General features: G+C 42.3%; 2 protein-coding genes across 3 annotated transcripts; one reads left to right on the plus strand and one right to left on the minus strand.

Annotated features, from left to right (window-relative positions):
• The first annotated feature begins 61518 nt into the window (after positions 1-61518).
• LOC147461804 (Haloacid dehalogenase-like hydrolase (HAD) superfamily protein) lies at positions 61519-194525 on the plus strand. Of its 2 annotated transcripts, none has more exons than XM_086509251.1 (11): positions 61519-61831; positions 97304-97353; positions 97478-97541; positions 97618-97666; positions 97790-97858; positions 98609-98670; positions 99462-99542; positions 129085-129239; positions 157800-157884; positions 157989-158132; positions 179582-180061. In XM_086509251.1, exons 1-11 carry the CDS (start codon positions 61551-61553, stop codon positions 179769-179771), a joined length of 1230 nt encoding a protein of 409 aa, XP_086365377.1. In that variant the 5' UTR covers positions 61519-61550; the 3' UTR covers positions 179772-180061. The 2 variants fall into 2 exon arrangements, with proteins under 2 accessions (XP_086365377.1, XP_086365378.1); XM_086509252.1 differs by lacking the exon at positions 179582-180061 and adding an exon at positions 194209-194525 and having other exon boundaries at positions 61522-61831.
• Positions 194526-224664: 30139 nt separating this feature from the next.
• On the minus strand, positions 224665-224970 carry LOC147461805 (uncharacterized). Its single transcript, XM_086501870.1, has one exon. The coding sequence runs from the start codon at positions 224968-224970 to the stop codon at positions 224665-224667; it is 306 nt and encodes a 101-aa protein (XP_086357996.1).
• Between the last annotated feature and the right edge of the window lie 63388 nt (positions 224971-288358).

Here is a 288358-nt window from a genome sequence, read left to right on the forward strand (position 1 = left end):
AATTACAAAAGGTTTGATAACAGGTAGAATCTAAATTTTCTCACCACAAACATGAGAGAAAGCATCATGAGTTCTTCTTCTGTGTGGCCTTTCTACAGAGCATTCATGACCCTACTAGAAAAGTAGATTGGTTGCATCCTGGTACTGTGGGGATCTTGTTGTAGCAAAATACCAATTGTTTCTTTCCCAACACTAGAGCTAACAAATAATGTGTACTCTCAACAAGGAGGCATGAGTGTTGATAGTTCTGACAAAATGACTTTAATGTTACAAAAATATTCTTCAAGCTCATTAGACCAAACAAACTCTACTTGTTGTGTCAATTTCTACAAGGGCTGAAGTAACTCCGAGGCTAAGTGAATGAAGCGTGACATATACTTCACCGTTTGAATGAATGAGATGACCTCCTTTAGACTCTTGGGTGATGATAACTCAATAAGAGCCTTTGTCTATGAAGGATCCACCTCGATGCCTTTGTAAGAAACTTTGTGACCAAGCAAGAACACTTCATCCTCACCTATGTGACACTTGTCGGGCTTGAGTTGACCTCCCATGCCATAGAGCTTCTTCAGTCCTTCTTCTAACCTCTGTAGATGCAACAATTTTGAGCTATACATACAAAAATCATCAATGAACACCCTAATTAACTTTCCAAAGAATGCTTGAAACACCATGTTCATGAATAATTGGAAAGTTGCAGGAGCATTTGTCAAGCCAAATGGCATAACTCTAAAAGCATAACAATCCCAAGGAGTGATGAAAGGTTGTTTTCAATTGATCCTCTAATGCGATACCTATTTGAAAGTAACCCGAGTAGCCATCACACACAATGTGCTTCTCATAACTAGCTACCTCATTTAGTATCTCATCCTAAAATGGGAGGGGAAAGTGATCTCGCTTGGTTGCCTCATTGAGTGGCCTATAATCCACACACCCTCCCACTCTGAATCCTCCACTAGATAAATGAAACATGCTGCTAAAATCTTTCTTACCTCCTTGAGTAGATCCTACTCCTTGATGACCTTGAGTCTTAGGTCTGGCCTATGGCTTTAACTCAATCTTGTGTTGAACAACATCTACTCCATGCACATCTGTGTAGTCTTTGGACAAAAGCCTAGGAAAATTCCTTAGCACACATTTAAACTGCTCTCTTTTGTCCTTTGTAAGTGTTGTCGATAGCCTACCTTCTATCATCCCTTCATCTTGCACATTTTGGTTCTCTTGAGGACCTACCTCTTTCAAGCCTAGGAAGCTTCCTTAGCACACATTTGAACTGCTCTCTTTCGTTCTTTGTAAGTGTTGTCGATAATGATAGGCATTTTTTGGCTCTTTGTAATTGCCATATTGAGCTACCTCACCCTACCAAAATCACCCAAACATTGTGGCTATCTTCACCCTTTCACTGTACATAGGGGTGTATGAGTTAGGGAACTTTTCCTATATCTCCTTAAAAACCCTCAGTTAGTTAGTCGCTGGGCTAGTCAAGCCAAATAAATAAACAAAATTAAAAGCCAAAATATATTATGACCCTTTTGTGTATAAGTATTTCATTGTATATAGGACATAAATATAGGGATTTTTTATTATAATTATTTTTTGTATATGTATGTTTAGGTGTGTGTTATTTATCTAAGTATGTTATGTACATTTACTCACCATACCATAATCTTTCTTACTTATGTATAATTCTATAAAAAAATCATTTTATGCAAGCTTCTCTTATTTTTGGTGTGAATCCACTTTAGGGAAAAACTTCAAAAATACCTTTCACCATCAGTCATTGCCTTTTACTAAATTCTTATTTCTTATAGGTATTCTTTCTTACCTCTTTTAAATAAATATACATCACTAAAAACAAATGAGGATCCTCCTCATTTAATTCCCTATATTTTTATTATATATATATATATATATATATATATATATATATATATATATATATATATATATATATATAGCTAATACTATTTTAGATTCCATGAATTGTTTATATATACTAACCTGTTCTTTTTTCATCATATCCATATATTATATTTAAATATAATCCACAACTATGCATATTTTCAAACCCCTAAGAATCTATTAGGTCATGCTCTCATGCAAGGAGGGGCTTACCTTTGGAGCCTTATGCAAATTCAACAAAAGGGGGGCCACTTAAGACTTTTTTGTGAGGAAAAATAGATATTTTGTTGAACTTTTTATATATATCTCCACTCTGAACTTGAAGTGGTGGTTAAAGGACAAAATGTGGACCAAGAGCTAAATAATTCTCTCAAAAATTTTGATAACTTTTGGAGCTACCACCGGTGAGATAGGATTTTTTTGGTAGACCCCAGTCTGCCCACTTTTCTCACAAGTAACCCATAGTCTTCTCTCACCTCCTTTCCTACTTCCATACACACACACACACACACACACACACACTCATTTCTCTATATTCCTCGCTCAAAATTGCAAGTTCCACAGTTTTCTCTCACCCTCTTCACCATTAGCCTCCCCTCTCACACCAATAGCTCTCTTTTGAAGCTCTACCTAACATCCACCATCTCCATATCTGTCTCTATTACTCCCATATTACAATTGTATTCTACCCTTTCAAGAATGCATAAAAAATCAGCAACCTAATCATACTTAATCTCTAAAACATTGGGGGTTTTTTATCAACAAAACCCTCATTGACTTTGTGGTGATTCAACCTTGGTGGCGGCATGAAAAGAAGAAGAAGAAGAACAACGGTCATATTCCACAATCAATCTACACACGGGTGAGTCCAAGATTCCTCAAGAATTTACCATCTCAATGGTACACCCATCTCATTCACCCCTCTTTTCTCATCCTTTAAGTCATTTTAACCGTTGTAAATATATTACTAACTTTTTCTAGCGATTGCTAACACTAACTATTAACCTACTAACACAAACACCCATTAACCCAACTCTAAAAAGCACCTTCGCTCAAGACATGTACATATAATAAATCTCTCTCTCTCTCTCTCTCTCTCTCTCTCTCTCTCTCTCTCTCTCTCTCTCCCCCCTTAAAACTTTATTTTCATCTTATCTACCATCAATAATACGCTCTCTTGAGCCCACATCCATGTCTCAAGCAGACAAAGCAGACCCGCAATGTTTTGATATTTAAAAAAAAATCATAATCCTGATTTGTTAGCTTGTAAATTAGGATTTTCAATAATCTTAATGAGGGGTCTCCAACCTATAAATAGTCCCCTCTCCTTCTTGTAAAACCATCTCCAACATCTCACAAGCACCCCAATTCTCTATATGCGAGGAGAGATTTAGGTGTAGTCATCATCTTGTGAGCTTCACAATTGGTGTGAGAGAAGCTTTGATGCTACACACCGCAAAGTGAGAGAGTGTGAGTAGCATATCTTAAACCACTATTGTACATGCTCTTTTTCTATCAACAATTGAGGTTTGGTGCTTCAAAGGCATTTCTTGGTTCTAGAATCGTCATCCTTTCATTGTGCCGCGTGGTTTGGTAAATGCAAGGTGATTCGTATCTTTTAAGTTCCATCATTTGAGCTTGTTTGAGAAAGTGGTTAGTGTGTTTTCATTGCCAAGTTTCTTGTTCATTGTAAGAGGGTTTTGTGGTAAGAGGTTTTCCACATCCTAAGAAAATATGTGTGGGCTAGCAATGTTTACCATTCACTAATTGTTGGTTTAGTTTATGTAAGCTCCGTGATAGTGTGATAGTATACAACCTTACCTTGCAAGTTGTCAGTCATGTATTTGCACAAACTCCATTCCATTTCTTCCTCTTTTCCCTTTTCTCTAGCTCTCTCTTACTTCATTTGGTGTTGGTCTTGGTGTGAGATTGCTTGTGTTTTTGTTGGGCCTCTTCTTTGTTGTGACAAAATCTCTCTAGAGTCCTAGTTTGCATTCCATAGCTAGGTGGTGTCCCTTCACTTGTTTGGCTATGGGTTTGTTGTTGTTGTTTCTTCCTTGTGGTTGCCATACCCCACTGAGTAGCACAGGAGCCTTGAGGGGTGTTTAGAGGTCGTGAGGAGGTCGCCTCTCTTGTTGCCCGCCCCGGACCGCCTCAATAGCATACCTCATCTTGCACAATTTGGTTCTCTTGAGGACCTACCTCTTCCAAGCCTCGACAAGAGGTCTCTTGGTTGCTTGGCTTAAACCTTAACCTCATGACTTTGATGGAAGACTCCTCTTCAGTAATGCGGCTGCTACTTTCTTCCTTTGAGGTGCTATTAGTCCACTCTTTCTCCGTCTCACTTTGCGATGATTCTTCATGGAGCTCCTCTTGAAGTTGCTCCTTCACGTCAAAGACAATCTTCTTATGATTGTCATTACTACAAATCAACTTTCCACTTTCCCAATCCTGCAAAGGTCGCATTTTCATTAGCCATGGTCTTCCTAGGATAAATGGATAGCCGCTTCCCTTGGTCGACATAACATAAAAATCCACTGCCTTCTTAATGCCAAAGGCCTCCACAAAAACATTTTTACAAATCCCTACGCACCTAGCCTTGCTATTGTTTGCCATTTTCACTTTGATTTCACGTGTCTCATGGATGTGCATGCCTAGTCTTTGCATGAGTCCCTTTGTCATGATATAAATTTGTGCACCCCCATCCACTAGACCTTTCCTAACCAACCTCCCTTTGATATAACAATCTAGCACATGTGTAATATCCTCATTCATTTCAGCTTGTACAATTTTTACAATAGGCGCACTCTCTTTTACCTTTCTCCTAGTGCTAACTGCCTTTGTTAAATCCCTTCTAACTTGTGGACATAATGCAAGAAACTGAGGCCATGAGATATCACGTCTCTTATCTCCCATGTCTTTCAATAATTTGTATGGATCCATACCATGTCCAAGAGGGAAGTCTTGGAGGTTGATATGACATTACGCCCTCTTGGCTTCCTTGGTCTCCTTCGCGTTATTTTCTCATCCGTGGTCACTTTGTGCCATGATTCCTTCTTTCTCCTTACCTTTTCCATGACCACGCTTAATGCCATTTGCTTCCATGTCAACCTCCCGGGGGATTCACCATGGAAAACTTACCGCACCACGTAAGTGCAGGGGAGGGGGGTTTTTTTACAAGTTACATAAGCGTATAAGTTAGGGGTAGGCCCCCAATAATTTATCTCCTAAGCTTAAAAATAAGGGAGGGGGTATCATATTTAGGGGGGCAGGGGGGAAGTGAGAAAAGGGGAAAATAAAAGGATTTTTTTGTGTTTGAAAATCTTGGATTCCCAAAAGAGTCTTTCCTCAAACTTGTGAGTCAATAGCTACCAAGATACATGCAAGAACCAACCCTGCTTTGTATCAATTGCTTGTTTTGATATTATAGCTCATTTGTTGAGGGATGAAAGCTATAAAGAGCTTGTATAGATGAAAATTTACATGGAGAACCTAACACAAGTTTATGACCATGTTTTTTGAGTGATTTAGATGGGTCAAAATGGATGAGTAGCTAGAGTGCAGACTGAACGGGCACATAGTTTGAAAGTCAAACTAAGACACATTGAGGGTTCATGTAGTTATGAACAAAAGTGGTTCCTTAGTACATTGTCAGTCACTATGCTACACGCTCTTTGACTAGTTTTACTCAGTTGGATCATGTGAGACCTAAATTTTATATGTAAGATAGGGGTATGATAGTTTTTTGCATTGACTTTCGTATAAGCGTAGAAAGGGGGCTCATATTCCCTAATATGAGTCGTATATAGGGGTTTTATTAAAGTTGTTCGCTCGCAGGTGACGTCCCGTTTTGTATATAGAGTGAATCCCCCAGGGTCAACCTCATTTGAATTTATCACCTCTACCACATGCACATTTGAATCTGGCAACGGTGGAACTCCTTCTATCCCTCATGGAGGTGGTCTTACTTCTTTTGATATTTGTAGAACCCTTGGTTATTGACCGGTTCCTTCACCTGCATTCATCACTAAGTAATTCAAGTTAGGTTTCCCTGGCTCCCCATAGGGCCAAGGACAATCATACATCCCATGTCCAGACTCTCCGCACTTCCAACATTGCAAAAGTCTCCTAGGTCATGGCTCTTGCTCCTCATCTTTCTTTGTTTGTCCCTTGGGACCTACAGCTTGTGCAAGATGAATTGACAAGTCTCTTAAGGACTCATTTAACTTTTCAATCACCTCAATTTTTACCTCAAGAAGCTCTCCAGATGTTGATGCTTACAATTTTCCCTTAGGTCTAGGACCCTCTATGGAACCTCTTCCCTTAGGCACTTGAGTTTTCTATACTTATCAACAATCCTAGTTAAGAGACTCATTTAACTTTTCAATCACCTCAATTTTTACCTCAAGAAGCTCTCCAGATGTTGATGCTTACAATTTTCCCTTAGGTCTAGGACCCTCTATTGGAACCTCTTCCCTTAGGCACTTGCGTTTTCTATACTTATCAGCAATCCTAGTTTCGGTTGCATCAAAGGTAGTAGGTGCACCCGCCTCGACTTTTATCTTGAGTGTGGGAAAGAGACTGGCTATGAACCTCTCCTTCTTTAGGAATTCTACACCATCACTGAGGTTACCAACATTTCTCACCCATACAGCCCAAAGAAGTAAAAACTCTTGTTTGTACACGTAGTAGTCATCTAAGTCTTTTTGCTTATGGGAAAAGATATCTTGCCATAGCTTTTGAGTGTTTTGGAAGTCAAAGAAGTATCGCTTGAAATGATCAATGAGTCCCTAAGTTGTATTATACATTATACGGGACATGTATAGTACGTTATATACGGATATATTTTACATGACCTCCTATTATACGGGCGTATTATACGGTGCCATGTCAACAAAATGGGCAACCCTTTTTTTTCCTAGTTTTTCTTTCGATCGAATTTTTTTTCGATCTAAAAATACTTTGCACAAAGTATTTTTTAATCGAAGAATACATTGATAAAATAAATTTTTATATAGCAGCAGTGCGACGCTGTTGAGACTAATATTCATCTCACAAAAGATATTCCATGTCATTATTAGAGAAAAAAATTAAAACTTTAATAATTCAAAAATTATTGAAATTTAGAATAGTTTTGAAATCTTTTGTTTAAAATCAATTTAATATTTTTTTGAAATTTGATTGATTCTTTTTTTTAGGTTCAAACTACGTAAGCTATGTATGTTGTGTAGAGCTCAAACTCTCACTCATATAAGGTGTTTATTTTTTAGGAGTCACTTGCTACATGCTCAGTCTACTGACATGTGGAAGTGAATTAGTGATATAATTTAGAGATTACTGTTGTGTGCAGAGTGTACTTTCACATGAGGTTAGCAGTCTACAAAAAATAATAGAATAGTGGTTAGTTTTATTTAGGTAGGTTCGATTTTGATGTGCAAATATTTTCTCACCTCAAAGTGAACATAGGTAGACATTTTTTGTCATGTGTAGAGCCATCACACTATGCTCTCACTTGAATTAAAATTTAGGAATTTCATGTCCAGCACATTATTATTAAATTATCTTTATTTAGATTGCTACGTCTATCATACTGTGTGATTGTACACGTGCAGTACCTGCAAATAGATAAGCTCTCAAAGATCTACCATGGAGTGTGAGAACTTCATGTTTGCACTTTAGATAGATATGACAATAGTCAAGGTTTGCAATTAATCCTCATGTTCCAATGAGAATCAATTGCAAGATTTATCGTAATATGTGAAAGCTGTAAGCTTGCACTTTAGACAAATTGATATAGTGCAACGTGATGAGATGAGATTTCTTTGTATTGTTTTAAATAAGTGATTAAGATTATCGAGTATCGTAATGTGTGAATGCCAAAAGCTTGCACTTTAGATGAATCAATATCGTGCAATGTGAGCATTGTGATTGAAATGTTTTGTTTGAAGTGATGAAGTTAAATATAATTTGATTCACATGAGTTTATTGAAGAACCATAAGACTATCATTATTTATTGTTAATTGATAATGTAAGCATGAGTCTAATTGATAATGTGGATAGTTTTTTATCACTATATTGATCGATAGAGAATTTCTTGTGTAGTTTGTTGCTTTGAATTAATTTTGACCTCAAAATTGACAGGTGGATTTGTTGATTCTAGCATATTAAATTCATCTGTCAGTAGGGTGAAAGGACATGACTGGAGTTACGTCCACGAGCTGCATGCCGGAAAGAATACATCTCGATTGAAATGCAAGGCATGCGGCCAGGATTTCAGTGGTAATGCGACCAGAATCAAAGAGCATTTGTTTAAAGTCCCTGGTAATGTGTCCGAGTGTACGTCTCTGCCAAGAGATATTCACGCTAGATTGCCAACGTATACTCGTATAGCATAGTAAATTCTTGCAGCTAAAAAGAAAAGTGCTACTACAAAATAAGTTGCAACGGATGTTGAAATGTATGTTGTCAATGCCAGGATAGAGCATGTGCATACAGAAGCAAATGATCACACTCCCCAGTCAACTCCTCTTCATGGACATGCTTCGACGTCAGCAAACAGCAAATCCTAGCTCAACTAAAGTTACTAAAGCATCATCCAATGGCCAAACATTGTATGAAGCGTTAGATAAGCAATGGTTGCTAGAGTTGCACTTAAAATGGATGCAAACTTTTGTGGCCTGTGGTATACCATTCAATGCTATGGGCAATCCCATATTTCAAGATGCTTTAAAGAGCAAAACCAAAAAAGGGTTTGTGCTTCTTGATTATAAATAAGATGCGCATAGAGTATCTAGATAAAGTGAAAAACAGTTCTGAAGCCATCCTAAAGCGCACGGTGGTAGACTTTGTTCTTGCATATGGTTGTACCATAGTGCTGGATGGATGGACCAACTGGCAGAAGAAGCCGCTCATTTGTGATGTTTATCAACCCTAGAGGGTGCATGTTCATAAAAGCCATTGACACCTCTTTAAAAGAGAAGACCAGCGATTATCTAGCAAGGATATATGAGCGCGCCATAGCAAAAGCAAGTGGGCCAAAGAATGTGACTGCAATTGTCACAGATAATGCATCCAATTACAAGGCTACATGGAGGGCTATCCAAGTTAAGTACACAGAGACTACTTGGATGCCATGTGTCATACATACTCTTAATTTGCTATTAAAAGACATTGGTAAAATGGTCGTCATAAAAAAACGCTACTGGATGCAAATCATGTGGTGAAATTTATTAGAGAGCATCAATTTTATATGGTCTTTTTTGAATAAAATCACCCATTAAAACTTTACAGAGCGGCAAGGTTTGCAATCGCATACTATGTTCTTGCCACCTTGCAAGAAGTGAATCCTGCTTTGATTGAAATGATAGCCGATGGACGATGGGATGCTTGGATCAGCAAGTATCCTAGCTACTACAAGATGTGCACAGCTTGTGAACTCGCAAGTTTTTTGGCGCAATGTAGAGAGAATAGTCACCTTGGCCAAACCATTTGTAGGTCTTTTGGGAATAGTCAACAAAGGCTCTTTCATCTTTGGTCAAGTTTATTGGTATATGTCACAGGCATTATGAAAAGTAAGAGAGCATGTTGGCTTTGGTGCAAAAAACAAAGCTACCATAATCGTAATTGCCAACAAGCGATGGGTGCAATTGCAGACGCCATCGCATGGTGCTGCACTTGTATTGGATCCCACATTTCAAATGCACCAACAATTGGCCAATGAAGAAGTCATGACTGACTTCAAAACAGTATACTCTCAACTATTGGGACAAGCGGATGGGAGAATTTCTTTTCATCAGTGAGTTGATATGCTAATAGAACTAGCATGTTCCAGGATCCATGGCATATAGATGCCATTGCACACACAAGTGCGCCTCTATGGTGGAAGGAGTATGGTGGGGAGAAAGTGGAGCTACAACACATTGCAGCTGTGGTTCTATCCATTGCAGCATCAAGTGGAAGCTGTGAGAGAAATTGGTCGGCATTTGACTTTATGCATCCCAAGAAAAGAAACCGACTTCACCCTAAACGGACTGCTGATTTGGTTTATGTTTATTGCAACATGAGACTTATCCATAAGCCAGTGAATATTGCACCAAGATCAGCACAAAAGCACTATGATATCTTTCAAACCCATGAAGCTATAGTTGCAGAAGTAGACGATGATGATGGGGAATGGGAGATAGCTTCAAAATGCTCTAATATGGATGAAATAGATGATATGATTGGTGTGTTTGATGAAGACGAAGATGTGTGACTAAAGGTCTATAATTTTTGCTTGGTGTGATTACGGGAAAATTATGACACATCACAATGTTACACTACTTGATGGTCACCTCTCTCTCTCTCTCTCTCTCTCTCTCTCTCTCTCTCTCTCTCTCTCTCTCTCTCTCTCTCTCTCTCGCGTTACTTTTGCAATAAGAGTCATAATTATAATTAGATACAATAAGAGTCATAATTATAATTAGATACAATACAATTTGTTTGATTGAGAATACAAAAATGGACAGCTAAGGAAATAAATGACGAGCCGTGATTACAAAAACTATAGCACTTTGCATTTTCTTCAAATCAAAATAGCTAGGGGTAAAGTGAGCAAAGTGCTCAAGCCAAAGATTGAGTCAGCTTGGTAGTTCATTTATGTTGAGCAGTTCATCTATGTTGAGCTAAGTACCTTCAGGCATGCAAGGTGGGACTGCAAGTTCTTGTTGCAAAGGACCGGCCTGATCTGGCAATTGTTCATATAGTGATGCATATTGTTGCAGCTTGTCTTGGGCCTCTGATGGCTCTATGTCAAGCTCAAGGATTCTATCACGCAAAATGTCAAGTGTCTCTCCTTGGCTTGCAAGATCTTGCCCTTGGCTTGCTAATGCAACAAGTATCTCTGATTCTTTGGGAAGCAAAATTATGGGAATACAAAAATGGACAGCTAAGGAAATAAATGACGAGCCGTGATTACAAAAACTATAGCACTTTGCATCTTCTTCAAATCAAAATAGATAAGGGTAAAGTGAGCAAAGTGCTCAAGCCAAAGATTGAGTTAGGTTGGTAGTTCATTTATGTTGAGTATTTCATCTATGTTGAGCTAAGTACCTTCAAGCATGCAAGATGGGCCTGCAAGTTCTTGTTGCAAAGGACCAGCCTGATCTGGCTATTGTTCATATAGTGATGCATATTGTTGCAGCTTGTCTTGGGCCTCTGATGGCTCTATGTCAAGCTCAAGGATTCTATTACGCAAAATGTCAAGTGTCTCTCCTTGGCTTGCAAGATCTTGCCCTTGGGTGCTAATGCAACGAGCATCTCTGATTCTTTGGGAAGCAGAATTATGGGACATTTGCGTGTAGGCATTGGATTATTGGCGTGACTTACTACCACTTTCTCTGCAATCCAACCATGCCCAATGCCAAAATTCTTGGGGCGGTCTGACCAATCTACACGTCTCCTAAGGATGTCATAAACATAGAACAGTTCTATAAAGTTGAGTGCCATTTGGTTATTATTTGGCATAACTCTTTCTCGTCGTATGAATCTTCGTAGCAATACTTGTGCAAGTTCTTTGTGCTGCAAATTTGATAGCTTTACAGGAGCTAATTCCTTTGCTGGCATACAAAGTGGTTTGGACATAGCTTCATACACTCCTTAAGGGTGAGACGCTTGCCTTGCAACCCGGATTCATTGTCTTTGATTCTAGCAATAGCTTCGAGGTCTTTCTCTTGGCCATAACATTCTCTCTCTTCTTTGTAGATGGCATCTGTCCATCAAGCAAATATTTCATCGTTAGAAAGACTTATTGTGAATTTAACAAGTCATCATTTTAAATCTTGAAAGAAGAAAACTGAATAAATTAATCATGCTACAAGAAAGAGACAAGATAACTTGATCAATTATATAATTTACAAGTGCAACTAAAGAGGACAATAATCACCAGCTGGTCGTAGATAAAAAATCATCACAATGTCATAGCCCATTCTATGGGCACCATTTAAACAGAGAGAAACATTAGGAAAAATGTGGACTCTCCTTGGGCCATATAGGATTAAGGTTAATTAGGCTCCAGCCAATAGGAAGAGAGCAATGTATATAAGTCTAGAACCTATGAAAGTAGAGAGAATAATAGGGTTGTCCACTCATTTATTGCTTTGTATCCTAGAGGGAGGTGGATGGGTAAAAGAGGGAAGGGGGAAAGGGGGGGGGGGGGGGGGGGGGAGGGAAGTGGTGGGTCCACAGATACGTTTTTGCAAAAACCCTAAAATTTCAAAATTTTCAAAAAAAACTTAAATTCAAAATATTCCATCCAAAACTACCCCCAAACCTACCCTATGATCAAAAAGTCATTTTCTCACTCTAGAACCTCTTTCCCAAGACTCCCTTCCTCCATAGCTCCTTTCCATAACACAAAGCTCCCACTCTCTCTCTCTAAACTCTTACACCTTCCTCCTTCCTCAAGCTCTCCATTGCAACTTTAAGCTCCCACTCTCTCTCTAAACTCTGTCTCTCTCCTCCTTCCTCAAGCTCTCCATTGCAACTTTAAGCTCCCACTCTCTCTCTAAACTCTGTCTCCCTCCTCCTTCCCCAAGCTCTCCATTGCAATTTCAAGCTCCCACTTAAGCATCCATGGCAAACAATGGTCAAAATAGACGCCCCAAACCCATCATTCAAAGTATGGTTCTCCACAACTCGAAGTGTTGGAAATAGGGTTGCAGAGAAACACACACAGCTTGGAGAAGACGAAGGAAGCTCAAGGCACACAATAGAGAGTGTGTTACTTAGTGTGCAATGGAAAGATAGATAGCCCTAGAGTGATGGGCGTATATACAATGCACGGGGAAAAACACCTCCTAAAGAGGAAAAAATGCCCCGGCGGTCCTAGTGTGTTCACACACATCACTACCACATGTATATGGTAACAAATCCCCCCTGGAGTGATGCGGTGAACGAGAGCTGGCACATGAGTAAAGAGAAGTGCCATGCCCTGAGGACAGGATCAGTACACAAAGGGGAGTAAGCCCAAAGCTTTGTGGAAAGCTTCAAGCTTCTCACGAGACAAGGCCTTTGTGAAAAGATCTGCAAGGTTGTCCTGTGTTGGCACATAAGCCACGCTGATCTCTCCTGCTGAGAGCCTCTCCCTGACATAGTGGTAATGCACCTCAATGTGCTTTGTGCGAGCATGAAAAACTGGGTTCCTCGCAACTGCCAATGCGCTCTGACTGTCAGTCTAGATAGTGTTGGCAGTGTCTTGTCCAACACCCAAATGAGCCATAAGGCGTCTGAGCCATACACACTCAACCGTAGCTGTGAAGACTGCCCTGTACTCAGCCTCACAACACGAAGTGGCCACAGTAGGTTGCTTCTTACTCAACCATGATATACATGAACCGCCAAGCATGAAACAAAAACCACTTGTGGACACTCGCATGTCAAAACAACCAGCCCAATCTGAGTCCGAAAAAGCATGTAAGTCTGGCGGCAATGATCCCCCCTTGGGATAAAACAAGCCAAGATGTAAAGTGCCACTAAGGTAGCGGAAAATCCTCTTGACAGCCTGCTAATGCTTAGACCCTGGGCTATGAATAAATCTGTTGACCTATGAGGCTGCAAAATGAATATCTGGCCTCGTGTTGCATACATAAATGAGGCAGCCAACAGTAGTTTGGTAAAGAGTGACATCAGCAGGATCGCCAGCATCATGTAGACTCAACTTCAAACCCGTTTCCATGGGAGTGGCAATAGGTTTGCAATCCTCAAGTCCAAGCTTACATAGCAATGTCTCTATCTGACACAAGGCAATACCGCCATCACACTGCTTAAACTGTATACCCAAGTAATGATGCAACATTCCAAAATCTTTCTTCTTGAAAGTAGAATTCAAATCAGCCTTAAATTCAGCAATATGTATCTCATTTGGTCCAGTGATCAGCAAATCATCAACATAAAGAACCACAATGAGAAATACATCATCCTCACGCTTTACATACAATGTGCTTTCTCTTGGATTGTTACGAAAGCCTCGTTTAACCAAATGAGTGTCAGCTTTCTCATACCAAGCACGAGGAGATTGCTTCAACCCATACAATGCGTTCTTACATCTGCACACTTTGTCCTCTTGTCCTTTTATGACAAAACCGCGAGGCTGCGTTACATAAACTTCCTCAAATATGTCACCGTTCAAGAAAGCAGTAACAATGTCTGATTGATGTACATCCCAACCAAAATGAGCTGCCAATGCACATAGAAAATGCATAGTAGTCATACGACAAGTGGGAGCAAAAGTCTCTTCATAATCTATGCCTTTTTGTTGTGCATAACCCTTTGCAACAAGTCGAGTCTTATGGCGATCGATCTCACCATCCGGCTTGCGTTTCAACTTGTAAACCCATTTCGTACCAATGGCCTTTTTGCCAGGAGGCAAATCACATAAATTCCATGTGTCATTTTCTATAAGTGCATCATATTCTGATTGCATGGCAGCCATCCAATTTTTTGAATTATGTGCTTCATCAAAAGACAGAGGCTCCTCAACATCATGTAAACTAGACATAACCAAAGCATAACAATCTGATGCATAAGATGCATGGCAAGAGCCTGAACGAGTTCGACTAGACAAAGGTGCATCCAATTTACTGTCACGCAAAGTGTGCACCAGCCATTTTGGCATACCTCTAGCCTGCTCATTTTCAGCCCTTTCCTCATCAAGTACATCATGTACATCTGCATCAGTAATAGGCTGTTCTAAAACATTTTCAGAAACCCCCATAGGCTGTACATTTGCCTCATTGGAACTTACATTCGTATTTCCACCACTGAAAAGAGGCAACAAAGTGTCATAAATGTCCTGTGAGCTTACATTACTGTCTCTAGTACATGACAGCAAGGGCTGAACAGAATCTTTCACAAACACTACATCCTGTGAAACCAGAATACGTTTTTTTTGCGGATGATACAACCTGTAACCTTTGCTTTCAGCACTATAACCAACAAAAATACATTTGACAACCTTATCATCCAATTTTCTGCGCTGCACTTGTGGCACCAAAGCATATGCCAAACAGCCAAAAACACGCATGTGCTCAATAGAAGGCTTTCTATCATGCCATGCTTCATATGGAGTAATAGACTGCAAAGCTTTCGTAGGACACCTGTTAAGTACATAAGTGGCACACATGATGGCCTCAAGCCAAAAAGAATGCAGCAAAGCTTGACTTTTGACCATACATCGTGCCATTTCCATTAGTGACCTGTTTTTCCTCTCAGCAACACCATTTTGTTGAGGTGTATAAGGCACTGTACATTGGTGTTTTATCCCACGACTAGCCAAAAATGCATTAAATTCATGAGACATATACTCCCCCCCTCGATCGGAACGGAGGGTGCCCATAGTACATTTCGAGACATTTTCAGCCATAGGCAGAAATTGTTTGAAGCACATAAAAACTTCGGACTTCGCTTTAAGTGGAAATACCCATGCATGCCTGGAGTAATCATCAATGAAAGTCACGAAGTACAGGTAATTGCCCAAGGACGGAGTTTGCATGGGCCCACAAACATCACTATGCACAAGCTGCAACCTGCATGTGGCCTAACTGAACCATCCTTTGGAAACTTAGAACATTGCATTTTACCCAGAATACAGCCTTCAAAAACATGTTTGACAGGTGCTTCAAGAGGCGGCAAAGAAGCAACCATATCAGATTTTTGCAAACGCAGCAAACTGGCAAAATTCAGATGACCAAAACGTGCATGCCAAAGTTTTGCATCTGAAATAGCCCTTGAATCTGCAATAGCATTTGCAAAATTTTGTCCACACTTGTCATACAAAGTGAGCTTATACAGCCCACGGCACAAAAGCCCAGATGCAACAATTTCATCACCAAAAGTGAGATCATGAACTCTACATCTGTCATCCATAAATGTGACTACAAGTCCAAGTCTAGCAAGTGTGGATACAGACAACAGATTCTTCTTGATCCCAGGTACATAAAGTGCATCAACAAGTGTGAAGGAGCTGCCATTAGCAGCAATGAGTTCAATGTCTTTCCAACTCCCTGAACTGGATAAGAGGCGTTGTTGGCACAAGTGACTGAATTCCCATGAGGGACAGACTCGAGAGAGGTAAACAATTCACGATGTGAGGTAATGTGCTTTGTAGCACCACTGTCGAAATACCACACATGTGAATCTGCAGCAACTGACAAGCATGCATCATGGATAGCAGGATTGTAAGTGCACTCTGCGCTAAAAGCCCATTCTGCATCAACATCAGCATCACAATCTCCTTTCACAGAATACTCAACAATGGCTACATTTGTAGTGGAACCAGCATTTGCAGTGGAACCACCCTCTTTCTTCTTAGCCTCTTTGGCCTTCAACTTAGGACACGACTTGATAAAGTGATCATTAGCTTTACAATAATGGCAACGCATCTTCTTTTTGCCCTTATCACCAGAATTGCCAGATGAAGTGCTGCCAGCAGAAGCATTAGGAACATAATTTTTGCCACTCGCAGCAGAACCATAGGAAGTGGCTACATTACTGTTACCACTCTTTCTTTGAGAAGCAATAAAAGCCTGTTCAACTGCACGCTGCCTAGTCCTCTTTTTTCTAGAAAGTGACTCTTGCAACAGCAATGTGCATAATGCATCAAACTTGACAACTTCAGGATTTCCTTGGGTCATAAGTCTCCAAGTACTAGCAAAAGTCTGGTAAGAATCTGGTAAGGCATCAATAACAGTCTGCACAAGGGAACTGTCCGAAATGACTTCACCTGCAGAAATGAGTTGCTCATTGATATCCTTGACACTAGCAAGGAAAGTGTCCATATCATCTTCCTCATGCATAATCTTCGACTCCTGCTCTTTACGCAGCAAAGCAATTTTAGCCTCATTGCAGCTTGCATAAAGACCTGCTAGAATATCCCAAGCCTGTTTTGCAGATTTTGCTGAACGGATGTGAGGAACAATGGTGCGCTTCACAGACAACGCAATCAATGCATGATCCTGCGTATCCTTAACATCCCAACGAGCTTGTTCTGCCGTAGGCAAAAAACCTCTAACATCTGCAATCCTTGCAGCAGGACCTGCAACATCCTCAACATCGCCTACATCCTCAGAACCAGGACGTACATCAATGCCCTGCACAATGTTCCAGACACCTTTTGAGACAAGAACATGTTGCATCATATAAGCCCACATAGGGTAGTTGTCCCCATCCAACCTGTCCTCAACAGCAAACATCTTGAACACATCTGTGTTGTTGTTGTCAGCCATGGTAAATGCTGCACCTGATGTGAAAACTGAATAGGAGAAATAGAGCAGGAACAACCTGTGCTATATAGCACAAACCGTAGAAGACTATAAGACACATGTTATGAAGAAAATGGCGCTCACAGAAAATCTGCACAAAATGACGAAATAGCATGTGCAATACTGTCTGTAGTGGAAACGGAGGCGGAAATGATCCCAAATCAAAATTCTGAGCAGATCTAGCTCTTCGAGCTTGCCCAAAATATTTGTCGACCTGCAAACGCTTGCCAAAGCTCACTGAAATCGGAGAAAGTGAGCAGGCATGTGCTGGAGCAGCTGGCGACTAAGCCCGGGAGGATGTGACCTGCTCTGATACCAATTGTTGGAAATAGGGTTGCAAAGAAACACACACAGCTTGGAGAAGACGAAGGAAGCTCAAGGCACACAATAGAGAGTGTGTTACTTAGTGTGCAATGGAAAGATAGATAGCCCTAGAGTGATGGGCGTATATACAATACACGGGGGAAAAAACCTCCTAAAGAGGGAAAAAATGCCCCGGCGGTCCTAGTGTGTTCACAAACATCACTACCACATGTATATGGTAACACGAAGAATGAGGAGCAGCAATGGGAACCTCGAGTTTTTTAAGAAGGTGTGTGGGTCTACATGCAACCTTCCGCAATCGGTCCCCATCGTGTTCGTGAAAGAACAAACGTTGATCTCCATTGGAAGGGAAGACTAATAGGCTTCAAGCAAGTAAGAGACAAGGGTACGGTGGCAATCGTTCAACATGTCTTCATGTTTGAACACATGCGTCTACGAGGGATCACCAACCCAAGGGATTTTCCTTGTAATTGTATGTCCCTTGCACTTCAATGGTTTTGGTGGTAACAAAAAATTGGACTTTTTACATCTCACGGACTATTTTGTTTCTATGTAGATGTTTTTCCTTCTAGCCTTGTGGAGGAGCAACCGCTCTCGTGTCTTTCAGGCACATTTACGGCCATGCATGCAAGTCTTGGGGATATGCTCTTCTCCAACACAACTTCATCAAACCTTGCACGACAAAGGGTGTTCTTCTACACCCACAAGTACATTGTACCTACAGATGAGCAAGGCTACGGAGAGCTACAACCTTTGGAGGCTACAACCTGCATAGTATGGAGTGGCCAAAGCCAAATGCATTCACTGTAATGTCTTTGAAAGCCAAGATTGTAGCTGATGTGAGAGCATCATTAAAATTTTGAAAAGCCTCGCGTCCTGTTGGGCTTGGATGGTGTTGTCCTGCTCATGTCTTCGCTAGCATATTCGGATCTTTGCCTTTCCATCATACAAAAACTATGTATGTTTGCAAAGATCTATATTACGATACATTGGAAGCCATACTTGGCGAGAAGTGGGGGTATCTTGAAGGACTTCACAACGGAGATCACTTTCGGTGTCAGGTTGGAAGTTTCGGCATTGCTATCCGTTTCATCAAGGTACGCTCCACCCTTTACGTGCGGTACTTCTACGAAAGATGGATGTGCAAGCTTGGTGAATGGATTCCATTGCAATCCATCGATGCTACAATTGAGGTATTTGATATTGCAATCAAATTGCCGAGTGGTGCTGTTGAGACCGTCCAAGTGAACAAGCATTGGACATTGGCCAATGTGAGGGAGTACTTAGTGATAATGGGTTTAGAGCATGGAAAAGCTACAAAATTTTGCATTGGACGATGTAAGGTGAATGATCTTTCACTCTTAATTATGTTATCTTTATGTTCTTTGGATTATTCCTCACTCTAAGGTGGGTATGCTATTTCTTATTTTTTTGCTAGATTGGTAGCCGCATGGAGAGCACGATTCAAATTGAAAAGGCGTGGATGACGGAAGAGAATCTGATTTTATCATTAGAGTAGTTATGTTTTGTACTTAAATTTCTTATAATATCACAATTGTAAGTTCAAACAGCTGGTTGTATAAAATTTTGGCAATGCACATTATCTTAAAGTTGTAGTGATGTGTTTTTAGAGTTAAATGATTGTAATTTAATTTGAGAGTTTTTTATAACTTCTTGTTATTTGTGTTACTTTATGAAAATTGTTTAATATTTTAATTATTGTTATTAAATTTTTTTGGGAGGGGGGGGGGCGCTATATAAAGCCTCCTAAACCCTACCATTTTCACAATTCACCTACATAGCCTATTCACACTCTCATTTGAGCTCTAGCACTCTTTGCATTCCTACCTTAGCAGCTAGCATCATGGCATCCTCCTCCACCCCTCCCGAAGCCACGGCTTTACAACGCTTCCAAGCGTTTTTACAAACAACCGAGTGGCAAGATCGTGACGATCTCCACAATTTCTTCACCCAATTCCCTGATGTGAACGCAACTATTCACCTAAACATCCAATCTTTTCAGCCTATCTTGGAATTTTTTGAAATCTACATTGACAAGTATGATGTACCAATTGTCGGACAAGGGGAATTGTGGATTCCATGCGATTTGCTTCGCTACATACACAAAGGCGATCGGCCTTTCACCCAGCGGCTTCAGCGATTTTGTGTAATTGCGCGTGAGGCAGGTCAGGACATTGAAGATTCATGTTTGATAAAGAAGAAGGTCGGCACCCAGTTTCTAAGTTGCTTGGCAACTTTTGTGTTTCTTCTTGGGGAGGAGCCTGAAAGATCTGAGGTGAGTTTGCCTCATTTGCGCCTTCGGGGTGTCGTCAAGGACACAAAGGAGCCCATTACAGTGCCCTGGGATGCAAGCAAAGAGGGCAATATTCTTGCCCTAACCTACCCAGGAGGTGTCATGGATGCCGCCAAATCCATGGGTGATGAGGGTGCAGAAGCATCCTCTAAGCCCGCTGCAGATGCGCCGGAGGAGACATTAACTTCGGAGGTTTTTTTTGAACACCTCTCCCCAATTGTCATAAATGGGGAGGAATATTTGTTTTTACATGATCTTGAAAAAAGTTTTGACATCCGCATGGATGAGTGCCTATCCATCCTCTGTGCCACTGTAGAGTCCTCTGCCATTGACCCCTCCTCTGATCCACTAGATCGAAGCCTCCTACCCCTTGGAGAGAGTGTGGTAGATACAGTGGAGTTGGAAATGGTGGCGGTGACAGATGCACTGCACTCATCCATGTCGGAGGATGAGTTTGTAGCTACACGCGCATTGCTTGAAGCCCAACACACTCCTATGCCTGATCATATAGATGAACTTGAGAGTGTCGCTATGGCTCCCAATTCATCTATTTCTCTTGACAGCAAAGGCATAAACGATGAGGACGACGAAAAAAAGAGGTATTAATTAGTTTTTGTTTTGTGATTACGTTAATTTTCATTGTTGCATTCTAAAATCTTATTTACCTATTGATTTCTTTGTAGAATGTTGTGGAGCTGGATGAGCATGCAGGTCGGGAAGGAGATGGTAGGCGCCAAGCTTTTGGATGGCAGTCATCCCTTGCGCATTACCTTGGCAAGCTCCCCCGGGACGGCTTTGCGATAATCCACAAGGAGTAAACTCCTTGTGGTCAATTTTGGGTGTCAATGATGAAAGCAATGAGCCGTATCCTATGCCTGTCAACCATATCTCAAGCCTCCCAAGTTATTTATCTTGTAAATAAATCTCTGGCCAGTGTTGCATTTGCGACACACATTCGTGGTTGTGTGCTTTGTAACGTGGTCTTAAGCCAAGCTGTAGGTCTAAGCAATGTGGAACAAATTGCTTGGGATGTGTTGCACAAATGGCTTCCCTGCGCCCAAGAGCGTTGAGAAAACATTGCTCGCCATATCTTAGATGGCTCAAGCACTCTATAGCTGCATATATCTTGTAATTAACTCTTTCAAATTGTAATGGGATATATCACATCTTTGTACTTTGCTATTTCAAATTTTGAATGGGACTTGATTTTAACTATGAAATTCTGTATTGAGTTTAAAATCAAGAGTTTTTTTTTCATATAAATAACACCAAAAAGGCATAATATCATTGCATTTTTCTAAACCTAGCCTAGAGAAGGTAAAAAAAGGCTGTCTGGGGGCCTGCCGTAGAGGCGCACAAGAAGAAAAAAGTAAACAGTTACTTTTTTCTTCTTGTGCGCCTCTACGGCAGGCCCCCAGACAACCTTTTTTTACCTTCTCTAGGCTAGGTTTAGAAAAATGCAATGATATTATGCCTTTTTGGTTTTTCAATCAACCACACTCGGTTGACAGCTCTTGTAATCAGCTTCTATCGACATCTCTCTCTCTCTCTCTCTCTCTCTCTCTCTCTCTCTCTCTCTCTCTCTCTCTCTCTCTCTCTCTCTACTTAGTTTTACTCATATCACTTAAAACACAAATATTCAATACGATGGAAAAGAAATCACTAAAGCCACTACTCGTTATATTTGAAAAAGATATCTTTACATTGCCAAAATTACATAAAAGTCAAATTCAATCTCTCTCTCCTCTTATTCGACGCACAAGAGCTATATCCTTGGGCATTATTGTCACCCGTTTTGCATGAATAGCACACAAGTTAGTGTCTTCAAAAAGAGAAATTAGTTGATATTATGCCGCTTCTTGCAGAGCTTCTACGACGATACCTTGAACTCGAAACGCCATTCGATAACTTTGCATGATCTCTTTCACCAAACGTGCGAATGGTGCCTTGCGGATGAGAAGGTCTGAGGTTTTTTGATAGTGACGAATCTCTTGCAAGGCCTTCGAATGTGTCGCTTCACAGCAGGAGCCCGTTGTTGAGGGATGGTAAGATCTGGGACATGGGCCTTGTGAGGGCGAACCTTGAAAAACTTTTTCTTTCTACGAGAGGGCTTGCGAGGAGGAGCTTGCGCATCTTCAAGGCCACCATGTGCTCCGACTAACTCTTCAACTCCACCCTGCGCTCCAACTGGCTCATCTTCTACATCCTCAAAATCCTCTTCATTTAGTAACACATGATCACGTCTAGGCTAATCTGACGACAGAGCTCCGAAGCCACGTGGCAATGTCTTCCCAGTCGGGACTCGATGATTGTTTGGGATCTCCTGTCCGCTCCATGGTGGGCTTTGTGCTTCGTTGTCCGTCTCGGTTTCTGTGTCTGAAGTCGCTACCCGTTTCTTCTTGCGTGAAGGTTGTCCATCTTGTTGCTCTTCACCTGACCATTCCCTCTCCATCTCTTCTAGGAGCTCTTGTTCGGGTATCCAAGGTGGTTTTTGAGCACCCTGGACGGATGAGTGAGGGTGAGCAAAAAAAGGTTGATCTTTTCTTGCTGTTTGCTTTGTGCGTGCCATTGTGTAAGAAGGGGCAAGATTGAAAATGAGACTCCCTCTTCTCTAAAAGCCCCCTATTTATAAAAAAAAAAGGTCTCTTCACACTTGACTACGCCACTTAAAAAAACTCTTAATATCATCAAAATATAAGAAACAAAAAATGGATAAATGAAGAAGTATTATATGCAACTCAACAAAGACATCTACAAACATAAACATTACATTGCATAGCATCATTTGTTTTACATGTTGGGTAACTAACGTTTGCCCACTCTATGGCGATTTTCACACCACCTAGCATGATTAAGGGGTCCGGTGGAGTTTCTCCATTTCTCGTTAGCATTAAGTCGAGATTGTCTCCTAACCTCCTTGGCAAGACTTGACTTTCGCGCTCGCTCTATGGCATGACATCTCCCCAAAGAACAACGAAAGAACCAATCAAACATCTCCTTCATGTAGTTGGATCTCGTAGTTCCACCACCGTGACATGTATTTTTAAAGTAAACACCTTTGGCTCGATAATGTGATTTTTTCCCCTATGTGGAATAGGAAACAAATTCTCGGTGATGCCTTGCTCTCGTAATGCATCTTTCATCAATCCATGAAGTGCATGGTATGCATTTGTGATGATCCCAACCTCATCACAAGCTCTCTGGACATCATCCTCAGACACAAGGTTAGAGATCGTTTTTAGGATCTCCTTTGTGATGGCATCTTTCATGTGTTTGGCCTTTTCACAACCTATGATGTAAAGTATATCTTCCTTTGAGATGCATCCTAGGAGAAGATTGCAACGGTCCTCTTGTCTAAAACTTCCACACACATCTTGTATATATGTCCTATTTCAAAAGGTGAACCGAATTACAAATTGATGGAAATTATTTGAGAGTTATGAACACTGTGAATTAAAAAAAATACCTGGTTGCCGTAGTCTGCTTCTTACGTGCCCCTCCATTAGAGGCTAAGTTTTCAATGGAAGAGAACTCACTCTTACGCTCGCACATGCCAAATGGAGTGGCTTTTAAGTGCATCATTGCAATCTGTAGCTTAGTTACCTCTGTTTCTGTAGCTTTCATCTCCTCTTTAAGATCTTTGAGTTGTTTCTCTGTGGAATGTAGTTGTTGTTGGAGATTTTTGGAATGAATGTGTAACGCTTGACATTGTTGTCGGAAATATGCCGAGGCACCTGCGTGATTGGAGTCCAATCTCTTACAATACCCAAGAAGACCACGTTCTCCTTATCCCAGATATTTGATTAAGCTTGGGAGTGTACAGAATGTCGGATGACAACCCACGAGCGGATCTTTTGGATACAACCCTCCATCAAGCCACAAGTCAACATTGGTTTCTCCTCGAAACTATCGTACAGATGCCGGTTGAGATGCTTTCTCGTCATTTTTTTTTGTGGGAGCAAATTCGATCGGTAGACGCAGACTGACATTAGTTGACCCAGTAGATGATGGTGCAGGTGATTCATTGGTAATGTCGCAAAGAGACATGGTGGAAAGTTATGATGGGGAAAAAAATCGATAAGATATACTTTTTGGGATAAACAGACAATTTTTGGGATAAAAAGACTTAAAAATATATTTTTTCATATGTAGACATATATAGGTTCAATTTTTGAGCTCAAAGGAGGGAAATTTTTAAATTTTTAAAATTTCAATTTTTAGACTTTATTAGATGGACGTTTTGATGATGTAGCATTATCTATTTATTCTTGGAATTAATGTAGAGAGGGACCCAAGGAATTTTAGATTTGGAGCTTATAAAAGCTAGATTCTTCAAAAAAAATAGTGTTATATATATATATATATAGAGAGAGAGAGAGAGAGAGAGAGATTTTTTAAAAGCTTGAAAGATCCATTTTGAAGATTTTATTAAAAAATCGTTTTTTGGGGTGAATTGATGCACGAGCTGAAAAGTGGAAGATGTCATAACTACTTACTCTCTTTGTGGAATTAATGTAGAGAGGGACCCAAGGAATTTTAGATTTGGAGCTTATAAAAGCTAGATTCTTCATATATATATATATATATATATATATATATGTGGACCTTTTGAAAGCTTAAAAGATCCATTTTGAAGATTTTATAAAAAAATCATTTTTTTGGGGTGAATTGATGCACGAACTGAAAAGTGGATTTTGTCATAACTACTTACTCTCTTTATTTGGTGATAGGTAGAGAGAGAATGGTTCTTCTCTCTACTTTTAGTCCTCTCTCCCTTTTTACCCCCCTCTCTCTCCTACTTTACCCCCCCCTCTTCCTCCTACTTTACCACCCTCATTCCCTACTTTCCCCCCCTCTCCTATCTAGAGAGAAGTTAGAGAGAGAGCTACAAAAGTAGCCCTATTTATTGTCTTTCTTCCCTCCATCCCCTACAAAATTAGCTTTAATCCCTTAAAATTAGGAATCCTTACATGGCCCCAAGGAGGTCCAATTTTTTTATAATGAGATCAAAAGTGTTAGGTCGGGTTGAGGGATTGTTTCGCTTGCCACTCTCAAGGTGGGTTAGTACATTGCTAAAACAATCCTTTCATTTTTCTCTTGTGGCCCTCACATGCACTTCAAGAGTCGGTTACAAGTATAACACATGGAGAAGATGTCTATGGATTTATTCCCAGGAGGGGGATTAGTAGATATGCATTTTGGGGCAACCCATGGAAAATATCTCTCGGTCTACATTCTAGTTTCTATTTGCAAGTCGCGGACAGGAGGAAAGCATGTCGTTGTTTTGGTCTTTGTACATGGTCCCCATCCACAATGCCTGCATAGACCTCCTTTGTCCAAAATGAAGCATCATCTTGCGGGAGTGAAGGTCATTGTGGAGATAGTTGTGCGCATGTAGATACTTGAGGGTCTAAAGAAGAGCGTTTATTATCTACAAAATGTTATTTTGGAACAACTATATTTTTCCTTCAGTGGTCACATAATCGCAAATGGCATGTTGACTGCCAGTCCAGTGCACTCTTTTCTCAATTTCTTTACATGGCCGCCATTCCAAAAATGTGAAATGAGCATTGGACGCTCTATGTGGTGAACCATGGCAAGTGGATAAATAATGCCCCGATGAGTGATGTTTAAAATTGTGGCTTCGTCTTTAACCTACTGATCCATTGTGGGTCCATGCAAGTGGACTTTGAAGATCTTCACCACATACTTGGATCTTTAAATGCCGGATGTGTGATACCTACACGCTTCATGTGTGCCCATCTCCCTTCTCCCAGTTGTGAAGCTTGTATATTGAAGATTACAGTTTCTGGTAAAAGATGCAGTACAGGAGGGAGCTGAGACTAATCGAGAGCGAGAGTGGAACTAGCAGCAGACTCTTTTCTAACGGTAGCTCTTGGCTCTTCAGTAGCATTGAAAGAGCTGGCTTCCACTCTTGTGTGCTTTGCTGCTCTTTCCAGCTTCTCCTTGCTCTTGAACTTAGTATACAATTGTTGCACAAGTTGTATGCGAGTAGCTATTCCTGACAAAGTAATGATTTCAAGATTTCTTAGATCCTAAAAATTCTTTGTGATCTGTCCAATAGACTGCTTGACCATGTTCAATAATGAACCTGATGTCATTAGAGATATAATAAAAGCAGCGGGCATAAATATGATCTAAAGTTGCTAAAATACAGACTTCTCTAAGGCCTCTATGAACTGGTAATAATTCCCCGAAGTAGAGGGGTTTAGGTATCGACGAAGCTCAGTCCTTGACATGTGATGAAAGTGACGTATTATCACTTCGAAGGTGAATTTTTGTTGATGTTTTCCAGCAGTATCCGCCATATCTGCAAGATATGATTTTAAAACATAAACATTGTGAGGGGAGAGGGTAAACTATCAAAATTGTGTCATGACCCTAATCCATAAACAGTTGACATAATTTATAGAAAATGACAATATATTATGATTGCAATCCATACATTGTAAATAGAGAGGAGAACACACAAAGAGAGTGATGGAAGAGGTGAACATGCCACAAGTGTGAGGGAAGCTCATCATAAGAGTTCAACCCTATTATGTGCGTTACATAATACACATAGATGTGAACAACCCAGCTTGTGTGAGGTATGCTCAGCAACCTAGACGTTGTTGTAATGTTGATTGATAGTTTAATCAATCTAATCCGTGATGAAGTGTGTGGAACGCACAACACAACCATCATCACATAGTTTAACAATCTTAGATTGTGGTCAAACATCGTACATATTTACATCCAAGACAGCATCAAGTCATCCTATTGATGAGTGGCGTAGCTACGGATTAGAAAGTACAAGGGCAAGGCGTGTCATGCTAAGATCAAGAGGACATAGGTATGCATCTCTCCACTCTTAGGTAGAGAAACGTAACCCTCATATTTCTATATAGTAAGAACAATGATGTGACTTAAACTAATCCTTGATGAAGTGTTTGGACAACTTAACAATCTTAGATGCATGCTAAATATCGTATGTATTTACATCCAAGACAACACCAAGTCATCTAGTGATGAACAATGACATGTCTTTGGAGTTTGAAGCACAAGAGTAAACAGTGCGTCACATAGACATGAAGAGGCCATAAACCATGCATCTCTCCACTCTCTATTTGACGAGCAAAACTCTTTCTTCTCTATGTGGTACAAACAATGATTGAGTTGATCTAAAATTGAGAAACCTATAGGTCACTCTGAAGTGAAAGGTGTAGCATCATACCTACTGCACACCACGAGTCGACCACTAAATTCTAACTCAGCATTTGTGGTGAGAGATATACTACTACACCACACGAGTGAGAATTTAAGTTTGTCCTAAAACCCTTCCCTGCAGTGATCCAAGGGGCTGCACATCACGAGAAAATCGACTAGCTTCTACTCACTTATGGAGTGAGCCGAATGGCTACACACCACGAAGTGGCATATAACCTGCAAGCCAACTCTATGGTGAGATAAAAACTAATGCATCACACGAGTCTGGCATAACATAGAAAAACAAGTTAGTACACATATAAATAAGTTTAAAAGTATACCTCAATAGTCTCTAGCTGTCTATTGCTCTCCAACTGCAATCGCTGGTTTTGATCAAAATCGACCATTATCTTTATATAAGTATATTTTTTGAACGAAGATATTTTGATCAAAAAGAAAAAATACGGATATTTAGTGATTATACGGGATTTTGGTGTATGATGACGTTTTATACGTACTTTTTTTTTTGTACGGGTGTATAAATGCAACCCGTCAATGACTTCCTCATAGTTTTATTGACTTCCTAGGATAGAGAGTCAAACCAAGTGCTAGCATCTTTTTTAAGTACCACTTCAAACATTTCCAAGCATTTTCATCATCTCCTATCAATTTCTTTATGCGAAAAGCCATTTTGAAATTTTCTAGAAATAACTTGGCATCCTCGCTAGGCTCTCCAAAGAGGAGAGGATGTCCTGACATTTGGGCCTCCATTGCAATAGTTTCAAAGTGACAACACATTTCTTTTTTCTTTCTTAAAAAGATTTACACAATAAAGTTTTTTGAATTGCAATCTATTCTACAACAAAATAAAAATATGCACATCAAATGATCTATGATAGTTAACAAGAGGCAGAATGACAAGGTTTGGTGACGCGAGAATTTTTCATACTCTTTGGACACCAAACATGAACACCATTTGTTGTTGAAAATGGATCTTTCTACTAATTGCAACGTTTATTTTAATGTGTGGAGTGAAATAAAAGGAAAAAACCTCTATTCTTAGGCCACTATCCATGGTCTATGTATGATCTAATGGTTAAAATAGAATAACTATATATACGTCCAAACTAAGGTCGTACCTAATGAAAGGCAAAATAAAAGGATTTACTGAAGCGTTTATCTCGGCTAACCTAAGAGGGCCCAAAATTCTACGAATTACTGGTTGAAATTGTAATTTAGTACTTTATGATATACACCTTTTGCCTTCCAATGGGAACGAAAGGATCATATAAATTTTTTGATTCATGCAAACTACTTGATTACTCTACAAGCTGAGTATTCACAACAACATACACAAGCCCTCCTCCATGGGGGCACCAAAATTGAGGCAGTTCGGGATGGGCAACAAGGCAACCTCTAAAAATCCCTCTTTCTCAGTTGGCACTGGGGTAACCACAAGCAAGAGAAAGCAACAACAAACCCACAGCCAACAAGCGAAGGGGCACCACCTAATTATGGGATACAAACTAGGATGCAAGAGAGATTTTTTCACGACCAAGGGGAGGTGCAACAAAACACACACAAGCAATCTCACACCAAGACACACACCAAATGGAACAAACGGAGTTAGAGTAAAGGGAAGAGAGAGAGAGGAATGCAACTCGCGTAATACCTCGTTTGTGACTCGCAAATGGAGATGGTTTGTTACAATGCTACCATAAATCTTGTACAAAACCTAACCCAATGCGTAGTAAATGCTAAACATTGCCAACACACACACATTGTCTTAGGGTGTGAGAGAAATACCCTCTTAAAATGGACACAAATTTGGCAATGAAAACACACTAAGTACTTTCTCAAACAAGCTCAAATGATAGAACTTAAAAGACACAAGTCACTTTGCATTTAACAAAGAACTTTACACAAGTGGAAGGACAAAGATCTTGAAGCCAAGCATGCCTTTGAAGCACCAAAACCTCAATTGTTGATAGTGAAAGAGCATATACAATAGTGGTTTGAAATAAGGTACTCACACTCTCTCACTTTGTAGTGTGTGGCATCAAAGCTTCTCTTATACCAAGTGTGAAGCTCACAGGTGATGACTACACCTAAATCTCTCATCACGTATAGAGTGTTGGGGTGCTATGTGAGAGCTTAGGGATGATTTACAAGAAAGAGAGGGACCTATTTATAGGTTGGAGACCCCTCATTAAGGTTATTGATAGAGTAATTTACACACTAATCAAATCAAAATTAGGATTTCTTTTGAATATCAAAACATTACGGGCCTTCTTTGTCTACTTGAGTCATGGATGTGGACTGAAGAGAAAGGAATTATTGATGGTAGATAGGGTTAAACTAGAGAGTTAAGAAAGGAGAGAGAGAGAGAGAGAGAGAGAGAGAGAGAGAGAGAGAATGATTTTACTATGTACATGTCTTAAGGTGAGGTGTCTTTTATGGTTAGGTCAATGGATATTTTGTGTTAGTAGATCAGTGGTTAATGTTAGTAATCACTAGAAAGTTAATGATATATTTACAATGGGTAGAATGAGGTGGATGGTTCAAGTAAGATGGTTGAATAGAGTGAGGGAATCTTTGTGATGGTGAAGATTTGAATAAGTTTTGAACTTACTTGTGTAGGTTCTCAAAAATGATTGTCGATCCTCTTCTTCTTCTTTTCTTCTTACGTCATCGCCGCAAAGGTTGACACACCAACCATGATGAAAGTGACGATGTTTCTTGATGAGGATTCCTTAGTTTGCAGAGATTAATCAATGTCTTATATACTGAATTTTATGTATATAGAGAAGAAGTAAAAGGAATTGTGATTTAGAGATAATAGAGAGAGGCATAGAGATGGTGTATGCACATGTAGAGTTCATATGAAAGCTATCGAAGTGAAAGGGGAGGTTAATGGTGAAGAGGATGAGAGAAACCATGGAAGTTGCAGGTTTGAGTGAGGGATGGAGAGGAATGTGTGTGTGTGTGTGTGTGTGTGTGTGTGTGTGTGTGTGTGTGTGTGTGTGTGTGAAAGTGAATGGAGGTAATAGAAGACTAAGGTGACTTGTGAGAAAAAGTGAGCAGACTGGGATTCACCAAAAAAATCATATCCCCTCGATGGAAGTTTCAAAAATTATGAAAAATTTTGAGGTGATTATTTATCTTGTGAGCTAAGCTTTTTATTTTGATCACTTTCTCAAATTCAAAGTGGAGGTAAACGCCAAAATTCCCACCAAAATGCCTGTTTTTTCTCCTACAAAAGTATTCACTGGCCCGCCTTTTGTTGAATTTGCATAATTTTCCAAGAATGAGTCCCTCCTTGCATGAGAGCATGACCTACTAGATTCTTGAGGGGTTTGTTAATATACATGGAGTAGGATTATTCACAAATATGATGTATGGATATGATGGAAAAAAACAGGTTAGTATATAAACCATTTATGGAATCTCTAATAGGGTCAATTGTATATAAATATAAAATGAAAACAAGAAATATAGGGAACCAAATGAGGGGACCCTCATTTGTTTTTATTGATTTAGGACTATTTGCAAGAAGTAAGGAAGAATGCATGTAGAAAAATGATAATTTAATAAAAGGGATCTTTGTGATTTTTTCTCAAAGTGGTTCACACCAAGATTTACAGAGGGTTGCATGAAAATATTTATTTGTATAATAAAGAGTATGAAAAATTGTAAAAAAATTTCTGGTAATGGTGAGTCAATGTACATAACATACTTAGGCAAATAACGCACACTTAGGTAAAAGTATTTAAATAAATACTAAAATAATAATTAAAAAAATCCCTATATTTAGGCCCTATATACAATGAAATATTTACGCACAAATGAATCATAATATATTTTTGTTTTTTGTTTTTTTTTTGGCTCAACTAACCCAATGACTAGCTAACTAAGAGTTTTAAGGAGATATGGGGAAAGTCCCTAACTAACACACACTTATGTACAACAAAAGGGTGAGGATAGCCACAGGGTTTGAGTGATTTTGATAGGGTGAGGTAGGTCACTATGGCAATTCCGAATAGCCAAAAAACGGCTATCAACGTTAAGCACCTTAGATTTATCTTATGCATCAAAATGATCATCTCATTAGAATGGCTTGAGGTAACTCTTCTCATCACCTTTCATATCATCATTATTGTGGTACCCTATACTAACCGTATTGTTAACCCACTCATGCTTCTAACTTCATGGACCATGCACTGTATGGTGGTCTACGGGCTTTCCCCAAGCATAGGAAAAGAGAAATCCTTGGCAATGAGTATCCTCTTTTGGAGCTTCAACCATAGAGGGTTTAGGTGGCTCATTGCACACATTTCTTTGGGGGCAAGCACGATAGGCCTGTCCTTGCACCCCGCACTTGAAGCACCGGTTATCCTTACGATAACGCTCTAGCTCCTTGGGAGAAAGTTGATTCTTGCCTTTGTAGACTCCTTTCTCCTTATTTTTTTTGTTGTTGATAGAGTTGATTGGGAAAAATTTTGAGCATTGTTCTTCCCCTTTTCTTCATTTCGATCTTTGTTTTCCATTGGCTTGGAATTCCTTTTAGCCCCTTGTTGTAAATTGATGCGCAAAGCAATCATAGTGTGGTGGATTACTTCGGTGATAGAACTAGGCCATTGGGAGTTGACATACTCGGCCATTTCTTCTACAGTCTCCTCTTCTTCAGTCCTCCAATTTGAAAATTCTTATAGCCACTCATCCATGACTGATGGCATGCTTGGCTACTCTTTGTTGACTGAAGGTCTTTGCAAAGCCCTCCTCCATGGGGGCACTAAATGAGAAATGGAAGTGCAAAACAGACCCGGTGGCCTCTACACCAAGACTATGCACGACGGCCTCATGATGGGAGGTACACAATAGGGGCACCACCTAGCAAGATATGCGGCTAGGACGCATACATATACACAATCAAACATGCCATGGAAAACAATTTCAAGATCCACGCCCAAGTGTGGGATGGGGTGGTCGAAAAACAAGATGAGAGGAATGGTGAGTGAGTGAGAATGGGTTTGCTACTCGTGCATAGAGTAAGGAAGATAATGAGGTAAGGGAAACATGCAAGTATGCTTACTTCTCATACCAGAGGTGGCGAATCCGCACACCTTAAGATGCAAGTAGCAAGATGATAGGAATATGAGAGGGGGAGAGAGTGTGTGTGTGTGTATGGTGGCGAATCCGCACACCTTAACATAAGCAAACTGGAAAGCACAAATAAAGTGTATCCCAAACGACACAAGGTATGGCATGAAGATGGAGTGTGTTGATTGCTTGCAAAAGATGAATACAATAGGTAGCGTAGGGAAAGAAGATGAGAAGGAGACAAGACTGTAGGAAGCATAATCGAGGGATGGGAGTTGATGGAGAGGAATATCATGAGTGTAGCCATCATTCTTCTTCTTGAATTCATGCCTTCAATCCTTCATTACAAGTTTGTGGAGATATGGTGCTCATTTTGTGCATGGTGATGGTGATGGTGATGGTGTTGTGATTATGTGATTAGGGTTCATGCTACGAACATGTATCACAAGGGTGTGTGGGTATGTGAGTGTGTGCATATTGGGTAGTGTGTGTATGTATGCATGTGTAGTGTATTCTGTGTGTGTGTGTGTGTGTGTGTGTGTGTGTGTGTGTGTGTGTGTTTACAAAAGAGGAGTCCTCCTTTTATAGTCCAAGAGAGTTATTGGAAAAGAGATTATGAGCAAGAGGAGTTATCACAAAGAAAACTCGATTAAAGGCATTCCCCCAATGAGAGAGCTCCGTGTGACCTACTTATTGACCAATCTCCTCCTAATCGCCTTCATCATGGCGAGCTTTGTCTGCATGCCACCTTCCATAGCTTGAGTCTAAGAGCTTCCTTATAATATTTGAGATAAACTTGACAAAACATAAGAGAAAATACAGCAATAATAGAGAGAAACCTATAAGAAATTGGTGTGTCTAGTTGGATAACCATGCCTTCTTCCCAAGTGGACATATTGGCTCCACCATTTCGGTCATACCTCCCAAACCGTAGCTCCAAAAATTATTTAAAAAATAGGGACTGAAAGATCAGCTCAACGCCTACAACTTTATTGTTGAAAACTTTTTCCAATTCGGAATGGAAAACATAGAGAAAATTCCCACAAAACTATGTGTTCGTCTTTTCCCTTCCAAAAGTCTTCCAGGTGGTCCCCTCTTGACTTCATGTGCAAGCCTTGTGTCCACAAGTGAATTATGCTTGAATTTGATAATATTTTGTTGACTCCAACTCAATAATGCATAAGATTCTCCTTCCTTTCACTATTGACTTTTACTCTTCATCTGGAGTGACCGTCATGTAGAATCAACATCCAGTTATTTTTTTCTTCTTTTCATAGGGTTTGTTCCTACCTCTCCTTATTCCAAGATCCAAATGTGTCAAAACCATATCTATGTACAAAATAACTACATAGGTTTTTTTTGTGATTTTCATGTATCAAGTGCATACCAACAGAGAGGTGGAGCAAAATTTGAAAAACGACCCTCATGAGCCCTCCCCCTGAAGCTAGAGGCATTTATGTCTCTAGTTCTGTACTTGATTCTTCTTCAATTGAGGTGGAGGAGTCTCCCTCCTCAAGGATTTCCATCATAGGTGCTTGATCAAACCTCAAAAAGTATTGCTTCAGCCTGCATCCATTGACATGTGTTTTGTGGAGCCTACCATCTGCATCCATCAATCAGTAACGGCCATTGTTGTAGCGCTTTCTAATGACAGATTCCCCCTCCCATCTGGGTGAAAACTTTTTATCCTTCTTAGTGTCAAACATGTTATCATACCTTAGGACCAACATACCTTTCTTGAGACCTTTTGCCCTAAGTCCCTTGTTGAAGGTAAGTTGATGTTGCTCTGCCTGTGCTGCATAATAGTTGATAACATCTTCTCTATCTAGTTGAAGGCTCTCTAGATCAAGAATGTGGTTGTGAAGATGAGCATCAGGGCGTTCCATCTACCTAGCTAGCACCCTGAGACTAGCCAATTGTACTTCAATGGGTAAAATGGTCTCCTTACCATACACTAAGTGATATGGCGTGAGCCCAAGGGATGTGCGAAATGAAGTGCGATAAGCCCAAAGTGCAGCCATAAGATGCTTGTCCCAATCACTTTTGTGATTGTTTACATGTTTAGTGATGATCTTGCAGATCATACCATTTACATTTTCCACCAAACCATTGCATTGTGGGTAGCAGGAAGTTGAGTGTCGTCGTGAGATACCCACCTTCTCCATCATCTCTCCTACCAGGTCTCCTCTAAAACCAGGTCCCCTGTCAAAATTATTTCAAGACGAGTGCTAAAATGTCAAAAAATATTTTCAAATAGAAACCTAGCCACTTCCTTAGTTGTAATCCGGGTGGCAACAACTCCTTCAGCCCACCTGGTCATGTAGTCCACACCCGTGATGACAATTTACTTGCTTGGCTCCTTGGCAAAGGCCCAATGGCATCAATTTCCCATTTCTCAAATGGTCTATATGAGATTATAGGAGTTTGTGGCTCATATGTGAGCCTCCTATCACCAGCCTTCTGACACTCTTGCATGTTTTGCACCAGTGATGCACATCTCTCTGTAAACTAGGCCACACAACCCCGGCTTGTAGAACCTTCCTACTGGTGATGTCAAGTGCAAAGTGCCCTCCACAAACACCATCATGGCAACTTGAAATTATTTCTATAATTTCTCTAGAAAGAGGTACACGCCTAAGAAATTGATCCTTACCCTTGCAGTAGAGGTCATCATTGATAAGGCGGTATTTTGTTGCCTTGCGCACAAGCCACTGCTTTTGGCCCTTAGTAAGATCTTTAGGACACTCTCATGTGTCCAAGAAACTCATGATGTCAGGCATAGCATCACTACCTTGGAAGAGAGACAGCTTCAACTTGATAGCACCTACCACTGGAAAATCTTGTAGCTTCTCTCTAGCTAGAGCATCAGCTTCTTGATTTTCTTCTCAAGGGACATGATGTAATTGTACAACTTGAGACTTCCCTAAAAGTTCCTTAACTTTGCGCAAATGGCCTAGCAAGCTATGATTTTTACAAGCCCAAGTTCCTTGTATTTGTTTTATTAAAAGCATGGCATCACCAAATACATTTAACTGTTGGATACCTAGTGTCACACACCACTCTAACCCAAGAGTTAAGGCTGCATATTCTACCTCATTGTTGGAGTGGGAATCCAAGAGATGCCCAATGGAGAATACCTTTTCCCTTTGTTCGTTGAAGATGACAATGCCCGCTGCAGATTTGTCCACTGTCCTCTTATAGGCTCCATCAAAGAAAAGTGAGTGAGCCCTCTCTATCTTAGGGACTACCAACACGGGTGTTACTTCTTTGTCACTTGTCTTGATCATCAGCTTCTTTTCATAGTGGCGATGAGTGAGAATGCCTCTGGACTAGCTCTTGGGGAGCTCTCCACTTGCATTGTGTAGTCAAACTCTTGCAACCTTGTGAGCCATTTGGAATCCTAGAAGAAACATCCATGTGCCGCATACATAAGGAAATACTTCTTCCATTGTTAAGATTGTAAATGGTCTAGACAATAAATAAGAGCAAAATTTGGTGGTAGCAAACATTAATGCAAGCATCATGTGTTCCACTTCCATGTATCCCTTTTCTGATGGAGTCATCGTGCAACTAGAGAAGTAGATAGGACGCATGAAAGAAGTTTGAGGATCCTTTTGCATCAATACTGCCCCAAGTGTGTCATTGTCCACACTAGGGTTTACATAAAATGGCTCATCCCACTTTGGAGCTGCAATGGTGGGAAGTGAGGCTAGAATTTGTTTTACCTCATTGAAATGCTGCTCATTTTTTTCACTCCAAGTGAAGATATCTTGATGGGTAACTTGTTGTAAAGGGAGAACCACTTGAGAGAGCAGGTGAATGAACCTACTTAAATACCTTACCTTTTGAAGAAAAGAGACCAAGTTCTTTGTTGTGGTAGGAGATGGCAAAGCCACCAAGGCTTGAACCTTGCTTGGGTTAGCTTCAATGCCCTTCGCAGAGATCACATGGCCAACCTTGTTTTCACCAATGTGGCATTACTCCACGTTGAGTTGGCCACCCAAGGCTTGCAGCCTAGCTAGACTTTCATAAACTTTCTCCAAATGAAGAGAGTGGGAGCTATAGATACAAAAGTCATCAATAAAAACACAGATTGATTTTCCAAAGAATGGCTAAAAAAACAAATGTCACATAGCGCTGAAAAGTGGCCGGAGCATTAGTGAGACCAAAAGGCATAACTCTGTAAGCAAAACATCCCCATGGTCTGATAAAGTTTGTCTTCTTTTGATCTTCTTCTACGATGCTAATTTGGAAGTAACCTGAGTAGCCATCACATACCATGTAGTGCTCATGTCTTGCTACCTCATTGAGAATTTCATCTTGAAAAGGAAGAGGAAAATAATCCCTCTTTGTGGCTGCATTAAGGCGCTTGTAATCAACACAACCCCTCCACTTACCATTCTTCTTTGGTGTGACTACCACTGGAGAAACCCACTCTGAGTCTTCAACAAGATAGATGAAACCTACTTCTAGCAGTTTCCTTACCTCTTTGAGCAAGGCGTCTTGTTGAATTACTCCTAGCCGCCTGAGCTTCTGTACTACAGGTTTACTTCCCTCCTTGAGCTTAATGTGATGCTGAACTACTGTGATGCCAGTGATTTTATTATATTCATCGATGAATAATGTGGTAAAATTACTTAGCATCAAAATATAATCTTCAGGCTCCTTCCCACACAACTCACTACAGAGCATTCGATGTAGCTTACTTGCTTCTATCAAAGGTTGTATACTTGGTGTCTCCCCTTGGTTTGATGATGATGCATCAAGTTGCTCCATCCTCTTAGGGTCCTTGAGAATGACCCCCATCACCTCAATGCTATTGTCGCTTTCTTCAGTCATTGTTGACTCCTTCTCTGAAGTGGTTGAAGAGTCACTACTAGAAGACTCATCCTCAGAGGTTTCTAGATCCATGTCGCATTGTTGACCTGCCTTCATGTCATAAAGTATTGGCTGAAGGAGTACGAGCAAAAGTGCGACACGAGAGAGAGTGTGCGAGAAGAAGAGCACGACGATATGGTGAACTCGCTCTACTGTAATGTGTAGAGCATAGTGAGTTCTTATTAGGTTTTTACAAAAGAATATGTGTACATACCTGGCGGCCTGCCCACTTACCTGGGCGACCACATTGGGCTTTATACCCCAACAACCTCCCACTTAAAGTCCAATGTGGTACTTTAAATGTGAGAGAAGCTACTATACAAGCTAATATACAAGAGATGTAGAGAAGTGATGTACTACCCTACACCTAACTGCTTGCGAAAATGCGCAAATCTCTCTGAGGGAAGTCCTTTTGTAAGTAGATCAGCAGGATTTTCTGTGGTGTGAACTTTGACAAGCTGAAGTTGCTTATCCTCGAGCATTTCCCTGATGAAATGATACTTCACATCCACATGCTTTGTCTTTGAGTGATAAACTGGATTGCGAGCCAATTGTATAGCACTTTGACTATCACAATATAACACAGGTATCTCTTCTTTGATTCCCAAATCTGTTACTAGTCGATTAAGCCACATTGATTCTTTGCATGCCTCTGATGCTGCAACATATTCAGCCTCTGTAGTAGACTGAGTAACACAATCTTGTAATCTAGAACGCCATGACACTGCTCCACCAGCCAATGTAAAGACATACCCTGACGTAGACCTTCGGTTGTCTAAGTCACCTGCATAATCTGAGTCTGTAAAACCCTTTACACTTAGCTCCTGACTCCCATAGCATATACGCATACTCTTTGTAGCTTTCAGGTATCTCAATATTCCTTTCACTGCCTCCCAATGTTTCTTGCCTGGGTTTGACATGTATCGACTTACTACTCCCACTGCAAATGCAATGTCTGGGCGAGTAGCAATCATTGCATACATCAAACTACCCACTGCAGACGCATATGGAATCTTATCCATTTCAGCCTTTTCTTCCTCAATCTTGTTTGCTAAGTTTCACATATGGTGGCAATGGAACACTCAATGCCTTTCCCTTCTCCATATTGAAACGTTGCAAAACCTTGTCAATATACTCTGTTTGAGATAACCAAATCAACTTCTTTGATCTGTCTCTCTCAATGCGCATACCAAGTATATGACTTGCCTCACCCATGTCTTTCATGTCAAACGATTTTGCCATCTTTGACTTCAAAGCTGAAATTTCTTCCAAGTGCTTGCCAGCAATCAACATGTCATCCACATACAAAATAAGGATCAGCCAACTGCCATCCTTAGCCTTCTTTGTATATAGACAGTGATCGAACTCACTACGTTTGTAGCCTTGAGAAAGCATAAACTTGTGGAATTTATGGTACCATGCCCTCGATGATTGTTTTAAGCCATAAAGACTCTTTAACAACTGGCATACCCAATCTTCCTTGCCTTTGTCAACAAACCCTTCTGGCTGCTGCATGTAAATTTCCACATCTAAATCACCATGCAAGAACGTTGTCTTGACATCCATTTGGTGCAACACCAAATCTAATATGGCAACCAATGCAAGAAAACATCTCAATGTAGTCATCTTGACCACCGGAGAGAAGACTTCATCAAAGTCAATGCCTTGTTCTTGCTTAAAGCCCTTGGCAACAAGCCTTGCTTTGTACTTTGGCTGACTATCATGAGCGGTGATCTTATACCTGTAAACCCATTTACAAGGTAGAGCCTTTTTGCCCTGTGGTAATTTAACTAGCTTCCATGTCTTGTTTTTATGTAGAGCTGTCATCTCTGACTGCATGGCCAATTGCCAATTCCCGGAGTCCTTCATTTGCACTGCTTCCTTGTAACATGAAGGCTCATTGCAATCAGTCAACATGACATAGTTCATAGATGGAACAAACCTATCAGGAGGTCGCGTGACACGTCCAGATCTACGCACAATAGGTGGCTCAGGCTCAGCCACAACCTGTGGTTCCACTCTATCCTGTCCTTGCTCCTCTTGAGCCCTGACATTTTGTCTTGCACGTGCAGGTCCATCTTCTTGGAAGACAACTCTTCTAATCTCCTCAACCCTCTCTGGTTTAGAATGATATTTGGATTCATTAAAGTGAACATCATTGCTACGGACAACCTTTCTGGATTCGGGATCCCAAAGTCTGTACCCCATCTCACCAGAATTACCATAGCCTAAAAAGATGCACTTTCTACTCTTTGGCTCAAGTTTGTTCCTAAATTCCTTTGGAACGTGAGTATATGCCTCACAGCCAAAGACTCTGAGATGCTCGTATGAGGGCATTTTGCCTGACCATACCATCTCTGGCACTGAATCCTTCTGCAAAACCTTGCTAGGAGATCTATTTACAAGATGAACAGCTGTTGATACAGCTTCAGCCCAAAACCCATTTGGCAGCTGTGCATTAGACAACATACTTCTGACCTTCTCTTGTATGGTCCTATTCATCCTCTCAGCAACACCATTTTGAGGAGGATTGTAAGGAGCAGTAAGTTCACGTTTTATACCTTTTGACTCACAAAAGTCCTGAAAGGCCTTTGAAACATACTCTCCACCATTGTCAGTGCGTAAGCATTTAAGCTTCTTGCCACTCTGATTCTCCACAAGTGTCACAAACGTTTTGAAAACACTAAACGCTTCATCCTTGTGCTTGAGAAAGTAAACCCATACTTTCCTCGAGTAATCATCTATAAATGTCATAAAGTAAGAAGCTCCCCCTAGAGATAGGTTAGGCATAGGTCCACACAAATCACTATGAACAAGTGCCAAGTGTCTATCTCTTCTACTGCTTCTATGCTTATGTGGCTGCTGTGTTTGCTTACCATACAGACAATGTTCACAGAATTCAAAATCATTAAATGAAAAGCGAGGCAAATAACCAGAACGAGACAAGATTTCCATTCCCTTCTTGGACATATGTCCTAACCGGCTATGCCACAAAGAAATGTTCGGCTGCTCGGTTACATTGATTACATTTTTAGAGACATTTGATACATAAATCATGTAAAGTCCTCCAGACTTTACTCCATGTGCTACTGTCATAGAACCCTTGGATATCTTCCACATGTTCTGTCCAAAAGTGGTGACGTAGCCAGCATCATCAAGTAAACCTGTGCTGATCAAGCTCTTTGTAATTGCGGGAACATGTCTCACATTCTTCAGCATGAAAGAAGAGCCATTCTGAAACTTCAATTGAACATCTCCAACACCTAAGATCTCACATGTCTGCCCATTGCCTAGCCGAACATGATCTTTAGTGGTCACATAAGAGGTAAACCACTCCTTGTTTGGAGACACATGAAGTGATGCCCCTGAGTCTATAATCCAGTCACTCAGTGCATTTCCATCAGATGCTGTAAGAAGAGCTGAGTCCATTGTATTCTTCAAGAAGTAGATGTCTCCTGACACTAGACTGTCATCCTCTGCAACAGTGCTTGTCACATTTATTTCTTGAATCTTCACTGAGGACTTGTTCTTCTCACCATGGTCTTCAGCTTTCTCTTTGCCTTTTTCTGCTTTCCATTCTCTGCAGTCTCTTTTCATGTGACCCTTCTTGCCACAATGGTAGCATTCTATGTCACTCTTGCCTTTAGCACTGCGGGACTTGCTACGAGACTGATTCCTCTTTCCACCTTTGTACTTTTCTTTGGTCCTTCCCTTGACAACTAAGGCTGTTCCTTTGCCTTTGTCCATTGTCTTTCTATTGGTTTCTTCAGTAAGCAGACTTCCTTCTACACCTGCTATGTTCAAACCATCTGGAGGTGCAGAATTACTCAAAGCTGTGCGAAAAGTGTCCCAACTTTCCGGCAATGTGATCAACAGGAACATAGCCCTAATAGGTTCATCAAACTTGACACCTTGAGCTGACAACTGACTATAGATTGTGTTGAATTCATTCAAATGATTGGACATAGGTGTCCCTTCTTTCATCTTCAAGTCAACAAGCTTCTTAAGCCAGTATACCTGTGAAGCTGCACTCTGCTTCTCATAAAGATCACTCAACTTTAACCATGCTTGATAAGCCGAAATCTTGTCTGCTACATTGAAGTAAACGCTTTCTGCCAAAGTCAGCATAATGGTAGAAAGTGCCAATTCATCCATTTTGCTCCATTCATCTTCGTCCATATCTTCTGGTTTTATCCCCTTGAGCTTTATAGGTTTTATCTGCTTCTTTTGTACCAACACGTGCCAAATCTGCTTCTTCCACAATGGGAAATTGGTTCCATCCAGCTTCTTGATATTGTAAAGAGTAGTGTCCTGTGATCCAGCCATAGCTACGCTTCACAGTAGTTTACTTTCCTAGGAAAAATTCGGCAGAGTTTCCCCTGTAAACTGACCTCTGAACCAATATCAACCTGTCAAATGAACCAAGAAAGCTTCAGATTCTGCAGAAATTTTGGCACAGTCTCCTTTGTAAAATGGCTCTGGTGTACTAAAAACAGACCAAAAAACAGCTCAAAAAACCACTGTCTCTCTAACACTGTAAGCTGTGGGTAAACCTATCCTGCACCTGTACTGTCTCTGATTGTCCTGTCACTGTCCTGTAAGCATAGACTGCGACAATGCCTCAACGGCAGTAAAGCAAAGATGCAATCCCAACTGTCTAACTCATAGTCAATACATCCTAGCTGCCTATCTAAGGGTGCTCGAGGGATCGCTCCAAGACCTGTATCACCGAAAGGATCTCAACATTCGAGAATCCCCCAGCTCAATAAAACCTCATTCGACCCTCAACAAAGGCTGCAGTAAATCTAACAGTACATAGACTTCCCACAAAGTCATACATCCACAAATTTCCCACTGTATGTTGTAACCGCTGCGGCGGTTGTTTGCTGCGTGACTCATAGCCAGCAAACCCTCAACAGACATACATCATCTCTGACAATACATCCCATGTGGAAGTACCTGCAATGTCAGGATGAAATCTGAAATATCAAGCAACAAACACAAGCTACCTGATGAACTAGTGGATGTCGCCTACAGTCTGTGTGTAGATGCGCCCGTGTCGTATGTGACACGCCTCCAAGAACTGTGAGCCGTCCTTCGATGTGTAGACAGCCACAAATCAACACTTTGGGAGTGTCGATATCCTCAGCACCTGTAGTCGTAGGCCGAAAACCCCAAATTTGTAGAGTCGGATCTGCACCCGTCGAGACCACGTAGTTGAAAATGGCCTGCGCAGACCTTTGTCGAAGCCGAACGGTGGCCGAGATGACCTCAGAATGAAATTTGGGGCCGTGTCTTTGCCTGTCGAATATCACTCCAGTTAGATTTGTGGCCGTGTCTTTGCTTGTCGAATTTCACTCCAATCTAAGCTGGTGACTCTAGTCTCCTGCAGTGCTGCCCCGAGCCTCGATCTGAGCTCTGATACCAGTTGAAGGAGTACGAGCGGAAGTGCGACGCGAGAGAGAGTGCGAGAAGAAGAGCACGACGATATGGTGAACTCGCTCTACTGTAATGTGTAGAGCATAGTGAGTTCTTATTAGGTTTTTACAAAAGAATATGTGTACATACCTGGCGGCCCGCCCACTTACCTGGGCGACCACATTGGGCTTTATACCCCAACATTGGCTTCCCTTTGGCATCCTTCATCTAGATTATGCCGGTGTCCCAATCTTGCTTAGCTCTCATAGTCATAAGCCAAGGCCTCCTTAGAATGATAGGATAGCCCTCCCCTTTGTGTGGCATGACAATAATGTCCACTTCTACCTCGGTGTTGAACGCCTTTATCCTAACTGCATTTATAACACTAACACGTTAAACTTTTACATTATTTGCCATTTTGGCTCGGCATGGTGCCAGCCTACTCACCTCTAAACCCAAACGGTGCATCATTTTTTCACTCATGACGCATATTTGTGTGCCATCATCATTGTAGATATTGGAGACGTGTTTCCCTCTAATGTGAGCATCCATCACTTAGTATGTCATTTAGATTCCTCCCAAAGATAGCCCCAGCTATCTTTAGCTTTGGTCGTCTCGTGCTAACCATCTTTGTTCATTGTCTCCTCACCCTAGGTGCTAGGTGGAGTAATTTGGGGCATGTGATTTTTGGGCCCTGCACAGAAACGTCTTGAACCAAATCATATGGTTTGGAGTTGATGGCGAGGAATATCATGAGTGTAGGCATTGTTCTTCTTCTTGAAATCGTGCCTTCAATCCTTCATTATAAGTGTGTGGAGATATGGTGCTCATTCTGTGCATGGTGATGGTGATGGTGATGGTGTTGTGATTATGTGATTAGGGTTCATGCTACTAGCATGTAGCACAAGGGTGTGCATGTGTAGGCGTGTGGGTATGTGATAGTGTGCACATTGGGTAGTGTGTGTGTGTGTGTGTGTGTAGTGTATTCTATGTCTGTGTTTACAAAAGTGGAGGCCTCCTTTTATAGGCCAAGAGAGTGATTAGAGAAGAGATTATGAGCAAGAGGAGTTATCACAAAGTAAACTCAGTTAGAGACATTCCCCCAATGAGAGAGCTCCGTGTGCCCTACTTATTGACCAATCTCCTCCTAATCGCCTTCATCATGGCGAGCTTTGTCTCCATGTCACCTTCCATAGCTTGAGTCTAAGAGCTTCCTTATAATATTTGAAATAATATTGACAAAATAAGAGAAAATACAACATAATAGAGAGAAACCTATAAGAAATTGGTGTGTGTAGTTGGATAACCATGACTTCTTTCCAAGTGGACAGATAGGCTTCACCATTTTGACCATACCTCCCAAACAGTAGCTCCAAAAATTTAAAAAAAAATAGGGGCCGAAAGATTAGCTTAACGCCTACAACTTTGCTGTTGAAAACTTTTTCCAATTCGGAATGGAAAAAATAGAGAAAAATCCCACAAAACTATGTGTCCATCTTTTCCCTTCCAAAAGTCTTCCAGGTGGTCCCCTCTTGACTTTATGTGCAAGCCTTGTGTCCACAAGTGAATTATGCTTGAATTTGATAATATTTTGCTTACTCCAACTCAATAATACATAATATTCTCTTCCCTTTCACTATTGACTTTTACTCTTCATTTGTAATGATTGTCGGGTAGAATCAGCATCCAATGACTTTTTTTTCTTTTCATAGGGTTTGTTCCTACCTCTCCTTATTTCGAGATCCAAATGTGTCAAAACCATAGCTATGTACAAAATAAATACATAGGTTTTTTATGTGACAAGTGCATACCAAGAGAGAGGTGGAGCAAAATTTGAAAAAAGGCCCTCAACGGTCCTAGTTGGGTGAGTATCGTAGCTTTCTCGCTCACATCTACACAACGCAGGTATCAAGGACAAGAAGAGAGAAAAGGTGAAGCTTTCCCAAAAGATGCACTACAAGAGGCTATTCATATTAGCGACGCTCACACAGCGACGCTCAAAAAAAAAAATCCCGGCGTCGCTATGAGCGTCGCAAATTTCTTTGTAAATTTGCGACGCTCATAGCGACGCCGGCTAGGCTAAAAAAATAACCGAGCGCGCCCAAAAACTCAGATCTCAGATCTGAGTTTTTCGGCGCCCTCAAGCAAGGAGCAGGTAACGCTCTTCCTCTCTCTCTCTCTCTCTCTCTCTCTCTCTCTCTCTTTCTTCTCCACACACACACACACACACACACCAGGAGAGGAAGGAGAGCCAGGTATGCTCCTTCCCTCTCCTCATTCTCATGTTCCCTTCCCCTCTTTCTCTCTCCCTCTCTCTCTCTCTCTCACACACACATACACACACACACATAGTGTTTTTGAGAGAGAGAGAGAGAGAGAGAGAGAGAGAGAGTACAAACATAAACAAAAACGCACACACACATACATAAACAAAGAATGCACACACACATTGAGAGAGGAAAAGAGAGAGAGAGCATGCATAAACAAAAAACGCACGCATTGAGAGAGGAAAAGAGAGAGAGAACATGCATAAACAAAAAACGCACACATTGAAAGAGGAAAAGAGAGAGAAAACATGCATACGATCCAAAAAAACGCACACATTGAGAGAGAAAGAGAGAGAAACTAATTTAACGTCGTAGGAAACTAATTAAAATTAAAAGACCTAAAGATCTAGCCGACGAGGAGTTGAACTCAAGACCTATTATTCAAGAGGGAAATGGCATAATCAATCTAGCATACTTGGCATGGGTGATAGAAAGGTTATACCATTTATCTCTTTTTATTGGCACACACATCCACACACGCGCACACACACAAGAAGAAGAGAGTTATAACGTCGTAGGAAACTATCCTAAAAGACGTTAAAGATTAGGTTAGATGTAGACTTACGTTAAATTAGATTTAGGTTTATTTAAGTTAAATTAGATTAGATTTAGGTTTATTTTTAACTAGATTTACGTTTATTTACGCTAGATTTAGATTTACGTTATATTAGATTAGATTTAGGTCTCCATAGACTGCGATGCCTGCATGAAGCGGGTAAAGAAAGCCCTCAATGGAATATAGGGTATTGCTGCCTTCACTCATGGTGGGCTCCGTCGATCCAAAAGTACTGGTGAAATGTCTTCAGAAGATAGGGAAGAAGGTGGATCTTCAGGGCGGCAAGAGTCACTACATCCCCGACACAATGACCATCTAGACAACCTCTAGTCATTCAACAGCAACTTCAAAGTTAGTAACAAGAGCAAGAACGGTCTAAAGGGCCAATTGCTGTCGTCAGATGTGGATGGAGATGAGGCAGCGTCACCGCCGGAAGTTAACTCTCACATCTTTAGTGATGAGAATGCCAACTCTTGCCGAGTTATGTGAAAAATTATGTGTTAAATTAGTTTTAAGGTTCTTATAATCCATGTTAGTTTAGTTCTTTGTTTTTAATATAACATAATTTACGTTAGATTTAGATTTATGTTATATTAGATTAGACTTAGGTTTATTTAGGTTTACACACACACACACACACACAAGAAGAAGAGAGTTTTAACGTCGTAGGAAACTATCCCAAAAGACGTTAAAGATTAGGTTAGATGTAGACTTACGTTAATTAGATTTAGGTTTATTTTTAGTTAGATTTACGTTTATTTAGATTTACGCTTATTTACGTTAGATCGAGTCCACGCAAGAATTACTTACGGTTTAGGGTTTAGAGTTAGACGAACAATGAAAAGATCTACTGTGAAAAGATGTTAAGATGCTGTGAAGTGCTACAGCTAGAGAAGAGGCAAAGGGGTTTTGTCCACTACATGCAGTATCATGTAGACGTGGGTGTGTAGATTTCTTGTACCCACAAATATAGATATTGACCAATAAAGACGAGATTATAACCCGGTGGTTCTGATCTCCGTGCACCTCTAGACCGAGGTGTGCGGGGATTGGACATGACTAGAGAATGTGAGGTAAAGAGAGAGAGAGAGAGAGAGAGAGAGAGAGAGAGAGAGAGAGAGAGATAAGACGAAGAATGCCAATAGAATATTAAATTTGTTGTCCAGGTTATAATATTTTTATCCTCATTATGAGTAGTGACGAGGATGTGGGACCGTCCAACCGAAACACCTATCTCTCAATGAGGGTCTTATGTCCTTGTTATCAATGCAAGCATGCTGTGCGACGGACAAGACGTGTTTCTTTGCAGCACGTTCGCGAATTTGGCGAGTTCGATCCATCTATTATAGATCGAGTTGTTGCCAATTATAACTCGTCGGACTCTGACGTTGGCCAACAAGCAGCAATCTTGCAACCCAATAGACGTGTTCGCAGGCGCTTTGGTCAAGCAGCATATGTGAGGCCACAAGATGTAGCCTCTGACAGCTCGGGGGATGATCATGCAGAGCACATTTTCAACGAGGCAATGTTTGAGCCCGAGATTGATGAAATGATCGAGACGATCATGGATTCAGAAAGGCTTATCTATGATGATATGAAAAGTGAAGCCGATACGCCATTGTATAATGGAGCACGTATGTCTAGATTGAAAGCACTCCTGGTTCTTCTCAACATGCAGACAAAGTTTGGATGGAGTGACACTAGCGTCAAAGCGCTTTTCAGGTGATCTATTACAATTAGTTTACTTTAATAAAACTCGAAATGTATAATGATCTGATAGATTTTTACACGACTGTATCGTATTTTTATGTTGTGTAGATTGCTTAAAGAGCACATACTACCAGCTGACAATGTGATGCCAGATTCCCGAGATGAAGCAAGAAAGATTTTGCGAAACTTGGGGATGGATTACAATTCTATCCACGCTTGTCCTAATGACTGCATTCTTTTCAGAGGGGAATACATAGACATGGAGAAGTGTCCGAAATGTGATTCCGAAAGATATCGAGTAGATCTCCACGGGACAAAAATTCCACAAAAGGTTTTGCGACATTTTCCTCTACTTCCTCGCATCAAGCATTTCTTCGAATGTAAGTCCATGGCCGCCCTAGCATCATGGCATGAGGAGAATAAATCTTCGGATGGTGTGCTACGAATTCCTGCAGATTGCGCAGCCTGGAAACATATAGATGGAACATGGTCGGATTTTGCCAGGGAAGCTCGAAATTTGCGCTTAGGCCTGGCTATGGATGGCGTAAATCCATTTGGTCAAAGATCAACATCTTACAGTGTATGGCCCGTTGTCATCGTCAACTACAACATTCCCCCGTGGTTGACTACGAAGAAGGGGCACCTATGGCTAAGCTTGATTGTGCCAGGGCGATATAAAGTGGGGAATATGGATGTGTATCTTCGTCCACTATTGGAAGAGCTACAACAATTGTGGATTGGCATAGAGGTGGTGGATATGAGCCGACACACAGGACGACGGAATGCTTTGATCAGAGGCATTCTAATGTGGACCATGCATGACTATCCCGGGCTAACAGAATGCTCAGGTGATCTATTGACACTCCTCACTCAGACACTGTAAATCTTGTTTTTTCCCAAAGTTGATCTATTATCATGTGTATACATGCAGGGCTTCAAACAAGCGGATACAGAGCATGTGTCACATGTGGACCTAGACTGAATGCACGTAGGGCACCCTCACTGAAGAAGCAAATCTACGAAGGTCATCAAGCGTATCTTCCAGAGAATCATGTGTTACGCGATGGCTTTTTGGGAAGAGAGCCACCAAGGATGTCTGCACAAGCATGGTTAGAGCAGAAGGAGATGTGCGATGACGGATTGCCTCTAGGGATGAAGAGACTATCTCTATGGTACGAGTTACCATACTGGCCCCGACTCATGATCAATCACTTGCTCGATCCAATGCACATATTCAAGAATGTGGGTAATCTACTATGGGACCATCTGACCGGCAAGAAAGATACTTTGGGAGCCAGAGTTGACCTTAGAAATGTGGATCGTATGGAGCAATATTGGCCGCAAACAGCGTCTGATGGATCGATAAAACACCCTAAAGCACCATGGATTTTCACAGGAGCCCAAGAACGCAAAGTAAAAGAGACCATTCGATCTTTGCGGACCCCCACTGGCGTAATGCACTCGCTCCGAACGTGTTTTACTAAAGAAGGAAAGCTTACCGGTTTGAAGTCACACGATTGGCATAAAATGTGTCAGGTACGTTCATAGTGGACTTTAATATCATTGATGCACATACTTTACAGTTTATTTTACCGGTTGCCATTGAGGGATGTTTGTCTCTCGACATCCGTAACACAATCTACAAACTTGCAAAACTGGTGCAATGGATCTCACAAAAGGAGATCAACGTAGACTCCATACCATTCGCCAAACTAAATGCTGCGGAGCTTGTGTGCATGTTTGAGAAACATTTTCCTACTACCATGCTAACCATTCAGGTGCATCTTCTTGTTCGCATAGTTGATGAGGTGGAAATAGCTGGCACAGTTCATTCCAGATGGATGTTCTTCTTAGAACGTTTCATGAAAACGCTTAAGGGATATGTGCGTCAAAAGGCACGTCCGGAGGGTAGCATGGCAGAAGGTTGGTTGGTATCAGAGTCCCTAATGTACATTGGAGAGTGGCTAGATGGATTTGATAAAGCCCGGGACATGCTATGGCGAACCATAGATGATGAGCGCATATCTGGGATTGTCATGTGCAATCTCGGTGTTGAGAAGAAGATGACGGAAGATCTAGAGGCTAAAATCAACCGATTTTGCATGCTTCACAATCTAGTGATGCAAAAGTGGATTTCACAATATGAGGATGCAAAGCAAGAGCGACAAAGGGCACGAATCGAGTGGAGACGGGGAAGACGACCACCGATGCACTATCCAGCGGTTCTGGAGAGCCTACCAACCTTCATGAGCTTAAGATGGTTGCACAACCAATTGAAAAGCTCACAAAAATGCGGTGACGAAGTGACTGAGGAAGAGTGGGAGTACTCTCAGGGTTGCGCGACCAAGGTAAGTTTGCAATGTACGACTAGCAAGTGACTTTATTTATAAACTTTTGAACGGCCACTCATAATCTTTGTTCGTTGTAGTATAAGTCATACACAGCAGCATGGTGTAAAGGTCAACATTTTAGGGTGGAACGAATCGACAAAAAGCGTTTTACTCAAGATTGTGGAATCATGGCAAAATTTGAACAGTCTAGTCGACGACGTTCCTCTGATGCAGATCCTGTGGTGGCGGAACTCACTTACTTCGGCACGCTGCAAGAGATTTTGAGAATCGATTACAGAGGATTTTTTGTCGACTTGTTCGACGTGCAATGGTTCAAGATAATCATGGAGGGTCGCAACGCTACTGTGCGTAGAGGAGAGTCTGGTTTTCTTGAGGTGGATTCTACTAAGAAATGGACTGACCTAAGAGACACTTTCGTACTACCCGAGCATTGTGAACAAGTAAGTATGTAAATAGTTAACATCCCCCTTTTACAAGTTATGTGCTTGAAAGCTCTCATGTAAGTTATGTGGCTCTGGCAGGTAATATTTCATCCTACAAAGTCTACATCAAACTAGTGGTACGTCATAGAGGTAGCCCCTCGTAGTGCAAGGACGTATGAAGGCTACCATGTGCCAATCACAACGGCATCAATGGAGGAGATCAGAGAAGATGCTCAATCAGAAGCCGCTGCGGTGGTGCCAGACGAGCATCAAGATGCTACTACTCTATATGGGGTGCATGCAGAGGAGCTACAAAATGAAACAGAGGATATGTGTTTAAACGGAGAGCTCTATATAGATATAGGAAGTTATGTTGAGTTATGCGAGGATGAGAGAGAGATCTCTTAAAGCCACAAATATTGTATTTGAACAATTTTGCTCCGTGTTGTAAAAGCTCTGGCTCTCTAAGTACCTTCCATGGTGTATAACGCTCTTTTCTACTCGCGCTCACATCTTTTGATTGAAAATTTTGAGTTTTCGACTTGCCTCTTCTATCACTCAATTCATTGTGTCATTGTATTTATATGCGTCATTACGTCACCGATGCCTCCACACCGCCTCGTGTTTGACGAGGCTCTTTACCCTCCCCTTCTTTGCCCGCCCCCACACCAGCCACAACATCGCCATCTACGCCAGGTTTTGCACTGCTGACTGTTCCTAGAAGCTACACACCTCTACCTACTCCGCCAGGAGCCACCCCACTCGACACTCCTCGCTTCGGGGCCCAGACGCCGGTGGAGACACCTGACGTCCGTACCCCCATCGACACGCCGCTAGAGACCCCTGCCGGGACACCTAGGTTCACGCGTCACCGGCCAGAGGGCTTGTCTTACTCCGTCGACTTCAGCGGCGGCATCATCATGGATGATGACGGCAAGAAGGTGATCTCACGCATGCGTGGTCTTTGCTCTCAGCTGTTTAGACACTACATACTAAACAAATGGAGTGAAGTACCAAGTGATTTAAAAAACAGAGTCATCAGCATACTTCATGATGAGTTTCCCGTTCCAACACGGGATCAGCGCTTCAATGAAGACCTGATGAAGATTCGAATGCGCGAATACTGCAAACACAAGCGTTCCGAAGTGCAAAAAGCAATCAAGAATGGGTGGAACAGGCCAGATTGGCTGGCCAAAGAAGATTGGAAGAATGCGAAGAAAGCAGCGCGCGAGAATCCCGACAAGTGGAAGCAACAAAAGGATGCAGCCAGAGCACGAGTAGAGGCAGGGAGCTCGCACCACTTGGGGAGCGGTGGATGGGCATCATTTGAGGCCGATTTTGTAAGTGTTTTCGCATTGCTCTTTATGTTCGATAGTTTAGGATTTATGAGTTTTTTAATTCTAACATAATGAAATCTTTGTATGTTTTGACAGTGGTTGATGACAGGACGTGATCCCACATCGTACGAGCGCGAGTACGCAGGCAGGAAGGGCTTAAACGCCCTGATGGACATTCTCAGTTCTCGCGGCGGCATGGTTAGTATTAGGGTTTACTCTTTTCTATTTTTTGTATTGTTTTATAAATGTCGTTTATATATTTATACTTACTGAAAGCTGTCTTATTGTCTTTTTTTGTAGAATCCGACAGATACGCCGCTTGGACGCGATGAGACATCTGACTAGACGACGTCAGTTTAGCCGTAGCTAGATAGCATTAGTTTAGGGTTTCTCATCGCTTATGTATCATGAGACGGATTTTATACGTCTTTTTGAACCATGTATATTATTACATTTGTCACCGCAGTTCTTTTTGTCAATCAATTCTTTATGCCTATGATGTTGTACAATTGTCATTATTACATTTGCCAATCAATTCATTTTGCCTATGACGTGTACAATTGTCAATTTTGCAAACAATGCGTCTTGTGGGTGACTATTTTAGGTCTATTATCTACCCTTGCACTTTTTTTAAAAAGTGAATCAAGTACAATATGGTTGATGGGTGGCAGGGCATTCAATGCCCTGCCACCGAAAAAAATTTCTCTCGGGCGTCGCTATAACCGTCGCTATTTATGGCTCTGTAGCGTCGCTATAGTCTTCTGTGTAAACGTCGCTATAAGCGTCGCTATGAGCGTCGCTATATAGCGACGCTCATAGCGACGGTTATAGCGACGCTCTTAGCGACGGTTTTAGCGACGCCGGGGGTTATAAAAACCCAGTGTATTTCCGTCGCTAACAGCGTCACAAGAGCACACAACCTCTTGTAGTGATGATGGCAGAAATGAAGGAGGTCGAGAAAATGCTAGTTGAGGCAAAAGCTCTTCGAAAGGAGTTGAAGAAGAAAAACAAAGGAAACGAGAAGGAAAAGGCTGGGGAAACCAGCACTGCAAAGACCGAGGACAAGAAACCACCAACGACAAAGGAGGAAGAAGAATAATTGTAATGGACAAACAAGATAGTGCATCAATCACCTCTTAGTCTTATGTAATGGAGTCCTTGGAGATAATGCAAATGTCTTCATATCTTGTTCCTTTGTCTCTGTTTCTTTGTTTCTTTTTTTGGTTACTGATTATGAAGGAAGATATTTTATCAAAATGTGTCGCACCACACTCCGAGTGAGAGGTTTATGTCACACAGCCGTTGATATGCTCGCGCTCTACAATGACAGAAAAATGTTGTGCCACAACGTAATAGGGATCTCTCTTCACGATATGGGTGGTCCCTATTGCGTTGTGATGCGACATCCAAATGTCGCGCAACAACGCGATAGAGAGGCGCATCCACGATATGGGTGGTCCCTATCGCGTTGTGGAGCGACATCCAAATATCACACCACAACGTGATAGGGAGTATCTCCATGATATGGGTGGTCCCTATCACGTTGTTATGCGACATCCAAATTTCGTGCCACAATGCGATAGGAAGGCATCTCCACAACATGGTTGGTCCCTATCGCAATGTGGCACGACACTCTTTATCGCGTTGTGGCACGCCACAATGTGATAAGGAGATCTGGCTGTGGTACACTCCTCCTTCTTGCGTTGTGCCGCGATATTTTTCCTTGTCACAACACAACGCGAGGAGGGGATTTGGTTGATCAAGGCCCATCCATATCGCATTGTGCTGCGACAACCACATGGTTGACATGCAATATGCCACGTGTCCTTCATGCGGTGATGCACTCTTTTCAATGATGATGAGCGACTCAATTAATTGTGGTCGTCCCCACAAGCATATTCCTCGGTTAGTAATGATGATGATGTCCTTGGCGCTTATATAACATTTCTATTTTCGTTTACACTGCTTTTTTTTTTGTTACTTCTAAAGTAGCAGCTCCTTAAGTGATTCTTTGGCTTAATTTTCCTACATTTCCCTAACAAGTGGCACCCAGAAATTATTGATCCTCTGCTTCTATTTACTCAATTTTCTGCCTTCCTTCCCGTGGTTGGCTTGTTTTGTTTGCCCTAGCGACACCATTAAGAGGACTGGGTGATTGTGATTAGAGATCAATTTTTACACCACTGTTGTTTGACCTTTGTCCTCACCTCTTAAGAGTCAGCTTTTGTGACCTAACCTTCTCATTGCTCAATCTTTTTCGTTTCCACAATGCTTTCCAAGGCAAACACTTGTTTCCATGTCCCACATGAAGGAGACCGCAAGGAAGGTTTACCCACAAGACAACCAACCTTCATCCTCAAGAGTTCAGACAAAATCCTGCCTAATCTTCGGGCAACAATGCGTAGTCAGAGGTATGAGCAGAATCAAAGCGTTATGCTTGAGCTGCAAAAACTCTAGAGGCGTATCTCTCTAGCTATTCCTAAGTTACCCCTCCAACGAGTAGTTCGCCAAATTTGTGACAGCGCGAATTTGGACTTTCGTTGGGCCAAAAGTGCGATGGTTTGTCTCCACGAGGCAGCTGAGGACTTTCTGATCAAGTTATTCCAAGACAGCTACTTCCTCATAGCTCATGCTCACAGAGTGACTGTGATGTCCCGAGATATCAATTCTCTTACGCTGCTACGCTTCAGGTACGACAAGACACTTGCGCTAGTCCATCTATCTAACAAGAGAATGGACAACATTTTGACAATCCCTCCAGTCACCAAAACACAACACACGTTTGAATGTGGAGCGGATCCAAGAGATACTTGTGGAAGAGCCTTCAGCCGAGTCAAATGAACGAGAGATGTTAGCAGCAATTGACAAGCTAACACTGAGAGCCTATGTTTTCTCGGCCCAACTTTCGACGTAGCACTTTTGGTATGGGGCCAAAATTTGTATTTTTGTTTCGGCCCTCATGAGATAGCTCTTTTTCAAAATAGTAAGAGGGAGCTTACGGACCAAATTATAAATTTCGGTCTTTTGTATGTTATATTATCTTTGTAGAGGTATTTATTTGATTATGGCGTATTGGAGATCCTCATCAATTAATTTTCTCAATTCACAGCATGGTGGTTTCCAACCTTTCATGGAATCAACAATCCGAGGTAGCCGTTTTGGACTCACAGCTGTCAATCGTGCTTTACTCGGAGTTCACTTCCCTGATATAAGTCGTTGATAGGTTTCAATGAGTCAACATGGACATGGCGAAAGTATTACTCTTAGCGAGGAAAAGTAAGTGTTTTTTATCTCGCTATTCTTCAATATTTTGTATACTATGAATAGAAAACTAATTCCTTGTTTTGTGCAATCAGTTCACATTGGAGCCTTGTTGGACTAAACATTGAGCACAAGCGTTGCTACCTTTCAAATTCTGCGCATGGTTTTCATGAGAATGTTCAAAGGTACGCAGTTACTTGTTTTATGATTCTGCGATTTTGATGCAACGTGTGGTCACCATATGCTATGTCTTGCAGGTCTATGCAGAAACTTGTTGCTGCATGGGAAGCATTGACCCAAGACAATGTTTGGGTTGCAAGGTCCCAAAACAAGATGATGAGCATTCTTGTGGATGGGGAGTTCTTGCAAATGCGGAGTTTCTTCTGGAACGCATTTATGTTGAGGAGCATAGAAGTGTAAGTGCAATGTTTCGCTTTTGTAATCCTTGCTTACATGATTTCTTTGAATTACATATAAAAGCTAGGGAATTAATTTGCGGGCAAGGAACCTGGAAGATTATTCGTTGGCAAATTATTCGAACATCCATGTGGAGGCATCCAGGACGACGATGATCCAAAATATGATCAATCTTGTGGAGGCATGTCCTCTAGGAGCCGCCGATGCATTTGTCGTGCCACCGCCACAACCACAACCTCGGCCTCCACCTCAGAGGTACGAAGAAGCGCCTCAACCAACAATAGACCAAGTGTTTGGACCTCCTCCCCTCGTGTTTCTGGCCACTCAACCTCTAGTCTTTTTGTGATACCCCGATTTTACCGAGGAATACAAGGCCACTGCACAATCTTTTCGTCAACCCCAAACCCCTCACCCAACCCCCAAACTGTCTCCTGAGCCTTTACGTTCCAGTCATGACAATCAAGGCTGGGAGGGCTCCCCTCAATTATAAATGAGAGCTACTAATCAATGGATTTAATTGGACATTACAGTGTACATTATTAAACCCAATATAAAGACAACTTGAGTCAATTTTGAAAAGATAATTATTCTCAGACTTTATTTGCGAGAAATTCCTTAAAAATTCATTTTCGCATGAATATAGATTGCAAGCTTGTTGTCAACAACTTTCTTTGATATTCGCAGTTTGGAGCAATGTGATATACTGTGTGAGCCACCTTCTTCAATCAAGAGTTACATTGCACTAGAAACAGTCGGTCATCCTTTATCTCTGCGCACAATGTCTTCATCTCCTTTCTCTAAGCACCTGTACAATAGTTAATCGAACAGTTAGATTAGATCAATATTTGGTGATGATAACCACCAGGGAAATAACTAGTGCAACATTAATGTTTACATACAAAACATAGTACCTTTCACATGTTGCACTGGAAAAGAAATACACGAGGCAGACTAAGGTCAACCTTGTTTTTCAAATTCTCGCACACTTGTCGTAGTGTCACATTGCCTCGAATGCTAAGAATAGTTAGCAGATCATATCCACACCATACCTCAAGCATTCTCAAAGGATTGTTCAGGTCATCAGTTAAATCTTGGTCCAAAGCTACCAAGTGACCATTCACTCGATGCCACCTTATGTAGTAGAAGGAAGCTATGAAATTTTGAGAAGCTATTATGCACTTCCACACAATAGACTTCTTATTTACCTTGCATAAGATGCCATTAGGATCATGGACACCCCAAGATTCGTCCAGAAAATCGAGGCATTTCTCTGTCTTGCAAAGTAGCATAGTTCTAGTCTTCCTAATCTCTTCATCATGGAAACAGTTGATGAATACATGCATGGACATGAAGATTGAAACACGTACCAGCCGACTAGCAATTATTTGGTTTTAAGCACTTTTGTATTTCCTGATGGAGCTTTAGTCTGAAACAATTAGAGGTTTCAGATGAAGGGACTGGCCACTCTGGACTGTCCTTCAAAGGAAACGGGAGATATTCTAGAGTGCCAAAGCCAAGCGTAGAACGCGGAGCATTATAAAAGTGGTCAAAGAAGAAAACCCCCCTTTTAGCCAACGCTCTTTTGGCGCTAGTGTTATAGAGTAGCTCTCCCACAAATGCATGGAATGCATAAAAAATGCCAATGATGCAATCCACCAGCTGCCAGTCTTCTTTGTCGGAAGGATAACTATCTACAACTGGCAGGTTAAACACACAATACACAAGTGAAGAGTAAAATCTTTTGTGGATGTAAGAAAACTTACAATTTTGCCGGTTTGTTGGAAATCTTGTCGGCGTTGTTCGTAGATACAACTCTGAGTGCATATATGCGTGTTAAATGAGAACCTCTTTGACTGTTTTGTCCGTTTGTGACAAGCGAAAGTTTTTCACCCTACCTTTATAACTGTTTACAAACTCGTTGTCCACACGCTTTCTCTTCCTAGTCTGCAGGAGAATCCAGCTTCCAACTGTAATGGTGGTGGAAAGCCATCGACTGTTGTCCAAATTGAAGCTGTTGAAAATTTCGACAAACTTAATACTTGCGGATGGTCGTCGAGGTCTTCTATTCTCCATTAGTGATTCTTCTATGGCAAGATGCACAACACACATGTGAGAGAGGGAGTGTTTCTGAGTGCAAACACAATACAGTTAAATGCGAGCAGAATAGTTAGTTGAGCGCAAATGAATGAGAATGAGCGGAATACTATGAAGTCTTTCATATCGAAAAAGTGCGCACAACTGCATTGAGTGTGAGTTATGGTTCATTTGTCCTATATTCGGTTCTGGACAAGAAAGATTTGAGCAAATCACAACGTATATTAGTGTTAAGGTTTTTTATGCAACTAAAAATTATTTTTTGAAAATGTTGAAATTTAAGATAAAAACAAGAAAAATATGAGCTACCATTACGGTAGCCCTCCATCCATTGGTCACGTTTCATTTCTCTGTAGCACTAAAAGGATCAAATTTGAGTCCAAAATTTCCCTAATGAATTTTCCTTATTCGAAGGTCATCCTAGTTGGCACCACCTGAGTTGCCTCCTAATGCAACTTAGCGCATGTTTCCATTCTTTGGCGTGTTCAGAAGACCCAACTATTGACCCAATTAAATATACCATTTCAATGCTTTCACACATGATATCCTCAAATTGAGCCATTCACAAAAAAATTAACAAACACTCGAATGTTTTGGGCTCTCCATATCTACTTTAGATAGTAGTATTTGGCAACTTGCGAGCACATTAGAATTGCTTTCACGTCCTTTGCATACATTTGCAAATTTTCACAGTAAGACCCTACGAGGAAGGAGAATCTTTAAATAGATGCAAGGGATCCTCTGAAGGTGCTTTGCACCCAAAGCATGTGTTAGCGCCAATCCCACTAGCACAAAACTTATTCTCCATGGGATACACCCGCCACAACACCTTCTAAGTGGATATCTTCATCAAACTTGACCATTTTGTCAGGCAAATATTGTTACGCTTTAGCCACCTCCATAATTTTATGAGAAAAGTGAACCAATCTACTTTTTAAATCAGCTTGTTATATGTTCCCACTGTATTAGAAAGTTGTCCTTGGGGCAATGCCAATCTTTCCAATGGAGCTTTGTTTTGACCGCAACCATTAAATAATTGCAAATGACATCTATCGATCCAAATTATTTTGTTTAGATTTAGATCGTGTGTATCACCAATTGGTCCACATCCTTCCCAAAAAAAAACGTCATCCTAGAAATGTGCTATATTAAAATTCCCTTTGTTATTCACTTTGTTGGCACTTCCCTCAAAACCAATTCAAGGATCTTCCTCCTTTATTGGAGAGCCACAATGACCAGTGTAAGAGGGAGCACTTGAAATATCTAAAGGTCTTCCCCCCATTCCAACAATAATGCCACTTCATTGCACGTTCTTAGTAACTCACTCGTGCAGCCTCCTAACTTCAAATAAATATCAGCTTATTTTGTCACGTACTTTAGCCTCCTTCCATGGGCCTCCTTGCAAGCAATGCTCTACTTTGTAAATCATGTCCCAAGCCATGACTGCCTAGTCATGCCTTTGATTGGTTGGGGAGGCTACAAGTTTGCGCACATGACTGCAACGCGTAGTGTTGTGGTTCTTGCCACCTATTCTCGTTTCCAGCACTGCCATGGAGTCATGTCTTTTGTGCTATTATTCCATGAAACCTTTTGATGGGTTTTAGAAATTCTTCCCAATTGCATTTAGCCAGTTTCAAAGTCGTATTTTTAAAGTTGCGAGACAAAGGATATGTAGGGAATCATGAAAGAGTTAATTACAATCACTCTATTGTGGAAGGGGAGTGTACACTCCCACCTTCTCATCTTAATGTTAATTTTGTTCAGGACCTAGTCTTGTCTGAAATGTCCACCCCAAAATGCACCGAGGTGTTTGAATAATCTGCCTTTTGATATAATCTCCCCCGATCAGTTGGCCTGGCAAAACGAGTCATTTTAAGTGAATGAATTCAATCTCGATTTTCCAATGTTGCACTTAGAGCCTAGAGCGGTTGCAAACATTTGAACGATCACGAGAGCTCTCTTTAGCATAGGGAATTAGCTTTGATGACGAGCAAGGAATTGTCTGCCATCAATTGTTTGCCCCCCAATAGTGAGAGACCTTGAATCTCCCCTTTTGCAACACTATCCTGGATGTGAACCAATTGCAAAGAGAAGGCAGGGCAAGCGGGAAACCTTGCTTGATTGATCTCCTCACACATTCCCACAACCCTCTTATTGAAGAGAAGCTCATAGCAGCTACCTTCCCCTAGGGTGTGCACAATCACACACATTCTGGGTTCAAAGCCCAACGATTTCATGACAGCCTTGATGTAATACCACAAGATTCAGTCACACACCTTGTCTACGTCGAGTTGTAGGAGGATGCATTCTTGTTTAATAAAATTTGCATACCTGATGCCGATCATCGTTGCCAGAATGTTATCATAAATTGATCTCCCTTTGATGAATGTTGATGGGGACCCCATGAGCACTTTTTCTAGGATTGGAGCAAGTAAGTGCTATAGCCTTGGCAATAATCTTGTAAGCAACTGTTATCATCAAGATGGCCGCTAATAATTTAAGAGACAACAACATACTAATTTGGGAATGGGCTTGATTAGCCCTTTTTTCATCCTGGCATCCATCTGTCCTTCGAGCAAAGCCTTTTGGAAGAAGGGATGGTTTGGAACTTGCCAATCATTGGGAAGAGCCACAACAATTTTTGTAAGGGTAAATCTCAAAGGATGGGTATTCAAGGGCTACAACTCTTAGGCTCGACAAAGTTGGTTTTGATCGCGTACCTTTTGCATAGCAATGGATACTAAAGTGCCTAGGCAATGGATACTTGAGTCTAGTGACTTAGGCCTTAGTGAAATTGTCAATTGTTGTCTTGTGGTAAAGTGAAGTTTATGGAGGACAAGTCCATCTCATTTAGCTACTATGTAGCCTCTAAGTGAAAAACTGCCTATGGGGATAACTATAGAAAAAATCAATTACTCACAACACCCGCCCCCCCTCTCTCTCTTTTTCTCTTCGTCCTTTGCTTTTGCCTTCCTCCTGAATCAACTGCCCCCCGTCCTGCCTCTCTTTCCAATCACTTGCATCCTGCCACACTCCCCAATCACTTGTGCCTCCTCCCTCTCCATCAACTTCGCCATGTCCATTGCTACTAACTCAACCCCAATCGTGAGCAACGTTGAATGACTTCAAATCTCAATATTGCAACCTACGCTCAACAATTTGTGGGTGCAAAGATTGCACCTTTAAAGCTTCTAGGGAACGCGCCCCTTCCTCCTCCTTTGTCGTAAGGTATACACATCTACCTCTCCCCATTTCTTTCCTCGATGGGCCCACTTCTTCTCCAAGTCTACCTTGCCTATGTAGTCGAGCACATCCTCACATCCCCCATCTTGGCTACCTCAGAACCATCCTTCTCATAGACGACGAAGAGGAGCCAATAGTGGAGAGAGAGAGAGAGAGAGAGAGAGAGAGAGAGAGAGAGAGAGAGAGACCTTCCTTTTCGTGTCTCTCCTTTGAAACCTCCTCAAGGGGTGTTGGCCTGGTGGTTAAGGTGAGGGGCTTTAAGCGCACCCACTATGGTTCAACCCTTGAGACATGTGGGTGTGGGTGAGTGGGTGCAATCCAGTAAAACTAGTTGAATCGAAGCTTCGAACGACAAAAAAATAAAAATAAAAAAATCAAATGAGTTTTTTTATTTTTTTCCAAAATTTGGGGGGAGGGGGTTTCCTACTATGCAGCATCGGAGCCTCTATGTGAAAAGCTGAACGGTCAAGGTGTAACGAATGGTCCCCTGTTGACCATTCCCTGTTTTCAGGGTGGCCGGCGGATGTCAGGAGCCATTAGCGGGAGCTGAAAATAGGGAATGGTCAGCAAGGGACCATTCTCAGCCGTTAAATGTCCAAGGGAGGGGGACCACACAACGTAGGCGACACACTGACATAGAGGGTAGATGACGCAAGACAAGCCGGATTACGTTCCGTATGCTTGGTTGCACGCCAATGATTGGCTGCTCGACAACTGCATTACTTGTGCTGAGGTGGCAATCATTGAATGACTGCAGCGACTCCCGAGATGTAATCGCGTGTAGATGTGGTGCACAGCCTGCAAGAGGAGTTGAAATGTCAAAGAGTTTTTGGGTAGTCTCAATAAAATGGCAACTTGGGACTTCCCTGGGTGTTAAATTTTAGGGAAAATTACCAAAATACCCCTCTAATTTGAGGAAATTCCCAAAATACCCTTGTATCTATTTTGGTTGGATTGTTCAAGATTTTCTAATCTTCATTCGTATTTGATAATTGAGATTCGTTTTTGAGTGATCAACATGTAATTTGTCACCAATTACCATCTCAAAAAAGGCAATTATGTCTAAAAATAATGGAACAATTCATCTCCAAAGCCTACGTAATTAACTCAGATTGTAGTTTTAGCATGTTGTACGATAGACAATCACTCTTCTTGTGAAGATGTACAAAAAACGAGAAATTTACTCTCACAACCAGGGGTATTTTGGGAATTTTGGAAAATTTGAAGGGCATTTTGGGAATTTATGACAAAATATCGGGGGTATTTTGGGAATTTTTGAAATTTTAGGGGTATATTGGGAATTTCCTCAAATTAGAGGGGTATTTTGGTAATTTTCCCTAAATTTTACAGATACTGATCTTATATAGTGTAGAGCTGCTTGCTGCAATCGATGGCGTCCTTAAGGGCTCTTCGTGCAGTTGACCCTGCCCCCGTGCCGCCATTTATCTCCTCATCTTCTCGTTCTTCATCGCTCCATCTTCATTCTCTGGCATTTCACAGAACGAAATGGAAAGCATCGCAAGGCCTCTGCCGTCTTGGGAAAATCTGTTCTTCATCCCAACCTTATCAACCTCAAGAAGAACAACAACAACAACAACAACAACCTGAAGGAGATGCAGATTCCTCCTCTGAAACTGCTCCAAAACTTGCAATTCTCATGGAAGTGGAAGGGTAGCACTTCCTTCCTACTCTCATGTGTGTGTGTGTGTGAGAGAGAGAGAGAGAGAGAGAGAGAGAGAGAGAGAGAGAGAGTGTTGCAACACCTGCGCCCCATCTTTTCTTGCAAGCAGTATGTAGAAGAGGTCACCGTCTTTCGTTTGAAAGGGTTTCTTCGGCTCGTGCACATAAAGCAGGTGACCAAAGGAGAGCTCAAAAATTATTGCTCTGAGTGGAAAAGGAGAGGGGGGTTGCTGCATGGCTGGCTGGCACGATTGCTGGTCCATGCCATTCAGCCAAGACAAAGATACATCGTCCCATGAGAGAAATATCCCAAAGAGAGAGCTTTCTTCAGTGATATCTTGTATACTTTGAATTTGGATGTCCTTTCATAGAAGCAGTTATCAGCCTTTAGATTTAAGATTTTTTTGTTCTCTCTGAAATGAGATATACATTTTCTTGTATGTACTTTAGTGGTTTTACAGGCAGAACACTAAAGTGCTCTTTCGCTCTTCCTCTATCTCTTGCTTGCTTTTGTTGCTAAATCTTTCTCGTATCTCTTGGCACCTGCCTAATATCAGAGCAAGAAGGTTGAGTACATCTCGGGGAAACCCAGTGATACGTTGTGGATGATTTGTTGCACATAATGCTGATTTGAACTCAGTGTTTGAGATGTCAGATTTGGGGTTCTTGCATCATTATATGGTTATTCCGTATATGCATTCTGATGGAGGTATTGTTTTGTGTCATAGGAAGTTAATGCGTAGCGTTGATCTTGCTGTTTGCAAATCTGTTGCTATATCTATGAAAACTGGTTTGAAACTTAGCGAGCATGATTGTGTGATCCTTTTGATGTCTCTCTCTATTTGCCTTATTTATGTATGCATTACAAGGCTATTGAGAGTTTAACCTTCTGTCTAGCAGTTGGTCTGGTATTTGCCAGAAGTAGAAGGGAGTGAGGGCTGTTCTGTGGCTGTGCTTGGCCTCATTTTGAGGTAGATTCACTTGCACCAGCCCCATTGGGCCATGTATGTGTCCACTTGATAGGCTGGCTATAGGTAGGATCTCAGTTTATAGGTCTTTTGAGGGGTCAGACCATCAGTTTTTAATTCAGCAGATGCCATGTGGCAGTTTTTTGGATGATGTGGATAGTGGCATAAGTTTCCAGTTGGCAACCTATGCAAAGGTGGCTTATATTAAGGGCACCTCCATGTTTTGCAATGTCGTGGGGATTGTGATTGTGAGTTAGGCACGCATAGGGAGGGACCCCACTTCTAACGTGTAGGACACACATTTTGCAACTACAGTGCCGGTGTTTTGGGGCCATCTCTTCAGTATTTGGCGGTTTTTCCCCCCCTCTCTCTACGGTGTTTCACATGGGATCTCTTTGTTTGTCTTTGACTCCTTGTGCTCTCTCACAATTCGCCCTCTCCCCCCCTTCTTGTCACTTGCGATGTCTCTCTTGCGATACTCCTCATTGGTAGATCCCCCCCCCCCCCCCCCCCCCCCCCCCCCCCCCATGGTGGAGAAGGCAGAGCTACTGGCGGGTTTTTGGCAAGGTCGAGAAGGAGCGGACTCGTCATAAAACAATGCAAGTTGAGTAGGAGGAGAGTGGCATGTGCAGGCAAAAGGATAACAAGCAACTCTGGTCTTTTTTTTTTTGCAGAGAAACAAGCAGTTTAACAAAATTGAGGAACAACATTTTAAAAGAACTGTAATCAAGCAATTTACAAGGAGAAAGCACCATCTGATGAGGAGTGCTGGTAGGGTTTTTGATGGAGGATGAGCTCCTAAACAACGAGAAGGATGAAGGAAACAACTCAAGCTTGCATTGTGGTTTTGCTCATGTGCCTCTCCAGTGCTTGGTGAAGGACTCTACTGACAACATCATTGACTTGGGATTGTGTCGAGTTCTAGACAACAATGTACATACAATCCTTTCACAATTAATATCCAACATTCATGTCCCAAGTTGCAGTTGTTTGAGAGAATACCAGCAATTAAATGCTTAAAAAGCAACACCGAGCCGAGTGGAGTAGTGACAAGCTTCAAGGGCTTGTGAAATTCAAAGGCAAGGTGAAGACCCTCTCTCTCTCTCTCAAGCTATCTTCCTCTCTCGAGTCTCATCACTCATGGCGCAAGCTTCCGTATCAAGTGAACGTGACCCCTTGGGTGCCAACAAGAAGAAGGACGAAGCATCATGGTGATGAAGTGCATTCCGAGTGCTGGGAAAGTCCGTTGATGCACGCGCATGGAAGTGCAAACTATGGGGCTTCGAACGGCAATCCGGTATAACCAAGTACGTGCTCACCTCTCCTTAAGCTAGAGGGACAACAAGTAGCAATATGCAAGGCCGTCAACGAGCAATTGTTGAAGGTATTTGAAGCCAAGGATGCTGCCATCAAAGCCAACAAAGAAGAGAAAGAAGCAGCAACGCCTAAGCGTCCCGCAATCGACCCCAACAACTTGGTTTTTCCCTCTTCTACACCACCTTCATGGGTTGGTGGTGATAGTAATGCGGCAACGACGGTGACATCATTTTGATCACCATTTTCAATGCCTAATACTACTCCGGTCTCCACTCCTAAATCTCACCAATGCACCCTACATATCACTTGGGATCCAAAAAGGAAGGAGGATGTGGATGCAACTGTTGCTTACTTTTTCTATCATGATTACATCCCCTTCATAAAGGTTCGGTTAGACTTCCTATCATTTTCATACAATCAATCATTTCGATTTTCATTCTTATCTAAATAGTGAATCCTAATATCTCTTGTGTGCAATGTGTAGGTCAGAGTACTTCAAGACCATGTACACGAGGATTGGAGAGTATGGGGCACGCTACGTGCCACCCTCTTCCGAGACCCTCTGCACTACTCTACTCGATAGAGAGAAGGCCGTTGTGCCATGTGGAGATGGCAACCCTCAACATGAAGAGGCAATGGATGAAGTATGGTGTGACCCTCATTGCGGAGGGATGGAGCGACACTAGGAGGAGGTCCATCCATGGCATTGTTACCTATTCCAAAGGGGAGATGTATTTTGCACACTCCTATGACGCCACGGAGACCGGAAAATCAGCAGAGATCCTTGCAGGTGAGTGGGCTTCCGCCATAGAGACCATTGGGTCGAACCTTGTGATAGGTCTAGTCACTGATGGGGAGACATCAAACAGGGTAGCTGGAGCTATTTTGGAAGGTGCTTATCCTCACATCACGGTGTCCTTTTACATGACACATTGCGTTAACAACCTCTTGAAGGATTTCGGCAAACTACCTTGGATAGAGCCTCTTATTGCATCCACGTCCAAGGTGGTTGCTTTCATCAACAACCACAACATACTTTGAGCTGAGTTCTTGAAGCGGTCGGGGGGCAAAGTGCTTGTAAAGTATTGCGAGATTGCTGAGACTTCTCATGCAAGTACAGTCGCAGGGATCACTTGTACAGGGAAGGTAGAGGGTCCTGAGTTCTGGGAGTCTCTAAAGACTATTGACAAAATGGTGAAACCAGTGATCCACTTGCTTAGAGTGATGGATGGTATGCAACCTTGCATTGGCAAGGTTTATGAAGCAATGGATCGCATGGTCGAGGCGCTTGAAGATCATGAGAAGGACCCAGATAGGCTCGAAGAAATCAAAGAGCTTTGCAATAGCAGGTGGAATGTGTCTATAGTTCACCTCTTCATGGTGCAACTTTGTGTTGGACCTAGAGTTCCAGGGTGCAGGGCAGGAGCATGATTCGGAGATAAACACATTGGAACACCATCTTGAAGAAGCTTCACCCTGTTCGTGACATGCAACACAAAATCAAGGATCAACTTGCATTTTACAGGGATATACAAGGATCATTTGGGACAGCCGATGCCATAGTAGTCTCGTACGGTCCCGTACGTTTTGTACGCGTACGATGATGTGCGGTACTAAATGAACTAAAAAAATTTATGATATACGATGACGTTATGTACGTTCAAATTTTAAAAAACAAATAATTCTCAAGTCTAAGGGCCTAAGGCTTAGGCCTTAATACTTATTTATAGAAACTTGACATTTGTATAGATTACAAGTTAGTAGTTACAATACTACAATCATCAATGTAAAGAGTCAAGACTCAAAGACTAAAGCGAATGAGCATTACATAAACCAAAATGATCATTGAAATTTGATAAGTAGAGACCAAGTGGCAAGGGCTACAAAGTACTCAAAAAGTGGCAAGGGATACAAAAAAGTGGGGGGACCAAGTGGCAAGGGCTACAAAGTACTCAAAAAGTGGCACACCATAATAGAGAGACTAAATAGTAAAGTCACTAGTCACTAGAGCTCTCATCATCTTCCTCATCTTCCTCTTCTGAGCCTTGCTCATCAACATCATCCTCTTCCTCACAAGAGTCGAAGGATAACGGCTCATAATCTCCATCACTAATGAGGTTGCCTTCATCATCATTCTCTGGCTCTCGAGGCTCTCTATCCTCCATAGTGATGGCCGCCGCACAAGAGTCGCTTATGGAGCCTCGCCGCACATAGGTCCTAGGAGCCTCCGTGGGTGTTGTTGATGCTTTGCCTCTACCTCTTGTAGCCCTGGCACCTGTGCCTCTTGTAGCCGATGTAACTCCATGGATGACGACCTTCTTGCGTGATCGTGTGCGAGAAACCCGGCGATCAATCTCCTCAAGCTCCAAGTAGAGCTCACGAAAAATCATTTGCTCCTCAGGGTCTTGCTCTTTATTGACACTCTTTAGAGTGTCAATCGTAAGTGTGAGCTCATCCACGTTGACCTATTTGACATTTACAACATTGGACAATGAAAACATAATTAGTATATTCAAAGTAATTAAAGACTAGAGTATAGAAAATGGAGTGAGTCGTGATTATAATTTATAATTTATACCTGTCGAGCCATAGGCATCTCATGCATAGAGCGCAACATGCGTAAATTGGAGCGACAATAGATAAGTCGCTCTAATTGCTTCGTTGAGAGCTTGTTTCGGATTTTGGTGTGGATGAGAGAGTATGCGGACCAATTACGCTCACATGCTCCCGATGAGCAATCCTAAAACACATCAAGAGAGGCATAAGCTAATCTCTATTTCCGCGATTCTTTCTCTCCTTGAGGAAAGACAAGGGGCCGAAGCATCCACCCACCGATTTCGCAAGAGAAGTTTGCTTTGCTATCTTCGGAGGCCGGCCACCATCACTTGAAGACCCCTTGGACTTCTTGGACTTCTTGGAGGAGGCACTACCATCACATGAGGCCGCGGTGGCACCGGTAGCAATGGACATAGTTGGAGAGGCCTCTTCCTCCGAATCGGAGCTATCAACATCCGGCGACACGAACTCATCCGAGGTGACTCTACCCTTGCGTGTCTTCAATGGAAGATACTTTCTCTTGCATTCCGCAAGGATATCTTCGGGGATATTAGGACATGGCCCCGCTTGTCCTCCCATCTTTGTCAAGTGGATGATGAGACGGGTGACGGAAGAGGTCATAGCTTTTGGGCAATATTCGCACCACCACTTGCAAGAGTTTTGCTTGCCCCCCACCTGCTCAAAATATCGGCAATGCTTCTCAAAGGCTTCATGTAGAGGAACTGGCATTATGTAGTATGTAGCTAGTAGCTACTAGTGTGATGTATGATGTATCAATAGATGAGAGAGAGAGAGAGAGAGAGAGAGAGAGAGAGAGAGAGAGAGAGAGAGAGAGAGAGAGAGAGAGAGAGCTTGAAGGAGAGAGTCGAGACCCGTCACCCAAGGGAGCTTGAAGGAGAGAGACGATAGATCGAATGGAGACTCGAGAGCTTGAGTCCACTTGAGAGCTTCAATGGAAGCACATGGATGATGAGAGGCTAGAGCATTGAGAGGCTTAGGGCTAGAGCTTGTACAATGTAGCTTGTAGTTGTAGGTTGTGTTTGATAACAAAGGGGAAGGGTTGCTTAAATAGGAAGAGCCTAGAGGAAGAGCATGTGAGCAATGGGCATTGGGCAATAAGCATGGCAATGGCCCATGGGCCATGGGCATTGCAATTGGCTTCAAAACTGTCCGTAAACGACTCCAAAAGGCCTACAAAGTGGACGCTGCAAACGGTCAAAAATCTGCCAACGATCATAAATTGCCGAAAAAAATGACCGGACGGAACGAACGAATCGAACGGGACGGGACGGGTCCGGCCGAACAGAACGACAGGTTCCGTACGACGTGCGAAAACTACCCTGGCCGATGCCCAAATTGGTCGCACCAAGATTTCCTCCGTCTTGTGGTGGCAAGAAAATGGTTCAGATGGTCCCGATCTTCAGCGACTTGCCGTCCGCATTCTCAACCAAGCGGTTAGCTCCTCTTGCTTGGAGCAATTGTGGAGTATATATAGCCACATTGCATCTAGAAAGAGAAACCGATTTGGAGTGGAGAAAGCAAATGACGTCAATTCAAACTTAAGAATGCTTTGCAAGTCAGCATCCAAAGTGACAGATCCTTTTCTATAGTGGGAGATGCAGGCAGAGGCAGAGGTGCTTGGAGAGGGAGGAGGATCTACGTATGAGGATGAGCCTATGCAGGAGGATTGGGATGATATTCACGACGTCGAGGACTCCACTACAGATTGGGAGGTGGGATGCTCTTCAGCCCCTACCCAGAGGTGAACATCAGGCGTGAGTCATGACTCATTGCTCATTGGTTTTCTATATTTATTTCCTTTGTGGCCTCCGGCTTTGCCCCCTTTTTGTATTGCACTACCACATGAGTGATTGAGTCTTGACATGTCACCTAGTGACTCTTACAATTGTTATTTAACACACTAGCCTCTACATGTCTTTTTGTAGCGCCTTGGCTGGCCTTGTAAGCCATCTTTATAATCTATGATCTATCATCTTTTTGCTCCAAGCTTTTGTGTGGATTCCGGACTCTATTCAACTTTGAGTTAATGTTCTTAATGTTCCAAAAACGTTTCGGTGGCCCCCGTTCCCGTTCCGGGTAACTTCGATAAGGACACCCTCTTTCGTGCTCTCATTAGTCAAAAGGCGAAAAGGAGGTACTTGTTGAAGCAAAGTGGAAGAGCAAGGCGGGAAAGGACACCCTCTCTCGTGCTCTCATTTGTCAAAAACATCACTTCTCTCACTTTTGCTTACGGTTAAAGATAGTGCCGCGTTCTTAGTTAAATTTTGTACTCGACAATTTATAAATTCTAGTTTCATGGTATTATCTGTACGTAGTTTCTATGTGTTGTGTCACGTGACACATCCAACCCTATGTGTTCGTGGACAAGCTACAACATAACAGGGTTCAGTCAGTCCAATCAGTCTAGATTTAGAAGTGATTTGGCACTTTTGTGAGTCTATTCGTAGACCGTGCATGCCCAGTCACTTAGCATAGATGCATATTCTCTGGTTGCACACAGCATGATCATCAGTATTCCCATCAGAATCCATTAGGGGAATTTTCTAGTGATTTTAGCCTATTTTCCCTATTTTTGACATTTTTACTTATTATTTTTAAGTGACTTCCCAACAAAAGTAGGTAGGGCAATTTTGCTAAGTTAATATATAAGCAACCCTAGACTAGCGCTCTTGGGCAGATGAGCAAGGAGCACAATAGGCCCTCAGGCAGCAGGTACCCCTTTTCTCTCAGCAAGACCTCTCCAAGCCTTCCTTGGTGAGCCCAGAACCTCCCTAAGCCTAGCGTTTTGCTATCATCGCCACACCTCACCCTAGCCCTGGCGTTTTCAGCCTCGATCATCGCCAACAGCCCCAGTCTCAACGTTTTCACTAACGCCACAGTACGAGATCAGTGTTTTCTATTTTCAGCCCATTTGGCCGCAGATAGGCAACTACGTCATTTGTGCTAAATTTTTTCGATTTCATGCTTCTCTCAGTGCTAGGCTTCATTATGGCTGAGTCTGCCCTTGATCTCCGGAGTCATGACAGAAACTCAGTACGCTGAACTTTGTGTTGATGTATGCTCATGTGTGTGTGCGTGTTGTGTTGGGGAGCATATGTTAGTACCTAGTTCTACACCCACTATTGGGCACTGACGACGTTAGTGGGGATGTCGTGGTATTTAGTCAATACTATGCATGATGGAGCTGATGGTTATATCGTCTTGTGGATGACTACCATGGGTCTATATTTTGCACTTTCCTTCAAGGGTGAATCTGGGCTTATCCTGGATTCATCTAGGTATATAGCGTTTTCAGCATGCATGATTTGCATCAGATTCAACCATAAAGACTTGTAGATATCATCATCTTCAGCCCTCAAAAACGCAGCCAAAACAGTCATTTTCAGCCATCGAAAACAGTCCCAGATTTTCAGCCATAGCGTTTTTATGGACAGCAGTTAGAAGACCACAAATTTCAGCCCTAAAGTCGTCGTCGTCGTCGTCCCCGTCGTTGTCACCGACATAGTCCCAAGTTGCATCAAGTTTCCATGCATCGTCATTGTACCACCTTGTGCAATCAATAGTAGACCACTCTTGCCGACGAGAGTGGGGCCTTCGGAGGAGGGTTTTACGTCTCTGGTGTCGTATCTCTCTTCTCTCTATCTCTCAGTCTCATACACTTGCACGCACAGTGTCCATTCACTTTGTTTGTGATCATAGCCTTCTCTCATTAAGAACAGAAGGCTCTACCTTCCATAAGAACGAAAAGGAACCTTGAGCACAGTTCGGAGCACTCATCTTGAGCAAAGTGCAAACAATCATTCCGTTGCACCTAACATTGGTATCAGAGCTTTGGCAGTGTTTTGTATCACTCAAGGAAAGAACCACAAGAATCACAAGAATTTTTTTGCTTGTTGCGGTCGCCCGAACCCAAGTTCGCTTGGGCGTATCGATTCCTAATCGTTTTTTTTGAAGAGTGACAGGAATCCCAAGAAAGAAGGGCTTGTCCAGCCTCCCCTTGTGTCTCTTTTCACTCATTGAGAGCGGACCGTGCACTTAGTGGCCGGCCAATCGACGTGAGGTGGGAAAAAGCAACCTTGGTGTGAGCGCAAGGCCGCCAAGGGGTGCGCCCGCGGAAAAGAGTAGAACTTGGGTGAAGAGAAGATCCTTCTCAAACGCGATTTGCAAGCGAAAGAAAACCTCAAGAACCTCAAGAACCCAAGAACCCAAGACCCTCAAGAACCCAAGTTCCTCGTGAACTTAAGAACCAAAGATCATAGTGCATGGTCGTCACCCAAAGCAGAATGGATACTTCGCATACAGGTGATGAGCATGAGAGAGACGACGAAGGATTCTTCCCAACAGGAGATTTTCCAACCCTCCCTCTTCGCCATCTACGCCACGAGTTGGACTCACTTCTATGGAGGTGATGGTCAAGTCAATGTTGGACATGATGGCACAACAACAAGAAACGAATCGAGTTGCGTTGGCACAATCACAAGCAAAGCAGAACAACAAGAAGCTAAGGACCGTGAGCGCGACGAAAGAAACGCAAGACTTGCCGCTCAACAAGAAGACAATCGCCTTGCTTTAGAACGCAAGTGCGACGAACGCAAAGAAAGAAAACAACAAAGAAAGGCGGAAGAGGCAGCACGAAATGCGGTCTTTGAGGCCGAGCGTGCAGCTCAAAGAGTGGCTTTGGAGATCGTGCGTGAGGCTCAACGAGAACTACGCACTCAAGCATTGCTTCGACAAGTACTTGCCTCGAAATCCGAACCACCCAAAGATCTTGGGAGTTCATCAAGTGGCGCAAGCCACGATTTGGATTCCAACCATCCAGTCACAGAGAAGTTGACCTTCAGTAAGTATGATGGTAAGATGGATGCTACGGTTATTCATTCTTGGTTGCATCAATTTAATGCTTATTTTGGCGACAACTAAGAAGACAGGAAATAGCAAAGTTTTGACGGCAGCTATGTACCTTGCCGGTGATGCCATCAATTGGTACCACGCATGGCAAGACGCACATATAGCCACGCACCTAGAGGAAGCCGACGAATTCACGCCCCTTTCCTTCAATTGGACTGATTTCCAAGACAAGCTCAGGGCGCGGTTTATGCCACCTCAGTACCTTGCACGATTGAATGATGATTGGCGCGCTCTCAAGCAAAATGGTATGCCGGTTATGTCTTTCTCTAATTGTGTTTTGCAGCTAGGTACCCAATTACGCAAGTCGGATGATGAACGCAAAGAGGCATTCCTTTTTGGATTAAACGACTATATCAAGTTTGATGTCGAACTCTTCGACCCAATCGATCTCAACAAGGCGGTAGCGATTGCTTTCGCACAGGAGATGAAGCACAACAAGGGAAAGCCTAAGGAGAACAAGACTTCCACAAGTACCTCGCAGCCTTCTCAGAACCCTCAGAACGGTAAGAATGGTAACTTTTCTAACCAATCTTCCAACAGTCTCTGAGAAAAGAATTCTTACAATGAATCTAAGGGTAAGGCTAACACAGTTGCTAAACCTAAGCTTACTCCAGATGAAAAGGTAGCACAAGGAATTGTAGGAGGATACATCACGTTGGAAGAGCAAAGCACTGATTCTAAGGAAGGTCGTTGTTTTCATTGTCACATAAAAAGAACATGTCCTAAGCTTGAATCGAATGAATCCAAAGAATCCACAGAACCCACTTCCTTTGTCAATGCAATTAATGATAACACGAGTGTGCCCCAAGTTTCTCATGACCCTCCCATTGATGATTCTCTCATTAAATGTTATGGTCGTATGTCGGGGCAGCGTTTTGTCATATTGTTTGACCCAGGTAGTATGCATGATGTGATCAGTCCCTCTCTTGTTGAGAGAGCCCGCCTCGAAGTTAATCCGAGATCTTCTATGGAGGTCTCTGGATTTCTTCCCGATATGGACGCTCTCATCACGGAGGAGTGTCTTGATGTGTTTTTCGGAATTCAACAAGCTGCCTTCACTAGAGGATTTGTGGTTTCTTCTCTCTCAGGATGTGATATGATTTTGGACATTCGATGGTTTCGTGATAATAACCCTCTCATTGATTTTGAGGCTAACACTTTCACTCTCAATGCCATAAGTGATTCTCCTATTGTCATTCATGGAGAGGACATTGTTCATTCTCCATCTCTCATTGCTAATATGCAGGACAAGATTGAAAGGATTCGGGAAAAGGAGACACTCTCAGTCTCTTCTTCTCCCAAGTATGCCACACAGGATTTGTAGGATTGTGAGCAACATGATGATTTGATTGATAATGATGAGCATGACGATTTGCATGATCAAGATGTGATTTCTCACAAGCATGATGAGTTGCATGAAGATGATGTGATTGTTCACAAGGATGATGTGTTAGTGGATGCTTTTTCTAGCGAAGCTAACCTCGTTGTAGATTCGATCAATCACGAAGAACCGATCTTGGCTTTCGAGTCGAGGTCCAAAGAACCCCCACAGGACGATTCAATCATTCAGGAAGAATCGATCTTGGCTCTCGAGCCTAGGTCCAAAGAATCCTCCCAGGAAGTATTATGTGTTCGCATGATTGATACGCACGCATTGTTCGAATGTTTCATTCGTGATTGTTTTCCTGTATTTTATTCAGCGTCTTTATGTGATCCCTTTTCCTAGGCATGACATATTGTACGTTGAGCACATTTCACTCATGAATGAGCACGAATGTATGCGGATTTTTCATGAAAAGCTGAAAAGTATGCATTCAAGGAAGTCACATTCCATGTCTCTTCCTTGGCATGACACATTCGTAGAAAGAGCACATGAAAGTATGAGCACCAAGCATGCGCATTTCCGTTGTGAATTGCCACAGTTGATTGCTCTAGATCATAAGAGAAAGATTCGATCTCATTGTTTGCATGTGTGTGGTGAACGGTTTGGCACTCCGTCTATTTGTTCATCTACATTGCATGCACAGGCTTTGAGAAAGACAAGATTTTTTCCACTCACTTTACATGGAATGGGTATGTTCATGGTTTTGTGTTGGAAAGTCATGGAGATTCTTAAAGATGGAAGAAGCACGACTTTAGACGAAGTTGAAGCATCGAAGGAGCCACAGAAGCCTTTGTGTCGCTTTCGGCGCGGCCCAAAGAAGCAAGCGTTGCAGACCTTTATGAAGTTCAAGTATTGCATGACCCACACAGCAGAGTGGGCCGGCGAAGAGTCCCTTCCAGGATTTCGGATGCTATTGGCGATCTCCCTCGATGCCATACAGTTCGGTACGAGTACCTCACTTTGAAAAGGAGGGGATGTCACGTGACACATCCAACCCTATGTATCCGTGGACAAGCTACAGCATAACAGGGTTCAATCAGTCCAGTTAGTCTAGATTTAGAAGTGATCTGGCACTTTTGCGAGTCTATTCGTAGACCGTGCATGCCCAGTCACTTAGCATAGATGCAATTCCTCTGGTTGCACACAGCATGATCATCAGTATTCCCATCAGAATCCATTAGAATTAGTTAGGGGAATTTTCCATTGATTTTAGCCTATTTTCCCTATTTTTGACATTTTTCACTTATTATTTTTAAGTGACTTCTCAACAAAAGTAGGTAGGGCAATTTTGCCAAGTTAATATATAAGCAACCCTAGACTAGCACCCTTGGGCAGATGAGCAAGGAGCACAACAGGCCCTCAGGCAGGAGGTACCCCTTCTCTCTCAGCAAGACCTCTCCAAGCCTTCCTTGGCGAGCCCAGAACCTCCCTACGCCTAGCGTTTTGCTATCATCGCCACACCTCACCCTAGCCTTGGCGTTTCAGCCTCGATCATCGCCAACAACCCCAATCTCTCAGCATTTTCACTAACGCTACAGTACCAGATCAGCGTTTTCTATTTTCAGCCCATTTGGCCACAGATAGGCAGCGTTTTCAGCATGCATGATTTGCATCAGATTCAGCCATAAAGACTTGTAGATATCATCATTTTCAGCCCTCAAAAACGCAGCCAAAAACCGTCATTTTCAGCCACCAAAAACAGTCCCAGATTTTCAACCATAGCGTTTTTATGGACAGCAGTTAGAAGACCGCAAATTTCAGCCCTAAAGTCGTCGTCGTCATCCCTATCGTCGTCACCGACATAGTCCCAAGTTGCATTAGTTTCCATGCATCGTCATTGTACCACCTTGTGCAATCAATAGTAGACCACTCTCGCCGACGAGAGTGGGGCCTTCGGAGGAGGGTTTTACGTCTCTGGTGTTGTATCTCTCTTTTCTCTATCTCTCATTCTCATACACTTGCACGCACAGTGTCCATTCACTTTGTTTGTGATCATAGCATTCTCTCATTAAGAACGGAAGGCTCTACCTTTAATAAGAACGAAAAGGAACCTTGAGCACAGTTCAGAGCACTCATCTTGAGCAAAGCGCAAACAATCATTCCGCTGCACCTAACATGTTGTGTGTCTTCTCTCACTTTTTTCCCATAACGAGCAGCTCGATGCTGATCCGACTCACCTTGCGACCACAAATCCTGCAACATCTTTGGTGAATCTGATTGGCGCGTTCCAGAAACGTTCAAGAGGCCCCGGTTCCCGTTCCGGGTAACTTTGATAAGGACACCCTCTCTCGTGCTCTCATTAGTCAAAAGGCGAAAAGGAAGGTACTTGTTGAAGCAAAGTGGAAGAACAAGGCGAGAAGAGGATAAGGATACCCTCTCTTGTGCTCTCATTTGTCAAAAACATCACTTCTCTCGCTTTTGCTTACGATTAAAGATAGTGCCGAGTTCTTAGTTAGATTTTTTACTCGAGAATTTATAAATTACCGGAGCATATATGATGCATACAATGAAGGAGATGTCATAGCTATTTGTTACTTTCATGCAGCAACAACGAACTTCGTGCCACGAGGTTGTGGCAACCACTAACCTTAGTTGTTGGTTTCTTTCCCTTGATTTTTATTTAATTTTTGGGACTCTCTTTTTGAAGTCACAAATGGCCGGGCATTGTGTGGCTAGTGTGAAACGGCTGACGGTCGAGAGTTCCACCCACAACAGTGAAGGGCAGGTCGCCACGAGATGGTAGGGCCAATCAACACTGAAATCCGAGCAGTAACAGGGTGGCTAGGCTCAGTTTGAAGTCATTTAGGCCCCATGCAACACTTACAAGTTAGTGGGTACTAGGAAATTAACTCAAAAGTGGCATAGGGGACACATGGTGGCTCAAGAGCAGTTTTCCAGATTCATCACAAAGAAGGGGCGCCCAAATTTAAGAAGGGGATGATTTTCGGCTGACGGTCGAGAGTTCCACCCACAACAGTGAAGGGCAGGTCGCCACGAGATGGTAGGGCCAATCAACACTGAAATCCGAGCAGTAACACCTTGGCTAGGCTCAGTTTAAAATCATGTAGGCCCCCCATGCAACAATTACAAGTTAGTGGGTACTAGGAAATTAACTCAAAAGTGGCATAGGGACACATGGTCACTCGAGAGCAGTTTTCAGATCCATCACAAAGAAGGGGCGCCCAAATTTAAGAAGGGGACTGATTTTCAACTCATTGTGACTACAGTGCGTGATCACATCTTTAATGGAAAGCTTACCTTCTTGCTTGTCTTATGTAGTGTGATGATTCCGCTCTCGTGCTCCTCTTCCCCCCTTTGAATATAGAAACGTGATCAGCGCCGAGGCCTTTCATCTATATGTACAGTTGCGTGGGTTCATGCGCGATTGTCGAGGCAAGAGCCTCTTGCGCAGGTACTGGATTAGCTAATTGCCAATCCCCTGCGGGTAAGGTGAATTCGGAGATATTTCACGCGAGAAATCTCGTTTGATTCAAAGGGCAAGTAGCCCTACAGGCTACAAGTGTGGGGCTCAAGGGCTTGCTACGGATGCGATCGGCACGCGAAACGGAGCCAAAAACAGGAAATTATAGCTTGTTGTGTATTTTTGCAGGTTTAGGGTTTTGACCCTTTTTGATCCCTAGTACCCCCAGGACCTTCGGGGAAGCGAGGGTATCATTGCAGAGCTGATCTGGTGCATTTTGGAGGCAGAAAACAGAGAATTCAGCATGCTGCAGATTCTCGCCAGGTTTTTGAAAGAGCAGGCATGCCAAGTTCTTTTGCAAGTCTGCCCAACCAAATGGCCTCTTTTGAAGCCTCTATGGCTGAAATATATTCAGCCTCAATAGTACTCAATGCCACAATTTTCTGTAACCTAGAACACCAAGAGACTGCACCACCAACAATTTCAAATACATATCCACTGGTATATTTCTTGGTATCCATGTCACCTGCCATGTCTGCATCACAATATCCTTGCAACTTCAAGTCACTTTTGCCATAACAGATACACTTTGATTGTGTACCTTTCGAATATCTCAGAATGCATTTGACAGCTTCCCAATGCGCCTTGCCAGGATTCGACATGTATCGACTAACAACTCCCATTGCATAAGCAATGTCGGGACGAGTGGCAACCATAGCATACATAAGAGAACCACAAGCTGATGCATAACGGATTCCCTTCATTGCTTTCAATGCCACCTCATCCTTTGGGCAATCTGCTTTGCTAAGCTTAGTGTATGGAGGTAAAGGTATCCCAAGAGACTTAGCATCATCCATATTAAATTTGTCAAGTACTTTTGCAATGTACCTTTCTTGAGATAAAAACAATAATTTCAGCTTTCTATCTTTTTTAATACGCATGCCCAAAATATGCCTTGCATCACCCAAATCCTTCATAGCAAATGCTGAATTTAGCTTACGTTTCAGAGCATCAAGACTAGTCTTATGTTTCCCAGTAGCATGTCATCAACATAGAGAACAAGTATGATGGAACTACCATGTTCATCCCTTTTCGTATACAAACAATGATCTGCATGGCTGCGTTTAAAGCCTTGAGACAGCATAAAAGTGTCAAATTTCTTATATCACTGTCGTGATGATTGTCTCAAACCATACAGAGCCCTTTTCAGTTTGCATACAAGTTCCTGGTGTGTAGGAACTACAAAACCTTCAGGCTGTTTCATATATATGTCCTTTTCAATGTCACCATGCAAAAACACTGTCTTTACATCCATTTGATACAATTCCAAATCAAGCACCGCAACAAGAGCAAAAAGGACATGTAAAGTTGTAAGCTTTACAACAGTAGAAAAGATTTCTTGAAAATCAATTCCTTCTTTTTGTGCATATCCTTTTGCAACCAATCTTGCCTTGTACTTGGGTTTTTCATCCACTATCTTAATCTTGTATACCCATTTGTTAGGAAGAGCCTTTCTCCCTTTAGGCAATGGCACAAGATCCCAAGTATCATTTGCATACAAGGATTTCATTTCCTCTTGCATCGCAAGCTCCCACTTACTGCTTGACTCACATGATTTGGCCTCTTTATATGTAAGAGGTTCAGCCTCATCTGTTAACATTACATGATCCAAAGAGGGGTTAAATCTCTGCGGTTGTGTCACAAAGTGATGACGTGGCGGACAACAGAAACCCTAATTTTTGCCAGAAACCCTTATTTCCGGAAATCGCGGAGGTTGAAAAGATTTTTTTTTTTTTGAAAAATGATGAGCGACGCGAATTTTGCTTTTTTTTATAAAAAAAGAGAAAAGACTTTGCTTTTTATTTTAAAAGCTTTTGAGGCTCTACTTTTGGGCATCCCTTGTACCTTTAAATATGTGGAGAGGGCTTCACTTCTCAGAGCATCTGGACGCAGAGTTTGAGAGTGAAACCCTAGCCACACTCTTGTACTTTGATCTGATTAATATAAAAAGAAATACCGAAAGGGGCGCCAGTCTTTGGGGCCAATATCTCTAGGCACGGAACTTCTCCGGGCCAGTGCAAATCTATTGTGATCTGTGAATTGTTTTGAAGTGGTTATTTGGTGCTGTCGCGGTTGATTCTTGACTTGGAGTGTCCAAGTGTGTTACAGGTTGCCTTCTCAAACGAGTTGACCTACGTACCCAATGATCTGGTAACGGTGCTACAGCATAAGGCAACTCATTTTTAGCTCTACCATGCTGTTGAAAATCATTTTCAGCCAATTCAGGTGGCTTTCCATCCTCATTAGGAGCATCAAAAATCATGTCCTACCTCTTCTGGCTCAAGGTTAACCGGTTGATTATCAATTTCAGCTTGCGGTAATGCATCATGGGGCTCTTTTTCAACATCAATAAGTGGCACGGAAGGCTGAAATCTGACTGTTTTCTTGTCAACATCAGATTTTGGAGCATTCTTAAGCAATTTTGCCTCATTGAACACTACATCTCGGCTGCGTATTACCTTTTTAAACTGTGGTAATCACACTCTATAGCCCATTTCACCATCTTTCCCATAACCTAAGAAAACTCCTTTAATGGACTTCATATCAAGCTTTGTTCTCAAGTCATTGCGTACATGAACAAAAGCTTCACAGCCAAATACTCTCAAATGATCATAAGAGGCAGGTTTGCCAGACCAAATCTCCTCTGGAATGTCATTTTTCAGCGTTCTATTAGAAGAGCGATTGCAAAATATGAACTGTAGTTTTCAATGCCTCCCCCCAAAACTCTTGGGAAAGATTAGCGGTAGACAACATGCAATGCACTCTCTCGCATAAAGTACGATTATACCTCTGAGCCACACTATTAGAAGACGGATTATAAGGGGCTGTCAACTCCCTTTTAATCCCATTTTCATCACAAAAACGTTGAAATTCAGCAGATACATACTCTCCTCCATTATCAGATCTGAGACATTTAAGCTTAGTACTCTTTTGCGTAGTAACAAAAGCATGAAACCTCTCAAAAGCATTAAAAGTCTCACTCTTACTTTTCAACAAATGCACCCATCCTTTCCTAGTATAGTCATCAATGAATGTAACAAAATACAATGCACCACCGTAAGACTTAACAGGCATAGTGCATACATCGGAGTGAATAAGATAAAGAGGATTAGCTTTGCGAAAGACACCAGAGTAATAAGAAGATTTCTTTTGCTTTCCATAAAGACAATCGTTACAAAAATCCAAGTTTTTGCCTTTTACATCAACCGTCTTCAGAGAGGAAAGCACATCAATACCCTTTTGGCTCATATGGCTAAGTCTCTTATGCCACAATTCCGTGTGTGAAGCAACTTCGGCAACAGCAAGAAACTTGCCAGGCAAAGCTTTGCATCAAAGATAGTACAAAGTACCTCTTTTAAATCCTTTTGCAACAAGCATAGAGCCCTTAAGCAACTTCCATGAACCCCCAGCAAAAATGGTAGTATAACTATGTTCATCTAACTGGCCAACAGATAGCAAACTTTTCTTAATGCTTGGTACAAACCTGACATCATTCAACACAAGCTCTTAACCATTGTTAAGAACCAAACGCATAGTACCCATTCCCTCAATATTGCAAGCAAAATTATCACCAAGGTACACCTTGCCATAATTGCCTGCAGCATATGTAGCAAAACACTCCAAAGATGGAGTCACATGGAATGAAGCACCAGAATATACTATCCATGACTGGGATAGGCCATCATTAGCACTGATCTTTGGTCTGTTTAGTGTAAATTTGTGGTCAAAGTGATGCTCTATGTGTGTGGCATGTGTATAGGTCAAAAAATGCCAAAAAAACAATTTTTTTTTTTTGCCGTTCGGACCCGTCCCCGTTTCCTGACTTTTGCCGTCCCGTCTCCGTTCCCGTCCCCGTTCCCGACCCCGACCTGCCGTACCATGTAACTATGGCTGATTTTTCCCCTTTCTTCTCATCTTTCTTCTTCTTATCTTGTTTCCTTCTTCCTTTCTTGCTCTTTCTTGAAATACTTGCAATTGGGTTTCTTGTGACCCTTTCTGCCACATTGATAACAAGTAACATCCTTATCCTTTGTCTTGCTCTTACTTCTATTTTGAGTCTTGTTGTCCGCATCACGCTTTTGATTTCTACCTCTTGCATTGTAGGCAGAACTGTCACCTTCCCCACTAGACTTGCGTCTAATCTCTTCATTGAGAATAGACCCTCTCACACCGTCATACGTGAGGGTGGGACTCTTGCTCAAAGAGACAACCAAGGTTTCCCAAGTATCTGGCAATGTCATAAGCAAGAAAATAGCTTTCAGCTTATCATCGAATTGCAGAAGCCCAATGCCCTGCAACTGACTCAACACACCTGTAAAAGCACTCAAATGCTCAGAAGCTGACTTCGAGTCATCAAGCTGCATATTCACCAACTTTCGCATCAAATGCACCTGATTCACAGGCGTGGTGTTTTCATAATTGGACTTTAGCTTTTGCCATATTGCATAAGCAGAGTCCAAACGCTTGATGTCCGTCAAAATGTCATCATTGATAGCCATTTTGATGTAGGCCATAGCCTTCTTATTTAACCTGGCCCACTCTTTGTCAGACAAACCTGGCGGCTTATTCTCTTCCAATGCATCTTCACAATCCTTTAAGAAAAGGATACCTTGCATGCGTTCTTGCCAGAGGTCGAAGCCTTGACCATCGAACCCTTTGATTTCCAGTGTCAGATGCGGAAGAGAAAGAAGCCATTTTAATTCAACCACAAGTGTGTATAAAAGAGAGATGCAATAGGCTGAAAATTTCAGCAAATAGGAGCAACCACAAGACTTTGCATACGATAGACTACAATTTCTTTACATGAAACTATCCAAATCTGAAATTTTAGTTGAAAAGTGCAATTTTAAGCACTAGTACTCAGCTTTTCACTCAATTTGTCGCGACAAACATCAATACATGTGATCCCACAACTTTGGTTGTAACAGGCTTGGACACTCCAAGTCAAGAATCAATTGCGACAACACCAAATAACCACTTCAAAACAATTCACAGATCACAATAGATTTGTACTGGCCCGGCGGAGTTCTGTGCCTAGAGATATTGGCCCCAAAGACTGGCGCCCCTTTCGGTATTTCTTTTTATATTAATCAGTTCAAAGTACACTAGAGTGGATCGGGATTCACTCTCAGACTCTGCGTCCAGATGCTCTCAGAAGTGAGACCCTCACCACTTATTTAAAGGTTACAAGGGATGCCCAAAAGCAAAGCCCCAAAAGCTTGAAAGCAAAAGCAGATTCTCTCTCTCTCAATGAGAGCCAATAAAAAAGCAAGTTCTCTTTTTCTCTCTCTTTCTCCCAAATCATAGGAAAAAGCAGAGATTTGCGTCGCTCAAAATTAAAAAAAAAAAAAAAGTTTTTTCTTTAATAACACCTCCGCGATTTTCAGAAATTAGGGTTTTTGGCAAAAATTAGGGTTTGCAAGAATTTTAGGGTTTTCGGCAGAAATTAGGGTTTCTGCAGTCCGTGGCCACGTCATCACTTTGTGACATACCCCCCTCTTGAAAGCATTGTAATCGACCGTGATTACACTTGAAAAACCAACAAAAGCCATAAACCGTCTTAGCAGACACTGACTGTTAGTACCTACGTACTAGGAACACACATCTAGCACATGTACAAAATCGACAGTCACATCACACGACATCACAGGGCATCACCAGACATCACAGGACATCACATGACATTCAACATTCATTCGGATCTTAGACCATGATTTATCGGCAATGTAGCTAGCAATCACATTTAGGTCCAATCGGGACCTCATCGATGTCCGATTGACTAACCCCTATTGCAACCATGTCTATTCGAGATCAATCAGACCAAAATGCTGCAGTCATTTCGGCTACCAGTTCCTGCACTCACAAGAAGTTAAGAACAAATCAGTATCATTATCAGGAATTCCATTTCATAAAGTCATCCAGCGGAGTAACTCCCCTCTTGTGCATCCCACTGCACTAGATCTTCGGCCAAGCTGAATTTTTGGGTTCCGTTTGGAGTAGACTATGCTAAACCAAAACATCGAGGTAAAGTTTCACAATCCGAGGAGTATCTGCTAGGTCCTCCTCCTCCATCCACTTCGCATCAAATGTAGGAAAGTTCTTGAACTTAACCAAGAACTGCCTTCGGAGTTTACCTTTCTTCGTATCGTTACGTGCCAAAATTTGTTCAAGAACAAGGATCTCCTCGTTTTCTTCCACTCCGGGTTGCTCATTAGGCTCCCCATCATCAGGCACATCACCCTTAACAGGTTTCAAGAGACTCACATGCAATGCAGTGTGAATCCTCCAAGTATCTGGCAGTTTCAATTGAAAGGGAGACATCATTTATCTTGTCAGTGATCTGGAAAGGTCCGTAGTATCGCATACTAAGCTTTGGAAAAAGCCTCTCCTTTCCCTTTTTCTTTCATAGGCGTGCCTTCTCAAAACATAAGAGCACCCAATCATCCTCCTTCAATTTCAAGTCGCAACGATGCCGATCCGTTGCCTTTTTCTGTTGTTCTTGAGACTCTTGCAAAGTCTCGCGAACCTTGGCAAAAGCCGTATCCAAATCTTGCGAATATTCATCCGCTTCAAATATCTAATCTTTTGTGCTCAAGGAGGATGGAACCTTCGCAACACTTTCAACAATCGCACATGGCGTCTTCCCCGTGGAAGAGTGTATCGTGTGATTGTAGGCAAATTCCACCAAAGGTAAGTTCTTTTCCCATTGAGTCTTCTGATCCGAGATACAAGACTTCAATAAGTCTAAAATCATTGAATTGGCAATCTCAGATTGCTTAAATAACCCCTTTTTGTACATTTTTATACTTTGTCCAGGTTCATATTGAACCTGGACACATTTTTTAAAGGTCACTTATAATAAAAGTGGGAAAACCCAAAACTCACTTATTGAGTTTTCCCCAAAAACGTGAGCCCTCTCTCTTCTACTAGCGCTTCCTCTCCTGTTGGCCTTCGCCTCCCCTCTCTGCTAATTTCTCCGGGGAGGAGAAGGAATGTACGGAATTAGCTGTAAATTATTGGCTTCATTAGTGGACTACATAACCAATGGAGGATTCAGACGATTCCTCTCTATTTGCATAGTAAGATGCTTACATGGTGGCATGATATGATTTGTTCGAATGCCATAGTGTTCCTAGCGCTGGGCACCCAAGCATTCAGAGAACTTTAGCATTGGCCAAGGATGCGCTCTTACATAGAGAGCTATGTGAAGAGATGCACTCAGTGTCAGATCAACAAGACAGAGCGCCTCAAGAAAGCTAGCCTGTTACATCCATTGGAAATCCTTGATGCCAAGTGGCATTGTAATTCTATGGATTTTATTGTTGGTTTGCCAAATACTAGTCGTGGCAATGATGCCATTTGGGTTTTGGTCGATAGACTCACAAAAAGGCAAAGTTTAGAAATCGAAATAAAAAGCCAGGATTGGGCAACTTTATTCATCGATCAACTTTATACGCTATATGGTTTGCCAAAGGATATCGTCAGTGATCGGGATACCAAGTTCATTGGACGATTTTGGTGAGGTGTGTTTGCTCACCTTCGAACAAAGTTGATTATGTTGTCCTTTGATCACATATTGACACGAACGGCGTTTCTTGCCTCAAGAAACTTAGTTCCTTTTCTTGGGAGTTACGTACCAGAAGACACGGAGTTTGGAGTACAAAAAAATTTCCTGAAAAAAAGTTGTAGACCTTCAAAGTTCAAAGTGGTCATTGGTAGACCTTAGGTTGAAAGTTCTGAGTTTTTGTCATATAAATCTTGAAGTTCTGTAGAATATGATCATTGGCTGATCTTTCTAGGCTTCTTGTTTTAAGCATAATATTGGCTTTTTTGATAAATAAAAAAGTCTTCTTTCTTAACCGTTTCGACCTTGGTCGAAACTCTGAAACTCCGGTTTTTCCATTTTTGTTTCGGGTTCACTTCGGATGATGACCATACACTGAGATCTTTGGTACTTAATGCTAGATTTTCTTCATCTCCAGATGCTTCGCACCCTGTCTACAGGCTCGTCACTTTCACATGCACTGGCCCTTGGTTGTGGGTTGGCCACCTGTACACCTGCTGCACAGGGATCTCAGGCACATTTAGGGTTGTTTCAGCATATTGCCCACTTAGACCTGTTTTGGTCACTTCACATTACCCCATTTATATTGCAGGGTCATTTATCAGGTTGACTGATTTATTAGGCATTTGCCCTACCTACCCCTGTTCTCCTATATATAGGAGTAGGGGTTCCTCTTTTCCATCAGTCTCATCATTGTACATGATTTGTCATTTGGAGTATATTGGCTTGCCAGCCTTTCACCATCTCTCTCTCTCTCTCTCTCTCTCTCTCTCTCTCTCTCTCTCTATGTGTGTGTCTCATGGTATTCCATTGTCTCCATCCTCTCCCCTTCCGCTGCACACTTTGACATGGTATCAGAGCATGGTTTATGGTGATCTGCCATCGCCTACCCTCTGGAGGACATTGCAGAGCTCTTCATCGCGAAGAACCATCATCAACCCATCAGCGTTTTTTCCTTAGCTGCCAGCGTTTTTGCTCCTTGCATTTGCATTTATCAGGCACACTGTTTTTTTCAAAAGCAGTGCCATGCAGATGTTCATGTCTACAGCTACACTTGGCAAGCTTTCAAGAAAATTTTGCCTGAAGTTATATGGTTTCTGACATCTTCCTTTGGAGTGCAACTTCTAGCAAAGTGGGGTATCCTGAAATGCTTGCCATGGAAACCCTAGCAGGTTTTTTTTTGAAATTTTTCGACATCTCTTAGTAGATGTCTCTTCTTGAGCTGATAACCTTGGAGGTCTAGTGTGATTGCTATGTCTTCAGACTACCATCGCCACCAAAGGAACACTGTCTGTCCAAGAGCTGATGGACCATGTTGTGGTCGGCTATTATCTTATGGAAAGAACCTGACCCTAATTTTTGGTGCAGGTTTTAGGATGGAAAGCTGTCGACTTTTCGAGCTTGACCGATGTCAAGATTTCTTTTTAAGTTTGAGTTCTGTTTGAACTTGTTTGATGATCCTAGTTGGAATTTGTTTGAAATGGATGGTATCTATTTTGAACTTGTTTTGGTGCCGATTTGAAATGTTGACTCTTGTTTTTAATACTGGTTTCAATTGTAACAAACTTGGACACTCCAAGTCAAGAATCAACCGCGACAGCACCAAATAACCACTTCAAAACAATTCACAGATCACAATAGATTTGCACTGGCCCGGCGGAGTTCCGTGCCTAGAGATATTGGCCCCAAAGACTGGCGCCCCTTTCGGTATTTCTTTTTATATTAATCAATCATCAAAGTACAAGAGAGCGGTTAGGGTTTCACTCTCAGACTCTGCGTCCAGATGCTCTGAGAAGTGAGGCCCTCACCACTAATTTAAAGGTTACAAGGGATGCCCAAAAGCAGAGCCCCAAAAGCTTTTAAAATCAAAAGCATCAGTTCTCTCTCTCTCTTAGAGAGTCTTTTCTCTTTTTTTTTTATAAAAAAAAAGCAAAAGCAAAATTCGCGTCGCTCATCATTTTACAATTTTTTTTTTTTTTATAATAATCTGCCTCCGCGATTTCCGGAATTTAGGGTTTTTGGCAAAAATTAGGGTTTGCAGGAATTTTAGGGTTTCTGGCAGAAATTAGGGTTTCTGCTGTCCGCCACGTCATCACTTTGTGACATACCCCCCTCTTGAAAGCATTGTAATCGACCGCGATTACGCCTGCAAAACCGACAAAAGCCATAAACCGTCTTAGCAGACACTGACTGTTAGTACCTACGTACTAGGAACACACATCTAGCACATGTACAAAATCGACAGTCACATCACACGACATCACAGGACATCACCAGACATCACAGGACATCACATGACATTCAACATTCATTCGGATCTTAGACCATGATTTATCGGCAATGTAGCTAGCAATCACATCTAGGTCCAATCGGGACCTCATCGATGTCCGATTGACTAACCCCTATTGCAACCATGTCTATTCGAGATCAATCAGACCAAAATGCTGCAGTCATTTCGGCTATCAGTTCCTGCACTCACAAGAAGTCAAGAACAAATCAGTATCATAATCAGGAATTCCATTTCATAAAGTCATCCAGCAGAATACTGTCAGCTCTCAGTATCCCTGAAGCTCAAAGAGACATCAGTGACTTTAGTATCAAAATCGAGGCATCTGTTGACAAAGGAGTGGAGCGACTCCCCTCTTGTGCATCCCACTGCACCAGATCTTCGGCCAAGCTGAGTTTCTGGGTTCCGTTTGGAGTAGACTATGCTAAACCAAAACATCGAGGTAAAGTTTCACAATCCGAGGAGTATCTGCTAGGTCCTCCTCCTCCATCCACTTCGCATCAAATGCAGGAAAGTTCTTGAACTTAACCAAGAACCGCCTTCGGACTTTACCTTTCTTCGTATCATTATGTGCCAAAATCTGTTCAGGAACAAGGATCTCCTCGTTTTCTTCCACTTCGGGTTGCTCATCAGGCTCCCCATCATCAGGCACATCACCCTTAACAGGGTTCAAGAGACTCACATGCAATGCATTATGAATCCTCCAAGTATCTGGCAGGTCCAATCGGAAGGAGACATCATTTATCTTGTCAGTAATCTGGAAAGGTCCGTAGTATCACATACTAAGCTTTGGAAAAAGCCTCTCCTTTCCCTTTTTTTTTTCTTAGGCGTGCCTTCTCAAAAGTAAGAGCACCCAATCATCCTCCTTCAGTTTCCAGTCGCGACGATGGCGATCCGCTGCCTTTTTCTGTCGTTCTTGAGACTTCTGTAAAGTCTCGTGAACCTTGGCAAAAGCCGTATCCAAATCTCGCGAATATTCATCCGCTTCAAATTTCTAATCTTTCGTGCTCAGGAAGGATGGAACCTTCGCAGCAGTTTCAACAATCTCTCATGGCGTCTTCCCCGTCGAAGAGTGTATCGTGTTATTGTAGGCAAATTCCACCAAAGGTAAGTTCTTTTGCCATTGAGTCTTCTGATGCGAGATACAAGACTTCAATAAATCTAAAATCACTGAATTGGCAATCTCAAATTGCCCGTCAGTCTGCAAGTGGAACGATGACGAGAACTGCAACCGCGTCCCAATGTTCTCCCAAATTGCCTTCCAAAACAAACTCATAAATCTGGGGTCTCTGTCGGAGACAATCGTCTCAGGCGTGCCATGTAATCGGAAAATCATCGTGATCATTCTGTATTCTCTGGAGATAAAAAAAAATGAAATCCATTTCAATATTTTCCCAGGGGCGGGCGGGTGGGTATGGGTAAAGGCTGTAACAATCCCTGTGCCTTATGCCTGTCAAACTTGACCTTCTAGCATACCAAGCAACTGCGCACAAACTCTTCCACATCCTTCTTCAGTCTCCGCCAAAAGAAATCTCTCTCTACCCCTTTCATGGTGGTAGCAATGCTGCGGTGACCCGTAAAAGGTGGACAGTGGCAATCAGTCATAACCTTTTCCCTCAACGGCTATATAACGCACAACATAGTCTTTTTCATCAAGTAGCCTTCCCGAAGGGAGTATCCAGCTACTGTCTCCCCATCCCGTATCCGTGTGAAAATATCTGCAAAATCTATATCTGTGGCACACTGATCGACCATATCCTCGAAGCTCCTATGATGTATCGCGGAAATAGCCAGAACCAACGGTTTCCGAGACAAAGCATCTGCCACCACATTCTTCTGTCCCTGCACATGGACAATCTGGAAGTGAAACTATGACAAGATGTTCGCCCACCGCATCTGCTTTTCCGAAAGCTGCTTCTGTGACAAGAAGTAGCGCAAACTCTGATGGTCTGTAAAGACAATAAAATCCGCTCCGAGTAGGTAATGCCGCCACTGAGTAAGAGCATGGATAACCGCCAAAAGCTCTTTCTCATAAATCTGTGCTGTCATCTCCGGCCTAGAGAACAAACGGCTCTCGTAAGCTATGACATGGCCTTCTTGCATCAAGACCGCACCCAGACTACGACCACAAGCATCACAATATACTTCGAATGACTTCTGCAAGTCCGGCAAAGTCAAAATAGGTCCCGTAGTCAATTTCTCTTTCAATGTCTGAAAGGCAGTCACCTCTGTGGGTCCCCACGAAAAAGGTACTCCTTTCTGTGTCAAGATATGCAAAGGGGAAGCAACCTCTGCAAACTTTCGTATGAACCGCCTGTAGTATGAACATAGTCCCAAGAAGCTTCTAACTTCATGGACAATCCTCAAATCGGGCCAATCACGGATAGTCTCTATCTTGGCCGGGTCCATTTGCACTCCTGTTGTGCTGCTGACACAATGTGTCCCAAAAAGTGTATCCATGGTAGGAAAAAAATTCACTTTTCTTTGCATTAATCACTAGCGTGTGATCTCGTAATGCCTAAAAGACTTGAAGCAGATGATCTCTGTGTTCTGCCTCATTCTTCGAGAAAACAATGATGTCGTCAAAGAAAGTGCCAACAAATAGCCTGTACTCTCGAAAAATCCTGTCCATCATCCGGTTAAATGTCGCAGGAGCATTGGTTAAGCCAAAAGGCATCACCAAAAACTCAAATAACCCAAAAGTCGTCCGAAAAGCTGTCTTGTAGACATCTCCTGGCGCTATCCTGATCTGATGATATCCACTCTTCAAGTCAATCCTGCTAAAGCACGAGGATCCCTGTAACCTGTCGAGTATATCATCGATCCTAGGAATCGGAAATCTGTTCTTGATGGTGATTTCGTTGAGAGTGCTATAATCTATGCACATTCTCCAAGATTTGTCTTTCTTCAAAATCAACAACACTGGAGAGCAATACGGTGAAGTACTAAGCTGGACAAGACCCTTTTCCAAGAGGTCTTTCACTGAGTTCATAATCTTTTCATTCTGTACTCGGCTCACACAATAAGGTGGCCGATTCCGTGGTGTGCTTCCAGATATCAGATCAATGGTATGATCTTCAGGCCCTCTCAAAAGCAATCGGCATGAGCGTGGAGAAAAAAAATCTTGGCGTTCTTTTCTTCAGGTCAAAACATATTCAACTTTTATCCATGGTTCAGTTCTCCCAAAAGAATGAGTAAGAAAACTGAAGTTCATCAAGTACAATCTCTAAGCCCTTCATGTATCAAAGTCGCTTTCTCGGCCCGGTAGTCAACCACGGCGTAGTTCTTGTGGTACCAAGGGATCCCGAGTAGAACGTCACTCACGTGCCCTGAACACCCCTGTCATTGCAAACGAAGTTTGCCAATGCTCGGTGTAATGGCAACATCCCATCCGGGTGCCAGTCGAACTACCTCCGCCAGTGGCGTCAGTCTGTCGGGCGCAGTTCCAAATCGAGCCGCCAATTCCAAGTGAAAAGAAGTTGGCCTTGGCTCCTTCAAAAGAGCTTCTACATCCTTCACTTTGCCCCAAAAAAAAACGGCAAAGTTTGTACTTTCATTCATTTGATTCGGTGCAAGTCCCACGCCATGTGGTACCAGTTCTGCTTTTCTATCTGCCTTTTCTGCCACATTCCTCAGCTGCTCTCGAACTCTCAGACCTGTCGTCGTCTTTATCATTCTGTTCTTTCTGTGCCTTATCAGGGCACTTTGCGGAAATATGTCCATGTTCCCCGCATCCAAAGCACTTCCCCTCTCTGATGAAGCGAGCTCTCTCCTCAGGAGTAAGCTTGGGTCGTGCATCCTTTTTTTTTCTCTGGGTTGCTCTTTTTCATTCTACTTTCATTCCCAGAAGTCTGTTCGGCTCGTTGTGTCATGGCCTCATCTGTGGGGTAGGTCAGACTGCCAGAGTGAATGGCAAAGCCCCGCTTCGCATGACTCATCAACTCCTGAATAGAAGCTGACTTCTGTTCCAAGCAGTGATCTCGGATCTCTGTAGGTAGACCCAAGGTAAACTGCTCAATCTGTTCTCTGAATGAGATCTTCTTGAATGAAGAGGCGGGTAGAAAAGAGCTCCAGAATCTTTCACAATAAGAATTCACTGTATCGCTCTTGGTCATCCGGAGATGGTTCCAAGCAGCTCGTATATCTCGCTCAAACTCTTGAGTCAACCAAGAAGAAATAAAAAGCCTCTTGAATTTCAGCCATGTAACTGGCACAGTCTTGCTTAATAGAAGCGTGGACTACCAAGTACGAGCATTCCCCTTAAAGTAAGAGGCAGCTCTCCGAATCTTGGAGTGCTCTGAATAGCGTCCTCCCGCGAAAGCGATGTCAAACTGCTGAATAAAAGACAAAGCCTTCGAAGCATCTGAGTCTCCTGAAAAGTATCAAACTTGATCGAGTGGCCACCTTCCTTAAACTCTCGGACTTTCTTGCTGTTATCTTCGAGAAAGTCATATTGGTTGGCTTTGTAAAAATTCTTCTTGTTCGCATAAAACTTTCCGCCATCGGAATCTGAGCTGTCTGTAGACGAGTCCTCAGTAGAACTGTCAGTCTCTGGGCGAGATGTAGCCTTCTTTGCCTTTTTCTTGCCCTTTCCGAAGCTTTGTGTCTTGCTTCGCTTTTTGCTTTTTCTGTCTTCTTCGCTCTAATCCGAGGAGCTAGAAGAACTGTCAGAAGAAGAAGAAGAAGAACTGGGTACTCCTTCAAATCGAACACGCTTCTTCCGTTTCTTTGCTTTGTCGAATGTCGACTGACGACCCAAATATCCCGGGAAGTCAGTACCTTTGTTCTGCTTTTTGCCGTGCTTTTTGCCTTTCTTTTGCACGTCGAAAAGCTGAGCAATCCGTGCATCAACCACGTTCTCCAGTTCCTTCTCCGTATATTTCTTGGAGGTAGAAGGTTTCTTGAGAGCGGGTTTCGGGAGTGGTGTTGTGGTTCTCTGCCACTCCATCTGTACCTCTTTCAAAGAGGTCTGGTTCATATATTTTACCATCTTCGGGTCCTTGGCAAAATTGAGCATCATCTTTGTTGCATCGCCAATCAATTGACGACGCTCCATCTCTGTTTGCTCCGCCTGAGTAGGCTGAGGCGGGCCATACTCTCTGTCTGAATCTTCGTTGTGATCCCAGCCCGCATCTCCAGATGCAGAGGGAGTCGACTGATCATTGCGTGAAGCCATAGGTGCCACGGAAAAAAAATTCGGGGATCGTATTTCCCGTAGAAGAGAAATCGGCCGTGCTCTGATACCACTGTAACAAACTTGGACACTCCAAGTCAAGAATCAACCGCGACAGCACCAAATAACCACTTCAAAACAATTCACAGATCACAATAGATTTGCACTGGCCCGGCGGAGTTCCGTGCCTAGAGATATTGGCCCCAAAGACTGGCGCCCCTTTCGGTATTTCTTTTTATATTAATCAATCATCAAAGTACAAGAGAGCGGTTAGGGTTTCACTCTCAGACTCTGCGTCCAGATGCTCTGAGAAGTGAGGCCCTCACCACTAATTTAAAGGTTACAAGGGATGCCCAAAAGCAGAGCCCCAAAAGCTTTTAAAATCAAAAGCATCAGTTCTCTCTCTCTCTTAGAGAGTCTTTTCTCTTTTTTTTTTATAAAAAAAAAGCAAAAGCAAAATTCGCGTCGCTCATCATTTTCCAAAATTTTTTTTTTTTTTTTAATAATCTGCCTCCGCGATTTCCGGAAATTAGGGTTTTTGGCAAAAATTAGGGTTTGCAGGAATTTTAGGGTTTCTGGCAGAAATTAGGGTTTTTGTTGTCCGCCACGTCATCACTTTGTGACATCAATGGTTGGTGATTTTACTCCCGGGTGGAGAAGTGAGAAATACTGTTTGGTATTGTTTGAACCTTCGGAACGACGCAGGCCGATGCCTGGGGAGCATTTCGTTGTATGTTTGAAAACCTCGGAAGGACGCAGGCCTATGCTTGGGGAGTGTTCCCTTGTATGCTTGAAAACCTCCGAACGACGAGGCCGATGTTGGGGGAGCGTTTGGTTGTATGCTTGAACCTCCAAGCGACGCAGACTGCGGTCTTGGGAGCATTTGGTTGTACAGTCTTCTGAGCTCATGGCCCGGACCTTTTTTAGGTTATTTTGAAGGGGGAGTGACGAGGTAGACGTTGAGTAGCTTCATATCGCAGACCATTTGTCTTGGGAGAGTGCTCAACGGCGCAGTTTGTTGTGTCTTGTAACATGCATATGTGAGCATTTGTGTTGCATTGTGATGTGCCTATTGAATATTCCTAGCTGTATGAGATTGCGTGGGTATGTAATTTTTGTGCATCAAGACACCCGTGGAAGATCAGTGCGGTCTGGATGTGATGGCTATTTTTACTACGCCAGCATATCAAGAGTTCCAAATTGGACAAAAGGAGAAGCCAAGTCCTTGATCAAAAGAGCCGAAAGGAGAAGCCAACTCCTTAACAAAAAGAGCAAACCGAATGTCCCTCGGATTGTCCCTTGGAAATTTTTGAGCTAACTTTAGTTGTTTTGCAGATATGCTGTAATTACGGACGATTACTCTCTTTCAAGAAGGGGGAATGTCACAAACTGCTGACGTGTCAAGCCCTGAAGAATGGAGCCAACTTGAAGATCCCGGCCAAGGGGCCTAAACCCTAAGTGAAGAGGCAGAAGCAGCGGAAGATGAAAAAGGACCATACGCAACAGACTGATGACGTGGTAGACTTGTACGGATAGCCCAGATTTTGCACTGACTGTTGACGTGGCAGATTGTACGGATTTCCATGATTAACGCAGGCAGCTTTCGGGCATTGCTTTTGGACCAAATGCTTTTGAGTTTGAAGGCTTTTCACTGTAAAGTGCTTTTGGGGCCTACGGCTTTTAAATATGAGGCCATGGGCTCATTCTTTGATATGCTCCCTAGAGAAGGCGCAGAGTCTGGAGTAGCGGCTTGTACTCAGTTCATGCAATTTAAAGAAATACTGAAAGGGGCACCAAGGTTTGGGCCAATTCTCTCTGGGGTGGAATTCTGCCACTCCGTGTTGCGTATTGTTTCTGTCTCTCTCTCAATTCAGTAGTTATTGAAGTGCTAAAAGTCTGTTCAGTCTGTTCTTTTCTATTGCCACATGGTGCCCCTCTTGTGACATCCCTCCTCGAGGTTCTCTTGCCCTTGGGAAGATGCAGGGGATTCGATTGATATAGGTACTTATGTGGACGTGGCTTGTGATTTCCATCGCTACTTCTCTCTCAGTAACCCTTCCTCCCTCTCCCTCGATTGTTGTCTTCTATTTGGAATTGCCCTATCCACCTCCTTCATTGGTACTCTGTATGATAGACCCGTGCCTCTTGGTACGTCAGACACTTCTGTTGGACATGTTCTACTAGATGTGAGTATCCTTTGGCATTTGGATGCCTGCAGGGTCTCTTCCGGCACACTCTTCCATGGTGGCTCTTCTGTTGCCTCTCCTTGGTAGAGCTTCTTCCTTGCTTCTGCTTGGTCCTATGGCTCCTCCACTTGCAGTTTGGATGTACCTATGCACTACTTACACGGTGAAGACCTCCTGGATGATTCTTGCTTTGCTGGTCTACTCCGAGGCTATGACTTTAAAATCACGTGTCATTCTTCTCGATGCATTCTCTCAGTTGTCCTATACCTCACCGCATTTCATTACTCCTCAAGGGGGGGAGTTCTCCTATCTCGCGTGTCTTCACGAATTGCACTTGCAGACTCTCTCTTGGATTTGTCCAGACCCCGGTGGTGGATGTGCTCCCACAGGTTGACTTTCCCCAGGATCTCTTCTGGCTCTCTTTTGTCCGATATTGTGTGTCTGTCATGGAACGACATATCATATTGCAGCTTATATACCCTCGAGACGACTCTTCTACCGGAAGATTGCAAATATTGCGGCCTCTACTCAGGGACAGCCTCTCCCTTGGATTGCTTCTCCCGTCATCTTGTCTACTATGGTGGACGGTGCCTTCCCTACTGAGCCTCTTCTTCCTTTTCGCTCTTCCTCCCTCTTTTGCTCGAGCTTCTTTGACTTGGACCTGCTACCGGTTTCCCACCTTGGCAGTTTTCCTCTCCTCGTGGTCAGAGTGTTCCTCTTCAGTGCGGGTCTCCACATTTTCCATGTCTTTGTCTCATGCTGTTGCACTGGGTCCCTCCATCTCAGTGGTGATCATCACCGATGGGCTATTGGACGCTCATCTTAGGTTACTTTCTCATATAAATCCTCTTCAGCGACTTTTCTCGTAGCTTGCCACTTCATCAACTTCCTTGTGTGACTTGATCAGATTTGCCTTACCTTTGGTCATCATCACATGGGTGCTGTACGGATTGTCGTGTTGTTTGGTTGGTGTCATCGTCATCATCCTCTTCTCCAGGATTCATATCTTCTCCAGATTTACCAGGCGTGCTGCATTTCTTCCTCGATAGCTTCTCCGCATCTGTTGTTGAGGGGGGGTGTTAGATTTTCTTCATCTCCAGATGCTTCGCACCCTGTCTACAGGCTCCTCACTTTCACATGCACTCGCCCTTGGTTGTGGGTTGGCCACCCGTACACCTGCTGCAGAGGGATCTCAGGCACATTTAGGGTTGTTTCAGCACATTGCCCACTTAGACCTGTTTTGGTCACTTCACATTCCCCCATTTATATTGGAGGGTCATTTATTAGGTTGGGTGATTTATCAGGCATTTGCCCTACCTACCCCTATTCTCCTATATATAGGAGCAAGGGTTCCCTCTTTTCCATCAGTCTCATCATTGTACATGATTTGTCATTTGGAGTATATTGGGTTGCCAGCCTCTCTCTCTCTCTCTCTCTCTCTCTCTCTCTCTCTCTTTCTCTCTCTTTGTGTGTGTGTGTGTGTGTGTCTCATGGTGTTCCATTGTCTCCATCCTCTCCCTTTCTTCTGTACACTCTGACACTTAAGTTCTCGAGGAACTTGGGTTCTTGAGGTTCTTGAGTTCTTGAGGTTCTTGATTTCTTTAGCTTGCAATCGGTGTTTGAGCCTTGAGAATGATTTTCTCTTACCCGAGCTCGACTCTTGCCTACGGGCGCACCCCTTGGCGGCCTTGCGCTCACACCAAAGTTGCTTTTTCCCACCTCACGTCGATTGGCCAACTGCTAAGTGCACGGTCCGCTCTCAATGAGTGAAAAGAGGAACAAGGGGAGTCTGGACAAGCCCTTCTTTCTTGGGTTACTTGTCACTCTTCAAAACACGATTAGGAATAGACACGCCCAAGTGGACTTGGGTTACGTGCGACCGCAACAAGCAAAAGAAAATTTATTGTGGTTCTTTCCTTGAATGATTCAGAACATTGTCAAAGCTTTGATACCAATGTAAGGTGCAGCGGAAGTGAATGTTGATATTGCTCAAGATAAGTGCTCCGTACTGCGCTCAAGGGTTTCTTTTACTTACGGAAGGGAGAGCCTTCCGTTTCTTTAGAGAGAGTGAGTGCAATGATCACAAACAAAGCGAATGCTACTGTGAATGAAAGTGCTGAGACTGAGAAGAGAGAGAGAGAAGAATACGACACCAGGCAGTTCTCAAACCCTCCTCCAAGGGCCCCCCTCTCTATGGCGAGGGAGGTCTATGCTATAGATTGCACAAATATGGTACAATGGTCTAGATGCAATGGACTTGCCGACGATGTCGACGACAATGATGACGACGACGAGAACGGGCTGAAAACTGAAAACGCTAGGGTTGAAATGCTGGAATCTGCAAAACTCTGACTTTCTGCTGAGTACTGACGCTGTGTCGGCGAGGATGGCGATGACGACGACTCGACGACGATGCGCTGAAAATGCAGATGCTGAAATCTGAAAACAGCGGGCTGAAACTGTAAACGCTGGCTGACTCGATGGTACGGCGAGGATCTGCTTGGGTAGGTGAGATCTGCGAGGCTAGGGGCTAGATCTACAATGGCTAAGTGTTGAAAACTGAAAACGCTGATGTGCTTGGCTGATCTGGCGTCGTGGAACTGCAAAACGCTAGGCTTGATCTGCTACAGGAAACGCCAAAAAACGTTGGGGCTCATCTGCTACAGGAAACGACAGGTGGATCTTGTTGGTTGAAAACGCTAAGGCTCTTTGCCGGTCTTGTTGAGAAGGTGCACTGCAAGTTGCTAAAACTTCTTCTGCTTCTACTACTAAAACTGGGCGTTCCATGTTTGCTTATATAGCTGTGAGAAACTGGGTCGAGCAGTTCTCCTACAGCCCACGACCTCTGGAAATTGGTAATTTAATTAATAAAAATGCCAAATGCTTGGAAAGTGTATTGTCCTAAAATTGGCTGGGAATTGGACCTTCTGCTTGGACAATGCATATGCTAGGTGGTACTGGGTGTGCAATTAGAGGATATGCAACTACTCTTAAGTGCCTGGACATGCACGGCCTGCTCACAGGCTCACAAAGGTGCAAGAACACTCCCTAAGCTGACTTGAACCCTAGACTTGAGATAGTCTGTTCACATGCACATAGGGTTAGATGTGCACGTGACATTCAGCATCCGATTCACCTTTTCTGCTGCCACTTTTATAAAGGCCCGGGGCTGGATTTTCAGATTGCAGTCTCAACAGTGACCAGATTTGTGCTTAGCCCAAGTAGTAAGCATTGGAATTTGGTGGCCCATCTCTCAGTACTTGAGTGGCACTCCAATTTTGACACCTTGGTTTGTTTCATCCCAAGGGGGGACTATTGCCACCATATTTACATGCTCTTTTGGACACACATTGATTCCTAGCTCCAAAACCACTGTTAGGCATTGGGGACTGTAATGTGCATGTAGTTTGGGGATGTAGTTTTCTCAATTCAATAGTAGGCATAATGGTTGGTTTCGGTTTGGTTGACTGTCATCAATATATGACTTGCGCTTTCCTTTAATTTGGATTTGGGTTTGTTTATTGGATCATCCATGTATATGTAATGATAAGATCATGACAGCTCACATACAAATGCAATTGCTATCTTACTGCTTGGTACATGGTGTATTGTATGCAGAGTTGTAGCTGATACACATCGTTTTGGTCATCGCCATTCTTTCAATGTAGGTGGGCTCTATACCATTTTTTCTGTATCCTCTTTAATAACAATTTGTAGTTTCTTGTGCCTCAGTCTTCATGCCTGTATATCATAAGTTAGTAGTCCGCTTTGTGCAATGCTTTTCGTGTGCAGCATTTCAGAGACTGGGGCTTGATTGTGCAAATTGGTCAGAGCCAGTTTATGCAGATCTGCTAAGGTCTGTATGCATGACATTTGTTTATTTTAGCTTTTCAATGGACATTTTCTATCTGTAGAGTGTCTTTTGTTTATAGACAAGCTGGTGGAAGTGAAGAACGCATGCTTTCTCTTTTTTTCGATCGGGTAAGAGCAACTGGCGTTTAGTGGATTGGGAATGTTTGCTTTGATTATTTATGAATTTATTAGTTTAGTGTGGTTGGAACTTGCCTGCTTCATTTCTAAGGTCAGGTTGGTTGATTTAAACAGATTGGCTGGCCATTGGCATTGCCCACGGATCAAAAGGGTGCTTTTATACAAAACCTGCTTCGTGAAAAGGCAAGAATGCTGTATTTGTGTTGAGCTCCGCTAGTGTAATGTGTATGAGTCTTAACAGACTGATTAGTAAACAGCTTTTATACTGGATCTATGCGTGCCAAGAAAGACCATTATGGAACGGGAAGATTTCCAGTGTAATTTGTGGCTTACCTTGGATCTAAAAGTTTGTTTTTCAAAGTAAGGGTGCATTCTTATCAAAGCTGAGGCAAAGGGGTCGTCAAAAACAGTTTAGTGCTTGTAGATCCCCGAAATTTGAAATTAAAATTGTTGTCTTCTTCGAGTAATGAGCAGCAGAGAAATTGTTGTTGTAATTATTTGTCAACATTATGTGCCACAATTAAAAAGATAGACATAGATACAACGAAGAAAAGGTTCACTAAGATCCTAGATAGTCTGCATGGGTGGGTATACTATTATTTTTGTTTAATGACTTATAGTGGTAGGTGTATTCCTATGGGCACTAGCTATGTTGTTCTTCTTGGCTTTGTGCATGTCAATTTAATTGTAGGGCCATCCTATTCTAGCTAACCTTGCCCCATTTTTTTTTTTGATATCATTGTAGAGACCACCTTGTCGAGACTTTATGCATTTACTTAAAAGTTTCTAGGAGGGGAGGTTGGCTGTAGGAGTTTGTGAACTTGATTAATCAACTTTAATACATTGGCTGTCGTTAAATTCTCAGATAGTTTTATGTGCCGGGGATATTTCTAGTTATTGATTGGTTAATCGTTATTGTCGTTATTGAATCAGCAAGCAGCACTACAAGATCGTGTCAATGCAGGCAATTTATCACTTCGCCCTGGGGTTGAGAGGTAACGGTGAAATGCTTCTCCAGTATAATTTATTTTATTGATTTCTTTTTCTCTATTATGTACATTGTATTTTTGTTTCAGCAAAGTGTCAAAAATTCACATTTGTCCGAGTACACCTTTATGCGATTTGTTTGTGGCAAAGCTCCGGTTACTAATCTTGATATAGTTGGAGAAGGGAGCTCTTGTCATACAATGCATTAATGAAATTAGGCGTTTTGGTGATTTAGTGAAATGCTTTCATTGATTGCAGGTCATATTTAATAATACTCTAATTCTGATTTTTGTGGAATTATTAACCTTGTTCATGTACAATGATATGTTTTTTATGAGGAAAAGTCAACGCTTCTTGTTGTCAATTTCATCTCTCTTCCTTTATTATCATCATTGAAAGCTTTATATCTTTATGCTGTACTGTTTCTTTTGAAATTAATTACATAGCCGATTGTCCCTCTTGAGTTTCAACTCTTATTTTCAGCTCTTAGCATACCCATTTGTGTCTTGGCCAAACGTAATATATCAAGGTAGCAATATTTGTGGTACCTGCTGATATGGTGTTATAGAGACAAAGTATAACTGTATATTTCATGTACTCACACGTCTGGAGCCCTTCTTGCCTCTTTTGATTCTTGTAGTTCTGTTTCATTTACACTCTTAAAACTGGGTTTTAATCCCTCTAAAATTTGTTGCCCCTCTCTTATGTGGTTTGAACTACTGTCTGATGGTCTTTGAGAATTGTTAAGATTTTTTGTTGCTTTGCTGCAACTGAGTCGCCTGGTCGAAAACTTGCGCAGCTTTGTTGATGAAGTGCTTGATGCGGGTGTTCCTCTTGTAATTCTTGTGGCATACAACAAAAGTGGGGAAAATGTTGCAAGGTCAGTAATTTTTATTATGACACGTCTCATGTTGAAGTTGTTGGCAATGTAACTCATAGGAAAATCTCTCTCTCTCTCTCTCTCTCTCTCTCTCTCTCTCTCTCTCTCTGAAAAGAGGGTGAGAGAACTTTGCACCACTTTTGGATACAAGATTGAGGATTTTCCACATTCAACGACACAAAAGAGAGCTCTTCTTATTCTATCATATACCGTTATTTACTAAATGGCTAGAATAAAAAATGTAATTTTTACCATACATAAAGAAAGGAAACCGCTAAGGAAATGGCAAGGTTCAAGCATAGACATGCAGGGGAAATTTTACCAGGAAGGACAAAGGCATGTTGTAGTAATGCCATGACACTTCTTTATGTAGGCATTAAAATGACTTGTGACTTCCCATCCTCTTTAAACTTGTAATTGACCATACCATTAAATTTCCTTAAGGTTAAAAGTATCAAATTTTTTTGGTCTTCATCTGACTCTGCTGGTCTTCATTTAGTTCCTTTTAAACTTGTCATTGCCCATACCATTGAACTTCCCTTTGAGGTGGAACACTGTGGGGAGTGATTTGGCGGAAACATAGAGACGATTATAACGTGCAAAACTTTGGAACACGCTTTATTAGCAAAAACAACTTGAAGTAGCTGAGCTGAGCTGAGCTGAGCTGAGCTGGAGAGAGAGAGAGAGAGAGAGAGAGAGAGAGAGAGAGAGAGAGAGACTATGGATTTACATGTAGTTTCTTGGAATGCTAATGGTTTACAGACTTCTTGGGTAAGAGGTTCCCGTAAGCTTTTACTTCGCAGAGATTTACACGCTCATGTAGTAGGCACTGTGGATATATTACTAGTACAGGAGCATAAGATTGCCACTCCCTTTGGTAATCTCATGCCCTCGGGCGCTCACACTTTTTGGGAGCCTGCTCTGGGCCTTCATGGACAGAGTTGTGGTGTATGCATCTCAATGGGGCCACGTTACTTGGCCTCAGTTCAGCAGCATGGCACCCTTGTCGCTGGCAGAGCAGTCTATGTTTCTATTCGGATTCGGGACTCTTATCATTGGTTTTATGTCAGTCTATGCACCCACTACTCCTCGGGAGAGGGCTACTTTTTGGTCCTCCTTGGCTGCTGTTCTACCTGTTGTAGACTCTTGGGTTGTTGGAGGCGACTTCAACAACGTCGAGAGCGACTTTGATTGGCGATCCATCACACCTCCAATTCTATCATCCATTTCTCCCGATGAGCAGCCAACTTGGGATCGATTTCTTCTAGCTATTCAAGGTGTTGACGCCTGGCACATACCCTCTTTTGGTCACCACCCTGCTACACTTCATTACTCGTGGGGGTTTCAGAAACAACAGGGGAGATTATTAGAGGGACTTGATCGTTTTTACATTGGCCCTTGGGCAGCAGCTCTAGGTGGATCTACTATTTGGAGAGGGACCAGCCTCTCAGATCATTTACCCATCTCATTGTTTATCTCCTTCACTAGATATCCTCTGCACAGAGACAAGGATGCCGCATCCCTGACAGTGTTCTCACCACTGAAGTTTTGCAGCAGCAGATTCGTGACTTATGGTCCACGGGTGCTTCTTATTGTGGTCCCCCTGGAGAGTTCCTTGCTCATTGCATTACTTAGTCTAGTATTTACTGCCGTGATCAGACTGCTATTATTCATTGTCAGTTGAGAGTACGCGAGTCTGATCTTCACATTCCTCTTGGTTCCACACAACGCTTGCATGAGGAGTGGCCTCAGGATGCTTATCTCGCTGCTAGACAGACAGAGCTCACATAGGAGATTCGTCGCGTACAGGAGGCTAGGTCTGAGTTCACTCATCATGCTTCAGTATCTCATTGGATAGCTAAAGCTGATCGAATGAATAAAGCCTTCTTCGCTGCGCATAAAGAGCGCCCACCTGGCACCACCCTTCGGACTTTGTGCGATGCTCAGGGGACACTACATATGCATCCTGATGTTATTCTTGATATGTCTGTAGATTATTTTGAGACATTGTTCACTGCTGATGTATGCACTACTGAGGTTTTCCTTGCCCGTGAGCAGATCTGGCATCACACCCGACACCGTTGTACAGACACTATGGCAGAGATCTTGTTGGCATCCTTCACACTTGCAGAGCTTCATGCTGCTATCGAGAGTCTAGATCCATCCTCCTGTCTAGGAGAGGATGGCCTCACTGGAGCTTTCTTTTTGACTTATTGGGATGTATTGCATATACCATTGCTTCGCGGTTGTCAGGACGTCTTTGCATCAGGATATATGCATCCGGATCTTTGTTCAGGTCTCATATCTCTTATTCCGAAAGGGGGTGACACCACTCAGCTTCGCCAGTGGAGACCGATTACCCTACTCCCTTCGGTCTATAAGATATTAGCGTTATTGATCAGTCATCGCTTGCGACCGTTCTTACCAGATATTATTCATACTTCTCAGACAGGCTTTGTCATGGATCGATGCATACTGGATAATATCTTCACTTTTTATGAGGCAGTAGAGTGGGCCAGATCATCTTCTGAACCTCTTGCTTTTTTCATCCTTGACTTCGAGAAAGCATACGATCGTGTTGAGTGGGACTTTCTAGAAGGATCATTAGCCAGGATGGGTTTCCCTGCGAGATGGATCTCCGGCATTTCCGCTCTCTTCAGGACTGCCAGCAGTGCTATTACTATTGGTGGTCGTGTCAGTCGCAGTTTTGAGCTTTCTCGATCTGTCCGTCAGGGATGTCCTTTAGCAGCATATCTGTATCTATTTGTAGGAGAGACTATGTCCGACTTTCTTCGTGCTCAGAGTCATGCATTTTGTGGCTTGACCATGCCAGTACCTTCAGCTTCGGACCTTAACGATCAGGAGTTTGCTGATGACACTATGCTGATGTTGTGCTATTTGCTAGCAGCTCTTGATGCCATGCGGGAGGCCTTGGAGGTTTTTTGCATTGCCAGTGGTGCACGCATTAACTGGCATAAATCCTATGGGTTACTGGTTGGCAGTGATGACATACCTACTTGGGGGTAGCTGATGGTTTCACATGGCTGCAGCCGGGTCAGACATGCAGATATCTGGGCTTTCAGGTTGGATTTGACGTTTCCTCATAGCAGCAGTTTGCACCCGTACTACAGTCTATTCGCAGGAAGCTATGTCATTGGTCTTCACGTCATCTGTCGTTGGCTGGCCGTGCATTGGTCGCCAACTATGTCATTCTGGCTACAATATGGTATACGGCCTCTTGTTGGATGCTACATTCTGGTGTGATAGCTCAGCTCCGCCGACTAGTCCGGAACTTTTTATGGAGTGGCATAGATGGGACTACTGATACTCGTGCTCGAGTTCGCTGGTCCATGATTATTCGTCCTAGGTTAGAGGGAGGCCTCGGCATTATTGATCCATAATTACAGAGCCGCGCCCTTCTTACCAAGCTTATTGTTCGGGGTCCTTTTCCCGGCCAAGAACCTTGGAAGATGCTTTTTCAGGCCGCTCTTTGCACAGTGACTCCACGCCTTGGCACTAGAGATGGTCATACTTGGCATACAGGGTATCGTTTTCTCTTTACGGATGCCCCCTTGTTCACCAACACTCTCTCACCCTTCATCCGATCGCTCCTTCAGATTTGGGTTTCCATGCGACGGGCTATCATACGCTCACCTCCCTCATGTCGTGAGGAGATTGAGCGCCAGCCTCTCATTTGGAATGACTGCTACGGATCACTGATCGACTTTTCAAATCCCATAAACGATAGCCAAATTGACCATCGACACCATAGCCAGGGGGATCCTCAGACACGTGATGAAGTTTTTTCAGTCATCACTAGCATTACACTATGGAATGTTTGGAGAGCTCGTTGTCTTCACATTCTCAGTGTGGCTCCACAGCTCCTTCAGGATACCCTCACCGCCATTTGGCTGGACATCATTCACACCCTGATTTGGCAGTGGGATTCTTCCTCAGGTACATCTCAAGCAGCCGAGGCTCGTCGATTTGCCTTCCTTCAGCGTTGGGCCCGATCTCCACTCTTCTTCACACTTACAGGTGACCAGATTACATGGCATTATGCCCCCCCTCGGTGGTTTCTCCTGCACTCATCACACAGACCACCATGAGATTGTTCTAGTCGAGTTGTCACTATAGTGGCTCTCACCCTTACATTCAGCTTGTACACCCCACGTGATAGGCTATTTTGGCATCCGCTGGGGATTATATTGTACTCAGTAATATACAGCCCTGATTTTTCCAAAAAAAAAAGAAAAAGAAAAGAGAGAGAGAGAGAGAGAGAGAGAGAGAGAGAGAGAGAGAGAGAGAGAGGCCCTTGTACATAGTTGGTGGGCTTGAACCGCCACTGTGAATGCCCTGGTTGGCTATTTCTTTCTTCAATTAATCTCTTATACAAAAGTCGGACGGCTGAATTCTGAAATCAGATGCACAAGCAATCACCAACCATACTCTCCCAAGGTTGTGTGCCTGTCTAATGGTGCCCAAAGGGGTGCTTTTAGATGTCCCCTCTTCCAAGATTGTGTGCCTGTCTAATGGTGCCCAAAGGGGTGCTTTTAATGTCCCCTCTTCCACACATGTACAGGTGTGGGAGTAAAACTTATGTGCTACCCCAAGGCCTTCCAATGAGCACACAACGAGTTGTCTTCTTTGGTGCTTTGCACGTGCGGGAGTGGAGTCCTTCTATGTTGACAATTCAGAAATAGTCTATAAAGACTGTTTTCTCGCAAACAATTCAGCAGCACTTAGTCTGATGTCATTATGTGTGTGTAGAGCGTCTACAGCCTTCAATCCTTTGCGGGAGCTTGGGAGAGCACACAAGCATGCTCTTTCCGTTCCCCAAATAGACTAGGATGAGAGGGGCGAGCCTCTTTACATAGGGGTAGGTTCTCCATGGCTGAAAATGGAAGGGTGCATGTGTATCCTATTCAGAGTGGAAAAGAGATGGCCTCCATGAAGCTTTCCTCTTTGGAAATAGTAAGCAGCTGTTATAACTTGAGTTTAAATAAGAATTTGAAGTTTTACTATAACTAAAACTTGCTGAGCTATTCAAGACGAGAGTGATGACATGGCACATAACCCACCGACCAAGACTGTGAAAGAAAGAGATTGGGGGAGATGATGTGGCAATTTTTGACGCAAGATTGGGAAGCTTTTGGGCGATTATTTTCTCGATGCTTTTGAAGAGCTCCAACCTTTTGTAACAGTTGTTTTTGGGCCTCAATGCCTTTAAATATGAGTCTTGGGGGTTAGTTCTGTAGATCAGTGCATGGTTGCACATCTTCAAAGTGACTCCCCGGTAGTTAAACTTTGTGGATTACTTAATATAAAAGCACTGAAAGGGGTACCAGACTTGGGGCCAATGGCATTTGGAAGTAAAACTCCGCTGCTTTGTGTCTCGATATAAGTGTAATGTTCTCTTTTTCAAGCTCAAGTATTTGCTGTTTCGGTCGAGTTCAGTGATTGTTGCGGTGATTTACCGCCTTGCCAGTGCCAAGCTGGTTACACTAACTGTTTCGTCGCTCTGGCCGCTAGCCCTAAGCTTTGTCTTCCTGTTTGTCATAACCTGCACCCATGAAGCCTTTGTTGCAGATTGCAAACAACATGACCTCATTTTTGTTTTGCGCAGAATTCGGCTGCGTCACTAATCCTCTACGCGTTGGTCTCCCATGCGTTAGGATTGCCTAAGCATCATCTTTCTACTGGGCTAGGGTGTATGAGCATAGTTAGGGTTTCATATTGAAATGAGTAGGGGTTTTTTGGGTAGGTTGCGATGTGTCGGCTTTTGTTGCCGTTTTTCATCTTTAGGCCTTGCATTCTTTGCAGCTGCACACCACCCACCTGCCTCACGGGCTGACATGTGCGCATCTAAACCTACGTGCTTGCGGACAAGCTGTAACTCCTATCTCTACAGTTTAGAACAACGTAGGAAGTGTTATGGCACCCTTGTTAACCTATACGTAGGACGTTAATGTCCAGGCACTTTAGAGTAGCTGCATACAACCAGTGTCTGCTAGGTGTAGGCATTGGGGAGCGATCCCATACAACACCATCAGTATCAAGCTTAGGTAATAACTGCACACGAAGCACCACTTATTAGTAGGTTATCAACTTATATTAATAAGTGGCATATTAACATCATTTTATAAAGTTGTGGGGACTCAATCTGACACTGCTCGACCCAAGCTTTATTAGCTTTATAGGAGACCCTAGGGGTCTCCTCTCTAGGCAGAGAAGCATTACCTATAATACAAGTACGAGCAGCATAAGCACTCCTTGGCGTTTCTTCCATCAGGAATGCCAATTTGCGTCTTCAGTTCAGCCTTCAGTGTTTTACACCAGCACCACTAACGCTTGCAGACCTTCGCGGCAAGGGCAGATCAGCCCAGCGTTTTCAGTTTTCAGCCATCCCTCATCATCGATTGCAGATTTCAGCCATACCCTCGCCATCAATTTGCAGATCCAAGCCAGATCAGCCCTATCGTTTTCAGATTTCAGCCTTAGCCTCTTAGATACTAGCATCTACCGCAAGATCCCATCAGCATCTCGGTATCTACGAGCATTGCATTAGTAATTGTGCAATCGCAAATACCTGATATAGAGGAGTTTGGGACCCCATCTAGTGTCTTCTTCTCTCTGTTTCACTCACAGAACCTTCACTCACAATATTATTTTCTTTTCTATCTCTGGTCTATTGCACATCCCTCACATGAAGTAAAAGGAAATCTCACATAGAGTAAAAGGAACCTTGAGTACGCACTGAAAACTCATCGTGAGCATTCAGCATTGATCACTTCCACTACACATTATATTGGTATCAGCAGTGTTCGGTATCATCACTCAAGAAAAGAACTTAAAGAACCTTTCTCAGATTTATTTTCTCAAAGAATGTTTGTGCCCCTGCCCCTGCCCCTGCCCCGGGATTACTAGCCACACCCACAGACTTGGTCATCCCAAGTCGGAAATCTGGCACAACACACGAAAGAACCACTTAAAATACTTCACCACTTCATCACACTCAAAAAATTGGAGTCGACACGGCCCGGCGTAGTTCCTTGCCCAGAGGTATTGGCTCCAAAATCTGGTGCCTCTTTCGGTATTTATTTTTATATCAATGCTTGAGCAAAGCACTACACCTACGGAACGTTGGGACTCAGAAACACAGCCAGCGTAATTTCCGGAAATCCGTACAGCCTGCCGCGTCAGTAGTGTCAACGCTTTTTTACGGAAATCTGTATGGCAGTCCAGTCAGTCTGCCAGCGTAATTTTTGGGAAATCCGTATTGCTGTCCAGTCAGCTTTATTTAACTTGTTGTGTCCCTAGGGCCTTGTCGGCATACCCATAAGTTGAAACAACTTATTAAATGTCTTTGGGTGTCCGGGTAGTCATGCCTCGTTACCACTTTGTGACATACCCACCCCTTGAAAGAATTGTAATCGCCCTCGATTACGCCTGCAAAATCAGACATAAGTCATAAACCAATTTAGTACACACTTAAGTATCGACGCACTGGATGACACAAATCCAGCACTTGTACAAAGACGACAATCACATCACGTTCATATCATATCACATAGAATCCATTCTGATCTAGGAGCATGATTCTTGGCAACGTATTTAGCGATCGCATCTAGATCCACACTGAACTTCAGTGATGTCGGATTAACTAATCCTTATTGCGATCATGTCCATAGATTTCTCAAGACCGAAATGCCGCAGTCATTTCGTCAATCATTCCATCTCTCAATCCTGCACTCAAACACAATCGCATGTGTGAGTAATCATTTCCAGGAATTCCAGTTATCTGTTAATCCATTTGAATTTTTCGTGCTGCCACTTGTTCGAGATTTGTCTGAGTCTTGCGAGAGTCATCTCCTGAATCCATGTGTGTCGCGGTAAAAGGATCTGATTTTCCGGTAGAAGAGAAAGTGTTTGAGCTCTGATACCACTGTAACAGACTTGGTCACCCAAGTCGGGAATTTGGCACGAAACTGTGACGCGACACGGGAGAGCGAAATACATTGATAATGAACAAAGAATATACAGAGTACGCAGAGTAAACAAATGAAAATAAAGAGTCTATATGGATACAAAGTGATCATTACAAGAAGAGCATAGCTCGTTTCATAATCTCCCGACCACCCCCGAGCTATCTCAATCACACTCTCAATCTCAATCTTGTGCACAATCTCAATCTCAATCTCAATCACACTCTCACTCTCAATCTCAATCACAATCACACCCTCTCCATGAATGACAATGGGAGAATCACTTTTGGCATTGAGAGTGAACGTGTTAGCCTCCCAATCAATGAGAGGGTTAGCATCAAAAACCATCGAATGCCCAAAATCATATCACATCCTGAGAGAGGAGAGACAACAAATCTTCTAGTGAAGGCGGCTTGTTGAATTGCAAACAACACATCAAGGCACTCCTCCGTGATGAGAGCGTCCATACCGGGAACAAAGCCAGAGACCTCGATAGGAGATCTCGAACTAACAACTAGGCGAGCTCTCTCAACAAGAAAAGGACTGATCACATCATGCATACTACCTGGGTCAAACAATAGGACAAAACGCTGCCCCGTCATATGACCATAACATTTAATGAGAGAATCATCAATGGGAGGATCATGAGAAACTTGGGGCACACTCGTGTTATCGTTAATTGCATTGACACAGGCAGTGGGTTGTGTGGATTCTTTAGATTCATTCGATTCAAGCTTAGGACATGTTCTTTTTATGTGACCCTTAATGTGACAATGAAAACAACGACCTTCCTTAGAATAAGTGTTTTACTCTTCCGACGTGATGTATCCTCCTACAATTCCTTGTGCTATCTTTTCATCTGGAGTAAGCTTAGGTTTAGCAATTGTGTTAGCCTTACCCTTAGATTCATTGGAAGAATTCTTTTCTGAGAGACTGTTGGAAGATTGGTTAGAAGAGTTACCATTCTTACCATTCTTACAGTTCTTACCGTTCTGAAGGTTCTGAGAAGTCTGCGAGGTACTTGTGGAAGTTTTGTTCTCCTTAGGCTTTCCCTTGTTGTGCTTCATCTCCTGTGCGAGAGCAATCGCTACCGCCTTATTGAGATCGATTGGATCGAGCACCTCGACATCGTGCAGTTTTCTGTGTCCTCTACAAAATAGCCAAAAGAATATACTCGTGCAACCAAATGAACATGATAATCAAATTCAAAACATCATTTTGTACCATCATAAAAGACTTCTTGATTGGATGAAACAAAAGAGATATTACCTGTGTATATTTGTTTGTAAGCTAACATGTTGCTGCTTGTAGGCTGTCTTGCTGCTGTTGACAATTTGTTTCTATCATAACTTTGTTAAACGAACTCAGAATATAGACTTCTAAGTACTCAAAACGACGGGAAGAGGTCTGGTCTACAAGGTAACGCGGACAGAATTGCGAAAAACGTCTTTCTTTGGCTGAAAACACAACTTTTTAAGTCGGGACTCTAAAAAATCCTATTTTTGGGTCTCCACTTGTTATGTCCCGCTCACAGGAGAGGGGATCTAGCCCAGATGCCGTCGGGATGGGCGTCCAGTGTCCGGGCGGACGTAGTGTGAACCCGGCCAGTGTTGTCGGCCATTATTATAAGAGAGAGGCCAAGGCCTCATTTACGGGGATCGACCCCACAGGTAGAGTGCCAGTGGTTAGCCCGCGAGGCTAGGAGTGCGCGAGGTCACCTCGAGGAGGTGAGGCCGGGCGGTATGGGACGCCCGGTCTTACAGGTGCACGCCTACATCCGCGGACGTTGGCCCCAGCACGGGGAAGCTGCCAGATGGTGGCTATGGTCGGGTGGTTCGTGCGACGAGCATCTGTAGGCGGTCCGTGTGGCCGGGAGATCCTATCTCCGCGTTCGTTTCATGGTATCAGAGCCGGCTTGGCTGCACGAAGGACCGAGTGCACACTTACAGACTGGTTCGAGTCGGATAATCACTGTTTTATGTCATTTTTTATAAATTAATTGTTTAACTGATTATTTTCTTTTCATAAGCTTGTGTGATGGCGAAATTTAATGCTTACTTTATTGATTTTGGATAAGAATCAGTGTCTTTAACCGGCGGGAGTCTTTAAAATCAGCAATTTTATTGACTTCTTGTGTTTTATTGCAGTAGAATACAAGATTTGCTGATTTTTATGTGGTTTTCGATGAAAATCACTCCATAGTTGTTTAATTTGCTTTTGGGCATAAAATTCAGTAAACTCCCTCTCTGTGTACTGCTGCAGTGAAGAGAGCGAAATAGTACCTCTCTGGACATTCAGCGCCTATAGAGAGAGAGAGAGAGAGAGAGAGAGAGAGAGAGAGAGAGAGTACTGGACATTCATCGCTAGAGGGAGAGAAAGAGAGAGAGTACCTCTCTGCGCTGCTGAAGGGCTGAATTTTTCTCTGTGAGCAGGCAATTCCAGCGTGGAAGATTTGGTATGCGCTGGCTCCAATGTGGCGCTCATGGTGTGTGCGGGGGGCACGGGGGGGGGGGGGGGGGGGGGGGGGGGGGGGGGCGATCTTTTCCTCCACGCGTCACCAGCGCTGCCTTCAAAGTTGAACCCACGCTGCTGGCTTTCATTTTTTTTAACGCAGGCTCTTTTATTAAGTGACCACTTTGATTTATTTAAAGTGGCCAGGCCCTTTTAAGTTGGGACTTTTTTAAAGGTCTGAAACCTGAGTTTTATTAAAAACACTCACTTACAGAGTTCTACAGTTCACACACAAACCTCTCATTTGCTTCACCTGCTCCTCTCCAAAGTCCGCTCTCCCTCACCTGCTCGCGCTCCCGCCATCACCTGACCACCTTCAAGCGCTCACGCCGACGCGTGGAGCTCTTCGCGACCTCGACTTTTCGCGACCTAAAAGTGCAAAAAAGGCTCGGTTTTACGTGAAAATTCCGGTTTTTCACGCCCTTCGCCATGGATTCCTCCAGCTCGGATGTGCAGCGTGACGACGCGCCAGGTAACATGCAAATTCCATTCACGCATGCTCTCTACACATGGGTTACGAGCACTTTCCAGAGCTTCGACCAGCGTGTTACCGCTCTGGAAAACGCGAATGTTGAGACGAACCTTCGCTTGGCCTCTCTCGAAGGGGTCGTACAGAGCCTCAGTTCCCGCCTTTCTACTCTCGAAAATATGGCTCAGTCGACGATTGCGCGGATTTCCGAGGGCGAAACGCATCTCCAGCATTTGCGGACGCAGATTGCTACTTTTGGGGGTTCGCAGGGTGGTCCGACTGCCACAATTCCGTATAAGACTACAAATTTCTCAGGTGAAGAGGAGTGTACGGAATTGGCTGTAAATAACTGGCTGCACTAGTGGACCACATACTTTGATCTCCATGGGGAGCATGATGAACGGAGGATTCAGACGATTCCTCTTTATCTGCGCAGTAAGGCTCTTACCTGGTGGCGTGACATGACAGAAAAGCCTACGACGTGGGCTGATTTTTGCGTGAAATTCAAGAAGGATTTCGCAAAAATGGACCCTTTGAAAGCGTATGTCAAACTGCAGAGTCTTTCGATGAAAACTCTATCTTTTGATAAATATACGACAACTTTCAAAGAGGCGCTCACCTTCTGCAAGGTGGATTCTACACACGCCGTGCACATGTACTTGTTGGGGTTACATGAAGATTACCGTTGGGCCTTGATTAAGGATAAAGCCCCGACTGATGTCGAGGATGCAGTGGCAAAGGCCAGGACGTTCCATCTGATAAATGGAGCGAATTACGAGAAGAAAAGAACTGCAGACCATCAATCCGGTGAGGGTGCTTCAAGGAAGCGACCCCGATTCCAGCGTAAATCCAAATCACCGCCGAGGTCTTCTCAGGAAAAGAAGAAAGCTAGAAATGCTTCAGTTGCTGATGCAGTGAAGAAGGGGGCTTGCTTTGGATGTGGCCAGACGGGTCACCAAATCAAGGATTGCCCTAAAAAGAAGAAGACGCAGAAAACACAAGGCCGTCCTTCGGTTCAGATTCTAGAGATCTCAGGTAACTCTGATGTTGTTCAAGTTGAAATCCATCATTTAGCGCAGAGTTCATGCACAAATTGTACTTTTAGCACCAAAGTGTTTGGTAAGCACGATCTTCTCCGTTTCCCCGGGAAGATCAATGGTCACGACGTTACCGTACTCCTTGATAATGGAAGCTCACATAATTTTGTGGATGCAAAATTGGTGCAGAAACTGAATCTGCGGACGCAGGACAATGACCATGAGTATCGCGTGAAGATGGCTCGTGGCGTAGATACGGATGTATGGAATCGGATGGTTCCAGACTTGTCGCTCGAGCTGGCTGATTACAAAGAGAACCTGGACTTCCACATCATGCGCCTGGATAGAGCAGATGTTATTTTAGGAATTCCATGGTTTTATGATAAACAAGACTCATTGTATATAGACTATGTAAATCACTCTCTTGTTTTTGTTAAGCAGAACATGCCTCATGTATCTGTGTCGCTTTGTAATCAGAAGTCTGTAAATAATGGTTTTGCAATACCAGTTATTACTACTTTGGAAATGTATAAAGAAATAAAGTCTTCTGATGTTGACTTTTATCAATGTATACCATCTGCTTGGTTTGATTCATTAGTGCTTGGTACTTCTGTCACTGAATTTCGTAAAAATGTTTCATGTTCTTTTGTTGAACTTGGGGATTCCGACGAATCCAACCTTATCCGAGAAATCATGACTGATTTCAAGGATGTTTTTCCTGATGATCTACCTCCTGGCTTGCCGCCTTCGAGAGGAGTAGATCATGGCATTGAGTTGGTGGCTGGTAGTCAGCCCTTCTCAAAGCAACCCTATCGGTTTAGTAAAACCGAGGAGGACGAGATTCAGCGACAGCTGAAGGATTATTTCGATAGGGGTTTTGTTCGGCCTAGCAAATCCCCGTGGGGAGCGCCAGTGCTACTTTCTCGAAAGAAGGATAACACTATGCGCTTCTACGTGGATTACAAGGGGTTGAATAAGCTCACTGTCAAGAATAAGTACCCGCTCCCGCGCATTGACTATCTGATAGATCGGCTCCATGGAGCGTTGTATTTTACGAAGATAGACCTGCGATCAGGCTATCATTAGATACGGATCAAACAGGAAGATATTCCTAAGACAGGCTTCCATACGCGTTATGGTCACTACGAGTTTTTGGTCTTGCCTTTTGGTTTGACCAATGCTCCAGCTACGTTCCAGCAGATGATGAATGATCTGCTGAGACCATTTTTAGACAGCTTCGTTGTTGTATTTCTCGATGATATCTTGATCTACAGCCGAAGTTTGTCTGAGCACCTAGTGCATATATGCACTGTTCTCGAAGTACTGAGAACTGAGAAGCTTTACGCTAAGGCTTCGAAGTGTGAATTCTTTAAGAAAGAGCTTCTGTACTTGGGTCACATCATTACTCGCGATGGAATTCGCGTTGACCCTGAAAAGTTAGATAAAGTGCGAAATTGGCCCATTTTGAAGAATGTACGCCAAGTAAAGTCCCTTTTAGGCTTTACTGGATTCTTTCCCAAGTTTCTCAAGGATTACTCTAAAGTTGCTGCTCCGCTTACGCAACTTTTAAAAGGAGGGGATGTGAAAGGGCCGAAGACTTCGGATCCTCGTCGTAAAGGTAATCCCTCTGTTGTCTGGAATGAGCGTCTCGACGAGAGCTTTCGGACACTAAAGCACTTGGTGACTACTGTGTCAATATTGCACATTGTGGATCCTAGCAAACTGTTTTGGTTGAAACGGATGCTAGTGATTATGCTATTGGTGCGGCATTATACCAGGATGGACGTCCTGTCGCGTTTGAAAGTAAGAAGCTTTCTGACGCCGAGATGCGTTATCCAACGTATGAGAAGGAGCTTTATGCTGTAGTCCACGCCCTGAGAAAATGGTGGCACTACTTGTATGGCTCTACGTTTGTTGCATGGACAGATCATCATTCCTTGCGCTATATCTGTGATCAGGGTGATCTCAGAGGCCGGAAGGCCAGATGGGTTGAGCTTATGCAAGAGTTTGACTTTGAGATCCGTTATAGGAAAGGATCCAGCAATCGAGTTGTCGATGCGCTCAGCAGGATTCTTGAGGTCAATGCTTTGTCTATGGCTGAAATCTCCACGGATTTCTATCTCTCTCTTCGAGGGCTATGACGTTTTGATAGCCATTTTGGCAAGATATGAAACGAGGTCGAAGCGGGGCATGACTCGCATACAGGCTTGGGTGGTCCGGAGACCCAAGTGAGTCGTGCTGGAGAGATGAGACAGCGACAATATTCCATTAAAGGTGGACTATTGTTTAGAAATGGTAAATGGTAAAGTCTGCGTGCCGGAAATCGATGAGATTCAACAAAAGATTTTTTGCGAATGCCACGATATTCCTAGCGCTGGGCACCCAGGCATCCAAAGAACGTTGGCTTTGGTCAAGCGATATTTCTATTGGCCAAGAATGCGTTCTTACATAGAGAGCTATGTGAAGAGATGCGCTCAGTGTCAGGTCAATAAGGCAGAGCGCCTTAGAAAAGCTGGCCTGCTACACCCATTGGAAATCCCAGATGCCAAGTGGCAGAGTATTTCCATGGATTTCATCGTTGGTTTGCCTAATACTAGTCGGAGCAATGACGCTATTTGGGTTGTGGTCGATAGACTCACAAAAATGGCGAAGTTTATACCAACGAAGTCGATAGTAAAAAGCCATGAGTTGGCGGTTTTATTTGTTGATCAGCTTTATAAGCTGTATGGTCTCCCAGAGGACATCGTCAGTGATCGAGATACTAAGTTTATTGGTCGATTTTGGCGAGATGTGTTTGCTCATCTTCAGACGAAGTTGAGTATATCATCTTCTGACCATCCTGAGTCCGACGGACAAACTGAGAGGATGAATCAGACATTAGAAGACATGTTGAGAGCCTATGTCTCTCATAGGCAATCTGATTGGGAAAGGTATCTTCCACAGTTAGAGTTTGCCTATAATAGTAGCAAGCATTCTGCTACTGGATTTAGCCCGTTCATGTTGATGTATGGATTTGAGCCTAAATCCCCGATTGCTATTGGCTTAGAGAAAGTCAAGGACCGCCAAGCTCGTGATTTCTTGTATGACATGCAGGAGATGCTCGAATTGGCTAAAGATAGTATAAGAACGGCTCGTGATCGAGTCACTACTTATGCTAATCAAAAGAGATCTCCGAAGACTCTAAATGTGGGACAATGGGTTTATCTGAAGATACCCAAAGATTCCAAGACTATGCGAACAGGAAAGCATTATAAGCTTTCAGCTAGATATTGTGGTCCGTTCCTGATCACAAAGAAAATTGGCCAAGTTGCCTATAAACTGGCTCTTCCTTCGGATGTTACTGTACATCCAGTGTTTCATGTCAGCTGCCTTAAAGTGAAATTGGGTGAAGCTGATGTTGTCGTGCCTATTGAGGAAAATGTATGGCAAGATATGCAAACTGAGTATATTCCTCGAGAACCAAAAGCAGTTTTGGATCATCGTACCCGTCATTCGCGCCAAAAGGCTTATGACGAGTACTTAATTAATGGAAGGGCCAATCTGAAAGGTTTGCTACTTGGGAACCTGTTAGAGCTTTGAAGGCTCAGTATCCCCACTTCATTGATGAGGACATCAATGAAGTGGGGATACTAAGCCCTTAAGAACCATTGATGAGGACATCAATGGTTCTTAAGGGGGGAAGTATGTTATGTCTCGCTCACAGGAGAGGGGATCTAGTCCAGATGCCGTCGGTATGGGCGTCCAGTGTCCGGGCGGACGAAGTGTGAACCCGGCCAGTGTGGCCGGCCATTATTATAAAAGGGAGGCCAAGGCCTTATTTACGGGGATCGACCCCACAGGCAGAGTGCCAATGGTTAGCCCGCGAGGCTAGGAGTGCTCGAGGTCACCTCGAGGAGGTGAGGCCGGGTGGTATGGGACGCCCGGTCTTACAGGTGCACGCCTACGTCCTAGGACGCTGGCCCCAGCACGGGGGAGCTGCCGGATGGTGGCTATGGTCGGGTGGTTCGTCCGACGAGCATCTGTAGGCAGTCCGTGTGGCCGGGAGATCCTATCTCCGCGTTCGTTTCACCACTACTTTCTCAACTTATTTTAAGCGTACCCATGCATTTTAAGCTAAAACACATAAATATATAACATTGATATTAATAAAAACCTCAATATTAACTACGTTTTTATTATACTGTTCATAAACAGACTACCCATTGTCCATTAATCTTTATCAAAATATGTCTTTGGTGTATTATTTAAAAAGAAGAGAGTATATTTTCTCTTTTAATATCTTAAACTCATTCATATAAGCTCTATCTAATAGACTATTCAATAATTTTTCAAATCGTGCTAAACGAAAGATATGGCCTACTACATTCTTTTCGACTTTAAGAACTTAAAAATTTAGTCCTGTTATATTCTCTCCTTATCAAAATTAACTCTGTCCTCAGAGTTGAAAAGAGGGATTTTTAACATACAAAACATCAAATTCAATCTAAGAGGAATCTTTTCCATGATAAGAAGAATCCTACTTCTAAGTTGTCTAACTCTACAATCAAATTGGTTTCTAGTGCTGCCTTCACATCTTTTCTTTAGAATAAGATTATCTAAATAAATATATTTTGTTGGCATTCTCACAAAATTTGATGTCTCAAAGAGGAATTTACAAACACACATAAGCAATCATGATAATACAAATAATCCTTATATAAGCAAAATTTCTTCTCAACCGTCTCTCTTGATTTCTCAGTTTAATTTCAGGTATAATTTCTCAGCCAGATTAGAGGACAAGAATCAATGTGTACTACTCGAATCAATTAAGAAATTCAATTTCAAATCTTAAATTTTATGCATGACTTTGATCATAGAAGCTTTCAAATGATGCATCAAAGACTTAAAGAATCATAAAGAAGAGTTAGATGAGTTACCTTTACCATCCGCATCGTCAATAGTCTCCAATTCAACCATCTTCGTACATATTTCCTTATCAATGGCTTTGTTCGGGCATTTGAAAGTGTGGTGGCCTTACTCTTCTTGAAACTTGATTGATCTCGCAACTTCTCCCGCATCGTCATCGTTTTGATCATCACTCCTCTTTCGTTTCTTCTTCTTTGATCCTTCATCTCTTGGAGACGGTGATGGACCGTTTCCATGTTTAACTTCCATCTTCTCTTCCACTTCGTCTTCTTGCACCAGCTATTCTCTTTCCTTTATCCGCTTCCTCATATCTGTTAAGATCTTCATTGAGCCATCGAATAATCTCCTCTTGTTCCTTCAATCACTGCTGATATGCTTCCGTCGCTACCGTAGGATTGAAACCTCTCTGATACCACTTGTGACGCGACACGGGAGAGCAAAATACATTGATAATGAACAAAGAATATACAGAGTACGCAGAGTAAACAAATGGAAATAAAGAGTCTATATGGATACAAAGTAATCATTACAAGAAGAGCATAGCTCGTTTCATTACCTCCCGACCACCCCCGAGCTATCTCAATCACACTCTCACTCTCACTCTCAATCTTGTGCACAATCTCAATCTCAATTACACTCTCACTCTCAATCTCAATCACAATCACACTCTCGATCTCAATCTCTTGATGGCAACAATCATAATCGGAATCGCAACACGATCACAATCTCAACATCATGACATCTTGCACAGATCCTGTTTTCTGTGTCCTCTACAAAATAGCCAAAAGAACATACTCGTGCAACCAAATGAACATAATAATCAAATTCAAAACATCATTTTGTACCATCATAAAAGACTTCATGATTGGATGAAATAAAAGAGATATTACCTGTGTATATTTGTTTGTAAGCTAACATGTTGCTGCTTGTAGGTTGTCCTGATGCTGCTGACAATTTGTTTCTATCATAACTTTGTTAAACAAACTCAGAATATAGACTTCCAGTTACTCAAAACGACGGGAAGAGGTCTGGTCTACAAGGCAACGCGGACAGAATTGCGAAAAACGTCTTTCTTAAGTTGAAAACACAACTTTTAGGTCGTGACTCTAAAAAATCCTATTTTTGGATCTCCACTACTTTTTCAACTTATTTTAAGTCTACCCATGCATTTTAAGCTAAAACACATAAATATAAAACATTGATATTAATAAAAACCTTAATATTGACTACGTTTTTATTATACTGTTCATAAATAGACTACCCGTTGTTCATTAATCTTTATCAAAATATGTCTTTGGTGTATTATTTAAAAAGAAGAGAGTATATTTTCTTTCTTAATATCTTAAACTCATTCATATAAGCTCTATCTAATAGACTATTCAATAATTTTTCAAATCGTACTAAACGAAAGATATGGCCTACTACATTCTTTTCGACTTTAAGAACTTCAAAATCTTGTCTTGTTACAGACACATGAGAGAACCACTTGAAATACTTCACCACTTTATCACACTTTACAAAATGGAATTGACACGGCTCGGCGTAGTTTTGTGCCTAGAGGTATTGGCCCCAAAATCTGGTGCCCCTTTAGGTATATGTTTATATATTAATGCTTGAGCAAAGTACAACACCTATAAGACCTTTGCTCTTAGACTTTGCGTCCAGATGCCTTGCAGAGTGAGGCCCCAAGGGTTCTATTAATTCTTACAAGGGATGTCCCAAAAGCAGGGCCTTAAAAGCACTTAGTTTAAAAGCAATCGATCTTAAAAGCATGTGGTCCAAAACTAGTCTGGGACTCTTGAAAAGTAGCCAATGTAATTTTTGAAAATCCGTACAGCCTGCCACGTCAGCACTGTCAATGCTTTTTATGGAGTTCTGTATGGCAATCCAATCAGCCTGTCAACGTAATTTGTGGAAATCTGTACTACTGTCCAGTCAGCTTTATTTAACTTCTTGTGTCCCTAAGGCCTTGTCGATAGGTATCATTAGGTTGGAACAACTTATTAAATGTCTTTGGGTAGTCATACCACATCATCACTTTGTGACACGCCCTTAGTCCATCGTGCATTGGGCACGCTCTCGTCTTCATCTCTTTGGCTTAAGGGCCATTAAGCCATAAAGAACCACAAATTTTTTGCTTGTTTGAGATTTCACGTAACCCAAGACTACTCGAGTGTGTCGATCTCTCTTAATATGTGTATTGAAGAGTGATAGGTAACCTAGAAAGGAAGGGCTTGTCCAGCCTTCCCTTGTTGCTCTTTTCCACTAATTGGGAGCAGACCTTGCACATTGCAGCAAGACAATCAACATGAGGTGGGAAAAAGCAACCTGAGCGCAAGGCTGCCAAGGGGTGCAACTGTAGGAAGGATTTGAGCTTGGGTAAGAGAGGAGCCTTCTTAAACGCAGATTGCAAGCAATACCAAATACCAAGAACCATAAGAACCCAAGTACCCCACGTACTCGGTGCATGGTCATTACGTTAAGCGGAATGGGTACTTTGCGTGAAGGTGATGAGTTTGAAGTTGGAGAAGATGTCTCTACACCAGGAGGACCATTGAATCTTCCTCTGTCCCCATCTACGCCATGGATTGCACCAAATTTTATGGAGGCTTCGGTAAAGTCCATGATGGAGATGATGCTTGAGTTGGAGGCTCAGTGGGCCGAAGTCAAAAGGGAAAAGGAGGCTTTGCGGGCCGTAGTCGAAAGGGAACGCATGGCTCTTGAGAGGGAACACAAACTCAACGCATAGCGATTGAACAAAAGAGGGATTTATGGAGTTATAGCGCGAGGCAGTGCGTGGCCAACGCTTGCTAGACTTGGTCCTTCACGTGCTCTCTTTGAAGAGCGATCCAACCAAGAATGTTGGCGAGTCATCCCGTAGACCAAGTAGAGACGACGACTCAACAATCGAGTCATTAAAAAGTTGACTTTTAGTGAGTATGATCGTAAGATGGATGTATTTGTGATGTATTCTTTGTTGCATCAATTCAACACTTACTTTGCCACTAACAAGGAAAACAGTGACGATAAAGATTTGGCAGCTGCCATGTATTTTCCGGGTGATGCCATTAATTGGTATCAAGCCTAGCAAGAGACACAATTGGCCTGAGCATCTTGCGGGTGCCGAGAAAGATGCCTCATTGTCTTACAGCTGGGTCGACTTCCAAGCTAAGCTCAAGGATCGCTTTATGCCACCACAGGACCTTGATCGGTTGAAAGAGCAATGGCGGGATCTCAAGAAAAATGGGACTCCAGGTCTTTTTCTAACCATGCCTTGCAGATTGATGTTCAATTGTGTAAGTCAAAGGAGAAGCGAAAGGAGGCTTTTCTCTTTGGTTTAGATGAGTATATCATAGACAATGTGAAGGTCTTTCGCCCTATGGACTACAATAACACCGTCAGAATCGCTCTCGAGCAAGAAATGAAGTACAACAAAGGTAAATTCAAAGAGAAGAACAAAGCACCTTCATGTATTCCGCAAAACCAATAGAATGGTAAAAACAACAGGTATTCTTCCTCTCAGTCTTCTTCTACACCTAAAGCACATAACTCTTCACCCAACAGTCATTATAAAGGAAAGGATAAACCTTAGGAAACCTCTAAGTTAACACCTGATGAAAAATCTGCTAAAGGAATTGTAGGAGGTCGGTTAAGTCTTGAAGAAAGAACTGCATATGGAAAAGAACTTCTGATAGTGTCATGCTTGAGCCAACTAGTGCTCCCCAAGTTTCTGTGATGATCATCCTTATGAGTCCCTCATTAAGCGTTATGGTCATGTGAATGGTCAACATCTTGTTTGATCGTGGTAGTGTTTATTATGTGATTAGTGATTCTCTTGTGAGGGCACTCTTAGGTTAGAAGCTACTCCAACAATATACATTGAGGTGTTTGGATTTCCTCTTGGCCTGAACTCTTTAGTCACACATGAATGCCCTAGTGTGCTAGTCTCTATTTAGCAAGCATCTTCTTGTTGCAAGTTTGTTGTTTTTCCTCTAGATGGACGTGATATGATTTTAGGTATTAAATGGTCTTGTGAGCATAAGCCACATATATATTGGGATGACAACACAGTCACTATCTCTCATGCGTGTGTCTCTCCCATGGTCACTTGCCGTGAGCAAGGCATCCATTCTTTGCTTCTAATCTCTCATGTGCAGGTTGAGTGTGAGCTACGTTGAGGAGCTCAAGCGGTGTTCATTTATGCCACTCCAATGGCTCAGGACCTCAAGACCACATCATAGTACTTAGGCTTGTTTAAGAAGTATGAGCAATCTATTCTTGTAGGATGATCTCCCACCACGTCTCCCACCCAAGCGTTCGGAGGATCATCGCATCGAACTCCTAAAAAAAGTGCAGCTTGTTAGCAAGTCTCCCTACCGCTTGAACAAATCTCAAGGAGAGGAGTTAGAGTGGCAGCTAATAGAGTTGGTGGCCAAGGGATTTATACGACCTAGTGTAAGTCCATTTACTGCTCCTATTCTGCTTGTCCGCAAGAAAGATGGGTCTTCTTGTTTGTGTGTAGATTACGGGGTACTCAACAAGATGACAATCAAGAACAAGTTTCCTATGCCTTGCATCGAGTATATCCTCAATGGGCTCAATGGGGCGAAGGTTTTTGGCAAGGTCGATCTCAATAGGGGGTACCACTAGGTGAGGGTATTCAAAGGCGACATCTATAAGATTGCCTTCAGGACAGAGTGAGGGCAGTGGGAGTATGTTGTTATGCCTTTTGGATTGATAGGTGGTGTGGATACTTTCAATCGTCTCATGGTAAATCGTTTTGGTGACATGATTGGCACGTGGGTTTATTTCCTTGATGACATTCTCATTTTTTCTACATTATGGAACAACATGAACGGGATGTAGAGAAGGTTTTACCTTATTTAGAAGAGTGCCAGCTGTATATTGCAGCTAATAACTCGGAATTCTTTTTGAATTAAGCTACTTATCTGAGCCATATCACCTCTGCAGACAGTGTCAAGCTGGATCCCATAAAGGTTAAACAGGTTCGTAACTAGGATTTACCCAAAACAACATATGTTGTACGTTCGCTTTTAGGTCTGTGTCAAGTGACAACCGAGCGTCCCCCCTCCCCTCTTTTTTTTCAAGTGTTCTAAATGAATCAATACAATGGCAATGCTATGGAATACCTTGATGTGGTGTGGAGATGCCGTTACCGGGCTGAGGAAGCTCCGTATAATGGCCGCTCCAAGTAGAAACTTTTTTGCGCATTGCCGTATCAATGATTGATGTTTTGAAAGGGGCTAAGACTTGTCGTCGGTGTGTTGTCTTGCCCGAAGCAGCCTTGCCCGAAGCAGCCACTGAGGCCTTTGAAGCTCTCAAGGTTACGGTGATTGAAGCTCAATGCCTCATCCTCACCTCTTGGGATGACCCCTTCGAGGTATGGATAGATGCCAGTAACGTCGCACAGGAGATGTGCTGCAACATCATGGCCGTGCAATTCCATTTCTCAATAGGAAATTAAAGAGTGCAAAAAAGAACTACTCAATGTATGGTAAGGAACTTCTCTCTGTCATTTTTTCTCTAAAGCATTAGAAGCATTTTTTGTATGGCAGAAATTTTATTGTTCGTATTAATTATCAAGCCCTCAAGTGGCTCTAGTCTATGCCTTGTGCACATTGGAGTGACCGCCAAGCAAGGTGGTCTTTGTTTTTCAGCATTTTGGTGGTTTGATTGAATATGTTCCTAGTAAAGCTAACCCCATTGCAAATGCGTCAAGTCGTAAAGGACAGATATTTGCTCTTGAGTCAAGTTCAACAGGGAGTATCTTTTGATAGCATGAAAAATTAGTATGCAGATTCCGAGTTTGGTAAGAAATGGTTGTAAGCTCTCGCCGCCCAAGGGCCCAACAACCATCTCATTCGTGATGGTCTCTTGTTATTTTGTCACCGTCCTTGTGTGTTACCTTCTCTTAGGCAAGCCATGTTGGACATGCTGCACTCATGGGTGGGCACATAGGCATGAATACCACTTGAGAAAAAGTAGAAAGATTCTTTTATTGGCCTAAAATGTGAAAAGATGTGTTTAAGTATGTCACACAGTGTTCTATTTGTCAAAAAGTTAAAGCCCCTAGGGATAAGCAACAAGGTCTTTTGATGCCGCTACCTATTCCGGAAATCCATTTCATGACATTTTCATGGATTTTGTGACTAATCTTCCACCTAGCTTGCATTCAAGGAATACACAATGTTCACTAATAGTTGATCGTCTTAGCAAATTTTGCATTTTAATTCCTTGAAGGCCATAGTCTCCAACACAAGATGTAGCACATTTGTTCATTAAGCATTGGCATCCCCTTTGTGCTTTACCAAAGGCGATTGTGTCAATAGAGACGTCAAGTTTACATTACATTTTTTGGTAAGCACTCTCTAAAATTTTTGACACTAAGTTGAATTTTTCTTTTGTATTTCATCCACAGTCCAATGGTCAAACTGAAATCTACAATCAACTAGTCTTGGATGTTTAAGTCATATGCTCATGATCAATAGTCTCATTGGGAGCATTATCTTCCGCTAGTACAAGCTATTTTGGATGACATCTATTTCATTGCCATTGGGAGAACTCTGTATAAGGCAGCATTTGGCCGTCCGTTCTAGTTGTTGTTGACTAGATCGGGTCGATCAGTTACTTGATGCCAATGCTGAGAGCCAGTCCTGGGACGAGATTACTAAGATTGTGAAGCTTCGGCTAAGCAAGGCTCATGAATCTTAATCATGGGAGGCTAACAAGCATCGTCTGGATGTTACTATCAAGGAAGGGAATTGGGTGTATCTTAGAATCATGAAGCACCATCTTTAGGAAGTAGAAAAGAAGTGTCTAAAGTCTTCTAGGATGCATGGTCCATTTCCAGTCATTAAAGAGATAAACGATGTGTCTTTAATTGAGGTTGCCTAACTCATAGTCAATGCATGACGTTTTCCATGTTTCTTGGTTGAAATTGCTTCGAGGAGATCTCTCAAGGAGATTTGTGAAGTGGACGAACCTGAGATCATAGACGAAGCTGAAGTCATGGAGTTGGAATTGATTTTGCTGTATCGTTTTCGCCATGGCTCAAAGAAACAAGCATGCTAGTACTTCTTGAAGTTCAAGGACGGCGGAACCCACAAGGTAGCGTGGGTCGCTTCACAGACTACCCAAAGTTGTTGGTGGACTACAAGGAAGACATGAAGCTCGGTACCAATACTCACCATTAAAAGGGGGGGATACCACGTGTACATCTAAACCTATGTGCATGTGGACAAGCTGTAACTCCTATCTCTAGGGTTTAGGACAGCCTAGGAAGTGTTCTCGCAGGCACTTTAGAGTAGCTGCATACCCTCTGATTGCGCATGAGCAAAACCAGTGTCTGTTAAGTGTAGCCATTGGGGAGTGCTCCCATACAACACCATTAGTACCAAGCTGACAACTCGATCGAGGCTTTATTAGCTATATAGGAGACCCTAGGGGTCTCCTCTCCAAGCAGAGAAGCAATACCTACAGTACAAGTACGAGTAGCACAAGCATTCCCTACCGTTTTTGCCATTAGGACCTTGGCATTTTTGCATCTTCAGTTTAGCCTTGAGAGCGTTTACCGCAAGACCCCATCATCATCTCAGCATCTACAAGCATTGCATCAATAATTGTGCAATCTAAAGCAAATACCTCTCTAGTGATAGAGAGGGGGGCCTTGCCGCCCTTGGAGGGGAGTTTGGGACCCCATTTGGTGTTAGTCTTCTTCTCTCTGTCTCACATCTCTCACATGCAATAAAAGAAACTCTCTCATACAGTAAAAGGAACCTTGAGTACACATTGGACACTCATCCTGAGCATTTACCACTTCCGCTGCACATTACACGCGCAACATGCACGAGCACGTGTGCACACACACACATACATCTATACGCTTTCATACACATAGATATTCACACATGTTTTCGCTCACGTTGGATGGGCAGGTTGAGTAGTGATGCGGGTTTTTGTTTATTGGTGCGGATATTTCTTGCTCTCGAGTAATATGGTGCCATCTTTTACATCTCCAAGGATCTGCAACAGAAAATCGACGATGGTGCGGAGGCTCTCTCTCTCTCTCATAGGCGTCGTTGGTAGTTGGCTGCCTAGTTGGATGCTCCTACGCTTGGATTAAAATGTGAGAGTGGCTAACATGTTGCTTAACTGATGCGGATGAAAGCAAAGTGGAGGACATCATCTTGTTGGGTAGAGGTACTTTCATTGCTATTTATCACAACACCTTCCCTCTAGTGTTGTCGGTCCCTCTCTCTTTACCTTTAGTGACAGACTGATTTTTCTACACCGTGGTATGAAGATTTTACAATATTTGCTTTTGAGGATAGATGTCAAGTCCTGAATTATCCTTTAAAAAATGTTTTTTTAGAGTTACCTGAACAGTCTTGGTTGTTTGACATGTTGAGAGAGATGGGTTCTATATTTGCTATACCTCTTATGTTCTAAGTTTAGACCCAAACATCTATGCCATCTATTAAGATTACTACCCTTTTGTGAGTTCCCAGACACTAGTGACTTTTATAGGGTGGGGGGTTCACTTTGGGAAATTGCCCTTTAATCGGTCCTATTGCACCCATTTTTGGTATCTTTTGGGAAGGGGGGCACCGCCTTTCTCCATCTGCTCTCTTTCTTTCTTCATTTTTTACCCTTATGGCCTCAAACTTGCACTGCCCTATATGCTTGACTTTGACTCTTCCTCTCTCTATGTGACTCCTTTTGTCCTATCTTTGGTCCCGGCCTTTGTCCTCTACCTTGGTTTTTCCGGCCTCAACTGGCCCTTTGGTCTTTGCTCAGTTCACTTGGCCTTCATGGCTACTCTCAGATTCTCTCCCCCTCTTCCTTAACCTCCGCGAGACCCCTCCCCTTGCCTAACCAATAGCGATGTCGCTATTGATGGGGGGGAACCCTTCTTCCAAAAACTTGGGCCCCTAAGGCCGCAGGATCACCCCTTCACTGGGCGGCCTCGCCACGTCATTACCACTACACCGGCAGGCGCCACTGGTGCATCCTCCTCATTCGCGCGGGCGCGCCACCAGCGCCGCCCCGCCCGACCAAAACCTGCAAAGTCTCCGTCCCGCAGCGCCGCCTACGCTCGACACAATAGTCAAGAGCTCCAAGCTCTCCACAACTTCCTTGCATACCAAATGGGCCTCAAGCCCCAGTTCTTAAACCCCTCCACTCAGACCCCCACCTGCGCATATGGGGCCATACTCGGGCCACGTGGCAGCCCCCAGCGCCAAGGCCTTCCAAGACTTTAAAAAAAAAAACTCCTTTGTGAGAGAGAGACCCCCTCTTGGGGTGCCAACTTAGCCCCACTCCCATTCTCTGTTGACAGATTCCACTCCAGAGCTGTAAAGCCATGTCCCAAGCCCGTATCCCTGGCTCCATTCTATGCAATTTCTACCGGCTTTTGACTTCTTTGAGCCCGCTATCCGAGACCATCAAAACTAAGAAAATCACCCGCATACCTTTTACTGCCCACGGCCCCCAACTCCATCTTTCTGTATCCGGCCGACCAAGCATCCAATTGACATGTAGTTGATTTGTGCTAGCTCCATATAACTCACCCTATTACTGAGAATCTTGGCGAGGCCAAAAAATTGCCAAACGGCACACCCTCCAATGCGGTCAAATGAGCACACACCCGGCACCCGAAAAATCTTCAACTGATCATATCCTGCTATCCAAAGCTTTGATTCGCATTTCGAAAAGACAGGCCACTTTTGAATGGAAAGGAGAGCTACATTCGTAGAGGATTTTGGTTATGGCAGATTGAACTAGTGCCTTAGATGTCATGTGATGGGGCATCTAGTGAGGAATTGCCCTAGAGGGAGACGAGAGAGAGACTAGGTGCAGGAGGGAACGGCCATGCCACAACAGACCCAACAGAGTTGTGCATAGCTGAAGGACCCCGCAAGATAGCATGATTTAGCTTAGAAGTTAGAAGGGTCAGAGTCAGCAGCTCTCGAGGAGAGGTTACCAGATCAAGATTGAGAGGATGTTTCAGAGCAGCTCTCTCTCTCTCTCTCTCTCTCTCTCTCTCTCTCTCCCCTCTTTTGGTTAAACGATCTCTTTTCACCCTGTTGTTTCTCTCTTTCTCTGTCCACACACAGGATCTTGCCACATCAGTACCATGGCAACATGTCAACGTCTGCATTGCCATGCCATTGGCCAACGTGGCCACATCATCATGGAGGAGATTCTCAGACAGACCTCTCGAGGAGAGGTTACCAGATCAAGATTGACAGGATGTTTCAGAACATCTCTCTCTCTCTCTCTCTCTCTCTCTCTCTCTCTCTCTCTCTCTCTCTCTCTTTGTGTAACAAAACTTGGACACCCCAAGTCAAGATGCTACCGCGACACAACAAAGATTCACTTCAAAACAATTCACAAAGACGACATGGCCAGGCGTAGTTCCATGCCCACAGGTATTGGCCCCAAAGACTGGCGCCCCTTCTGGTATTTCTTTTTATATTAATCTGTGTTCAAAGTACAAGAAAGTAGGCAGGCGCTCACTCTCAGACTCTGCGTCCAGATGCTCTAAGTAATGAGGCCTAGCCCACTTATTTATTGGTACAAGGGATGCCCAAAAGCAGAGCCCTAAAATCTTTTACAATAAAAAGCAAAGTTCCCCAGAAGCAATTGGTCTTCCAAAAGCTGCTAAAACCAGCCAACGCAATTTACGGAAATCCGTACAGCTTTCAACGGAATTCACGGACGTCCGTACGCTGCCACGTCAGCATGTCAATGTAATTTCCGGCTGTCCATACAGTGGCACGTCAGCCTGTCGGCGCAATATCCCGGGGCCAGTCACATCATCAGGGTGTGTGAGTTTGTCTGGGGGCCACCACGTCACCAGTTTGTGACATACCCCCTCTTGAAAGAATGGTAATCGTCCTCGATTACGCTTTCAAAACAGACAGAGGCCATAAAATGTCTTAGTAGGCACTGACTGTTAGTACTGAGGCACTAGACACGACACATCTAGCACTTGTACAATTCGAGAGTCACATCACCGGACATCACATGACATCACTTGACATCACATGACAAATCACATTCAAATTCATTCCAAATCTCAGACCATGATTAATTGGCAATATATTTAGTAATCACATCTAGATCTAGTTGGGGACCTCAGAGATGCCCGATTAACTAATCCTTATTGCAATCATGTTTATAGAGATTTATGAGACCGAAATGCTGCAGTCCTTTCGTTCTTCAATTCTTGCACTCAAACATGTCAAAATACAAATTAATCAGTTTCATTTTCGGGAATTCCAATTCATAAAGTCATACAGCAAAATACTGTCAGCCCAGCAGTATCCCTGAAACCCAAAGGGACATCGGTGACTCTATATCAAAATCGGGAGTAATCTGTTGACAAAGGAGTGGAGTGACTCCCCTCTTGTGCAAAAGCCCGCTGCACTAGATTCACCCATGTTGAAATCGGGGTTCTATCAGAGTAGACTATGCTAAACCGAATGCTTCAAGGTAAAGTTTCAAAATTTGAGGAGTATCTGCTAGGTCCTCCTCTTCCATCCACTTCGCATCCAATGCAAGACAGTTCTTGAATTTAACCAAGAACCGCCTAATCACTTTACCTTTAATCTTTCTATCATGTGCCAATATCTGTTCTGGAACGAGTATCTCCTCCCTTTCCTCCACTTCGGGTTATTCATCTGGCTCTGGCCACACGTGGGATCTTGCCAAGTCAGCACCATGGCAACATGTAGACATCTACATTGCCATGCCATTCGCCAACGTTTGCCACATCATCATAAAGGAGATTCATAATATGTTGTGGGGACCTATTTAGACGTTTATGGCATGGTCACTTCTCCTTCCACACTGGTTGCTCGAGCTTTGATACCTTGTCTAGTTTGCATCCCTCCATGTGAAATGTACTTACTAGACCCTGTCCAGTTTGTACCTATCCATTTATGCTTTGATTCCAAAAATGATCATGTGGTGTGCCTTCATCATCATGTCGGAACTTGGTACTGCCCCCATGTCTACCAACATTAAGTTTTATTTCCTGACTGTTAGTAGTTTGCCATCAGGCTTGGTTTTATTGCTTAAAGTTTATTTGTGATGTCGTTTATCATATGATCGTAGTTCTTGGTCTTATTGGTCATTTTGACCTTCTGTAGACATCAAAGAACAATAGCAAGCCCCGCCCCCCCCCCCCCCCCCCCCCCTTTTTCTCTCTCTCTCTCTCTCTCTCTGTGTGCACGTTCACCCATGGGTATCCTCCCATTTGTTTTGCCATTTTTGTCAAATTGCAGTATCCCAAGGAAGGTAGGAGTGCAAGAAGAAGATCAATCAAGGTTTTTCTTAAAATCAAGACGGCATATCCATGATTGCTGTAGTCATCTATTTTAATGGTGATGTAACTTGTATGGAATTGAACCTATTCTCTTTTGTGCTGCTTTAGCTTGTTTGGCATGATTGATTAATGAGGCACACACAAAAGCAATGTTTTGTATTGCCATGAGACAATGATTTGTAATATTCTCCTTAATTGCTAATAAAAGAGGTTTGGATAAGCTCTATCAGCTATCAGTAATCTGCAACAGCTAATTGTGCAACTTATGTTGCTGTTAAAGCAGGTCTTTAATTCAAAAATTGGGATCAGAACGGGCCAAAAGAATAAGTTTTGTTGGCCAGAAAGAGGTGGAGGAAAGTGCATATGGGCAAGTAGTTCTTGGTGCTGGATCGAGCATGGGCTTAGATGAAGAGCTGGCTGCAGAAGCAGCTAAGGCTGGTATGGTCCTTCCAGCATGTGGTTTTCAGCATTGCATCATCTTGAACAGATACCTATATACAGGAGAAGAGACTAGACTCTCTCTCTCTCTCTCTCTCTCTCTCTCTCTCTCTCTCTCTCTCTCTCTCTCTCTCACAATAAAAAGGAGCTGATTTTTATTACTTGGAATTTTTGAACATCCCTCAAAATGCCCAAATTTTCCTGATTCTAAGGGCAAGTAAAAATCTGTTTACATATCAAGCCCAAAGGCAAAGAACAGGATAAACTGGCTCAAACTGAGCCGCATGGGCATGTACTATCAAAGTTTTGATAGAAACTGAAAAGGCCAGGGTAAAAGACCTCTCCTATAATAGAGCAAAAAGTGCCTCGGCCACCTAGGAAGGAGAGAGGATGACAGTTGCCTCTGAAAGATAGACACTCCGTAGCAAAAGTACTCTCTTTATCTATAGTAAAAGAACTCCCAAGAGGAACATAAAGGCACCGGCAGCCTGCAATAATTTAACTTGGCTGCTCAAAAGCAGTTGGGCCGAAATCCACCAATTAGTACCATCTGCAACCATGGAGCTAAGGAAGAACAGGAAAGGGGTAGCAAGATGAGAGGGAAGAAGCCATTGGCACCACTGTATGATCTGCAAAGAGAGCTCAAAAGGAAGATCCAACAGGAACAGTGAACTTGAGCAGCACAGGACTGTTGCAATGCGGAGGACATTTTACTTGCTGAAAGTGCCTCATGTAATTTTTTAATGCCAAGGCTTTCACCCCTAGGAGACAGTAAAGGGAATCCAGGGTTAACTTGAAGGTATCCAATTGCAAAATAGGAGATAGTAAAGAGAATCTAGGGTTAACTGGAAGATAAAAGCTGGTAGAGAGAGGAGAAAACAAACCCCATGGAAAAGACACACTCTAAACATGCAAACCACAATCAAAACAAAACAAACCAAAAAGATAGGAATAAACAAACCCCTTGCAAAAGACACACACTAAGCATGCGAACCACAATCAAAACAAAACAAACCAAAAAGAAAAGAAACACACACCGACCGAGCAGAGCGCAATCAAAAGAAAACAAAGCAGAAAGGAAAAACAGACGCAAACACACAAAACAAAAACCGTTGTCAAAATATGCTCCATGCATTCGCACAACACACACACCCAACCCAAGAACTCACACCCCCAAAAGCAAGTTTTGATAAAAACACGCGCACCCGCCCACATAGAGAGCCACATGCACATGCGCATGCCCACACGTGCACATAGAGAGCTACACAAGGAAAAAATGAATGACAAAACAGAAAAAACAAAGAATCAGGCAAAGGGAGAAGAGGTTGCAAAGCAGAGGCGAAGCACAAAGTTACTCCTCTGATCGTGCAAGCGTAGGACGAATTTGAGCAACTCAAAGGGCGGATCTTTCAAGTGGGGGCGTAGGAAAATTCGAGGGAAACTCATCTCTAAATCTGTAGGCTAGAGTCGGGTGAATCACCTCCCAACTGTCGTATATAGGTTCTTCCTATATATAGCCCCTAAACTCTCAGTTCCCCTTGGGGTAGGACCCTTGTCTCAACACATAGCCTAAGCACCCGACAAGCCCAATAAGCTGGGCCTTCGACTGTGTAGGCGCAACCAAGGCATTGAGTGGAGGTTGGGCACTCACATAGCCTAAGCACCCGACAAGCCCAACAAGCCGGGCCTTCGACTCTGTAGGCGCAACCTTTTGGAGGTCTTTAATGAAGCTAACCCTAAGGTCTTTTAGCTCCATTAGATGCACGTTGCTCTTTGATAGACTACCTCCTTTTGGACCCTTATTGAGATGTAACCATCTCTCCTCTTGGTCCCTATTCTTAAGGTGACCCTATTGAGATGCAACTCATTTCTTGTTTTGGTCCTCTATTAAGATAGGTTTAGAAGCACATATATATATCCTAACTAACTCTTGCTCCCCTTTTATCTTCCCATATTAAGTGATCAGTTTAATATGAGAAAATCATTGGGTAAAGTTAGGTATTATATTTTATGACATTACTTCTCTCTTGAAATCATAGTCGTCCTTTAGTATGAGGTAGAGAAGATGAAGCCTAATCATTAGTCCATGTTTCTTAGCAGGTAGAGGATCCCTTTTTACCCTACGACATCATTCCAGAATGGATGACTAATCCATTTGGTGCTCGGGAGACTTAGCTGCCACAAGTATGCATGCTCTTTAGTCCATATCATACTTCCAAAGTAGAATGACAAGTTCTAATCGGTGTTTGAGAGACATCGTCACCACAAACATGATCATAAGCATGCATACTTCTTAAATTTTGTGCACACTAAAAGAAAGAGAATGAGTCTCATGATATGAAAACATTGTTCATTTAAAATGCATTTTCATTTGCTTACTCTAGTGTAGCATTGTAAGCATTGACAAGGTTCATATTATCCTTAAGCTAAGTTCCTTGCATCCTTTTTGCATATTTAAAAGGTTAATTCTTAAAGTTAACAAGATATCATTGGATAATCTTACTGTTTCTTAGTACCTTGTCTTCGATCTCTGGCGAGTCCTCCATTATTGGTTCTTTTGGTGGCTCTCCTTTGTAAGGCTTGAGTAGGCTCACATGGTTAGCATTGTGAATGAGCCAATGGTTGGGCAACTTTAACTAATAAGCCATCTCATTGATTGGCTTAATAATTTTAAAATAAAGGACCATAGTATCTTTTTGCTAGTTTAGCATAATACTCTTGGTGGCTCGGAGGATTCTTGACCATAGTATGCCTTAGACGAGCCTTAAGAAAATTTAGCAAGACCTAATCATTTTCCTTAAAGGCTAAGGCTCTTTTGTGCTTATTAGCAGCAGCCCTATTTGCCTTTGCTTCAAGATTGATATAACCTTTTTAATATTTGGAAAAGATTCTTGTGAGTTTTGGCTATATTCATCAGCAGCGAAGATCTTCCCATATACTTTAAGTACTAAGGGACTTTTGGATCTTCCCTCTTTAACGTCGAAAGGTGCTTTCCCATAGAAGTATGTACAATGTCATTGTACGCATACTCTATAAGAGGTAGCTACTTCTCTCATTGAGAACATTGATCTACTTCTATGACATAGATCGTTAGATTAGTTATTTCACTTTGGTCATCCGTTTGTGGATGATAGGCCAAAAGAGAAATTTAATCTACTTCTTAGATTTTCAAAGAGACCTTTCTAGAAATTATTGGTCATTCTAAGATCTTTGTCCGACACTATGGATGTTGGCAGTCCATGATACTTGAAAATTTGAGATCTAAAGAGGGTTGCCGTATTATGTGCCTTAACCGTCCTTTTGACAGGCATAGAGTGTGTTTTCTTGCTAAGCCTGTTATCTGAAACAATCCAAGTTTCTTCCCTCGATCAAATTTCAATTTTTGGTATACCACACATTTTGAAACATACTCTTGTATGTTAACTTTTCATGGTAGACCAACAAAAATACATTTCTACTCTTTGAATAGTAGATTATGGAATCCCTCTTTGCCCCTCATAGGGAGAAGCATGGGATTCATACATGAAATTCTTATTGTATTGGTGAGTAACACGTAGCCTATTACCATTTGAAAGATAACCATCCTCCAAGGTGAATGGTTCTTTTTTTTCTTCCCTAATACAAAGGCTGTAGTTACGTAATTAAAGTCGCGGTCAATAGCATACTCATATACCATAAAAGATAGATCATTGTGAGTTGCTATAGACACCACATTTACCCTTGGCTATTATGAAAGTGCATCGACCACTTGATTGTGCTTGCTAGCAATGTGAGCAATATGAAATTTAATTGCGGAAGAAAATTTGTCCACCTCATTTGTTTGTTGGAAATCTTGGTTTGCATCATGAAGTTCTTGAGGCTTTGTGATCAATTCGTGGGATGAATGGAGACCCCAAGAGATAGTGCTTCCATGTGTCTAGGACATGTAGAATAGCTAAAAGCTCTTTTTTGTAAATGCCCAAGACCCGTTCATTGGCATTGAGCCTTCGGCTCTCATATACTATGGCATGCCCTTCTTGAAGCAAAAATGCTCCAAGGCAATCACCACAAACATCACATTGAACCTCAAATGGCTTTGAGAGATCCAGAAGCATAAGGACTGGGTTGGGAGGTAAGCTTCTCTTTCAACTTTTCAAAAGCACTTTGTTTTTTAGCAATCCATAAGTACTTAAAGTTCTTCCTTGTTAAGTCATGCAATGGTCATGCTATTTGAGAGACTTTTGCTATAAAGCATCTATAGTATGCACACATACCAATAAAGCTTCTTAGCTCATGTATATTCCTTGGATTATGCCATGCTTTTTTTACCCCCAACTTTGATGGATTCATACATATACCATCTTGAGAGATAGTGACCTAAATATTGAATCTCTTGTAGGAAAAATTCACTGTTCTTTTGATTAATGAAAAGCTTATTCTCTCACAAAACTTGAAAGATTACCTGGAGGTGTCTCTTGTACTTCTCAAGAGAATTTGAGTGGCTTGAAGTTTTTTGTCCATCGTGAGTTTGAATGCGGCTGGAGCATTTGTCAGGCCAAACCTTGGAACTTATTAAAAGCAAGCATATTTACCAGGGATATGGTGTTCCCCAAATCATTAGCATCTATGTGTATGCTCTTCTCCTTGTAGGTGAAATAGATTCTCCTTTCAGGGAACTTCATGTTGGCAGCCATGCGGTTTAACCATGGTGCCCTTAGGATAACATCCTCATGTTGGAGAGGAGAGATAAAAAAGTATTCTTTGTTGACGTAGCTTTGGACATGAAGTCTCAACTTCCCAATCAAGGGAGTAATGGAGGCTTGTCGTCCCTTGAAAGCTATGTCAGCAGTTACAGTATCTCTCATCTCAAAAACTTGAATGCCCAACTTGGTGGCCAACTCTGTTGATATGAAGTTGTGAGTAGAGCCATGATTGAACAAGATGAAGGCATCATGTTCCCTTACCTATCCCCAAGCATAGGAGAGGAATGCACCTTTGCAATGAGTATCGTCTTTTGGAGCTTCAACCATGGAAGCCCTAGTAGTGTCATTGTGTACATTTCTTTTGGGGCAGGAACGATAATAATGTCCTTGCTCTCCACACTTAAAAGTATTTGAGGTCTTTACGAAAGGCCTCTAATTCTTTGAGAGAGAGCTTATTTTTACCTTTGTAAGCTCCTTTATCCTTGGCCTTGTTGTTGTTGGTGTTTGTGTTTCCTTGGGAAGAGTTTTGAGCATTGCTCTTCCCTTTAGCTTCATTTCGATCCTTTTTTTCCATGGGCTTGAAATTTCTTCTCATCCCTTGTTGGAAATTGATTCTTGAAGCAACCACAATGTGGTGGATGACTTTGGTGATAGTCCTAGGCCGTTGTGAGTTGACATACTCAGCCATTTCTTTATGTAATCCTGCACAAAATTGTTGCTTTTGTTCGGCAAAGTCTATCCTTTGAAAGACTATAGCTTTGAGATGTAAATCCCAAAACTTGTCTACATATTTGTGGATAGACTCATAGAAGAGAAGCTTCAAGCTCCACCATTTGCTAAGCACTTTGTCCTTTGCCACAATTGCAAGGAATTGCTTCATGATGGAAACTTGTAGAGTTTTCCATGTCTTTGGGGCCTTGTTGTTTCCACAAAGGCTAGCCCATCATTGACGAGGAGGCTTCTAGAAGTGCATAGCTACATGCTGTAACTTGGAGAACTTCGTGAAGCCCTCGTCTCCAAAGGTCTCATCAAATTGTTGGATGAAGGCCAATACTTTGTTGATGGCACCAAAGGTGCCATCATAGGTGAGAAAAGAGATACTCTTTCCTCCCCCTTTGAATTTCTTGGGCTTTTGGGATCTTCGCCATGCAGGGTACGATTTGCAATGTCCTCCCCTCTTGTATTCTCTAGGAGAATAGCCATAGCTTTCGTTGGGAGAGGAGGAAGGTGAAGAAGAAGGAGAAGAGGGTGACCTCTTTCTTGACCTTTTCTTCCCTTTTTTCCTCTCTTCCCTTTTGAAGTGACGAGGAGAAGGATTGAGTGTTGACCGTTTTCTCATGGGAGGAGTTGGCAATCATCTAGACCACCTTCTTCGTGGAGCCGCATCTTCAGAGGAACTTTAGGATTCATTAATTTCTTGTTCTTTGGATTCCTCCTCTCGTATGGGAGAGAGTTTTCTTTTGGGAGTCTCATCAAGAGGCCTCCTAAACTCTCTCTCCTCTTGGAGAGGAAGAGAAATCCCATAAGCACGAAGTTGTTAGGTAACTTCTGCTTGTAAAGTAGGGTTTCCCATAGCTTGATACAACCTAGTAGCAAGATAATTGAGAAACATGGGGGCATCATCATTAGCACCTTCATGTGAAAAATCAAAGCTATCAATGTTCATTCTACTCTCTTGGTTATTTTCAGCCATGGTAATTATACTTATGTGTTTACTTAGTGTATTCTTTGGCAACTCAAAACCGTAGTTGCTAATCCTCTTAGCTTTTGAAAATAAGCACTTAAGTATCAACACCCACGGCTCGAATTGGTTAATTATAGAGAGTTGTCGGGTGGGTCTAACATAGGAGAATTGTCGAGGGATAGCTCCTTTCGGACTTCTTATGGAGCAATAATGGTAAATCCATAGGCAAGTCTAAAAAGACCCCATTATTAAGACCAAAGCTCCCCAAGTGTGCACCATATCTCACATAGTAGGCTCAACAAAACCAATAATAGATCCCAATCCCACGTACCCTAATATAATTACCAAAATCAACCATTAAAAGGCTACTTAAGGACCTCTCTTTTTAAGCAAGAAAGAGAAACCAAATGCTTTCATACCAGTGTAATGGGGATGGCCTATGAACTTTGCGAATAGCGGAATTAAGAAAATTAGAGTGAGAATTTTTGTGAGATTACTTTGAGAACATAGAGGGTAACTTAATTGATGGTAGCAGCATGAACATGTAACTATGCTGCCACCTCCTTGCGCTCACAAATAGGCCACCACCCTCTCCCCCCTCCCCCTCTTGCTTGGCGCTACCACCTTGGGCCACCACCCTCTTTGGCGGCACAAATAGACCATCACTCACACACACTCACACACTCACTCTCACAACGCTCCCTCTAGTCTCCGCCAATCTCTCTCTCTGTCTCTCGCGTTCTGTGTCGACAATAAGATATTCAGCTCTCTCTTTCTCTTTCCATCCACCCTCCTTTTAAACAAGACTGTGCCAGCTAAATGATTGAAATTTAAGAAGCTTTTTATTTCTTCTTGGCTGACTCAAGAGTATGAACGCGATATACGAGCTGCTTGGAACCATCTTCAGATGACCAAGAAAGATACAGTAGACGCTTATTGCGAGAGATTCTGGAGCTCTTTTCTACCCGCCTCTTCATTCAAGAAGATCTCGTTCAGAGAACAGATTGAGCGGTTTACCTTGGGTCTACCTATAGAGATCCGGATCACTGCTTGGAACAAAAGTCAGCTTCTGTTCAGGAGTCGACGAGTCATGCGAAACGGGGTTTTGCCATTCATTCTGGCAGTCTGACCTACCCCGTCGATGAGGTCATGACACAACAAGCTGAACAGACTTCAGCAAATGAAAGTACAAAGAGAAAGAGCAACCCAGAAAAGAAGGATCCACTACCCAAGCTTACTCCTTAGGAGAGAGCTCCCTTCATCTGGGAGGGGAAGTGCTTTGGGTGTGGGGAACATGGACATATCTCCGCGAAGTGCCTTAAAAAGGCACAAAAAGGATAGAATGAGAAGGACGACGAAAGGCCTGAGAGTTCGAGAGTAGCTGAGGAACGTGGAAGAAAAGGCAAGATGAAAACAGGATTGGTTCGAGATTGTGTAGGTACCGATCCCAACACAATGGACGAGAGTACAGAACTTTACCGAGCTTGGGGCAAAGTGAAAGACCAAGAGGCCCTGATCTTCTTTGATGGAGGAGCCAAGGCCATCTTCATTTCACCGGAATTGGCGAGGCGGCTCGAGATCACACCCGATCAGATGGATCATGGGACCACTTGCGGAATATGTTCTAGCGGCACCCGGCAGGGACGCAGCCATTACACACGTCATTGGCAAACTTCGGTTGCATTGTCAGGGGTATTTGGGGCATGAGGACTTTTACATAATGCCTTTGGAAGGTTGTGTTCTCTTGGGAATTCCGTGGTACCCCAAGTACAACGCCCTGGTCGATTATCGGGCGAGGAAAGCGACATTGACTACAGAGAAGGGAAAAACCATTGTACTTGACATTAAACTGAAGGGTGAGTTTGTCCCTATTGTATCGGCTTCGGCCATTTCTAAATTAATGAAATCTAGTCTGTTTGTTTACTCGATCTTTATGAAAGAGTTGAGTAATGAGGATAGGACAAATATGTCTAAACTTGATAAAGAACGCCAAGATTTTTTCCACTCTCACGCCGATTGCTTCTCAGAGGGCCTACCAAGCGAGTTACGACCTGTTGTTCTGAAGATCATATCATTGATCTGATACTTGGAAGCACACCACCGAACCGGCCACCTTACCGTGTGAGCCGAGCACAGAATGAAGAGATTATGAACCAAGTGAAAGACCTCTTGGAAAAAGGTCTTGTCCAGCCTAGTACTTCACCGTATTGCTCTTCAGTGTTGTTGGTTTTGAAGAAAGACGGCTCTTGGAGAATGTGCATCGATTATAGAGCTCTCAACAAAATCACCATCAAGAACAGATTTCCAATTCCTAGGGTCGATGATATACTCGACAGATTACAGGGATCCTCGTGCTTTAGCAGGATTGATTTGAAGAGTGGATATCATCAGATTAGAATCGCACCGGGAGACGTCTACAAGACGGCGCTCCGAACGACTTTTGGATTATTTGAGTTTTTGGTGATGCCTTTTGGCTTAACTAATGCTCCCTCGACATTTAACCGGATAATGGACAGGATTTTTTGAGAGTACATGCTATTTGTTGGCACTTTCTTTGACGATATCATTGTTTTCTCCAAGAACGAGGCAAAACATAGAGATCATCTGCTTCAGGTCTTTCAGGCATTACGAGATCACAAGTTAGTGATTAATGCAAAGAAAAGTGAATTTCTCCTACCAGAGATACACTTTTTGGGACACATTGTCTCAGTAGCGGGAGTGCAAATAGATCCGGCCAAGATAGAGACTATCTGTGATTGGCCCGATTTGAAGAATGTCCATGAAGTTAGAAGCTTCTTGGGATTGTGTTCGTACTACAGGCGGTTCATTCGAAAGTTTGCAGAGGTTGCTTCCCCTTTGCATATCTTGACACAGAAAGGAGTCTCTTTCTCGTGGGGACCCACAGAGGTGACTGCCTTTCAGACTTTGAAAGAGAAATTGACTACGGGACCAGTTTTGACTCAGCCAGACTTGCAGAAGTATTTTGAAGTATATTGTGATGCTTGTGGTCGTAGTCTGGGTGCGGTCTTAATGCAAGAAGGCCATGTCATTGCTTACGAGAGCTGATTGTTCTCAAGGCCGGAAATGAGAGCACAGATTTATGAAAAAGAGCTTTTGGCGGTTATCCATGCTCTTACTCAGTGGCGGCACTACCTACTCAGAGCGGATTTTACTGTCTTTACAGACCATCAGAGTTTGCGCTACTTCTTGCCAGAGAAGCAACTTTTGGAAAAGCAGATGCGGTGGGCGAACATCTTGTCACAGTTTCACATTCAAATTGTCCATGTGCAGGGATGGAAGAATGTGGTGGCAGATGCTTTGTCTCGAAAGCCGTTGGTTCTGGCTATTTCCGCAATAGATCATAGGAGCTTCGAGGATATGGTCGACCAGTATGCCACAGATACAGATTTTGCAGACGTTTTCACTCGGATACGGGATGGGGAGACAGTAGCGGGATATTCCATTCGGGATGGCTACTTGATAAGAAAAACCATGTTGTGAGTTACACAACCGTTGAGGGAAAAGTTTATGACTGCATGCCACTGTCCACCTTTTTCGGGTCACCGCTGCATCGCTATTACCATGAAAGGAGTAGAGAGATACTTCTTTTGGCCGAGACTCGAGAAGGATGTGGGAGAGTTTGTGCGCAGTTGCTTGGTATGCCAGAAGGTCAAGTTTGACAGGCATAAAGCACAGGGATTGTTACAGCCTTTGCCCATACCCACCCGCCCCTGGGAAAGTATTGCGATGGATTTTATTTTTGATAACACAGAGTGGTCACGATGGTATCTGGATTGTTATTGACAGATTTAGCAAGCAGGCTCATTTCATTCCCGTGAAGAAAACAGTCAAGCCAGATCACTTAGCGAGAGTGTTTGTGGCCCAGATCTTAAGATTACATGACATGCCTGAGACGATTGTCTCCGACTAGGACCCCAGATTTATGAGTTTGTTTTGGAAGGCTATTTGGGAGAACATTGGCACGCGGTTGGAGTTCTCATCATCGTTCTTGACGGGCAATCTGAGATCGCCAATTCAGTGGTTTTAGATTTATTGAAGTCTTATATCTCGGATTAGAAGATTCAATGGGAAAAGTATCTACCTTTGGTCAAATTTGCCTACAATCACACGATACACTCTTCGTGGGGAAGGCGCCATTTGAGATTATTGAAGGTGCTGCGAAGGTTCCACCCTTCCTAAGCACGAAAGATAAGATTTGTGAAGCGGATGAGTATACGCGCGACTTAGACACGGCTTTTGCCAAGGTCCGCGACGCTTTGCAGAAATCTCAAGAACGATAGAAAAAGGAAGCGGATCGCCATCGTTGCGATTTGAAATTGAAGGAGGATGATTGGGTGCTCTTACGTTTTGGGAAGACACGCGTGAGAAAGAAGAAGGTAAAGGAGAGGCTTTTTCCAAAGCTTAGTATGCGATACTACGGACCTTTCGAGATCTCTGAAAAGATCAATGATGTCTGCTTCCGACTGAAACTGCCTGACACTTGGAGGATTCACAATGCATTCCATGTGAGTCTCTTGAAACCTTTTAAAGGTGATGTGCCTGATAATGGGGAGCCTGATGAGCAACCCGAAGTGGAAGAAAACGAGGAGATCCTTGTTCCTGAACAGATTTTGGCACATAAGGATACGAAGAATAAAGGTAAAGTCCGAAGGCGGTTCTTGGTTAAGTTCAAGAACTATCCTGCATTGGATGCGAAGTGGATGGAGGAGGAGGACCTAGCAGATACTCCTCAGATTGTGAAACTTTACCTCGAATCTTTGGTTTAGCATAGTCTACTTCAAATGGAACCCAGAATTCAGCTTGGCCGGAGATCTGGTGCAGTGGGATGCACAAGAGGGGAGTTACTCCGCTCCTTTGTCAACAGATGCCTCGATCTTGATACTAGAGTCACTGATGTCTCTTTGAGCTTCATGGATACTGAGCATAGCACATGGGGACGGGGACGGGTCTCGGGGACGGGGACGTGGCAAAACAAGGGACGGGGGACGGGTCAGGGGACGCGTGTTGAAAAACACTTGTTCTATACTAGACAACACTAGGAGCACAAGATTGCAAAGAAAAAGTGGGGTTTGCACTCCATAATACCAAAATATAACATGCGGTAAGAACGCAGCGAGCACGCACCGCACATGTTGACGTGACGATCAATCATCTTACTCAAAGGGGAAAAAGTAATGATATACAAGTGAAGAGTGGGTTAGAAGAGTCTGATGGGAGACATTGCATATAGCTCAAGACTCTGAAAAGCCTAAAAGAAGGGTGTGGGGTCCCCTGTCCACGTCCCGCTTGTAAGTGTGGGGTCCTGGGTCGCGTCCCCTCTTGGTTCCATGTGAGGGACCCGTGCCCGTCGCATCCCCCCGTCTCGTCCCGCGTCCTCGTGTCCCTCGTTGCGTCCGTACTAAAACGGGCCACGTCCCCGGGCCCCTGTTTCTATAATACTGAGTGCTGACAGTATTCTGCTGTATGACTTTATGAAATGGAATTCCTGAATATGAAACTGATTTGTTCTTGACTTGTTTTTAAGTGCAGGAACGGATAGACGAAATGACTGCAACATATTTGTCTAATTGATCTCGAATAGACATGGTTGCAATAGGGGTTAGTCAATCGGGCATCGATGAGATCCCGACTGTATCTAGATGCGATTGCTAGCTACATCGCCTATTAATCATGGTCTAAGATCCGAATGAATGTTGAATGTCCTGTGATGTCTAGTGATGTCCTGTGATGTCGTATGATGTGACTGTCGATTGGTACATGTGCTAGATGTGTGTTCCTAGTACGTAGGTACTAACAATCAGTGTCTGCTAAGACGGTTTATGGCCTCTGTCTGTTTTGCAGGTGTAATCGAGGGCGATTACAATGCTTTCAAGAGGGGGTATGTCACAAAGTGCCGACGTGGCTGAAAACCCTAATTTCTGCCAGAGAAACCCTAATTTTTGCCAGGAACCCTAATTAGACAACTGGGAGATTACCTTTACGATGGGAGAGAGAGAGAGAGAGAGAGAGAGAGCGCTACCTCTCTCCGCTTGGGTCTCGAACTCAGCAGGGAGTTTCTCTGGTGTTCGGCAGAGAGTCACGTTAGTGTTTAATAGAAATAGTGCTGGCTGATTTTCCAGCGTGGACAATCATTTACATGCTGGCATCTGAGGTGGATAGCCTTCGTGTGTTGGGCACAAGCCTTGAATCTTACTCTTGGGCACCCGTCGTGATTCTCTCTCTCTACGAGCGCCGTTTTCCTTTTACGTTGGCAGCTTTTAAGCCTTGCGTTGTTTTTTATAAAACACACTGCCTTGATTATCTTACTCTCCCGAGTGGCCATTTTATTTTAAATGGCGTGGACACTTTGAGTTTTTTTTAAAGAAATATGAAAGCTCAGTTTATTAAAAACTCACTTACAGAGTCTAACAAGTTTGCAAAAAACAGACTTTTTGGCTCTGCTGCTTCTCTCCCACCGCTCCTCTCTCTCACGTGCTCCTACTCCCGCGTTCCCACCATCACCTGCTTGCCTTCGGACGCGTACGCCGACGTGTAGTGTACGCTCTTCGGAGTTCGACTTTACGTGATCAAAATGTGCAGAAAAGGCCCAGTTTCCCGTGAAACTTCCAGTTTTTCACGCACTTTGCCATGGATTCCTCCAGCTCGGATGTGCAGGGTGACGACGCGCCAGGTAATGTTCAAATTCCATTGACGCATGCTCTCTACACATGGATTACAAGTACTTTTCAAAGTTTCGACCAGCGTGTTACCGCTCTGGAAAACGCAAACATTCAGACGAACATTCGCTTGGCCTCTCTCTCGAAGGGGTCGTGCAAAGGCTTAGTTCTCGGCTTACTGCTCTAAAAAATACGACTCAGTGAACGACCACGCGTCTTTTTGAGGGCGAAACCCATCTCCAGTAATTGCGGACGCAGATTGCTGCTTTTGGGCGTTCACAGGGTGGTCCAACTGCCACGATTCCGTACAAAACTACAATTTTCTCAAGAGAAGAGAAGTAGTGTACGGAATTGGCTGTAAATAACTGGTTGCATCAGTGGACCACGTATTTTGATCTCCATGGGGAGCATGATGAACGGAGGATTCAGACGATTTCTCTCTATCTGCGCAGTAAGGTGCTCACCTGGTGGCGCAACATGACAGAGAAGCCTACGACATGGGCTGATTTTGTGTGAAATTCAAGAGGGATTTTGCCAAAATGGATCCTTTGAAAGCTTACGCCAAATTGCAGTCTTTCGATGAAAGCTCTTTCCTTTGATAAGTACACAACAGCTTTCAAAGAAGCGTTCACCTTCTGTAAGGTGGATTCTACGTACGCTGTGCACATGTATCTGCTGGGATTACATGAAGATTACCGTTGGGCCTTAATCAAGGACAAAGCCTCGACTGACGTCGAGGATGCAATGAAAAAGGCCAGGACGTTCCATTTGATAAAGGAGCGAACCATGAGAAGAAAAGAACTGTAGACCATCAATCCGGTGAGGGCGCTTCGAGGAAGCGACCCCGATTCCAGCAAAAGTCCAAATCACCGTCGAGATCTTCTCAGGAGAAGAAGAAAGCCAAAAATGCTTCAGTTGCTGATGCAGTGAAGAAGGGGGCTTGCTTCGGATGTGGCCAGATGGGTCACCAAATCAAGAATTGCCCCAAGAAGAAGACAAGAAACCGCAAGGTCGTCCTTCGGTTCAGATTCACGAGATCTCAGGTAACTCTGATGTTGTTCAAGTTGAAATCCATCATTTAACGTACAGTTCATGCACTAATTGTACTTTTAACACCAAAGTGTTTGGTAAGCACGATCTTCTCCGTTTCTCCGGGAAGATCAATGGTCAGGACGTGACCGTACTCCTTGATAATGGAAGTTCACACAATTTTGTGGATACAAAATTGGTGCAAAAAACTGAGCTTGCGGACGCGGGATAGTGACCATGAGTATCGCGTGAAGATGGCTCATGGCGAGGATACAGATGTATGGAATCGGATGGTTAAACAGACTTGTCGCTCGAGCTAGCTGATTACAAAGAGAACCTGGATTTCCACATCATGCGCCTGGACAGAGCAGATGTTATTTTAGGAATTCCATGGTTTTATGATAAACAAGACTCATTGTATATAGACTATGTATATCACTCTCTTGTTTTGGTTAAGCAGGACATGCCTCATGTATCTGTTTCAGGCTATCTCCAGATACGAATCAAATTGGAAGATATTCCTAAGACAGGTTTCCATACGCGTTATGGTTACTACGAGTTCTTGGTCTTGCCTTTTGGTTTGACCAATGCTCCAGCTACATTTCAGCAGATGATGAATGATCTGCTGAGACCGTTTCTAGGCAACTTCGTTGTATTTCTCGATGATATCTTGATCTACAGCCGAAGTTTGTCTGCGCATATACACACTGTCCTCGAAGTACTGAGAACTAAGAAGCTTTATGCCAAGGCTTCTAAGTGTGAGTTCTTTAGGAAAGAGCTTCTGTACTTGGATCACATCATTACTCGCGATGGTATTCACGTTGATCGTGAAAAATTGTATAAAGTGCAAAATTGGCCCATTCTGAAGAATGTGCGCTAAGCAAAGTCCTTTTTAGGCTTTACATGATTCTTTATCAAGGACTACTCCAAAGTTGCTGCTCCGCTTATGCAACTTTTAAAAGGAGGGGTAAAAGGGCCGAAGACTTCGGGTCCTCACCGTAAAGGTAATCCCCCAATTGTCTGAATGAGCGTCTCGACGAGAGCTTTGGGACACTAAAGCACTTGGTGACTACTGCGCCAAGATTGTACATTGTGGATCCTAGCAAACCGTTTGTGGTTGAAACGGATGCTAGTGATTATGCTATTGGTGCGGCGTTATACCAGGATGGACATCCTGTTGCGTTTGAAAGTAAGAAACTATTTGATGCTGAGATGCGTTATCCAACGTATGAGAAGGAGCTTTACGCCGTAGTCCACGCCGTGAGGAAATGGCGGGACTACTTGTATGGCTCTACGTGTGTTGCATGGACAGATCATCACTCCTTGCGCTATGTCTGTGATCAGGGTGATCGCAGAGGCCAGAAGGCTAGGTGGGTTGAGCTTATGCAAGAGTTTGACTTTGAGATCCATTATAGAAAAGGATCCAGCAATCGAGTTGCCGATGCACTCAGCCGGATTCCTGAGGTTAATGCCTTGTCTATGGTTGAAATCTTAACGTATTCTATCTCTCTTGAGGGCTATGTCGTTTTGATGGCCATTTTGACAAGATATGGAACGAGGTCGAATCGGGGCATGACTCGTGTATAGGCTTGGGTGATCCGGAGACCCAAGTGAGTTGTGCCAGAGAGACGAGACAGCGACAATATTCCATTAAAGGTGGACTATTGTTCAGAAATGGTAAAGTCTGCGTGCCGGAAATTGATGAGGTTCGACAAAGGAGTTTGTGCGAATGCCACGATGTTCCTAGCGCTGGGCACCCAGGCATTCAAAGAACTTTGGCTGTGGTCAAGCGATATTTCTATTGGCCAAGAATGCGCTCTTACATAGAGGGCTATGTGAAGAAGTGCGCTTAGTGTCAGGTCAATAAGGCAGAGCGCCTTAGGAAAGCTGGCCTGCTATATCCATTGGAAATCCCATATGCCAAGTGGCAAAGTATTTCCATGGACTTTATCGTTGGTTTGCCAAATACTAGTCGGGGCAATGACACCATTTGGGTTGTGGTCCACGGACTCACAAAAATGGCGAAGTTACATACCAACGAAGTCGACATTAAAAAACCATGAGTTGGCGGTTTTATTTGTCGATCAGCTTTATAAGCTGTATGGTCTGCCTGAGGATATCATCAGTGATCGAGATACTAAGTTCACTGGCCGATTTTGGCGAGATGTGTTTGCTCATCTTCAGACGAAGTTGAGTATGTCGTCTTCTGACCACGATGGACAATTTGAGAGGATGAATCAGACATTAGAGGACATGTTGAGAGCCTATGTCTCTCAGAGGCAGTCTAATTCGGAAAGGTACCTTCCATAGTTAGAGTTTGCCTATAATAGTAGCAAGCATTCTGCTACTGAATTTAGCCCATTCATGCTGATGTATGGATTTGAGCCTAAATCCCCGATTGCTATTGGCTTAGAGAAAGTCAAGGAACGTCAAGCTCGTGATTTCCTGTATGATATGCAAGAAATGCTCGAATTGGCTAAGGATAGTATAAGAACTGCTCGTGATCGAGTCACTACTTATGCTAATAAAAAGAGATCTCCAAGGACTCTTGATCTATCTGAAGATACCCAAGGATTCCAAGACTATGCGAACAGGAAAGCATTATAAGCTTTCAACTAGATATTGTGGTCCGTTCTTGATCACAAAGAAAATTGGCCAAGCTGCCTATAAATGGCTCTTCCTTCGGATGTTAGTGTACATTCAATGTTTCATGTAAGCTGCCTTAAAGTAAAATTAGGCGAAGCCGACGTTGTTGTGCCCATCGAGGAAAATGTATGGCAAGATATGCAAACTGAGTATATTCCTCAAGAACCAGAGGCACTTTTAGATCATCGTACCCGTCATTTGCGCCAAAAGGCTTATGACAAGTACTTAATTAAATGGAAGGGTCAATTTGAAAGGTTTGCTACTTGGGAACCAATGAGAGCTCTAAAAGCTCAGTATCCCCACTTCATTGATGAGGACATCAATGGTTCTTAAGGGGGGAAGTTTGTTATGCCCCGCTCACAGGAGAGGGGATCTAGCCCAGACGCCGTCGGGATGGGCATCCAGTGTCCGGGCGGACGTAGTGTGAACATGACTAGTGTGGCCGGCCATTATTATAAAAGGGAGGCCAAGGCCTCATTTACAGTTATCGACCCCCAATGGCAGAGTGCCAGTGGTTAGCCCGCGAGGCTAGGAGTGCGCGAGGTCACCTCAAGGAGGTGAGGCCGGGTGGTATGGGATGCTCAGTCTTACAAGTGTACGCTTATGTCCTCGGACGTTGGCCCCAGCTCGGGGGAGCTGCCGGATGGTGGCTATGGTCGGGTGGTTCGGCCGACGCGTTTGTAGGCGGTCCGTGTAGCCAAGAGATCCACTCCTTGTGTTCGTTTCATAGTCCCATCATACTTGTTCTCTATGTTGATGACATGCTGCTTGCCGGGAAACATAAGACTAGTCTCGATGCTATGAAGCGTAACCTAAATTCAGTATTTGTTATGAAGGATTTGGGTGATGCAAAGCATATTTTGGGCATGCGTGTTAAAAGAGATAGAAAGTTGAAATTATTCTTTTTGTCTCAAGAAAAGTACATTGCAAAAGTACTTGACAGGTTTAATATGGTTGATGCTAAGCCTCTTGGAGTACCTTTACCTCCATATACCAAGCTTAGCAAAGCAGATTGCCCAAAGGATGAGGTGGCATTGAAAGCAATGAAGAGAATTCCTTATGCATCCGCTTGTGGTTCTCTTATGTATGCTATGGTTGCCACTCGTTCCGACATTGCTTATGCAGTGGGGGTTGTTAGTCGATACACGTCGAATCCTGGCAAAGCACGTTGGGAAGCTGTCAAATGCATTCTGAGATATTTGAAAGGTACACAATCAAAGTGTATTTGCTATGGTAAAAGTGACTTAGAGTTGCAGGGATATTGTGATGCCGGCATGGCAGGTGACATGGATACCAGGAAATCTACCAGTGGATTTGTATTGCTATTGCTGGTGGTGCAGTCTCTTGGTGTTCTAGATTGCAGAAAATTGTGGCATTGAGTACTACCGAGGCTAAATACATTTCAGCCACAAAAGCTTCAAAGGAAGCCATTTGGTTGGGCAGACTTGCAAAAGAACTTGGCATGCCTGCTCATACTCCCGTGTTGGGATGTGATAGCCAAAGTGCTGTCTATTTAGCCAAAAATGCCATGTTTCATGCGCGTACCAAACACATAGATGTGCGGTATCACTTCATACGTCAAGTATTGGAGGATGTTCTAGTCACCTTGACTAAGATCCATACACAGGATAACCCTGCAGATGTTCTTACCAAGAGTCTTGCTACGGCTCAATACGAGCATTGCATACAGTTGGTGGGAGTTGGTTAGCTTAAAGGCGTCATTTATGGCTTTAAGTGGGAGGTTGTTGGGTTAAGGGCACTAAATAACCCCTTATGTATACTTTATGTACATTTTATACTTTGTCCAAGTTCACATTGAATCTGGACACGATTTTTAAAGTCACTTTTAATAAAAGTGGAAAACCCAAAACTCAACTAATGTGAGTTTTTCCCAAAACGTACGAGCCTCTCTCTCTTTGCACTTTCGATCCCTAGGGCTATCTCCTTCTTGCATCTATGTCTGCCTCTACCCGGCCCAATCCTGCACTCTTCACCGCGCGCATCTCTTGGTAGCCTCTGCTTCGCACTTTCGGTTTGAAACCTTTTCAAGGTTTCGAGATGCTCGTAAGGCTTTAGCCTTTATCCAACAGTTTGATATAGTATTGTTTGGAGGAGCACTCCAAGATTAGACTTGCAACATTCTTTTGAAAGGCAATGCACAGACATGGTGGTCCACCCTTTTGTTAAGAAAAGAAGCACTGACAGTGGTTGAAATTCAAGAAACTTTCTATTTCTTCATGGCTCACGCAAGAGTTCGAACGAGGTGTGAACACCGATTGGAACCACCTTCAGATGATCAGGGGTCACACTTCGGATGATTATTGTGAAAGATTTTGGGATACTTTCCTTCCGACCTCTTCTTTCACGAAGATCAATTTTAAGGAGCAGATTGAGAGGTTTCGTTGTGGACTTCCCAAAGTCATTCGAGACTACTTTCTTAAGAAGAAGTCAAAGTCCATTCAACAATTGATGGGACATGCTAAGCGGGGATTCACTATGCATTCGGGTAACTTGACTTACCCACCAGATGAACCCTCGACAAGTCAGAATAAAAACAGACGACAAACAGATACACGAACTCGACTGACTGAAGAACAGAAAGATACAAGATCTGGATTGACAGACGACCAGAAAGATGAATGTTTCAAAGCAGGAAAGTGTTTTGAATGTGGAGAACAAGGACATATCGCCGCACGGTGCCCCAACAAGGCACAAGAATAAGGATGATTGGCAAAATGGAAATATAGCGAGACGAGGAGATACTCGTTCCACAACAGATTTTAGATAGAACATTATGGATGACTTAGCATTATTTTGTTATGTAAATGTATGAAATAAGACTTTTTGGAAGAAGATTTTAAATTTTTGGATGAAACCAATGCTGTATGGAAAAACCGGTTATTTATGAGCATATAACACGATTATGAATGAGATGATGATGATGGCTTTGGAGTGGTGATAGCTCTTGGATGAACTTGAATTGAAAAAGATCGAGAAGATACTCGTCTACGAATAGATACTAGCTTTCCATGACATGAAAGAGAAAGGTAAAGTGAACTGTGGTTCTTAGTTAAGAACCATCTGGCATTAAATGCGAATTGGATGGAGGAGTACCTAGTAGATACTCCTCAGCTTTGGAACTTTACCTCGACACTTTTGGTCTAGCTATGGCTATTCCAGGAGTTGCCACAAATCAGCGGGTTGAATCTGGTGCAGGCGGGATTGCACAAGAGGGGAGTTACTCCACTCCTTAGTCACAGATTACCTGGATGGAATAAAGTCGTTGATTTCTCTTTGGGTTTTTGGGATACTGATGTGCGACAATATTCGACTAAATGACTTTATGAGAGAAGTACTTCGACGTGGGATCCCCAAAAATGATTTTTCGCACACGATAGTGCTTGAGTGGAATGATTGACCAAATGACTGCAGCATTTTGGTCTCAGAATCTAATGACGTGATCGTGATATGGAATTAGTTAAATCGACATCAGTGAGGTCCGATGCGGATCTAGATGCGATTACTAAATACGTGGCCAGGAATCACGGTCCTAGATTCTATGCGATGAGAATGTGAATGTGATATGATTGTGATGTGATGTGACTGTCGTCTTTGTACAAGTGCTAGATTTGTGTTGTCTAGTGGGTCGGTACTTAGAGTTAGTGTCTATTGAATTGTTTTATGGTCTATGTTTGTTTTGCAGGCGTAATCGAGGCCGATTACAATTCTTATAGGAGGGGGGTTATGTCACAAAATGATGACGTGGCATGACCACCCGCGGACAGGGTAGACCGTACGAACAGATGATATGGCAAATTTGTTGACGTGGCAAAAATTCGGATTTCTTGCCGACTGCTGACGTGGCAGTACAATGTCCGCAAATTGCGCTGATAGCCTACTGACGTGGCAGAATTGTATGGAATTCCGAAAACTACACTGATACTTTATGGGGAAAGATTTTTCTTTTGAGTTTACTATTTTGGGGCTCTGCTTTTGGCATCCCTTGTATCAATAAATAAGCCCCAAGGGCCTCACTCTCCAAAGCATCTGGACGCAGAGTCTGAGAGCAGAGGACCCCTACGGGAGTTGCACTTTGCTCAAGATTTAATATAATAAAGAAATACCTAAAGGGGCGCCAAGTTTTGGGGCCTGTACCTCTGAGCACGGAACTACACCGGGCCGTGTCTTCTCGAATTGAACCGTGATTTAAAGTTGTGAAGTATTTTCAGTGAATCTCTCTCGCGTGTTGTGACGAATTCTAGACTTGGGGTGCCCAAGTCTGTTACAGATTTATCACTCATTATATCACCCTCTTGTATCGGGCACCCATTGTATCAATGATCACAAATATCCGGCATAGTTCCAGGTAGTAGCACTTCTAGATTCATTTCTGTATCTCTTTGTCTGTACCTAGACACGATATTAGATTCACTAGTTTATATTGCTGCTAGTGCTGTAAGTGGATCGTGGAAATTAGATATGGAAAAAATGCATGTCTAAAAGATACATTGATTGAAGAACTAAAGGGAGAATTGGCAGTTTGTAAGAGTAAAAGTATTCCTAGAAAGGATGGGGAATTTCAACCCTCAATGATTAAGGAGCTCGAGAAGATCAACGCACATGTGAAAACTCTCCAGGAAGAGGAAGAGCAAAAGTCGAGAACAACCACTTCATGGCACGGATGTGCTCACCAAAACACAAAAGAAGGTTACTGAAGCTGAAAAGTGGATTGAGGTTGCAAAGAAGGAAAAAGCCAAGATGGCTGAAGCTACACCAACCACCACCATTATCAATATGACCATTGAGCAAGTGAAGAAGAGGAAGACAAGAGCCCTTCATGTGCGTGTTGCAGGCCTTAAGTACATCGGAAGTGTGGAAGAAGAAGTGAAAGAACTCTTGAAACGCATGGGCATTTCCGAAGCCACACATAGAGGTGCATGGAGAGTAGGGAAGAAAGGAAATGGTGGGGACGAAAGTTCTAAGGAAAGAGCACTCATTTTACCTTTCACTTCTGGTGGAACTAGGAAAGAGTTTTTGTAGAAGAAACCAACTCAAAAAAACTAAGATATTTTTGGGCCATGACCTCACGTTAATATAAATTGCACACATGGAAGAGCTGATGGCAGGAATCAAGTGTGCAAGGGAGAAGGGAAAAATTGCTTTCTATAGAGAGGGGAGAGTGGTGATCTTGGAAAGACGCACTACATGATGGTTCAAGACCTATGGGACTAGCCTTAAAATAGCAACGTAAACTAGTCACAAAAATACGGAAGCGTAAACTGACGTTTAATTGCACTTCAAATACTCAAGAGAATTAGAGGGAGAGAGAAAACTTGACACTCCATTGGGGACCAGAAGATGGGCTGGTCCCCCCCCATAAAGAGAATATCTTTATTACTAAGGGAGAATCTTTACAAGCACAGGAACGGGGCATACGCCTGTCCTCTATTCTTACTTCTGTTCTGTTCTGACTACTGACTGAGAAAGTGTTTCCACTTTCTTTCTGCTTAGGGGATTCCCCATCTTCTGCGAGACTGGTTGGAAGCTCTCGAAAAGAGAGTCTATCTTCCAAAACAGCTCATCGGAAGCTCTCACAGAGGAGAGTCCATCTTCCGTTATGTGTTGCCTTCATGCTCATTCATTCATGCATCGAACACAAAAGAGAAACAAGCAAAATGCACACGCACATGCTTGCTGTAATTTTCTGCACATAACCTGAAATTCTTACCTGTGCACACCCCTACGCCGAAACAGAGGTCTTCTTCGTGATGGAATCGCGCCAAACTTGATGTAGACTTAGGATAAGGAGAGAGAAGAGAATTTCTATGGCTGATCTGCTGAAAACAGCCCTAATCGAGGTGATTAGGGGCTGAAAACAGAGAATTACAACAGCCGCACTCTGCTAAGAGAGCGTCTACGGCAGCTTCTCGCGATGAAACTTCACCAGAAGGTGTCTATGACTGTGAGATCCCTTGCTCTTGACAATGGGAGCACAAGGCTACCACATATGTCGCAAGGGGCAGCTCTCAAGCTTCAATGGAGGGCTCCACCGCGTAGAGCACGCTCACATTAGGGGGGGTAGGTGCACTGCCAGCCCTGAAAATGGGGGAGGGGGGGCTCCTAAATAGCCATCAGGGAGAGGGGGCGCTAGGAAGAGAGAGAGGGTGAGAGTGAGAGTGAGAGAGAGTTAGTTTGCATTGGTAAGTGTGCCACTTGGCACACTTACTTTAAAAACTTAAAAACCATTCAACTTTTGACTTTAAAAACTTCTAGCTCATTAATTAAAAAAATGTGCAACTAACTAACAACTGCTACCAATGATTCTTTTATGAGAACACCAAAGGTCTGCCGGCGCAATACCGCACGGGCACTAAACCGCCTTTACCTGTTCAGACTTGTCCGGCCGCCCGCCCGGGCACGGACCGTTAAATTTAATTTAACGAAACTTATCCTAAGGCTTTATTAGCTTTATTAGCCTTAGGGTCACTGTTCTAAGGACCCCATCTCATTCATGTGCTTGTACTGACGCGCGTATTTTTCTGAGCCTAAAATCTGAGGCTACTACTTACCCCTTTTTGAAGACCCGATTTCCCAATCACTAAGGCTTCAGGGTAATTTCTGCTAAGGTCCCTCTGAGGTGTTCTAGCCCGCATTTAGGCTCACCTGAGGCCTTAGAACTGCTAGGTCTGTTCTGGTGTGCACACAACTAATTAGATAATTCTTTTTTCGTAAATAAATTAATTATTTACAAAGTCTGACTTAGTTACAGTTTCCAAAGCTTTTCAAGACTTTTGTGAAGCAAAAGGGATTAAGCGAGAACTTACTGCACCATATAATCCTTCACAGAATGGGTTGCAGAACGTATGAATAGGACCATACAAGAGAAGGTCAGAAGCATGTTGTCAAATGTTGAGTTGCCTGATGGATTTTGGGCGGAAGCAGTGGCTACAGCAGTCCATTTGATCAACAAGTCTCCTAGTAGGGTTCTGGATAAGAGTGCAGTGGCCGAGATGCTATGGACAGGCAAGACACCTTCGTATAAGCATCTGAGAGTCTTTGGTTGTGAAGCTTATAGCCATATTCCTAAGGAGTTCAGGAATAAGTTAGAACCAAAGAGCAAGAAGTGCATATTTCTTGGCTACGGAGAATCGGGCAAGATGGGTTACCGGCTTTGGGATCCTGAGTCCAGAAAGTTTATTCGTAGCAATGATGTGCATTTCAATGAAGCTAAGTTTCACGCTAAGCCAGAGAAGACAGAGGAGATCAGAAGAGTTGTCTTCAGGGAAGATGGACCTAGTGCTAGCACATCAAGACAGCATGGTCAGGCTCATGAACAGTCTACAGTGGCTAGAGAGGCAGAATCAGTTGTGGTGAGACGTTCTGAGCGTGTCTCCAAACCACCTGATCGTTATGTGGCATCTCTAAAGTATGTCATGCTCACAGATTGCGGAGAACCATCTTGTTACAAGGAAGCATTACAAGTGGTTGACTCGGAAAAATGACAGTTAGCCATGCAGCCAGAGATGATAGCTCTTCATAAAAACCAGACATGGAAGCTAGTTAAATTACCACAGGGCAAAAAGGCTCTACCTTGTAAATGGGTTTACAGGTATAAGATCACCGCTCATGATAGTCAGCCAAAGTACAAAGCAAGGCTTGTTGCCAAGGGCTTTAAGCAAGAACAAGGCATTGACTTTGATGAAGTCTTCTCTCTAGTGGTCAAGATGACTACATTGAGATGCTTTCTTGCATTGGTTACTATATTGGATTTGGTGTTGCACCAAATGGATGTCAAGACAACGTTCTTGCATGGTGATTTAGATGTGGAAATTTACATGCAGCAGCCAGAAGGGTTTGTTGAGAAAGGCAAGGAAGATTTGGTATGCCAGTTGTTAAAGAGTCTTTATGGCTTAAAACAATCACTGAGGGCATGGTACCATAAGTTCCACCAGTTTATGCTTTCTCAAGGCTACAAACGTAGTGAGTACGATCACTGTCTATATACAAAGAAGGCTAAGGATGGCAGTTGGTTGATCCTTATTTTGTATGTAGATGACATGTTGATTGCTAGCAAACACTTGGAAGAAATTTCAGCTTTGAAGTCAAAGATGGCAGAATCGTTTGACATGAAAGACATGGGTGAGGCAAGTCATATACTTGGTATGCGCATTGAGAGAGACAGATCAAAGACGTTGATTTGGTTATCTCAAACAAAGTATATTGACAAGGTTTTGCAACGTTTCAATATGGAGAAGGGAAAGGCATTGAGTGTTCCATTGCCACCATATGTGAAACTTAGCAAACAAGATTGTCCTGTGTCTGAGGAAGAAAAGGCTGAAATGGATAAGATTCCATATGCGTCTGCAGTGGGTAGTTTGATGTATGCAATGATTGCTACACGTCCGGATATTGCATTTGCAGTGGGAGTGGTTAGCAGATATATGTCAAATCCCGGCAAGAAACATTGGGAAGCAGTGAAAGGTATCATGAGATACTTAAAACATACAAAGAGTATACGCATATGCTATGGTAGTCAGGATTTGAGTGTCAGAGGATACACTGACTCAGATTATGCAGGAGACTTGGATAAGAGGAGATCTACATCAGGCTATGTCTTTACATTGGCTGGAGGTGCCATATCATGGCGATCTCGATTACAAGATTGTGTTACGCAGTCTACTACAGAAGCTGAGTATGTTGCAGCAAATGAGGCATGCAAAGAAGCTATTTGGCTTGGTAGATTGGTAGCAGACTTGGGAATCAAAGTAGATATGCCAGAGTTATATTGTGATAGTCAAAGTGCTATACAATGGGCAAAGAATCCAGTGTTCCATTCGAAGACTAAGCATATTGATGTGAAATATCACTTCATTAGGGAAGTACTTGAAGACAAGCAGATACAACTGTTGAAGATCCACACCAAGGACAATCCTACTGATCTACTACAAAGGGACTTCCAGGAGAGGGCTTTGTGCATTTTCGTGAGTTATTGGGCATTGGATAGATGGCAGCCATGTAAATCTTTGTACATTTATGTTCATAGATTTACAGTTACTTAAAGTGCCACATTGGACTTTAAGTGGGAGGTTGTTGGGATTAAAGCCCAAGTGGCCTCTTATACGGATATGGCCGCCTGCCCGCCTAACTCACTTACCTCTAACTCTTTGTTTATACTCACTTATACTTTTGTGGATAATAAGGTTTTGGTAGATAACCCTTCAAATAGAATTCTCTGCGTACTGTGTACTGTGTAAGTTCTCTGTGTATCTGTGTGTGTGTGTGAGAGTCGATCCACGCTCCGCTACGCGACTTGAGGGCAAAGATAGTAGGGAGGTTTCAAGAGGGGTTTTTCTACTCTTGATCATATATTGACACTTAGAGCTGTTATTGTGGAAAGCAGACCACATGGTAGGAGGATTTATTGTACCTTTTTGGATATGATTCTTAGAGCTCGATTGATGCAACGTTATAGGCGATGGGAGCCCCCATAGAGCTGATTTGAGACATCATGGCTTTATGTAGGAAAGTCGTGGGGTAGGTTCATACTCCCAAGGGCTTATCTGAGCATATTCACTCCACTGTTGGAGTGAAACAGGGATGCCCACTCTCCCCTACATTGTTTGGTTTGTATGTAGATGAGGTTTCAGATTACATTGAGAGGGGAGGTGATAGAGGAGCACAACTAGGAGGGAGATGGATTCCATTACTACTATATGTAGATGATATTGTGCTGATCTCAAATTCGCTAGAGGGGATGCAACGGCACTTGGATGCATTGCATACTTTTGCTTGTTATAGAAGCTTGTCGGTGAACCTTGGCAAGACCAAAGTTGGATGCAACAGCACTTGGATGCATTGCATACTTTTGCTTGTTATAGCAGCTTGTCGGTGAACCTTGGCAAGACCAAAGTTATGGTGTTAAACACCATAACACAGCGGGTCAGGCGATCTGCACGGACCTTCACATATGATATCAACAGACGGTTGAGTATACAAACGCATACACTTACCTAGGAGTGGTTTTCAGTGGTCCAAAATTTTCCTTGAGGAAAGCATGAGACACGAGACCAACAAGAGCATATGTAGCTTTGGGGAGCATGGAGAGGATGTGTTTGCAGATTCAGTTTCAGGGACCTCGAACAAAGCTTTGTCTATTTGACACATTGGTTACTTCAGCTATGCTCTATGGGGTGTAGATATGGGGACCATCAGTAGACCATCATAGCCGAGCTGGCAGTATTGATGGATGGAGATGTATCGAGAGACCTCTAGTCTCTACGATTTCCCGGATGATTAGGGCCAATGCCTTTGTACCGCACGAGATTATTCGTGCAGAGCTTATTGTTCCCCGGCTGGTCATAGAGGCACTTACTAGATTCGTCTATTTTCTACACAGTATCTAGGATCTCCCCAAAGCTTTGAAGTCTTCTTGAAAGTTTACCTCACAGGGAGACACATCTTGTTGGTATGCACAAATGACATCATGGTCTCAGCTACATGGATTTACTATGAACAGACTACCCCCCTTCCAGTACTCGTTGGATGCACCCTCCTTGTGCCTCACACGGACCGAGATTACCTGCCTCATAAACAAAGATTTGATTCAGCTAGACACCAGGAGGACTTGGATAGAGCCGACACGAGAGCTTGGCACAAAGATGGCTTTCTACAAAGAGCATCTTCTCCAGCTAACAGAGGATGGATATGTGATCAGACCTGCATTATGGACACTCATTTATCCCATGGGAACGATGTGCTATTGGTAAGATGCGCACATCATTGCATCAGCTAGAGATAGAGATTGGCAGATTTAGGAGGATTTACCAGTTGTGTCATATAGAGCCAGAGACAGAGTTACATCACATATGTCATTGTCGGGTATCTTGTGAGATTTGAGCCACTTTCACCGTCTATTCATAGAGGGCGTTGGACCACTAGCTAGAGTCATGAGATATCAAGATCAGAGATGCCTTGGGTTGTTTTTGCTAGAGTTGCGCAGACACAGGGAGAGTCTCTTGAGGAGATTAGACAGTGGGAGACATTCATAGTGGCCCGTGGGAGATCATTGACTTCTTTATAGTAGAGACTCGGCGTTCAGATGAACAAGCTTCACAGTAGACTTGATAGTCCACCTATACCAGAGGTATATTGATTGACAGAGCCATTGAGCTTGGGAGAGCTCGTCACCCACCTCTACGAGGGCCACCACGACATTGATGGAGGCTCCATCAGAGGATCAGGACTATTTTAGCACAACATGGGAGACGTCGAGTACGACTGTTTATAGAGGCGGACATTGACAACGCTCTTCAGTGACCGATGAAGTACATCCTCGGATCCTCGGACACTGATGTTCATTTTAGCTTTTGTTTTACTTCATTTTATTTTGTACCCAGACATTGTATTAGATCCACCAAGATTGTATCAGTTTAGTCTCGTAGGCCTTTTGAAGACGTTTAATATAACATTTCATCAGATTCATTTCCTTTTTCCGTAGTGTTTTTTAGTGTTAGCTCTTTGTAATTTCCGTACTTAGACATGATATCAGATTCACCAATTGTAACTTTTTGGTCTCATAGGTCATTTTGGCCTTTCGAAGACGTTAATATAACATTTTATTTCATCTCTCTCTCTCTCTCTCTCTCTCTCTCTCTCTCTCTCTCTACGTTATGTGATTAACAAGCCTTTTGCCTAGGCGTACAATTCCCCAAGTAAAATTGTACTTCGTATTATGCTCGATGAGATCTTAAAATTAGGTATTCAACTTATCAGACTGAGCAATGTCAATATTTTCTTTTCTCAGGTCTTGAGCAAGCATAACTTTTGCTTATATTGAGTGTAGTTGCGGCTGAGAAGCAGCGGATGGCAGAAGAGGTGGCTTCTTTATTGAAGCTAAGTGTAGAAGTTGACACAAGTTTCTCAAAAAAGTAATCTGGAGAATTATATCTTTATTGCTTGGGTTTCTGCTGGTCCCCCATTTCACGTTAATTGAAATAATTTCAATTTTGGTGTTCATGTGTTCTTTTTTCAGTGCTCATAAAGCAATTGCTTTATTGCGGGCTGGAGCTGAAGTTGCAGGAATTGCAGTTCAACACTGTATATTGTTGGCAGGTGGGGATACTGGGGTTCAAGCTGCTCACAGAATCAGGATGCCTTGTGTTGCAGTAAGAAGCAGGTGAAAACACTTTTTGCATAAGAAAGGTTTATAAGCGTGTTCAAAAAGCTAACATGACCTGTCAGTCCAAGGGGTACATCTCATTAATTGTGTGCATGCCCATAAGTACAGAAGATGTAATGGAACAAAAATTGGGATGGGTAGCAGTAATGGGCTGATGGCTACCAATGGGAAGACAACAAAAAATCTACCAGAAGGGGTACATAAGATAAACATCCATGCAAGTGATATGTGAATGATAAAAGGGGGTGATAAAGCTCAGGGTAACACTACGGAAAGTCCCATGTCACATAATTGAACCATTGGGGGGTTGATGCTTGTAGCAAAGGACCCAGAGTATAGTGTTGAAGGATAGGACTTGTTAGCTCTCTCACAAGAAGCAAATGCTGCAGAACTATAATATATAGATGTCTGATTTATTAGGATTTCGGGGAGGTTTGGTCATCTCGTTTAGGAGAGATGTGGGCCTCTCCCTAATCTCCCGGACCGCACGTAAAAATAATTTCTGGGAGGAGTAGAGCAGCACAGTCAGCCATAGAGACGCCAGAAGAGATAGAGACCCCCGCTAGGGAGACAAATCACGTATTGGTGTACACCGGTGATGGCGATGAGAGCTAGAGGTGACGAACACCTCATGTTGCATAGATAGAGGCATCCCTTCAGGAAATATATTGAGGCGATCTTGATGCCACAGTGAGAAGTGATCGAGGCAGCTTGGTGGCATGTCCTCTGGGGAGGGGCATTTGAGAGAGCTTTATGACACCCATTGATCACCCTGGGTTGGGCATAGATACCTGAAAGCATTCTTCTTGCAATTTAAGTGAGGCACTTTCTAATGAGGACTAGTGGCAGTTCTACAAAATTGGATTCGTTAGATATTTCACAAGAAAGCAAAGGTGAAGATCATCAAAGAAGTAGACTTTTGGTTTATTAGGACAGGGAGGTCCCAGTCTCTTGGACCCCGTGGTAAGTATGGTTTGGGCCTTATTTTTTATTCTCAAGGTTGCATCTCCATACCCTGTGTACTAAACTGCTTTTTTGTGCCATTATACGAGTCATGCATGACTATAAAATTGTAACCAACAGAAGAAACCCAATCAGCCCATTGTTGTCTCCTTCTTCCAAATTCTTTAAGGGCCGTATTGTTCGCATTATACTTATTTTGACTACTTTAAGTGCTTACTGTAAATAGTTACAAAATTTGTATGGTTTCTAGAATTGAACATTTGTCTATGCTACTGCCAACCATTGCATGACTATAAAATTGTAACCAACACAAGAAACCCAATCAGCCCATTGTTGTCTCCTTCTTCAAAATTCTTAAAGGGCCGTATTGTTCACATTATACTTCTTTGGACGACTTTGTGCTTACTGTAAATATATACAAAATTTGTATGGTTTCTCTTGGACTTGGAAGAAGCAAGGTTTGGTCTAAAGGATCCATCAGAGAGATTGGGGTCTGCTTCGAGAGCATTGCCCATTGACATCCATGACTTTTATATTACTTGGGTGATATGCAAAGTTCTTTTTCCCAAACAGATGGAGCACTAATAGTAGAGTGCTTGTATAGAAGTTTGGGGGCCGACTATTCTATCAATAATGGCAGTTTCACGGGGGCCACATATTGGCCAAGATGTATGCATGGAGAGCTAGTATTCGAGCACCAAGGCAAGCGTGTTTTAGGAGAGGCTTCTATCACCCTTTTGACTACTCAAAGGGTCGATATGGTTTATATGCAATGTTCGCCATGAGGAAAAGTTACATGAAGACGCCTCATAATTTGACATCTTTCTCTCGGTGTCCGTAGACTTTGTGTTCCATTGGGTCTTGGACCTTGAGTTCTTGCACGGAACAATGGACTTGGCTTTGTACTTAGGCTTGTGTGCACATGTACATTCTTGGAAATGCCATGTGGGCTAACTTTCCGGAAGGTCTTGAATCATTGTGTACTTTTGCAGGAATGTCCTCTAGTCATAGGCTCTCGAATAGGGATTGTCCATACTGATGTTGCATTGCATAGTAAATACATGTGCTTGTGTGCACTATTTTTGTATGCTTCCTTCTTGCACGAATGCCATGAATAGTTTTGGGAAATGGGAACGCCTGTTCGAAATTGTCTGTATGGTGTTTGCTGACCCTATTTGTGGCTTGTGAACAGTTGGAAAGTAAAGCTCTCTTTTTGGGATGAGAAACCCCTAGGACTAGAGCCTTGGGCGACCAAAAGGTCAATTATAATGTTGATGAATGTGCATACACAATTTTCATCTAAACGGAGCCCTACTGAAAGATGTAGAAGAAGTTGTATCAACATGCACAATCAACTTGAGAGGCCAAAAATGAAAGGACACCAATTTTTATAAGTTGTACCAACTTATGGGGTCGTGTCTTACGGGGCCCAAGGGACAAAAAGGCTAAATGAAGCGTGAAAGAGTTGATGATGTGGCAGTTGTACGGAATGTGCGATTTGCGCTGCTGACGTGGCAGACCGTACGGACCTCCGCGATTCGCGCTACTGATGTTGCACCTTTACGGATTTTTGCAAAACAGGCTGGCAGCCCGAGCGCTAGCTTTTGGGACCCAAATGCTTTTAAACCTGAAGCTTTTCATGTATACTGCTTTTGGAAGGCCCAGGGCCTCTAAATAAAGTGCCAGGGCCTTAGTTTCGGGCAGATACATCATACGCTTGGGAGCACTGTTGAGACAAGGACCCTCGGACATTGTACTTTGAGAAGAATTAATAATAAAGAAATACCGAAAGGGACACTAGTCTTTGAGGCCAATTTCTCTCAGCGCGGAACTACGTCGTGTCATGTCGTCTTTCTCTCAGTCTTGTTCAATTCTTTCAGCTTGCTCGTGTGTTGTGGTAGATTCTCAACATGGAGTGTCCAAGTCTGTTGCAGTGGTATCATAGCTCAATCGATTCTTTTTATACGAAGGATCCGATCGCTTTTCTCACAGCACACATGGATTCAATCGATGAATTCCGATAGGAGGAAACTATGGCACCCAATCACTCCGGCTTGGAAGAAAGTAATGAAGATTCCAACAGACATCGTCCGTCTTCGGAAGATTCGGAACAGTACGGACGTCTCCATCTAGTGAGTACGAAAGGATGGAGATGCAGTGGCAACAGTAGGTTGACGCTTGTGCCCATAGATTCTTTAGTACTCCAAGGATCCTCAGCATGCGAATTTTTTGGCCAAGCACTCGCTTGATGAGATGCATTCCAGATGGAGCCATCAAATCACCTCTGAAGTCAGCCTTGAAGAAGCCGACTACACCCAGGAATCCCGCTTAGAAGGCGTACTCAAAGGATGAATTCGATGAATCAGTAGAACGGCGAGTCAATAGACTCATGAAGACGAAAAAGTCGCCAGGAAAGCAGAGTCGAGCAACAGACTATCCAGGCTACTTGGGTCGGAGATCTATTTTTGTAAATGCCAAGAAGACAAAGAAATGAGTGAGATTCGAGGATGTTTCCCGTTCGTCCTCATCTTTTTCTGACAGCTTCAACAGTTCATTGACCTCTGAGTCCCGTGATGAGGGAAGAAAGAGCAAGAAGAGGAGAAAGATTCAGAGACATAAGAGAGGCAAGAAGGCAAAGGAAAGTCGATCCCTCCATGGAAGATTCCGGAAGTATTTTGACGGTGTAGACGAGGATTCTTCTTCCTCGGACAATTCCAATTCTGATGAGCCGATGTTTACAAAGAGGAAGCACTTTTATAGAGCCAACTAGTATGATATTCTCGAGGACAGGAAGAAGAAACCGAAGGATTTTAAGGAGGGCGGGCAAGCAATAAAGTTTGATGCTTTTTTTGGTTTTAAGGATACCCACAAGGCCCTCGCTTTTATTCAACAGTTTGACATTGCGTATTTTGGAGGACGCTATTCAAAGCATTCCAAAGTCGGGAGGACGACATCCTAACTCAAGGGGAACGCACAGACTTGGTGGTCTACCCTGCTTCTACGGAGGGAGGCATCAACAAAGTGGCTTCTGTTCAACAGAGTCTTTACTTCCTCATGGCTTACTCAAGATACAAACGTGATGTGATTACAGCTTGGAATCATCTGAGGAGGACACTTTAGATACTTATTGTCAGAGATTTTGGGACACTTTCTTATCGGCCTCTTCTTGCAAGAAAATTACGTTCGAGTAGTAGATAGAGCAATTTTGTGGTGGTCTACCTACAGAGATACGAGATTATTGTTTGCTGCAGAAGTCCGAGTTCATGCAACAACTAATGCGACACGCAAAGCAAGGGTTTGCAATGCATGGGGACACTCTTACGTATCCTACAGATAGATTGGTCACAGTTTGGACCGGGCAAGATACAAACAACAGTAAAAGAAGGAAGGAACAGAAGAAGAGACCTTTAGACCCTCCACTATTGACAGAGCAACGAGCCGGATACTTCAAGGAGGGTAAATGTTACGGTTGTGGGAAACACGGGCATGTGTTGGCCAGGTGCCCTAACACGCATAGTAACAAGAAACCGTGTTTCAAGGCCCCAAAACGAAAAAGGCGGTTTCCTTACCGTTTCGGACCGAAAGAAACTTCGTTTCGAACCTTATTTTTTAAGGGTCAATTTGAAGGGAAAAGGTAGGGGCTTGAGCGCCTGCTCCACACTGAGGAGCTACAGGTGGCTCTTGCGGCAGTCCCGAGGGGTAGTTGCCGAGGGGATCGATGGTTTGACTCTAAGTTTTCTTCTTGGAGTACTAGGAAGTTCTTGGTCAAGACTTCAGTAGTGCCTACCAACACATTTTGCACACTTGGGAGATGGCCCTGACATTAACTTGTAGACCGTAGCTTGAAGGTTCTGAGTTTTTTTCATATAAATTTTGAAGTTTTGTAGAATATGAAATTATGATCATTGACTTATCTTTCTAGGCTTGTTGTTCTAAGTATTATATTGGTTTTTAAAAAATAAAAAAACCCCGTTTCTTAATCGTTCGATCGAGGTCAAAACTTCAAAACTCCAGTTTTCCATTTCCATTTCAGGTTGTCACCATGCTGACAAGGTACCAAAAGAACAGCCAAAAGACAATGCAGAGAGTTCTAGAGCAGCGAAGGAGTGAGCAAAGAAGGGAAACGCAATAGCAGGACTGGTAGCAGATTTCGAGGTGACTGACCGTGAGCAAATGGGTGAAAGTACGGAGTTCTGCAGAGCGTGGGGCAAACTTCAAAGTACAAGATCAAGAAGCCCTTGTCTTCTTCAACAAAGGAGCCAAGGCCAACTTCATTTCGATTGAATTGGCGGCTCCACTCGGAATTACGCGAGAAGAAATGGGACCACCGGCTGAGGCAATTCTAGTCGCACGCGGACAGGATGTTGCCATTACACCTATCATAGACAAACTTCGGTTACATTGCCAGGGGTATCTAGGGCAGAGGACTTCTACATCATGCCTTTGGAAGGGTGTGACGCCTTTTTGGGAACTCCTTGGTTCCACAAGAACAGTGTGGTGGTCGACTACAGGGCGAGAAAAGCAACTTTGAAGAATGAAAAGGGTAGAGAGATAGTACTTGATGTAAAATTGAAGGGCGAGTCAGTCCCACTTGTATCGGCTTCGACCATTTCGAGATTAATGAAATCCAGTTTGTTTGTTTACTTGATCTTGTTACATGAAATATATATGACAAGAAAATGTCAAATTTGTCCGACCTTGAGAAGGAACGACAAGAATTTTTGCAAGCTCAGATTAATTGTTTCTTTGAAGTCTTATCAGCAGGAGAGTTACCTCCTCAGCGTCCTGAAGATCACACTATTGATTTGATTCCGTGCAGTACGTCTCAATAAAATTACTATCAAGAACAACTTTCCAATACCCAAGATCAATGGACAGGTTACAGGGTTCTACTTGCTTTAGTAGAATCAACTTGAAAAGTGGCTATCATCAGATCAGGATCGCTCCTGGAGATGTATACAAGACCGCGTTCAGGACGTCTTTTGGATTGTACGAGTATTTGGTGATGCCTTTTAGTCTTACAAATGCTCTTGCAACGTTCAACAGGATGATGGACATGATTTTTTGACAGTATAGGTCATTTGTGGGAACCTTTTTTGACGTTATCATTGTACTCTTCAAGAATAAGGTAGAGCATTGACGCCATCTGTTACAGATTTTCCAGGGACTTAAGCAACATCGGTTGGTGGTGAATGGGAAGAAGAGTGAGTTTTTCTTACCAGAGATCCACTTTTTGGGGCACATTGTTTTTGCGAAGGGTGTCAAAATGAATCCGCCAAGGTTGAGACCATTAGAGATTGAATGTTCATGAGGTTTGAAGCTTTTTGGGTTTGTGCTCTTACTATCTACGGTTTATTAGAAAGTTTGCGGAGATTGCTTCTCCTCTGCTTGCTTTGATACAGAAAGGGTTTCCTTTCTTATGGGGATCATCTGAGATTGCAGCCTTCAATACTCATGGAGAAGTTGACGATTGGCCAGGTGTTGGTTTTGTCAAACTTGCAAAGGCCATTTGAAGTATAATGTGATGCCTGTGGTCGCAATCTAGGAGTGGTCTTGATGCAGGAGGGCTATGTTATAGCTTATGAGACCTGATTGTTCTCCAAACCAGAACGGGTTGCATAGATTCATGAAAAGGAGCTTCTGACAGTTATCCATGCTCTTACTCAGTGGCGACAATTTCTACTCAGAGCCGATTTTATAGTGTTCACGATCATTAGAGTTTACGCTATTTCTTGTCTCAGAAACAGCTTTCGGACAAGCAGATGCGGTGGGCAAACATTTTGTCACAATTTCACCTTCATATTGTGCATGTTTAGGGACAGAAGAATGTGGTGGCGGATGCACTGTCTCATAAGCCTTTGGTTTTGGCTATTTCGGCGGTTCATCACCACAGGTTCGAGGATATGGTAGATTAGTACGCCACAAATCCAGATTTTGCAAACATATTTGACAGATTACAGTGGGGAAGTGGTTGTGGGCTATTCTCTTAAGGGAGGCTATTTGACGCGGAAAAAATTGTTGTGTAACACAAACATTGTGGAATAAGATTTTGAGAGTGTGCCAATGTCCACCCTTTTCAAGCCATTGCGGCATAGAAACCACCTTGAAAGGTGTGGAACGGTTCTTCTATTGGCCGAGGCTCAAAAAGGACATGGATGAGTTTATTCGCAGTTGTTTGATATGCCAGAAGGTCAAGTCCGATAGGCACAAGGCAAAGGGTCTTTTGCAACCTTTACCTATACCTAGTGACCTTGGGAAAGTATAGCAATGGATTTCATTTTTGATCTCCCTAAGACTCAAAGTGGGCACGATGGCATCTGGACAGTCATCGATAGATCCAGCAAGCATGCTTATTTTGTTCCGGTCAAAAAGACGTTTTAGCTAGATCGTTTGGCTAAACTATTTGTCTCGCAAATATTTCAACTACATGGCATGTTTCAATCTATGATTTTAGATAGAGATCCCCATTTTACTAGTTTGTTTTGGAGGGCAATCTGGAAGAATATTGGTTACTCAGTTACAATTCCGTTCTTCCTTCCACCTAGACAGATGGGCAATCGAAGATTGCGAATTCAGTGGTTCTGGACTTGTTGAAGTCTTACATCTTTGATCGATGGCTCAGTGGGAGAACTATTAGCCCTTGGTGGAGTTTGCCTATTACAACACTGTGCATACGTCTACAGGGAGGGCGCCATTTGAGGTCATCGAGGGTGCTTAGAAGGTTCCATCTATTCTAAGTACCAAGGATAAGATTTTTGAAGCAGATGCGTACTACTTTTGCAAAGGCGCGCGAGGCTCTTGAGAAGTCTCAAGCGAGGGATAAGAAGGTAGCGGACATGCATCGACGTGACTTGCAGTTGAAGGAAGATGATTGGGTGCTTTTACGGTTTGAGAAGGCACGCCTACGGAAACGAAAGGACTAAAGTTACTCGATACTTGGAAGATTCACAATGCATTTATGTGAGTCTGTTGAAACCTTTTAAAGGTGAGGTGCCAGTGGATAGGAAGCCAGAGGAGCAACCTGAAGTGGAAGAGACAGAGGAGATTTTTGTTCCAGAAGAGATGTCGGCTCACAAGGAAAGGAAAGTGAAAGGTATGCTGATACGCCGGTATTTAGTCAAGTTTCAGAACTATCCGTCATTGGATGTGATATGGATGGAGGAAAGGACCTAGCAGATACTCCCGGATTTTAGAGCTTTACCATGAGGCTTTTGGTCTAGCTTTGACTATTCCAAGAGTTACCGATGATCAGCGGGTTGAATCTGGTGCGGTGCCGACTACACAAGAGGAGAGTTACGCCGCTTCTTTGTCTCAGATTGCACAGATGGATTAAAGTCACTGATTTCTTTTGAGATTTCAGGGGAACTGGGATGATAGTAATTTGTGGGTTGACAATATTTTATTATATGACTTTATGAAAAGAAGTACTTTGAAATGGGAATTCCTTAAATGAGTTTGATATATGTGCTCTCTCATGTGTGTTGTGTTTGAGTGCATGTTTGAAAGACAAAATGATTGTAGCATTTCGGCCTTGTTCACCTGAGGGATGATGTGAATATAATAGTAACAAGATTTAGTCAATCCTGACATCCGCTAGAGATCGGTGAGATCTGGATGTGATTGCTAAATACATTACAATGATTATGATTCTCATCAAAGATCTCGACGGGAATAGTGATGTCAATGTCATGTGAATGTTCAAAGACTGTCGTCTTCGTGCAAGTACTGGATATGTGTTGTCTAGTGCGTCTATACTTAACTCCGGACATAGAAGGATCGGAGCCCTACTGATAGATGTAGAAGAAGTTGTATTAACTTGCAGAATCAACCCGAGAGGCCAAAAATGAAAGGACACTATTTTTTATAAGTTGTACGGACTTATGGGGTTTTATCTGACGGGGCCCAAGGAACAAAAAGGCTAAATGAAGCATGGAAGGGCTGATGACATGGCAGTTTTACAGAACCTGCGATTTGTGTTGCTCACGTGGCAGATTGTATGGACCTCTACAATTTGTGTTGTTGATGTGGCACCTGTACAGATTTTCGCAAAACGGGCTGGCAGCCCTAGCACTAGCTTTTGGAAGGCCCAAGGCCTATAAATAAAGTGCCAGGGCCTTAGTTTCAGGCATATATTCTTGGGAGCACTGTCGAGACGAGGATCCTCGGACATTGTATTTTGAGAAGCATTAATAATAAATAAATACCGAAAGGGGTGCCAGTCTTTGGGGCCAATCTCTCTAGGCGCAGAACTACGCCGTGCGGTGTCATCTTACTCTCAGTCTTGTTCAGCTCTTTCAATTTGCTCGTGTGTTGTGATAGATTCTCGACTTGGAGTGTCCAAGTCTATTACAGTAGGATGCACCACTAGGTAATGACAAGCAAACAACTCTTGCACCTGCAATGTCAAACGTCGAACCATCGGCCAAGTGTACACGACCAAAGCTCGCACTAGAGAAAGTACTAAACCACTCACAATTTGGTGTGACGTGGAAAATTGCACCCTCATCTAGCAACCAAGAGGGAGAAGTACTACCTCTCGAAGACATGTAAGCAAGAGAAACGCTAAAGGTGAACATGACACCACCGTCACTGGCATATAAAGCCACCTCTCTAGCATGTGTCAAAACCTACTCAGCATCACGTATACATCTCCGCTGCTACCTCATACGTCTGAAATGACGACGCCTAATGTGCCATGTGTAACCATTATGCCAACATCGCATATATCGGCAACTACGAGACTGCCGTCTCTCACAAGTCATCACTGTCGATTTTGAATTGTCACATGCTATGGAGAGAGATCCTGGGAGAAAACCGACAGTCTCCCTTGTAAACTGAGATAAATCTCAATTAAAATCTCAACCATAAACCATGCCAAAATGGCAACAAAGTGGGATATCACTCGACCTCTATATCAATTTGATGCTCGCATATGCACAATGTGGCTCTACCAAAACAATGTACGGTAGCAGTGTTCAATCTTTGCTCAAAGCAAGCAAAGTCAATGCATAAACAAGCGCAAAGTGATTTATGCAAGCACAACAAGTAGCAAAAACTCAACAGTGGGATAAACAACTCTCGCTAGAGCATAAATGTCAGGTGACACATCCAACCCTATGTGTCCGTGGACAAGCTACAACATGACCAGGGTTCAGTTCCGTCAAGTCAGTCTAGAATAGGAAGTGATCTGGCACTTTTGGAGTCTGTTCGCAGACCGTGCATGTCCAGACACTTAGTGTAGATGCATATCCTCTGGTTGCACACAGCATGATCATAAGCATTCCCATCAGAATCCTTCAGGGGAATTTTCCAGTGCATTTAGCCTATTTTACCTATTTTTGACATTTTTCACTTGTTATTTTTAAGTGACTATTGTTGGAAAGTAGGTAGGGCAAAATGAGTAAGTTTGTATATAAGCAAACCTAGACTAGCACTAATTGGCAGAAGAGGCAGCAGGAGCACTGCTCAACATGCACCTTCTCAGCAGGAACCCCCAGCAAGGCCTAGCGTTTTTGCTAGGCCTAGCAGAGGCTAGCGTTTTGCATCAAGACCCCAAATCAGCCAGCTTTTTTGCATTTGCAGATTCCCGGCGACAACAGAACCACAGATCAGCCTAGCGTTTTGCATTTGCAGGACATCCGGCGACAACAGATCAGTTTTCAGCCCTAGCGTTTTTGGTTTGCAAATCAGCCCCGGTGTTTTGCAGATTTACCGCGACGAAACATCAAGGAACATCAGCGTTTCCAGTTTTCAGCAGTCCGCAGATCAAGTCTCGAACCTCGCAGATCTCACCTTCCCACAGGAGTTCCTCGCTGCACGGTCAGTTTCCGCAAGGTTTATAGTTTCAGCCCGGAAAACGCAGATTTCAGCATCTGCGTTTTCAGCGCGTCATCGTCGTACAGTTGTCATCGACATAGAGTCAGAATTCAGCAGATAAAGATTTGCAGATTTCAGCCCTTAGCATTTTCAGATTTCAGCCCGTCTCGTCGTCGTCCACATCGTCGTTGACATCGTCGGCAAGTCCAAGCATTGTAGAGAATTGTGCAATCAATAGTAGACCGCTCTCGCCATAGAGAATGGGGCCTTCGGAGGAGGGTTTTGCAATGTCTCTGGTGTTGTATTTTTCTTCTCTCTCTATCTCTAAGTCTCATACACTTGCACGCACAGTGTCCATTCACTTTGTTATGATCATTGCACTCTCTCATTAAGAACGGAAGGCTCTCCCTTCCATAAGAACAAAAGGAACCTTGAGCACAGTTCGGAGCACTCATCTTGAGCAAAGTTCAAACATTCACTCCGTTGCACCTAACAATTAAATGCATAAAGATATGCATAAGTAGAGAGCAAATGTGATGCTCAATACGCATCCCACAAATTTGTGTGCAAAATGTGAAAACTGCGTATAAGCTGTACCTGTAACGTGTAGAACCTGTGACTACCTATAAATTTTAGCCACTACGAGCATACACAAATCTCACTCCTGCGAGAGTGGGTATGAGAACACCAATCTATGTGCGAAAAGCAACCGTATGCAGGAGCAAAGTCGACCATAATAAGAGGGAATCACCGTCTCAATCCAATGACCACAAATGCATCAAAAAATTGTATGGCAATCAAACCATACTATGGCAAGAAATCTATGGAAAATCGAACACAGTCTCCCTTGCACGAGAAGCATAAACTCTAGCTCAAATCTCGACCATAAAACCATATCCAAGATTCCAAAGTGGGAGATAATCTCGACCACTACAAAATGATCGAAAAACTGTCAACCCAAGGTATGGGAAAGTGGGAGTAAACCTCGACCACAACAATCTCCCAAAAAGGACTCAATACCAATCAGTAGAAACGGTAAAAATGGCTCCACAATGTCGCATACAATGACAATCCGTACTCGATGTACACCAACAGAGTATCTGCGCATAAACAAGCGCCAAAATCATATGCAAATTGCCACCAATGACCATAATTGAAGCACTGAATCAATGCAGAAATGTCCTGCAACGAAGCTATGTACAAAGATTAGAGAACGGACTCTCTTAGGAATTGCAAAGACCATACATCAAGACAGTATCAGAATGGTTGCCCAAACTCTCTGAAACTTCATAGAAGAGCACAAATATGTCTATGTCGGCTAAGAGAAATGCATGCAAAGTAGATGAGTTCGGAGACAATATGTATGCCAAAACCTGTGAAAGAAGCTCTACTTGTAGTTCCAATGTGGAAGACTCCGCCTCCGAGCGCATGCGTGCTCGGAAAATCGCGTCTCTCAAGAGACTGTTGCGAGGGTGTGTAAACGCCTCAGTACTTCGTACCCACTCAAAAACCTCAAACCTCAAGCTTTGCACAAGTTGAAATTGCATCTTCAACCTCAAAATTTATGCACCCAACTTCAAGCACCTGTCGTGCTTTCAAATGTGCATCATACTCGCACACTGCGCAGATAAAAAGACCTGAAATTTGTTGTGTATTGCCAGTTTGAGTTGAATGTCAGCAAAACGGTGAGGAATTTGCAAAACGTTCTTCTGCAAAGTTGTAGACCACGTCAAAACGGAAGGGAACTGCGGATAGATACAAGCAAAAAGACGATCTGCAAAAGAGTGTTGCTACGTGCACACACTTTTTAGGGCAGGACCGTCACCTACACTCTATCTTGCACATTGTGTAACAAACATGGACACCCCAAGTCAAGATTCTACGGTGACACAGTAGAGATTTACTTCAATTCACACTTCACAATTTGGTCAACACGGTCCGGCATAGTTCCGTGCGTAGAGATATTGGCCCCAAAGACTGGCGCCCCTTTCGATATTTCTTTTTGTATTAATCTGTGTTCAAAGTACAAGAGAGGGGGTAGGTGCTAACTCTCAGACTCAGCGTCCAGATGCTCTAAGAAGTGAGGCCATGCCCACTTATTTATTGATACAAGGGATGCTCAAAAGCAGAGCCCCAAAAGCAGTAAGTTTAAAAGCTTCTCAAAAATAAAGCAATATATCCCAAAATCTGCTAATTCAGCCAGCGCAAAAGTAGGAAATTCCGTATTGCTGTCCGTACGCCAGCCACATCAGCATGTCAGCTGATTTTGCGGTGCAAATTCAGGGATTTCCGTACGGATGCCACGTTAGCCTGGCGGCGCATATTGCGGGGAACCGTACTGTCTGCCACGTGTCATGTCTAGCAGTGTGTGTGTGTATCTGGGACAGTGCCACGTCATTGGTTTCTGACATACCCCTCTCTTGAAAGCATTTTAATCGCCCTCGATTACGCTCGCAAAAAAATAGACAGAGGCCATAAACTGTCTTAGCAGACACTGATTGTTAGTACCGACGCACTTGGAACAACACATCTAGCACATGTACCAATCGACAATCACATCATAGGACATCAGTTGACATCACAAGACATCGCATGACAAATCACATTCAAAATCATTCCAAATCGCAGACCATGATAATCGGCAACGTATTTAGCAATCGCATCTAGATCCAGTCGGGACCTCAGAGATGCCCGATTAACTAATCCATATTGCAATCATGTCTATAGAGATTTATGAGACCGAAATGCTGCAATCATTTCGTCTATAAGTTCCTGCACTTAAACAAGTCAAGTACAAATCAATCAGTATCATATTCATTATTGGGAATTCCAGTTCATTCAGCAGTATCCCTGGAACCCAAAGGGACATCAGTGACTCTATATCCAAAATCGGGGCAATCTGTTAACAAAAAAGCGGAGTGATTCCCGTCTTGTGCAAACCCGCTGCACTAGATTCGCCCATGCTGAAATCGGGTTCTATCGGAGTAGACTATGCTAAACCAAATGCTTCAAGGTAAAGATTCACAATCTAAGGAGTATTTGCTAGGTCCTCCTCCTCCATCCACTTTGCATCCAATGCAAGATAGTTCTTGAATTTAACCAAGAACCGCCTAATCACTTTACCATTAATCTTTCTATCTTTATGTGTCAGTATATGTTCTGGAACGAGTATCTCCTCGCTTTCCTTCACTTCGGGTTGCTCATCTGGCTCCCCATCATCGGGCACATCGCCTTTAAAAGGCTTCAAGAGACACATAAAAAGAATTGTGACATTAGGAAGTGAATGGGGTATAGGAGGGCCTCTTTATTTGGCAGTTTAAGGGAATGCTTAAAGCTTAAGCCAAATTTGACCAAGCCTAAAAGAGAGGGCAAAAAAGCCTATGCTGAGATTTTTTAAAAAGCCATTTCTATATTTTGAATTTGAAAATAGTTTATTTAGTAACCCAAAAGAGAGGGGAGTAAATGAATTTCCAAATGTCCTTTTTTCACCCCTCTTCTCTCTCTAACATATAAAACACTTTCTTACTTATAACTCATTAAAGGAGGCATTTTTTAGCCCCCCTTGCCAGAAAAGCAGATTTTTCACATTCTCTCATTGCATTCTCTCTCTAAAACGTGAGCCAACTCTCTCTCTCTCTCTCTCTCTCTCTCTCTCTCTCTCTCTCTCTCTCTCTCTCTCTTTCCCCCCTTTTCTCTCATGTCACTTCTTCTTCCAATCATTAAGGAACATTCTTGGCTGTCTCTTTCTGAAAAAGTGCAGATCCTTTAAGGTTGCAGGTTTGTCCTCTCTCCCACTCTCTCTTTCCTTTATTCTCTCTCTCTCTCTCTCTCTCTCTCTCTCTCTCTCTCTCTCTCTCTCATGCTTCTCCCACTCCAGCTTTAGCCGAGTGCAATGGAAAACTCCATTACCTCTGTGTGCTGCAACATTTCTCTCTCTACAGTTATGATCAACAATTCGAATTCAAAGGAGATTGAGCTGCACTCCTTCTCTTTCTTCCTTCCACAACATAATCTTTGTCTCTTAACTCTGAGTACTCTCCACTTCTTTCCTCCATAGCCACCTTCACCTCCTTGTAGCAGTCACCATTACACATTCTCACTAATTTGTTTGATTAACTAACACAATGTCATTCAATCCCCCACCACTGCAAGACATTACTAACAAATCAAAACGATATCAATTAAACGCTGATTTAGAGCAGGAGTATGCAACTGTGCGACTTGGCACATCTAATCCCAATGCTGGAGACCAGCTACGGAACCATGGATGCAAGGCAATCAACTTATGGGTTGATGGCCATATTTACCCTTGTGATCCAATGACCAATGCATCACCGCCTTTCCGTAATGTCACTGAGCTACTGCGATTTATTGGAGATGGGAGAGACGAACTGTTGGCTAGTGCTCGAGATTACATTCAGCTTTTTTCAATGAAAGGGAAGCAAAAAAACATATCTCTGTTGCCTATTCTTCATTGCAAGATAAGTACGTGAAAGACATTCAACAAGTCAGAGAGGAAGCCAATGGGAAGACGAAGCAGCTTAATGACGAGATGTCAAAGCTTATTACAAAGGCAGAGCATCAAAAAATGGAGCAAGAGCATCGCCTAGACAATTATATTCAGCTCAGGGTAGTTTTCGTACGTCGTACGCAACCTGTCATTCTGTTCAGCCGGACCCGTCCCGTTCGATTCGTTCGTTTCGTCCGGTCATTTTTTTCGGCAGTTTATGACCGTTGGCAGATTTTTGACCGTTTGTAGCGTCCACTTTGTAGGCCTTTTGGAGCCGTTTACGGGCAGTTTTGAAGCCAATTGCAATGCCCATGACCCAGGGGCCATTGCCATGCTTATTGCCCAATGCCCATTGCTCACATGCTCTTCCTCTAGGCTCTTCCTATTTAAGCAACCCTTCCCCTTTGTTATCCAACACAACCTACAACTACAAGCTACATTGTACAAGCTCTAGCCCTAAGCCTCTCAATGCTTTAGCCTCTCGTCATCCATGTGCTTCCATTGAAGCTCTCAAGTGGGCTCAAGCTCTCGAGTCTCCATTGGGTCTACCGTCTCTCTCCTTCAAGCTCCCTTGGGTGACGGGTCTCGACTCTCTCCTTCAAGCTTCCTTGGGTCTCTCTCTCTCTCTCTCTCTCTCTCTCTCTCTCTCTCTCTCTCTCTCATCTATCCATACATCATACATCATACTAGTAGCTACTAGCTATATACTACATAATGCCGCCTCCTCTTCATGAAGCTTTTGAGAAGCATTGCCGATATTTTGAGCGGGTGGGGGACAAGCAAAACTCTTGCAAGTGGTGGTGCAAATATTGCCCAAAAGCTATGACCTCTTCCGTCACCCGTCTCATCATCCACTTGACAAAGATGGGAGGACAAGCGGGGCCATGTCCTAATATCCTTGAAGATATCGTTGCGGAATGCAAGAGAAAGTATCTGCCATTGAAGACACGCAAGGGTAGAGTCACCTCGGATGAGTTCGTGTCGCCGGATGTTGATAGCTCCGTTTCGGAGGAAGAGGCCTCTCCAACTATGTCCATTGCTACCGGTGCCACCGGTGCCTCATGTGATGGTAGTGCCTCCTCCAAGAAGTCCAAGAAGTCCAAGGGGTCTTGAAGTGATGGTGGCTGGCCTCCGAAGATAGCAAAGCAAACTTCTCTTGCGAAATCGGTGGGTGGATGCTCCGGCCCCTTGTCTTTCCTCAAGGACAGACAAAAAATCGCGGAAATCGAGATTGCCCGCACGGTGATTGAATGCAATCTCTCCTTCAATATTCTTCGGTTGGAGCGATGGAAGAGGATGATCATAGCAATTGCGGCGGTTGGTCCATGCGAAGGGTGGACGGGTGTGTCATACCACGACATGAGAACAAAGAAGCTTGATGAAAAGAGGGCAAGGATTAACAAGTCACTTGAGCCCGTACGTGCGGGTTGGGCAAAGTATGGATGCTCTATCCTCTCCGATGGATGGAGCGACCGCAAGAAGAGGGGCATCATCAACATTCTTGTTTCTTGTCCTCTTGGCACGTACTTCTTGCGGGTGGTGGATGCGGGTTCGAGAGGGAAGAAAGTGACCGGGGCATTCATTTGGAAGCACATCCGCCAAGCCATTCTTGAGGTAAAACCGTAAATCGAGCCTTTATGTCTTGAGCAATTGCCAATGAGTCCTATGTTTTAATTTTTAAGTTTTAACTCTTCTTGTCACAAATGCCTCTTGTGTAGGTTGGTGCGGAGCATGTCGTGCAAGTGATTACCCACAATGCTTCAAATTGCAAGGCAATGAGTAAGAGGCTAGAGAAGGAATTTCCATCCATAGTATGGACTCCATGTGCCTCTCATTGCCTTGACCTTCTCTCTGAAGACATAGGGGAGCTAGGTTGGGTGAAAGATATCCTCAACCAAGCACTCTCCATCATCAATTTCATCAATGGCAAAGTGAGGGTGCTTGCCATTTACCGCACCTACTCCGACCTTGAGTTGAAGAAGCCATCAGCCACTCGCTTTGCCGCCATGTGGCTACTTCTAGAGCGGCTCTATGATGTGCAAAACAAAATACAAAAGACCATGGTCTCCGATGAGTTTAAGGAGTGGATGAATGGAGAGTCCGCCGCTTCACAACAAGATGCAAAAGCCATCGAATGGCTTTGGTTGCGGGAGGAGTTTTGGCAAGAAATTAAGGGTCTTGTCGTTGCGATCTTGCCCTTGTACAAGGCTCTCCGCATGACCGACATGGAAGGGGCAACTATTGGGCTTCTATGGCACTTCATGGAGGAAGCTTACAAGGAGATCGAGAAGTCTACAATCCTAGATGGGGCTCCCGATGGAACACGGTATAAGTACATATTTATTATTACATAATACATTCTCTATATATCTAAATTCTACATGCTTGTTTCTCTACTTAGTACATTTCCTCTCTCTTCTTGTAGTGATTACCTCGAGGACTCTCCCAAGAGAGACGACATTCTCCTCCTAATCACAAAGCGGTGGGATTGGATGAAGAGACCTATCCATTACTTTGCGTCTCTTTTGCATCCGGCTTACAAGAAGCCCGAACTCTTTGCAAATCAAGAGCTTATTGAGGAGCGCAACAATTACCTCTTTAAGGTGCTAAAAGAAGAGGACATTGGAGCATTTCTCCAAAAGGTAATCAACTAAAGCGACACGAGGCACCGCATTTACTTCCAACTTGTGTTGGAAGCGGCAATCCTTGGTGAAGCCTTTATTTTGGTAGGAGAGCTTTGGCTATCAATTGCCTACTCTCAAACGACTTGCTTTGAGGGTTCTTGGCCATGTAAGAGACAAGCCTCAAACTTTTACATTTTGTGCTTAATCTCCTCAGCTATAGTCTCTTATAGCTTATGTCTCTCTTGATGTCTTTTAGGATTGCTCATCGGGAGCATGTGAGCGTAATTGGTCCGCATACTCCCTCATCCACACCAAAATCTCCTCAGCTATAGTCTCTTATAGCTTATGTCTCTCTTGATGTCTTTTAGGATTGCTCATTGGGAGCATGTGAGCGTAATTGGTCCGCATACTCCCTCATCCACACCAAAATCCGAAACAAGCTCTCAACGAAGCAATTAGAGCGACTTATCTATTGTCGCTCCAATTTACGCATGTTGCGCTCTATGCATGAGATGCCTATGGCTCGACAGGTATAAATTATAAATTATAATCACGACTCACTCCATTTTCTATACTCTAGTCTTTAATTACTTTGAATATACTAATTATGTTTTCATTGTCCAATGTTGTAAATGTCAAATAGGTCAACGTGGATGAGCTCACACTCTAAAGAGTGTCAATAAAGAGCAAGACCCTGAGGAGCAAATGATTTTTCGTGAGCTCTACTTGGAGCTTGAGGAGATTGATCGCCGGGTTTCTCGCACACGATCACGCAAGAAGGTTGTCATCCATGGAGTTACATCGGCTACAAGAGGCACAAGTGCCAGGGCTACAAGAGGTAGAGGCAAAGCATCAACAACACCCACGGAGGCTCCTAGGACCTATGTGCGGCGAGGCTCCGGAAGCTGCTCTTGTGCGGCGGCCATCACTATGGAGGATAGAGAGCTTCAAGAGCCAGAGTATGATGATGAAGGCAACCTCATTAGTGATGGAGATTATGAGCCGTCATCCTTCGACTCTTGTGAGGAAGAGGATGATGTTGATGAGCAAGGCTCAAAAGAGGAAGATGAGAAAGATGATGAGAGCTCTAGTGACTAGTGACTTTACTATTTAGTCTCTCTATTATGGTGTGCCACTTTTTGAGTACTTTGTAGCCCTTGCCACTTGGTCCCCCCACTTTTTTGTATCCCTTGCCACTTATTGAGTACTTTGTAGCCCTTACCACTTGGTCTCTACTTATCAAATTTCAATGATCATTTTGGTTTATGGAATGCTCATTCTCTTTAGTCTTTGAGTCTTGACTCTTTTCATTGTAGTATTGTAACTACTAACTTGTAATCTATACAAATGTCAAGTTTCTATAAGTAAGTATTAAGGCCTAAGCTTTAGGCCCTTAGACTTGATAATTATTTGCTTTTTTAAATTTGAACGTACATAACGTCATCATACATCATAAATTTTTTTAGTTCGTTTAGTACCGCACATCATCGTACGCGTACAAAACGTACGGGACCGTACGAGACTACTATGGTTCAGCTACAATACACTACACGTAATATGCGCCGGCGAATCGATCATCTTACACACATTCCATTGGGCTATCACATTCGCAAGCGCAAGAGACATACGATGTCTATGCTAACTTCAAGCGGTGGAGCTCGAAAGAAACGTATCCATCAAACTCGGTAGGAATACAAATGCAAGCTTCTAATTGCGTACATTTTTTGTAGGTTGCTGTAATATTATTTCAATATGTAGGAACTAGGCTCGGACAATGATGGGAATCGAGTCCAATGCTGAAACAATCTGACATACTCTGTTGCAGCATATCATCAAACCAAATGAGTTGATGGAGCTATTGGATGAGCCATTCAATGCTGGCAATGCTAAAGTTTTGCGCCAAAAGTATTTCAGTGAGTTGAAGAACATTGTTTCACCTCAGGAGTTAATGGAGGTGTGTGACAGCGTAGGAATAAGTTTCAAGGACTACGAAGCTTTGTATAGGCTTGTCACACTAGGTCACAGAGAAAAAGGTTTATTTAGGTTGCTGCCAACACCTTACAGTGTTAGCGTCGCAAAAAGGTGCGCCAATAATGATGTTGCAAGCTTGTTGGGTGGATTTCAATATGTGGAGGATGTCCTGCCACTAGAAGAGAATAAATCTTTTCGTTACAACGAGTTCAATAATGTCTATGTTGACTTGTTGAAGCTCCAGGAGTCAATGATCAGATTTTATGGGTTGACACAGGAAGAGTGTGATGGCAAAGTTATATTTGTGATGAAGCTTGATGAGTGTCAGATTGTCAAAGGTCAACGGCTTGAAAGGGTAAGCATTACGCTTATGAACAGAGCCTTGGTGGGCATTGATGTTGAGCTAAATGCCAGCGAGAAGGGAAACACTTATTTAGGTGTACAATCCGAGAAGAATATTTGGTGGCTGGCAGCTTTTCATCTCCCACATGAGACACATGAGTCTCTCAAATGGTATTTTAATCACACCCCAATCGTTGACGTCATTCGGCAACAAGAAGAAGGACAACGATTGCAGGTTTCAGGTCTGGGTATGTTCCAAGTGGAGTGGCATTTGGCAGGAGACTTGAGAACTCTCAAGTGTATGTTAGGATGCAAGCAAGGTGCAATGACCCTCTTGCTATGCATTTATTGCTGCCATAGTAAAGTCTCATTAGGAACTGAGGGTAAGGGTAAGGGTAAGGGTGACAAAGCTACAATCAACTCTGCGAAAGGTAAGGGTAAGAGTAAGGGTGGCAAAGCTGTAGTCAATTCTGCGAAAGGTGTGACCACTACACAAACAGTGGGTAAAGCACTCCAACAATGGTTTCAAGGTATCCTCAGTTGTAACCAGAGTGTACCCCCTAATCGAGACATGGATGATCCAAATTGAAATCCTATTCTACCGATTCCTCTGATAAATGTGCATGTGTGTACTCTTCATGCCCGTCTACGAATTCTTGACAAGTTGCTGATGCTCCATGTTAATTATGCTCGGAATATGGAGCCTGCAGAAAGAAGGGAAGAGTGTATCAGAGAACTTGAATCTATTCTATCAAGCGTTGGCCTTCATGGCGGTGCAGTAGAGCTATCAAAGGATAGGAAGGCATCTTAGAAGTACACAAGATCGTCCTAATAAAATATGTATGGGTGGTAGTAAAGCTAGGCATATGCTTTCAGACTATTTTAACTCTCAAAGTCCCAATGAGTTTCAATTGTAGGAAAAGGTGTGTGACATTACTACCTACAGAGGTAACGAAGCAGCCCTAGGAATTAAGCGTGCTCGTTATGGCAGTTTGTAGATGATATTGTTCGTTTGCTTAAAAAGGCAAATCTAACTTCTATTGAGATATCCACTTTAAAGTTTGTAATCAATAGTTTCACAGCGCAAATGGTGAATGCCTTGGGGGGGGGGGGGGGGGGGGGGGAGGGACACACATAACACATTACATAGTGGGTTAAACACTTTGTCTTTGGATTAAAAAAAACATCAGTGTTTGAACTAAAGGTTTATATTTTTGCAGCATATTCCTTTTGCTCATAGCTCATTTTTTCTCGACACATTCGGCTTATTGGGCATCTGGAGTAGCCAAGGAATGGAAAGCTCACACTATCAAGCAAAAGCAGTGTATTTTAAAAATACAAGGCATGGAGGTGGAAGGAAAAAGAACAATGCTCTACACGAAATGTTCAATTGGTTCTACAGAGTTTTAGCGGGGAGAGGAAGGAAGAAGACTAGAGTGCAAAGAAGCTTGAAATGCAGAAAGAGAAATTCGTTAGCGTGAGTCGATCGTAATCATATCATGCTTCTAGTGTAAAAGATCGCTTTCGACAGTGGTTGGCGACAAGGCGACGAAATGGCAGACGTTGGGTGGAAAATCAATAAATTTCTGACACTAACCATTCCCATATTGAGCTTACGTTGTAATGCCACGTGATTTATTGACGTCCCAGTCAGTGGTTTCATGTAACAAATTTCAACAATTTTGAAGTTATTTTGGATTTTTAATGGTATTATTGAGTTATTAAGTTTAAATTCACAACTTGAAGTTCATTATATGTTTGCACATTCTAGAAGATCCACTTGAGCACAAACGCACACGCACTCACATCTTTCACCACATGGACGATTCACACGAGCAGGCTGGCACTACGCACAACAATACCACCACAACCACTCACACCGCAGAAAATCCGCAGTCGAAAATCCATGAAAAATCCACGGCTTCAAATCCACATCCTCAACCACAAGTGGATAACCCAGTGCCCCAGCCTGCTCCAAACACCCAAGAGCCTCCCCAACCATCAAATCCAGATGATCAAGGCAGCATGCGACACATATTTGGAGGTCTCGACGATTTAACCCATGCCACTCGCACACCTCTTCCAGATCCCCCAACGATTTCACCTCTTCGCAGAGCAACGCAAGAAACAGAAGATGAATATTGAGGTTCACTTCAAAATCCACCGCCATCGCCTCTTGCCACAACCATTGGTGCTCAGGCCACCCCACATACTACGCCGCGAAAGTTTCCACCGCGAATCAAAGAAAGAGTAATCAAGGTAATGCCAGGCGACCGGGTATCTATCTAAAGCAAAAGAGGCCAAGAGGAGGAAAAGACAAAGGGAGAGGGAAAAGAAAGAGGCAGTTGAAAAAGAAGCCCTTAGAGTACAAGAAGAGCAGAGAAGACAGAGAGAGCAAGAGGAAAGGTAGAGAGCCGAGGCCGAGAGAGCTCATTTTGCCAACTTACAAACACGAGCAGAGGCAGAGAAGAAGGCGGCACAAGATAGAGCTCAAGCCACCCAACAAGCTAAGGCTAGGAGCTCAAAGCCTTCAAAAATCCCTCAGAGAGCCAAGCAATGTACAAAAAGAAAAAGGGACAAGGTGACTCCAAAAGAGCAGCAAACCCAAGAGGAGAGGAGGAAAAAATACAAAGATGATCCTCCTCAATGGGCTAGGCAGGCGGCTCCTCCACCACCACCAACAACACACAAAAAGCGGAGATGGAGGCCAAGCACAGTGGCTCTGAGTGAGATCAGGAAATACCAAAAGAGCACTGAGCCAATCATACCCAAAGCGGCCTTCTCTTGGGTGGTGAGAGAGATGATAGATGAATATAGTGATTCCGTTACAAGAATACAACGCGCAGCTTTATTGGCCTTACAGGATGCCGCTGAAGACATTTTGGTGCAGCTTTTTCAAGATGGCGTCTCCTGTATAACGCATGCAAAGCGTGTAACTTTATACGGATTTAGCCTTAGCACTAAATTTAAGAAATAAAGGATGCCTTCATGAGATGTAGTTTATCCCATGTACTCTCTCTTCATGAGATTTGTAATCTTTCTCTATAATATCAATTGGCGAATTTCTACCATTCAGAGCAATGGTTCAATTTTAATTTGTACATTGTTTTTTATATGTATTTGAATTGTTGGATATGTTCAAGGTTGTAAGGTACGTAGTATTCGGTACGTGTTCGATACGTACTGTACGTTGTACCATATGGATTGGGCCATAAGGTACGTAAAATTCGTAGTATATTTTTTAAAAGCTTAAAATACAAAGAATTCCAAATTTATATACAACCTATCTAGTTTAAAAACACTGCACAATACTTAAACATAGCCACAACTTTCAAAAAACACTTAAAATCACTCCACAAGTTAAGTAACCGCTACAATCGAGTCCAGACCACATGGCATAGTGTAGGTCAAAAGTACATAACTGAATGCTGAATCCTGACACAAAAATAACATAGTCACTCAATAAAGAGTCTGGGTGGCTCAAGCAACAAAATAAAAAGCATAAATGAGTCATGACAAATGTCCAAGTCCCAAGACCCAAAGCACTGGGCAATCACTAGTAGGTACTACTCAAAATCATCATCAGAGGTTGATGAAGACTCAAAGAGCATGTCTCCATCTGTCTGGACATTGCCCTCATCATCATGATCGGGCTCTCTCTCCTCTGGCACAGATGCTAGGGGTGCATCACCCTCATCTGGATCATCAGCCTCTGAACTCTGGGTGTGGATGAGTCGAACAGCCTCATTGGCTCGTCTACGAGCAGGCCGAACGGGTAACTTTCCTCTGTGAATGCTCTCTCTGTGTGCAACCTCTGAATCTGCAGCAGCAATGCGAAGAGGAATACTGTAAGCTCGAGAGCGAGATCTAGTGACCCAGCGATCCACGCTCTCTAGCTTCCTGTGCAACTCTCGAAGGATCTCCTCCTGCTCATCTCTAATCCGTACATCGACCTCCTCCGCAGTAGGATCTGCCACCATCTTCAACTCTGTGGGATCCACCTACAATGACAAGACAAAACATAGTCCATGATTCAACACTGTCTTTTGATCATTGACTTGTTTTCATAAATGTGCATGTAAATCTCACCTGCTTGGGTGTCCCCAAGGCATGAAAGCTGCGCACAAGCCGCATGTTAGTACGGCGATAAACCAGTCTCTCTAACTACTTGGTGCTAAGATGATTGCGGATCTTCGTGTGAATAAGAGAGTATGCACTCCAGTTGCGCTCGCATGCCCCAGCTGAGCAATCCTACAGCAATTCAAATAGCGAACACTCATGGGTCACAAGTGTCATGTGTGACAATATAGATTCATCATTCAATAATTATAAATTATAATTTAGACTTCAGTATTCACCTGAGAAAGGATGCGCAATGCAAGGTGGCACAACTTGGGAGGGCCTTGGCATCCATAGTTCTGTCACCATGTTAAAGGAAGCTTGGTAGCTTCCTTTCTCAATGCTATGGACCACACAAAGGTGGGTCCTAAACTGTTCATGTAGCTACTCATCTCTGAATCCAGAATCAATTGCTCATCCTCATCATATATAATGTTCAGATATTCAGAGCGTAGTGTGAGCAATGAAGCCTCCTCAAACAATTGTTGGCTCTTGTAGAGAGGATGAAGAACTGCAGCCATCCCATGGATGGGACAACGCATGAACTGCCATCGAGTCTCTACAATAGCCAAAATATCATCACGACTGCAAACAAAATAGTCACAGTAAGTATGTGTTTTGAAAAATCATAAATAGCATGTCACATGAGGACATTAGAGCACTTTGTAGTTTGTACTTACCGATCCTGTGTCAATGAGATACATCCAGAAATGTGTGTCTTCATCTGCATAAACAGATGATACACCAACCCAAGTGTAGAGCCCTCCATGTCTGTGACCCGTAGTAGTACATACAATGGCTGTAGAGCCACTGCCAAGGACTGCACCTGTGTCCAGAAGGTCTCATCAAGAACCTTTCTTTGAATGTACTTGGTCCCCTCTGACTGAGCGTGGTGCATCAATCTCCACTTTGGATCCACAACTGTCTGCAACAGTGGATCTCTCAATCTGAACAGCCTCTGAAGCACCAGATACATGTATGCAAATCTGGTCTTCGAGGGACGCACCATGTCTACTGTGCTGTGGCTCCTGAAGATTGCCAAGGCCTGGTGTTTTTTGCGGAAAAAAGTGGTAAGCTTGGACGCATTAGACACTGCAGGCTGCACCCAGGGAAGTTTGCCTATGTCCTCCATGAGAAGGTCTAGGCAATGTGCAGCGCATGGTGTCCACACAATGTGCTTGAACTCAGCCTCCACCATATCCCCCATGGCCTTGCAATTGGAGGCATTATCAATGACCACCTACAATGAGTCATGACAAGATATTAAATGAAGTGTGGACATTATTACGTTGGACAATGTATGCAAAATTCAAATGTGCACGCCACATGGTCAGGAATCAGTATCTACCTGCACGACGTTCTTCTCCCCAACTTCCTTGATGGCGTGGCGAATATGTTTGAAGATGAACACCGCAAAAATGCGTTCTCCAGCTTTCCCTGCATCCATAGCTCGTAAGAAGTATGTGCCCAAGCAGGAGGAAACAAGGATATTGATAATGTGGCGCCTCCGCGTGTCACTCCACCCAGTAGAAAGAATAGTGCATCCAAATTGTTGCCACCCAACCTTCACTGGAGTAATGCTCGGTCTATGATCTCTTTTTGGTCGTCAAGCATGGTAGTGCGCATCTTTTGGTAGTCAAGACCATTCCAGGAATCTGTAGCACCAACCTATGAAATAGCTCTCACCATCCTCTTCCATTGATCAGTCTTCAACACATTGAATGCAATGTTGCACTCTATGAGAGTCCGCGCAATCTCCATCTCTGCAACTTTCTGTCTCTCTTTTACCCATGAATCACTGTGTACACCTGATGGCAATGTGGTTTGCCTTGGGCCACGTACACCCTCAACCCCACCTGCACTTGCTGCTGCAGCACTAGCACCCTCATCCTCAGCCTGTGAAACACGAGCTCTCTTTCTACTAGTGCCTGCAAATGATGGCGCTGCAGACGCAGAGCCACCAATATCTCCAAGTAATGCATCCTGCAAGGCATCCTCTGCTGCTGCTGCTGCACGTGCTCCCCCTGACTGTGACGATGCAGTAGATCCTGGAGGAAAATGCTCCAAAATCAAGGCATCCCTCAATGCTGGTAGGATAGCCTCGCAACCCCAACAATGTCCAGTGGTGCCAATACTAGTGAGGTGCTTCAAAACCCTGGTAATTGTACTCGTCATCTGCTCTCCGCAGTACTTGCACATCCAAGTGCGAGTCCCTGAACCTGCTTGGCCTCCTGTGTTGACAACTCTCACGACATTGGTGTGCTCGGCCCAAAGAGGATTAGGTCGACGAGGCATGATAACTCTGCAACACAATTAACGCACACTTCAAAGTTGAATACAAAACTTACAATCTTTCGCGAGGTCAGGACTCTAGAGTGCCTCCTTGAGGCTTGCCGACTCCAAACACACAGGGAGGGAGGGAGGGAGAACCTTATCGGTGGCGGCAAGTCCTTCCTTGGTCTCTGTGCAAAGACTTGTCACTGTGTTCTAGTTCTCTGTTGTGGTAATAAGAGGTATAGCATAGGTGGGCTTATAAAAAGCCTCGCCCAACCAGTCCGACCAGGCGGACAAGGAACCGACGGCCAAATTTTTTTTTTAAAGCTCTGCACGTACGGTACGTACGGGCGCACCGTACGGTACAGAAGCATGTTGGATGTACGTACGGAAAAAACCCTGGATATGTTAAATTTAAGTTAACCACCATGGCTCCATTTTCGTTCGCCGAGGCACACACGTGCACAGAACCTCGAACATGCAGCCACCGGGCGGCCGGGGGAAGCGTCTCGGAGATAATTTTGCAAAACGGGGCGACGAGGGGGGCGTACGGGGTCAAAAAGGGCATGTGATGCATCGGCGGCGCCGGGCGGGGTCGGACGGTGCACAAAAAGCCCCTGTGCGCCGTGGCGCACAGGGAGCAATTCTGTCCGACCCCGCCCGACGCCGCCGATGCGTCACATGCCCTTTTTGACCCCGTACACCCCCCCTCGTCGCTCCCCCCGGCTGTTCGGTGGTTGCATGTTCGAGTTTCTGTGCACGTGTGTGCCTCGGCGGGCAAAAATGGAAATTATTGAACAATATGAATAAAAAAACAAGTACTAAATGGTGACAAAAATCATTGACAAAAACATTTATTCTTTATTGAATATTGCATCATGGTCGATTGGTTTTTCTACGAATTACATCTTTGGGTAATGGGCGAATGGATGACTTAACATGAAGGGATTTTACAATTTCCTTTGGGTTTGTCAACTCTTGACCTAGGCTCAAGGCGCAGTGGGAGAGGATCGAGCCTGGGTGTTTGCCTGTAAAGGCATACAATGCTACCTCTCGGTCCACCAATATACATTTGTGAGCGTTTAAGGTGAGAGAATCTTTAGCGAGTATGCCACTTAATGCTTTACACTTTAGCAGCTCTGCAGAACCATTCTTGGAGAACTCTGTGTGAGCAACTCTAAGAATCGATGGCCCCAGATGGCTCAGGTAGTGCCAAAGAGAACTATCTCTACCCGTGGAGACGTTGCGCGAACCTGCAGTACGCATTGCGAACTTATCAACATGATAAGCCGTCTGCAAAGCATTTTAATTGATATGAACACTTGTAGTAAGGAATACTAGAAATTCTACCAAGTTTAGATTTATTTACCTCAGTTTCTTCATCCCTCTCTTCAAGATTTTTCTTTGTAAGATCGATGCTAGATCGATCTTCACTACCAATTGCAATCAGTGGTTTGTGTGGATGAAATGCGCTCTCTGATACGCTTTCGTAGAAAGAGGCACGTGATTTTATTTCTACTAGTGTACTTGCTACTGTTTGCACCAACTGTTGTTCGTTTTAACTGGGGAGGAAGGAGAGGCTTGCTGGGAGATCTTGGCCTTCGAAATCAATTTGAAAATTGACTTTCTCTTCGTTCCCACTGGGATCCTTCATGCCCGCATAGATAGCAAGCACTGCAAGTGACTCATCTTCTCTAAGTCCTAACGTTTTGGCAATGTCGTCAAGGAACAGAAACTGACGATCATCCACCACCATTGGATGCAAAGTGAGAATTTGGAGGTCCGGGATCTCTTCCAACACCTCATCTTCCTCTATCATTCGATCTTCCTCCTCAGTGGCGCTGGGATCTTGCATGAGTACGAGTGCCATAGATGCTTCGGCATGCTCATCTATCTCTTGGATAACTTCATTCGATTCCTCCACAATGGTCACAGAGCATCGCCATGGAGATGTATTTGCAGGTCAACTGATTCTCTAGCAGCAACCTCAAAGTCTAGTGCCTCCCATTCTCCCATCGTCAGCTTCCATCTTCTATAGGAAAAGACCATCGACAAGCTTTTCTTTGCAATATGGTATCTGAACACCACCTTGTCAGCAACTACAGAGCACTTGATTCTATCTCCCTGGTGGTTGACCACCTTAGTTTCCCATCCAGCTGCAAGAAACCCGTTGATCGCACTTCCCCCTTTGCAAGTCCACATTGTTGGTGTACTGTGAACACTCTGAAGTTGAAATATAAACACAAACACATGAAGAGACATAAACCACTCTGAAGTTGAAATATAAACACAAACACATGAAGAGACATAAACCATGTTACCGTGGCTTTATGGGAATTATAGGTGCACTTCATTGCTGCTTGCACATCCACCTCAATTCTCCTTTTGATTGCTGCGATCAAGGCACTGTCTGGCGTAGGCCATTCCAAACTCTCCAAGGTTGGCGAGTGAACCAGAGATAGATTACCATATCCATTTCGCCTAGGTGTGACATAAGTATGATCATAAAAAAAAATGTCACGTGAGGCAAGCTCAGAGGACTGACAACCAACATAGAGCAATTTGCCAAGCTCAGTGTGGATAGCCTCAAAAGTTCCAGTGAAGGACTCTATTGGCTCCCACTCTACAAAATCGGATGGAAAAACATCTGTAAACATGAACAAAAAGCAATGGAAATCTTACAGTCATCAAAAGCAACACACAAGGCAGAAATACTAAATAGATAACCAAAAAACTTGCAAGAGGAGTGAAAATTACAATTTGCAGGAAACTTCGATGGAGCCACTGCTGTCTCTAGCTTCAGTTGTGAAGCAACATACACATGTTGCACCTTCGCAAGTCTCTTGCCGTCTTGTGTTTGCTTGAACTCCATGATTCTTCCCTTCCAATGGTGTGCTCGAGAAGCCATGTGTCTCCTTGAGACCTTGTGTGCACCTCTTGAGCTGGGCTGCATTGTCACCCACATCATTCGTTTTAACTCCATCGTCACCCAATATCCATCGTCGTCTTGTACATTGCTGCATGAAATGGAGTCAATGACACTCCTAGGTCGTCGAGTACCTAATGATGCCATGGGAAATAGTGGCACAACCTGCACACAAACACTTATGATTAGACATTGCACATCCATGTTCTCAGTTGTATAAAGAGCAAGAATCTTGATGGTACACAAAGGTGAAGGATGCCACTTGCTGCTATACTGTTCCACCTGCTTGTTGTCTTAATGTGGAAGAAATGTTGCAAAGCTTGAGAGGGTAGTAGATCCTCTTTAGAGAGCTTAATGGAGAAGGAGCCAGAAACCTGTTGAGGAAAGAAAGAGGGATGATGTAGCAGAAGGATATGCTGCAAACTTAAGCTTTAGCTAGAGGTGTTTAGTGAAGCCCATGGAGTAATGGAGAACTTCAGTCTGAGGAGAATGCAGCCCTCAAGAATGCAGTAAGCTTGAGGAGGGAAAGGAGGTTCAAACTTCTGCTGCAGAGCTTTTGGGAGGGAAAACTGAAAGGAAGGAAAGAGAAACAAGGTGAAGTAAAGAGAAGTGAGAGATGGTACAGTAGAGAGAGAGGGAGGGAATGATCAGTACGTTTTTGGAGGGGACCCCTTTTAGGAGAGAGGGGGGGAGAAACTGGCAGCCAGTAGAGAGAGAAAGGGTTGGTTTTTACTCAACTATTTAGAGAAAAGTTCATTTTTTTGAATTTATAAGAGATTTTCTCATTGTATTTTATAAAAGAGTACAAGTTTGACCACTTACTTTTAGGCCCTGCCTTACCCACCATTTCAATCCACATGGCATCCACCCATTTGCCCCTTCCATAATCTCCTTTTTAATCCCATGGCAAATAACGAGGCCCCCTTAGACTCCATTCCCTTCCTAATGATTCTCTAAGTATTGGGCAGCTTCAGTCTAAAGGAGACATCATTTTTCTTTTCTTTTATCTGGAAAGGTCCATAGTATCTCATGCTAAGCTTTGGAAAAAGCCGCTCCTTTTCCTTTTTCTTTTTCAGGCGTTCCTTCTTAAAACGTAAGAGCACCCAATCGTCTTCCTTTAATTTCAAATCGCAACGGTGTCGATCTGCTGCCTTCTTGTGTCTTTCTTGAGATTTCTCTAAAGCCTCCCAGACCTTGGCAAAAGCAATGCCCAAGTCCCTTGTGTACTGGTCGGCTTCAAAAATCTTCAAAAATCTTATCTTTTGTGCTTAGGAAGGGTGGAGCCTTCAGAGCACCTTCAATAATCTCAAATGGCGCCTTCCCTGTCGAAGAGTGAATCGTGTTATTGTAGGCAAATTCCACCAAAGGCAAAAACTTTTTCCATTGAGTCCTCTAATCAGAAATGTAAGACTTCGATAAATCCAGTACGACTGAATTTGCAATCTCAGATTGCCCATCTGTCTGCGGGTGGAAAGATGACGAGAACTACAACAATGTGCCAATGTTCTCCCAAATAGCCTTCCAAAACAAACTCGTGAATCGGGGATCTTTGTCAGAGACTATTGTCTCAGGCATGCCATGTTATCTGAATATCTGGGCAATGAACAATCTTGCTAAATGATCCAGCTTGACTGTTTTCTTCACTGGAATGAAATGAGCTTGCTTGCTACATGTGTCAATAATAGTCCAGATACCATCATGCCCACTCTGTGTCTTTGGGAGATCAAAAATGAAATCCATAGTAATCCTTTCCTAGGGGCGGGTGGGAATGGGTAAAGGTTGTAACAATCCCTGTGCTTTATGCCTGTCAAACTTGACGTGGGGGCATACCAAGCAACTGCATACAAAATCGTTCACATCCGGCCAAAAGAAATAACGCTCCACACCTTTCAAGGTGGAATCAATGCCGCGGTGACTCGTAAATGGTGGACAGTGGCATTCGGTTAGAACCGTTTCCCTCAACGGCTATGTAACGCACATCGTCGTTTTCTTCATCAAGTAGCCATCCCGAATGGAATATCCTGCTACTACCTCCCCATTCTGTATTCGACTGAATACATCTGAAAATCTGGATCTGTGGGGTATTGATCGACCATGTCTTCGAAGCTTCTATGATGAATCGTGGAAATCCTTGTTCAGTAGAAGGGTGGACCACCATGTTTGAGCATTTCCCTTGAAGAAAGAGGTAGCCCTCCGAATCTTGGAGTGCTCTGAGTAATGCCCTCCAGAGAAATCTATGTCAAACTGCTGTATGAAGGCCAAAGCCCTCGGAGCATCTTGAAATCCAGAAAAAGTGTCAAACTTAATTGATTGCCCACCTTCTTTAAATTCTCTAACTTTCTTGCTTTTATCTTCAAGGAAGTCATATTGGTTGGCTTTATAAAAAATGTGTCTTCTTTGCATAAAACATGTGATTGTCGGAGTCCGAACTATCTGAGGATGTGTCCTCTGTAGAACTGTCAGAAACTGGGCGAAACTTAGGCTTCTTTGTCTTTTTCTTGCCCTTTTCGAAGCGTTGCTTTTTGGTTCTCTTTTTCCCTTTCTTGTCTTCTTCGCTCGAGTCAGAAGAGCTAGAAGAACTGCCAGAAGAAGAAGAAGAACTGGGTAGTCCTTCAAATCGTACATGCTTCTTCTGCTTTCTTGCCGATGCAAAAGTAGATTGACGACCCATATAACCCGGGAAGTCAATTCCTTTCTGCTTTTTGTCGTGCTTTTTTAGCTTTGTTGTTCACGTCCAAAAGCCGATTGATCCATGTATCAACCACCTCTTCTAATTCTTGTTTTGTAAACATCCTCGGAGCAGGAGATTTCTTCCAGAGTTACCGGGGAACGCCCCCTAGCCCTCGTTCCGGCGTTCCGGGGGGCAGTTCCCTTCCCGAACGTTCCGAAACGTCCCAGAACGTCTGATGTTCCGGGTTGCCACTTCAAACCGGAACGGCCGTTCCGAAACGTTCCAGAACGCCCCCGGAACGTTCGGGAACGCCCCTGGAACGGCCAACGGCTACAAACAAATTTGGCAAAAATTGAAAAAATTGAAGTAAATGTTTGGGCTTCTTTTTGAAGTGTGCAAGGCCTCAAGGACTCATAAAATGCACCCCCCTCCCCCTTTCTCTCCACAAGCTAATCCTCAAGGCTCAAGCTCTCTCCCTCTCACACTCTTAAGATCTCTCCCTCTCAAGACTCACTCTCTCAAGGCTCAAGGCTTCAAGCCTTCAAGCTCTCTTCCTCTCCCTCCCACTCTCTCAAATCTCTCCCTCTCCCTCTCACTCTCTCGAGTCTCTCCCTCTCTCTCTCTCTCTCTCTCTCTCTCTCTCTCTCTCTCTCTCTCATCATCTAGTCATAGCAAGGTTGAATGGTCTTCAAAACGAGTTTTTTGTGAGTATTAGAGTCAAAGCACTCTAATACTCCTTGTATTTAAACACAAGGAGCTAAAAAATGCACTATTTGGGTGTTTTTTATACCTCCCGTTCCGCGCCGTTCCCGTTCCGGACCCCTAGCCGTTCCCCCGTTCCGCGGGGATCTCGTCGCCGTTCCCGTTCCGCGTTCCTGGTAACTATGGTTTCTTCAGTGCTGGTTTGATGGGTGGCTCTGTGGCCTTTTGCCACTGGGTGTACATTTCTTCGAAGGATTGCTGAGTCAAAAATTTTGCAAATTTTGGATCCTTCGCAATGCTGCTCATCATCTTTGTTGCGTCGTCAACCACTTGTCGTCGTTTCATCTCTTCAATCTCAGCCTGAGTAGGCCGAGGTGGGCCGTACTCTTCGTGAGAATCTTCTCCGTTATCTCCTCCCGCATTCCCAAATGAAGAAGTCGACTGATCTATTGGAATCCATAACTGTCGCGAATTTCCCGGTAGAAGAAAAATCGGCCGCGCGCTGATTACCACAGTAACAAACTTGGACACCCCAAGTCAAGATTCTAAAAAATAAAGCAATTTATCCCAAAAGCTACTACTTCAGCGAGCGTAGGATTTCAACCAGCACAAAAGCAAGAAATTCCATACTGCTGTCCGTACGCTTGCCATGTCAGCATGTCAGTGGATATTGCGGTGCAAATTCACGGATTTCCGCACAGATGCTACGTCAGCCTGTCGGCACATATTGCAAGGAACCGTACTGTCTGCCACGTGTCATGTCCGAGAGTGTGTGTGGATCTGGGGCAGTGCCACGTCACCAGTTTGTGACACATTGTCTTTTGGCTTCCACAAGAGCATACTCACTATCAGCTGAGCTCACAAGCTCCCATTTTGTTCTCACAAAGCTTCCAAGCTTTCTTGATCTCTCCACCGTCGAGAGCGAGCAAGCTATCGCCTCAAAGCTCTTGACGCCCCCGTGCTTTCCACAATCGCCATGTGCTCTGATACCGATTGAAGGGTGCGCGAATACAATGCATGGAGAGAGAGAGAGAGAGAGAGAGAGAGAGAGAGAGAGAGGTGGAGCAGAGTGGCAAGAAACAACACTCACTTCTTATTCTTCTCTTCTTCTATGTATATAAAGAATAAGTGAGTGGGTCAGTGGGCGGCAGACACTGGACGTCCGTCTTGGGGCAAGGGACATGTTGCCTCTACCCCAACAGTTTGGGCTTCGAACATACTTTTGGGGGCTGAAAACTCTGATTTTTTCTGCATACCCTCTTTTGCACAAAGCATTCATAAAGTCATTTAGGCATGTGAACAGTCACTTCGGTCATTTATTACATAAAAACCGCTAAAAAGGAGAATTGTGGGGTTTTGAAAGACATGGTAGACCAAGAGTTAGTAAAGTAAAAATGAATGGCCTTGGGCCTTCATTTTGCACAAGTCAGGGCAAGTCAGGAGTAGCAGTTCAAGCCAGCTCAATGAGAGCAGCACAAGGGGTTTGAAAGACATGGTAGATTAAGAGTTAGTATAGTATAAATGAATGGCCTTGGGCCTTCATTTTACACAAGTCAAGGCAAGTCAGCAGTAGCAGCTCAAGCCAGTGCAGTTAGAGCAGCACGAGGGGCAGTGTTTTCCTCGAGCGGTAGTAGGGAGAGGCTGCATTTTGCCCAAAGGCTACGCTTTCAGCATCAACATCAGCACCAGCACCTGCATTCTTGCAGTTCATAAGCATAAAGCATTCAGCCTTGTAACAGTTTGTGCAAGTAATAAGAAGCAAATACTTGCTCTGGCAATAGAGCAAGGGGGCCCTTCAGGGTGGTTGGGACCCCACAACCGGTGTCATCTCTCTTTCTCACTCCTCTGTCTCACTCCTTCATTGTGTTCGGTTTCTCTCAAGTGAAGTAAAGGAACCTTGTGTTTGTGCGAAGTATTCATTTTGAGTTAAAATCCTTAAAACAATTCTGTTGCATCTTACATTGGTATCAAAACTCTAGACATGCTTCGGCTTCACAAACTCAAGGGAAGAGAGGAATGGAACCTTGGCCGGATTTTACTCTCTATTTTAATGAACAAAGCGTCGGATACATGAAGATATAGACTTGAGTACCAGGATCTTCTTGCCTCGTATGTGGATATGGAAGGAGTTGGAGAATGGATCCCATGACCCTCTTCTACATTCGCATTTGCATTTTGTGTGCATCCTCGTGCATTGCCACTTGAAGCATTGGAGATGGCATTGGAGATGACTAAGGACCCTCCTTTTCCATTTTCACCCACAGTGTTTTCACCCCGGACACTATTCGGGGGAAAGATTCAGCTACAACAGGCATAGTCAACATTATTGTAGCACAGTTGGTCGGCAACCTACATCCACATTACCCATTGGTTTTGAAGGATCTTAACGGTTCATGCATCCGCAAGCATCAGAAGCATTGACCAGGAAAGTACAAAAAAGGAGCAGTTCGGCAGTAGTGCCACACTTTCAAAAGCGGGGATGTCACGTGCGCGTACGCGACATATACAAGCTTCTGCTAAAATTCTACCTTCCTTTGTTAGGAAAACCTAGGGATCTAGTCTAGCACCTTTGTGAGCCTCTCAGAGGATGTGCATGCCTAGACAGATTAATAGTTGCATACCCTCTTTTGCAAAAAGCATTCATAAAGTGACTTAGGCATGTGAACAGGTTGGGACAGGTCAGCAGTAGCAGTTCAAGTCAGTGCAGTCAAAGCCGCAGAAAGGGCAGTGTTTTCTTCTTCCTCAACATCAGCAAGGAGGGACTGCGTTTTTCCCCAAGGCTGCATTTTCAGCATCAGCATCGGCACTTTTGCAGTTCATCAGCATAAAGCATTCAGCATTCAGCCTTGTAACAGTTTGTGCAAGTAATGAGAAGCAAATACTTACTCTTGGGCCTTGGCAATAGAGCAAGGGGGCCCTCGAGGGTGGTTGGGACTTGACATCCGGTGTCATCTCTCTTTCTCACTGTCTCTGCCTCACTCCATCGTGTTCAGTTTTGCTGCATCTTACTCTTAACCGTCCTGGTTTTTGAAAAAGAGTTTATACTTTGGAAGTAGCGGCCATAAATGTTCTTTTTCTTTTTTTCGGGGTGTTTAGAGATGGTTCAGGAAGCATGGTGTTCAATTAACTGACATTTCTGCTTATGTATGGAGCAGCTTGACAGCCCGGGCAGAGTTCCCCGCAGCCATGGCAGTGTTGGAAGGTTTTGGTGCTGGGTCTCTCACATTACAACGTTTGAGACGCTTGTGCAGTGCTACGTAGCAATTCTGTTTTCCTACCCTATGCAAAGACAATTGCCATTCAAAGTTGTATTGCATTTGGGTATTGCTGGCCCTTAAAATTAAAAATTGCGAATTGTAAATTGATTGTCCAAAGCCCTCCATTTTTCTTTTGGCAGGGTTGTTAATACACTTATTTACTCCAATTGTGACTACCTTCTGTGCAGAGGCTAGTTATTGTCTATCTTTATATCTTTATTGTCGCCGGTGAAAAATAGGAACTCCAAAAGATGAGTAAATTACTCTACAAACTTAACAAGGGAGTCCTATTCGTCTCTCTCTCTCTCTCTCTCTCTCTCATCCTGCTATGAGATGGCACACATGCATCGAGGGCCTATTCAGAGAGATGATAGTCGTTTTTCTTCACCTTCCAAGCAAAAATGTTGGAACAGAGAGCATCCTAGAGGATGGAGCGTTTTGGGTGCAATGCTCGAGAGTGCCTAGACTGGGAGGGAGACCATTGTACTGGTGTTGCTTACCAAGGGTGATATAAGGTACCATTGTACTGGTGTTGCTTATCAAGGGTGATATAGGGTACCATTAGCAAATAGCAATAGATACTGTATATAGAGACCCACGAGAGAGTCCATTGCAGTGCTCGAAAAAAACATTTTTCCAAAAACTTGGCAAACCTACATATGTGAAACAACAGAGATAAATTGACAAAATTTGAAGGTTTTTACGTTGAAAAAACTTGGCAAACCTACATATGTGAAACAATAGAGGTAAATTGACAAAATTTGAAGGTTATTACGTTGAATTACACTAATTTTTTCAAAACTTTGTAGGACTTTTCACCTTCAAATATAAGATGTAGAGGTAAATGCACCCTCCCCTTAATGGTTTTATTTCATCCTCACGCGTAGTGTATACAATCTATCGTAGTGTTTAAGTGCTCTTGCTCCACATAGTCGCATCACACATGATAGTTGTAACCTTGGTCCTTCTGTGATTATCAATAGTACATTGCATTTCATCTCTCTCTCTCTCTCTCTCTCTCCGTCCTGGTCCTTCTATTGTCCATTGTTTGCCAACTTGATGCGATTGGCTGCCATATAGTACGCTAGATAGGGTCGCCAACAATCGTAGAGACTTATGTTGTAAGTTTACATCTGATTTGGTCTTGCTTGTTTCCCCTATACAACTGAAACAAACCCTTATGCAAGCAAGAGTGGGAAATAAGGAAGGGTGAGAACATTCTCATAATGTAGTCAATTTGTTGCTTAGCATAGTACTTTTAATGAATGGGTTGGCTCTCCTTGCTACATTTTGCTTGTAGTATGCCTCAATCGAGCTCTGGGGAACATGAGCCAGTCATCTTCTTTGAATTCAAGAGTTCTTCTATGCTTATCCACCATGCGGTCTTCTACTTTTATTTGGCAATTGATAGCTTATTCATCACGTAAATCATGACCATATTTACAGATGCTCATGTGCATTTTCAAAATTGGTGGGACTTTTGAACTTCCTTTGATTACTTTGAAACATCTAGAATTACGGACATGATTCCTACAAGAAATAGATACTTTTTTGATTGGTTGCATTGACCTATTGCTATTATGTAGTCTTTTAGTAGATCCACTACAAAGGACTTTACAATTTCACTTTGATCATCCATTGAGGGTGAGAAATTTAAGTTTGTGCCTATGTTCTTAAATAATCCTTTGAAGAAATTTTTGATCTTTCTACGATCTCTATCCAAATCAATATGCGTGTGTAACCATGATACTTGAATATTTGAGATATAAAGAGGGTTACCATACAATGTGATTGCAGTATTGTTTTTGTGAAAGGACTTTGGAAAGTTTACATGCTCATCTCTACACAACCGTACTACTTTATAGGCCACCTTGTCCCTATTTAGGAGACCCCTTTTGACATTGCATGCATAGCCCTTGTCCTACCCTTGTACTAACATTATTCCTCCCTTGGAGAAGCGTTTTTGTTCTCCAAAACAAAAATGGTGTATTTCTTCTTACGAACATTAATGTTTCCCACTTGAATCACACCATCTTAGTTAAGAATATGTTTAGGGTCATGCAGTCGGATGGAAGGTTCAATAGAATCAACAAGAATTTGATGACATTGGTGTTATTATGTAGCGTCTACATAAACTTCTTATAGGAAAAACCGGATGAAATGAGAGTATATTGACTAGATCAACTCACTTTTGAGTATTTTGAATTGATCACATTAAGAGGTAACTTTTTGGTGGATGACTAGTTTCCATATAGATCACAACACTTCAGAGGTAACTAGATGTATGACCAATTTTAAGATTTTTTGAAGGTTCTAGAACATATAAGAATATTTCTTTTTTACTTTCCATGAAAATGACTTGTTGACGTTTCTCATAAGCTACTTCTTGCATATGTTTTGTGCTTGTCAAACATTTGGATGAGCAATTTACATCAACAGATCAATATGGTCGTGGATAAAGTTCTTAACTGACTGAATCTTCTATATAGCCAACCCCACAGTAACTGGTGATCTAAGTTGAAAACCGTACATAGGCATGAAATGACTAAACCTAGTCGTAACATGCTTTGCACTACTATAAGAAAACTCCAAAATAAGAAGATAATCTTCCCAATCGGATTGCTTCTTACTAACATATGCTCTTAGTTTATACTATATCCTCTAGCACTCGAGTAAAACATTTAGTTTGCCCATCCGTCTTGGATGTTCTGTAATACTGATGTGTTCCCAACTGTATAAGGAGACATCATATAATCTATACATTTCGTCAACAAAAAACTTGGTTAACTTTGGAGTTTTAATAGTAGGCTTGGTTGGAATAAACTTGTTTTAGTCAACCTATCTACAATCACCTATACCTTGAATCCTTAGTATGTACCATGAAAGCCCCTTTGGTTGGTTCATGCCATCACCCCTTGGGTAACCATTCGTATACACTGGCAAAACCCTAAGTTCATATGCTGATAGCATATCTAGAATGTTGAAAACTAGCATGCCATAGGAGCTTCTGTTCTAGAAGCCTTCGGATCCTTCTTCAAAATTTTGCATGCCATGCATGATGAAACGGTGAAGTATCAAGATTGGGTTGTGTCATTGCAAAGCAAACTCAAGATTGCGTTAAAAATAAATAAACTTTATAACCCCTTACCTTGCTGACTAATAGAGGTTGCGACTGTCATCGTTGGACCGTGTTGTAACGGCCTTTGTCAGGCATAACCTAGTGTATAGACTTTCTTCCGCATGCAATGCTTGTATACAATTGGCTTAAATAGCCCTTGCTATTTGTCGTATAGTTAGGCACATCATCAATCTTACAGCTCCAATGATTCGAGTAGATGCACTCGATATCAATTGTAGATTCTCGAGAAAATCTTTCGCCCTTGGCCCCTCCTGCCAAAGCTTGGTCATTGATATCTTGTATTTAAACAAAGACACTATGTTCGAGGTGAGAACATATTTTCTCCTGTAATAATTTCAATAAAACTTAACTCTCAAAAATAGCTTCATGACTTTTTACACAATAAACCGTAGGAGTAAGAAAAATCACAAAAGGATGAAAACTGCAAACCTTATGGCCATGCCCGATCGTAATACTCGGCATGTTACCTTGCTTGGCATAGTCAGGTTCTTTCGGCCCTTACGCCTTTGTGTGGGTTCATAGCCATGGCATGATGCATCTCAAATTGAGCTCCAAATGCAAGCGTGACTGTTCTGCCTGCTTCAATAGGATTTCTTGCAGATGAGAAAAGAAAGCTATGGGATTCGATCGCCCTTGCCGTATGTAATTGCCCTTGCCAAAGCCATGAGGAAATGACCCCTAGCCACCTCAAAGCAAAGAAATTTGTCCCAACATGAGCACGCTAGGAACAAGCTCCTCGAACGCAAGCAGTGGCATTGAGGTCGGTTAATGCTTGTGCAAAATTGATAGTTCAAAAATATTTTTTCCAATGTTATGGTGCTTACCGATCAACAAAAACCTTTGCATCGATAACATGGTTGCATGTGAAGCAATTCCCTTGAAGGTCATGGCTTTGCATGGTCGCTGAATGATCTTTCGTGGCTTTGGATAGGTATCGGCTCATAGCCTTTGCATGACCTTGTTGTCCCTTGCTTTTGGAGGACAAGGGGAATATGTTATCCACTACTATCATACGATTTCACCTTGCTTTGGCAAGCCATCCCAACCGTGCAAGGCCGTCCATGCCATGCAACCATGGCCCCCTTGTGGAGGCCCTTGCACGGTCATGCTTGCTAGTGCCCATGGGGTCTAGCCCTTACAAGGAGGCGTGCCCCAAATAGGGCACCCACCTTATAGATTTAGGGTGTCCACCTTGTGAAAAGAAGATCTATGAGCATGGCAGACAATGGACGGTGGAGAGACGGTGACAAATATGAACAAGCAGCTCAAGGCGCTCTTGTTTTTGGGCTAGATATGCAAAAAGCTGGGCAAGGCACGCTCCTCCCCTGTTGTGTGCTAGGGGTTCTTTCCATGTGTCCCCAATCTGCAACCCGCCATTGGAACTTACTGAGAGAGAGAGAGAGAGAGAGAGAGAGAGAGAGAGAGAGAGAGAGGGGGAGGAATTTACTGAAACTGTGTGTGTTTGTGTGTGTGTGTGTGTGTGTGTGTGTGTGTGTGTGTGTGTGTGTGTGTGTGTGTGAGAGAGAGAGAGAGAGAGAGAGAGAGAGAGAGAGAGAGAGAAAGAGAGAGAGAGATCATCCATGCAAACGCGGAATCCTCCTCGCCAGGAAAAGCTCCTCCATGCCGCCCCCCCCCCTTTCCCACACACGAGCTCTGATACCAGTGAAAGGTCGCAAGAAACTCTACATGCCAATCCCCACCTAACCATACTCTTTTCGCATGCAAGACATTGAGACACATACTCTTAGATGTCTTTTTTCATCATGGTCTAGTAAAATCATGTCTCAATCGCATTCATTGTAGCTTGAATTCCACTATGAGCATGTTATTCACACATAACTTTCTCTCTTAAGGAGTGAGGAACACATAGGTGCAAGCTATATATAAGATAACCATCTTGTAGCATATATGGTTCTTGCGTCTTTCCAAGTGCTATGGCTACTATGAAATCTAAATCAGTAGCATGTTCATCTATCATAGATGTGAAATCATTGGGTAACCTATAGATATATTATTGGAGCATTGCATCATGATAGTGCATCTGCTAATAGTCGATTGTTTTTTGGCATGTCAGCCATGTAAAAATCAATACGCAAGAGAGAATTAGGTTTTTGGGTTCAATTTGGTTTGCATACTTGTTCAGACTTTGATGGTTTGTTTGTAATATGAAGGGCATCCTAAGAAAATAGTGCTTGTGTATCCATGACATGTATGGAAACTAAAAACTATTGTTGATGAATGCTAAAGGGTCATATCTTCAGAGTTCAAACGATGACTCTCATATGCAATGGCATGCTCTTTTTGGAGAAGAATGGCTTCCAGGCATTCCCCACAAGCATCACACTAGACTTCAAATAGCTTTGAGAGATTTAGTAATACTAGAATAGGTTGATATAGTTCTTCTTAAGCTTGGTGAAAGCTTTGTTGCTTCTTAGTAGTCCATTATTACTCAACATGGGTGGATGCATGGTAAGGTGGCCCACTTTTTGGTTCTAAAAAGCAAAGGGAGAGTGTGCTATATAGTCTAACTTTTTGGAGGCAAAAGCTAAGGTCCTTGGAAATCAAAGAGCACCCAAAATTCACAAAAAAAAAATCTTGATCGTTTTGGGTGCGCAATTCACACGAGTGTACAGAGACCTCACTTTCTATTGTCTCATTGTTCAACTGCGTACGTACAAAGAGAATAATCTTCATGGCAAGACTTTCTTTGTCAGGTAACCTTGAGAAGGGATGCAAGTAGGTTTTGTATGTACTATGTTTTGCATATGCATGCACAACATTCAACATAGTTACACATACATGTGCCACACAACAATGTCGAGCAACACAGCTCCATGCATGGAATGTTTTTGTGTTGCCCTCATTGTTAATTGTTGAGCTTCTCCATATAACAAGAAGCCTTGTACCCGCAAGTTTCATCCTCGTGTCATAGTTCCACACACGCGCATGCACACACACAAACAGAGCAATTGTCATCACCTCCATAGTGCACACTCCCACACTTGTGCCGGTGACGTATATCTTAGAATTAGGAGGATTAGCCAACTCCATTGGAATTTGATAGCCCTTCCCAGATGAGAGTAGTGGATTCACAACAAATGTCTCAGGATCGTTCAGCTACCCAGTAGCTCGGAAAACGAAAACATTGTACCAGTTCAAGTAGTTACGAGAGTGCAAGCTCAAAAGGAAGTTGATAAGAATCTAGAGATAGAGAAAACAGAAATTGACGCGAGTCTAGAGACGGGTGAACCAAAGACTGATGCACCTAGTCAGAAAATCAAGAGCAAACGGAATAGCTGGAAAGCTAGAAAGGCTAGGATGAAAGCACGTAAGGAACGAGAGTAAAAATCCCTAGCTGAGAAGCTTACCCAAGCTAAAGACAAGATAAGACAACATGAGTAAATGGTTGCATCTTTTCTTGCGCAGATGTCTCAACCTCCAGAAGAACCATCCACAGATGAGAAACCAAAAAGTGCTAGCTCAAGAGGATCAGTGTTGTTTGAAAAGGTTAATGAGCATTTAGACGCCCTCCTAAAAGCCTATGAAACATGGCTCAAAAACAAGCAAACCCAAGAACAAAGATGGATGACATATCCATATGTGGAACTAGAAAAGGACAGGCTTGAAATGTGCAAGAAAATGATTCAAATAACCCAAGCTTTACTAGAACCACCAATTGGAAATCCTGAGGGTGTGATCTTTGTCCCATCTACACCAGTAATCCCACCAAACCAAGAACAAAAAGAGCTAGATTTCAGTCATGAAGCTTAAGGACCCCACATTAGAGCCAAGGATAGTGTTGAATACCACGGATCACTCTTCCAAGGGATTTCACATAGCTATACTTTATAGTTGTAAAGAAATAGATGGTCTTGACGAATTGTGGAAAGAAGTCAGAGAGGCAAATGAAGCAAGTGAGATAAGCAGACGAGTAAACCAAACGGTTGATGGAAGAGGAGTGTCTCTTCCACCAATAGAGGAATTTGAGGTTGGATCTCAAATGAATCTAGAAGTGGAATTGTATTGGGGAGACAAAGGATCTGTACAATCTATGGACAATTAACACCATTCGCTAAGACCATTACCATCCTATATGGGAGAGCACGAGGCCAAGTATGATGTTATTGCAGTCCCATCACAGAGACTGTCTCCCAACAAGGTCATCGATTCGGAAGGGATAATAGAAATAGTATCAACACCAGTCACTTGTACGATAACGTTAGCCGAGTTACTCAGAATAAGACCAAACATGTGGGCTACTATGGAAAAATGCCTAGAGAATTTTGGCGTTACAAAACAAATGACTCAAATCGAGGAAGGGATCAAAGAGCTAGAAATGCCTCAGCTAAACACCAGGCCAGTGCCGTTAAACAAGGTTGACGAGTATTATGAAGAGAAGATGGGAACACCACTCTTCCCATGGAATTCCAAGGTGTAAAAACCATGGCAATCCTTGACAGTGGAGCCAGTGTTTCCATCGCAACAAAACAGGTCTAGAAAACATGGGGAAAACCAACAGTGAGGGCTACAAGGATGAAACTACAGCTTGCAGACGAACACATGAAAAGACCCATAGGACTGCTAGGAAAAGCAATTGTTACTTCTTGTGGCATGGAATATGAGCAAACCTTTGCTATTGTTGATTTTGGCAAGAAGAAGAACTATGATATCATTCTAGGAAGACCATTCATGAAACAACTGAAAATGGTCCAAGATTGGGGTTATGACAATATCTACTTGAGACATATGGAAACCACGGCAAAGATAAACTTGAAAGACCATAGCTACATGGATGTGACGAGAACACCGGTTGAAGAGTTCGATTCCGCTACTGTAGCAGGATCAGAACTTCCAGCATGGTTGGGTAAGCCTAAAGAACTGTGGATGTATGGATCTTCGCAATGTGGAAGTTTAAAGCAAGAGGAAGGCATCCTAGAAAAGGCAATTGAAGATAAGGATTATATCCCAGAATCCTTTCTTGATTAATAATTAGAGACACTTGAATGGGAACACATCTTGGCTACTCAGGATGTGCACGCTATTCAAGACAGTCCAACAACAAAGTTTTGTGATGAAGATGGCTATGATATCGTTCCTATTTTGCAGTGAGTGTAATCCAAGAAAACGAAGATGAAGAAGAAAACGAGTTCTATGACTCTGTAAAACACTTGGAGCTTCAAGAAGATGCAAACAACAGAAATCCGGACGACCCAGAAGGTGACAAGAACGAAACTTTAACTAATGCAGGATTTCATGTGATTGTCCAAATTAAAGACCCAAGAAACAATGTCATCACTACAAAAATAAAGTGCATCAGAAGTGGATCCCAAAATCTTGGATGAAAATGCAACAGCAACAAGCATCCTCATACGTGGCTCCCATACATGAAGAAAAGACTCAACCAAGAAGAACACAACCATGTCAACGAGCTAACAATGCTCTAATCAAGTGGATAGAAAACTCATCCCATAAACAACAAACAAAGAGCAAGCAAACCGTAACTTTCCATAACCAACCAAACCACAAAGAAAAAGTACTAGAATGCAATATTGCTGAGGATAATAGCGACAGTGATGATTCTTTTGACATCCCCTACCAGATACTCATGTCGTCACCCTCACTAGCAGCTTCAGTAACAAACAAAGAAGGCCAAAAGAAAAGAACAACAAGTCAGAACCAAAAAGTTTGACAAATCTGGGTACCAAAGAGCCAGATTGGCCAAAAGCAGGTATGAATCAAGAAGACCAAGATCTCTGATGAAAAATCACAAGATTCAATGCCAAAAGAAAAACAGTCAAAGCCTGCAAGAACATCTAAGAAAATCACAAAGTTGCAAGCTTTCGCAACTCAGGTTTGGGTTTCAAAGAAGTTGACTCAAGTACAAAGAGGTCAGGAGTTCATTTGGATTCCAAAACAGTTAAATTGTCAACTCCCAAAGTCTGAATCTCGTCCTCAACCAAGTGTACAAGAGCTGAAGCAAAGACTGTTGAAGACCTACACAAAGACAAGGTGGATCCCAAAGAAGTCTCTTCAAAAACAAACGAAGCAGGGACAAGTATGGGTTCCCAAACGAGCAGCATCAACATAACAGCCAGTCATCACAAAAAGGTGGGTCCCAAAGGAAACCAATAACACTGATGTTACTGCACCACCGCTTGAATTCTTTCAATTCCTCCTACAATTACAGTACAGTTAGAAGAGAACCCACTTTGAGGAACAATGCAATTATGACAACCAACCGCAAGGCTAAATTGGATTTCAAAGAAGCATCAAAGAAATAAGTAAGCCTTCAGAAAAGCTCTACAACCTTCAATCAAGCAAACGACAGGAGCTTCAAAGAACATCACAATGATTAGAATAGGAATCTTCGCCAAGCAAAGGCCAATAAACAAATTGTTTATACCCACATCTTGCACAACATAAATCTTTTCCATGCATTGACTGTGTATGCATAAAAGAGCTACATTACAAGGCTTGCATAGGCACAATTTTTTATTGCCCAAGCACAACACATACCCTTGGTGATACCCTATCGTCAAGGAGGACTCCAAATAGGAGGGGGGAGGCATTCTAAATGCGGACCTAGTATATGAATATTAGAGGGCAATGTTTTGTGAGTTGTATTGAATTTTGGCATTTGATTGTGATGATTTTTTGACAAAATTCAGAGTATATGCCCTCAGAATAGCATTACAAGAGGAGAACGGGGACAAAAGTCATATGTGAGCCTAGGGACATGTGTACAATGTACATAATGTTTATAATTCTATTTGTTGAGTTGATTTTTGGTTTTATTTTGTTATTTTTGAGATTTTCAACGAAAAAAGAAGCAAGAAAAATCCATAATCCAGATTAAGAATTCACTCAAGAGATGCCCAGCAATACAAAGGGAAGAAGGTCCAAGAAAATGACAACACTTCACGAAGCATGTCTCAAAACTCCATATGAACAATGGGTAATGTCAGAGGTAAAGAATAGAATGTTGATCAGTCTTCGACAACAACATGAGGCTAAAACTGACCGAGAATGATCATCAAACTCCGGGATGGACTACAAGGACAAAGAAAGTTGGTGATCGATCGAATGCTAGACATGGGTTTTGAACCTCAAGTCAAAAAAATTATCTCTCGGATTCGGCCTAACAGACAGACTTTGCATTAGAGTGCAACTTGGCCTAAAGAAGTTGAAGGTTTAGCCGGACAATTTCTACAGAATCCTTACAAAGTTGTCATTGGCTCACAAGATCTGAAAGCCGGTCACTCAATTCTACAGATTGTAGAATTTGTTTCTGAAAATGAGAAAGACACAACATTGGCAGATGTTCGTCATCAATTATGATTTCCTAAATCATGTGAAGACTATATACATCTGATTAGATGAACAGGACGAGGTCGTGCAAAGGCTACAGCCTATACCTTCTTTATATCAGCAAAACGACAACAAAGACCGCACTGACATCGACAACCAGGTCATGTCAGGGACAACATGAACGAAGAGAGTGGGAATGTTGACGGCTGGGTCAACAACACGACATAACTCAACAAAGCCTTATTTTCTGAGAGTTATGGAATGCTAATGGTTATGGTTATAAATATCATTTGTAATAAGTAGGTAGCATAGTTGCAAAAGCCGGGGTGCAATGGCACTTCCAGATTGTAAATACCAAGCCATTTGACCCCTCAAATTCTATTTTTGGTTAACCTAAGATAGCCTTAGTATAAAAGATACCTAGGTCACTTTTGTAAAAACGCTTAATCATAATAAAAGTTTAGTGTTGTTGTACTATGTGTGAGAGAGGAAGAGAGAGACCGTGAGCTTCATCCTGGCACTACTCCCCACTCATTCATCACACTGTATATCCGACTACACCATTGCGCTAGTCTCGGCAAGAGCTACGCATGTATGTGAATTCCTCGTAGAACGGAGCATACGTGCTCCCGCATCTACGAGCTATTTGCGGCTATAAGTATATCAAATGATGTTTATTTTTTGGTTGCAAGTAGTCGTTAGAATTGTAGCGACATAAGCTACGCATAGGTACTCATAGATTTTAGTTTCGGGCACTTCACTAATTTGGCTATGTCTTTATATGCGTTTTTCGTAGATGGTTTAGAGCTAGGATTTTGAGTGTAGAGGCTTTGGGACAAGTGTGTCCTAGTGTGAGGGGATAAGTTTTGTACAATTTTGGTATGGTTTAGTTGGTTTCCTTTCGTTTGTGTGTATGTGGATAGGTGGTGTAGTTGAGAGTAGTGAGATTCTAGGTTGTGGTTTAGTTGGCCTTCCAGAGTGTTGTATGTGTAGGATGGTCTCAGCCTGACAAGCTAAATACATTTCCTCCGTGTGCCTATCGTGTCATATGTGTCCTCGATTGACAATATGTTGATTTAGGTTGTGTTGCATGCACTTTATGGGGGTGTGATTCGCTCCCACAACATACCTCTACAAAGAGCACTAAATAAATACCAGAAGGGATGCAAGTCTTTGGGGCCATTGCATTTAAAGACATAAGTTTTCCATTCCCTATCCACTCTCCTCTTCTCTCTCCCTCTATTTAAGTTTTGTTAACTTATCTACAATTTTTGTTTGTGTGTTGCTATTGATCTTTGACTTGCAGTATCCAAGTCTATTAGAGCATCATGCATAGTATTGACTAAATACTATGACATCCCCTCTAACATCATGAGTGCCGAAAAGTGGATGTAGAACTAGGTACTAATATATGCTCCCACCATAGTTACTAGGAATGTGGAATGGGGATGAGAGTGGTAAGGCCATCAAAGAAAAAAACGGGTCACTCATTTTAGAAAGGGATTTTTAAAGATGCATATATAGATTGTGTATGAAATCTATATATGTATGAAATTTTTGGAAGTTATGGATTAATCCACCACATAACTAAACTCATACAAGAATCATAACTTCTTCATCCGAACTCCAATTTGGGTGATCTATAGCCTCAATTGAAGGCCACAAAGCCCTCTACACATTGATGTAAAGATAGAAATTTTCAGAGTTATGGAAGGCGTTTCTGTAACAACATTTTCGAAGTGAACAGGTTCAAAGAAATTGACTCTCATCTCTTATTTTACATACAATGTCTTCCGGCCCTCGCAAGGGTTCTTCTTCTTCGACGAGGTCCACAACCATTGTGTAAAATGATCCAAGATCTCCTAAGTGTGGAGATAGCAACACAACCACCCAACCAACGACATCGAAAAGCATGATCATAGCATACTTGGTATCATTGCAAGAGACCGTAAACAAACAAGGTGAAGACTTACGAGCACTTGCAATGGAGAATGGCACACTAAGGGTACTTGTGGTTGAGAATGAGAATCTCAAGAAGATACTTGAGATGCAAACAGCATGATTGATGCAACTTGAAGAGGAAGTCCAAAAATGTAAACGCTCTCTTGTGGACTTGAATGCTTTGAAGGAGCGGATGAGCAAAGTAGAGCATGACCATGTATTGAAAGAGGAGAAATTTGACATCATGAGCCGGAATGTATGCGACATGAAAAATGTATGCACAAACAAGTCTTGGGCTGATGTATGTGGTAGCAATGTGGTTTCTAATTCCTCACTCATGCAAGATATGACTCAAACAAAGAATGTTGAGAAGGTGGATTTGGAGGAGTTGAAGGAACAGGAGCGACGTTCCAAGAACATTGTTATTCGTGGAATTCCCGAAGAGAAGCTAGAGACACCTCCTTCTCTTGCCATTGTTATTGAAGATTTTTTCAAAACCCACTTTGGTATGTCCGGAGTTATGGTCTATTGAGCACATAGAGTAGGGAAGCAAGGAGCTCCTCACTCGAGAGAACGGCCAATTATATGCACCATGCCGGATGAGACCAAGCGAAAGATTATCCTTGATAATAGTTGGATCTATTTGAGGGATACAAAACGTTTTGTATGTGAAGATCGCACTATTAAGCAACAAAATATGCGTCGCAAGGCATATGAGGAAAATAATAAGAAAAACAAAGAGATCTCTCATGAAAATGTATCCAAGGAGGAGGCAAGTCCCTCGAGAAAATAGGGATGCGTGACTTATGAGATCGAGTTACAATTGAAAATATTATTTTGGAATTGTGATGGATACCCTTGGAATGTGGGGGTTGGCATTGATGAACTAACAAGAAAAGCCGAGGTTGTACTTCTTATTGAAACTTGGGAGCATGATACGCAAAGGATTAACGGCTTGGAGAATTACAATGTACATTCATTGATGTGGTCAAAGAATCTTAAGCAACAAAGAGGATAAGGAGGGGTAGCATGTATGGTTGAGAAAGGATTGAAAGATTTTGTATCAATTGTGAAGGATGACAAGTACAAACTTTATGTATGGCTGAAAATTATGACACCAAAAAGAGCACCCATGTTTGTAGCCGATTGCTACATTCCTCATCATGATTCTCCCTTTTATGCTTGCATGGATAGAGACCAGCCATTTTTTGATTTAGAAGAGGACATTGCTTATTTCAAAGGTAAAGGTGATGTTATTGTATTTGGGGATATGAATGCTCGCACAAAAACATTGCAACATGATACTTAACAATTTGATATGCCATACATTTCAAGGGAGTTGGAGGAAGTTCACTTGTATGATCGTTCTTCAATGGATGAGAAAGAGCCGGATCACTATGGAAAGTTACTTTTACACATGTGTAATAGCACGGGTATGCTCATTGCCAATGGTGTATCTTTGTGGAGTGGAACCAATGGATTTACATGTAGGAGACATAATGGGGATAGTGTGATTGACTATATGCTACTCTCCGAAGCCATTATATATCACATAAAGAGTTTTATTTTTGGTCAATGGACCCCGGAATCCGACCATCGCACCTTATGTATTGACCTTCCATGTGGAGAAGCAACTAAGCATGATAATTTCAGCCAAAGGAAAGAGAAATTATCACTATGTATGGATTTCAAACGGACACCAATGTACATTGAAATGGTTGAGCAAAAATTATGGATGAAGAAGCTTCGACATGATGCACCATTGGAAACTAAATGGGAAGCTTTCAAGGAAGTTATTTGTTCTTGTGCCAAAGAATGGTTTGCTATAAAGCATCTCCATGGTATCAACAAAGATAGATCACGCAAAAGGTGGTTTGATAAAGAATGTCAAGATGCTCGAAATTCCTTGATAAAGCTTGATGCAACTATGGACAAAGACAACTATCAAAGTCATTTGCATACATACAAGGCATTGATTCAAAAGAAGAGAAGAAGATGGAAAATAAAGCAACAACTTTTTCAAGTCCAAGAAAAGGCACATGCATGTGGAAGATTTTGGAAAAACTTGAGGGGCAAGCGGGTTGAGAATTTTGGTAACTTGAATCTTGTGGATATGTACACACACTGTAGGCAATTATATGAGCAAGCAAATTCTGAAAAAATACCATTTTATGGTTCACTCCTATGTATGCCCTCTTTTTTTTCTATTGAGGATGTATGTGGTGGGCTTAAAAAGTTGGCCACTCGCAAAGCGGGAGATCTTCAAGGTATCAAGCCGGAGATTATCAAATGGATGGGAGATTTTACCCATGAGTGGATGTGTGATATGTTCAACCTTGCACTTCAACATGGTATGCCTTATGATTGGAGTACTAATTGGGCTAAGCCTTTGCACAAAGGAGGGGATGTAAAGAATGTAAACAACTATCGGAGTATAATAATTGGGTCTCTTATGGCAAAGTTGTTTGGGTGCATAATGGAGATGAAATTGAGTGATTGGGTTGAAGATAATGACAAGCGTGCAAAGGGACAAGTGGGTTTTCGTCGATGCCATAGCACCATTGATCATCTTGTCACTCTTCGTGTTCTCATGGAGGAAAATCGGTTGAAAGGCAAGCGATTGTATTGTTGTTTTGTGGACTTTAAGAAAGCCTTTGATATGATTCCACGTAACAATTTGTGGAGAAGGATGGAAGAACTCCAAGTGCCAAGTGAGTTTATGCTTGCGGTTTCTCGAATCTATGAGAAGGTGATTTGTCAATTACGTGGGAAGAGAAATTTCAAAAAAAATTGTAAGTACTATTGGGGTTAAACAAGGATTTCCATTGTCACCAACTCTCTTTGGTCTACGCATTGATCAATTGGAACAAATGGTACTTGAATTTATGCAAGAAGAAGGCATTGAAGAGGTCACTATTTGCAATGCGGTAGTCATGCTTTTGTTGTATGCGGATGATGTAGTGCTTCTAGCACACACTTTAGAAGATGCACAAAAGCTTATGGTTGTCCTTGAGAACTTTTGCTTGCATAGTGGGCTGATTGTGAACGAATCCAAGACAAAGGTTATGCTTGTGAAAACCAACCATAAGGAGAGGCCATGCATTGTGTACAACAATGAGACACTTGAAGTTGTTGAGAGCTTTAAGTACCTTGGCCTTGAGGTTCCGTCCAATCACAAGTGGCATGAATATGCTATGCATCGTTTGGAAGGGGGAAAGAGAGCATTTTATGCATTTGAGAACATGTGTAATGCGGGAAACATCAAGTGTTGGGTTCTGAAGAATTATCTTTTTGATGCATTGGTGATACCAGTTCTTCTTTGGCAATGGAGAAGAGTCAAATCGCCTGTGCACATTATGCTCACTGCAAGTTCGCGAGACTGAGTACCACACACTATTAGAGTGCTCATCTTTTGGTCACATCCAAACTTGCTTTTCTCACATTTTCAGCCATAACTTAGAAATACACACTTTCCTCTCCCAGCAAAGTGTGGGCCCTCCATTGCGACTCATCACCACAATTTTGGAGCATCGAGAGTCACTCATCAGCCATACACATACTACATCACATGTAACTTTGGTCCCATAGGTCATATTTGACCTCCGAGGACGATAATAAAATCTCTCTCTCTCTCTCTCTCTCTCTCTCTCTCTCTCTCTCTCTCTCTCTCTCTCTCTCTCTCTCTCTCTCTCTCTCTCTCTCTCTCTCTCTATTCAAGTTCAATTATTTGTAGTTTTTGCTCATATCTTGCTATTGACTTTCCTTTTTGGAGTGCCCAAGCCTTTAATAACTAGCTTGCAATCTAGTGGGCACCTTGCCTCTGATCTAGAACACCTAGAATGCCACATATATGAAAAGGTACCTATGGAGAAGAGAGAAGATCACCCCACTCTCAAAGTGAATCTAAAAAAACTTCTAATAGAAACGAACACAAATCAATGTTGAGATTGCAGCTAAGATGGCAAGAGATCATGCACCCAAGCTCTGCAAGAAATGCACAAGGTACTTTAGTAAATCAACCAATACACTATCACTCCTCTCCATACACATGGAACCACTAGACTGAAAGGAAGTAGCCTATGGAAATTAACTCCCAAGGTGGCTCCTTATCCCCTCCTAAAGGGAGAATGGAATAACTATCATTTATCCAATAGCCTGTACCTGTGAAGAGTATCACCCCACTCTCAAAGTGAATCTGAAAAAATGTCTAATAGAAACAAACACAAAACAATATTGACATTGCAGCTAAGATGACAAGAGATAATTCACCCAAGCCCTGCAAGAGATGCACAAGGTACTTTAGTAATTCAACCAGTATACTATCACTCCTCTCCACTACACATGGAACCACTAGACTGAAAGGAAGTAGCCTATGCAAACTAACTCCCAAGGTGGGTCCTTATCCCCTCCTAAAGGGAGAACACATAGACCATGGGATAACTACCATTTATCCAATAGCCTGTACCTGTGTAACTAGATCACACAATGTAGGTAGATCTGGAATAAAATATACTTGTGTGGAACCTAGAACCAAAACTAGGAGATGGGTGTCCTTGTATCTTGAAAACATGTCCAACTTGACTACTTGACCTGCATCCTTCAACTCTTTTGTCTTCTTTCTCATTTTTTCATTTTCTGAAATGGTAGAAGATGACAAGTTCTACTCCTTTGAACTCTTAGAATTATTTTTATAATTTTTAGGCTTTTTCTTGGATCTAGTTTTCTTGCTTTTACATTGTTTCTTGGATTTTTCCCACCCTCACTAGAACTAGAGGAACACAAACTGTTGGAACTATCAAAAGACAAAGAAAAAATTATGTCATCCTCAAAACGAACACGCTTTTTTTGCACTTGGATTTGCCTTTGTACTTGATCACCAACTTGAGAGGAGAATGGATAGCCTCACACCATCTAGAGTGAGCCTTTCCAAGTGCGTAATCCTTCATGTGATTAACACATTTTAGGTCCTAGGAGTACTTGATCATTCCTTTCATGCACGTGCCAAAATTGTAATTGGAATTTCTACTTAGGTCTGTCAAAATCTCTTGACTCCTTGGAAAAAGGCTTTGATACCACTCTGATAGACTTGAATACTCCAAGCCAAAGATCAACAGTAATGCATGAACATAAACTGGAGACAATTGAACTAAACTTGGAGAGAGAGAGAGAGAGAGAGAGAGAGAGAGAGAGAGAGAGAGAGAGAGAGAGAGAGAGAGGAGAGTTGACACAAAACTATGGAGTTCAATCTCTAGATGCACTTTCCCTAAAGACTGGTGCCCCTTCCAATATTTCTTTCGTATTGCTTCACAAAGGTACAACTCGCTAAGAATCAACTTCTCAAAGACTTTACGCCAAGATCTCTCTAAAGAGTGGACCATTATGGAGTTCTACCTTTGCAAAGAGCACTAAATAAATACCAAAAGGGATGCAAGTCTTTGGGGCCACTGCATTTGGGGGGAAAATTTTCCATTCCCTATCCGCTCTCCTCTTCTCTCTCCCTCTATTTAAGTTTTGTTAAATTATTTACAGTTTTTGTTCGTGTGTTTCTATTGATCTTTGACTTGCACTATCCAAGTCTATTAGAGCAGCATGCATAGTATTGACTAAATACTATGACATTCCCTCTAACATCATGAGTGCCAAAAATTGGATATAGAACTTGGTACTATATATGCTCTCACCCTAGTTACTAGGAATGTGGAAGGGGAAAGAGAGTGGTAAGGCCATCAAAGACAAAAACGGCTTACTCATTTTACTAATATAGTTTAGTAAGGGCTTTTTTAAGATAGATTGTGTATTAACTTTTTAGAAATCCTTGAAGAAACGACATAACAAAAACAAGAAATGGCTTTTTAAAGATATATTGTGTATGAAATATTTAGAAATCCGTGAAGAAATGATAAAACAAAAATGCGAAATGGGGGACTTTGGAAATGGTGTTTCCAATCAAATAAGCCCCAAAATGGAGTTTCTTAATAACTATGGCTCCCATATATCTACACACAAGCATACATCAATATAAAGATCTACGTACTGAGTTCCTATCATAACTCCAGAGACAAGGTAGACTTAACCATAATAAAGATTAGCACTAGTAGAAGCAATAACGAAGAAAGATTAACACAAAAATATGATAGTTGATAGGGCATACGAATTGGCACAATATCAGCTCGTCATACCTTAGAAAAAAACTCACAATTGTAAAGTGTGTATGTGTGCTATATGTTAAAAAAATATACATTGATGAATCTAGGTTCATTCCAAACTTACCTCTAAAGAAAAGTGCAAGGTATAAGTACTCCACAAGACAATATAGATACCACCTTCATCATGCACATTATTAACTAAATAATGTAACATCTCAAGCAAGATCATCGATGCCAAATAGTGGCTGTAGAACTAGGTACTAACATATGCTCCAACACACACACACACACACACACACACACACACACACACATGAGCATATATATATATATATATCTCTGTTTCTCTATAAAGGACACACACATATGTATTTGATTTGCCTTATAGGTTTAGTTCGCTCTCTCTCTCTCTCTCTCTCTCTCTCTCTCTCTCTCTCTCTCTTCAAGTTCAATTATTTGTAGTTTTTGCTCATATCTTGCTATTGACTTTCCTTTTTGGAGTGCCCAAGCCTTTAATAACTTGCTTGCAATCTAGTGGGCACCTCGCCTCTGATCTAGAACACCTACAATGCCACATATATGAAAAGGAACCTATGGCGAAGAGAGAATATCACCCCACTCTCAAAGTGAATCTGAAAAAACATCTAATAGAAACGAACACAAAGCAATGTTGAGATTGCAGCCAAGATGACAAGAGATCATGAACCAAGCTCTGCAAGAGATGCACAAGGTACTTTAGTAAATCAAACAATGCACGATCACTCCTTTGAACTACACATGGAACCACTAGACTGAAAGGAAGTAGCCTATGGAAATTAACTCCCAAGGTGGCTCCTTATCCCCTCCTAAAGGAAGAACACGTAGACCATGGGATAACTACCATTTATCCAATAGCTTGTACATGTGTAACTAGATCACCCAATGTAGGTAGATCTGGAATGAAATATACTTTTGTGGAACCTAGAACCAAAACTAGGAGATGGGTGTTCTTGTATCTTGAAAACATGTCCAGCTTGACTATTTGACCTCCATCCTTCAACTCTTTTGCCTTCTTTCTCATTTTTTCATTGTCTCAAATGGTAGAACAGGACAAGTTCTACTCCTTTGAACTCTTAGAATTCTTTTTATGATTTTTAGGCTTTTTCTTGGATCCAGTTTTCTTGCTTTTACATTGGTTTCTTGGATTTTTCTCGCCCTCACTAGAACTAGAGGAACACAAACTGTTGGAACTATCAAAAGACAAAGAAAAAATTATGTCATCCTCATAACAAACACGCTTTTTTTGCACTTGGCTTTGCCTTTCTACTTGATCACCAACTTGAGAGGAGAATGGATATCCTCACACCATCTAGAGTGAGCCTTACCAATTGCGTAATCCTTCATGTGATTAACATATTTTAGGTCCTAGGAGTACTTGATCATTCCTTTCATGCATGTGTCAAATCTGTATTTGGAATTTCTACTTAGATCTGTCAAAATCTCTTGACTCCTTGGAAAAAGGCTTTGATACCACTCTGATAGACTTGAACACTCCAAGCCAAAGATCAATAGTAACACATGAACATAAACTGGAGATAATTGAACGAAACTTGGAGAGAGAGAGAGAGAGAGAGAGAGAGAGAGAGAGAGAGAGAGAGAGGAGAGTTGACACAAAACTATGGAGTTCAATCTCTAGATGCACTTTCCCTAAAGACTGGTGCCCCTTCCGATATTTCTTTTGTATTGCTTCACAAAGGTACAACTCGCTAAGAATCAACTTCTCAAAGACTTTACGCCAAGGACTCTCTAAAGAGTGGACCCTTATGGAGTTCTATCTCTGCAAAGAGCACTAAATAAATACCAGAAGGGATGCAAGTCTTTGGGGCCACTGCATTTGGGGGGGGAAATTTGCCATTCCCTATCCGCTCTCCTCTTCTCTCTCCCTCTATTTAAGTTTTGTTAAGTTATTTACAGTTTTTGTTCGTGTGTTTCTATTGATCTTTGACTTGCACTGTCCAAGTCTATTAGAGCAGCATGCATAGTATTGACTAAATACTATGACATTCCTCTAACATCATGAGTGCCAAAAATTGGATGTAGAATTTGGTACTAATATATGCTCTCACCATAGTTACTAGGAATGTGGAACGGGAAAGAGAGTGGCAAGGCCATCTAAGGCAAAAACGGCTCACTCATTTTACTAATATAGTTTAGAAAGGGCTTTTTTAAGATAGATTGTGTATTAACTTTTTAGAAATCCTTGAAGAAACGACATAACAAAAACAAGAAATGGCTTTTTAAGATATATTGTGTATAAAATATTTAGAAATCCTTGAAGAAATGATAAAACAAAAATGCGAAATGGGGGACTTTGAAAATGGTGTTTCCAATCAAATAAGCCCCAAAATGGAGTTTCTTAACAACTATGGCTCCCATATATCTACACACAAGCATACATCAATATAAAGATCTACGTACTGAGTTCCATCATAACTCTAGAGATGCAAGGTAGACTTAACCATAATAAAGATTAGCACTAGTAGAAGCACTAAGGAAGAAAGATTAACACAAATATGATAGTTGATAGGGCATACGAATTGGCACAATATCCGCTCGTCTTACCTTAGACAAAAACTCACAATTGTAAAGTGTGTGTGTGCTATATGACTAAAAAATATACATTGATGAATCTAGGTTCATTCCAAATTTACCTCTAAAAAAAACGTGCAAGGTATACACTCATGGTATAAGTCATCCACAAGACAATATAAACACCACCTTCATCATGTACATTATTAACTAAATAATTTAACATCTCAAGCAAGATCATCAGTGTCCAATAGTCGTTGTAGAACTAGGTACTAATATATATGCCAATGCACACGCACGCACACACACACACATGAGTATATATATATCTCTCTCTTTCTCTATAAAGGACACACACATATGTATTTGATTTGTCTCATAGGTTGAGTTTGGTCTCTCTCTCTCTCTCTCTCTCTCTCTCTCTCTCTCTCTCTCTCTCTCTCTCTCTCTCTTTGTGTGTGTGTGTGCGTGCGTGCGCATACATATCATTGTGGTTTTACATGGATTTATTCTGAAAAGTTGTGATCTTTTTAGTATTCCCTAGATGCACCATTTCTTACCACCCTCACACATTCAGAGATTAGTAAGATTATTAGACATGATCTCATGAGGAGTTGCTTCTCTCTATCATATGGGTTGGGGATAAAGATGGTTTTATCGTGACCATCTGCTTCGCACAATAGATGATGGGTTTATCTCACACCCACCGTATATGTAGACTCACCTATCTCTTGGCGTTACATGTGTTTTTGGTCACCTATGGACCTCATCTCACCGATTGGAGATAGAGACTGTGATATCCCCAATGAGATATTATGTTGGGTTTTTAGGAGAGAACCAGTGGTAGAGGAGCATTATACCTACCAATTCTCACCATACTATGAGATACACATTGCTTATAGAAAGAGGGCTTTGTCCCCTTATTCCACATATTCGATTACTACAATCAAAAGTGCCTAGGTCTCTTCTTACTGGAGATATGTCGACTTGGAGAGACTACTCTTAGGAGTACAGAACCTACACATACAGGATCCACCCAGAGTCAGATCAGTACTCCTTACAGTGAGACTACTTGAGATGGTCCCCTAGAGAAGATATTATGCTAGGTTTTCTAGAGAGTGTGAGAAATAGAGGAGCATTATATCTACCAATGCACAATATATTATGAGGTCCACGTGTGTTTTCATTGCTTATACATAGAGGGATTTGGCCTCTTTTCTTGTATCATGGATAACTATGATCGGAGGTGCCTAGGTCTCTTCTTGTTGGATATTTGTGTACTCAAAGAGACTACCCTTAGGAGCACATGACCTACACATACAAGATCCATGTAGAGTCAGATCACTACTTTTTACAGTGGGACTACTTAGGATGGCCCCCTAGAGAGAGATTATGCCAATTTTTCAAGCAAGAACTAGAGACAGAAGAGCATTATATCTGCCAATGCAGAGCATACCCCAAGCACTTTCATTGCTTATACAGAGAGAACTTTGGCCCCTTATCCCACATCATAGATTACTATGATTAGAGGTTCCTAACTATCTTCTTGTTGGAGATCCATAGACTTGGAGAGAGAACCCTTAGGAGTAGATGACCTACACATAGGGGATCCATGCAGAGTCAGATCACTACTTTTTATAGTGGGACTACTTGAGATGGCCCACCAAAGGCTACCTAGTCACACCCGCATTTGGGTATTCTTCTTGAGCAAGCCATGCAGCTTGGTTGCTCATGATGCTTGTGGAAGTGAGATTGGAGGCTACCAAGCATTATTGAGCGACATCAACCATGCCTCCCTTGAGAGCTAATCATGGAGGACAATGAGGCCATACTACAAGGATCCATTAGAGAGCTCATGGAATGATCATCATTGAGTGACATGAAGCATGCCTCCCTTGAGAGCTAACCATGGTGGACATTGAGGCCATACTAGAAAGACCCATTATAAAGAGTCATGGCATGGTCACCATTGTATACTTTCTCCATTATGCACCTCATTAACACAAATATGATTGTATACCTCTCCATATTCTTTAACACTATTCATGTAAAAGAATAGCCACTTTTGTGGCTTTAAAACGCTTTTGTGAAAAAAACAAGTCAACATCTATTTAGATGTCTAAATAGAAAACTTTCTCAAGGAAATATGCCCATTACATAGTGTGAGATGAAAAAAAAATGCAAAGAAAATAAATCAAGGGTTGAAGTTGTGTTTGCATGGCCTTCTCTAGGGACTAATTTGGTAAAGTGCAACAAATTCACTAAATTGACTTGAATGGTAGACCAAAAAAAATATTTAGCAGACTCGATTTAACTTCTTTGGAAAAATCCTCAATAGGTAAGTAATGAGCCTATCACACGTCTATGTTGCTTACATAAAGACTAACAACATTTACTACTCTCCCAAGGTAAGTAATAAATTACAATTTTACAAAAAAAGGCTCTTTTTAAAAAAATTAGCATTCACTTTGCAATTGATGTGTCCTTGATGTCTGGATTTCTTGGATAATCCTTTAAAAGATGTCTACCTTTTCTTTCGCAATCTGAGGAATACACCATGACTAATGGTATGTCAATCGGTCTTATTATCTGTTAGTCCTCACGGCTCACGGACACCCTATTACCTACAACGGACGTTGTAACCTACGGCGGACATTGTATTATTTATTTGGTAGAGTCAGGTACCAGGCTTTCGGTCCAATAGGAAAAGGGTAAGAGTGATCGCCGATGAGAGGCGCACTCTAATTGGAACATTCAAGGGATTGGTTGGCTAAGCATGGGAGCCCAAGTGTGAATGGGGTGAGCTCATATAAAAGTCAACTAAACCTAAAATTCACTCATTCTCTCATTTGTGCAATAGAAGAGTGCTCTTGCTTCATCTCCATCTCCTTCTTCTTCTTCTTCACCTGCTTGTGTGTGTGTGTGTGTGTGTGTGTGTGTGTGTGTGTGTGAGAGAGAGAGAGAGAGAGAGAGTGTGGGCGATCGAGCATTACTAAGGCACGGCGGCGGCGAAGCGGTTAAGCGCGGCGAAGCGACGGCTCCTTCTTCTTTGCAGCGAGGAATCCTCCACGAAGCAAGTGTAGAGCGGTGAGTGACACACCATCGCCTTCTTTAAGTTCACTAGTTTAGGCTTGTGGTGTGCTTGGAGCCATTTGTGGCTCGCACACGGTGTATCGGCAAGTTCCTTGCATTGACACGTGCGACATACGCGCACATTTTGGGCGCCGCTGTTAGGAAATATCGTGTATTAAGCTAGAGTAGCACTCTATGCTTCTCCGGATTTGGTGTTATATTGTGTGGTTTTTTTGTTAATGGAGTTTTCAAAGGTTCTGTGTTTATTCTCTGTGTATTAAGGTAGTTAGTTTTCTTTGTTAATAGAGATTTCAAAGGTTCTGTGTTTATTCTCTGTGTATTAAGGTAGTTAGTTTTTTGTGTAGAGTAAGTAGAAAGTAGATTAGTGAGAGTTAATAGAGTGTGTTAGTGTGTAAGAGTAGGTGTATTAGTTAGAATTAGGTAGATAGAGTGTGTGTGTGTGTGCTCTCGCGCAGGCCGCGACAACCTTATCCTTTTATTTAAAAATAAATAAAAATAATAAAAATAAAAAATTTTAAAGGTAGCACCGGGATCGAGAATATCTCCCAGACCCAAGCCCAAGCTCACGCTCAGGCCTAGGCCTCAGTCGCCTTTTTAAAAAAACGAATTTAGCTTCACATGTAGCTAAAAATCGATTTTTTGAGGACCAACGGAACGTCAGATGCCCGAAAATTGTGCTGTAAAGCACACAGCGACCCTTTAAGTGATACGCTCATTTCGAGCTATCACACACTTTAATTAAAAAAAATCAAACATTAAAAAATATTTAAGAATATTAAAAAAATATTAAAAACGTAAAAAACATGAGTGAAAACGGACGCTTAAAAAAGGTAAGCGGTTAACCTTCGAGGTTATTCGCCGACGCTTGTAGGGCACCCAAAGCACATGTATCTACGCTCTGGTCATGTGCTAGAGTCAACAACTAGCTAGTGCTTCGATTTACGGGGGTACTCACTATCCTTCCACGCTAGGGTCTACGCCCTCGGCGGGGACCCAAAGTAGTGCAACCCAAGAACCAAATATAGCGGCTAGCGACTCTTCCTCTGACTACGATATTATGGAAGAGCATCTTATACAAAGCCCCGGGGGGAACAAATGAAATCGTACCTAGTTGGGCCCAACAACCTGGAACTAGTGTTTTTAGCCGTTTGATGGAAACTTTTAGTAGAGCTACGTGCTCTGAACCTACGGCTAGTGAAGTAAACGAAGGAGATGGGGAAGTAGAATCACCATTCACATCTCCTGTAGACCCCACACTCTCTCAGAGTGTCCACGTGGACATTCTACCTATCTCATTTAATGAGGGCCCTACCGAGCTACCACCTTCCAAAGTCGCCTCTAAGGTAGCGGTGACTAAAAGTCAAAACACGGGAAGCAACATTGCATCCACCTCATGGCAACCCTCTAGTACACCAAGTTTGGACGGGGTATTTCTCAATGAAAATTGGGAATATGACCCACACGGAGACTTTGACCGACCTATACATTGGCTACACATACCATGTGGGTTGGTTAGAAGTTGTACAATCCACATCTAGTGCCACTAGTCTAGAGGAACAACAACACATGATCTGCAATGTCATCCATAGGATTATCCAGTCCGAGAGGCAAAATCGAGGAATAAACATACCTTCGATGGGTCCTATGCGATTTTTAGACACAGGCAAAGGGAAACAACCCACTCTATTACAAATGGAGACTCCCCCAGTGAGTCCCATCGATCCCCCATATGTTGTTTTGCCAGGGGTCTCAATGCAATCTGAGCCCACAAGTGATAGCTTTACTTTTCCAAGTCTAGCTCTTCTTTCCCTGGATGACACCACGGATACCATGCCTACCCCAATGATGGGCATGCCAAGAAACACACCATGGACCTCGTTTGTTAGTAAAGCACCGCTACATGGTAGCTCAATGCCTGCAATAGTACCTACAAGTGCGTACCAATCGTATGCACCTATGGGTCCACGTACTCATGTAGTCCCTACCCCTCCCATTGTTTCAACTACCTATGCTCCACAACCACAATACACAAGTTCTTATTTCCATGGGACTATACCGGCTAGAATTAGCATGTCACATCCGACGTCTGCTATGCCTAGGGCCACTCATATGAACTATGGACCACCACATGGCACAACATCGTACCCAACGTGGAATCCAAGGGCTTCCTATGCGCCAAGCCCAATGCCAATACCTACTCCACATGTAGTCTCTAGAGCACCTTCACCCATGGTGCCTGCTCACTTAGGTGACTTTGGCAACATTTGCTCAAGCTATTGGTCCATCTATTGCTGAGAATATGTGTAACACGCCTGATAGAGAGCCTAGAAGTAAGGTAGTACAAATAGCCAAGCTCACACAAAAATTTAGCGGAGACGGGGATGTGAGAAAGCATATCGAAGTGTTTGAACAAATATGCGATTCTCTAGGAGAACACAATGACCTACATAAGAGCAATGCTTTAAGCCTAACCTTAAGTGGAAAAACTGGGGATTGGTATAGAACCCTAAGGGTGGAAGAAAAAACGATTTACCCTACTCTTAGGAGACTGTTCTTAAAAGAATACATACGAGAGGGAGTGCTTTGGGGTGTAGCCTCTCAGCTCCAGAAAGCCCAACGAGAGGAAGGAGAGTCGGTGAGAGACTTTATAAGTCGCTTGAAGCATTTGAATTCTCGTTGTAATCCAAATGAGCACTTCAACAATAACCAATTTCTTGATAAATTCATTAGGGGATTATGGCATGAGGATATCTACAATGGCCTAGTCATTAGAGGTATCACCACTTGGGAAGCAGTCACTACCAATGCGATCCAATTGGAGGATAATTTAATGATTCAAGGAGAAAGAGTGTCTGTTGAGCCTAAATCTATTAGCTCACAAGCATCAGGGCATCAGCCAATGACCCTAAAGCCTATTGCTAAGGAGCCAAAGATATATGAGATGACTTTAGCAGATCTCACCAAGGCTATTCAAGAGAGTCTTAGAGACAATCGTGCTCCACAGAACAATCATATGTATCCAAGAAGGGAGCAGTAATGGTGCTCAGTATGCTATGGACCACATAGTACCAGTGAATGCCCTACTTTTAGAGTAAAATTCAATGGGAACTGCAATGCATGTGGAAGTATGGTCATCAAGCTAAGGATTGCATAGTATTTAAGCGCGCAATGGACAATAGACCAACCTTAGCATGGACAGACACACCTCGAGTGCCTACATTGATGCCGGCCCCACCTCTTGAACAAACAGCACAACACATGGTCCCTAGGTCCCAAAATGTTGTTCAAACAACACCCTTACCACCTCCAGTGCTAGGACCGCAACCACCACATCCGAGAATCACTTCTGTGAATCAAGTGGGTTGTGAGTCATCTATTTCTTGTTTGGAAGGCTATGAGGAAGATATAGATCCTAATATCGCCTATGGGGTGGATGTGCTTGAAGAAAGTCCACAATACTACATGGAGGACTATTGGGGACAAGTCAAACCTGTATATCAAGTAGCTGCTCTTGCGGCAAGAGGCCAAAATATCAATTACACTGCTAAGAGACCACCTCTTCAATGCTATGAGTGTGGAGGTCCACATCTTGTAGCCAAGTGTCCTATTGGGCTACAAAAGAACACCACACTAATGCAAACCAATCAAGCGAGCACGTCTACAATGCCAATACTCATGTGTAATCGATGTGGCATAGATCATTTGATTGCCCAATGTCCAAATAATCCAAATGCACCGAAGATCACGCCATTAAACTTGATTGAAGTTACCGAGGAGCCATCACCAAGTACACCCGTGGTACCAGTAAACGTACTCACACGATCGATGCTCCAAAAACAAAATTATATTCTTGAGGAAAGAGACACGGCATCAATTGCCCAATCTCAAAAAAAGAAGAAAACACGAAGAAAGAGATCGCAAAAAGCAGCGAAGTCAGACCCCAGTTCAAAGACCAACATAGGGACCGGTGATGACCCCGTATATATGAACGACGCTGAAGAAGATTCTGATTCAGGTGAAACCATGGAGACCAAAACGACCACTAACATAGAAACCAACAAGGAAGATTTTCATGAGCCACAATGGCCAGGATCCAAAAAGAAGATAGGAACTTACCATTAGGGGAATTTTGAGGTCATTTTTGTGCCTTTTAGCGTGTAGAGAGAGAGTGGTCTCAACCAATGGTTGAAGAGCTTCCGTTACGGAACCTCTATTTTTGAAAACTCACAAAAAAAGCAAATATTCTATCTTTACCGCAACTTTGAGCTAGTAAATAGCAATGTAAACAAGTAAAAGTGCAAAGGCATTCAATAGCTGTCGCTTTTAGAAAGACGTACTTCTCATATTATATTGTTTTCATTTTGCACGTCGTCATCATAAAACAACGTTTGGATTCTATCTCATGATTTTTTCCAGATTTTAACCATTTTTTGCACATTCTGCTTATTCTTCTCTTGAACTCAGGCTAAACTTCTCTGCTCATTTCTTTTTTCACCATGGAATCTTCATCACGATCAAAATGACCAAGAACTTCCATTGAAGCCATTGTCACTTACAACACGACTGATCAAAATGGAGAATGGATTCCAATATCTATACACAAAGGAACGTGGATACTGATGCAACAGAACAAGAGAATAAAGTCTTCCACCAAAAACTCTTTCTTGGCGGGATGGAAGGGTATTGTTAAAGATTTCAGCTTTGGCGACAACAAAAAATCAATCAAAGAGGTGCTGGTGCAGCATGTGTACATGCATAAAGATCTGCATATTGACCCAGAGAGTTCTGCTTTGCCATTACATAGACCAAACTGTAAGTCTCTTAACTTAAATCCTTATTTGTAATGCATGTTGTATAAGGTTATTTGTTGTACAGATTTGTATCCTTCAAACATTATGGAATGGCAGCCAATAGAATGTGTTATAAATATTCTGGATGTGTGTCATGGATCAATTGGTGAAGAAATATACAAGGTAAGGACTAAGGGTTCATTGGCAGAGAATGGAATATTCTTCTTTGACCATTATTATGTTCCACCTAGAAGGACTGGAGAACTTGGAGCCACAACCAAGCTAGACTTGCCTGATTTCAAAAGTGGAGAATGGTCACTCCCTAGCTCAAATACAAGTGAGGGCTACAGGTGCAAACTGTTTTGTGAGATTCAAAAGTGTTTGAAAGCAAACATAGCAAGCAAACAGAGTAGAATTTCTATATTCATGCCCATTACAGTTTTTTGTAGACTTCTTCTCTAATGCTGAAGTCAGAAAATCTAGAACAATGTTTTCAGTGAAGACTTTAGACTCAGCAAATGTACTTGAATTTGTGGATGAGGGTTGGAACACCAAAACAGTGAATGGAATCACTTGTAATGTGCAAGCTGGCTCAATTGCTTGCAAATACATGATAGGGACACAAAACTTCATTATGTCATTTTATTACAGAAGATGGCACTATGTTGGTGGTCAGCTAACTCCACTTGATCAAGACATGGAGGACTTCATTGACAGCCCAATAGAAGACATTGATATATGGGTAAACAATGAGCATCTGTCAATTGTAAAGATAAGAGGCATGTGTAGCTTACATCAATTGAGATTGGACCTGCAAAATGATGAAATTGAACTGCCCACAACATTCTTCTTTCAAATAAATGGTGGAAAGGTAACTGTTATCCCTAAAAGTCTCTTGTTCTCTTATTGGTTCTTTATTTAACTTGGACTATTTTTGTAGGTATCAAAAAGGAATGAAAAGAGGCTACAGTGCAAGGACATCTTGGATGGCATTGTACATTTGGTGCCTTAAACATCCTTCAAGGCAATTTTGTAACACATGACCTGCAAGGATCTTATTTTGTATCACATGACCTGCAAGGATCTTGTTTTGTATCACATGACCTGCAAGGATCTTATTGAAATAAAGATCTAAAAGGATCTTTATTTTGTTATTGAAATGCAACTTTTCCAAACATCAATGATTTTACTTCAATGATTTGATTTTGTAACAGAGTCTTAAAACAAGGTGATCAAAATGTATTCAATTTCAAATATTTGCAATTACATAGAATAGACAATTGGATACAAGTGGGCTATAGAATAGACAATTGGATACAAGTGGGAAGCTTGATACAAGTGGGCTACAATTACAGTGGGCTACAAAAAGCTAGAATAGTTTTTTGCCAGGAGTTTTCTTGTCCCTAGGGGACTTCCTTAATGGGGTTGGATCTTTTGTCCTGGGAGATTTTCTTGTGGGCTCTTTGGCAGGAGGGCTTGAGGGCTGCTTCCTCTTTCTCTTATCATCCATCTCTTCACTTGCCTTTTCCTGCTCACCACTCTCTTCTTCCTCTTCACTTCCCTTTTCCTCTTCTAGTTTTGCTTTCCCCTTTGCCTTTTCTAGCTTTGCTTTCCCCTTCTCTTCAACATCATCATCTTTAAATACCTCTTGCAATTGTCCATTTGCTTCAATCATATACTTGATAATCTTTGCTCTTGTCAACCATACATGGTTCTCACTATAGCACTCTCTGTTGATCTATACAAGGCAATAGAAAGCAAGTTTTAGGAACAATAAAATGAGAAAAAATACAGCTGGCAAATATGAAATATGCTATACTTCTATATTCTGATTGTCATTGCAGTATATGAAGTCCAAGAGGAGCTTGGCATTTGTCACTACCCTCCATCCACATGAATGGCTTTCAGGTTGGATTGGAACCTGCAACTCATTACATGTATTTATGGGAATTCCAGCCTTCACAACTAAAAATTGGATTTCAGTCAGCATCTTTGGCATGGGTGGACAATTCTCCAGTGTCTCTATAAATCTTGTAGCAGCACTGTCCAAAATTCTTTATTAAAAGTATGTGCTTGAGGTTCTGCTTGTGGTTTACAAAATGTGTCTGCTACTATACTTACAATTTTGCTTGACCATGTACTCCAGCAAGAGAATTGACAAAGTAGCATTTTCTTTTCACAATATCAATTGCAATTAAACTCCAATGTGAGCTATAAAAACAAGCCTCAGTTAGCCTTCTAACATGAATTAGTAAATTCTCTTCACAAGGTGTAGGTAGGAAACTTACCTCTCATGATAAGGAATCAAGAAAATTTCACAGATTTCCAAGTCCACATGAATCAACCACTTTGTGAGCTCTCTAATATTTGTCTCTGTCCTGAGAAAGTGGGAGATAGAAGGGTCTAAAAATTCCACCTTTTGTTGAAGGTCTGGCTCATATGTATGCATCATTAACCTGGTACAAGATATTGTTATATAAAGAGTTCTTGCTATAAACAAAAATACAGAGGAAAACAAAAACAACCTGAGGCATGTGATAAGGAGTGGAGAATTCATCTCCTTGGTCCAGTCCTTGAGAATTTCCAAGGTCTCAGAGTCAAGTGAATTGTAATCCTCCCTAGGATCCTCCTCACTGAATAGAGCGACAACAAAACCAGTAGGATTGACACTCCTCAAGAGGGGCACTAGCTGAGGTTCCAACAGGTCAAGCTCCTTTCTCTCTACAATTTCCTTGTCTTCCTTTGCTCTCTTTTTCCTTTCCTTTTCCTCTTCTTCAGTAATATCAACTACTCCTACTTCAGGCTCCTTGGGCTTCCTCCATGGAGGAATGTTGAGAATATTAAAGGCCTTCATATCATGCATAGGGACAGGCTCCAACATTCTTCAAAACCTGTATCTCAGCCTCCTGAGGGTGTTCATGTCTTTGTCCATCAAAGTAACCCTATGGGCATGAGCTGCACAGATATAGGCATCTTGGAAAAGCTCAATCATAAAGTCCTCAGAAGCCTCCTGGATACATGCCAATGCAGTTCTAGTCCACCTCATGTCAATCTTGTACTCCTCTGCAACTTGTCTGCATAGTCTTTGGAAGGTAAGTTTGGGAATTGCAAGATTGATGGCCTTTATGGCCTTCCTTATCTCTCTTAGACATTTGACCCCCTGCTTGAACTTTCTCTTTGTAAGGAGAGGCTTAAGCTGCAGTGGCTTGGAAGCTTTCCTCTGATGTGTAGTTTTTCTTTTGCTTGGTTGAGGGTCAGGTGTGCTTGGTTTAGGGTCCTTCCTCTGAGATGTGCTCTTCTTTGGTTTGGAAGTACCAGTTGAAGCTTTGCTAGGCTGAGCTTCTTCTTCATCTTTGGATAGAGGCTTATCAACCTTCCTTGCAGTCTTCTTGGTCCTTTCCATCTTCAAAAGGGATAGGAATGATTGTTAAACAACAAACATTAGTAAAAAAAGTAAACGATGTATATTTAATTTTTATTATTACTTTATCAAAGTAAACTCCTCCTTTTCGACATAGTGGCACACATTTCCATACAAAGTGGAACACATTGCGGTGACACCCCGTACGCGAAATCACAAAGGGACCAATGTCCTCACACTTTCGATGATCGCGCACGGGGTGACGGAGTGCCTAGCGGTACACAGAGAGGCACACATTGTATGCATGGTAAACTTCTCCTTGTGGACATAGTGGCACACATTCCGGTACACATCGTAAACACATTGCGGTGACACTCCGTACGCGAAATGACAAAGGGAGCACAATCCTCACACTAGTGGCACACATTGCGGTACACATCGTAAACATGATCACACTTGTGGACATAGTGGAACACATTGCTTTGATACTCCATACGCGAAATGACAAAGGGGGCAAAGTCTTCACACTTACGAATATCGCGCACGGGGTGACGGTCAAAGCGCTCGAAATTTTGGGTTGTGGAAGTGCGAGAACCGGGTAGAACCTCCTTCAAAATGCGCTTAGTTTGGGCTCTGAGGAGGTTTATATAGGGTGCTTTGCACAAGTCCCTAGGCGCATACTAGCCATTGGACCACACTTCGAGGCGGAAACCGATTTGCACACCCCCCGAGGCGGCGTTTTTTGCTATAAAAAGAACCTACCCAACCCGTTTTTTCGCTTATTGTCATTCACAAGGCTTCGAAATTAAGCCTCCAACCCTCCAAGCGACACACCGCGACCCCCCGTGCGCGATTTTGGGAGCCGTTGACCTCTTCTTAGCAATAGGAAATCGCGTACCAAGTGTCACTCCGTGCGCGTAGTTAGTGAGTGCCGAGTTTCTCTTAACCCCTCACAGTTCGCATAGCAAGTGACAAACTTAGCATGTGACAATTTTATGTAATTCTTTTTTGCTTGCGCTTAATTTGTGCGCTTAATTTTATGCTTTTAATTTGTTTGTAGACTTGATATAAAGAAGGGTGGTTAATGTCTTGATAGACTTCTCTTTTCTCTTTTTCAGCTGAGCATTTGTGGATTGTCATAATGGATACAGAGGATATACAAGAGACCACTGATGAAAGGCTGATGTCTTTTCTTTACAAAGTTAATGAACTTACAAGATTTCAAAGTGTTAAACAGATTTTTAATGCTGCCTTTGATCTTCAAGCACTTGTGGATGGCTTCTCTACACAAATTAGTGACTTGAAAGAGATATATACAGAATTGATCAGAGATCACAGGCTTGACAATCTTGTTCATTTTGTTGATATATGCAAAGCAGGTAGCTTGTCAAGGACAGGTATTGCAAAGAAGTGGTCAAGCCTTCATCCAGACTGGCAAAAGATCATAAAGCCTTGCAAATTTCATGGTAATATGCATTGCCAGTTGGTAGATTATGACCTTGGACTTATCATTTTCTTCAGTGTACTCCCAACACCAGAGGGCAAAGAGATTCCAAAGCAGATTTCCCAGGCTGAGGAGGACCAGGAGAAAGAGGAGATAGAGATGGAGTTCCATGAAGAGGAAGAGAAGCTACAAAGCACTGTGATGTTGGACATTGCAAAATTTAAAGCATAAAACATCACTGAAGTGGAGAATGTTGACATTGAGGATGAAGATGTTGATCCTTTGCATTGCACAGCAACATTTCCCACATACAAAGTTAACAAAAAGGAATATGTTTTGCTGAATGACATTCAACATCTTTTTGATCTAAGGGAAGATTATGCTTTGGCAGTTTTGGCTGAGTGGGGATCTAATGACATAGGATTTATTGATTACTCACCTTGCCCCTTAGCAGTCTTGGACACAGAGGCAGAATATTTTATTGACAGCTCAAGTGTTGGAAAGCATGTGCAGGACATTGTTCTGAGATATGAGCAACAGGGTGTACCTTCTGAAGAGGAGTTCAATGAGATCCAGAAATGGCTTAAAATAGAGCATATGGGAGAGGAAAAGACCAGAGATTATGAAGTAAGGCCAACTATATCCATTGATATATGGGAACCTGCCTTGTTTCAGGAGGATGAGTCTCCTAAGGTATGTTAATGACCATTTTGCCCTGTCTTATTAATGTGCTGAACAATTAACCAAGACATATTTTTGCAGATTGAAATATTGGACACAGACAAATTCCTTGGCAGGGGAAAGGGTTCCAGACCCTTAAATTTAGGAAGGAACCAGAGCTTGGGAAACTTTATTGGGAAGCTCAACAAAGAGACTGTCATTATATTCCACAACAAGTTTACAAGAGAACCATTGCTGTCAATGTTTGCAATTAAAGCACTTGCAAAGGTTGTTGGTTCATATCAGCTTCCTCCAGGGTTAGAGAAGTTAATATTGGTGGAAAAGGAGGAAGCCATCAGAATTTTTGGATTCTTCCCTGGCCTTACTGGTTCTAGAGCTGGTTATTTTGCAACAATGGCATCCTATGTACTTGCCCACTCTGGGGACCTCAAGAGACAAATGATAGGCTACAATAAGCAGAAGTTTCTGAAGTTTAGGGGTGAAGTTGATGTACCTTCATCAAAAGACTGACTTTGCTCAAACCTGTACTTTGGCCCACTTTCTACCTTGTCTCTCTCTTGTAGCTAGCCATTGTAAGAATTTTTCATTTGCAGATGAACTATTATATGAATTTTGTCTTTTCTGCTTGTTCCTGTGTAAGGCATTTGCTAAATCTGAGTTCAGTAGTTCTTTCTTTGTCATTTTTTATCTGATTCTATGCCATATCTGTCTATGGAACCATTGGAAAACCTCAAGCAAGCTGTTTGCCTTCACTGCACCTCCTCCATGTCTTGTATGCTTGAAAAACTTGGTTCTTGCTTGATAATGGGATTTCTCCATGCCTTGTGTAGACCATATGGACAGGGAGCCCCATCTCTTTACAAACCAGGGAGTGTGATTGTAAATTATATGCTGGCAAAGTAAAAGTGTGTCAATAATTAGTAAGTATGAGATTAATCATATGCTTCCAAACTAAAAGTATGTACATATTAAAAAGGTCAGAAAATAAATAAAAAACTTACCATGTAATGTGTGAATTCCTGATCCCAAGCATCTTTCATTGCACTTCTGAAGTTATTGAGCACTTTCTTGAAATTTGGCAGATCATTTTTGCCCCAGGATGTCTTATCACAGTAGGAAAACACTTTGTCTAGTGATTCCCATACCTCTGCCTTTTTGTTTCTTGATGTACCTTCAAGACCATGATCTTTGATGGCATTGTGGAGAGCTTTCCACTGGTTATACTTCACATTGGATGAACCCTTCTTGGCATTTACCTTTCCTAGTTTGCCATGAAACCCTAGGAAAGCTCTGGCCTTCACACCACCAACAGATACCTTTCTAGGCACATTGTTTCCATTTGAAGACCTCTTCAGGTTTGTTTCAATCTTAAACTTACCACTGTGAAGGCCAATTTCTGATAAAACCCTTTCAATACATTTGATTGTAGCATCTCTAGTTGCTTTTGGCTGTAACTTCCAGGCAAACCCCACATACAGATGTACAATTTTCTCCACAATTCTTCAAAGAGCATGCAGAGTGCATATGTGGACATTAGCAAGTGGAATATTCAAAACTGGTTTGAAGTTTGGATCTTGAGTATGCCTATTGGGTGCTTTGTTCCAATTTGCAGGATTACATTCTTTTGCTGATGCCATACAATACAGACAAGGGCTCTTTGCCATAGCTCCTTTGGAGACATTGTACATACATTTAAGGGTTTTAAGGTCTCCTCCCATGTGCCATTCCACCCTGTAACTTCCAAACCCTTCAACTTCAAGCTCTTCCCCTAATTCTTGTGCATTAATGACTTCGGGTATTGTTGTTTGATGGAAAACCCAATCCAGAACATCAAAGTCTTCACTCTCTACTTCAAAAGCACCTAGCCACCAGACATTCTTCTCCGATTGCACGCTGAAGTACTTGGTATCCTTCGGTTTCAATGCTCTGTTCATTAAAGTTATGGAAATCCTCTCAATTTTTCTATTCTTAACAATCCCACATTCATCAAGCTTTATCACAAAACTGACAACACCATTTGCTTCTGTATGCTCCAGCTCATAGAATCTGATCATTTCCTTCTGAAGTGTCTTCAAGTCAAGGAAAATATTATTGAACTCGTCAAATTGAAGATCCATCTTTTTACCATGATAGGTACCATGAATGTGGTGAGGCTCACCCAACATCTCCATTATCCTCTCATTGATCTTTTTCCTTGCCTGCTGCACAATGGATGGCTTTGGAAGCAAAGAGGACCTGACCTTACATTGCTTTAACCTTGACTTCATATTTCTGAACAGCTTGCTATAACCATCTCTGCTAATGCCTACCTTATCCATAGTATATTGCACATCCTCCTTGTCCAAGCAAGAGCTCTGCAAAAATCCCTCAATGCACTGCTCCTTTGCCTTTTTAAACTTCTTCTCTGTGAAAATCTTTTTGGCAACCTTGAGAGGTAAAACATCACAATAATGTTTAGCTGCCATTTCCATGTTTGATGCAGAGTTTGGTTGTAGCAAAGTCCTAAATCAAAAGGTACAAAATTAACTAATTATTGTCCAAATGACACCAACAAAATAAACAAACTAAATTAAAGTTAACTGAATATTAATCATTTAATAAAGAACAATAGCATAATAACAATAACATAAGCATAATAATGTGGAGCAGAATCATAATACAACTTAACAAAAAGATTAACAACCTAACATAAGCAGAATCATATAAAATAACAATACCTTGTTGCTCTGATTCTCCTGCTGCAACCTCCTCCACCACGTCTCAAGGCTTCAATGTTCTTTAACTTCTTTTCTCTTTGTTTGTTTCCTAACATTGTATTCTTGCTTCTAGCTTGTTTGAGCTGAGTTTGTAGCTTTTCGTTGCTCTCTTTACATTCCTCAAGTTGTTGTTTAAGAGTATTTATCATTTGTTTGGTCAAATGATCTTCTAACTTAAGAATATCTCTCTCTGCCGCAAGACTCTGTGTATAACCCAGCAACCCTCTTTGACCATCACCCACAAATTTTATCAAAGATGAACAATTTGAGAATGGGGGAGTGCTCTTTGTCATTGGGTCCACTGGATACAATCTTCCATCAGTCCATAGATCAATGTGATTTTTTTGATCTTGCCGCATTGCTTCAAATATGGACGAGGACACCTCTGCACATTTGTTTCTCTTGCGCACTAGACAATATTCTTCATTTAGCTCAATGTGTAGATGGTATAAGCTTCTTCTCTTCCTCATGGAAGTCTGTTAACAGTATTTGTCAGAGATAGTACTATAGGAAAAAGCTGTGCAGATACGAGGAAGAAGACGACAAAGAAAAGGTTTGTTTCAGCTTTTGGAAATTTTGAATTTTGGGCCAGAACTGACGTTTTCGTTAGTTTTGGAGGGAGTATTTTTTAGAATATGAAAGATCCTAGAAAGATTTGACAATGACATGTTTCGGTGGAGGTAAAAAGGACGCAAACTCACCTTTTTACAAACATTTCACTATTTTTTAAATAAAGTATATATTCTCTCTCTACATATTCTTACAGGGCACAAAAGTGACCTCAAAATTCCCCTAATGCCAAACCCTACAGAGGAGATTGAGCGAGTCAATAAATTAAGGAGTTTGGTAGAAGATACCCAAAGGGATCTAGAACCAGCACCTAGGAAGATCCAGATTACAGACACCATGTTCCCTACGCAACAACAACCTCACCAAGTCCATAGACCCTTGGACATACCTAGTGTCATCCAAGAAGAAAGTGACTTAAAGTCATGGGAAAGTGGGCGTACTCACTTCTTGATGGAAAGAATGTTTATAGAGGGACTACTTGATCCTATCGAAGAAATGGAGATCCCATCTTCCCCATGTCAAGGGACTCAAGGCCAAAAGGTGCCGTTAAACATTGCTAAATTGATGGATTTCATGTCTTCAGAAGTTAGAACCACCATCATGTCCAAACTATATAAAGACCCCGAGCTAGTCTCAGCTCTTAGAGACTTCCTCAATGGAGAACTGAAGTTTGGGCTACCACAATTTGCACAAATGGATGGATCTGGGGAGATGCCAATAGAGGAGGAATACATAGATCCACAACCGAACCTAGAGGAGAACCTTGTTATAGAAATACATGTTAACAAGTTGGGACAATACTTTGAGGGTGATGAATCTAATGCGACTATACCAATCACTACTAAGGGATTAACTGTGAAGGGAATCCTTGATGGTGGCGCTGGGGTTAGCATTGTGACTAAAAATTGCTGGGAAACTATGGGAAGACCTCACCTTGCAACCACAACCATAGTAGTGAAGATGGCCAATGGGTCTATTGTTAAACCTATTGGGATGCTAGAACATCTCAAGATCAAGGTCTTTGGACATAAAATAAGGATTACCTTTATTGTTATGGATTTCTCCAAACACACTATGGCATCAGAGATGATCTTAGGAAATCCTTTCATGAGGGAAGCAAAAATGGTGCATGACTGGTCTAAAAACCATGTCTACTTGCAGTTCCAAGATTATGTCATTCGAGTGGATCTTGTGACGGGTCAAGCACATCCTCTAGGAAACACGTTTTTAATTGATCATAGATCTGACACCACAATTCACTCGGCCCCATTGCAGTATTGTTACACGTGTAAAGCGGACACTGATGTTGGGGAAGATTATTCTTACATGGATGTACTACCTGGGATGACTGAGTCAGACAATGTGGATTGGGTCCACCTAGCAGCAACCATAGACACTTGGGGAAACAGGGGGACAACCTGGGTAACACCTGAGGGGGATGAAATGCCCATACCCTTAAATATGCTACAAGCAATGTATATAGCTTCTGACAAGACTCATCCTCATGTAACAAAGAAAACATACAAGTGGGTCCCTAAAGCTTCTTTAGCGACCATGGCTAGTACTAAAAAATAGAAGCCTTGTGAGAAACGTCCCACTCGCTCCAAGAAAAGTAAGAAAACATGGCGGTGGATTCCTAAAAAACTATTGGAAGCCCAAGGCTACTATAAAGGAAATGATCAAATCTGGGTGCCAAAACGTAAATTGTGCTCTTACATGTCACCGGGCCCATGTGAGCTCAATCCCGTAGCTCCAAAACAAATCGACAATCGCGGAAAGGAAAAAATCACGGAATGCTACACACCCACTCTAGAGCTAGTTTGGGTATCGAAGAAAGAACAATTTATTCCACTTAGCTCAGGAAGGGGGGAGTCCCATAAAGCTTCCAGCTCCTCATGTAATGCATCCATAGAGGTAAAAGCTTCGCCACAACCTCCACCTACAATAGTGGACCTCCATGAAGCTACAAAAGAATCCACACCTCCCAGTGTTCAAGAATCACCTGATGAACCACATCAAGTTTGACCCTGGGAGAGTACCTTACCACCCTTGCAACTCGACAAGGCACCTAAGGTAATAGAAAACTATTGGCAAAAATCCACACCTATTACCAACTGGAATAATTGGTTTCAGAGGGTGACGAGCTCATTTCAAATGGTATGATCCAAGGAAGGGGGGAGTGTTTGCTGACAGTCATCATTCACTTGCTTCCCTCTCAACCTTGTTTCCATGACCTCTTAATCTCCAATCTTAGGGAATGTATATATATAGCCTTATACTCATAAAAACAAACAAAATAAATAAAGAGCAAGAGCAATTAGCAAATGAGTATGCACAATTAAAGTCAAAACATTGACTCAGACCTACACATTCGCATCCGATACACTGAAACAAAAACCTATGCCATAAAACACCTTTGATCCTCATCACTCGAAGAATGGAGGGTAGGTAAGATTAGTACGATAGGAGTGTTTCTATTTTAGAGTTGAGTGATTAGCAAAGTTTCTTTTTCCCACTGATGTGCCTCCTAGAGGTATTCTTTGTATTTCCTTGTGTGTACAGGAACGTGTTGATGTGGTTAGGATTTGAACCTTCATGAAATCATTCTCTCGTTCACACTTCAAATCAAGTGCAACCATCAACACAAACAGGTGTTTCTTGTCCATTAGCATTGCCCCATATCTTTTTTGCATCCATGTTTGTGTGCTTTGATTGTGATTGGTAGCATAATATTCATCGCATTTTCTTAGTATCAAACATTTAATTCAATGTCTTTTTTTGTCATAATCACTTGTCTAGGTTTAAACATCAAGCAAGTCTGACTAAGCTAGTTTGACCAAGTTAGGTGTTAGAGATCTTCTCTTAATACCATGGGGAATGCCTTCCTAATAATCAATGATTACTTAGGTTCTTAATTCGATTTAAGTAGCATTGTGTGAAATGTACTAGGGCTTTCTAGTGGGCTTGACCCTATTGACCTTTAGCTTAAGTATTATAAAGGGAGTTTACTAGTGTGATGAGCCTGGGGAGGTGTAACAGTGTTATATGACCCCCCAAAGTTACAAAATTAAAATGTTGAAAATGAATAAACAAAAAATCAAAGTGCCCCAATGTAAAATCTTAAGCTAGAAGAGAAATCTCAGCTTGATTGGGTACTTCACTCACATGTATCACCTATGGTACTAGAGCCCTAGAGGTTCCCAGTGTGGGCGCTTTTCCTTGAAAAGCAAAAAACCCAAGGCATACAAATAAGCACACACATCAAAATTGAATCACTGTGGAAAAGACTTGGGGGGTCAAAGAAAAGGTAATCAGTCAGGCGATGATTTCATGAGAAATTCCTTTTATCGTAGCTTAACTACAAGGTCTTCTAGGTATAGCCTCTAGTCAGCCCTCGAACATGAAATACTTGGCTCTCGCGATTAAACAACTTAATTGACCAGAGAAAATTAAGAAGCTTACCCATGGTATTAATAGTCGATCTCTAGTGCCTTTTGACCGTTAAATTAGCGACCCCAAACTTGTTTAATTTTTTACCTTTGCATCTGTTTATGCATTTGATTATATTGCAATTTAATGTTTATTGCTGACAAATTGTTCAAAATTTTGTTACCAATCAATTTGTCTGCCTAAAACTGCATATGCTTTTTAGTCGCTTATGAGAATGCAATTACTGTGCCAATGTTGTTGGATTTTGCAGTGATTGAAGAAGGCATCTCAAATTCTCTTCCACCTCGACGAACGAGCTTCAACTCAATAGCTTCCGAGGACGGAATCTACATCAGGAAGGGGGGCATGTTAACCCTCACAGCTCACGGACACCCTATTACCTACGACGGACGTTGTAACCTACGGCGGAGATTGTATTATTTATTTGGTAGAGTCAGGTACCGGGCTTGTCGGTCCAATAGGAAAAGGGTAAGAGTGATCGCCGATGAGAGGCGCACTCTAACTGGAACATTCAAGGGATTAGTTCTCTAAGCATGGGCGCCCAAGTGTGAATGGGGTGAGCTCATATAAAAGTCAACTAAACCTAAAATTCACTCATTCTCTCATTTGTGCAATAGAAGAGTGCTCTTGCTCCATCTCCATCTCCATCTTCTTCTTCTTTACCTCCTTGTGTGTGTGTGTGTGTGTATGAGAGAGAGAGAGAGAGAGAGAGAGAGAGAGAGAGAGAGTGTGTGTGTGTGTGTGTGTGTGGGTGATCGAGCATTACGAATGCACGGCGGTGGCGAAGCGGTTGAGCGCGGCGAAGCGGCAGCTCCTTCTTCTTCGCGGCGAGGAATCCTCCACGAAGCAAGCGTAGAGCGGTGAGTGACACACCATCGCCTTATTTGAGCTTACTAGTTTAGGCTTGTGGTGTGTTTGGAGCCATTTGTGGCTCGCACACGGTGTATCGGCAAGTTCCTTGCATTGACACGTGCGACATACGCGCACATTATCTCAAGCTCTTGTTGAGAAATCTCTGCGTCTATGCTGATCAAATTGTCAGCATCTTCTTTTAGCACACTTAGCATTAAGCTATAGATTGCTTTGTCTTTACCTTGTTATTGCCTTTGACTTGGTTCTCCAATTAGACTTGCTTCTATTGCGTGATTTGTCTTATCTTCCATTTGTGGCTCTTGACTATAGATTCCACTATTGTAACACATGTACAATGAGCCCGATTGCATATGCACCAATTGTGTGGTTTTCTGGCTTGTGCAGATGTCTGGATAATCCCTTGGATCATTTTTCTACACTTCATCTTTGAGCTTACAATACCTGGCTCCAGTGAAATCTGTAAACATTTGAGAGTTCTCTAGTAGATCTGGCTTCACTCTTATCATAGGATATTGGCTCCTGTGGTGCTTTTGTTGCTCATTAGATACCTATGGCCTTCTAAAACTGTATACAAGACTTTGTCTCCACTATAGCCATAGAGTTGTAAAATTTGCTCTGTTGCATTTGTGCTTTTGCTAGTGCCATTGACTAGCTCTGGTGTGCTTGAATTCTCAACTTGATTTGAATCCATGATGTGCTTAATCTACATGGATGTCTCCTAACAAATTTTGATGTTGCTCAACAAAAATTCTCCTGCTTGGTTTGACAAAAAAATTTGGCCAAAGCAATTTTTGCAGTTGATTGTGCTTTAGACTCACAAGAATTGATTAACTCTAGCTTGAATGCGTTAGAATTGATTGTGGTCTTAGAAACGATGAAAATCTGGGCACTTTATAGCCTAATCTGCAATCCAATCAAGTGGTACCCATGTTCATCCGATCTTAAGCCCAACTTGCAATGCAATTGCTTCCACTTGCCTGTTTTCGATTGGCACAATCACTTCTAGCCTCTAGCGTTCTTTGACTGATCTGTGGTGCTCTATTCCAACATCCAGCTAGAACAAGAAAGTGCTTGGCCAAAGGGATTGGAGCCTAATTGGAAAGTTCTCCCATAGGTCCAATTTTGAAGCTATGGCGAGATTTACGACTTAAAATATTGCCAATTTTTTTCCAAAACCTGCTAATCTTAGCCCTGATTCGCAATTTCGGGGCAAGAACTCTGTCCTATTGGCTGGATTTTACTCAAAATGTTCGAATTAAGTTTTCTATGACCTAATTTCAACTTATCAAGTTTCGATATTTTTTCCTGCTCTAATTTCAATCGTTTTCTTTTCTGCTCATTTTTCGACAAGTTTTGAATTTGTTCGCCGCCCATGGCTGGATTTGACGGTTTTCACACTTCTCAATTTTGAAGGCTTTTTCTAGTTGCTTGCCCTTTTTGTTATTGTGATGCCCGACTCTCTCGATGATCTTTTTTATTTTTTTGCTCCTTTTTCCTTTTTCGACACCTTCCCTTTTATTTTTATTATTTGTTGTGACTTTTTTTTTGGTGTATTGTGATTTTTTTTTAAAAATGAAACTTTTTGGATTTTTTGAGTTTTTTATGAATTTTTTGATCTTTCTGATTTATCTGTGCAATTTCTGATTTTTTATGAATTTTTGGAGTTTTTTGTATTTTATTGTGATTTTTTTGAGACCATTTTTTATGAATTTTATTTTTTTCTACCTTTTTTAAAAAATTGAATTTTAAGCTTTTTATTCTTATTGTGATTTTTTTCTTTTTTCATAATTTTTTGGGTTTTTGTGTAAATTTCTTTTTCAATTTTTACTTTTTCTACCTTTTTTATTTAAAAAATCTCTTTTTTTCTCCTTTCTTTTTTTTACAATCCTTTTTTTTAAATGACTAAGGACAATACAACATTAACTAGATAAATAAAAATTTAACTAAAAGAATACTATGACCTTACCTTAGTATGTTCATTGACCTAGCAGTGATGAGGTCGTCTGCAACGCCGACGAAGCATGGGACAATGCGCATGCGGGTTGGTGTGAAGAGGTGCAAAGGGAGAGTGACAAATCATGCGCGTTGTCAACGTGCAGAGCTTGGGGGGGGGGGGGGGGGGGGGGGGGGGCTCAGCACTAAAGGGCACGGGCATTAAATGAAGCTCGGGAGGTGGGATCGACGGCTGAGAAGCCTGGGCACGAATCTCAAGGAGATTTGAGGGCTCAAAAAAATGAGGCGTGGGGTGTTGCACGCGGGTTTGAACCCTGGTGGGTGCCGGGCAAGGCGCATGACTTATCCAACCCCCCTATGCGCATACGTTGACCATGGTGGGCAACAAATGCATGATAAGTAAACGTCGACAGGGTGTGCCCATGTCCAAGTTTACTTTTCGGCGTCCTAGTTTACTTCTGGGCATCCTACGGCCCTGCGCGCCTCTGCTTTTGTGCCCAGGCTTCTCAGCCGTAGATCCCACCTCTTGAGCTTCCTTTAATGCCCCGTGCCCTTTAGTGCTGAGGGGAGAGAGAGAGAGAGAGAGAGAGATGATTGGCTCATTGGCCACAGTGCCATTCGCGCAGAGGAGGAGAGAGAGAGCGTGTGCACGTGCTAGAGTCGGTGCTTAGAGCTGAAGAGAGAGAAGAGAGACTTGTGTCGACGCGCACGCGTGCGTGTGTGTGTGTGTCTGAGGGCGCGCACGGCCCGAGTGAAAGCAAGAGGTCGTCGCCTTTAAAGGCTATCAGCATGCAGGGAGAGAAGGGAGAGAGAAAGAAAAAGTGATGTGATAGGGAGAGTTCGAGAGAGATAAAGTGTGTGTGTGTGTGTGTGCGTGTGTGTGTGTGCGCGTGTAGTCACACCAACGAAGAGAGAGTGGGAGAGTGAACTATTATGCACCGAAATTTGTGGAAGTTAGTGGGAGGAGAGAGAAAACGAGAGTAGGTATTAATCAGAGAGAGAGTGGGGGAGGAGAGAGAAAAGGAGAGGGAGAGGGAGTGGAAAGAGTAAAGAGAGAGTGGGGAAGAGAGAGAGACCTATTAATCGTGATTCTTAGATGGGGAGGGGGCTTTTTTTTTAACTCTATTTTAAACCTTAATAACCACATGAGGCGATTCTCACCAAAATCAAATCGTCGAACTCGAACTTTCGCTTCGAGGTCTGGATTTTCATCGTCGAGCTTGTCTCACGAATGCCAACACCTAACCAAAGCACACACTAAAAACTTGTAAAAATTCGTCGGCATTCAAGTCTAAGTAAGTTTTTTACATTTTTACTTTCAAATACTCAAAAATGCAAAAATTAGTCCGTAAATTAGCCAAAAACGCTAAAAATCACCCAAAAATGTCAAAACCCCCCAAAAATTCTATAAAATCATCAGCAATTACATTCAAACACTTTCAGCACGCACAAGGACACCAAAAATAACACTTTTTACCAAAATTGCTAATTGCAACAAAATCAACAACCCAATCCCCAAAAATAGAGAAACGCACAAAACTCGACAAATGAGGACACAAAAGCACTCAAAATCATGTCATAAATAGGCACACAAAACAACTCGCCGAGTCAATTTTTTATGAGATTAATTGGAAATTCATGCAAAAAGTTAGCAAAAAATGTATAAAATTCATCCAAAAAATAGTAGATTTCTTTTTTAGCTTTCCACATATAGATGAACGATACAACCAAATCAAGACTCAATAATCACTTTGATTTAATTGTTGGCTCATAATGACACATAATAAACTTGGAAAAGAAACAAATTACATACATTTGAGGCTTTAGATGTCCAAGTTTATCAAAAGAATCCCAAAATCTACAAAAATGGCTCATAACTATGGTTTTAGGCTCATAAGTTAGTTGTACAGCAACAAGTAAAATTGGCTAATCTGGAGGGTGAACAAGGGGTAGCATTTGAGAAATTCATTACATAGTACATAAGGGGGATGCCAATGAGAGTTGCAAGGACGAGCGAAGTAGGGTGCCGGTAGCACTAGTAGACAGTGGGCAGTGCTAGAAGGGGCATCAAGAAGGTCAACCCATAGTCCTTCTCCTCGTCGTTCTGAAAGGGAAGAGAGGAAACAAAGGAATAAAAATGAAAGAAAGAGGTCACCCTATTCTCCTTCTTCTTCACCTTCCTCCTCTTCCGACAAAAGCAATAGTTATTCTCCTAGAGAAGACACCGCAAATCTTACCCTACATGGAGAAGGTCCCAAAAGCTCAAGAAATTCAAAGAGGGAGGAAAGACTATCTCTTTTCTTACCTGGCATCTTTGGTGCCATCGACAGAGTATTGGCCTTCATCCAACAATTTGATGCGGCCTTTGGAGACGAGGGCTTCACGAAGTCCTCCAAGCTATGCCATGCAGCTATGCACTTCCAGAAATCTACTCGTCAATGGTGGGCTAGCCTTTATGGAAACGGCAGCCCCAAAGACATGGAAAACTCTACGAGTTTCCATCATGAAGCAATTCCTTGCAAGCGATGCAAAGGACAAAGTGCTTACCAAATGGTAGAGTTTGAAGCTGCTCTTCAACGAGTCTATTCAAAAATATGTAGACAAGTTTTGGGATTTACATCTCAAAGCTACAGTCTTTCAAACGATAGACTTCACAAAAAAAAGCAACAATTTTCTGCGGGATTACCTGAAGAAATGGCCAAGTATGTCAACTCACAACAACGGCCAAGCACTATCACCGAAGTCATCCACCACACTATGGTTGCTTCAAGGATCAATTTCCAACAAGGGGCAAGAAGAAATTTCAAGCCCATGGAAAACAAGGATCGAAATGAAACTAAAGGGAAGAGCAACGCTCGACACTCTTTCCAAGGCAACACCAACAACAACAAGGCCAAGGAGAAAGGAGCTTACAAAGGTAAAAATAAGCTCTCTCCCAAAGAATTAGAGGCCTTTCGTAAAGATCATAAATGATTTAAGTGTGGGGAGCAAGGACATGGTTATCGTTCTTGCCCCAAAACAAATGTACGTAATGACACTCCTAGAGCTTCCATGGTTGAAGCTCCAAAAGAGGATACTCATTGCAAAGACTCATCCCTCTCCTATGCTTGGGGAAGAGTAAGGGAGCATGATGCCTTCATATTGTTTGACCCTTGCTCTACTCACAACTTTATATCAACGAAGTTGGCCACTAAGTTGGGCATTCAAGCTTTCGAGATTGGAGATAATGTAATTGCCAATGGAGCTTTCAAGGGATAGCAAGCCTCCGTTACTCCCTTGATTGGGAAGTTGAGGCTTCATGTCCAAAGCTACGTCAACAAAGAAGACTTTTTTTTCTAAATGGACTTGTCTACTTTTCTAAATGGATTCCAAGATGATTTTATTGATGATATCCCTATGGACTTACCTCCAAGACGAGGGGATGATTACCATCAAATTGAGCTCCTACCAGGAATCTCACCGCCTAACAAGCCTCCTTATAGAGTTCCTCAAGCTCCACAAGAGGAGATTATGAGGCAAGTGCAAGGACTAATAGACAAATGGATGGTGAGGCCTAGCTTCTCTCCTTTTTGTTCTCCAATCCTTTTAGTGCAAAAGAAAGATGGCACATATCGCATGTGTGTCAACTATCCAGCATTAAACCGTATCACTATCAAAAACAAATTTCAAGTACCACTATCGAAGGTCTATTTTTGGATAAGCTACAAGGTTTTACCTACTTCAATAGGATTGACCTCAAAAGTGGCTATCATTAAATAAGGATAGTGAATGAAGATATCGTAAAGACCACGTTTTGTATAACGTTTGCTCTCTATGAATATCTAGTCATGCCTTTTGGCTTGACTAATGCGCCGGCCACAATCATTTGATGGAGAAATATTTAGATCCTACCACAAGTACACTAGAGTGTTCTTTGATGATATCATCATCTACTCCAAGTCCTTGGAGGAGCACAAGAAACATCTCCACGTAATTTTTTAAACTGAGGGAGAAAAAACTTTTTATCAATCAAAATAAGAGTGAATTTTTCCTTCAAGAGATTCAATACTTAGGTCACATTACCTCTCAAGATGGTATCCGTATGGATCCATCAAAGTTGGAGGTAATAAAAGCATGGCCTAATCCAAGGAATCTACATTAGCTAAGAAGATTTATTGGTATGTGTGCATATTATAGATGCTTCATCGCAAAATTCTCTCAAATAGCAGGACCATTGCATGACTTAACAAAGAAGAACGTTCGTACTCATGGACTTTTAAAGAACAAAATGCTTTTGACAAGCTCAAATAGCAGCTTACCTCCCAAAAAGTCCTTATGCTTCCGTCTCTCAAATCCATTTGAGGTCCAATGTGATGCTTGTGGTGATTTCCTTGGAGCAGTTTTGCTTCAAGAAGGGCATGCCATAGAATATGAGACCTGAAGGCTCAATGTCGATGAACGGGTCTTGGGCATAGACGAAAATGAGCTTTTAGTTGTTCTACATGCCCTAGACACATGGAAGCGCTATCTTTTGGGGACTCCATTCATCCTATGAACGGATCACCAAAATCTTAAGTACTTCATGATGCAAACCAAGCTTTTCGACAAACAAATGAGGTGGAAAATTTTTCTTTTGCAATTTTATTTTCATATTGTTCACATTGCTGGCAAGCACAATCAAGTAGCCGATGCACTTTCACGACGACCAAGAGTTAATGCAGTGTCTATAGCAACTCACAATGACCTATCTTCTATGATAAATGAGTATGCTTCTGACCTTGACTTTAAAGACATAATGTCAGGTACTAAGACCCGGTAAGATTATCTGACGGTATCTTATCAAATTTAAAAACTATCCTTTTAAAAGATGCTAGATGGATTCAAGGAACACAGCTTAAGGATAGTATGAACCTTGTCAATGCTTACAATGCTATACTAGAGTAAGCAAATGTAAATGCTTTCTAAATGAACAATTTTTTGGTCTTATAAGACTAATCCTCTTTTGTGCAAAAATTTAAATAGTATGCATGCTAAGAATCATGTTTTTAATGACGACATCACTCAAACACCAAGTAGAATTTGTCACTCTACTTTGGGAGTATGATATGGACTAAAGAGCAGACCTGCTTGCGGCATCTAAGTCTCCCAAGCACCAAATGGATTAGTCATCCATTCTGGATGACTAAGACTTTATCTCTTCTACCTCATAGTCAAGGACGCATGTGGTTTTAAGAGAGAGAGAGTTAATATCATACAATCTAATATCTAACCATCTCAAATGATTTTCTCATATTAAATTGATCATTTAATTTGGGAGAATAAACGGGAACACGGATTAGAATATAGACATGTACTTATGGATCTATTCTCAACACAAGGCCAAGGTTAAAGGGGTCCAAATGAGAGATGGTCTATTAAAGAGCAATGCTACCTAAAAATACCTTAGGGTTAGCTTCATTAAAGACCTCCAAAAGTTAGTGTTAAAAATTCCTTTGACCTTAGGCAAGCTAGGACTGACCTTGAGGTGGGAATCCCACCCAAGCTTGAGGTGTTTCTCATGCTTAAATGACTAAGGTGCTTAAAGTGTTTGTGGGAACCTTGCCCAAGATTGAGGTTCTTCTCATGCTTAAATGACTATAGTGCTTGAAGTGTTCAATTCAAACATGATCTCTCAAAAGGCATAAACGATTTTCATGCTTTAATGACCAAGGTGCTTGAAGTTTCAATTCAAAGATGATCTTTTAAGAAGCATAAAAGACACATGTCAAGATCCTCCCCATTCGGCCCTCATGATGTTCTTGAATCCTATTGGATAGGCTTCAATGAAGCTAACCCTAAGGTCTTTTAAGCTCGCCTTGCTCTTTGATAGACCATCTCTCATTTGGGTCCCTTTACCATTGGCCCCGTGTTGAGATAGATCTGTAAGCACATGTCTATATTCTAACCCTTGTTCCCATTTATTCTCCCACATTAAATGATCAGTTTAATATGACAAAATCATTTGGGTTGGTTAGATATTAGATTTTATGACATTACCTCTCTCTCTTGAAATCATAGTCGTCCTCGATTATGAGGTAGAGGAAATAAAGACTTAGTCATTAGTTAATCTTTCTTAGCGGGTAGAGGATCCCTTTTTACCCTATGACATCTTTTCAAGATGGATGACTAATCCATTTGGTGCTTGGGAGACATAGCTACCGCAAGCATGTCTGCTCTTTAGTCCATTTCATTCTCCCAAGTAGAGTGACAGATTCTACTTGGTGTTTGAGAGACATCGTCATCACAAACATGATTCTAAGCATACATACTATTTAAATTTATGCACAATAAAAAGAGAACTAGTCTTATAAAACAAAAACATTGGTCATTCAAAAGAAATTTGTACCTTTGCTTACTGTGTAATGTAGCATTGTAAGCATTGACAAGGTTCATACTATCCTTAAGTTATATTCCTTGCATCCATCTAGCATCTTCAAAAGTATAATTTTTGAGCTTAATAAGTGAAGCTACCACGGGAAGCTTGCTTTGGCTGGAGTGCACAACAACATAATCCTGTTGTTGCAGCTCCTTATTCTATTGTATTAAAGAATAAGTGTATAATGTTTAAGTTAGTAGATGAGTTAGTAGTAAGTGGGATGTCTGGCCAGTTGTTCTGAATCCCAACAAACTCCCACTTGAAGGCCAACGCAGCCCAAGTGACATGGTATGTACAACCGTGAAGCAATCTAGTGGCTTCAACCTATACCCATCAACTCACTGCAATGTGTAAACCGCTCCAAAGCTAAGCCTTTTGTCAAAGCATCTGCTGGGTTGTCGTCAATGTGTACCTTGACCAAATCAATGAGCTTTTTGGCCAAGAAATCTCTCACGAGATGATACCTGACTTCAATGTGTTTCGATTTGGAGTGAAGCACAGGATTCCTTGCCAATGCAAGAGCACTCTGACTATCACAATATCTCACTGGAGTCTCATCAATGCCAAGATTTCTAACTAAGCGAGATAACCATACAGCCTCTTTACTTGCATCCAACAATGCAACGTACTCTGCTTCTGTAGTGGAAGATGACGTACAATCTTGAAGACATGACCTCCAAGATACTGCTGCTCAAGCAAATATGAAGACATAGCCAGATGTCGATCTCCTATTGTCGACACAACCCGCATAGTCTCCATCCGCCTAACCCACAATGGATGCATCATTGTTCCCAAAGCGTAAACACCTTCCGACCATACCTTTGAGGTACCTAATAATGTGCTTCACTGCTTCTCAATGCTTGCTGCCAGGATTTTCCATATATCGACTCACCACTCCCACTGTAAAAGCAATGTCTGGTCTTGTGGCCACCATAGCATACATGAGACTGCACACTGCCTAAGAATATGATACAATATCCATTTCAGTTCTCTCAGCATCAGATTTGGGTGCATCTTCCTTGTTGAGTTTCAAGAATGCCTGCATTGGGGTACTCAATGCTTTCCCCCCCTGCATATTGAAACGCTGCAAAACTTTCTCAATGTATGTTACTTGAGATAACTCAAGAATACAACGTTTGCGATCTCTTTTGATTCGCATGCCAAGAAAGTGTATTTCATTGCAAAATTATTGCTAAGTGTATTCTTCAAGTTGGCAATTTCTGCAATGGATTTTCCAGCTATAAGCATGTCATCAACATACAAAACTAGAACGATCATCGAGCCATCATCTAGCTTTCTTGTGTACAAGCAGTGATCCTCTTTGCTCCTTTTATATTCTTGAGACCTCATACATGCATCAAATTTATGATACCACTACCTTGACCCTGCTTTAAGCCATAAAGTGCCTTTTTGATCTTACAAACTAGCTCCTCATGAGATGCGTTCTCCTGAACAAAACCTTCAGGCTGCTGCATGTAAACATCCTCATCAAGATCCCCGTGAAGTAATGATGTCTTCACATCCATTTGGACAAGTTCCATGTCCTCAATCTCTACAAGACCGAGTACGGTTCTAAGCATTGTCATCTTGACCACAGGAAAGAAGATTTCATCAAAATTGACTCCCTCTTGTTGTTTGAACCCTTTGGCTACAGGTCTAGCCTTGTACATTGGATTTGGATCACCTGAGGAAAATTTCTTCTTGTAAACCCATTTGCAAGGTAAAGCTTTCACATCATTTGGCAGTTCTACCAAGTCCCAAGTGTCATTAGCCAGAATCGAGTTATAACCAGATTCCATAGCCTGCTCCCTCTTCACCACATCATCCGTCATCATGGCTTCTTGGTAGCAGCTTGGCTCACTGCAATTAGTCAACATGATGTAATCAAGACTGGCTCAAAACGTGCAGGTGGACGAGAGACTCTAGTAGACCGTCTCACTCCTTGACCATTGCTATCCGCTCCCTCTGGAGCATTGCTAGTGGAAGGTACATCACTAGCCCGCTGAGTTGATTTCACTGTCTCTGAGGCAACATCCTCAAAAGTGACTCTCCGAATCTCTATATCCTTGATAGGTTGTTTATGCATCTTTGACTCATTGAAGATCACATCTAAACTACGGATGACTTGACGAGATTCCGGGTGCCAGAGACGATATCCCATCTCTCCATTTGCACCATATCCAATGAAAATACATTTGTGTGACTTTGGCTCTAACTTTTGTCAAAGTTGTTTAGGCACGTGAGCATAAGCTTCACAACCAAAAACACGTAATGGTCATAGTGGGGCTTACGTTTAGACCATAACTCTTCTGGAATCTCATAATTCAATGGCATACTAGGCGGACAATTGATAATGTGCACTGTAGTCAAGACGGCTTCTACCCAAAAGCCTTGTGTGAGATTTTCCCTAGAAAGCATAGCTATGACTCTTTCCTGAATCATACGATTCATGTACTCAGCAACTCCATTCTGAGCTGGTGTGTATGTTGCAGTAAACTGCCTTTTAATCCCCCTTTTAGCACAGAAATTGTCAAACTCCTTGGAGACATACTCTTCACCGTTGTCAGTCGGCAACCTCTTTAATTTCTTGCCAGACTGATTCTCAACGAGTGCTAAGAATTTTTGGAACACAGGAAGAACTTGATCCTTATGTTTCAAAGTATATGCCCACACCTTGTGAGTAGAGTCATCTATGAATGTCACAAAATAGTTGGCCCCCCCCCTAGAGATTTGGTTGACATAGGACTACAAACATCACTATGTACTAAATCTAGAGGTTCAGCTCGCTTTTGACCCAATGGTAAGTGCACGGACCTAGTCTATTTGCCATAGATACATTGCTCACAAACAGGAAAGTCAACATAAGACAAGATAGGTAAGTAGTGAAAACCGAGTAAGAGTTCTCATTCCTTTTTGGCTAATATGACCTAGCCAAAAATGCCACAACTCAGTAGATGCCAGCTCGACTATAGATATGTAATCATGACCAACATCTGACACATGCATGGAATACAAGGTACCATGCTTCTGACCTCTGAGTAGAACAAGATTACCTTTGCGTACTAGCCACGAACCATTGCCAAATGTGGTGTTGTAGCCCAAATCATCAAGCTGACCAACAAAAATTAAGCTTTTAATCAACTTGGGCACATGTCTGACATTACATAAAGTAAAGTGCGTGCCATTCCTTAGATGCAATTTGACATTTCCGACACCCTCAATGTCTAGTTCATAAGCATCACCAAGTCTCACTTTTCCACAAGAGTGAGAATAAGTAGAGAACCACTCTCTATGTGGTGTCACATGGAAACTCGCACCAAAATCTACTATCCAATTCTATGCATACTACGCATCTTTTGTAACAAAAGCCTTGACAGGTAGGTCTACTGTGAAGACCAATACGTTAGAGGTAAGTGGCATAACAACCACTGGAAGAGTCTCTACAATAGGAGCATTTGAAGACTCTAGCACATTGATCTCCTCTAACTTTGCTTTGCCCTTGTTTGAATCATCAGACTTAGAAATTTCACCGGATTGTTTATCCTTCTTGCTTTGCTGCCATTTCCTGCAATCCTTCTTCACATGCCCTTTTTTATGGTAGTGATAGCACTCAACATTATGCATAGAACCCCGATACTTAATGCATGAACTCCCACGTTCCTTGCTTTTGGCACGACATATGCATCACCATCCTTCTTGCCTTCGAGAGATTTCCTGCGAATCTCCTCGGTAAACAGACTCCCAAGGATGTCATTGTACACTAGATCGGTACTAGGTGCTAAGTTGCTAATCGCAGTACATAACATATCCCAAGACGAGGGAAAACCGCATAGCAAGAAGATACATTTGATTTCCTCATCGAAGACGAGGGTAAACCGCATAGCAAGAAGATACATTTGATCTGAGTGGTCAACTGAGTGAAAATAATATTGAACTCATTAATGTGAGTAGAAATAGTGCCCTCTTCCTTTATACAAAGGTCAAAAAACTTCTTCATCAAGAAAACCTCATTAGTGGCACTTTTGTTCTTAATTGGAACATAACTTATCTCGTACATCTCTAGCAGTACTTTCTCCAACTATAGTAAAGTACACAGATTCAGCCAAATACAAACGGAGGGTAGATTTGGCCTTAGCATCAAGTTTCTCCCACTCAACATATGTATACTCACCCTCTGGGCGCTCCAGGATAGGATCCAGTTGGCTTCTTATACATCTTGAATCTACTCTTTCCAGATAGCAAAATTCGTCCCATCAAATTTCCGGATATTGTAAATATCCTTTTCACCACTAGATGACATGGCTGCAAACTAAAGATAATATGGCGATAAACACTGGTAATTCTGGGAAACATTTGGCAGAGTTTCCCCAGAAAAACTGAAAAAATCTCAATCCAAATTGTCACAAGAGATCAGTAACGCATCAAAAGTAATGCTCTCAGAGCATAAGACACGCGCATCAGCCACTAACTATGCATAAAAAGTCAAAAAGCTAGCCCAAGACTGCCAACACGGCATCAAATGCACCTAGCTCTCTCTATACATGTCCTATGGCGAGGCCACAAAAAAAGGGGTACTCTAGCAGCCTGTATCACCGAAAGGATCTCAACATTCAAGAGTCCCCCTGCTCAAGAAAACCTCACGGTATTGATGCTCACAAAAGGTTATGCAGACAAGCAACCAGCCCAGTCTTAGAAAGGGCCTCCAAACCGAGTCTCAGAAATGATTGGGACTACCAGAAACAAGCCAAATTGGCTCCATAAAAGGTACATATGGTAGTTTCCACAACTCAACGTACATCCACTGTCAACAATAATGCAAGGTGAAATATACGCGCTCAAACAGGCGGCAAACAAAATGTGCAAGCAGTAAACAGATCCCTACAGGGAGTAAACCCGCTCTCAAAAGAGCTCAAGCACTATCAAAAGTGCCAGAACAATGCATATGCGCATCAAGTACTCCCACTGAAATCTGTGTTGATGCAAAACACTGCAACCTGTAAGACACCTGGATGTCCTATATGTATGCAAGAACCTGTGAGGAGATGGATGTTTGAAAAACTCGAGACAATGTCGATGCCAAAAAGTGCTCCTAATCAGCCCATAAATCATTTCAATAGCACATAATAGCCATAAAACGGCTATATACAATCCCAAAATAGTCTCTGAAAAACTTGCACCTGTGTCATGTACCTGTATTTGTATCTGTAGCAAAAGTGGAGTTGAAAAATACAAATCCTGAAGCGTAGCTTGGATGAAGCTTTCAAATGCATGAACAACTTCAAAAGGGGGTAAAACTCCAGGACACCTACTGGAAACGCTCTCGGAATGCTGAATTTTCCGATGTCGAAATCGGAAACTTGTTTGCACTTTTGAAAGTGCGCGCGCGGATGCAAAAATGGAAAGCACAAACCTCGCTCTGACACCAGTTGAAGGTGCTACGGGAAGCGTGTGCGAGTGCAAGTGCAAGAGAAGAGAGAAAGAGAGACTTGCTTTGGGTGGAGCGCACAGCAACGTAATCCTGTTGTTGCAGCTCCTTATTCTATTGTATTAAAGAATAAGTGTGTAATGGTTAAGTTAGTAGATGGGTTAGTAGTAAGTGGGATGTCCGGCCAGTTGGCCTAAATCCCAACAGTAAGATACCGTCGGATAATTTCACCATGTCATAGTACCTTGTCTTCATGCCGAAGGATAGCTTTGGGTTGTAGCACCTCTTCTTGGTCTTTGATTTTGGGAGGGTCTTCAATTATTGGTTCACTTGGTGACTCTCCTTTGTAGGGCTTAAGAAGGCTCACATGAAAAGCATTGTGTATGAGCCAATGGTTGGGCAACTTGAGTTGATAAGACATCTCATTGATTGGCTTCAAGATTTGACAAGGACCATAGTATCTTTTTGCTAGTTTAGCATAATACTTTTTGATGGCCCGTAGGATTTTTGCCCATCGTTTGCCTCAATCGAGCCTTGGGAAACTTAAGTAAGACCCAATCATTTTCTTTAAACATTAAGGCCCTTTTGTGCTTGTCAGCAGCAGTTTTTTGCCTTTGTTGAGAGATTGATATAGCCTCCTTAATCTTTTGGAAAGATTCTTGTAGGTCATAGCTATACTCATCGGTAGCGAGGATCTTCCCATGTAACTTAAGTACCAAGGGGCTTTTAGGTCGTCCCTCAATGATTTCGAAAGGTGCTTTTCCCATAGAAGTATGGACAGTATTATTGTACGCATAGTCTACAAGAGGTAAGTACTTTTCCCATTGTGAGTGTTGATCTACTTCTGCAACATAAGTCTTTAGTAGATCAAGTATCGTAAGATTGGCTATCTCACTTTGACCATCCATTTGTGGGTGATAGGCCAAAGAGAAATTCAATCTTGTACCTAGATTTTCAAAGAGACCTTTCCAAAAATTATTGGTCATTCTAGGATCTCTAGCTGACCAGATGAATATTGGCAATCCATGGTGTTTGAAAATTTAAGATATGAAGAGAGTTTTCATTTGGTGTGCATTCCGAAAGCATGAGAACTGGTTGGGACATATGATTCTCTTTGAGCTTGTTAAAAGCACTTTGCTCCTTAGCAGTCCATGAATACTTAACGTTCTTCTTTGTTAAGTCATGTAATGGTCCTGCAATTTGTGAGAATTTTGCTATGAAGCATCTATAGTATGCACATATACCAATAAAGCTTCTTAGCTCATGTAGATTCCTTGGATTAGGCCATGGTTTTATTACCTCCAGCTTTGATGGATCCATACGGATGCCATCTTGAGAGATAATATGACCTAAGTATTGAATGTCTTGAAGGAAAAATTTGCTCTTCTTTTGATTGAGAAAAATTTTGTTCTCCCTTAGTGCTTGAAAAATCACTTGAAGATGTTGCTTGTGCTCCTCCAATGACTTAGAGTAGATAATGATATCATCAAAAAACACTCTAGTGAATTTGCGATAGGGTCTAAATATTTTTTCCATTAATCAATTGAACATGGCTGGTGCATTAGTCAGGCCAAAAGGCATGACTAGATATTCATAAAGACCAAACATTGTACGAAATGCGGTCTTTAGGATATCTTCTTACACTATCCGTATTTAATGATAGACACTTTTAAGGCCAATCCTATTGAAGTGGGTAGAGCCTTTTAGCTTATTAAACAAATCTTATACCCGAGACATGGGAAATCTATTTTTGATAGTGGTATGGTTTAGTGCTCGATAGTTCAGGTATGTACCATATTTCTTTTGCACTAAAAGGACTAGAGAACAAAAGGGGGAGGAGCTAGGCCTCACCATCCCTTTGTCAACCAATTCTTGCACTTGCCTCATGATCTCCTCTTGTTGAGCTTGGGAAACTCGATAAGGAGGCTTGTTAGGCTGTGAACTTCCTAGCAGGAGCTCCCTTGTTTTGGAGGTAAGTCCATAGAGATATCATCGATGAACACATCTTGGAATACTTTTAAAAATTAGACAAGTCTAACACTTCTTGATTCCTACCATTCACATTTGATAAAACATTAGGATGTTTTAGGGACTCTTTGACAAAAATCATGTACGCAAAAATTGAGCTCTTCATTGACTTATCAAAAGCAAGTGAATTTACAAGTGATATAGTATGACCAGATTCACTAGCATCTATATACATACTCTTTCCCCTGTAGGTGAAGTAGATTCTTCGTTCAGGGAACTTCATGTTGGCAACCATGCGGTTGAACCATGGTGCCCCTAGGATAGCATCCTCATGTTGGAGAGGAGAGATGAAAAATTCTTGTTTGTCGACAGAGCTTTGTACATGAAGCCTCAACTTTCCAATAAAGGGAGTAACGGAGGCTTGTTGTCCCTTGAAAGCGGTATCGGCAGTTACAGCATCTCCCATCTCGAAAGCTTGAATACCCAACTTGGTGGCCAACTCCGTTGCTATGAATTTGTGAGTAGAACCAAGTTCAAACAAGATGAAGGCATCATGCTCCCTTACCTCTTACCACGCATAGGAGAGATGCGATCCTTTGCAATGAGCATCCTCTTTTGGAGCTTCAATGGTGGAAGCTCTAGGAGCCTCATTGCGGGCATTTCTCTTGGGGCAAGAACGATAGCCATGTCCTTGCTCCCCACACTTAAAACACTTATGGTCCTTGCGAAAAGCTTCAAGCTCTTCAGGAGAGGGTTCATTTTTACCTTTGTAAACTCACTTCTCCTTGGACCGATTGTTGTTTTTGTTGTTGGAATTGCCTTGGGAAAAGTTTTGGGCATTCCTTTTCCCCTTTGCATCACTTTTGTCTTTGTTTTCCATGGGCTTGAAATTCCATCTAGCCCCTTGTTGTATTACAATTGATGCCCAAAGCAACCATGGTGTGGTGGATTACTTCGCTGATAGAATCAGGCCGTTGAGAGTTGATGTACTCGGCCATGTGAAGCCCTCGTCTCCAAAAGACGCATCAAATTGTTGGATGAAGTCCAATACTTTGTTGGCAGCACCAAAGGTGCCATCATAGGTGAGAAAAGAAATATTCTTTCCTCCCTCTTTGAACTTCTTGAGCTTTTGTGACCTTCGCCATGCAGGGTATGATTTGCGATGTCCTCCCCTCTTGTATTTTCTAGGAGAATAGTCATAGCTTTCATTGGAAGAGGAGGAAGGTGAAGAAGAAGGAGAAGAGGGTGACCTCTTTCTTGCCCTTTTCTTCCTTTGTTTCTTCTCTTTCCTTTTGGAGACTAGCAAGAGGCCATCCAGGCCACGACGGAAATTAGGCATCACCGACTTCCAGTTAGGGGAAAGTTCTAAGCCCTATGATCTAACATTGGATGTGGCAGAGCAAGGACCAAAGATTACATGGCCACAGTTGCTACATCTTGCACCAAAGGTAAGGCGGCAATGATCCAAAATGGTAAGTACAAGACGCTCCAAAGCAAAGGTAGCCGGAGCAATTTCGGTTTGCAACATGGATGACATCCTTCCAATTGTCGAGGTCAACATAAAAGGAAAGAGGGTTGGGAAAACACCTACATTGATGGAGGTGCACAAATCTGTGTGATGAGTGAAGCTATGATGCTTCAGTTGGGGCTCCAGGTTGACAGGCCTTCTCCATGTAAGGCAAAGATGGCAAACAACGCAGAAGTAAAGTGTGTAGGTGTGGTAAGTGTTGTGAAGATAAAAGCTTTCAACACTGAGGTAGAAGTAGATGTTTTTGTAATGCCTACTAAGGGGGAGGGCTACCCATTAATCTTGGGAAGGCCATGGTTGATGGCCATGAAGGAAAAATAGGACTAGAGCACTATCCTTCTACGCATGACTGGTAAGAAAGGGGAGACAATCTACTACGATATGAAGACTGACAAACAGAAGCAAATGGGTCTAGAAACATCAACAGATGAAACCACTAGTGAGTCTTCCACTTTTGATGAGGAGATCACATCCACCGACAAAAGTGACAGTTCCATCGATGTGATGTGTATCATCATAAAGGATCCACAAAGGGTAAGCACAACTGGTGATCCGTCACCAGAAGGGCAACTCAATGAAAAAGAGAGCAAATCACCTGGCCTAGGAGAAATTAGGTTGAAGGGTATGTTTTCCACGGAAGAAACATTTGAGGAGAAAGTTTTTTGCAAATGTTGATGGGATTTCCTGACCTCTTCATTGAAAACTATGAAAGAATCACAGGTATTACAGTAGTGGAACATCATATCAAGCTGAAGGAAGGGGTAAAACCAGTTGTGCAAAAACTACGACGACTGGGGGTCATACAAGAAAAGGCACTCCTGGCCAAGGTAAGGAAGCTGCTAGAAGCAGGGTTCATCTATCCTGTAGAAAACTCAGAGTGCATGTCACTCGTGGTAGTGACACCTAAAAAGAATGGTAAGTGGAGGGTTTGCATTGACTACAACCACTAAATGCAGCTACAAAGAGAGACCACTTTCCTCTCCCTTTCTTAGATGAAATTTTGAATGAAGTAGCGGGTTTTGAATGCTACACCGTGTGTGATGGTTATTCTGGATATTTTCAAATAGGCATAGCCTTGGAAGATCAGCTAAAAATTTCATTACGCCATGGGGTTGTTTTGCATACAAAGTTATGCCATTTGGTCTCACAAATTCACCTGCCACATTCCAAAGATATGTCACATATGTCTTACAACCGTTCTTTAGAACATCCATAAGGGTGTCCATTGATGATTTTTTGTATATATAGCTCTCGTATTTCACACTTAGAAAAGGTAATTGAGGGATTGGCCAGGTTGCAAAGCCTAGGCGGGCAATTAAATGTGGACAAATGCCACATTGGGGAAAGTAAAGTCATTCTATTAGGCCATGAAATTTCAGCAAAAGGTATCAACGCCGATCCAAGTAAGGTGTCCCCACTCATAGCTCTACCTTCACCAACAATCGCACGTCAGCTGGTCTCTTTTTTACAAAAGGTGAGGTACTTGAGTAGATTCATACATCTATTATCACAACTTGTTCTACTAGTGCAATAGCTCACTCAAAAATCAACTTTGACCTAAAACGAGGAAAACGAATATCACTACAACAAGGTAAAGGAGGTCTTAGCCACCTTGCCAACTATCTCACCACCTAAGTGGGATGAAAAATTCTATGTCACCTCGAGTGTGGGTGATGACTCATTGGGGGTTGTGCTACTCCAAAAGGTTACAAAAACATCTTTCATGAGGCCAATTTACTTCTCTAGTCGAATGATGACAATAGCAGCAGACAAAGGATTCACCCATGTGGAACACCTAGTCCTAGCCCTTAGATTTGCAACTACAAAGTTTAGGTCATATTTGCTGACTAAGCAATTTGTGATTCTAACCACGGATGAGATGTTCCCCTATGTTGTACAAAACATGGATGTGTCTACTAGGATTACTAAATGGCTGGTTCATCTGCAAAAATTTGACTACACGGTACAGGTGGAAAGCACGACAAGGGAAAGCTTGCGGGGACTCATGACCTACCAAGGATTTGAGAGGAAGGTGAAGCAATCTAAAGGGGAATAAATTCGATTACTTCCAGCACCACCGATGGTAAAAGAAGCACACTCTCTCTACTTTGATGGAGCCTACAAGCAAGCATCCGATAAAGCAGTTGGTTGAAGGCATAGTGGTCTTTGATGACAAAGGTATCAAGGTATTTTTGCTTGGCCAATTGTTAGATTCACATTCTAACAATGAAGCTGAGTATGCAACACTAACCAAGGGTTTACAATGGTGCGTCTCGCAAGGGGTAAAGCACCTTAACGTATTTGGGGATGCTCTACTTTTGGTAAGGCAAGTAAATGGAGTATGGGCATGCAAGAATCCTAGCTTGACGACTCACTTAAGCGGTGTAAAAACCTTGCTGGGTAAGTTTGAAGAAGTTCAAATACACCATATCCCAAGGGCTCAAACCCATGAAGCAGATGCCCTAGCAAGTGAAAGACTGCAGGAAGTGGTGGTTGGGGCTATAAAGCTAAAGCTCCCTCTATTTCAAGGTAGTGATGCCTTACCTGATATCATGCATTTTTTGGAAACAGGGGAATGCCCATTGGATTTAACAAAGGGACAGAAGAAATGGCTGACACGGAAGGCCACAAGGTATCAGCTCATCAATGACGGTTTGTACTGTAAGGGTAAGGACCAAATACTTAGGAAGGTCCCTCTCTCTAATGAAATCAAGGGAGTAATTGCTAGTTGTCATGACGGGGTTTGTGGTGGTCACTTTGCCCTAGACATAACAAGAAGGAAAATCTTGCAGGCTGGCTTTGTATGGCCTAGCCTCAACCGTGATGTACACCACTGGTGCAAGACATGTAAGTTGTGTCAAAAGGCCAGCACTAGGTTACTTATGCCTGAACCTCAGACACCTATCCTTTCATATGGACCGTTTGAAAAGTGGGGTATCGATGCCATAGGACCATTGCCTAGAGCCAACTCAGGGAAATTCTACATCATCATGGGAGTCGACTATATGACTAGATGGGCGAAAGCCACAGCCACTACTAGAATCACAGCGATAGACGTAGCAAGGTTTGTCTACGAGCACATATGTTGTAGGTTTGGCACACCATTAGAGATCATCTCTGATAGAGGGCCATGTTTCATAGCAGACTTGGTAGGAGAATTAATGCAAAAACTTGGCATTACAAGGAGGCACTCTTCACCATATTACCCTCAATGTAATGGCCTAGTTGAAAAGGTGAATGGAATGGTTTGTAAAATTATCACCAAGCAGGTAAACAATCATCCTAGAGACTGGGATAAGTACCTACTACCAGCTTTGTGGGCCTACAGAACCTCATTTTGTACATCCTTGGGATTCACACCGTATCATTTGGTATTTGGTAAGGAAGCAATCTTGCCCATTGAAGTGCAACTACAAAGTCTCAGAGTAATGGCAAGCCAACTTCAACGGCCCAACATGCATTTGAGAGATCACATCATTGACTTGGAAAGACTACAGCTGGACAGAGAAGAAGCAATAAATTATTATGTGGCACAAGCAGAGCACAGACGGCTTAGCTTTAACCAGCATCTTTGGCAAAAAGAATTAAAGAAAGAAATGTTGGTGCTTCGCTACGACAATCACTTCGACACACGCGAAGATAAGAAACTCCTACTCCGATGGGAGGGCCCTTTCATCATCAGGAAAAAGTATGCCAATGGAAGTTACCAGCTTATGGAAGCTGATGGCAAACTTCATAAAACCAGGGTAAATGGTTGGCGGCTCAAACCTTATTTTCTTCGATTTGATTAGGCTCCACCTATCGACATTCCTAATGAGGATACATCAACCTCCAACTCCGACGACAATGATCAAACAGATGAGTTAGAGGCATCAATGCCCCTAACCTTACGGAGAGGTCTAATGACACCGGCTTGTCCGCACCGCCCTCTAGCCCGCAGCATGAGAATTGAGGTTCTTGGAAACTATGGCGGGTCGCCGTTTTTTTTTAAATCTCTCTCTCTCTCTCTCTCTCTCTCTCTCTCTCTCTCTTTCATTATTGCCCGCACTCTCTCTCTTATCCCCCCCCCCCTTTTTTGCCTCACACATGCCTCTCTCTCCTCCCCCTTGTTTTTTCCCACCGACAGGCCGAGCCCTTCCCCTCCCAATCTCTCCCCTCTCTCACTACCCCCGTCCCCCTTCCTTCTCTCTCTTCTTCCTCTCCCTCATTGTCTCTCGCTACATGTGAAAAACCCATAAGGGGACGATAATAATGCACTCTCCCTCTCCCTTATATCCCATCCTTTGACTCCATTAAATCCCCCCCCCTTCCTCGCTCAGTGTCGGCCCAAAGCAGCCCTACTACCCCCCCCCCCCCCCCCCCCCCCCCCATCTCTCTCTCCCTTGCGCATCCTCTGGACCAGCCCACGAGGGCGCAACAAAACCATCTCTTTCCCCCTCCCATAACCCATACACACCCACTCCCTCCCTCGCCACCTCACCCTCGCTCTCTCTCTCCCACTCTCTGTGCTCGGAGCCCATAGGTGCAGGATTATAGGGCCGAAACCAATCTCTCTCTCTCTCACTACACACGCACTTACACACACATGCCCTCTTCCTCTCCCATCTTCCCCAGCGCTTTCCCCCTCTCGCTCGCTCCGTTTTCCCTACACGCAGTAAACACATAATATATATATATATATATATTATATGTATATATACACATAATTGATAAAACTACCCCCCCCCCCCTTCCTTCTCTCGTTCCCACACACCACATTACACACATACTTACATACATGATACACACACACTACACACAACACATATACACATACATGCACACACACATCGCACGCACGCATATACGTACTCACAATAAAAAAAAGAAAAGGATAATACGACATCAACGTCAAAGGAAAGAAGGCGGCTAACTCGTGTGTCACCAACACCAAAACAAGAAGTGGTGCCGACGAAAGCACGCCCCGGCCAGCACCGAAAGGAGGTAACACATAACATCTCGGCTTCTCCCAACAAAAACCGATTCCAGCAGCAATAAAACCTCACACCGACCACCCAAACCATTTACAAAACCCTTGTAAATGCCCCAAACCCCCACTTTTCCCTAATGACCTAGCCATAGCTAGTGGATTGTAAAAAGACTCTCCTCACCCCACTCTTTCCTCTCTCTCTATCTCTACCTTCTCTCTCTATCTCTCTTACTAGAGAGGCATCTAGAACTTCTACAACGACTAGTGGATAGTTGCAAGGACCATTAGGTAAGGACCACCTCTCAAGCCTATATAAAGAGGCCTCCGCTAAGCACAAGGGGATATACAAGTGAAGGACGAACACACTAGCTCCATGTACTCTACACCACTAAGCACGTAATGCACCCCATGCTAGAGAGCTAATGGCATCATGTTTGGTTGCAAGCTTAGGCATTTTAGCATTGGCAACATAACCATTCTCCCCACGATTCACCACATCATGGTTGAGTTACTAATCACGACCACTCCATGCACATGAAGTAGTCACTACTCTCCCGCCACGCAACATGAGCACTCTTGGATTGAAGGCATCAATGCCATGCTACTTTGGACCGCTCTTGATATTGGTGATTGATGTCGTCGGTGGCTGCATCGTCTTGATGTTTCCCACTCAACTAACCTTCCTGCTAACTCCAACTTCGCCACGCACCATAGGGCGCTCCCATTCCATGATGAATCCCTAATGCCAAGAGCCAGGTTTTGTAATCGTCAAGACCACCACTTGTAAGTATCGTCATCGCCAATAAAGGATGCAATGTTGTTTTGATCTTTGGAGTCCAGCCTCTATTTTGATTTCCCATAACCGTTGGATGTTTCGTCTCTTGTATATCACCCTGCTTGTGCTCCATCATGTGCAATCTCTCCAATCAGTCAATGTTCCCTATTCCGACCTTGTCACATACCTCCCTCGTGCACACACTAATGACTAGTGATTATGCATTTTTTTTACATGTGGACGTCTGTTATACCACCATTGCATGTTGGTTACCTAGAGGGCATCTCACTTTTGCTACCCTAGGTCATGTATGTTTGCGTCCTAGCCGCACTTATGCTAGGTGATGCCCCTTCCTACCTATGGGACTACTCTTACCTTGAGATGATGCTCTGGGATGTTCAAGCTATGTGTGGTGTAGAGGCCACCCCATATGGCATGTCATTTCCGACCATCAATGCTTTAATGACTAAGGTGCTTGAAGTTCAATTCAAACATGATCTCTTGAGAAGCATAAAAGACACATGTCAAGATCCTCCCCGTTTGGCCCTCATGATGTGCTCGAATCCTATTGGATAGGCTTTAAAGGGGCCCAATGAGAACTATGATGCAAAAAAATAAATAATTAAGCTGTTTCTGTCAAAGAGGAAAAAGAGGACACATGTTCAAATGATATAATTAAATAATACAAGAGAGAGAGAGAGAGATGTGGACCAAGCATGAGAGGGGGTATACTCTCCCACACACACACACACTCATTGTGAGAAGTGCAAAATGCAAGAGCTCCATCTCCTTCTCCAAGCTTGTTGAGAAGTTGAGAGCCTACGCCAACAATCTTGGTTGTGGAATGCAAATCCACCCAAGAGCCATGCTTCAATGCTTAAGCTTGCCATCTTCTTCATCTTCATTACTATGCTATTATGCTATGCTAATCAATAAGAGTGATGATAAGTGAGAAACTATTTCTTTATCCTATGAATGATTCTTCTTCCTCTTCCCTACCCTGATTCCCCGCTAGCTCTCTCCACCTTCGAAGGTGTTTGAGGCCTTGGGACTGAGGCCGGGGATGGTTAATGCTTTTACAAAGTTTATGTTTTTCTCGTGATGCATGAAGCTTTCCATCTTCATAGCATCATCAAGGTCACAAGGAACACAAAGATTTTATTCTACCAAGTCTCTCTTGATGGGAGAATCTATAATACAAAAGCCTTTTGAAGGGGGGGACGGGTCCAAGTAAATCTGGTCCTCAACTATTGTCATGTTCTCTAATACTCTCTCTTGCAAAAGTATTGTTAATTTCAAGTTAATTAAGTATAATGGCTATGTTGCTACCGCTAATTAAGTTCACCCCCTATGTTCTCAAAGTAGTCTCATTAATATGCTCACTCTAATTCTCTTAATTTCGCTATTCTCCAAAGCATAGGACATTTCCATTGCATTGCATAGCATAGCATAATAGCATAATAGCATAATAATGATGATGAAGAAGATGGCAAGCTTAAGCATTGAAGCATGTCTCTTTATTGGATTTGCATTCCGTAGCCAAGAGTGTGGTGTAGGCTCTCAACTTTTGAACAAGCTTGGAGAAGGAGATGGAGCTCTTGTACTTTGCACCTCATACAATAAGAGAGAGAGAGAGAGAGAGAGAGAGAGAGAGAGAGAGAGTGTGTGTGTGTGTATGGGTGGAAGAGTATACCACCTCTCATGCTCGGTCTGCCTCTCTCTCTCTCTCTCTCTCTCTCTCTCTCTCTCTCTCTCTCTCTCTCTCTCTCTCTCTCTTATTATTTATTTATATCATTTGGACAAGTGTCCTCTTTTCCCTCTTTGAGAAAAAGAGCTTAATTATTTATTTTTATGCATTTAAGTTCTCATTGGACCCCTTTAAAGCCTATCCAATAGGATTTAAGCACATCATAGGGGCCAAATGGGGAGGATCTTGACATGTGTCTTTTATGCTTCTTAAGAGATTATGTTTGAATTGAACACTTCAAGCACCTTAGGCATGTAAGCATGACAATATTTTATGCCTCTTGAGATATCATATTTGAATTTAACACTTCAAGCAGCGTGGTCATTTAAGCATGACAAGCACCTCAAGCTTGGGTAAGGTTCCCACAAACACCTTAAGCACCTTAGTGAGCGAGCACGACAAGCACCTCAAGCTTGGGTAGGGTTCCCACCTCAAGGTCAGTCCCACCTTGTTTAAGGTCCTAGGTCTAAGGACTTTTAACACTAACCTTTTGAGGTCTTTAATGAAGCTAACCCTAAGGTCTTTAAGCTCCATTAGCTAGCCGTGCTCTTTGACAGACCATCTCTCATTTGGACCCCTTTAACTTTGGCCTCGTATTGAGATAGATCCATAAGCACATGTCTATATTCTAACCCTTGTTCCCATTTATTCTCCCACATAAATGATCAGTTTAATATGAGAAAATCATTTGGGTTGGTTAGATGTTGGATTTTATGATATTACCTCTCTCTTAAAATCATAGTCCTCGACTATGAGGTAGAAGAGATAAAGTCTTAGTCATTAGTCGATGTTTCTTAGCGGATAGAGGATCCATTTTTACTCTACGACATCATTCCAAAATGAATGACTAGTCCATTTGGTGCTTGGGAGACTTAGCTACCGCAAGCATATCTGCTCTTTAGTACATATCATACTCCCAAAGTAGAGTGACAAATTCTACTTTGGTGTTTGAGTGACATCATCATCACAAACATGATTCTAAACATCCATACTATTTAAATTTGTGCACAAAAGAGGATTAGTCTTATAAGACAAAAACATTGTTCATTTAAAAAGCATTTACATTTGCTTACTATAGTGTAGCATTATAAGCATTGACAAGGTTCATACTATCCTTAAGCTGTCTTTCTTGCATCCATCTAGCATCTTCAAAAGGATGGTTTTTAAATTTAATAAGATATCGTTAAATAATCTTACCATGTCTTCTACCTCATAGTCGAGGAGGACTATGATTTCAAGAGAGAGGTAATGTCATAAAATCTAATATATAACCAATCCCAAATTATTTTTTCATATTAAACTCATCATTTAATGTGAGAGAATGGGGGGAGAATAAATTGGAACAAGGGTTAGAATATAGACATGTGTTTATGGATCTATCTCAACACGGGGCCAAAGTTAAAGGGGTCCAAATGAGAGATGGTATGTCAAAGAGCAAGGCTAGCTAATTAAGCTTAAAGACCTTAGGGTTAACTTCATTAGGTTAGTGTTAAAATTCCTTAGACCTAGGACCTTAAGGAAGCCGGGACTGATCTTGAGGTGGGAAGCCTACCCAGGCTTGAGGTGCTTGTCATGCTTACTAACTAAGGTGCTTAAGGTGTTTGTGGGAACCTTGCCTAATATTGAGGTTCATGCTTAAATGAATAAGGTGATTTAAGTGTTCAACTCAAACATGATCTCTCAAGAGGCATAAAAGATTGTCATGCTTAAATGACTAAGGTGCTTGAAGTATTCAATTCAAACATGATCTTTTAAGAAGCATAAAAGACACATGTCAAGATCCTCCCCATTTTGCCCTCATGATGTGCTTGAATCCTATTGGGTAGGCTTTAAAGGGGTCCAATGAGAATTTATATTCATTTAATTAAATAATTAAGCTCTTTCTTTCAAAGAGAGAAAAGAGGGCATTTGTCCAAATGATATAATTAAATAATACACAAGTGAGTGAGAGAGAGAGAGAGAGAGAGAGAGAGAGAAAGAGAGAGTGTGACAGAGTATAGGTGGACGAAGCATGAGAAGGGATATACTCTCTCTCTCTCTCTCTCTCTCTCTCTCTCTCTCTCTCTCATTGTATGAGGTGCAAAGTGCAAGAGCTCCATCTTCTTCCCCAAGCTTGTTGAGAAGTTAAGAGCCTACACCAACACTCTTGGCTATGGAAATGAGAGATGGTATGTCTGTTGGGATTAAAGCCCAAGTGGCCTCTTATGCGGATATGGCCGCCCGCCCGCCTAACTCACTTACCTCTAACTCTTTGTATATACTAACTTATACTTTGTGAATACTAAGGAATTGGGAGATAACCCTTCTAACAGTTCTCTGCGTACTGTACTGTGTAAGCTCACTGTGTGTGTGTGTGAGAGAGAGTCGACCCACGCTCCGCTCAGTGACTTCAATTGGTATCAGAGCCTTGGTTCAGTGCGGATATGCGCAATCGCGCGTGCGCACTTTTTCGGCAGATTCTGGATCCGGAGTGCGAAAATTCACACTCGGCGTTCCGGGAGCATTTCCATCAGGCGACTTGGGGTTTTACCCCCCTTTCGAAGCCGTTTATGCCCTCAGAATTCCGTTCTGAGCACTACAGCAGAAGATAGATTTCAACCGCAAAGGAATCCGTCTTGTGTAGATTGGCAAGCAGGAGGTGGTCGACATCAATATCGGCATCGACATACATCACTCATTAGTCTTCAGAGCATCATCTATAGACCAGGTACACATATATATCATCAGATATATATATTGCAGTCTGCATTGTTACATCTTGTGCTTGCCAGTTTCCAGGGGAGGTGTGGCCATACGACGGCTTGACACCACTGGAATGTATTGCAGATTGATGTACTGTGATTGTGGGTCTGCTAGTTGTGAGTCACGCTAGCAGACAAACCGCCGCAGCGGTCATAGGACAATGATTGGTCTATTATAGGATGTATGCTAGTTCTGGGCAGTTTGCTGAGCCATCTGAGAGGGTCGTGTGTGAGGTTTTTTAAAGCCAAGCACTGGGGGCTGGGTTACCCAGTGTGAGGTGGATTAGGTTGCTGGAGTTCCCCTCTACACGCATCCTCTTCGGCGACTTTTATCCCTTAGGATGTATGACTTTGTGTAGACACTGGATTGCATCTTATGCGTCAGGCCGTTGAGGCATTGTTCAGGGTTCAGTCTTGAGACAGATACAGGTTCTGTCATCGCCCAGAGAGGAGACATTGTATGCTTACAGGACAGCATATTACAGAGATTTTTTAGATTTGTCACTGGTCAGCTATTTATGATTGTTTTTTGAGCTATCTTTTGGTTCCCAGAGCTCAGTTTACAGGGGAGACTCTGTCAAAAATTTTCAAAATACTGACAGTTCCTGAGGAGAGGTGTTCAGCTTGTTGATTACAGCTTGTTTACTGTGTACAGAGGCCAGTTTACAAGGGAAACTCTGCCAGATTTTTCTCAGGAGTAAACAGTTTGGCAGATATGGCATCTTCTCAAAGTGAGACTCTTTACAACATAAAGAAGCTGGATGGCACAAACTTTCCATTCTGGAAGAAGCAGATTTGGCAGGTTTTGGTGTAGAAAAAACAAGTGAAGCCATTGAAGCTCAAAGGGGAGAGACCAGAATTTATGGCTGAAGATGAGTGGGAAGAGCTTGACGAGTTAGCTTGTTCCACAATCATGCTGACACTGGCAGAAAATGTTTACTTCAACGTAGCAGAAGAGACTACAGCGTATGGCATATGGCAAAAGCTATGTGATATGTACGAGAAACAAAGTGCTGCTTCTTAGATTTACTGGCTCAAGAAATTGGTGGATTTGAAGATGAAGGAAGGGACAGCCATGTCAAATCATCTGAATGAATTTCACACAATTTTCAGCCAGTTAACAGCACAGGAGATAGTCTTTCCAGAATCAGTGAAGGCTATGTTTCTCTTAATCACTTTGCCAGACAGTTGGGATACTTTTCGTACAGCGTTAAGTAATTCTGTCGCGCCAGAAGGTCTTACAAGTGCCAATGTAGAAGGCAGCTTGCTCACAGAGGAAGTGAACAGGAAGAACATTGACAAAGGCAAAGGCAATAGTGCTTTGGTCGTTCGAGGGAGACAACAGTTTAAAGAGAAGAAGGGTAAGAAGGCACAAAACCGAAGTAAGTCTCGTGATTCGAAGTCAAAGGATGACATAGAATGCTACCATTGTGGCAAGAAGGGTCACATGAAGCGAGACTGTACGAAGTGGAAACAAGAAAAAGGAAAAACAAAGAGTTCTGAGCAAGATGAAAAGAAGAGTTCAGTGAAGATTGAAGAGGTGAATGTCATAGGATCTGGTTCAGACAGTGATTCTGGTATAGCAGCTGGTGACATCTTCCTTACAAGCAATCTTGATTCTGTTTTCTTGACTGCAGAGGATGGACATGCTATGAGTGATTGGATTATCGACTCAGGGGCATCTTTACATGTTTCTTTGCACAAAGAGTGGTTTACATCATATGTGGCTACTAAAGATTATGTCAGACTTGGCAATGAGCAGGTTTGTGACATACTTGGAGTGGGAGATGTGCAGTTGAAGTTTCAGAATGGCTCTTCTTTATGGCTCAAGAATGTCAGACATGTTCCAGCAATCCGAAAGAGCTTGATTAGTACAGGGAAGTTGGATGATGCGGGTTATGTGACAGTTTTTGGGAACAGTGCTTGGAAGATCTCCAAAGGTTCGATGACTGTAGCACATGGCAGCAAGTCAGGAACTCTGTACACTTTACATGTTTCAGAGGTTAAAAACCATGTAATTAATGTGATTGAGCAGCCAAGTGTGTCACTGTGGCATCGTAGGTTGGGACATATGTCAAAAAGAGGAATGGAAATACTTTCTCATTATGGTTATTTGCCTGGCTTTTCATTTCAAGATTTCGAGTTTTGTGAGCATTGTGTTTATGGTAAGCAAACACAGGAACCGCACAGATCAAAGAGGAATCGTAGGGACGAACGGTTAGCTCTTGTACACAGTGATCTATGCGGACCAACGCCTAGTTTGTCACTAGGGGGAGCAGCGTACTTTTGTACATTCATAGATGACTATTCTCGCAAAGTATGGGTTTACTTCTTGAAGCACAAGGATGAGGTGCTCAAGGTCTTTAAGACATTCTTGCAGCTGGTGGAGAATCAGAGTGGTCAGAAGCTTAAGTGCTTGAGAACTGACAATGGTGGAGAGTACGTTTCCAAAGCTTTTCAAGACTTTTGTGAAGCAAAAGGGATTAAGCGGGAACTTACTGCACCATATACTCCTTCACAGAATGGGGTTGCAGAACGTATGAATAGGACCTGGTCCATACAAGAGAAGGTCAGAAGCATGTTGTCAAATGCTGAGTTGCCTGATGGATTTTGGGCGGAAGCAGTGGCTACAGCAGTCCATTTGATCAACAGGTCTCCTAGTAGGGTTCTGGATAAGAGTGCAGTGGCCGAGATGCTATGGACAGGCAAGGCACCTTTGTATAAGCATCTCAGAGTCTTTGGTTGTGAAGCTTATAGCCATATTCCTAAGGAGTTCAGAAATAAGTTAGAACCAAAGAGCAAGAAGTGTATATTTCTTGGCTACGGAGAATCGGGCGAGATGGGTTACCGGCTTTGGGATCCTGAGTCCAGAAAGCTTATTCGTAGCAATGATGTGCATTTCAATGAAGCCAAGTTTCACGCTAAGCCAGAGAAGACAGAGGAGATCAGAAGAGTTGTCTTCAGGGAAGATGGACCTAGTGCTAGCACATCAAGACAGCATGGTCAGGCTCAGGAACAGCCTATAGTGGCTAGAGAGGCAGAATCAGTTGTGGTGAGACGTTCTGAGCGTGTCTCCAAACCACGTGATCGTTATGTGCCATCTCTAAATTATGTCATGCTCACAGATTGCAGAGAACCATCTTGTTACAAGGAAGCATTACAAGTGGTTGACTCGAAAAAATGGCAGTTGGCCATGCAGTCAGAGATGACAGCTCTGCATAAAAACCAGACATGGAAGTTGGTTAAATTACCACAGGGCAAAAAGGCTCTACCTTGTAAATGGGTTTACAGGTATAAGATCACCGCTCATGATAGTCAGCCAAAGTACAAAGCAAGGCTTGTTGCCAAGGGCTTTAAGCGAGAACAAGGCATTGACTTTGATGAAGTCTTCTCTCCAGTGGTCAAGATGACTACATTGAGATGTTTTCTTGCATTGGTTGCTATATTGGATTTGGTGTTGCACCAAATGGATGTCAAGACAGCGTTCTTGCATGGTGATTTAGATTTGGAAATTTACATGCAGCAGCCAGAATGGTTTGTTGAGAAAGGCATGGAACATTTGGTATGCCAGTTGTTAAAGAGTCTTTATGGCTTAAAACAATCACCGAGGGCATGGTACCATAAGTTCCACCAGTTTATGCTTTCTCAAGGCTACAAACGTAGTGAGTTCGATCACTGTCTATATACAAAGACGGCTAAGGATGGCAGTTGGCTGATCCTTATTTTGTATGTGGATGACATGTTGATTGCTGGCAAACACTTGGAAGAAATTTCAGCTTTGAAGTCAAAGATGGCAAAATCGTTTGACATGAAAGACATGGGTGAGGCAAGTCATATACTTGGTATGCGCATTGAGAGAGACAGATCAAAGAAGTTGATTTGGTTATCTCAAACAGAGTATATTGACAAGGTTTTGCAATGTTTCAATATGGAGAAGGGAAAGGCATTGAGTGTTCCATTGCCACCATATGTGAAACTTAGCAAACAAGATTGTCCTGTGTCTGAGGAAGAAAAGGTTGAAATGGATAAGATTCCATATGCTTCTGCAGTGGGTAGTTTGATGTATGCAATGATTGCTACACGTCCGGATATTGCATTTGCAGTGGGAGTGGTTAGCAGATATATGTCAAATCCCGGCAAGAAACATTGGGAGGCAGTGAAAGGTATCATGAGATACTTAAAACATACAAAGAGTATGCGCATATGCTATGGTAGTCAGGATTTGAGTGTTAGAGGATACACTGACTCAGATTATGCAGAAGACTTGGATAAGAGGAGATCTACATCAGGCTATGTCTTTACATTGGCTGGAGGTGCCATATCATGGTGATCTCGATTACAAGATTGTGTTACGCAGTCTACTACAGAAGATGAGTATGTTGCAGCAAATGAGGCATGCAAAGAAGCTATTTGGCTTGGTAGATTGGTTGCAGACTTGGGAATCAATGCAGATATGCCAGAGTTATATTGTGATAGTCAAAGTGCTATACAATTGGCAAAGAATCCAGTGTTCCATTCGAAGAATAAGCATATTGATGTGAAATATCACTTCATTAGGGAAGTACTTGAAGACAAGCAGATACAACTGCTAAAGATCCACACCAAGGACAATCCTGCTGATCTACTCACAAAGGGACTTCCAGGAGAGGGCTTTGTGCATTGTCGTGAGTTATTGGGTATTGGATAGATGGCAACCATGTAAATCTTTGTACATTTATGTTCATAGATTTACAGTTACTTAAAGTGCCACATTGGACTTTAAGTGGGAGGTTGTTGGGATTAAAGCCCAAGTGGCCTCTTATGCGGATATGGCCGCCCGCCCGCCTAACTCACTTACCTCTAACTCTTTGTATATAATAACTTATACTTTGTGAATACTAAGGAATTGGGAGATAACCCTTCTAACAGTTCTCTGTGTACTGTACTGTGTAAGCTCACTGTGTGTGTGTGTGAGAGAGAGTCGACCCACGCTCCGCTCTGTGACTTCAATGTCAAAAAGAAAGGCTAGCTAATTGACCTTAAAGACCTTAGGGTTAGCTTCATTAAAAACCTCAAAAGGTTAGTGTTAAAATTCCTTAGACCTAGGACCTTCAGCAAGCTGGGACTGACCTTGAAGTGGGAACCATACCCAAGCTTGACGTGCTTGCCGTGCTTGCTGACTAAGGGGCTTAAGGTGTTTGTGGGAACCTTGCCCAAGCTTGAGGTGATTGTCATGCTTAAAATCAGTAAGGTGCTTGAAGTGTTCAATTCAAACATGATCTCTTAAGAGGCATAAAAGATTGTCATGCTTAAATGACTAAGGTGCTTGAAGTGTTCAATTCAAACATGATCTCTTAAGAAGCATAAAAGACACATGTCAAGATGCTCTCCATTTTGCCTTCATGATGTGTTTAAACACTATTGGATAGTCTTTAAAGAGGTCCAGTGAGAATTTAGATGCATTTAAATAAACAATTAAGTCTTCTCTCAAAGAGAAAAAAGAGGACACTTGTCCAAATGATATAATTAAATAATACAAAAGAGAGAGGGGGGGGGGGGGGGGGGGGGGGTGGACCAAGCATGAGAGTGGTTATATTCTCCCCCCATACACACACACACACATGCTCTCATTGTGTGAGGTGCAAAGTGCAAGAGCTCCATCTCCTTCTCTAAGCTTGTTGAGAAGTTGAGAGCCCACACCAACACTCTTGGCTATGGAATGCAAATCCAACCAAGAGCCATGCTTCAATGCTTAAGCTTGTCATCTTCTTCATCATCATTATTATTCTATTATGCTATGCTATGCAAAAAGAGTGATGATAAGTGAGGAACTAACTCTTTCTCATATGTTACTTCTTCTTCCTCTTCCCTACCCTCATTCCCCGCTAGCTCTCTCCACCTTCAAAGGTGTTTGAGACCTTGGGACTGAGGCCAGGGATGGTTAATGCTTTTAAAATTTTATGTTATGCTCATGACGCATGAAGTTTTCCATCTTTATTACACTACCTAGGTCACAAGGAACACAAAGATTGTATTGTACCAAGTCTCTCTTGATGGGAGAATCTATAATACAAAAGCTTTTTGGAGGGGGGATCAGCTCCAAGTTAATCCGGTCCTCAACATTGTCATGTTCTCTAATACTCTCTCTTGCAAAGTATTTTTTATGCCACATTAATTAATTAAAATTGTTATGTTGCTACCGCTAATTAATTTCACCCTCTATGTTCTCAAAGTAGTCTCATAAAAATACCCCCTTAATTCTCCTTACTCCGCTATTCCCAAACTTCCTAGGCCATTTCCATTACATTGGTATTTGGAAAGGACCATAGTATCTTTTTTCTAACTTAGCATAATACTTTTGGTGGCCCGTAGGATTTTTTCCCGTAGTTTGCCTCAATCGAGCCTTGGTAAACTTAAGTAAGACCCAATCATTTTCTTTGAACATTAAGGCCCTTATGTGCTTGTCAGCAGAGTAGCTTTTTGCCTTTGTCCCATTGGGCACATTGATCTAATTTTGTAACATAAGTCTTGAGTAGATCGATAATCGTAAGGTTGTTTATTTCACTTTGGCCATCCGTTTGTGGGTGATAGGTCAAAGAGATATTTAGCCATGTACCTGAATTCTCAAAGAGACCCTTCCATCAATTATTGGTCATTTGAGGATCTCTATCCGGCACTATTGATGTTGGCAAGCCATGGTGTTTAAAAATTTGGGATATGAAAGAGGGTTGCCATTTGGTGTGCCTTGATAGTCTTTTTGACAGGTATGAAATGTACTTGTTTGCTAAACCTATCAACTATCGTCCATATTCCTGTATTCCCATGGATAGACTTGGGTACATAAAATCCATGGATATGCTCTCCCATGGTGAATTAGGAATTGCAATGGCTGGAGTAATCCAGGTTTCTTCCCCATATCATACTTGGTCTTTTGGCATACCACACATTTGGAAATATACTCTTGTATGTCCACTTTCATGGTAGGCCAATAGAAATATGTCCCTACTCCTCGAAGAGTAGGTTGAATCCCTCTATGCCCCGCATAGGAAGGAGCATGGGACTCATACTTTACTTTCTTATGAAGAGAGTGAGTAACACATAGCCAATTTCCATGGAGAAGATAACCATCCTGCAAATTGAATGATTCTTCTTTCTTCCCTAAGGCAAGGGCTGAAATTACATCTTTAAAATTGGGATTCAGTAGCATACTGATCTATCATGGAAGATAGATCATTGTGAGTTGTTATGGACACTGCATTGACTCTTAGTCATGAAAGTGCATTAGCCACTTGATTGTGATTACCAACAATGCAAGCAATATGAAAATAGAATTGCGAAAGAAAATTTTCCCACCTCATTTGTTTGTCGGAGAGCTTGGTTTGTGTCATGAAGTACTTAATACTTTGGTGATCCGTTCGTAGGATGAATGGAGTCCCCAAAAGGTAGTGCTTCCATGTGTCTAGGGCATGTAGCACAGCTAGTAGCTCCTTTCTGTAGATGCCCAAGACACACCCATCGGAATTGAGTCTTTGACTCTAATATGCTATGGCATGCCCTTCTTGAAGCAAGACTACTCCAAGTCCATCTCCACAAGCATCACATTGGACTTCAAATGGTTTTGAGAGGTCCAGAAGTGTAAGCACAGGTTGAGATGTAAGCTTTTCTTTAAGCTTATCAAAAGCATTTTTCTCTTTAGCAGTCCATGATTACTTCACGTTATTCTTTGTTAAGTCATGTAATGGTTCTACTATTTGAGAGAATTTGGCTATGAAGCGTCTATAGTATACACACATACTATAGTATGTGTGCATACTATAGTATGCACACATACCAATAAAGCTTCTCAGCTCATGTAGATTTCTTGGATTAGGGCATGCTTTTATTGTCTCCAACTTTGATGGATCCATACGGATACCATCTTGAGAGATAATATGACCTAAGTATTGAATCTCTTGAAGGAAAAATTCCCTCTTCTTTTGATTGATAAAAGCTTGTTCTCCCTCAAAGCTTGAAAAATTACCTGGAGATGTTGCTTGTGCTCCTCCAAGGACTTCGAGTAGATGATGATATCATCAAAGAACACTCCAGTGAATTTGCGACAGGGTCTAAAGATTTTCTCCATTAAATGATTGAAAGTGGCTAGAGCATTCATCAAACCAAAAGGCATTACAAGATATTCATAAAAACCAAAAATTGTACGAAACGCGATCTTTACAATATCTTCATTCACTATGCTTATTTGATGATAGCCACTTTTAAGGTCAATCCTACTGAAGTAGGTCGAACCTTGTAGCTTATCAAATAGATCTTTGACCTGTGATGCGAGAATTTTTTTTTTGATAGTGAGATGGTTTAGAGCTTGATATTCCACACACATACGGTATGTACCATCTTTCTTTTGCACTAAAAGAACTGGAGAAAAAAAGGCGAGTAGATAGGCCTCACCATACTTTTGTCTACCAGTTCATGCACTTGCCTCATAATCTCCTCTTGTTAAGCTTGAGAAACTCTATAAGGAGGCTTGTTAGGCGGTGAGCTTCCTGGTAGGAGCTCAATTCGATGGTCATCATCCCCTCATTTTGGAGGTAAGTTAATAGGGATATCATCGATAAAAACATCTTGGAATCCATTTAAAATAGTAGACAAGTCTAGCTCTTCTTGATTCCTACCATTTTATTTTTATTTTTTTAAAACCTCATTTAGAAACTCTTTGAAAAAACTCATGTACGCAGAAACGGAGCTCTTGATTAACTTATCAAAAGAAGGTGAATTTACAAGTGGTGTAGTACGACCAAACTTACTAGCATCTATATACATGCTCTTTTCCTTGTAGATGAAGTAAATTCTCCTTTTAGGGAACTTCATGTTGGCAACCATGCGGTTTAACCATGGTGCCCCTAGGATAACATCTTCATGTTGGAGAGGAGGGATGAAAAAGTCTTCTTTGTCGACATGGATTTGGAGATGAAGCCTCAACATCCCAATCAAGGGAGTAATGGGGGCTTGCTATCCCTTGAAAGCTCCATCAACAGTGACCGTATCTCCCATCTCAAAAGCTTGTATGCCCAGCTTGGTGGCCAACTCCTTTGATATAAAGTAGTGAGTAGAGCTAGGGTCAATGAGAATAAGGGCATCATGATCCCTCACCTTTTCCCAAGCATAGGAAAGGGATGAGCCTTTGCAATGAGTATCCTCTTTTGGAGTTTCAACCATGGAAGTTCTAGAAGTGTCATTCCATATATTTCTTTTGGGGCAAGAACGATAACCATGTCCTTGCTCCCACACTTAAAGCATTTATGGTCTTTATGAAAGGTCTCTAATTCTTCTAGAGAGAGATTATTTTTACCTGTGTAAGCTTCTTTCTCCTTGGCCTTGTTGTTGTTGTTGGAATTACCTTGGGAAGAATTTTGGGCATTGTTTTTCCCCTTTGCATCACTTTTGTCTTTTCTTTCCATGGGCTTGGCATTCCTTCTAGCCCCTTGTTGTAAATTGATGCTTGAAGCAACCATAGTGTGGTGGATTACTTTGGTGATAGAACCAGGCCGTTGAGAGTTGACATACTCGGCCATTTCTCCGGGTAATACCGCATAGGTAATCCTGCATAAAATTGTTGCTTTTTCTTGGTAAAGTCTATCTTTTGAAAGATAGTAGCCATGAGATGTGAATCCCAAAACTTGTCCACATATTTGTGGATAGACTCTTTGGAGATCATCTTTAAACTTCGCCATTCGATAAGAACTTTGTCCTTTGCATCGCTTGTAAGGAATTGCTTCATGACGAAAACTAGTAGAGTTTTCCATGTCTTTGGGGCTTCCCCGTTGCCACGAAGGCTAGCCCACCATTGACGAGCAGCTTTTAGAAAGTACATAGCTACATGGCGTAGCTTGGAGGACTCCGTGAATCCCTCGTCTCCAATGGCCACATCAAATTGTTGGATGAAGGCCAATACTTTGTTGTTGGTGGCACCAAAGGTGCCATCATAGGTGAGAAAAGAGATACTTTATCCTCCTTCTTTGAAGTTCTTGAGCTTTTGGGACCTTTTCCATGTAGAGTAAGTTTTGCGACGTCCTCTCCTCTTGTATTCTTTGGAGAATAGTTGTTGCTTTTGTTGGAAGAGGAGGAATGTGAAGAAGAAGGAGAAGAGTTTGACCTCTTTCTTGCCTTTTTTTTCCTTTGTTTCCTCTCTTCTCTTTTGGAGTAACGCGGAGGAGGACTATGGATTAACCGTTTTCTCTTGGGAGGAGTTGGGACCGTCTAGACCACCGTCTTTGTGGAGCCACATTTTCAGAGGAACTTAGGGATTCGCTTCTTTCTCATTTTGTAGATTCCTCCTCTCTTATGGGAGAGAGTCTTCTTTTAGGAGTCTCATCAAGAGACCTCCTAAGCTCTCTCTCCTCTTGGAGAGGAAGGGAAATCCCATAAACACAAAGTTCTTGAGCAACTTCGGCTTGCAACTCAAGAACTTTGGCTTGCAAATCAGGGTTGCCCATAGCTTGCTGCAACCTAGTAACAAGGTAATTAACAAACATGGGGGCATCATCATTAGCACCTTCATGTGAAAAATCAAAGTTACCAATGTTCATTATAATCTCTTGGTTATTGCCAGTCATGATAATTAAACTTATCTATAGATTACTTTGTGCCTTGGTACCCTCAAAAGCCTTAGTCCCTACTCTTTTTGACCTTTGAAAATTAGTCATAAGCAGCCACACCCGTGGTTTAGAGTCTATTGATTGCAAAGACTAGTGGAGAGGGTCTAACATTGCTCGATTGATTATGGTTCCTGTTGAGCTTGCTCATAGCCCAATAATGGTTAATCCAAAGGCAAGCCCTGAGAAACTCCATTATTAAGACTATAGTTCCCAACGGTGTACCTCGAACTAAGTCCTTCTCAACCAAGATAATAGATCCCTATCCCACTTACCCTATTGCAATGAACAGGTCCAACCTTTCGTGGAAAACTCAAGGACCTCTCTTCTTAAGTAAGAAAAGAGAAACAAATAACTCGGATACCAATGTAATGGAAATGCCTATGAACATAGAGAATAGCAGAATTGAGAGAATTGTAGTGAGCATTTTTATGAGACTACTTTGAGAACATAGAGGGTGAACTTAATTAGCAATAGCAACACAACCATTATACTTCATTAACTTGGCATGAACAATACTTTTTCAAGAGAGATTATTAGAGAACATGAAAACAACTGAGGACTGGATTTACTTGGAGCCGGTCCCCCCTCCAAAAGACTTTTGTATTATAGATTCTCCCGTCAAGAGAGACTTGGTACAATTCATTCTTTTTGTTCCTTGTGACCTAGGTGATGCAATAAAGATGGAAAGCTTCGTGCATCATGAGCATAACATAAACTTTGTAAAAGCATTAACCATCCCCGACCTTAGTCCCAAGGCCTCAAACACCTTTGAAGGTGGAGAGAGCTAGCGGGGAATGAGGGTAGGGAAGTGGAAGAAGAAGTAACATACGAGAAAGAGATAGTTCCTCACTTATCATCACTCTTCTTGCATAGCATAGCATAATAGCTTAATAATGATGATGAAGAAGATGGCAAGCTTAATCATTGAAGCATGTCTCTTGGTTGGATTTGCATTCCATAGCCAAGAGTGTTGGTGTAGGCTCTGAATTTCTCAACAAACTTGGAGAACAAGCTTGGAGAAGGAGATGGAGCTCTTGCACTTTGCACCTCATACAATGAGAGAGAGAGAGAGAGAGAGAGAGAGAGAGAGAGAGAGAGGGAGAGTATACCCTTTATCATGCTTGGTCCACCTCTCTCTCTCTCTCTCTCTCTCTCTCTCTCTCTCTCTCTCTCTCTCTCTTGTAATTATATCATTTGGACAAGCGTCCTCTTTTCTCTCTTTGAAAGAAAGAGCTTAATTATTTATTTAAATGCATCCACATTCTCATTGTACCCCTTTAAATCCTATCCAATAGGATTCAAGCACATCATGAGGGCAAAATGGGGAGGATCTTGACATGTGTCTTTTATGCTTCTTAAAGAGATCATGTTTGAATTGAACATTTCAAGCACCTTAGTCATTTAAGCATGACAATATTTTATGCCTCTTGAGAGATCATGTTTGAATTTAACACTTCAAGCACCTTCGTCATTTAAGCATGACAAGCACCTCAAGCTTGGGCAAGGTTCCCACAAACACCTTAAGCACCTTAGTCAGCAAGCATGACAAGCACCTCAAGCTTGGGTTGGTTTCCCACCTCAAGATTAGCCCCATCTTGCTTAAGGTCCTAGGTCTAAGGAATTTTAACACTAATCTTTGGAGGTCTTTAATGAAGATAACCCTAAGGTCTTGAAGCTCAATTAGCTAGCCTTTCTCTTTTACAGACCATCTCTCATTTGGACCCCTTTAACTTTGGCCCTGTGTTGAGATAGATCCATAAGCACATATCTATATTCTAACCCTTGTTCTCGTTTATTCTCCCACATTGAATGATCAATTTAATATGAGAAAATCATTTGGGTTGGTTAGATATTAGATTTTATGACAAGTGCCAAGATTCTCAAAGCCTGTAGTCCAAAAAGCACTAAAATTTGGAATCTCTATAAGATATGATTACCTTTAGCAAACCATGACGAGAAAAGACAGCCTTAAGAAAGAGAAGTGTAGCTTGATGTGCTATGAGATTTTTCTTGCATGGAATGAAGTATTCTTGCTTAGAAAAACGATCGATAACATTCCAAATCATACCATGCTTGTGAACAGTGACTGGGAAAGCAATAACAAAATCCATAGAAATGTGTTCTCAAGGTCTTTCAAGAATGGAGAGAGGGTGTAAAAGACATAAAATCTTACATGTTGTTGCTTTGAACTTTTGGCAAATTAAACAAAATGAAACATACTATTCAACATCCCTTTTCATAGCAGGCCAATAAAAATCACAACATCAATTTTGAAAGTAGCAACAAATCTTATATGTCTAGCATAAGGTGGTTTATGCAATTCTTTAATGAGTAAAATATGGAATGCTTTTGTGACACAAACTTTTTGTTCGAAGTAGAAATTTTTCTTGTATGGTGTATTCAAGAAATGTGTGCACTGCATTGTCAAGCATGCAACTATGTGGTTTTAAAATCATCATCTTGTGCATAAGTATCAAGCATAGAATCAAGTGTGCAAGATTTTTCTCCATCACAGACATACTTGTTTGCATGGCACGAAACTCTTGTATATCAAGAAATTCATAGCTATCATTCGGCCCTGGTGCCACACGAGTCCCCTCCATGACAGTATCCGACCGCGGGGCAACATCAGGTGGATTTGGCATAGAGTGCTCAAATCAAATGCATGAGTCATGTTAATATTCAAATCCATGGCGGTGTGTGCTATGCTAGCAAGAGAATAGAAGATACCTTATCATCAACGTGGTCGGATGATAACAATCTGAAACTACCTCGATTGGCCGTGACAAGTAAAAATCACCAGTAGATGATGTCAAGGCCAAACAAAAAGCCGTAACCTTCGTCCAAGTGCCTTGATGATTTACGAACTTATAACTTTGTTGGAAAATTCTGTGGCATGTTTGATCCACTCACCAAGCTGAAAATTTGCACATCTTTAGTGCTTGCAATGTTGAAATCCTCGAGCATAAATTCCTCCACCTATCAATTATGTTGAAAATCAAGAAATAGGCCTTCTCGGCGCGTGTAGAGCTTGATTTGAAATTGCTATAATTTTTGCAAATTTTTTGAATCCTTGTTCACCCTCGGCCTGCCGCTCAGCCGTGGCCTTGAGTACTTATGCTTCATGTGTCCGACTTTTCTTGGCAAAGGCAACAGAGAAGAGGATGGGAAGAGGGGGGGGTGCCGTGGCAACACTCCCTTGTAGAAAATTTGCCCCAACCTTGCTCTTGGGTCGGCCAATGTAAAACAGACCCTTTTTTTGTTAAGGTCCAGCAATGGCGGCCCTGTGCAGTGCAGCGACCCGGAGAGAGAGAGAGAGAGAGAGAGAGAGAGAGAGAGAGAGAGAGAGAGAGAGAGAGAGAGAGAGACTTTGCCATGTGTTTCTCTGCGTGCTATCTCCTTGAGATACTGACGCGTTGCCAATTGGCCTTGCTTTTGCATCAAAAGTTGAATGATTTCTTTGCCATGTGTTGCTCTGCGTGCTATCTCCTTGAGATACTGAAGCGTTGCCAATTGGCCTTGCTTTTGCATCAAAATTAATCTCTTGTAAAATCTTCTGCAATATGAAATCATTCATAAATCTTAAAAAATTTGATGAAAATGGGAAATCTCAAACTTGATGGTCATACTCAGTCGAGGTTCTCTAGCCGATGCATTGCCATGAGGAGAAGTCGTGCTTCTTATCAAGTCTGTTTCTCACTCAAGCCTTGCTTGACTATGGTCTGCAAGGCTTGAGGAGAAGTCGTGCTTCTTATCGAGTCCATTTCTCACTCAAGCCTTGCTTGACTATGGTCTACAAACCTATCCTTTGTTTTTGCTAACAATGTAGTTAGCAAAATTGTAGTGCTTATGGTAGTTTTCACAAGCAATGCTTGTGTTGCGAATTCTTAAATTACACAGTAACACACATGTTCATTGCTTGCAAGAGCTGTTGCTTCACAACAAAAGTAAAAATCAGTGTGTACCCATGAGGTACTCCTCTTGATGGGCATTGCCGTTGTAATAACCAAACAAATTTGTTGCTTGCATGCCAGTTTATGTAGCCTTGCTTGAACCCGTTTGCCTCATGAAGTACCCATGCCTTTACTTGTTCATGTTAGACATATGTTGAGAAGCTCCCAAAAAAAATTTGACTCTTGTTTGCATAGCTTGTTGACCATATTTACACCTTGACACTTTGTCCTTAGCTTTTAGCAACTTTTCAACTCTTGAAAGGTGAACCTCTTGGTACCCTCCTTGCAGTTGCCCCTTTTGCCTTGTGTTAATGTCCTTTACTTGTCCCTAGTGGGCTAGATACCTCTTCGTGTGTCCATCCAATTGCTTTGATGGCAATTTCAGAGTCCCAAACTGTTGTGCAACTGAGATGGGGAGTTATGGAGTGTATGGCATTCTTGTTGGGCCTTGCCCAATGCTAATTACTTGTTCAAATGCTCATTTCAAGCTCCAATGTGTGTGTTTTTTTGGAGACTTGAGGTAAGCTTTGAATTCGATAGGCCTCCTATTCTTGTTGCACATCGTCGATTAAGGGTAGTTCTGACCTGCCTAAAAACCACCATAGCCACAATTAAATAGCCTTGCTAATTTAATCAGCAAATCAGAGGTAAGTGTTGTTGCCTTAGTGTTGCAATCCAACCCAATTGAATCGTGGAACTCACGAGAAGAAATCGTAAGAGATATTGTGTCAATCAAAGTAGCATGCCAAACCAATAAGATTGGAAAATATATGCTTGAAGTTCTCCAAAATTGTGTCCCCTTTGCTTTTGGACTTTGGAGCCGAAGAGAAGATGGCAAAAATGGTCCGTGGGCACCCTCCCTTGAGTTTTTTTTTGGGCTTGGAAATCCTACCCAAGGGCCACAGTGGGTGGCCGAGCAGGAAATGGAAAAAAAAAACCTTGAACTACAGCGATGCAGCAGCAAACGCAAGGGAGTTCTTCTCCCAGCACTCAACACAGGCCGCGAGGGCACAGACTGCAGTGTGAACATGGCAAGCCAAAGAGGGCTCAATTTGGTGATGGTCGACGAGGCACACTCCCCTTGTAAGAGGTGTTGTACGCGGCTTCATCTCCACATGCCGTCCCTCTGCATACGATCGTCCTCGACCTCTCCCTCATGGATTTGCATGCCCATGCAAAACCTCCCCTAAACTTAGGACCACACCCTCCTTTTCCAAGAATAGCGTGATTGAGGATTCTCCACCTACCACCCTTTATACAAGCCCTTGGCCATCCAAATCTAGAATCCCCTATCCACATCTAGCAGTCGGCCCTTGGCCTGTGTCTGTGAGCTCGTTGGTTTGCCCTTGGCCTTACATCTCCCCTAGGAGTCCTTTCCAAGATTCTTTGTTGAGAGAGAGAGCCTCTGATAACTTTCCCCTCTTCCTTTCTGAGAATACAAAATAACCTTTCTATAAAGTTTTCATAACATATCAAAAGTCCCTCCCCAATACCGTACAATAATCTTTGTTTCTCTTCTACGCTCATGGCTTCCTCAAACTTAGCCCCCAAAGGTTTGACTTTTTGCCTTATTTAAAATCCTACTGACCACACAATTGCATGTCCCTCTTGGGGTTGTCACGGCACCATGACAACCCAATGTATCTTTTTGCTTTGTGTGTATGTCCTCTTAACATAAAGAGAGTCATCTGCATGCAAAAAGAGCCTTTAGATTCTTTCAATATCCTCCTCTCATCTTTTTCAACCAAACTTAGTCTTCATGTTATAATTGGCTAAATAGCATATAAAGCATGTAACCATAGAAAGCGAGCACTTCACCCTCACAAATTTCACATCTGATGATAGATTCTTGATCATGGAGTTCTCCTCAAAAAAAAGTCAAAAAACACGCTTGCTTTCAGAGAGCACTTTTTGCTATCTAGAAAGCACTTTTTTATTTTACAAGGAAAATGATAGCTAAAATATTTTTTAATGATAATTCCTATAAAACTTGTTGATAAAACATAAAAATCATATTGTAAAATGCATAATTGGTGACATTACCTCTACCTCAAAATCATAGTTGTCCTTGACTCTGTCTTTCTTACTTCTCGGAGGTATTTGAGTCCCTCATGAATGTTCCATAGTTGCATGGCCTCTCTATGCTTTGGCATGATCCTGCTCACTAATTTAGTAACTTGGAACAAAACTTTCATGGTTAAAGAGAGAGAATCAACGCAAATAAGCTTTGAATCACATAGATATATCCTTGGTGGATTTTGAATATTCCACAAATATATAGCTCATCTAAATTCTCACATGACCATTTCCCATTGTTGCATCTCCGACTTGGGCATTATTGAGTATTTTCTCTCTAGCTTAGAAAGAGAAAATCATGTTTTAAGCCTCAAACTTTATTCTAACTTTTGTGAGACATTGTAGGATGTTAGAAATGAGTTCCGACAGTTAAAATTTTATGGGGCTCTTACCAAAATAACATTTTGGCGATAGAATCTCCTCTTCAAACCCTCATTTCTCAAGGGGAGCACTATTTAAAAACCCCCTACATAATGTGCATTCGTAGGATAACTAAAAAAACTTTTTTTAAACATGTTTGAATGAATAAAATGAGTACATTGACATGATTACATAGTGCACCCCCATATAGTAGAGTATGTACACCCCCCACATTAACAAACCCCTCATATTGCTCACATGGTTCATTAACATGATTACATAGTGCACCCCACACATAGCGGAGGTATGTGCTAGAATGAATGACAACAAGCTAGTTAGCATACATCATATGTGATAAATAGGAAGAAGCCTTCCATAAAATCTAATATCTAACTAACCCAAATGATTTTCTCACATTAAACTAAATAATTTTCTCATATTAAACTGATCATTTAATGTGGGAGAATGAATGGGAACAAGAGTTAGAATATAGACATGCGCTTATGGATCTATCTCAGCACGGGATCAAAGTCAATGGGTCCAAAAAGGAGAAGGTCTGTCAAAGAGAAATGCTAGCTAATGGAGCTTGAAAGACCTTAGGGTTAGCTTCATTAAAGACCTCCAAAGGAAATTCCTTAGACCTAGGACCTTAGGCAAACTAGGACTGAGCTTGAGGTAAGAACACGGCCCGACCTTGAGGTGCTTGTCGTGCTTGTTGACTAAGGTGATGCTTGTCATGCTTGATGATTAAGGTGCTTGAGGTGCTTGTCATGTTTTATGACTAAGGTGCTTGAGGGGCTTCATGACTAAGGTTCTCAAGGGGTGAGGTGTTCCAAAGTCAACATGGATCCCTACACAAGAGGGCCAAGCCCTACAAGTAGGGGCAGGAGAGAGAACACACACACACACACACACACACACTCAAGGCAAGCCAAGTCCAAAGAGGCAACAAGAACACATGTCAAGCTCCTCCCCATGTTGCCCTCATAGAAGTCTAAAGTCTATTGGTTGCCCTCTAAAGGGGTCTCTCTCTCTCTCTCTCTCTCTCTCTCTCTCTCTCTCTCTCTCTCTCTCTCTCTCACACACACACACACACACACACACTCATTCTCATGGTGTGTTGTGCAAGAACTCCATCTCCTTCTCCAAGCTTGAGAAGTTGAGAGCCTACACCAACAACTCTTGGCTATGAAATGCAAATCCAACCAAGAGCCATGCTTCAATCCTATGGTAGCCATCTTCTTCATCTTTACTATGCTACTATGTTATGCTAAGCTCTATGAGTAATTGTATGAGAGGACACTACTTATTTCTTGTAAGTTGCTTCTTTTGCCTCTTCCCTACCCTCATTCCTTGCTAGCTCTCTCCACCATCGAAGGTGTTTGAGGTCTTGGGACTGAGGTTGGGGACAAGTTAATGCTTCCATTTAGCTAAGTTACGGGCATAATTGTGGTGCATGAAGCTCTCTATCTTCATTGCACCATCAAGGTCTCAAGGAACATAAAGCTTGTATTGTACCAAGTCTCTCTTTATGGGAGAAGCTATAATACAAAAGCCTTTTGGAGGGCGGACCTGCTCCACATAAATCTGGTTGTTGTCAAGTTCTCTAATTCTCTCTCTTGCAATGTATTGTTCATGCCAAGTTAATTAGGTATAATGGTTATGTTGCTACCTCCGATCAAATTCTCTCTCTATTTTCTCAAACTATTCTCATAAAAATGCTCTCTATAGTTCTTTTAATTTTGCTATTCTCAATGTTCATAGTCCAATTCCATTACATTGGTATCAAAGCTATTGGTTTCTCTTTTCTTGTTTAAGAAGAGAGGTCCTTAAGTTTTCCATGAAAGTTTGGACTTGTTCATTGCAAGAGGTTAAGTGGGACAGGGATCTATTATCTTGATTGAAAAGGACTTAGTTCAAGGTACATCGTTGGGAACTATAGACTTAATAATGGAGTCTTTCGGGGCTTGCCTTCGGCTTAACCATTATTGAGCTACTACCAAACTCAACAGGGACCATAATCAACCAAGCAATGTTAGACCCTCTCCACTACTCTTTGCAATCAACAATCTCTAAACCACAGGTGTGGCTGCTTGAGAGCTAATTTTCAAAGGTAAACAAGACTTCCTCTAAACCATTCACTCACAACAATGTGGTCTTAATTGAAATGGATCAGTTACCCGAAACTAGTTCAGGACAACCCTTGAAGAAATCTCAAGAGAAAGGTAAAGCATTGGTCTCTGAAAGGGGGTCAAGTGTTGAATATGATTGTTCCAATTGCATTATTATTGAAGAGTGGAAGACCAAAGGGTCACAATTCTTGTTATAGTTGTGACAAGGTCTAAGAAGAAAGGTCTTATCCCATGGAAAGATCAGCAAGAAGTCAGAAAGACAATGACTAATAAATTGTATGAATTACCTCCGTTTATGGCGGAAACTGAGAAGCAATCGTAAGGTGGATGGAGTTTAGAATTTGAAGTTCCAGTGCTAGAAAGGAATCCCATCAACAAAAGCTTAGAGGAGTTGATGCAGGCACCATGGTTCAACCTCATGGCTGCCAACATGAAGTACCCTGAAAGGAGAATCTACTTCACCTACAGGAAAAAGAGCATGTATATAGATGCCAATCAGTCCGGTCATACCATACCACTTGTAAATTCACTTGCTTTTTGATAAGCCAATGAAAAGCTCGATTTACTCGTCTATGATTTTTGTCAAAGAGTCTCTAAATAATGCTAATGTTTTAACAAAACAAAGTGGTAGGAATCAAGAAGAATAGGAGTTTTCTAATTTTCTAAATAGATTCCAAGATGTATTCATCAATGATATCTCTATGGAGTTACCTCAAAAACAAGGGGATGATGATCATAGGATAGAGCTTCTACCTGGGAGCTCACCGCCTAATAAACCTCCTCATAGAGTTTCTCAAGCTCAACAAGAGGAGATTATAAGGCAAGTGCATGAGCTGGTAGATAAGGGGATGGTGAGGCCTAGCTCCTCTCCCTTTTGTTCTCCAGTCCTTTTAGTGCAAAAGAAAGATGTCACATACCGCATGTGTGTGGACTATCGAGAATTAAATCGTATCACTATCAAAAATAGATTTCCCATACCGCGGGTAGAAGATCTGTTTGATAAGCTACAATGTTCAACCTACTTCAGTAGGATTGACCTTAAAAGTGGCTATCATCAAATAAGGATAGTGAATGAAGATAACGTAAAGACCGCATTCCGTACAACGTTTGGTCTTTATGAATATCTTGTCGACAAATGCTCCAACCATGTTCAACCACCTAATGGACAAAATCTTTAGACACTAACACGCACCGCACATCACTTCCACACCTAGTGCTCTCACAAGTAGTATCACAGCTTCCATTTTGCGCAGGTGTAGTGCGACGATTGAGTCGATGGCTTTGCAACGACAAGCATATTGATGGAAGTATATTCAAGAGAAGAGAGAAGAGAGCAACTTGGCAACGTGTTCACATCACAGATTTGCAAGCCATTTTGCTCGTGTACACTAGCATTGTGCCATTGCTGAATCTTGAAGAGAAGAAGCAGAAGCAGGAAGTGTTGTAGCTCGCATTTGTTGTTTTCTGCTCCAGAAACAATGTTTTTTGCATCTTTCTGTCATGTGGAGTCAGTCCAAGAGTCTAGGTTGGGTTTTTGGCACATTCAAGACGCAATTTTGATGTCCATTTTCTAAAATTTTGATCAAAATTATAGCACGTGCAACAATAGCAAGTTTATGCTACGTTTTTGGGCGAAAACGGACTTTTTTGGCATATCTCTCATACCTGGACTCCAATATATGTAATCCAGGAGTCTATCCTAGGTTATTGGCATGTTTTGGAGGCGTTGTAGTGCTTGATTTCCTACTACAGTCTACAGTAATCTCGACATAAAGAAGCTTGGTAGTTTGATTCCAACATTGCACAACATTGTGCGGTTTGCATCTATGGCTATGTATGGCACACTATGGTGCTATTTAATAGGGAATTTACCTTGATTTTGTGTATACAAGTGATGCTTGGGATGTTACTTGTGGATTTTTACACATCCGGATGTGGTGCCGTGTGTGCATGGAGGAAGGGGAGAAAGAGAAAGTGGACTGTTGTATATGTACACACAATTAGGTGAGCAATGGGCAGGTGCCCATAGCCTGGGTAATCGGACAAGGCACATACACCTTTATGCCAATAGGTTTTACAATAAGGAGAACATGAATATCATCATGCAGAGAGTTTTGGAGCATCCTGAGATTGCAAGGTTCATGGAGAACATACAGGTGAAGTCGTACCTTGTGTCTACACTTAGGAGCTCCATTGTCAATGTAAAACACCCCAAATCAGATGACCAATTGGTAATGAAAAGGAGAGCATTGCTGGTACATGCAATGCAAGAACAAGGTGGCCCTAGCTTGCGAAAGGTTGCAAGGATGTTGGATGTGCACAAGCAAAACTTGTATGCATCAAAAGAACCTTTTTTCTAATGTTGATGGTGAAGAATGTGTTTCTCTGGGTATGTTTAGAAAAAGTCAGCATTGTGATGCACTCTCAGATGATGGGAGGGACATCATCTTTGAGTTTTGGACAACTTAAACGTGTGTCTCACCCAATAAGAAGGATGTGAGGTGCTTCAAGCTTGGTCCGAAATAGTACATTGAACATCCAATCCACTATCTTGATGAAACGCAAATGAGTTCAATTTCAACTTCTAATTCAGGTTTTTATCTCATGTTCTGATTAAATGCGTTATGGGTCATTATACTCATCAACAATCTACTTATGTATCAAATTTTTGGCATAGCAATTCACAAAAATTTGGAGGTTCATGCTTAGGGCATGGTTCCAAGTTTTTTTTGGTTCTCTCATTTTTCTTAGAATGACAAACACTTTAGTTTAATTAAGAGTCTAGATTCCTCCTTTTGCTTGGTTTCATTGCTCAGAAGCATCAATTCTCCAATTTAAGATCATCTCACTGAGTTCTATTGTGTAAGAGTTGAGAAAGTGGTACCTCTACTGTCAACATTTTGTATTGCTTACTAAAATATTTGGTTCTATTCCTTCTTTCTCCTTTTTATTGCCATATATCAGTGATTAAGATTATGTACCATTGATTAGTCTTAACTAGCATTATTATAGTATACATGTAGAAATGTTTCCTTTTAAAGATATTGTTACTCTATATACCTAGAATTGTGTAATTATCGACACGTTGCTCTCATATGCTATTAGTTCAATGTGTGATGTTTTGACCCTTCCATGCTTGTAGGTACATTGAGTTGACGAAGATGCAAACGACTTGGAACTTTTTTGGGTCTGGACACAAAAAATTTGAACATGATTGTGCTTGAGTAGTGATTAAGTGGGCCTTATCACATGAATAGGTAAATCTAGATGGTTTTATTTTTAAGAATGCAAGGGGTGTTGTGTCCTTTCTCTTTGAGAGACTTGGAAACAACACATTAGAGCCAAAAGAGAAGAAAAGATCAAGGAGGTTCTTTTGAGAGATCAAGGTTGACGATGTTGACAGGAGCCGTACATTTGGAGTAGAAACCATTCATGGAACATGGACTATGCACAATTTATGTGGGTTCTTGACACACGATCCCATGAAGAACTAGCTTTGCGGGGTGTCATGTTATTGCAATGCATGTATGCAATAGTCCTAGAGGTCTTGTGTAAACAAGACCATCATCTCAAATTGGTCTCACATGCAATTACAGCCAATTGAGGTGGCATCAAATGATGAAGAACTTCCCACATTGGATTCTCTATATAAAGGGTGTGAAAGCTCCTTGATAAATTTGCTATTTGTAGGTGACAATTTTGCAGTTAATGCTAAATCGGGTAACATTGAGAAGGTCGAGTTTTACATTCTCAAATGCTTTTCTACTAAATTTCAGGCAACTAAAAGAGTCAAAGATGCATGGGGTACAATATGCAAAAAGGGGCGTTACTATGTGTTAGGATGGTATTATGAGAATATTGACGCCCCACACTACAAGCTGTTGCATGACAAACTAGTTGCACCTTTTGCCTTTGTTGCGAGATGGATATAGCCTCCTTAATCTTTTGGAAAGATTCTTGTAGGTCTCGGCTATACTCATCAGCAACGAAGTTCTTCCCACGTACTTTGAGTAGCAAGGGACTTTTAGGTCTTCCTTCAATGATTTCGAAAGGTGCCTTCCCTGTACTAGTATGGATAGTGTTATTATACACTTACTCTACAAGAGGTAGGTACTTTTCCCATTGTGAATGTTGATCTATTTTAGTAACATAGGTCTTAAGTAGATCTAGATCGTAAGGTTGGCTATTTCACTTTGGCCATCCGTTTGTGGGTGATAGGCCAAAGAGAAATTGAGCCTAGTCCTAGATTCTCAAGAGACTCTTCCAAAAATTACTGGTTACTTGACGATCTCTATCCAACACTATTGATGTTGGAAAGCCATGGTGTTTAAAAATTTGTGATATGAAGATGGTTGCCATTTGGTGTGCCTTAATAGTCTTTTTGAAAGGTATAAAATGTGCATGTTTACTAAACGTGTCTACTATTGTCCATATTCCCATATTCCCATGGATGGACTTGGGCAATCCAAAGATAAAATGCATGGATATGCTCTCCCATGGTGAATTAGGAATTGGCAAAGGCTGGAGCAATCTAAGTTGCTTCCCCTATCATACTTTGTCTTTTGGCATACCACACATTTTGACACAGAGTCTTGTATGTTCGTCTTCATGGTAGGCCAATAGAAATATGCCCCACATAGGGAGTAGCATGGGATTCATACATCACTTTCTCACGAAGAGATCGAGTAACACATAGCCTATTGCCATAGATAAGATAACCATCCTGCAAGGTGAATGGTTCTTCTTTCTTCTCTAAGGCAAGGGCTGAAATTACATCTTTAAAATTGGGGTCAGTATCATACTCATCTATCATAGAAGATAGATCATTGTGAGTTGCTATGGACACCGCATTGGCCCTTGGCCATCATGATAGTGCATTAACTACTTGATTGTGCTTGCCAGCAATGTCAACAGCAATATGAAAATTGAATTTCCAATGAAAATTTTCCCACCTCATTTGTTTTTCGGAGAGCTCGGTTTGCATCATGAAGTACTTACGACTTTGGTGATTCGTGCGTAGGATGAATGGAGTCCCCAAAAGATAGTGCTTCCATGTGTTGAGGGCATGTAGGATAGCTAGTAGCTCCTTCTCGTAATGACCAATACTCACTCGTCTCGAAATTGAGTCTTCGACTCTTATATGATATGGCATGCCCTTGTTAAAGAAAAATTGCTCCAAGGCATCCATACATACTTAAAATTTTTCTTGGTCAAGTCATGTAGTGGTCCTGCTATTTGGAGAATTTAATTATGAAGCATCTATAGTATGCACACAT

This window comes from Adiantum capillus-veneris, chromosome 3 (assembly GCF_014529385.1).
Source record: "Adiantum capillus-veneris isolate H3 chromosome 3, ASM1452938v2, whole genome shotgun sequence".
Classification (NCBI taxonomy): Eukaryota; Viridiplantae; Streptophyta; class Polypodiopsida; order Polypodiales; family Pteridaceae; genus Adiantum; species Adiantum capillus-veneris.

Coding starts and splice junctions, on each gene's coding strand:
- LOC147461804 (XM_086509251.1), top strand. CDS start 61,551: ATGGCGTCCTTAAGGGCTCTTCGTGCAGTTGACCCTGCCCCCGTGCCG. Junction 99,543..129,084: donor AGTGGGGAAAATGTTGCAAG/GTCAGTAATTTT, acceptor CTGTTAAAGCAG/GTCTTTAATTCAAAAATTGG. Junction 158,133..179,581: donor TGTGTTGCAGTAAGAAGCAG/GTGAAAACACTT, acceptor ATATTTTTGCAG/CATATTCCTTTTGCTCATAG.
- LOC147461805 (XM_086501870.1), bottom strand. CDS start 224,970: ATGATTGAAGCAAATGGACAATTGCAAGAGGTATTTAAAGATGATGAT.